The sequence below is a fragment of the Callithrix jacchus genome, chromosome 10 (genome assembly GCF_049354715.1).
Source record: "Callithrix jacchus isolate 240 chromosome 10, calJac240_pri, whole genome shotgun sequence".
NCBI lineage: Eukaryota > Metazoa > Chordata > Mammalia > Primates > Cebidae > Callithrix > Callithrix jacchus.
The window spans coordinates 88,369,639-88,657,996 of NC_133511.1; the positions used below are offsets into that span (position 1 = coordinate 88,369,639).

Sequence of the window (288,358 nt, forward strand, 5' to 3'; positions counted from 1 at the left end):
CCTTGACTAGACAGAATGGACTTGTGACTGATTTGATTAATAAAGCATAATGAAAGACACGCGATGTAGCTTCTGAGGCAAGATCCCAAAAGGCCACGCAGCTTCCACCCTGTTCTTCTCACTCTTACGTTCCTCCTTTAATGATGGTTTCTCTGGGAACCCAGTCTCTGTAGATAAGAAAGTTAAGTCACAGGGAGAAGCTTCAGTCATCCCATACCAGGCACCAGATATGTGAATGGCAAAGCCCAAAGATTATTTCGATTCTTGAATGTTCAGCTTTTCCCACCTAATGCCCCAGGCACTGTGGATTACATACAAAACATCCCTGCAATACAGCACTTTGTCTGACTCATCTTATAGAATCCATGAGCAAAATAACTTGGTGGTTGTTTTACATCGCTAATTCTGGGATGCTTTATTTTACAACAGTAAAATACATTAGGTGATGCTTGAATAGGAGTGCTTAATTCAAAACTAGGCTATAGACTGTGAGGTCATTATCACTTAATGGTCCAGGCATCTTTTTTTTTTTTAATAGGATTTTTCTTCCTCACCCAGGCTGGACTGCAGTGGTGCAATCATGGCTCACTGCAGCCTTGATCTCCCTGGCTCAAGCAATCCTCCCACTTTAGCTTCCTGAGTGGCTGTGGCTACAGACATGTGCAAAAATGCCTAGGTAACTTTTTAAAGTTTTGGAGACACAGGGTCTTGCTATGTTGCCCAGGCTAAAGTAATCCTCCCACTTTGGCCTCCAAAAGTGATAGAATTACAGATGTAAGCCACCATGCTTGGACTGTTTTAATTAAGTATAAAATGACATGCGGGGGGAGGACTCCAGATGGCGCTGTGAGAACAACCCAGGATTGAAGCTCTCGTTGAATCCGCGGAGAGGTGAGTCACAGCTGCATTTCCAGACTGATATTTGTTGCCCACAGAACGGGGAAATTCTCAAGTATAAAGGAGACGCGGGACGCCAGGCAGAGGTACTGACTGGAGAAGCCAGCAGCCAGGGTGGCGGTGGCCGGCCCTACCCAGTGCTCCCCACAGGGCGCGCTTGTCTGGGTGCCCTGTTGAACTGGCAACCTGAGACTTGAGAGGGCTGGACTTGAGACTGAACGGGACTTGGACAGTGGGCCAGCCCAGGGGATTGCAGGGACACAGAGTTTGGGGTAGCCCAGTGAGACGGACAAAACTGCAATTCCAAATGCTCCCTGTGCAGATGGTCCCTGAGACGCTCTGTGGGGGAGGGGCGTCCACCATTACCGAGGCAACCTGCCCCTACTCAGATACACGCCAACTGCTGACGCAGCCTGCCGTTGCCGAGGCAACCCACCCCTACTGAGATACACGCCCACTGCTGACCAGCCTGCTGTTGCCGAGGAAATCCGCTACAACAGAGAGACTCCGGCGCAGGGTGTAGCCTGTGGCAGAGACCGCAGCAGAAGAGCAGAGCCTGCAGCAACAGGGCGAACCACACAACAGCAGGGTGGAGCCTCGGCAGGCAAACAGTGCCTAGACTGCCTTCTAGCTGGGCAGGACAACTCAATGGACATCCAAAAATAAAGCCCGAACCCCCCAACACAGAGCATTTGAGAAAAAAAGGGTTTTTTTAATGAGCGCTGTTGCAGCAGAATCAAACATAGCAGCCTAACAGCCCTGAATGAACAACAGAGCTCACAGCTCAGCAATTGAGCTCCTATAAAGTACAGACTGTCTCTTCAAGCAGCTCCCTGACCCCTCTATATCCAAAAGACTGACATTTGGCAGGCATCATCCTGGGACAAAAATAGCAGAAAAAGAAACTGGTAGCATACCTCACTGTTCCACAGCTGCTATAGGTGCACCCCAGAAAAGCAGGGCCTGCAGTGGACCTCAGCAGTCGTGCAGCGAAGGGGCTAGACTGGTAGAAGGAAAACCAAGTAACAGAAATACTCCATCATCAACAATCTGGATGTCCACTCAGAGACCCAATTGAAAAGTCAGCAACTACGCAGATGACAAGTGGATAAATCCACAAAGATGAGAAGAAACCAGCGCAAAAAGGAGGAAAACACCTGAAACCAGAACACCTCGCCTCCTAGAAAGGACCAAAACTCCTCACCAGCAAGGGAACAGAACTGGACGGAGAATGACTGTGACGAAATGACGGAATTAGACTTCAGAAGGTAGATAATGAGAAACTTTTGTGAGCTAAAAGAACATGTATTAAATCAATGCAAAGAAACCAAGGAACTTGAAAAAAGATATGAGGAAATGATAACAAGAATGGATAACTTAGAGAGGAATATGAATGAATTAAAGGAGCTGAAACACACAATACGAGAACTTCGCGAAGCATGCACAAGTTTCAATACCCGGATTGACCAAGCAGAAGAAAGAATATCTGAAGTCGAAGACCAACTCAATGAAATAAAACGAGAAACCAAGATTAGAGAAAAAAGCGAAAAAAGGAATGAACAAAGTCTCCAAGAAATGTGGGACTATGTGAAAAGACCTAACCTACATTTGATAGGTGTACCAGAAGGGGACGAAGAGAATGAATTGAAGCTGGAAAATACTCTTCAGGACATCATCCAGGAAAATTTCCCCCACCTAGCAAGACAGGCCAACACTCAAATGCAGTAAATACAGAGAACACCACAAAGATATTCTGCAAGAAGAGCAACCCAAAGGAACATAATCATCAGATTCAACAAGGTTGAAATAAAGGAGAAAATACTAAGGGCAGCCAGAGGGAAAGGTCAGGTCACCCACAAAGGGAAGCCCATCAGACTTACAGCGATCGCTCGGCAGAAACACTACAAGCCAGAAGAGAGTGGGGGCCAATATTCAACATTCTTAAAGAAAAGAACTTTCAACCCAGAATTTCATATCCAGCCAAACTGAGCTTCATAAGTGAAGGAAAAATAAAATCCTTTGCGAACAAGCAAGTACTCAGAGATTTTGTCACCACCAGGCCTGCTTTACAAGAGCTCCTGAAAGAGGCACTACACATAGAAAGGAACAACCAGTACCAGCCATTCCAAAATCACACTAAATGCTAAAGAGCATCAACATAATGAAGAATCTACAACAACTAACAGGCAAAACAGCCACTTAGCATCAAAATGGCAGTATCAAATTCACACATAACAATATTAACCCTAAATGTAAATGGACTAAATGCACCAATCAAAAGACACAGACTGGCAAATTGGATAAAAATCCAAAACCCATCAGTGTGCTGTATCCAGGAAACCCATCTCACATGCAAGGATACACAAAGGCTCAAAATAAAGGGATGGAGGAAGATTTACCAAGCAAATGGAGAGCAAAAAAAAGCAGGAGTTGCAATTCTCATCTCTGATAAAATAGACTTTAAAGCAACTAAGATCAAAAGAGACAAAGAAGGCCATTACATAATGGTAAAAGGATTGATACAACAAGAAGAGCTAACAATCCTAAACATATATGGACCCAAGGCAGGAGCACCCAGATACATAAGGCAAGTTCTTAATGACTTACAAAGAGACTTACACTCCCACACAATAATAGTGGGAGACTTTAACACTCCACTGTCAATATTAGACAGATCAACCAGACAGAAAATCAACAAGGATATCCAGGGCTTGAACTCAGATCTGGAGCAAGCAAACCTGATAGACATCTCCAGAACTCTCCACCCCAAATCCACAGAATATACATTCTTCTCAGCACCACATCACACCTACTCTAAAATTGACCACATAATTGGAAGTAAAGCACTGCTCAGCAAATGCAAAACAACTGAAATCATAACAAACAGCCTCTCAGACCATAGTGCAATCAAGTTAGAGCTCAGAATTCAGAAACCAACCCAGAACCGCACAGCTTCATGGAAACTGAACAACTGGCTCTTAAATGTTGACTGGGTAAACAATGAAATGAAGGCAGAAATAAAGAAGTTCTTCGAAACCAATGAGAATGAAGACACAACATGTCAGAATCTCTGAGACACATTTAAAGCAGGCTCTAGAGGAAAGTATATAGCAATAAGTGCCCATATGAGGAGAATGAAGAGATCCAAAATTGACACCTATCGTCAAAACTGAAAGAGCTAGAGGAGCAAGATCAAAAAAACTCAAAACCTAGCTGAAGACAAGAAATAACTAAGATCAGAGCTGAACTGAAGGAGATTGAGACACAAAAAACCCTTCAAAAAATCAATAAATTCAAGAGCTGGTTTTTTGAAAAGATCAACAAAATAGACAGACCACTAGCCAGACTGATTAAAAAGAAAAGAGAGAACAACCAAATAGTTGCAATAAAAAATGATAAAGGGGAAATCATTACAGATTCCACAGAAATTCAAACCATCATCAGAGAATATTACAAACAACTCTATGCACATAAACTAGTAAACCTGGAAGAAATGGATAAATTCCTGGACTCCTGTGTCCTCCCAAGCCTAAACCAGGAGGAAGCTGAAACTATGAATAGACCAATAACAAGGTCGGAAGTCGAGGCAGCAATTAAGAGCCTACCACACAAAAAAAGCCCAGGTCCAGATGGGTTCACAGCCGAATTCTACCAGACACACAAAGAAGAGCTGGTACCATTCCTTCTAAAACTATTCCAAATAATCCAAAAAGAGGGAATTCTTCCCAATTCATTTTATGAGACCAACATCATCCTGATACCAAAATCTGGCAAAGACCCAACGAGAAAAGAAAACTTCAGGCCAATATCCATGATGAACATAGATGCAAAAATCTTCAATAAAATATTGGCAAGACGATTTCAACAACAAATCAAAAACCTTATTCATCATGATCAAGTAGGATTCATCCCGGGGATGCAAGGCTGTTTCAACATACGCAAGTCTATCAATGTAATTCTCCACATAAACAGAACCAAAAACAAAAACCACATGATCATCTCAATTGACACAGAGAAGGCATTTGACAAAATTCAACAGCCCTTTATGCTAAAAACCCTCAATAAACTCGGTATCGATGGAACGTATCTCAAAGTAATAAAAGCTATTTATGACAAACCAACAGCCAATATCATACAGAATGGGGAAAAACTGGAAGCATTCCCTTTGAAATCTGGCACTAGACAAGGATGCCCTCTCTCACCACTCCTATTCAATATAGTACTGGAAGATCTAGCCAGAGCAATCAGGCAAGAAAAAGAAATCAAGGGTATTCAAATAGGAAAGGTGGAAGCCAAATTGTCTCTATTTGCAGACGACATGATAGTATACCTGGAAGACCCCATCGCCTCAGCCCAAAAACTCCTGAAACTGACAAGCAACTTCAGCAAAGTCTCAGGATATAAAATCAATGTGCAAAAATCACAAGCATTCCTCTACACCAATAACAGACTTAAAGAAAGCCAAATCAAGAACGAACTCCCATTCACAATTGCTACAAAAAGAATAAAATACCTTGGAATACAACTCACAAGGAACATAACGTACCTCTTCAAGGAAAACTACAAACCACTGCTCAACAAAATCAGAGAGGACACAAACAGATGGAGAAACATTCCATGTTCATGGTTAGGAAGAATTAATATCATGAAAATGGCTATACTGCCCAAAGTAATTTACAAAATCAACACTATCCCCATCAAGCTACCATTGACTTTCTTCACAGAACTGGAAAAAACCACCATGAACTTCATATGGAACCAAAAGAGAGCCCGCATAGCCAAGTCAATTCTAAGCAAAAAGAACACAGCTGGGGGCATCACACTACCGGATTTCAAACTATACCACAAGGCTACAGTAATCAAAACAGCATGGTACTGGTACCACAACAGAGATATAGACCAATGGAACAAAACAGAGGCACCGGAGGCAACACAACATATCTACAACTATACAATCTTTGATAAACCTGACAAAAACAAGCAATGGGGAAAGGATTCCCTGTTTAACAAATGGTGTTGGGAAAACTGGCTAGCCATGTGCAGAAAGCAGAAACTGGACCCCTTCCTGACACCTTACACCAAAATTAACTCCAGATGGATTAAAGACCTAAACATAAGACCTGGCACCATAAAAACCCTAGAAGGAAATCTAGGCAAAATTATCCAGGACATAGGAGTAGGCAAGGACTTCATGAACAAAACACCAAAAGCATTGGCAACAAAAGCCAAAATAGACAAATGGGACCTAATGAAACTCCACAGCTTCTGCACGGCAAAAGAAACAGTCACTAGAGTGAATCAGCAACCAACAGAATGGGAAAAAATTTTTGCAGTTTACCCATCTGACAAAGGGCTGATATCCAGAATTTACAAAGAACTCAAACAGATTTACAGGAAGAAAACAAACAAGCCCATTCAAAAGTGGGCAAAGGATATGAACAGACACTTTACAAAAGAAGACATATATGAGGCCAACAATCATATGAAAAAATGCTCATCGTCACTGGTCATCAGAGAGATGCAAATCAAACCACATTGCGATACCATCTCACGCCAGTTAGAATGGCGATCATTAAAAAATCTGGAGACAACAGATGCTGGAGAGGATGCGGAGAAAAAGGAACACTTTTACACTGTTGGTGGGAGTGTAAATTAGTTCAACCGTTGTGGAAGACAGTGTGGCGATTCCTCAAGGCCTTAGAAATAGAAATTCCATTTGACCCAGCAATCCCATTACTGGGTATATATCCAAAAGACTATAAATTGTTCTACTATAAGGACACATGTACACGAATGTTCATTGCAGCACTGTTTACAATAGCAAAGACCTGGAGTCAACCCAAATGCCCATTGATAATAGACTGGACTGGAAAAATGTGGCACATATACACCATGGAATATTATGCAGCAATCAGAAATGATGAGTTCGTGTCGTTTGTAGGGACATGGATGAATCTGGAGAACATCATCCTCAGCAAACTGACACAAGAACAGAAAATGAAACACCGCATATTCTCACTCATAGGTGGGTGATGAAAAATGAGAACACATGGACACAGGGAGGGGAGTACTAAACACTGGGGTCTATTGGGGGGAAAAGGGGAGGGCCAGTGGGAGGGGGAGGTGGGGAGGGATAACCTGGGGAGAGATGCCAAATGTGGGTGAAGGGGAGAAGAAAAGCAAAACACACTGCCATGTGTGTACCTACGCAACTGTCTTGCATGCTCTGCTCATGTACCCCAAAACCTAGAATGCAATAAAAAATTAAAAATAAAAATAAAAATAAAAAAATAAAATGACATGCAAGAACTGATAGGTCCAAATGATAATGAATAATAAATAATATAAAAGTTACTTATTGTTTATCTTATAAAGGATATATTCTTTCCCCAGGTAGTATCTCCCTTAAATTTTATTATAACACTAAAAGAGCATAAAGAGTTATGGTTCACTTGGAGCTACATTCTAGTCCTCATGATTAGAAAATGAGAATTTTTTGTTAAAGAAGGAAATACGTAGTGTGTGATGCTTAAACCTGAATTAATAACCAAATTTGTCAGAAAATGGAATGGAAACCTTAGCTTCACTAAGAGTCCAAACTTCTTTAAATAGTGCTCAAAACCATCTTAAACCTGATTAGGGCCTCTTCTCTCCCTCCTACTTGCTTCATTTTCTGAATGGCTCTTCAGACTGTCTGTTCTTTTCTGAAGACTATATTTTCAGGCCTCTGTGTCAGGGCTCAATTTCTTACCGTATCCTGACAGGGCCACTGAACCTTGCCACCTACCCTGATTCTCAGAGGCACGTCTAACTTGCCTGTCTTTGCTCTACCATGGAATGTGATCTCTATTTATATGTAGCAACTGTTTGATTCTGCATTAGGTTAGTTCTTCAGATGTTTGTTTCCTTCACCAACAGAAAACTCTTCACGGACAATGTTCTACTTCATCTTGTAGTCCCACAATGCCTATTTTAGGTACTCAGAAAAGAATTCGTAAATCTCAATATTATGAAGCATTTCCAAAACATTATCAGAATCTCCATCTACTCTTCACTGATTCAAAAATTTGATCCGAGTATTTGAAAACGAGAACAAAAACAAAAATCACTGCATTTTTTCAAAGTCAAAAACTCCATATTGTAGAAATTGCCAATTTGCTTTGGAAAAACTTAGTGTCTCTATTCATGAAGACATCTGTATAATTCCTACACCTAATTTGGTTCCACTTATAAAATCTGCCTCTGAAAAAAAATTAATGTATGATTTGGCAGGGCTCACAAATGTCTTGTCTGCTCATTCAACAAATAAATCAAACCATAAGATGTAATTCATATTCCTCCTTCATACAGAGCCTACCTTTATTTCTTTACTTTCTATGTGTCTAGATGGGCTTGAAAATTAGCACAATATTGAAGGATTAGTATATGAGATTTTATCAATTATTAAATAGTTCTGAGGAAGAATGTTAAGCAAACATTTTGTCTAGAGTATGTTTTTATACTTTCTGTTCCTAGTGTGTCATGCATTCTTCCACTGTTTCATAGATATATTCTCATTTACTAAAAAATAAAAATATCTTTTTGGGTGGTGTCATGTTGCCTGAATGAAACTGTGGACCAAGTTTATTCATGAACAAGGGATTAAATGTTTTGAAACAAATTGTATTTTTTTTCTTTCAGTCATATCTATAATTTCTACAAATCTTAAAACCACAGCATATACTAGTTGCTGATGTCTCCTTAAATTCTTGGCTTATATTTTAGGAGTTTAAACTTGGCTATGTTTTCTGAAACCCAAAATTTTTCATCATCTCCTCCTGAGTTAAAGCAACATATGTCATTAATGAAGGGAGTTGGGTAACTTCCTTTACTGTTGTTCTTAAATCAACACATGACAGACACCAACACCAATTAGGGAGATCTGCCTAAGGCACAGAATGCTGAAAAAGATAATCCGTTGAATGAAAGAGGGTTGATGTAAGAAAGAAAAAAATAGTACAAAATTGTGTGAAGGATAAATTGAGTGATTATAAAGAGAATGTTCACATATTGAAGAAAAAGAAGTACAATGCATAATCCAAGTAAAATCTAAAGAATTACTGGAATTTTAAAAAATCTTAAAAGCAATTAGAAATAAAGAGTATGCTTTCACAAGTTCACAACCAAGAGTTAAAGCAGCATTAACACGTAAAAGTTATCCCCATACTGTATTCATAAACTGTAAGATGTATGAGCTGGAGAAGATTGGTAATAGTGGAAATAGTCAAAGGCAGGTGACATTACAGTGCACATCAGAGATATTGCTTTTACTTTCTCAGTGGTAGTGTTTGTCATGAACTGTGTGTGTGTTTGTGTGTATGCGTGTGTGTGTGTGTGTGTGGTATGTGGGGGGGAGTACTTACAGCACTTACATGCGTTTATACTCTGTGCTGAATAGTTTCATTTTTACTCTATTAAACTTCATACATTTTACGTATGTTGTTTCTTTAGCTTTAACTTTTATGATGTGTTTTGAGATAACATACATAAATTTCTGATCCCAGGGAAGTATGATCACTATATTTCCATAGAAAGAAGACAGTGGGAGTGAAAGAGCATTGTCAAAAGAGAAAGGCAGTGAAGTATAAAGAATCTAGTAATCAAATAAGAGGAGGAATTCTGGAAGTGTGAATAAGATAAAGAAAGCTAAGTGGTCATTCTAAAAACAGACTTTTTCATCCCTTACTGATTTGTAAAACAAAGATTCTGTTGATGGCAGAATACAACACATCGACACCCGATAGATGAAAGGTAGAACTCTTTGTTACCTCTCCAAATAATAGATGGCTGTCAGACAGAGCCACACTGGGGTTGGACCCCGGGACAGGGTAACAGCATGCTGGAGCTGTAGAGAGCAGCAATGTATGGCAAACAAGGTGGGGTTAGTTGGTTTTCCCCTCCCTGTGGATTTGCTAACTTGAATAATTCTGAAGCGTCTGGAGCAGAGAGTCGCTCCCTAGATGTCTAATATTTGGCCCCAGAGGGTATTAAGGTGAGTGCATAGTGGCTCAGAGGGTGAGAACTCACTAAGGGAAGTGGCTAAAGTGTTGACTTCATTGGCTGTGCCTGCATGTGTCTGTGCACACTCCCCCCCCCCGCCCCACATACAGGCACACACACATACACGAAGTAAAAAAAGAGCTGAATAAACTCAAAATACAAATAAGGCAAAGAAAACAGAGAAAATAATAGGGAAGGAAAAAAAATATGTTTGCTCCCAAATAGAAGATTCTTTACAAGTTTATTTTCCTCTCTTAATCTGCAGAGTCGTGACTACTATACTTCCTCAACACTCTTCTCCATGTCTTTTGTTGTCAAATGGGACCCCTCACTTATGTGAGCATCAAATCTCTGCCCACAATTATCTATTACTTTTTTTGTTTTTTGAGGCTCTACAGGAGAATCTACTTCCTTGACTTTTCTTTTTTTTAAACTGATTCCATGGAAACTACTTCCTTGACTTTTCTTTTTTTAATTGATTTCACGGAAACACTAGTAATGAAGAAGAGAGTAATGAAATAGTGAGTAACTAGTAATTAAGTAATGAAGTAACTAATAATGAAGGAGAGATGGAAAGGGAACGTCAGTGTTACAGACAATTTACATTTTTATGCAACCGTTGTGCTTATAAAGAGGAACAAGGCAATGGGATGAAGAAAGTGGGAGGGATGATGGCTCAACTCACATTTGTAGTCTCAGTGATAAATCTCTTGTAGATTTTTTAATTAAAGTATTACTTTATGCTGTTTTTTTTCCTTGAAAGAAAGATAGAGAAAGAGAAAGAGGAGAGAGAACAGGAGTCCCGTTCCATTGCCCAGGCTGGAATGCAATCCAAAAATAGGTATTAAAAACCTCTTTTATGCCGATAATTGTGCTCAACAGTGGAGACAGGAAGGAATAAGGGAAGAAAACAATAAACAAACAGGCAACTAATATTTCATCTAAGTCTGTGAAATGCTATGCAAATGCTGAAGACCGATCTACTTCCAAACATGTGGTCACCTTCAAAATAGTGTAATGTGATACTAAGAAAAATGTATGTTCTGTAGACCAGAGATGAAGAATTCTATAAATATTCGCTGACTTTACTTGTTCCAGGTCTGAGTTCAAATCACAGATGTTCCTGCCAATTTTCTATCTCATTGATTCGTCGAATATCAACAATGTGGTATCAAAGTCTCCCACCATTATTGTGCAGGAGTCCAAGTCTCTGTATAAGTCATTAAGAACTTATGTATCGGAGTGTTCCTACACTGGGTGCACATATACCTATAATCATTGACTCCTGTTGTTGCACCAATCCTCTTACCACCATGTAATGTCCCTCCCCATTTGCCTTAGTCTTTGCCATCACCAAAGTCTACCCCGTCAGAGACGAAAGTTACAACTCCTTATTATTATTATTATTATTATTTTTTGCTCTCCATTTGATTGATAAGTCTTCCACCAACCCTTTGTTTTGAGTCTTTGTGTGTCCTTGCTTATGAGATGGATCTGAATACAGTGTACCGATGGGTTTTGACTTTTTATTCAATTTGCCTGTCTGTGTCTTTGATTGGGCCATTTAATCCATTTTAATTTAGGATTAATATTGATATTTGTGAGTTTAATATCGTTGTTTAATGCTAGCTGGCTATTTTGCCCATTAGTTGATATAGATTCTTCATTATGGAAATGCTTTTTACCTTTTGGTAAGTTTTTGGGATGACTGACACTGGTTGTTCCTTTCTGTGTATAGTGCTTCTTTCAGAAGCTCTTGTAAAGCAGGCCTGGTGGTGATGAAATCTCTGAGTGCTTGCTTGTTCACAAAAAGTTTTATTTTTCCTTCATTTATGAAGCTTAGTTTGGCTGGATATGAGATTCTGGATTGAAAATTCTTTTCTTTGAGGATATTGAATATTGACCCCACTCTCTTCTAGTTGGTAGGGTTTCTGCTGAGAGATCTGCTGTGAGTCTGATAGGCTTTCATCTATTACTTTTAGTGCATTTTGTTAGAATTTAAATTTACTTCACAATTTAGTAATGAACTGAGTCCCCCACACAGTTAGGCAACAACTGGTAAACAATTAGAACTATTCAAAATTTCTACTTTTATTTAGGAATTCATCAATATTTGATGTTAGAAATTTAAAACAATACAGATGTATTTGTGGGAAGAGGTGTATGTAGACAACTAAAGGCAATTAGATATTTAGCTTCTTTCTTTTTCTTTTGAGACAGAGTCTCACTGTGTCACCCAGGCTGGAGTGCAGTGGCATGATCTCAGCTCACTGCAACCTCCACCTCCCTGGTTCAAGTGATCCTCTTGCCTCAGCCTTCCAAGTAGCTGAGATTATAGGTGCCCATCACCACACTTGCTAATTTTTAAAATATTTTTGGTGGGTATGGTGATTCACCATGTTGGCCAGGCTGGTCTAGAATTCCTGACTTCAGATGATCTGCCCACCTCAGCCTCCCAAAGTGCTGGGACTACAGGCATGAGCCACTGTGCCCGGCCTTTGCTTATAAAAGACTCAATTAACTTCGATTTAGCTTTCTCCTGTGCCCACTGACCATGCAATAGATCCCTCTAAATGTCAGATAGGCATCTAAAAATTAAGTTGTCTAGAACTAAAACCCTGATTTTCATTCCACTGAACATGAGATAAGACAAAACAAAGCAAAACAACTTCTTCCCATCTTTCCCATTTCAGTAAATGGCAGCATAATTATGTAATAGCTTATCGAAAAAAAAAAGTCTAGGAGTTTTTCTTGTCTGTTTCTCAAACCACATATTCATTTATCAGCAAGTCATGATAAAACCTAATTCATAATTTAAAATAATCATAATGAAGTATATCATGGATGATGTAGGTTTGTAGAGTAGCATTGAATGCTTGCATAATTCACCTGCTTGTTTTCTAAGATGAGCATACTGAGAAAAGTGTGAAGAAAAGAGAAGAGAATAACCACTCAAAAGATCTCCCTGACTTTTATCTCTTCTTCTCGCATTTAACGATTCTGCCATAGGAGTTTGAATTATAATCGTGAAAGATACAATCCCAAATGCCATAAACCTGAATGTTGAAATCATGAAAGCCAAATTGTGGGGAGGAGATTAGCGTGGTTTTGGTTGTATGCAGCATAGTTGCATCATGTTAGTAGTATCATGTTAGGTGTAACTATGATTTTGTTATTGCCCCCTTTTGGAAATTAAGTATAGTTTAAGGAGATGCATGTGGTTGTTAAATTGACAAGGAGTAGACGTGTGAACTTAATTTTAGGTGTCTCAATATGACTGGATTAAGGAATAACTAGAAACCTGTTGAAATATTATTTTGGATATGTTCCTGAAGGTGTTTCCAGAGGTGATTAGTGTGTGAGACTAGGTGGTCTAGGTAAGGAAGATCTTTTCTTATTAGCTCTGCTAACCTAATCTAACTCTGGATCTTGAAAGTTATATTCTTATTCTGAGTCTTATTTTGAAGTCAAATTTCCTTGAGAGTTAGCCTCTCGATTCCTAGTCAACTTGTTTTTAAAAATAAAAATGCAACCTCTCCCTTTTAAGAGACACTTTCAGTCTCCTGGCTATTCAACCTGCCTAGGCTTGGGAGCTAGTTAAAAAGACGTCCTCCTTGACCCCCATCTATCCTCTCCTGATACCAAAGCCAAAAGAATAGAGGTTATTTCTGTGTAGGAATTGAAACCTTCTCTTGACTTTTTCTGGTTAAAAGTTTTTCCTCAAAAGCCTCCTTTGGTATTCATTTTGTGAGTTTCTTCCTATACTTCTATGAGGTATTTGAGTTAATTCTATGTAATGTAGAACCTTCAGCACATGGGGCAGGTCATCTGGCCTAGCTTGGAGTTAGGCTGACAGAAACACATCTCTTTTCAAAAATGACTTTTTTCTCAAATAATTTTATTATCACATTTTAATATTTAAATATGAAATCCTTCTAGTTTTTAATCTAAGAAATTTTTACAAATAGTATATAGACTCCTCACACCTCCTTAAAAATAAAGAAAAAAGAAAGCACGGTTAGAAGGAAGAAAGTAAGGAAAAGAGAAAAGGAAGAAAAAAATGAAAGAAGGGAAGAAAAGTTGCTTGAGGTTACTTCCCATTTGTGTTGGGAAATGAGCAGATTTTGAAATCAGTCAGACTTAGACATGAGTTTAAATCTTACCTATGCTGCTTAATAGATGTGTGTCATTAGGTAAGCTTTTTAAAACCATTTTTACTATGAGAATGAGCTCCCAGAAAGCAGGACATGTGACTTCATTTTGACACAAGCGCCTAAGGCAAAGGAGGCTGGAGAGTGAATGAATGAGTGAACCAACAAACCATGAAGCCACTGGATGTCTAAAGAGAGTAAAATGGAATGTGAGGAAGCTAGGAGGGGACGACTCAGAGAAAGGAGGTATAAGATTCTCTGCACAAAGTGCTGGGATTACAGGCTTGAGCCACCGCGCCCGGCCTACATTTGTAATTTTAATGCTGCTAATATCTTAGGAAATTGTTGTAATGAGTCAATAAGAATATCTGCGTGCTCAATTAACAATAACATACCTAACATTCATTTGCTATATGTCAAACAGTAAACTATTTTATATGTGTTATGTTATATAATTCTTAGGACATGTCTATAAGAGAGTAGTATTTGTTAATCCCGCTTTACAGATGTGGGAACTGATAGTTAAAAGGTAAAAATTTTGCCTATAACTTTTTTTTTTTTTTTTTTTTGAGACGGAGTTTCGCTCTTGTTACCCAGGCTGGAGTGCAATGGCGCGATCTCGGCTCACCGCAACCTCCGCACCCTGGGTTCAGGCAATTCTCCTGCTTCAGCCTCCTGAGTAGCTGGGATTACAGGCACGCGCCACCATGCCCAGCTAATTTTTTGTAATTTTTAGTAGAGACGGGGTTTCACCATGTTGACCAGGATGGTCTCGATCTGTTGACCTCGTGATCCACCCGCCTCGGCCTCCCAAAGTGCTGGGATTACAGGCTTGAGCCACCGCCTATAACTTTTAGCAAACAAGCAAAGAAGCTAGAAGTGGACCCTGTCTGATTTCGTCTGTGACCAAATCTGGACTCCAGATTTCTCTGCTAACTGTAGTGACTACTCTGTCACAATCTATTATGCCTATTCCTTGACAGCTATGGTGAGGTTGATGGCTAGCAAAACTTCTTTGCAAATGACTCTGGAGATTAAGTAACTACTGTGGTCATAGCTGAATGGCAATATTGCTTTATTCAAAGAGAAGCCCCACTGATGCTGACTCCATTCCAGGCAGTTCTCTCACTTTGGGGCTGGAGTACTACCCTTTTATGGGATGCTTCCTGCTCCATTATTTGGAGCTACAAAATGCTATAATTAGATCATTTTAAGAGTCATATCTCTAAGTGCTTTGTAGAAATAAGCAGTTGGCAAATATTTCATATTTGTGAACTATGTTATAGTTATAACAATGGAAGTTTCAGCAAGCTTCTCATTCTTCATCAAAATAATCCTAAATTTGAAATTGTCAGTGTACTTAGAAATCAATGAATAACTGGACCAATGTCTAACTGCAAGAGAATCCCAAGAAATGTGATGCTAAAATATCGTTTTGTGCTAGTATTAAAGATGCAAAATTAATAACTAGTGTTGTTTTTACAGAGGGATATCCATTCAATTTCCTTTTGAAGAGCACAGTTCTTGCTGTATCTCTTCTATCACCCAATGGCACCCGCTTTTTCCTCTTTTGGATATTCAGTAGTTATATGATTTATTTATTTACTCAATTATTTGGCAACCTTAGGCTTGGTATTGTAATAAAGACTTGAAATAGAAGGATGAATAGCCTAGTTTCTACTCTCTAGGACTCACAGTTTTGTGAGATAGATGCACAAGCAAGTAACTGTGATATTATGTTATAAATGAGAAATAAAAGAAACAGCTAAGTACTCAAAGCACTGGACATAGAGTCACAAACAATATTTCTACCAGAGAGATCAAGCAAACCACAAAGAAGGTGACAATTAAGCTTCCCCTAGAATAGTGAACCAGATTTCTTCAGAGGGAGACAGTGAAAGGTAAAAGATCATTTTGCTAGCATGAGCAAAGGCATGAAGGTGTGAGGGTGTAACATCATGTCTACCAGTGACAATATACAAACTTATCTGTTTTGTACTTTATGATGAAACTATCTGTTAATTGGGACCCTACCTCACTTTTTATTGATTGCCCCTTAGTTTAGTTTCCTTACAATCATATTTTTTTAAAACTGTGGATCATAAAACAAATTTAGCAGTTCTCTAATAGCATTTCTTTTAAATTGAATAGCACAGTAAAGACTATAATAATGTCATGTGGAAAATTATCAGAGTGCAATATATTAGTAAAGTATGCAATGTTTTGTAAAACACGTCTAGATTATTTGTGTCTAAGTGTGTTTCTATGGGTCTGTTCCATAATGTATTTCATATTGTGGGTCACAATCAAAAAAGTTTGAAAGCCACAGCAGTAGTAATATTTTCTATTACTTTTCATTGCACTCATGTTATATTGGTTATGATTAAACCTTGAGTCCAAATGAACCTTGGTTTTTAATGAAGTGACAAGTGACACAGACTGACCTCATTTATAAGCCTGGCACACAGGCAAGCATCTGTTTTAGTGAACTCTAGTTACATTTTACCAGACGAAATGCTGCTAGCTTGGGAATGAAACTATCATTTGTAATGTTATTTTAACATTGCATTTCTATTCTGAGTTCTAAACTATTAAATTAGAGACAACAAATAAAGATATAATCAATTAGTTGTATCTTTTCTAAGATACCAGCTTCTTCTAAAATGATCATTCCTTTATTTCAACAATTATTGAGTGCCTACTATATGTCCAATGGTATTCTACATGCCAGAGATACAGTGGTGGAAAAACAAGAAAGATTGTTGAAATAAACATATTTTACATAAACATTTATATTATACTTGAGCTACTTGTGATTAAAATGACATGACATAGAATTTTTTAACATTTAGAAGCAAACTACAAGATATATAAAAAAGAAAACTTAAAACGAAAAACAACTTTACCTTAGACAAGAGACATCACACCACAGAATATACTGCATAAGATATTTAAAACTACATATGGTAGCTCACGCCTGTAATCCCAGCAACTTTGGAGGATTGAGGTGTGAGAATTATTTGAGGCCAGAAGTTTGAGATTTGCCTGGGCAACTTAGTGGGAGCTGATCTCCCCCAACCAAAAAAAAAGATTTAAAAAATTGCCAGAGTTGGTGGCTGTATTAGTCTGTTTTTAATCTACTATAAAAAACTACCTGAGACTGGGTCATTTATAAAGGAAAGCGGTTTGATTGACTCATAGTTCTGCATGGCTGGGGAGGCCTCAGGAAACTTACCATCATGGGGAAGGGCGAAGGGGAAGCAAGCATGTCGTACATGGCAGCAAGAGACAGAAAAAGAGAGAGGGGACATTCCACCCCTTTAAAACCATCAGATCTTGTGAGAACTCCCTCACTATCATAAGAACAGCATGGAGGAAACTGACCCCCTGATCCAGTCACCTCCCACCAGGTCCCTCTCTCAACATGTGGGGACAAGAGCCAAACCACATCAGTGGTACACAGTTGTGGTCCCAGCTACCCTGACACTGAGGTGAGAGGATAGCTAGAGCCTGAAAGGTCAAGGCTACAGTGAGCCATGGTCACGTCACTGCACTCTAGCCTGGGTGACAGAGTGAGATTCCCTTCTAAATAAATAAATAAAGAATTAAACTAGATAAGACAAATGGCATACTTCATAAAATAATTTTTAATCTATTTCTTGTGAAAAAATTAGAAAACATGCTTATACATCATACACATTTTGCCCAAAAAAATGAGTCTTGCACAGTAGGGAATAAATATTTATGCTACTGTTGTGTTGTACTTAAAAAGTTTGAAGTTTGCCACTGAGAGCAAAGTAATAGATTTTTAAATTGCATATCAGATAGAGAGTAAACTTTGAACTTTACATATGAAATTTCTTTGATTTATCCTTTGTGGTTTTATATATGAATGGTGGTGAAAAATAATAGCATTTATTGTTTAAAATTTCAGAAACCAGTCTGTTTTTATTCCTGATATCATTTGTAATTACCATGCTAGGACTCATAAAATTCATTCTTTTTGCCTTATGACATTAAAAACCTATATTTTAAAATATATCAATTGAAGGCCTTATATTTTGGATTAAGATGCTAGGTTGGGAAAAACAAACATATTTGACTTTACTAAGGAAGCATTTTAACAAAATGTAAATCAATGTTTTAAGTTATTATTAAATATATTTTTTCATATATTTTTTCATACTATTGCATGTCTTCATACTGCTTTCTGTATCATTATTTGCACTTGCTTCCCAGGTTGTCTTTTACCATTTTTAACTGCTCCTTTCAAGCAGTTTAAGAATATGTCTTTCTTGGTCACTTTTGGAAATTTATTTTACCAAATTTAACCCAATGTCTTCTATTTTCATGTTATTTAAATTTTTTAAAGTGTCCTCAATAATTTATTTAAGGTTTGGTTCACTTTTCAGAGTGAGTACTGCATATATTATTTCCATTTCGGGGAAGGACTAAGATAGAAAAGGAGAATAACCTATATAGGAGGAAAAAAATAATGTATTTTATTGATCATTTTTAAACTCAAAAAAGTATTTTGTAGAGAAATGAGAAAATTCATGTTGGAGACAATGTTGAAAGCTTAGAATGTGGGGCCCACATAGTAACCCGGAAACTTCCAATGTTAAAGTCCTGTAACTGTGATAACTTGAAAAGAAAAACCAAACTGTTTAAATCTGGCTTGAATTTTCTTTTTAATGGTGTTAAGTTTCAAAGATGTATTTAAACATTTTCATCTTATTAAGTGAGGTATTTGCTTTCTTTACCTTCACATCAGATAAGCTATAGTTGCTTCAGTTGGACCACAGGTTCCTAAGGTGAACAGTTGGGGCTAAGTGCACACCAAACTAAGAACATACTTAGGCAAAAGACTATCTTTGACAGTATCAGTGAGTGATCAGAATATATAAACAGAAATATTGATTTTGAAAAACACAATATAAAAATCAAAAGAGAATTTTTACATATGCTAAAAAATTAAAATACACTATTTCCATATCTCTTCAGCTATCTTTTGTATTACTTCATTTTTGTCACCAAAAAAAATTTAGCGCAACACCTATCTTAGATCTTAATGATTAAGAAAAAACACATTATTTCTCCTGATATTTTTCTTTGGTTCTTTCTGAGAGACAGAGGATCTGACATAATGCAAAATTTAAGACAAAAAAAAAAAAATACCTGGAAGAAATGGGCATGGAGAGGGAATAATTTTGAATGATTATGCTTTTCCAATTTCTCTGTAACCCTCCTTTTTTTCCCCCAAAACTGGATTTAGCATTGTTCCTGAATTAACGAAAATATTGCCTAACTCTTTGCATTTTATAACGCCGATAATGAACAATGTGACAAGAACATTCATATCTAGAGAGGAATAGGAGGTAAGATTTTGAAAGTTTGAGGTGCTAAATGTTTTGAACTCATTACAAATCTGGGTAATTCTTAAATTAACATTTATTGGCTGATGATGTTTTGATCAGGAAAAATTCTCAAGAACATTTGATTTTTTACTTAAATTGTGTATGTTCCGACACTCGAAATTCTTTGTTGGGGCCATAGAAATACTCAAATCTGATTAAATTTTAAGAAATTTTACTCAGATTCGTTTACTCAAATCCATCAGTAACAAGTTATGTTTTTTTTTTGTTGTTGTTACTTATATTTATCCAAGCTGTTATGTAGACCTTTTAAAAATGCTGTTTCTCCTTAAAATTAAGAATCACTATTTCTCCCTTCTTTTAGAAAGGAGGAATGTGGAGATGATAGCGTCAAAAGCAAATTGAACTAAAAAAAGGTTGGAGTTCAATGACTCCAAACTTTTCAATCTGTTTTCTCTTCTTCTTTATTATATATATTGCCACTAGAAGCAAATTACTGATGCAGTTTCTGTCAGATAATAGCAATAATAAATGTGAAATGTGAATAAGTTTTTTTCAGTTATATCTAAAATTATCCATATCATTTAGCTATTGTGGATGTACAGGTAGTTTCTATTTGAGAGCGGGGGTGGGTAACTCATCATTTAAAAAATAGTATCCAAGCAAGGATCAGAATACTTGTGCCATTGCCGCTGTAAACATTGGATGGCAATATACATGAAACTGATAAACATGAGAACAAAACAAAATAAAAGGTGTAATACGTTTTATCTATGCTCCATGGGAGGTGGTAACCCGCGGCGATTAGTACGCTCGGCAAGCAGCCTCCACGCATTTGAGGTGAATCAGACACTTTAACATCTGTCCACTTCATGGAAGACTTTTCATCTCACAATACACGTACTAATAAACAACAGTTGGAGAAAATTGTCTCTGACATTCAATATAACGCTGAGCTGAGGCTGAGAGAAGGAACAGGGGAATTGTATTTCCTTTTGTAAAGCAAAAACAGCTTTGAGTGCAGCCTCTTCTAAAAATCTGATATTTAAAGAGAATTTTAAGACATTACAATGTTCAATTTGGAATGAAGAGGAGCCGAAGTTACTGGAAAGCTCGTGCCTCCGTCTGCAAAATCACTGGCCAGGAAAGCAAAAACTTTTCCAACACTCAATTTTAATATTGTGCTAAAGCCATTGACTCTGTTCAAACTCTAGAGTTAAATATGATCCCCTCCCCACCCCCCACCTTTTCTTTCTTAGGTTAGTGTTTAGGGGACACGGAGGGGGCTGGAGCTCGGCCCCAACCTCGGAATTGCTGCCAAGGATTTGTAATACAATCTCTCCCCGTTTGAAGGGTAAATCGGTGTCAATTGCATTTGCTGTCCACCAGAAAAAGTAAGCATTTTACTTCCTTTCGGTCTATGAGGACTGATGAAATGTAGGAAATCTGTTTCTGGCAGGAAGAAAAAAATCGTTTTCCCAAACAGCACTAAAAGGAGCCATCAGAGAAGTATGAAGAGGGGTAGTGCGGCTGTAGCTGCTGCCGCTGCCGCCAGGCTGGTGGGGTGCGGGGAGCGGCTGCTGCAGGACCTGCGCCTGGAGGGGGCCGGCCTCGAGAAGCTGCAGGAGCCCAAGCGCCTCTGAAAGCCGCCAGCAGCCCAGCTCAGGACGCGGGGGTGAGCATGACTGGCTGGCCCAGCTCTGCGCCAACGCCGCCGCAGCGCGCGCGCTCTGCAGCCGGGGCTCACGGGAGCCCCTGCCTGTCTACTGCACCGGGGGCGGCGGGGGAGGGGAGAAGTCATTAAAAAATAACCTCGGGAACGAGGCGGGGAAGAGTGAGGAGCCACGGACAGTTGGACAGGCTCTGTCTCTAAGAGTGGGTATTCACTGCAGTGGGTGACTTTCTGATTCCCTGGAAACAACCATGTGTTCCTTATCCCTTTTGTGGAACACCCCAGATGACTGCAGCACGTAAGCCCGTTGGTTTAGCTCTACCAACCAGAGACAGAGTGAGGATTTTTAATGAACACATCGATTATAAATGCACACATATGCATTGGTGCACAAGGGTATCTCTAATTCATGTTCAGCATTGTTTGTTACGGGGGGTGGGATGGAGCCAGAATGGTCTTAATGGACGGATCCTAAATGTTTTACTTGAGTCTTTGAGGCCAGAATGGGAGGAAAGAGCGCCACGTGTGTGATTTGGGCTAATACTCACTGTTTGTGTCTGATGAGTTAGATGAAATTGAGTTTCATGTGAATAAACAAACGCTAGCCGATATATATCAGCATACTTTGGGAAGACTGCATGGTATCATTCTTTTCGTTCAGTCCAAACTTGAGACTGGACTCTGAAATTGTTTGGAGAACAAAGGAGACAATTTTGCTTTGAAGACTTTATTTATACTGGCAAAGTTAAATTCTGTCAGCTCAGTATGCTAAATGACCATTAACTTAGCCCAGGCATCCGAAGAAGTTTCCATTGTCTTGAACCAAGAGGGAGCAAAAGCAAGGGTTAACAGATTCTGTTTCTACATTCCAAAAGCAATTGAGGTTGGGGGAGGGTTATTCTTTTCCAGTTAACCTTTTTGAAACCGCAAGGCTTTACCTTCTCCAACCTTCTTCATCTTCATCCTCTCACCTCCATGATCTTACAGTGAAGAGTTTGCAAAACTTTATTCTAATAAAATTATCTCCTCCAAACCTCTCAAAGTTAGATAAATTGTGTATGGGAGATCTTATGCCGAGGAAATAAGATCTGCTTGTGCACAGCAACACCCATTTGACATCCTAGTATTAAAATAAAGGCTCAGAGAGGTTGAATGTACTAGCCGGGCAGAGGAAGTCCACCTTTCCTCCTCACCTATCCCCTGAGATTCACAGAGGCAAGGCAGAGAACAAGCCCTGTGTTCATTGCTTCTTTACTCCAAACTCTTAGCAGTGTGGACACTGATTAACTACAGCTGGGTCTGATTGCCCAACCTGTCTTTGATATTGATCAATGAACTCCTCCTCAAGGAATGGTTTCCTCTAACTGCAGTGAAGGTGGTGGCTTTGGTGGTCCTCTCCAATATGGGTGTCTGGGTTTTGACTGCCTAAGAGAAGGTAAGGGACAAATGGATGAGGCATGGAACAGTGTGCCTTTGCAATGCACACTGGAGACTTTGCATGGGGTTACCCAAATGGTCTCTTACATTGAAAAAGGTAGCTTGGATTTCAGCTGGTATACTACTAAAGTTTGGGTTTATTTCATTACTTCATTGTTAAACACTATACTGTGGTGTTATGGACTGTGCTTTACTAGGAAATAAATTCATATGACAAACATTATTTCAACTAGTGCAAAAGGTCATGTGATTGCCCTGGAATTTTCTAGCATCTTGGCTAGAAGCTTCAGTTAAACCTTAAACTTTCGAGTATGGTGAAATATCTGGTCTTATATTAACCGTAAGCATGTTGTGTGTTACCTAAAAATCTTGCTTCAAGACTGGAAGTCTGCATTGAAGACTCAGGGAAACTTTGGAAAATTAAAAGTTACCTTGGTTGAAAAGGCATGATGGGGCTATAGCTGCTGACAGAGAGACTTTTGTTTGAAACTGCAGGATATGTTGTAAGGTTGGTTGGTTTGGTATCTCTGTGGTTTTGATATTAAGGTCCAAACAGGATCCAACTGCTTCTTTAAACCTGAGCAACTAGGAAGGTTTCCACTCAATGTTTTTGTCTAGAGAAATGAACTGGAGTAAAAGTAGAAAACAATCTGTTGTCAAAATTAAGAGGCTTGTGTAATTTTCTGTATTAAATGTTTTCAGGGTCAATACAATTAAAATTTTGCTAATTTTCCTTATGTGAGACCATCCCATATATGTATATATAATTCCACTGAATGTATAACTCTGCTAGTTCTTAACTACATTATACATTTACTACATTAAGTAAAACAGAAATCTTTAAAACAACAGAAAAGAATTTTCTCATGAATTGAGGTTTACCTAATCAATTTAGATAAAATTTTGATGTAAGCCCTTAAATATTCTAATTGTTAATATTGTTAATGACTGTCAGATGGTTTTCTATTTTAATTAAGTTTCAAGCTAATCTGTTAGGAGTTTAAAAACCTGTGCTAAATTGTTTGGAAGGATGGTTTGGCATGATTTCTTAAAGAAAACTTTACAATATTCCCAATGACATGAAAATATAGAAAATCAATCCCCAACTCAGTCATAATTTTTTTAAAATCATGATTTGAGAAGAAATTGTTATTTGTAACTATACCATCATTTCACTTAAGACAAACCAAGTTGGGACAGTGGGATAAGAAAGAGATCTCTAAAAGAGTCAGCACTACACAAAATTAAGAATCACAAAAGCTGAGTGAGATATTTTTAATGATTATGAAAAAACACTCTTGTTACCATGGGCAAAATATCTTCTTAGGCTACCGACCCCTTATTAATAACGGGGAGTTTGAATATTTAGTTCTTCTAAGATTCCTTTGAATTTAAAGATTTTTATTATGATAAACTACCATTAAGTGTCATTTTGCTTCATGTTTGGTGCTTTTCAATTTGTGGATAAGTTGCACTACTGAGCCTGAAGTGGAGGTCCCTTTACAAGATCTGAAATTGCCTTTCGGATGAAATTATGGACTTTATTTTCTGATTAGACCTTTAGAGTAAGATTTTGCATCTGTGACATTGGTTGAAATGTATATTTTGTGAGATACTATTAATGAGCCAAAATGAATCACAAAAGAGTAAAGAACTCATAATGATGAAGGAGACGTCTAGAACCTCCCTGGATGGTTTATTCTTTGAGTCCAGCTAGACAATTGGCCTTTTCTCCTTCCAGATTTTGGAAGGATATTCAGTTTGGAGCACTGTTTGTTTATAATTTTAAAAGGTAACGTGATTGACTGATTGACACCTGTAACGCATGAAACTGAATAGATGTGAGGACCAATGGTGCAGATTAGAGCAAAGATGACCTTTAGGGATGAGAATTTGACTGCGGGTTGATTAGGATTCATTGCTTTACATGGTAGCAGTTGAGTCTGTGTGTGTACATGGGCGGAGGGGTGGTAGTGATATCCTCTCATACTTTGAGACATACAGCATTTCCTTATTAACTGATTAATCATCATCTTAGGGCAGCATTCTTTTCAATATGAAGAAAACTTGGAATAATCCATTATTTATTGTATTATTAATACATTCATCTGTTCTCCTCCTTGTCCTTTGTCTTTTTTAAATGATTCAGAGTTCTATAAAATATTCCTATTTTGTCACAGAATTGCTTTTCTTGTTGGGATAAGTCAATAGAAGTATTATTTTGGCACATTTCTGATGGTGATCATTTAGATTTTGCTAATATCAAATATGTTTAATATTAAATATATGCCAAGCATTGGCACAGATATGTAATCCTCACAATTATTTTTAAAGTTTCAGCATCCCTTGTATATAGTAGTAAACACAGGTACAAAGAGAAAAATTCATATGGCTAGACCAGCATAGCTATTAAATGGCTAGGTAGTGGAGCTATTATTTGACCCTGGTCTTCTGATTCCAGTTCCAATATTCTTTCCATTATTCAGACTTCTAAGTTAAATCTCATAGCAGACAGAAGTGATGTAATATTTATCATTTTATTATTTTTATTTTGTCTTTCTTGTTTCTTTTCTATGTAATATCGCAATGCATTTTCTCTAACATGTCAGGAAATTCTAGAGATAAGCCAGAAATCACTTTGGTCATAGTCAAAGCACACCTCTAGGTGGCATGGAAGAATGCTTTTTCTTCACAGTCCAAATTATGATGTCTTCAGCTGGGATTCTGGGACAACAAGCTAGACAGAGTCTTTAAACATGTGATATTTCACTTACAAAGTCATTAACTTTTGCTTCTTCTCCTGGGCTATTTCAAGTCTCTTCGTATTCATAATTGTTATTCCAGAATCACTTCTACTATGGAAAGAAAGAAAAAATATATGCACACACAGTTTTTGAAGGATTTTGTATTAAGTTTCTGCATGTTTTTCTCTTTAAGTTTTATTTTTCTGAATTTCTAGTCTTAAGGGTTGATTATCCATTTTAGGTAGACCCAGAAAGCTTGGAAGAGCGATAGAAGTATTTGAGTCCTTACTCCTCTTTTTAAAGTGATTGACTAGGTTTAATACTTACCAAAGTTACTTATCAAGCTTTTAAAATACTTGTACTATATATACTTTTTGAAAACATCACTCAGTGTTTAGATATATTATACAAAAAAGATTTTCTTTCTCCCTAGCCTCACTGTTTTCTTCAAGTCTGGTGGATCGTCAATCCCTTTATTTCCCACCTTTAAATATTACCCCTTGACATCTCTTGAGGTTGTGAAAACTTTTGAAGGAACTCAAAAGAACTGAAATTATTTTTGTATACCTTGTTATTTATGATGTAATTCAGCTGATCCATATTGACTAAACATTTCTTTAAAAAGATATAAGAAGGGTAAAATTCCATAGTGATCTTTTTAGGTGAGTAAAATAAATTAATTTAAGCTTTCTTTACCACAATATAATACTTTTAATTAGAAACTACTTCACCATGGGATAAATTCTCCATACTCCAAATTTTGATCATGCTACTGAATCCATTTTCATGTTTCATATTCACGGATTAGCCAAATCTAAATCCAAGGCCTCCAGGTATTGACTTTCAGCCAAACGGTTGAGTCATGCTAAGTTTGGTAGTGATTTGAAATGTGAAAAAAGGATCAGGAGAAATTGGATTGAGAATCCCAATTCTTTTCAGAAGGGACTTAAAGAGAAGAGTCCTTATCTATGACAGTGGCTTTAGGTTACTACATATTTGACATATATGTAATTGCTTAACGTCTATTGCATGTTAATTACGCAGTAAGCCTTCTTTCTCTTACCTCTGTCTCCTGGGAACATGTAACTGTTTTTTGCTTTCTTCTGGCCACTAAAGTTTTGACTATAGACAAAGGAGCACAATAAAAGTTGCTTAATTATTTTTATTGTTTTTACTTAATGTTCACCTCTAATTATTAGCATTTAGTTTGAGTTACTTTTCTGGCAAAACACAGGACAGAGTACATGAGAAATAAATGTGCCACTGTCAAGGAAAATAAAAACTTCACTGTTTAGAAGTTTTGAGGGATAGGATTGTGTCCTGGCTCATTGAAATTGTTACATGCCATTAGGCTTACTGTAAACTATCCGTTGATGAATTCTTTGCTGGACAATGAGCTTAAGAATCTGAGGTGTCTTCTTGCTTTTATAGAGCAAAATAGGACTCTGATGCTTAAATGGAAGTTGCAGAGCACACAATAGGGTGTAGGTAAAGTTACTGAACTGCCACATCTCACTTTCAGGAAAGTAGTGGGAGAGATTGTGTCTTGAGAAGAAAGGCATTTTAGAGGTAACCCTTTTAAGATTTCAATTAGTTATCTAAATGTATGACTCATGTGCTTATATGTATTATTACTTAAATGCTTCTGAGACTAGCTGGCATGTAGAAAACTTAGCTACAAGGAAATGTTTTGCTTTTCTGGTACTAGACATTTTTTTTTTAAATGGAGTCAAATATGCTTTAGGTTTTTGGCATATAATCACAGAATTTGGAGAAAACTTTAGAACTCTATATGGGTAATGTCATTATTAACTATGAAATAATAAACAATGGTGATATTCTGATTCCCATAATGACAGTATAATAGCATATGACAAGGTGTATTAAAAGCAGTTCACATTTACAATGGTTGACTTTAGATAGATATATGTAGGATGTTTTCAGAGCAAATTTATGGCATTTTTTTAAATTATGAGAGTAATTTAATTAGAAATAGAATTGTACTTTTAAATTGTGTATTTATGATAGTTTTTAGGTACTTACTCATAATCCCAACAGTCTTTTCTAAAACTACAGCAAAATATTTAGGAGATGCTCATATTTTGCATTTTTCTGTCTTATTTTCTTTTGAAAGCAATATTTAAAAGAAATTAACCTACGCTAAGTGAATTTGAGTTTGGGGTTACCTGGAAAGGAATAGTATATAAACTTTCAAATAATAAAACCAAAAGGAGAATATATAATTTATTGGTAACTTTAAAATGCCATAAATATTGGAATATCACTGAAAACCCCATGATATCATATAAACATTACTTCTTGCCTGTTGCAAATATTTTCATTTTCATTGTTACATGGTCAAGCATCTGGTTATTTCATAAGCATATTTATATAAAGAGTGGAATCTTACTTACCTGTTGTTAAACATTATGACTATTAGCTGCTACATTAGGTCTTATGTAGTATTACATCCTCTAAATAATGCATAAAAAAGTGCTATATTCTGTCCTGGCACAGTGGCTTATGCCTGTAATCCCAGCATATGGGAAGGCCGAGGCAGTTGGATCACTTGAATCAGGACTTCAAGACCAGCCTGGCCAACATAGCAAGACTCTGACTCTACTAAAAAATATAAAACAAACAAAAGTGCTATATTAAAGGCCAATTATATATTCAAATACCTTTTCTACAACCCAAATAGGGGGATTGCATTACTCACAAGATTGAAAGCATCTCTTGTTTTTATAGATTTAAGAAGATATTTAAATATTTCTACTCTAAAGATAATTTCTAACAAAACCTAGCATGTAAAACAAATAAAGTGGAAAGATAAAAAGAAAAAGAAAGAGTGATTGTAGGAATAGAAGAGGACAAACAAACACCTCTGGCAGCATTTGTTAAAATTATGGTGCAATTCTTGGGTTATTATCAATATGGGTTATTGACCATTCCATTTTGTAAAAATGTGTTATTACAGAAAGTGTAGTGGTCTTGGGAGTATGAAGACTCAGGTTCAAGCCTAGTTCTGTCATGACCTAGCTGTGTGATCTTAGTGAAGTAACTTATCCTCTGTTTTTTGTTTTCTTTGACTGCACGGGAAAAGTGCAGTAGAGACTTTGCATGTACCTCTTCCCCTGATCCTCACCCAGTTCTCTAAATTGTGAGTCCACCATTGCTTGGCCATCTCCCCCCCAAAAAAGTGCTTTGCATAACCTGTTAGGCAATATTATTGAGGGTAATAATCATGTGTTTACAGTGAGTTGTACAAATGCTGTCATTGCTAGTGTTCAATCATAAAATTCTGTGAAAATATGTGGTTTTAAATAATAGCCCAAACAATGAGAGTTAACAAATTGAACACTAATGTTTTAATTTTTCCTTGTGTTTTGGTAAGTGGAATTTCTTGCCTAAAAACTGGCTCTTTCCAAGTATATCATTTCATACAAGCATGGATCTTTTTGTTTGATTTTCTCTTTGACCTTTGATTGCTGCTGTTTTCCTACCAAGTGGTTGGCCAAAAGTGAGAGGGCCAGTACAGATAAAGCAAATAGTGTTTCATGGGGTTTAATAATCAAAAACCCATGGATCCAGTTTATTATAATGTCATGATGACAACATTTTAATGAGAGAAATCTGTATAAAAAGCAATTTCTTTTGTTTCCAAACAGGTATTACAAGTGGATAAATAATGTGCTCTGCTCTGAGCCCAAAGGTACGCAGTGGACCTGGCCTCTCTGATATGCATCAGTATAGCCAATGGCTAGCCAGCAGACATGAAGCTAATTTGCTACCAATGAAAGAAGATCTGGCCTTGTGGTTAACCAATCTATTAGGTAAGGTTATAAGATCTCATTTTGTGAGCAAAGATAACAGTTTTTGTTTTATTTTTCCTCCTGTAGTGTCCTTCACCTAAGCATGTGATAGTACCTTGGAAAGAAAGACTTCTATTATTTGGCCTTTGCATCTGGGAAACCTGAAGCAGGTGGAAAATTTAAATGAATATCCCAGTGTCTCTCACAGTAACTGTGCTTAGTGATTCCAATACGATTCATTGAAATGTGGAAATATGTGGTCAGATTGCTTATTTTATCTATAGGCTGGTCTGATTTATTTTTGGCTTTTCTTTCATGCAGCTGACCGATTTGACCTATTCTTTTGACATTGTACACAGGCTATAGTGTCTGTAAAATCTGCCTTCTAAATCTGGATTTCTTTGCCCTACTTTTGTAACATACCTTCTAAAACTGCTGAATACCCAAACTCAGGAACAAAATTATGTATCTTTTTTCCAAATGAGCTGACTAGAGTCATCCAAACTCGAACTAAAATTTTTCTTTTCCATTTGCTTTTGTTTTTAAGGTCTAGTCTAAGAGTACTTTAGCTGACCTCGTGCTACCTCCTGGTAAAGCTGCCTTTCCTTTTGTTTCTCTTCTGCTTTCATAATTACAGGGTAAAATTTCAACTGTATGAAAATAGAATCACATGTTTAAAGGATCATCATATATAGCAACACTATTTCCACTAAGTTTTTTACAGATAATGAATTTAATTTAAATGTGAAAAAAGATCCCTGTAAATTTTATAAGATATAAGATTTGAGCATTGAGTAAACATAGAACTTGTATGCAGCTTTATCATTTTCAGGGGGGATTTAATCAACACTATTTTATTATTTAAGGTATCTGTCAAGGTAAGAATTGTTATTCTCACTTTGTAATTAATGAAACCGAAGAGCTCAGTAAGCTGTAGCCCGTTCATCTGAAATTTTAACAAGGTTTGGCAGGGGATCAGCACATCTTATCAGGATTTTGCTTGCTCTCCATGTCTCTAGACTTGTGCATGGCTTTTGTTTTGATTTATTTTTTAGTCTTTATCCTAGGATTACTTTATCCTATGTTTCTTTTTTCTTCTTAGTGCACACACAATTTTGGCAACTCTGCAGTCTAACCAAGGCTACTGAATATGGGTATGCAAATTGTATCCTGCACCAACAGATAGTGATGTTAGAAAAAAAAGAAGACACTCCCCAGAAAGACCCTTCACACTGCTATAGAACTGTCTCCACCAGAAGGAAGGGGCTTTACCTTTTAGTAATTCATTCATGCAGAGGATAAACTTTTATCTCTACCAAGGAAAGGGAGTTATTTAAGCCTAAACAGATGGATTTTTCTCTCTCTTTTGTCTTTTTGGGGTTCACTAATGATTGTTATATTAGTAATTAATGATTAAATTTGAGCTAACAGTTTTCAGATATGGACAATCACAAATATGGTGTATAGAATAAACGTTAAGAACACAGGCTCTGGCAATAGACTACCTGTGTTTCAACCCCAGCTCTGCCACTTGCTAGCAGTGTGATCTTGGGCAAATTACTTACCTGTCTGTGCCTCATTTTCCTCATCTGTACAGTGGTAATAACAGTAGTAACTACTTTGTAGGGCTGCTGTGGGAGTGAATGATTAACATATGTATAGTAGATAGAACAGTGTCTGGCCATAGTAAACACTATCTTCTTGTTGTTATTATTATTCCACTTATATAGTTCAGTGAAACGTAATTTGATTTTGTGCATAAGTTCGTTCATTGTTTTCAAGAAACATTTGCGTGTGCCTCAGCACAGGCATTGGTTAAAAAAAAAAGGACTCTGGGATAAGAATGCTTCAATTCAAATACTGGTTTTACCACTTATTGTGTGATACTGGGCAAATTTCTTATTGCACTGTGCCTTGGTTATACAATCTGTAAAATAAATACTATAATAAAACCAACTTTATGGGATTGTTGGAAGTTGGAATGAGATAATAAGCTTTAGAAGAAGGTCTGGCATATAATCAAGCTATAAATAATAACTGTTATGATTGCCGTGTTCCAGACAGTCATCTAGGTACTGGAGGATAGTGATTAGGAATAGACGTAGTACCTCTTCTGACAAAGCTTAGAGTAGATTAGCAAAAAAAAAAAAGTAAATAATTAATTGAATATATAACCTATAACTTGTTATACATACTAAAAAATACAGGTTACAATTAAAATGTAAAATGAGGTAGATCAGCGGGCTTGGGCTTGGCAGGGGTTTAGCACATTTTATCAGGGTTTTGCTTGCTCTGCATGGCTCTGGACTTGTGCATGGCTTTTGTATTTATTGACTTTTTATGGGAACATATATTTAAACAGAGAAGTGTAGATTATTAGCTACTCAGACCAAACATGGGATAAGAGCCTTTGCAGGGAGGGAAGAACAGATGTTGATGCAGGAAGGAGTTGGGTACATTGCAAGAAACGAAGCAAGTCTAGTTTCAACAGAAAAGAAGGAGGAAGAGAGTTGCATGAGGCATATTCAGGCTAGATCATATATTACTTTGAAGATCATATTAAGGAGCTTATAATTTACAGTATGATCATGAGAAGCCATTGATATGTTCTAAACAGAGGAAAAGTATGATTAATTAAAGTATAGCCTGCTTATTCAGGTATGCTACAATGTCCTATGACTTGTCATCAAAGGCATTTTATTTAGTGACTGCAGTCATTTACAGAGCAGGTTGATCAGCGTGAGCAGCCCAAGACAGCCTCAAAGAATAGAGAGTCAGTGTGTATAATGGAAAGATCCTTGGATTAAAAGTCAGGAGACCTGGCTCCTAACTGGGCGTCAGGAGACCTGGCTTCTGGTTCTGGCTCTGCTACTTGGTAGGAAACTTGCCCAAAGTCACTCAGCTATCTTTTCTGGGCTCAGCGTCCTCAACCATAAAATAAAGGAGTTGAAGTAGATGATCTCTAATGTCCTTTCCAGATCCAAAAGTGTAAGCGTTTAGGGAATCCATCTCCTGAGACCCAGTTTGGGGCAGTTGAGAGAGTCATCTTTGTACATAAATAAGAAGAAGATTTATATAAATGGATGACTATTTTTAAAAAAATTAAGAAGTTCTTAATGTTAGTAGTTATAACACAAAAGCAATTGATGGCTCCTGAAATTTTCTCAGAAAAGGAATTCTAAAAGAATCTCAAGATACAGTGAAGTATAACCTTAGAATGGACTTCAGTTCATACAAAGTAGATAATAGACTTCAAGTCAATACCCTCATGGCACTTTGAAAAGTAGACTAATAACTTGAGATTATTAAAAAGTGGTAAAACATTTGGAGGTAGAAAAATGCATTGTGTACTAGAATGATGATAACAAGGAGGGAAATAATAAATTTATATCTCATGTTAGAAGATATTTTTCTTACACTTAGATATATTTAGTATTCACATACTTTGGAAATGGAGCAATTAAAGTAAATTTTAAAATTATTATTGACTGTTTTGTCACTTCAGAAATCTTTGCAGACTTTTATTTTGCAGCTATTTTGAAACCTTGCATTTTATCTACTTGAAAGAGATAAAAAGTAAAAAAGTAAAAAATAAAAAGATAGTAAGTCTTGAAAGTAGCTTCAGAATTGATATATCTCCTCTGAATTCCTAGGTGAGGTAGAAATTTACATATTAAATTAAAGCTTTTAATTAGGTTTTGCACTTGTGCTATTAGTTTACTTGTGGAAATATTTTCTGCTTATTTCTAGTGTATTTGTCTAAAATGTAATTTTTTTCTTTTATGTTTTTCAAAAGGAGAATTAATGATATTCTATTAGAATTCTATTAGAATTAATGATATTCTAAATTCAGATATTTTTGATCCTACATACAAAATGTCTATTAAAAATATAGTTCCTTAAAAAGTACTCCATTTATATTCTGATATTTTTATGGATAAAATGATTTAATAGAGAAGAAAGTGATTTCATTGGTTCATAAACCAATGTTCATATTCATGTAACATATGTAGATATTATACTGTCATTTCCAGATAATACACTTAATAATAATAATAATAAATACCATTTAAAATTCCTAGGCATAGGGTTAAAGCATCAACTGTAAACTTTTAAGCTAGCTGAAATTTATATATTGGAATATAGAATACAAGCTATCTTGTGATGTTAACTACTTAAGATGAATAAGTGGTTTGTAGTAGTTGGGATTTGTCTAGGGGGTAGCACATTGTGATTCATGAAAATATTATAATGTAACATTTACTGAGTATTTACATATCATTAGATATATCTACTGATCTTGTAGAAAATACTCTTTGTAGTCCTACTATGTTTTTGAATAATGGCTGGCACCCCAGAGCAGTTTTGTGATCAACATTCAAAAAAGACAGCAAAACGGTCATGAAGATCTCATTGTCTTTCTTTATAAAAAGTTTATTTGGCCATTGTTTTCTATTATGCCTTAAATATACACATTTCATTTTTATTTTAGGTCTTCTGTTTTGTTATTTTTGAGAACCAACTATTGCGAATTTGTTATTTAACTATGCCCTTAGGGTGTATTAGAACATGAAATGCATATGTAAATAAATATTAGGGAAATTTTTAATTGTCATTGTAAGCAAACATCATCTTATTAAATTAGCAGTCCTGGATTATAGCAACCACCCATTTTTCAAATACATTGGGCATATTCTACTACTCTTATAATTATTGATGGACTTTTGAAGATTGTTATTGGCTTGGCTTTGATTACTAAAATTAGTGTTCTCAAACTGTCTATTTCACATGTATTTTTAATTGAAAATTATAGCCTACCTTTGTTTTCAATTAATATTTGTCTAATAATGCTGTATAAATTACTTGTGATTATATTTTAAAGATAGGATTATAGTTGTTTTAAACATCAAATAAATTAGCATTGTTCTTAAAGATTGTAGATCTTTAGGATATAGGCATATTTGCTGGATAATGCAGGGACTTTGAGTAAATCATCAGATATATTAAAATCAAATTGTGCTGAATTGATTTTACTTATATTTAGAAAATGCATTGGCAGTTGATGTCATGGTGATTTACTCTTTCTATGACCTTTCTGCATATAAAAATGCAGTTCTTTTCTACTTGATATGAGCAATATATAACATTTATTTTTTTCAGTTATTCTTAAAAATTATAACATTTTCAGCATTAAAAATTTAAGCACTTATTTATTAGGGTTGCTGCTGTCAAATACAGAAGAGCTGGCTTTTTTTTCTTAAAGTCCTTTTACCAGATACTTATTCTGCAGGGTTCTCATATTCTTGGTACAGTCAATAAAAATTCCTTAGGACAGGTGGGATGTTGTGTTAGTTCAAAAGTTTACAATCAACTTCATGTTCACAAGTTGACATCTGTCAGAGCAGTTATTCTAATTTTGTATGTGACTTATGCAACAGAACGAGGTTTATCTTTTTTATAGAAATGCAGGGTAGACACTTGAAAATCAGTGTGAAGGAGGTGCTGGTCTAGGATTTTTCATATAAAGAACCATTTCCTAGCTCACAACCTTGAATCTTTAGTCTCAAAATACTGAATAATTTTGGTTAAAGAGAGCATATGAACCACTCTGAATTCTTCAGTTAGAAAAATATATTTATACTGAGAGGTACAGTGGGGATGAAAATAGAATTTGATAGTAACTGGATCATCTTTAGGGATTAAAAATACACCAACTTTCTTCTTCAATGAATCATGCCAAATACCAGAACTTGCCTGAATGATATTGTTAGCCATTCTTCATTCTACAGGGTGGATTGCTATTAATTTTTCAACACCACAATCTTCAAACCCCCAGCTGAATTTTTTTTTCTAAAGAGGTTTCTGTGGTGTTTCTACATAGATAAAGACAGCTGCATGAGGGAAAATGCATTGTCATAGAAAATAGTCATTTGTGTATTCAGCAAATATTTAAGTAGTCAGGCATGGTGGCTAAAAGCCACTCTGAACCTAAATTGCCAAAAAGTCAACTTCTTCTACCCACTAATCATGTGACCTGAGGCAAGTTACTTAATCTACACATCTCAGTTTCACTATCTGTAAGACGGATATAATAGTAGCAGTCATTTCACAATTTTCTTGAGAATATTGAATACATGAATACATAGAAAATGCTTAGAACAGTACTTGGCGAATAATCAGAACTCAACTGTTAAATATAATTATTAGAATTCTTTAGAAATTCAATGCTACTAATTTATTGGGAGGAAAACATTCTTTCTTAACAACTTAGAAGATAAAAGGATTTATTTTTTCCAGGTAGCCCCAGTCTAAAACCCTTTATAGGCTGATATGTAAATCTTTATAAAGGTTATGGCAAACATATTTCTGGGAGGAATACACTGATGTATATGAGTATGCATGTTGATTATAGTTGCCTGGCAAAAGATTGCAGGCAGGTGTTTATTTCCCACCATTGAGCTCTAATGTTTTAACAGGAAGTGACTAGCCACAATATTTAATCAAATTTCCTGATTTTGATCTACTAGCAAGTTGTCATTCATGACTAAATTAATCATGTGAAGATCAAAGATTGAAATTATAAACTCAGGAAGCCAAGCTATTACTTCTAGACTAGGATACTCTAGATTAATGTTCAATCCAATTGTCTTTATGAACCAGCCTGGTCAGGACTTGAACATGATTTAATTGTATCCATATATTGTTCTTTCTTTTCCAACAACACCAACCACAATGAAATGATGGGGTTGGGGAAAAAAATAATTGTCTTGTGCTAAAATCACACTGCTTCCAGTAGTCTGATGTGTTAAACCATGTGCACAATTTAAACTAAAGAAGATATGACTCTGTTTAACAGAGATAGTTACCTTTCTATGACTTTTACTTGAGAAATTTTAATTATTTCTACACAGCATGTTCTCAAGATTTGCCATAGTTAAGTTCAATTACTTTTATATTGTGTTTTTTTTTGCAAAAATCCTGTTGATAATATTTAAATTAATGTAAGAATGAGATAATATATCATCCCCATATAAAGATTAGAACTGATTTCTTACAATCATATAGTGATAAAATATATATTTAATAAATTTTGTTAATATACATAAAATATATATTTAATAATTTTTAATCGTTGGAAGGAAAATATGTTACACATGAAGTTATTTTAAAAAGTCTCAGACTTGTATTTTTTCTTCATTTGAGGCAGTATATTTCAACTATAAAGTATGTAATAGTCTGTTTTAGCCAAAGAAAACTCACCTTTCTGAGCTATAAAATATACAGAATTGAAAGCTGACACCTAATATATTTTTCATTGGATACAGATGTTCAATGTAAAATTCTTTTTTCAAGTATTCATGAAAAACAGGATAACTAAAAAGATATAATGCATAAAAAGTAAAAATCATCCCTTTTGATAAATTGTTAATGGCTTTTTAATGAAAGACATTTTTTCATTTTATGATTTATACATTCTTTTAAGTATATTATAATCATTTTATCACTTAAAATTATGAATGGAATGTTCAGATTACCATAGAACTTAATGAAATAATTCTACGTAAAGATTCTATTCCAAATGTAGAAATCTTGCAAGTAATTTGTAAAAAAATAATTCAACAATTTAGAGTTTGTCTTTACTTAAAATTTAAACTTATTTAAATAACATCATAATTAATAAAAGTATTTCTAATATTTACTTTTTGTAACTTTGTGAAATAACTTTATTATTAGAAAATGCAGGCCAATATGATGAATACACAATATAAATTCTGTTATGCTCACTGTTTTTGTATTTTGGACATGCTACTTTCATTTCTGAATTGGGCTGCACACAGTTTTGAAATAAAAGTTTTGCACAGGCTACCTGTGTAGTGAATAGTTAGAGCTACTGATGTTTTTCCACCTACAGAAGTCATTATCCTAATTGGGGGCTAAAATATGAACTATCCAGTAGAGGGAAAATAACATTTTATAAAAAGTAATTCTTTTTCACTCTTTTCTTACCCTGACCCCCAAAATCAAAACTAAAAAGTTATTTTAAGCAGCTGTTTCTTGAAATTCAAATATGTTAGCTATTGTGAGTTTAACTTACATAGTTTATCTGTTGTTCCAGTTGGATTTTGTTTATTTATTTATTTGTTCTTGAGATGGGGTTCTCATTCTATCGCCCAGGTAGGAGTGCAGTGACAACGATCTCTGCTCACTGCAACCTCTACCTCCCGGGTTCAAGCCATTCATTCTCCTGCCTCAGCCTCCTGAATAACTGGGATTATAGGCACGCGCTACCACACCTAGCTAATTTTTGAATTTTTAGTAGAGACAGGGTTCACCAAGTTAGCGAGGCTGGTCTTGAGCTCCTGACCTCAGGTGATCCACCTGCCTAGGCCTCCCAAAGTGCTGTGATTACAGGTGTGAGCCCCCACACCCAGCTGGATTATATTTATTTTAAATGTTTATGGAATTGAGCTACATGCATGTTTCTTAAGATAAAAGATGAGCCTTGAGCATCTTGGTATAAAACTTTAAAATAATTTCATTTTTATATTTTTGCTTTTAACTATTTCACAAAGATAATATTCAATATTATCTCAAAGTTTTCTAGCATTTTATTTCTTCATTTGTTCATTCATATACTCACCGAGCACATTTACTAGGTGCCTACTATGTGAATAACATGCTTACCTCTGTAGGAGATACAAAAAATAATTTTAAAAGATATACCTCAAGGTTTATAGCGTATTAAAGAAGACAAACACTGCATACAAAACGTACTACTAACAATAGAAGAATATGTTTGATCAGTGCCAGAGTAAGTGATATTCATAAGTATGACATCTAGACAAGAGATCAATGTATACTGGGAGAATCTCTTTCTGGAACTCTGATTAAAGGTAGAACTTGGCTAAGGAGGTAAAATGTAGGACACTGAAGTTGGGGCCATGCCAGGAACAAAAGCATAGCCGCAGAAATAGAAAGATCTGTGAGGGGAAGGCAGCCTATAGATAGATCATGGAGCAGTGTATAGGGATATTAGATGAGAAAGGTAGATTAGAGGAATACAGGAAGACTTTGGATATTGGGTTAAAGTGCTTAGTTTTCATATTCCAGTTAAAGAAGACTAGGAACTATGCAATAAAGGTAATCTGAAAATGCCTCAGTGAGGATGGTGTTTAGGAATATTAATTTTAGCAGGGGGCATGGTATGTATTGGAGAGAAAAGTTGAGGACACAAAAATAGCCATTGTTCTTGTTGCTGGAGGTTTAAGTATGACATCATGAAGATTTTTATTAAGGTTATGGCATAAGAAATAGATGGAAGCTGGCTGCACGCGGTGGCTCCCGCCTGTAATCCCAGCACTTCGGGAGGCTGAGGCGGGTGGATCACGAGATCAAGAGATCGAGACCATCTTGGTCAACATGGTGAAACCCCGTCTCTACTAAAAATACAAAAAATTAGCTGGGCATGGTGGCGCGTGCCTGTAATCCCAGCTACTCAGAAGGCTGAGGCAGGAGAATTGCCTGAACCCAGGAGGCGGAGGTTGCGGTGCGGTGAGCCGAGATCGCGCCATTGCACTCCAGCCTGGGTAACAAGAGCGAAACTCCGTCTCAAAAAAAGAAAAGAAAAGAAAAGAAATAGACGGAAGCTTGAATCAGAAGCCCTCTCCTATAGGACTTCTGATTAATAATGTATGGAAACGTAAGGCAGGAAAATGGAATATTCTGAAACTTAGATCAATAGGAACCAAAAAAAGGAGGGAGCTTTGAGAAAGATAAGTTTTGAAAGAGCATATAAGAAAGAAATGCAGTGGCACATTCTCAGCTCACTGCAGCCTCTGCCTCCTGGGCTCAAGCCACTCTCCCACTTTAGCCTCTTGAGTAGCTGGGACTACAGGAACACACTACCATGCTCAGCTAATTTTTCGTATTTTTAAAGAAATGAGATTTTCCCATGTTGCCCATGGCTGGTCTGTAACTCATGAGCTGAAGAGATTACAGGCCTGAGCTACTGTGCCCAGCCGACCTGTAATTATTTTAATCAGTAAAACCAGTTCAATAGAATTTAGAGATGTGGTTTTATACATAGGTCAAGCTATTAAAGTTCCCAATGGTGGCTTTTAAAATATATATACATGACTCTATTTTAAATTAAAGAAAACGATATGGCTGGATGCACCCCAGATTACATGACTGTAATGCCAGTACTTTGGGAGGCTGAGGCTGAGGCTAAGGATCACTTGAGCCCCAGGAGTTTGAAGCTGTGAGGCTGCAGTGAGCTCTGATCCTACCACTGCAGTCCAGATTGGATGATAGAGTACAATCCTGTCGAGAGAGAGAGAGAGAGAGAGAGAGAGAGAGAGAGAGAGAGAGAGACAGAAAGAGGGAGAGAGGGGCAGAAAGAGAGAGGGGCAGAAAGAGGGAGAGAGAGAGAGAAACGAGGTGGGGGGAGAGAGAGGCAGAAAGAGGTAGAGAGAGAGAGAGAGAGAGAGAAACGGGGGGAAGAGAGAGGCAGAAAGAGGGAGAGAGAGAGACAGAAAGAAGGAGAGAGTGGCAGAAAGAGGGAGAGGAGGCAGAAAGGGAGAGAGAGGGAGAGAGGGAGAGAGAGAAAAACGGGGGCGGGGAGAGAGAGAGAGAGAGAGAGATCTACAGTGTTCTTGTAGTCATATATACACCTAACAAAAAATACTTGTCCTGCATTATGTCCTGCCTTGTGGATCAAAGTAATTGAATGAGCCACAGAGGATGAGAATGGAATGAATAATGGAGGCCAAATTGTGTAATCACTGGTGAAGCAGGTTCTTTAAGTTTTGTGGTTAGTTTTCATTCCCCCTGATTATTAAATGATGAAACTCTTTCACCCAGAATATCACTTTGCCACCTTTAATGTGAAATAAAGCTTTTATGCAGTTAGAGCTATGTTATGAAAATATTAAATGTTGAGATTCTTGCAACCAAAGGAAGATAGAAAATTCCAAAGAAATTACTATTTCTGGTAAGTTCCTGTCTCAGATACGTAACTCAGCTAGAATAGATATTTTAGTGATAAAATTATGTCGGATTTGTTATTTAGTGTGAATCTGACATTTGAGTTTCCTTTTATAATGTTTCTTTTTGTTATTTCAGGGAAGGAGATTACAGCAGAAACTTTTATGGAGAAGTTGGACAATGGTGCCTTGCTCTGTCAACTTGCAGAAACTGTGCAGGAGAAATTTAAGGAGAGCATGGATGCTAATAAGCCCACAAAGGTAAAAGATCCCAGTGCAAAATCACTCTTAGCTGGTAGATTATATTTATAATTGCTTGTAAATTGAATGTAATTTATAAATTTATTGTGAATGGATATATGAAGGTATGTACTAAAATCAAAGTACAGAGGGTTCTTTTTAATTAGCTAACATGTTATTTGCACTCTAATTACATAAATTACATAATCCTTTTGGTGAATCTAATTGAACAAAAGCTTATGCAAAATGATGGTATTAAAAGAGTATTGTGTATAAACTTGCTGAATCTGAAGTACTGATTAAAAATTTAGCAGAGAAATAATTGTGTCATTAGGCAATGCCCAAATCCAGCCAAGAAAGATGTACTGAATAGATCTTTGTTTTAAAAAATATTATGGCAGAATACTAGAACAAAATTTCTGGAGTGTAATTTTTTGTTTATTCTAAATAAGTAGTACCATTGAACTAAGTAAATTTGGACAAATTATTTTATTTCTGACTGCTCAGATTTCTTTTCTGCATATTAGTTCTACTATTCTTTTCTAGTTATTATAAACACTTGATGAAAGTATGGTGTTTAACAGGAGAGAATGTACTTAATTTTTAATAGAGAGTGAAAAGAGATGTAAAAATGTTAAAATAATGTTGACCAGGTATGGTGGCTCACGCCTGTAATCCTAGTACTTTGGGAGGCTGAGACAAGCAGATCATTTGAGGTCAAGAGTTTGAGACCAGTCTGGCCAACATGGTGAAACCCTGTCTCTACAAAAAAAAAAAAAAAAAAAAAAAAAAAATTGCTGAGCATTGTGACACATGCCTATAATCCCAGCTACTCAGGAGACTAAGGCAGAAGAATTGCTTGAACCCAGGAAGTAAAAGTTGCAGTGATCAGAGATCACGCCATTGCACTCCAGCCTAGGTGACTAGGTGACAGAGTAAGACTCTGTCTCAAAAAAATATAAAATTAAATTAAAATGTTGAAGACAACTTAAGACAAAAAGCAACTGTTAATCCATTTCTGCAACTCTGTCAGAAAAAATAAAAGGTTTGTGTTTGTGTGTGTGTGTGTGTGTTAGCACTGATTTTATTTTTTAGATATTTTATATATAAAAGGATTATGTATTGTATAATACTGAAAGAATTATGTAAAGTATTATATAATATACAATGCCTTCCTCTTACTATTTTCTTAATCTTAAAAGCAACTCTGTGAAGGTATTAATTAATTGATTTCCAAACTTTGCTGCACGTTGGAATTACCTGAGCATCTTTAAAATAATGCTGAGAGCTGGGCTAGATGTCGTGGCTCATGACTGTAATCTTAACACTTTGCAATGGTGAAGGCAGGCAGATTGCTTGATCTCAGGAGTTCAAGACCAGCCTGGGCAACATGACAAAACACCATCTGTAAGAAAAAACACAAAAATGTTAGCTGGGAATGGTGGTGCATTCCTGCAGCCCTAGCTACAAAAATAATAATAAAATAAAATAATACTGAGACCTGTATCCCATGCCTGAACATTCCGATTTAGTCCCATAGGGTGAAACCTGGGCACTAGAATTTTTAAAAAGCTCCCTAGGTGATTCTAATGTGCAGCAAAGTTTGGTAACCATTCATTTCTTATAATTTTCTCCTTAAGTGGATGGTTGAAGACTCTAAGTAATTTGTACAAGATTGGATAGAAAGTGACCAACCAAGAATTTGACAGAGACAACTTTTAGTGCTCTCTCATTTTGGTTCATTATGGGTAGCACAGGTGTGAGGAGACTGTTTATGAAAATACTTTGTGTCAAGCTTAGTGTTAAGACACCAGTTTTTCTTCTCTCATTTTCATTGTAATGTAACTGGCCTTTAAATCAGCTACCTGATGAAAAAACATAATGCCAATAAGGGGACAATTTGTATAGAAGGTTTACTGTAAAGCAATGAACAGAGGAAAATAAGCTGTTGTGCCCAGACTCTTGAAAGTATTACATTCACATTACAAAGTTCCTGAAACCTGTATTGCTTATTGTTGAGGATGGAGAGCCCAATACCTCAGTGTTAAGAATCCTTGAATCCTGGCCGGGCATGGTGGCTCATGCCTGTAATCCCAGCACTTTGGGAGGCCAAGGCGGGCGAATCACAAGGTCAGAAGATCAAGACCAGCCTGACCAATATGGTGAAACCCCATTTCTACTAAAAATACAAAAAATTAGCCAGGCATGGTGGCACACACCTGTAGTCCCAGCTACTCAGGAGACTGAGGCAGGAGAATCCCTTGAACCAGGAGGCAGAAGTTGCAGTGAGCCAAGGTCATGACACTGCACTCCAGCCTATGTAACAGAGCAAAACTCCATCTAAAAAAATAAAAAGAATTCTTGAATCCTCTTGAGTAATAAAGATTAACCAACTCTGTTAAGACTATTGTGCAGTTTTCTTGTTTTGCTTTGTTTGCAAGCGGTTGCTTTTTTAAAACAGAAGCAAAGATTCTCAAATAGATTTGTAATTGTAAGACACAAATGTAAGATAACCCTAAAGCATTAGCCTATAGGTCAAAGGCTTTGACAATAAGTACATTTTTCTTGGTTTCTAGTTTTATTTATTATTGGGAGGCATCTGAGCCATGGTTTTCGTATCTGTAAAATAGGATTAATAATTACATATGTATACATTCCATAGAGCATTGCACAAAATAAGGCTCTTGATAAAATCTCTTTTCCCCATGTGAAAGTTAAGAGACCTTTATAAGAATTTTCTATTAATTATAAGAAAATAAATACTTTATGGCCATGGCCATACCACCCTGAACACATCCTATCTCGTCTGATCTGCGAAGCTAAGCAGGGTTGGGCCTGGTTAGTACTTGGAAGGGAGAAAATAAATGACTTATAAATATTTGTATTTATCATGATAGCTGCTATGCACAAATATGTATACATTTTCCCCAATCTCCATAATATATAATATTGATAATATTTATAGATCTATAGTTATATAACTACTTCCCTTCAAAACATTTATTTCAGTATTATAATTTTTATTATAAAACTATAAAACATAAAAGGAAACAAAAGAATTTTTTTCTGTTAGTAGAACTGCAGTAAGTTATTAAATTTGAAATCGTTCCTTCAACCTAAGTAATTTTGTTTAACTGAATATAAAGCTATTTTTTTTCTGATTGCAATAAAGGTTTTAGTATAAAAATTTAAATGTGTTATTTGAACAAGTCAGGTTTCAAAATACTTATTATCATCCCACCAAAAAGACACATGCACCTGTATGTTCATCGCAGCATTATTCACTATAACAAAGACATGGAATCCACCCAGATGCCCATCAATGGTGGACTGGATAGAGAAAATATGGCCCTATATACCATGGAATACCATAAGAGACTAAAATCATGTCCTTTGCAGAAACATGGAGGCAGCTGAAGGCCATTATCTTAAGCAAGCTAATGCAGGAAACAGAACCGCCTGCCACATGTTCTCACTTATAAGTGGGAGCTAAGCATTGAGTACACCTGGACACAAAGAGGAGCACAATAGACACTGGGCTCTACTGGTGCAGAGAGGGAATGAAGAGGGTGAAGGTCAAAAAACTACCTATTAGGTTCTATGCTCACTATCTGGGTGATGAAATCATTTATATTCCCAGCTTCAGTAAGGTGCAATTTACTCACCTAACAATCGTGCACATGTATCCTCTGAACCTAAAATAAAAGTCGAAAAAAATACTAATTATGGCCTCACTTTCACTCAATACATCAAATTTGATCTGAGGTACAAGTTGACACATTTTCTCTTGACTGAATTGCCTTCTGTGTTCTTGACAGCATTTATATATTCACAACTGACTGCCAGTAATATGCAGCTTGAATCAATAATAACATGTGCCTTATTTGCAAAGATGGTTACATTTTCTTTTCTGCATTTTGTAGTCAAATTTTTAAAAGATGAAAAGCCAAAAGGTCAGTATGTATATCTTCATGGCTATTATTGTTCATAAATATACATCTGTTAAACTCATGATTTTCAGTCTATTTTTGGTCTATAGACAAAAAAAAGTTATGAGATAGTAAGCATGTTGATACTGTTAAATCTAAATACAAATTTAAACATAATGGATTCACTAAAACCCAGGTAATTAGGATTACAGTGAATATTTCCCATGGGGAAAAAATGAGGCTTTCAAATTTGGCATTTTATCTGCAGGATGAAGTCTGGAGATTACAATATTAAGTCTGCTTTTACACGTGTGTACACTCAGGTGTTCATGTATGTGTTAGTATAGAATTATTTTCATTTTGGCATTTTGAAGTTTAGACAAAATGGTGGTGAAAATAGGTGAATTAGTCAATACATTCTCTGAATTAGTGAAACTGTGTACAAGGAGATGTTGAAACAAAATTACTTTAAATAAATCGACAACAAGCTTGATCCTCTCCAAAGCCATGCTTTGTAAATTTTTTCTATCAGCTTAAATCTTATCTCCTCATTTTCATAGCAATATTTTTTATTTTTCCTGGTTGATAGTTAATTTGGGGATTTTACAGCTGTATAAACGAATTTGAATGAGTAAGTTATGCCTGGTATATGTGAAGTATGTCTGCATTAAGAATGATTTAAATGCTCTTAAATCTGAAAGTAAATTTTAATAAATATTAGTTTGCATATTTAATATTTTAGATATAAATCTGTGACTCCTTTATATCCAGCTTTCATTTGATAAAATACTCTGAATGGAAATATTTCTCTCCTATGATTCTTTCTTTCTAGATATCAGTAGGTCAATTTAAAAATAGCTTCTTTATGTGTATGAGCTCTAAGAAGTTAATCTTACCCTTTGTGTAGTGGGCTTTTTCTCACTCTGCATGGGAGCAATGCAGAGACTTCACAGATTTGGACACTAGATGGTTGGAAGCATTTGAGACCAGTGTGCAGCTGTTTAATATGTAATTTTATTTAATTCATTTATGTATGCTATAATATAAATTCACTTTAATTATAAATATGAATATTCTTGGAGTTGAGGACATTTAAAGGCAAAAATCTAAATGAAATGAATCTTTTCAATATCATATTAGGATGAGAAAACCAAACCAAATGACAAGTCTAAGGTTAGGTTTATGCCTTTTGACTCTCAGCTACCTGACTCAAAGTTGGCATATCTAATTAAGTCAGAGGAATTGTTGCATTTATGCATGAACTTTCATTTCCTGGTCCAAATAGTGTTTCATAGTATGAAACCCTTCTTATTGTATATTTGCTCCCCTTTCCCCCATCACAAGTTTGCTGATTTATGCACAAAACTCTCTCAACCATGGTACATCAACATGGGGCAAGACATTTTCCAAAGAATTAGCCTCTCTTTTTCTACTAACTTTCTTTTTGCATGTGTCTCATTTATTTTGAGTCTCTCCTTTAGACAGACTTTTTCTGGGTTCAGAGCTTCCTCTGACTTTAAAGAGCCCTGGGTGGTTAGATCAAGTTTGAAGCAGATGAAGGAGAGGGGAAAAAAGAAGTTCTGTTACCTAGTAGAATGCTACATTATGCTCCAAGGAAGGAACTGAACATTAACCGTCTAAATGTAGAATCTAGTCCTTGTTCAGGAGAAAGAACATCCTGCAGATAAAATCCCTACAATACATTTGCCCATCAAGAGTACTTGGTTCCTTGAGCTGCAAGATAACAATACCTCAGGATGTTTTTTTGTATCATCTGGGAATTAAATAAGACATAAAGATTAGAGATTTTCTTCTCAGAAAAATCAATAGCACTTTTTGTTTAGAGAACATCTTATCAAGATCTAGTTCTGAGAAATCCAGAGTTTTGTGTTTACTGGTGATTTCTCTTAGAGAACAAGAAAGTAAGGTAGATGCAATAAAAGGTTTTTTATTAGAAAGAAAATAAAATCTCAGCTTTGATTAATCTGGAGTCATTTATTGCTGGCTACAACTAAATGATTTTATATTCCTTGAAAATTTATTGTTCTAAATTGAAAATATAATGCTAGAATTAAACAGAGTATATTATGATGAGATAGGAAGAATATAGGTGGAATGATGGGGAAATAAAGTATTTTTTTTTGATGAGTATGTTGTTCCCTGAGACTAAAAGAAAAAGAAAAACAGTAGAAAAGTTATAGTAAAGTCCAGTTCCTCAGGATTTATTAAATATAGACAAAATATATATAAGCTTTAAATACACTAAATTTTTATTTTTTATTTACTTTGTAATAAGCTCCCTAAGGTTGAATTTTTTCTCAGTATAAAATTAAATCCCCTTGTCAGGATTTTTCTGAGTCTCTGACCAAATAGCCAAATAATTCACCTCCAAATCAGAGATAATGAAATGTCTTTTTTTAATTCCCGCCCCCCCCCCCCCACTGGGACTGTTTCTGTTCTATACCGTCTTCTTCCAGAGATATGCCTAAATGGGGCTTCAGTGCCGTAGTAATAAATGTTGGTATATCATATAGACTAAAAAGAATAGTATGTAAGGAACTTGACTTATTTTTCAAATAAAACTGGTCGCAGGAGACTTGATATGGGTTACATTTGCAGATGGAGGGAGAGCAGCAATGTGAAAAAAATGAGTGAGATAAGAGTGAGTCATGTGCCTATGGAACTTATCTAGATCTTCATGTTTAACTGAGCCCATCCCATACATGGCACTTGTACTTGTAAACCCAGAAAATCAGATACAGGTCTCAGTTAATTTAGAAAGTTTGTTTTGCCAAGATTAAGGACGTGGGCCCATGACACAGCCTCAGGAAGTCCTGATAACATGTGCCTGAGGTGGTCAGGGCACAGCTCGGTTTTGCACATTTTACGGAGACCTGAGACATCAATCAATATATGTCAGACATTGGTTCAGTCTGGAAAGGGGGCACAACTTGAAGCAAAGGCAGGAAGACTCAATGTGAGGAGGGGGCTCCCAGGTCACAGATAGATGAGAGACAAATGGTTGCATTAGTTTGAGTTTCTGATATGCATTTATCTCAGGGAGCAGAGGTATAACTTTGAATAGAATGAGAGATATGTTTGTCCTAAGCACTTTCCAGCTTGAGTTTTCCTTTTAGCTTAGTGATTTTGGGGGCCCAAGATATTTTCCTTTCACATACTCAATAATAAGGTAGTGCTGGGCACAATAAAAAATATAGCCCAGTGAATCATACAGCACTAAGTTCATGATAAACAGTTAATGTTTCAGGATTACTGGTTCTCATGGTAGAAATTCAGTCTCTGTCAGACAACAGGAGCAAGCGAGGAACATGTGCATTGTGTTCTTTCCTAAAACGGCAATGTTCCTACCTGGCCCCTTCTACTAGACCCAGAAACTTCATTGAGTTGACAAAAGCCCCTTTCTGCATTTTCATGAGATTCATTCTCTATCCTCCAGAATGTGTGTATTTTATGAAACCATCTGGTTTGCCTACTATTCCTGCTTTCCAGTATCTAATCTCCAATATCAGTTATCATAAGATAATAGAGGAGCTTGATGCCCTGTGATGCTGAAATATCCTTGGTCCCTATAGGTTATGTCACAGGGCTGGAGATGGTGTGTAGGATATTAAGAGTTCTATTGTTACTGTCAAACAGATGCAAACTGATTCTGAAATTTTCTATTTATTAGAATAAAGAAAATTGCATTTTCCAAACCAAGAGATGAATGTCAAGTACCAGGATATTGAGTGATACTCTTCATTGAAAAGACCACATCTGTAGCAGCGACTTTGATTAAATATGTTACTTCATTATAATCTCCCCACTGTTTTCGAAGTCATATTGATTTTTTTACTGACTTTCATTGAGATGTGGTAGAAATCACTTTTGCTTTTACGATGCTCAGGTCATTAATAATAGCATAAATATCTGACTTTTTAAATAGGTGTGCTTTTTTTAATTTGGTACTTTTACCACAAAAGAATTAATTCCAGGTGTCAAGGATAAAAATTATGACAGTTGTTGAGAATACCCATGCAAATTATGAATTTAGGAAAAACTATTAAAAAACCTCTAATGTTTGCAAAGGTGTACTAGTCATAGTATAAAATAGATTTAGGTAAAAATCTCACTGTCACCTGATTCCCCACAAAGCATTTCCCTTTTCTGAATGTATAGTAAACAGATCTGATCCCTTTGGAGATTAAAGGAAGCTTTACATAAAGACTTGAGGTCATTATGTCTTTTATTCAGTGAGCGCTGAGTCTATAACTTGGCTTTAGTCTCGGAATTGTGCGATCAGAAGATTCTCTCATATTGTTGCTCTTTTTGTTGTACAAAGATAACCAAATGCTACATGTTCTTACATATAAGTGTGATCTAAATGGTGAGAACACATGGACACATACAGGGAACAACACACAGAGGCCTTTCAAAGGGTGGAAGGTGGGAGGAGGGAGAGGATTAGGAAAAATAACTAATGGGTACCTGGCATAATACCTTGGTGATTAAATAATCTGTACAACCATCCCCCATAACATAAATTTACCTATGTAACAAACCTGCACTTGTACCCCTGAACTTAAAATAAAAGTTAAAAAAAAAAAGAATTTAGCAAATTGACTTTCAGTTTACTTCACAAGGCCCCATGATTAATAAACCATAATCAGATTTTCTGTGCTTTTGGTTGATCAGGAGGTCTGATTGGCCTCTCCAGATTCTGTCCACCATGTCCACTTTGCCTCTGGAAATTAAGTGCCAACCTGTGTCCCTGCTACCCTGGAAATTTCCATTCACACTAAAATGAGGAAGCTTGTTTCAGTAAAAGCCCCTGAGACTTTCTGAGGAATAATGTTATGTTAAAAAATTTTGGAGCTTTCTTCATCAACTTATTCATCACCCTTTAGTGAAAAAATAGAGCCTCTTGGGCCCTACTGAGTGACATAGTGAAAAGGATGCTTATGTGAGCTATTAATTATAGGTTGACTGGAATGTAGAATTCTTTCTTCAGGTTTTTAATTCCTTTATCTTCATCATAACAAGTGGTCCCTGGCCTTTTTGTGACATTTAGTGTGGGCTATTGTTGAATCTACCTTTGTATTAGCAAATCGAGCAAACTTTAATAGGGTCATTTCATGCTAGCCCATTGAATTGGGGACATCTTGTTAGTGCAGTACAAATAGATTACTTTTGCTGAATCTAAAATTACATCCTGCTCTCCTCAGACTGATACCCTCAAAATCTATTGCAAACATAGCAAAAATAAAAATAAAAACAAAAACGAAACCTCTGCCATGATACCTTTAGTGGCACCCAACATTTTAAATGTATATTGAGGCTTTGTGATTAGTCAGCCAGTAATTCCTGAGCCTTACTGTGTGATGTATCTAAATTCATCCTGAGCCAGGCTGCAGTATTCTGACACCTGGTAGAGGTTGTCAGCGATGGCTTAAAAAAGTATGGGTTTGGCCAGGTGTGGTGGCTCATGCCTGTAATCCCAACACTTTCGGAAGCTGAGATGGGTGGATCACTTGAGGTCAGGAGTTAGAGATCAGCCTGGCCAACATGGTAAAGCACCATCTCTACCTAAAAAGTTACCCGGGTGTGGTGGTATGCACCTGTAATCCCAGCTACTCAGGAGGCTGAGGCAGGAGAATCACTTGAACCCAGCAGGCAGAGGTTGCAGTCAGCCAATATCATGCCACTGCACTCCAGCCTGGGCAACAGAGTGAGACTCTTTCTCAAAAAAAAGAAAAAAAAAGTGGATTTTTTTATTCTGTGGCTAGATGAAATTTAAGGACAGAGCCATTGTTTCAGAAGTGTCTGAGTTAATTGACATAGTATTGTTAACCTGGTTCAGGAGCATACCGAGTGTGGAGGAATCTACCTTGTACCTTCCCTGTTTCCCCAGAGGGTATGCTTGCTATTTTCTTTCCCAACCTGTCCATTCTTTTCATGTCTTTGCCTCTCTTCCCTTCTCATCTGAGACCAGGATCTGGACAGGATTTGAGCAGAGAACAGGAGCCAATACCAAATACAAGTCATATTATTCTTTAAATTCCATATATCACGGCTATTCTGTGGAAAATTCTTCCATATCCAACAGCTCACAAATGAAAGAATTTTGGTTGATTTCTCTAAATTTGACAACTGAATATTTGTCAAATGAATTTGAAAGTCAGAAAAAATTTCAAAATTTGTGATATTCACCAATAATGTGCTGTGAGATTAAAAGAGATTTTCCTGAATTATTAAAAATTTTTTCCTAATTAATCATGCTAAAAGAAAGATTCCCATATATTTCTATTCTTCTTATGCAAATATTTCTAAAACAATGTTTTAAGAAGAGGTGACCAAAAAGTATAAAACAAAAATCTTTGAGAAAATGTAAAGTAGCATTAATTCATGCAGTTAATCAATAAAAATATGTTTTTTTGTGTTTTGTGACCACTGAGTGGTACCTAGTACATGTGAGTGCTCATTAACATTTAGTTATTAACTTTATTGTATCATTCCTCTCAAGATTAAAATTTCAGCATGAAAGAGTCTGCTTAACAGCGAACACTAACTAGATCATGGCCTCATACCTTGATTACTCAGACTGAATATAATGAAAGAAGGGTCCTGGAGCAGTGGCTCATACCTGTAATCCCAGGACTTCGGGAGGCCAAGGTGAGCAGATCATGAGGTCAGGAGGTTGAGACCATCCTGGCTAACGGGATGAAATGCCATCTCTACTAAAAATACAAAAAATTAGCTGGGTGTGGCAGCATGAGGCTGTAGTCCCAGCTACTTGGGAGGCTGAGGCAGGAGAATTGCTTGAACCCGGGAGGCAGAGGTTGCAGTGAGCAGAGATCATGCTACTGCACGCCAGCCTGGGTGACAGAGTGAGATTCTGTCTCAAAATTAAAAAAAAAAAAATGAAAGAAGGATAGTGTTCCTACAGAAAATTAATATATTCTTACCTAAGAAGAGAAAAGGATACCGGAAGTGTAGAGTGTTCTTGCAGTTTGGTGTCTGTAGATTTGGCCTCTCTCTGTTTCTCCATCTGCATGTTAACTCCCCTTCTTTGTACCATACTGTTGTACTTAGTTGTTTCCTAGTCTTTATCCCTTTGCTAGACTCTAAGATTCTTGAGGACATAGTTTATGTTTTATTCATCTGTGAGTCTAACATAATGTCTGGCATATAGATGCCTAGTTGAAATGGTTTTAGATGAATGAATAAATAAATGCCCCAGTAAGGATGTTCACCTTTAGCTGCAGAATACTGTTATCAATGGGTTTTACTCATCTTTGAGTTTTAATCCTGAAGACTTTTATTCTCACTAAGTTTGAAATTTCTCCCTCTGCCTGTTTGCTTAACTCAAAAGCCTTTGACGTGACAAAGCATAAGGAGCAAATCTGACTTTTCAAGTAGTAAAGAGAAGATTTGAGAATTTTAGAATGCTTTAGGGAAAGAACAAAGATCTGAGGATACTAAAAGCACTGACAAGAGATTGGCTGAAATAACAGACCATGGGGATTTAAACTAGTTAGTAAAATGTGAATCTTGGAGGAGGTTAATCATTTAGTTAATTGTAGATGTTATTATACAGTCACATGATATATTATTTGCATACAGAGCATTATATAAAGGTAAAAATGAGCATATTTATATTCAATGGTTCATTCAGTTTGAGGATTTCTTTTCAAGGCCTGTTTATACTGTTTGCCACAGTTCCAATAAAATAAGTATCAGATGAGTGATAACTAGTGGTTTCATGAATTTGCTCACCATTGAAAATTAGGAAGAAGAATAATTGTAGGGCCTTTAGGTAATAGGTTCTCAAGACATGATTTTGGCCTGAAATGAAGTGCTGTGTTTTTGAATTACCAAAGGAGTCATAAAGATGAAATCATGTTTTTTTTTCCTTTTGCATCTTTTTCCCAATAACTACCCCTGTTGCTCAATAAAATAGTTGGTGATGGAAATGAGAATATTAGAACCTTTATTTTCTCGTAGAGCACCTAATTAGCTGTCTGCCAAAGTACTATTTAACAACCAAGGTAAAAATACAAGTTCTGTAAAACTGCAGGAGAGAATCAGAATTCTAACATTTAGGAACAATGCACAATAGATACTGCTATCAGCTTTCTGTAAATGTGTTATTAAACAATGGGTAAATCAAAAAGGAGTTAAATATGATCATGGATTATAGCAAGTTCATTTTATCAATCTTTTATAATATCAAATATTAGCAACTACAAATATTTTGTAATAATTGAATCGTATTTATATATGTTATTTAAAATTTGATCGTTTGAGTATATGTTAGCAACAAAAGATAATGTTATTGGCTGTAGGTGTTTATGTGCATGTAATCTTGGTGATGAGAAAGATAGTTGTGATTTAAAGGGTATTAGTTAAATAAAGATAACTCAAAATACTCTCAAGGATTTTACTCTCTGAGGGAGAAATGTGATGTGTGTGTAATACATAGCTTGTGAGATCAAGCTTAAAAAATGGTTGGAAAAGGACCAGGCATCATGGCTCACACTTGTAATCCCAGCAATTCAGGAGGCCGAGGCGGGTAGATCACCTGAGTTCGGGAGTTCGAGACCAGAATGGCCAATATGGTGAAACCCCATCTATACTAAAAATACAAAAATTAGCCAGGCGTGGTGGTGCATGCCTGTAGTTCTAGTTACTCAGGAGGCTGAGGCAGAATAATCTTTTGAACCCGGGAGGTGGAGGTTGCTGTGAGCCAAGATCACACCATTGCATCCAGCCTAGATGACAGAGTGATATTCCATCTGAAAAAAAAATGTTGAGAAAGGGCTGGATGTGGTGGCTCATGCCTGTTATCCCATTATCCCAGCACTTTGGGAGTCCAAGGCGTGCAGATCACCTAAGGTCAGGAGTTCAAGACCACCCTGGCCAATATGGTGAAACCCCATCTCTCCTAAAAATATAAAAATTAGCTGAGGGTAGTGGCAGGTACCTGTAGTTCCAGCTGCTTGTGAGGCTGAGGCAGGAGAATCACTTGAACCTGGAAGGCAGAGGTTGCAGTGAGCTGAGATTGCACCACTGCACTCCAACCTGGACAATAGAGTGAGACTCTATCTCAAAAAAAAAAAAAAAAAAAAGGGTTGTGAAAAATTAGTTGCAAGCAGTCACAGGTCTTAAGTAAGAAAAAGACATTATGTTATTATGTGGCTGAAATTATAATAGAAGTTAAAAGATTTAATTGTATATACTGAAATGTTTTCACACTTAAAATTATCTTAAGTGTGTCCATCTTCTTAAATCAAAAAGGATACTAATTAAAAGTGAAAATAACTGCTGTTTTATATATATATATATATATATATATATATGTGCTGTACATACATTGCAATGTCTAATGTGCTTATATATGGACCAATTACAATGATTTTTAAGTATGTTTAAATTGATTAATTTGACCATTTAACTATCCATACATTATTATTTTCTTTACTCTTTTTATTATCACAAGGTGAAAATCTAAATTATTCACATTTCCTTGTTCTCAATGAATCATAGAAGAAACTGTCTCTCACCCTTTTGATCTATAACTCTTGAGGTGGGTGTCTAAGATATCGGGCTGCGGTTCTTTAGGAATATTTAAAAGAGTATGAAGTTTGTTGAACTATCTGTAGATGGAATTACAAATTGAACAAAACTACTTTATGGCCTTATGTATTTAAAATTATTTAGACAAGAGTATAGGCCCTAGCAAAATGGAAAATGACCATATGCAAAGCATGGAAAGCCTTTGTTAAAAGTACTCACATTTGAGATAGCTTACTTGTTATGCCCTAAGAAGCAAATGGCAAAAGTAAATATTACTTTAGAATTCCCCTTAAATTATGAGAGGTAAATAAAATCTATCATTGTGGTGTTTGTCTTCTCTCATATTTGTTTTAGGGCAGTAGCTGCCAGACTTCTCATATGAGCAACAAGCTGTTTCCCCAGTCCTAATGTTCTCTTTATATTGGGGTATACTCCTAATAAGGCCTTTGCGCTGAGATATGGGGAAGAGTGTTTCTAGCCCTATTCTGTACTCTGCTGAGAATCTACATGGTTCAGAGCAAGGAGAAGAGATGGGAAAAGACCAGGTGGCAGCATCTAACCTAGAAATTTGTCTAGATTCCAGAGGCTGCTACATTTATATGAATCTGCTTATAGAGGGTCTTTTCAAAATTGTTCTTTTTGTTCATGACCTCAAACCATAATATATTGTTTGGTAGTATAAATAACAGTTGCATTAAAGGCATGTGAAACATATGACTGAAAATAAAATATGTTAAATTGAAATTCCAGAAAGTAAAAAGAGAAGAGCAAATTCTGGATTGAAAAAGGGAGGTACACACACACACACACACACACACACACACACACACACACTGCTTTCATCTACATGATTTCCTAGCACCGGCACAATGTCGTCCCTTGAGCATAAAAGTAAATCTGACTGGATTTTTCCATGATGACATCATCTCTTCTACTCACGGTCTCACATCCTGCATTTAACAACATGCAGGCACATCAGCAAGACAACATTGTAAAAGGAGTATAACTGGGGAACTGTTTTCATGATATTTGATAGCACTAATTGTGGTCACTGCTTTCAAAGCACTGTGGATGTAGAATATCATGTCAGGAAAAGTCACTCTCACCATATGGAAAATGGAAAATTAATTACTTTAAAATGAGCTCTTACTAAATGTGTTGGAGAAACTCAAGTCGTTGGAACGAATCAATAATGAATATGTATGCTTTTATTTTTTAAGGAGACATTCATAGATTTTATATCAAGAGCCTTTTCTAAAAAGCTGAATATTTTGGGAAAGGAGTTACTTTTCATTTAAAAATGTCTGAGAATTGCTAGGTGATTTAAAATATAAGTACTCACCATATTTATGTGTGTGTGGTCCAAGATATGTGGTATTGGTTCATTACAGAGTAATGGAATAATGTTTTTTAGATGAGGTAACGGAGTTTACAGTATATAGAGCTCTTTGGCTGTGCCTTAAGCTCTTAGGGGCTCAGTACATGAATGTCTTCTATTGTTTGAGTTAGCAGTTTGAAAATGCATTACATATGATGCATGAAGCCTTTTAGTATGTGTTTTGTGTTTATATTACTGTGCTGGTCATGTCTAATTTCACACCAGTGGAGGCTGCTTGTCTAATAGATGCCTTGCTAGCATTACTGTTTCATATAAGAAATAAAAAAATGCGGTAATTTGTATATCTTGAAGTCAAAAGAAACAAACTTCTACAATGTTTACGGATGAGCATGCTACTGTGTTTTTGTCTACATTTATAATTGAAGGGATATTAAACATCAGTTAGAAGCTAGTGAAAATAAACATAATTTTTTTTGCTCACCTCCAATTAATGATTCTCCCAGAAAAGAACCCTTTCTTGTAGTGGGGAATATTGTAATAAGCATACAAACTCAGAATAAATGGATTTTTACAGAATTAACAAAATACAGTGGGAAGATTAACACAGGAGAGATCAATCTTTACTTATCTAGTAAACATGTGTGCAAACGTATATGTGTGGAACCAAACCATATGTTGTTCTATGTTGTTATATTTGCTATATTTAAAATTGTTCAAAGATTGAAAAGTAGATCTATGATCTTTTTTCCCCACAGACGTAATGAATTCCATGGGATATGATAATAAAGCGGACATTAAGTATTTACTTTGTGTCAATCAGAGTAAGCTTTTTGCATGAATTAAGTCATCAAATTACTTAAAACTCAAGGTAGATCCTGCCACTTCTTAGCTCAAAATTTTCCAGTGGCACCTCGACCTTCTTGGCGAAAAAGCCAAAATCTATATGACAGCCTACAAGGCTCTAAATGCACTGTTCCTTGGCGACCTTTCTGATCTCGTTTATCATAACTTTTCCATTGCCTGAATTTGTTGCAGCGACACTGGACTCCTTGCAATTCTTTGAACCTGATAACTAGGTCCCATCCACCACTGGGCCTTCACAATTATTCTCCTAGCTTCTTTGAGTATTATTTTTCCAGCGATGTGTATGACTTGCTTGTCACTCTCTTCATGTCTCTGCCCAAATGTCATGTTTTATCTGAGCCCTTCCCTCACCAACCTATATAAAGTACTCTTACAGACTTTTTAACTGCCAAATATTTATTGAATGCTAACTGTGGGCAAGATCTGACAAATAAGCATAAAGCATTACTAGGTCCTCCCCAAGAGTTTTCAGTCTAGTTGGGTACATAAAATATGAACATATAATAATATAGATATCAATGGTAAGCGCTAAATAAATGATACACATCAGTGGTTCTCAACTTACGTTTAACCGTAACATACATTACGGAGATAACATTCAGTGGATTATTTAACACATATATATTGAACACCTAAAATATACAGGGAAAAGTATTATATGATCACATGATTCTTGGCTTTGTGGATTATCAGGGGATAATAACATTAAGCTGGTAATTAAAAAGTATGTAAACAGTGAATTTCAACAGCTGTGTATAAATACAGGAAAGTCTAAGTACATGAGCAGCTTTAAAAGGGCGACCTAAAAAACTAGTTATGTGCAAAGGATATTTTACATTATTCTGAAGTAAAATGGGAATAAGCAAGGCAGAGAGAGAATACAGAGTGTGCAAAATACAGTAAATTGCACATGTGGAAGCTCTCAGATGTGAAGGTGAAATATGACTTTGAGGAAGTAAAGGAAAGCAAATATGTCTGGAGACTAGCACATAGCTCAAGAGAATCAAGAGATGAGACCAGTGCTAAAACCTGCTGGATGCTGGCATTTATCTTAAGAATAACATGATGTCATTCAAGTAGTAATATTTTAAGCAGAAGCATGATAGACTGCTTTAAAATGGCAACATTAGCAATGTGGAGAATGGATTGGAAAGGAGAAATGAAGGTGGAACTAACCACCTGAGTGAGGAAGCTATTGTCTAGCTCAGGAGACAGATAATGACCACTTAGCCTAGGGTAGTGGCAGTGGAATGGGAAGAAGTAGATGGTTTTGAGATATATTGAGACCAGGTGGACTTGGCAAAACTTGTGAATAAATTGGATAGAATGGGTAAGGGAGATTGGTCCAGAGTTTCATACTTGAGGACATAGATGGATGGTGGAGCATTGTTTTATAATTGGAAAGGCCAAGGAAGAGTAGAATTTTGGAAAGATCATTGTTTCTTACACACACGTGCATTCTACCTTCATGAGTACCTGAGGGTTATAAGCCTTGTTGGCTCCCTGTCACACCACTCTTTTCATTTATGCTCAAGGAAATATAAACAAATGAGTAAGAGGTGCTCTAGAGGTAACCTTGGATTTGATTTGACTTAGTCCATAAAAAGTATTTTTAACTGTAAGCTGTTATGATCTATACTTTTAAAAGTAAAAAAATGTCTATAGACTTGACTCACAGCTGATCCAAACACACGATTGTTTAGACAGACCTCTGCTGACATATATAGTAGATTCTTATAAGGGTTTAGAAACAGTTTGTCTAATTGCTTGTGGAAGTTTTCATGAAAGCAGTGGAATTTAAATTGTCTAGACATGGTGCAAATAAATGGACAGAGAAATTTGTGGCAAATACAATATAAATATGTAGTAACTGAGCAAAATATTAAAGCTGAAAAAATGCAAGCATGTACCCAGGATAGTGAATAGAAAAACATGGTTGATGTGGATCATATATGGAGAGAACGTTTGGCACATGGACTGGTAAAGCTGACTCACATAACTACAAGATTTAAGCATTTGAACTTTGTTTTGTAAGCATTGAGCTGGAGAATGAGAGCACTAAATCTAGGAAGATTAATCTGAGGTTGTTGTGTAGGCATACTAGATTGGAGAAATTTGAGACAGGAAACAGGAGGATAATTGTGTAAAGTTTCTACATTTGTTTAGACCTGTGATGTTAAAGAGTCTGAGGTGAGTGTGTCAATACTTTATTGAAAGGGGCAGGGTAATCGAAGAGGTATTTATTGGAAAACAACAAGGAGCTGGACTGGTAATTTACTGGGCACAAAAAGAAGGGATGAAGGAAGAATCAAAGCTACTATAATTTTTGAAATTTGAGAAAATATGATTATTAGTGGACAGAACAAAAGAAGAAAATTCTGGGTTTTGGAGAACATATAATGATTTGATAGATGTCCTGAATAGCAGGATATGTAGGTGGATATTATGTTATTTTTGAGATTGAATTATGTGTTTAGTGATTATTAAAATCCCCAAAAGTTTCATTGGCACCCTGGACTGAACTTTATTTTAGTTAGTTTAACTTTCCTTTGCTTCAGTTTTTTAACAAACACGTACTTAAATTTTACTATATGCTAGTCATTATTTCCAGAACTTCTGCATAAACTTATATCACCCTCATAGCAATTTCATGATGTAGATGCTGTTATTATGCCATTTCACAGATGGAATTGAGTTAATGTGCCTTGTGTCAATACAACTAGTAATTGAAAATCCAGTATTCAAACTCAGGCAGTCTGGCTTCAAACATACTTATAACCACTCTATTCTGCTGCCCCTCACTAAAGGGAATATATGCTTTAGCTACAGTCATATTTGTATTTATTCAATAAAGATTTCATAAGTACTGTTTGTTAGGTATTACACTAGGTGCTAGGGATAAAGTGGTGAACAAAACCAGTCATTGTTCCATTCCTCATGAAGCCTACAGACTAAAAGGAGAGAGAGTTGCTAATCAATTAGTTATATGAAAGAACTTGGTAACAAAATGTGGATTTTACCCAGGTAAACTGAAATGTAAGGGGTGAGACTTGCAATTATTTTGCCAAAGCAGTATGGGAAGGGAAAAGAAGATACTTAATAGGCAAGAAGCTTATGGTGCGAGGCAGCATGTAGAACATGCAGGAATGGGAACAAAAGCTAGCATGGCTACAGGAGAGAGAGGACCCATAGTACTAGAGTAGACCATGTGCAGGCCAATACAAACCATGGAAGCCACATCATAAGCAGCCTTGTCTTTATCCTAACAGCAATGGGAAGTCATTGAAGATTTTTAAGCAGGAAGAAAATAAACTGTATTAAATTTTCCATTTGAAAACCCTAATTTGATTAGGGGGTAGAGCTCAGAGGTGACTGCACAGCATGGTAATGAAAAAAAAGTCAGAAGATATTGTAATTAAATCATCATGGGAAGGTAAAGCATTTGTCTTAAATTTTTATTTTTTCCTATGTGTATGTGGGCTTACTACAGTAATTACAGATGTGGTGATATAACTAATGGTCAGCTCTCCTCATGGCATTCCTTGAAAATGGAATTGAAAGCAGACATGTATTTGAAAAAAATTAAATTAATTGAAGATAAGTTATTATCTAGCATTGATATTAGGTACTTTCTAGGACACCTTATTTAATTCTCAAAACATGTTACAAAGGTTAGGCCTTCAGTTCCAAAAGGTTAATTAGATTAAATTACTGTTCTTGGTCATTATTAGTGCAGTGAAGTTAGCAGCAAAAAAGAAAAAAAGACCTTTCCCCTACCCCCAAAATTGTTTAAGAATCTGTGAGCCACTAAAATAAATTGCTTTCTTGGAATTCATTTGTTTAAAAAATCTTTAAACTTTTAAAAAATATTTTCTTGATAGGTAATTTACAGATGAGTACACACAAGTAGTTTTGACTAAAATATTAGTGCCAGAGACTCTGAACTCAGAATTTGCTGCAAATATTGATAAATTATGATGTCATAGAACATGCAGAATATTTGTTGGAAGTGAAAAATTCAAGAAAAAATATATATGTATGTATGTGTGTATATATATATGTATGTATGTATGTGTGTGTGCATATATATATATATATATTTAAAGTTTCTTATTCATTAAGGAATTCTTCAATTGTGGAAGAGACAGAAAAACTGATGTACACTCTCCAAAACAATTTTCAAACTATCATCAATTTGATCTATAATTAATAATAATTTCTATTAATCTTACGGAGAATCTGAGGCTTGTCACACCTGCTTTCTCAAACTCCTTCCTCTTTCTGAGAAATCTTTCATGTTCCATTTTGTATGTCACTTTTTCTGTCTTATCACTGAGCTGTGACTTAGGAGTTTCCCAGATGGAAGTGTCAGAATAAAAGAAATCACTGTTTTTACTTCTGCAGAAGTATCATTAATTTTTTCCTTTAGTCCATTCTTGACAGCAATGTCATAATTATTTTTTCCAAAGTCTATGTTACTTCTTAGTTTAAAATGTTAAAATCTACAATTCAAGTAGGCAAAATGGCAGATAGGAGACAGGACTAATGAGCAGCTCCCACTTAGAGGGACAGAACAGTGTCTGGAGACACACACTGTGAACTTTTGCTCCAAGAACCACCACAGGAACAAATCAGGAAAAAAGAAATAATTCACAGACGCTTTGAAACAAGCAGCTTGCCACTGCAAATGCAATGAGACAGCTGAAAAAAAGTGAGTTCCCAAAGTGTGAGGGGGTAAATGTCAGCCTCTGAACCCACATCCCCACTGGGAACCAAATAATCCTGATCATGGGAGAAGGATTCAACCTTACCTAGAGCCAAAACAGATTTAAGAACCCAAAGGTGAGATAAAAGTAGAAGCAGCAGCAGGCAGAGCCCTATAGGCACTTCCAGTCCCCAGATCAAGTCTGGAGAAGCCATTTCTGGCTTTATCTCACAGAGATCCTTGGGGAAAGGAAAGCAGCCAGTGGAATTTGGGAGGGGCCACAGGGTGAGGGAGGCTCCTAGCTGAACTTTGTAATAATTTTGACTGAACACACACTTTTCTGATCAGAATCAGAAGGCAAGAGGGAGAACAGGAATTGCAGATACAAGTGCAGAAGCCACAGATGGTGTGGATAGGTGGGGCGAGGCCAGAGAGCCCTGCTTGCTTTCTCAACTGGGAGCCTTATAGCTTAGGGCGAGATCTCAGCCCTGATAGCAAGCTGCTTAGATATAAACTCACTGCAGTTGTGGAGGCACAGTGGGAGTGAGACTAGCCTTGCTGGCTGTGTGGGAGCTGGGTAATGCCTGTCACTGTCAGCTTTCCCCCACTTCTTGGAGACGTTTTTGTACAGCATAGGCAGCCATAATCCCCTGGTAACATAACTCCATTGGCCTGAGAGCTGTCCCCAAACTTCTACAGGGGCTGCAGCAAGCCCTGCCCAAGGAGAATCTGAGCTCAGACCCATCTAACCCTGTCCCTACCTGACGGTTTTTCTCTACCCAGCTTGGTAGTCAAACACAAAAGACATAATCTCTTGGGAACTCTCTGAACCTGCCCACCACCTGAGAAACCTGAGCCCTCATCCTGGCCAATGTAGGGCAAAATTATAACCCCCTTCTACTGTTGTCCTCCTTTCACTCTCTTGAAAGCACCACCTCCTGGCTGGAGGCCAACTCAAGTCATTACAGCAACTCATAGCAGAACAACGCTGCTCCAAAGAAGGAAAAAACAACAGCTAATTCCACCACCTGATACATGCTGGCTAACCAGAGGTCCTGAGACTGTGCACATAACAGTTTCACTGCTAGCATAACCAACATGTGAGAAAACTAGTGCACTAAGCAGAACTACAACCAAAGACTCCCAGAATCCAATTTACTCTCCTGCCATCTCCACCAGAGCAGGTTCTGGTATCCATAGCTGGGAGACCTGAAGATAGATTGCATCACAGGACATTTTGCAGACATTCCCTAGCACAGCTTGGAGCCCAGTAATCCTACTAGGTGGCTAGATCTAGAAAGGCAATAATAGTCACAGGAATCTGGCTCTCTGGAAGCCCTATTCCTAGAAGAAGGGGGAGAGCACCACATCAAGGGATTACCCCGTGGGATAAAAGAATCTGAACAGCAGCCCTTGAGTTCCAGATCTTTCCACTGAAACATTCTACCTAAATGAAGAAGAACCAGAAAAGTAATATGACAAAACAGCATTCGGTAACACCCCCAAAAGATCATACTAGTTCTCTAGCAATGGTCTAAACCAAGAAGACTCTGAATTGCCAGAAAAAGAAGGATGATTATTAAGCTACTCAAAGAATCACCAGAGAAAGGTGAAAACCAACTTAAAGAAATTAAAGGCCAGGTGCAGTGGCTCATGCCTGTAATTTCAGCACTTTGGGAGGCTGAGGCAGGTGGATCACTTGAGATCAGGAGATCAAGACCAGACTGGTCAATATGATGAAAACCCATCTCTACAAAAAATACAAAAAATTAGCCAGGCATTATGGCTCAAGCCTGTGGTCCCAGCTACTTGGGAGCCGAAGCATGAGAACTGCTTGAACTCAGGAGACACAGGTCGCAGTGAGCTGAGATTATGTCACTGTACTCCAGCCTTGGCAACAGAGTGAGACTCTGTCTCAAAAAAAAAAAAAAAAAAAAAGAAAAGAAAAAGAAAGAAAAGATATATAGGATACAGATGAAAAAGCCTCCAGAAAAATAGATATCAGAAAGGAAGGACAATCACAACTTCTAGAAATGAAAAGCACACTTACAGAAATGCAAAATACACTGGAAAATTTCAACAATAGAATTAAACAAGTAGAAGAAAGAATTCAGAGCTCAAAGACAATGCTTTTGAATTAACCCAATGTGATGAAGACAAATAAAAATAATTTTAAAAATAAGCAAAAAGCTCCTAGAAATTTGGGATTATGTTAAATGACCAAACATAAAAATAATTGGAATTCCTGAGGAAGAAGAGAAATCTAAAAGTTCGGAAAATTTATTTGAGGGAAATCAAGGAAAAATTCCCTGGTCTTGCTAGAGATCTAGACATCCAAATATAAGAACCTGTAAGAATACCTGGTAAATTCATGACAAACAGATCATCACCTAGGTACTTACATAATTGTCAGGTCATCTAAAGTCAAGATGAAGGAAAGAATCTTAAGAGATGAGAGGCAAAAGCATCAGGTAGTCTGTGAAAGAAAACCTATCAGATTAACAGAAGATTTCTCAGCAGAAACCCTGTAAGCCAGAAGGGATTGTGGTCCTATCTATAGCCTCCTTAAAATAATTATCAGCCAAGAATTTTGTACACAGCAAACCAAGCTTCATAAATGAAAGAGAGATAAAGTCTTTTTCAGACAAATAAATGTTAACAAAATTTGCCACTACCAAGCCAGCAATATAAGAAATGTTGAAAGGTGTCCTAAATCTTGAGACAAAACCTTGAACTACACAAAAGTAGAACCTCCTTGAAGCCTAAATCTCTCAGGACCAATAACACAATAAGAAAAAAAATGAGAAACAATAACACAATGAGAAGAAAAGCATATTGAGGTAATGACTAGCATGATGAATAGAACACTACCCTGCATCTCAATACTAATGTTGAATGTAAATGGCTTCAATTAAAGCATACAAAATCGCAGAATGGATAAAAATCTACGAGCCAAGTATCTTCCATCTTCAAGAGACTCGTCTAACAAATAAGCACTCACCTAAACTTAAGGTAAAGGAGTAGAAAAAGATATTCCATACAAATGGAAACCAAATGCGAGCAGGTGTAACTATTCTCATATCAGACGAAACAGAGTTTAAAGGAATAGGAGTTAAAAAGGATAAAGAGGGACATTATATAATGTTAGAAGGATTAGTCCAACAAGAAAATACCACAATTCTAATTAAATATACACCTAACTTGGGAGCTTTCAAATTTATTAACCTATTGCCACTACACCTAGGAAATGAGATAGATGGCAACCCAATAATAGGAGGGACTCCAATACTCCACTCACAGCACTAGATAGGTCATCAAGATAGAAAGTCAACAAGGGAACAATGGACTTAAACCATACCCTAGAACAAATGGACTTAACAGATATTTACATAACATTCTATCCAACAACAGCAGAATACATATTCTTTTCTTCAACACCTGGAACATTCTCTAAAATAGGCCACAAAACAAGTCTCAATAAATTTAAGCAAATTGAAATTATATCAAGTACTCTCTCAGACCACAGTGGAATAAAATTGAGAAATAAACCCCAAAGACAACACTCAAAACTGTACAAATACACGGAAATTAAATAATCTGCTTCTGAATAATCCTTGGGTCCACAATGAAATCAAGATGGAAATTAAAAAATTCTTTGAACTGAATGATAATAGTGATACAACCAACTAAAACCTCTGGGATTCAGCAAAAGCAGTACTAAGAGGAAAGTTCATAGCATCAAATGCCTACATCAAAAAGTCTGAAAGAGCACAAATAGACAATCTATGCTCACACCTCAAGGAATTAGAGAAACAAGAACAAATCAAACTCAAACCCAGCAGAACAAAAGAAATAACAAAGATGAGAGCAGCACTAAATGAAATTGAAGCAATGACAAAAAAATACAAAATATAAATGAAACAAAAACTTGTTTTTTGAAAAGACAAAAAAAATCGATAGACCATTAATTAGATTAACCAAGAAAAGAAGAGAGAAGTTCCAAATAAGCTCAATTAGAAACAAAACAGGAGATACTACAACTGTTAACACAGAAATACAAAAGACCATTTAAGGCTACTATGAACAACTTGATGCAGACAAACTAGAAAACCTACGGGAGATAGATAAATTCTTGAAAGTATATAGCCATCCTATATTAAACCGGGAAGAAATAGAAACTCTGACAAGACCAATAAAAAGTAGCAAGATTGAAACAGTAATTTTTTAAAAATGCCAACAAAAAAGTTCAGAACCAGAAGGATTTGCAGCTGAATATTATCAGGCATTCAAAGAAGAATTGGTACCAATCCTACTGAAACTATTCCAAAAGATAAAGAGTGAATCTTCCCTAAATCATTATATTTAGCAAGTATTACCATAATACCAAAACAACGAAAGGAGGTAACAAAAAAAGGACACACCTTGTAGGTGTAATACCACCTACAAGGGAAGCTGAGGCATGAGACTAGCTTGAACCCAAGAGGTGGAGGTTGCAGTGAGCCAAGATCGTGCCATGGCACTCCAGCCTGGATGACACACCCAGCAAGTTTCTGTCTCAGGAAAAAAAAAAAAAAAAAGAACAGACAAATTAGTAAAGAGGAAGTTGAACTGTTGCTGTTTATTGATGATATGATCATATACCTAGAAAACCCTAAAGACTCCGTGAAAAAGCTTCTAGATCTGATTAATGAATTCAGTAAAGTTTCAGTGTACAAAACCAATGTATGCAAATCAGTAGTACTGCCATACACCAACAATGACCAAGCTGAGAATAAAATCAAGAACTCAACCCCTTTTACAATAGCTACAAAAAAACAATAAAATATTTAGGAATATACCTAACCAAGGAAGTGAAAGACCTCTATAGGGAACACTGCAAAACATTGCTGAAAGAAATCATAGACAACACAAAGGGAAACACATCCCATGCACATGGATGGGTAGAATTAATATTGTGAAGATGACCATACTTCCAAAAGCAATCTACAAATTCAGTGCAATTCCCATCAAAATATAATCATTATTGTTCATATAACTAGGAAAAAAAATCCTTAAGAAGAGCCTGCATAGCCAAAGCAAGACTAAGCAAAAAGAATAATTCTGATGGCATCACATTACCTGATTTCAAACTATACTGTAAGGATATAGTTACCAAAACAATATGGTACTTGTATAAAAATAAACTCACAGACCAATGGAAAACAATAGATAGAAATAAAGCCAAACACTTACAGCCAACTGATCTTCCACAAAGCAGATAAAAACATAAATTGGAGAATGAACACTCTATTTAATAAATGGTGCTGGGAAGACTGGCAACCACATGTAGAAGAATAAAACTGGATCCTTGTCTCTCACCTTATATAAAAATCAAATCTAAGACCTGAAACTGTAAAAGTTCTGGAAGATAACATCAGGAAAAACTCTTCTAAACATTGGCCTAGACAAAGAGTTTGTGACCAAGAACCCAAGAGCAAATGCAACAAAACAAAGATAAATAGATGAGACTTAACTAAAAAGCTTTTGCACCACAAAGTAATAATCAGCAGAGTAAACAGACAATCTACAGTGTGGGAGAAATATTCACAAACTGTGCATCTGACAAAGGACTAATATCTAGAATCTACAAGGAACTCAAACAAATCAGCAAGAAAAAAATGAATAATCCAAAGTGGGAAAAAAATGAATAATCAAAAAGTGGGAAAAGGACAGGATAGACAGTGCTCAAAAGAAGACATAAAATGGCCAACAAACATATGAAAAATGCTCAGTATCACTAATTATCAGAAAAATGCAAATCAAAACCACAGTGTGATACCGCTTTCTGCAAGAATCGCCATAATTTAAAAATCAAAACATAATAGATGTTGGTGTGGATGTGGTGAAAAAGTAACACTTTTACACTGCTGATGGGAAACTAAACTAGTACAACCACCATGGAAAACAGTATGGAGATTCCTTAGAAAACTAAGTACAAGTACTATTTGATCCAGCAATCCCACTACTGAGTATCTATCCGGAAGAAAATAAGTCATTATATGAAAAAGACACTTGGACATGCATGTTTATAGCAGCACAATTTGTAATTGTAAAAATATGGAACCAGCCTAAATGTCCATCAACCAATAAGTGGATAAAGAAAATGTGAAATGTGATACATATATTTGAATTCAGTAAAGTAATTCACTGAATTACTTTATATATAATAAAGTATATATATGTGTGTGTGAATTACTGAATTCACACACACATACACACATACATACATGCATACATATATATGTATATACACATATGTATATGCATATATACATATATACGTATATACACATATATATACACGTGTGCATGCATGTATGTATATATATGCGTATATACATGTATATACACACATTTATATACATATATGTACACATATGCCATATATATACACACACACACATACCATGGAATACTACTTAGTCATAAAAAGGAATGAAATAATAGAATTCACAGCCACCTGAATGGAGTTGGAACCATTATCTAAGTGAAGTAACTCAGGAATGGAAAACCAAGCATTGTGTGTTCTTACTCGTAAGTGGGAGCTGAACTAAGAAGATCCAAGGTCAATAAGAATGATATAATGGACTATGGGAACTTTGGGGGAAGGGCAGGAGGAGTTTGAGGGATAAAAGACTGCACAATGAGTTCAGTGTACACTGCTCAAGTGATGGGTGCACCAAAATCTTAGAAATCATACCTAAAGAACTTAGCTGTGTAATAAAACACCACCTGTTTCCCCCAAACCACTGAAATAACAATAATAAATATTAAAATATTTTTATTACTCCTCATTATGAACACTGAGATTTCTATTTAAATTTTTTAGAAAGCCTCACCAATTGACTTAATTTTTAAGTGTAGAACTAGACATGTGGAAGTTTTAAGAAACTAATCTCAGTGTGTTCATATGCAAACAATTAGTTGGGAGAACAGAAGCTTTTCATAGTTGATGATTCCCATGTGGATGTATATATAAATTATGTACACTGTTTATAAAAGTGGAAGGCATGCATTTGTTGTCAAACTTTCTATACTTTCTATTTTGCGAAGCATTTGATGCTTCTCAAACTACCAATGACATGGTAACTTTTTTGTAGACCTTTTAAAGCTTTGTTAAGGTATAATTAATGTGTAACAAAAATTACATACATTTATGATGTATTTGTGATGTTTCGATATACGTGTATGTTGTGAAATGATTAAATCAATGTAATTAAAATATGTATCACCTCACGTATTTTTTGTGGCAAAAACCCTTAATGTCTTCTCTCTTAGCAATTTTTATGTGATATATTATTATTAATAGTCACCAGGTTGTACAGTAGACCTCCAGCACTTACTCATCCTGGCTAACTGAAACTGTACCCTTGACTAACATCTCCTAAGCCCTCAACTCCTTTCCCCTAACCCTGGCAATCACTGTTCTACTCCCTGACTTTATGAGTTTGACTTTTTTAGATTTCACCTATTAGAGAAGCTTTCACTTCACAGCAAAATTGAGCAGAAAGTACACGAGAGTGGTATATTCATTAACAGTCATTGAACCTACATTAACACATTGTTACCCAAAGTCCATAGTTTTTAGGGTTCACCCTTAAACAGTCTGGGTTTTTACAGATGACATATATCCCCCAATATAATATCATAGAGAATAGTTTCATTGACCTAATAATTCTGTGTGCTCTACCTTTTCATATGTCCCTCCCTGCTAACCCCTGATCTTTTTATTGTCTTCGTAGTTTTGCCTTTTCCAGATTGTCATATAGTTGGAATCATACAGCCTGTAGTATTTTTTAGATTGGCTTGTTTCACTTAGTAATATGCATTTAAAGTTCTGCCTTGTGTTTCCATGGCTTGATAGCTCTTTTTTTTTTTTTTTTTTAATTACTGAATAATCCATTGTTTGGCTTTACCCTCCTTTATTTATTATTCATCTACTAAAGGACATCTTGGTTGCTTCCAACTTTTGACAATTATGAATAGAACTGCTATAAAAATCCATGGGCAGATTTTTAATAAATATGCAGTCAACTCATATACATAGTAACTTTTATTGTCCATCTTGTAAGCCTGAGTTTTGAGGACTAGGTTTAACCTTCATTTCAAACATCAGTTTATATTATGCCAGAGATTATTTCAGATAATTCAAAATGCCATATTTATTTGCCAGATTTGTTAGTTAAGTGATTAATTTCATGATTTTAGAGGAAGAAAAGTGTACTAAAACTGCTGTAAGAAACTTTTTAAATATTTCTTTTTTATGTATGTGAATATTTCTATGGCACTACAGCATGAATATTAAACTAAAATTTTGATCTACGATCTGTTCTATGTAAAGTGAAATTTATCTTTGTGAGAAAAGGGAGAAAGGGTCAATTTTGGATTCAAACTTTGTGCATTCAACTGTCCTAAATCATCACTCACTGTTTGTGGCAAAGGGTCTTACTGCAGAGTTTCCAGGAGAGGGTTAGGGTACCACAAAAATATTTTTCGCCCTTTTGAAACATTTCTATAATTTGCATCTTAAAGACTATATTTTCATCATTTCTTAAGCCACTTGGTAGTCATAGTTAGAGGCCTTGATACTATGAATGTTCAAGGAAAGAGTTTTGTTGAAAGAGATGATTTTTCTACTAAATATATAGTGAAACTAAAAGTAGTAAGGGGTTACAGGTGGAAACATTAATTCCATCATGGAAGGAGTGACTTTATTGCCTGCCTATTTGAACAATACACTCTATATACACTTTGGTAAAGAAAAAAATATTAGTTTTTGGCAAGTCTCATGTCTTCTTTTACGTATCTCTTCTGTTTTTTATCTTGAATGTCTACTTATGTAATCAAGGGGAGGAGTATGACTCAAACTTTTGTGAAGAATGAATTATTTAAACTACTAGTATTAAATTTTCAGTTCACACAATACAAGGGAGCTCAGGATTCCATTCTCTCAGTCTTTTTTTCTCCTGACTGGAATAGGTGAAAGAGAACACATGATTCTTTATTCTAATACTGCCTGGACAAACATTTGGGAAATAAATCAAATGCTGAAATATACTACCTTCAAGGCCTTGGTGAGCTGTCATGGATCAGTTGAAGGTCTAGGAGCATAAGAGACCAAATGATTTGTTTTGAACTGTCCATAAGCTCAGTTTCTTTATCTGGAAAATGAGGCTTCTCTTATCTGCCCAATGCATTTGACCGTTTGTTTGTTTGTTTGTTTGTTCGTTTGTTTCTATGGCAGGTGGACTCCATCAGGTCAGACATGGTGAGGCAGCAGGAGGAGCCTCTAGTGCCCACCTTCCAGAGCTGCCACCTCGTTTTTCTTCTACATAATAAATAAACATTAATTATAAACCAGTTTATTTTGAAATGGAAAGATACAGGTGTTAGATTACTGTTAAACTCAACATTTTTATTCTCTTTTTTTACTGTAGTTTGAGTTCTGGGGTACATATGCAGATCTTGCAGGATTGTGGCACAGGTACACATATGCCATAATGGTTTGCTGTCTCTAAACCCCCCCACCCACATCAGGCATTTCTCCCTCCGCAACCTCCCCAGCCCCCACTGTCCCTCCCCTACCCCCAACCCTCTAAGAGACCACAGTGTGTGTTGTTCCCCTCCCTGTGCCCATGTGTTCTCATTGTTCAACACCCTCCTATGAGTGAGAACATGCAGTGTTTGGTTTTCTGTTCTTGTGTCAGTTTGCTGAGAATGATGGTTTTCAGATTCATCCGTACTCCCACAAAGGACAGAAACTCATCATTTTCTATGGCTATGTAGTATTCCATGGTATATGTGCCAATTTATAATGTTGTCATAATCTGCATCTGGAAAACCAGGATCTTACCAGTGTAATGCTAAACATTATAAATTTTCTTTGTCTGGTCTATCATTGATAGACATCTGGGTTGTTTCCAGGTCTTTGCTATTGCAAACGGTGCCTCAGTGACCATACGTATGCATGTGTCTTTATAATAGAATGCTTTATAATCCTTTGGGCATATACCCAGTAATGGGATTGCTGGGTCAAATGGAATTTCTATTTCTAGATCCCTGAGGAATCACCACACTGTCTTCCACAATGGTTGAACTAATCTACACTCCCACCAACAGTGTAAAAATGTTCCCATTTCTCCACATCCTCTCCAGTATCTGTCTTCAGATTTTTTTAATGGTTGCCATTCTAACTGGCGTGAGATGGTATCTCAATGTGTTTTTGATTTGCATTTCTCTAATGACCAGTGATGATGAGCATTTTTTCATATGTTTGTTGGCCTCAGTATGTTTTTTAAGGATTAAATAGGACAATCCCTATTAAAGTAAATGTTGTGTACCTAGAGCGTTGAAGGCACTTACAACATGAGGACCCTCCTCCCCAACCCCACCATAACTTTCAGAAAACAGCAAGTCAGTACCTCCCATGTGTAAAGCACCACATTTGGCACTGTGGCAGTGTAATGCTAAATAAGATCCTGGTTTTCCAGATGCAGATTATGACAACATTATAAATGGAATTAGTTAAGAATGTGCTTCATGACATCATAACTAGGACATACAGCAGCATTTAGTGACTTAACTACACCCAGGAGAACTACTGGATTTGATGGGAGTTGAGAGCCATGGAGATGATGTTAGGAGGGAAGCTAGTCAAGTAGTCAAACACTGCACTTCATAAAACTCCAAATTACAGCTTCACTTTCCCCACTGTGAATGTGCTGTCTGATATGATAACCACCAGCCACATGTGGCTATTTAAATTTCAGTTGGTAAATGAAGTAAATGCTTAAAAGTTTAAATGTTCAACAACCACATGTGACTAATGGCTACCATATTGGTTAGTACAGATATAGGACATTTTTGTCAATGTAGAAACATATTAAAAAACGATTCAGAAGCTAAGGTTCAAGTTTAGGGTAAAGACAGGAAGAAGTAAATTATTTGCCAGTCTATTTCTGAAATCTTGTACCCATAATGGAAATAATGCAATGTTGGCAAGAAAATCTGAGAGAAGGAAATCATAGATATTCGGTATGTTTTTACTTACATTGATGACCTTTTCTGAACACTTACCAATATACTTGCACCCCCACACACATAGCCAATGGGGTGTGCATTGTGTTTTATGAACATCATGTAGCAGAAAAGACTGTAAGATAGATTTTAAGTCTGATGAGAATGGGAGGACACTTTTGGAATGCATAACTGTTCTCTTATAGGTCAATCAACCAATCTGTCAGTATTTTCGAAACTATAAGTATGTATGTTGGGTTAATCTTGCTGAGAAATGCAAACAGTAGAGTCTTGATATTAGAAATTTTGCTATTCATTCTATTGACTACTTACACACAATCTCAATGGCTTATTGGTAGTAACTTCTTATTTTGCTAACACAAAATATTGAATCCTACACCATGGACACTGTTGTAAAATAGCATGGCTCTTGTTAGGGAGTGAGTGAGCCTAAATTTCTATCTAATTTTGGTTTAGCTTGACTGTTTTCTATTTATCATTCATATTCAGTAACTTTCAGAAAAGGTTTGAAGGTATTTACTTTTTCAGTTATGCTTTCTTGAATTTCTGGAAGGCATTTTATGCATAGTTATGCCATTAACTTAGTAAATTTTGAAGACCCTGGGAATATGTCCCTTGGGCATGTAAAAATTCTAATACAGAATATTTGGTCCTGTTCTCAAGTTGACTGTGATCTAGTTTGAGGAGGCAGTCTAATCATTCATTCATTCATTCATCAATTAGTGTTTGAGGACATAATATTATCTGAAAAAGCTTTCATGAGTAAGCAAAGATAATATATAATTTAAATGTTTTTCTTTGGAGAATTGAGCAGTTAGTGGAAAACTGATACAGAAAACATATCAGGTAAGCTATGTGTGAATGTTCTCTTTTAAATTCCCTATGAGCAGAGATCCTTATTTCTAGTTATATGTGATGGATTTTATAGGGCTAATAAGTGTGACTTTTTAAAAAATCCTCAAATGAAGTGTTTTATCTGGATGAAAATTGGAAGCTTCTATTCACACTGTTTACTATTTCCCAGGCTTCAGCTGGCATGGGAACACTCAGTTTAACAGCTGTACAGCAGAAGCAAATGCCCCATAAATTACCAAAATGCCAAGTAGTTAGATCAGCATTATTGCTAAATTCTTTTACACTGGGAGTTCCCAAGTTTTGAAGTATCAGTAGCCAGCTTTCATTTTATTTGACTTAAAATAACTTTCCTGTCTTCTAATATGATTGTATTGAATCTTAAGTAAATACTTAGATTCTGGCATATAATAGATACATGATTTTGTAAAGACCAAAAGCTTTGTAGGGAAAAAAATTACATTTTCATTTACTTCCTCAGTGGTTGTTCTTGTAAATTCTTAAAGAGTGGGCTGAATGATATTTGAGGGCTTGTCCCTTGTTGGTATCTTTCAAAAATGTACCCGTTGGTGGATCAAGTATCAAATCAATCTCTTGCTTCTTCAGTGCAAAATGGATATTTTGTTCCTTTTTGCTATGAGGATCATGTATCTCATGTCACTTAGCAAGCCTGTAGTTACATGAAGTATTTTATACTTCCTAGATTATAGTTTCTACAAGCGAACTCATATATTAGTTTGAAGTGGTTTCACATGTAGTTTCTTCTGCCCACCAGGGATACAGATGGTATATCTTGAAGTGGCTCATTGTTTGGATCTAATTATGTTCATTTCCTAAACATAGTTTTTGCCTTATTCATATCATAAAAAAGCTTTACTATAATCTCTTGGAGATTTTATTCAGCAGATTTTTTAAATAAATAAAATGTTTTGACTGACATAACTTGCCTACTTTGATTTTTAAAATTTGGTAGTATTGATAAAATATAAAAGTCACTAAAAATCTTATTACTTATTTTAGAATTATATAAAATAAGTAAATGATCCTTTAATTATATAAAATAAGTAAATGCCCTTCCTCAAAGGCAATTACTATCAATTTAATGCATTTAATGCATTTTCTTCTTGAATTATTTCTAATTTTACATTCTATAAATATGTAAATATTTATATATGTATTACAACATATTTACATATTTAAAGCAATTTAGCTTTATATATGGTCATCTATATTGCCTGTGTATACACGCACACTAATGTGTATGCATGTACATACGTCATAAAATGATATGTCGTACTACAAGTATTTGTTGGGAAATTTATTTCTGCTTAACACTATATTCTGTGTACATCTGTTGTATTTTTATAATTGTATAGTATTTCATTGTATTTATATATTATATGTTATTCCACCAACTCTCTTGATGTATTTCTATTTTTTTCCTATTTGATTAGTGTTGCAACAAACATATTTGTACATATATTTTAATCATGAATGCTATTTTATGTGTAGAATATATTCTTAGATTTCCTTAGAGTTGTTAGATTTAAGGAATTTACATTTAAATTGAATACATACTAAATAATGTTCATGAATACTTTATAAGGGAGACATTATACTACACTATTTCTGATTGTTTTTAAAGCTAATCTAGGAAACTATTCTTTTGGAAACCATTACTTGATATTTGGACCAAATCATTTAAGGAAATATTTGTATATAGGTAACCCTATATATGATTTATATATCTATAGTGCCTGAAGTATATATCTATGTAAATATCTGTGTATTTATGCAGAAACTTTGATTGTATCTATTCTTAATCAAATTCAAGTTACAACAAAGAGATGGATCTTTGAGATTAGACAGACACAGATTTTCAGTGGTGCAGTTACTTAATGTTATAAGTTATTATGTATAACCACAAAATCCCTGGAACTCTAGTAAGAAATCTAGTAAGTTGCATGTTGGCAGGACTTCACCAGTCCACCTACGTCACTATTTTATTTTTTTATAACCATCCTTGTAAATGAGCTCAATAATCAGCAACATTTTGGTTTTATTTAGGGGTTCACAGTGAATGTAAGAAACATTTTATAAATGTAAATCACAAAGTACTTCTCCTTTAACTTTTTTTGCTTGTTGAGGCAAAGTCCTTTGTGGTCCAGATCACCTGAAGGCATGGCTCAGTTGTTCACATCACAAAGAGTTACCTTCTTTAGCTTCATGAAATGTCATGGAAATAAGTTATGTTCTATAAAAGAACAAAGATAGCACTTGGTATGGTGCCAAGAGAGATTTCCTGCTTAAAATTTTATGAGTTGTTTAACAGAAAAGTCTGTCCAGGTTCACATCCACCCTTATCTTAAGCACTTTCTTATGAGAAATGATGCAGAATATAAACAATGTATTTTGAGGTCAGATAGCAGAGTTCATACCAGAATTATGTTTGTATTATATGCTGTGGCTATACCCTGTGGTTTAAAAGAAAATAGTCTGGAAGAAAGTCTGTAGAACATTATTTTTTGGATAGAAGGTCTGACTCTGTCACCTAGGTTGCAGTGCGGTGGCATGATGAAGGTTCACTGCAGCCTCAACTTCCCGGGCTCAGGAAATTCTCCTGCCTCAGCTCCCTGAGTACCTGGGACCATAAGTGTACAAAATGCCTGGCTAATTTTTATTTTTATTTGTAGAGACAGTATATAGCTATGTTGCCCAGGTTAGTTGCGAACTCCTGGACTCCAAACCTCCTGCCTTGGCCTCCCAAATTGCTGGGATTATAGGCGTGAGCCACCACACGCAGCAAATGTTATTGCTACATAATTTTTAATATTTCCCTTTCTTGGTATTGATGATTGAGACTTGTAATGTTAAATAATTCTGCTGCTCTCTTTTGACTTTATAATTCTTGTATAATTTTTGCAGTATATGTTTATACCTGTAAGAATGCAAATGTATATGTTATATGTACATAATATTCATATATTTGTGTTTCTCCCATTCCTCTTTCACAAATAAGAAATACATTTATAAGTACTTTGTGAAAAATACTGAAAGAATGCTTAGATGAAAGAGAAGGACAGAAAAATTATAGAAGAGAAGAGAAGCAGCAGCCTGGGTCAAGAAAGGTACTTAACTATCTTCACTCCTAGATAGTAAAAAGCAAAGAAGATGTGCTTGCAGGAACAAATTTTCAGTCTCTTACTGCCAGGTTTGCATAGCATTATATTTCCTTTTTATGGTTCTTCACAAACCTACTTATTGGCATGAGGTCATTCCAAAGCATTTTGTTGGAAACATGTTTTAAAATTATCATTGTACTAAATTTTGACAGATTTCCCCTAGAATGAATTTCTTTGTTTTTCAGACTCTGCCATTGAAGAAGATCCCATGCAAAGCCAGTGCACCCTCGGGCTCCTTTTTTGCCCGAGATAATACAGCAAATTTCTTATCCTGGTGCCGAGATTTAGGGGTGGATGAAACATGTCTGTTTGAATCCGAAGGTTTGGGTATGTATTTCCTTCAAAATTTTAGTTGATAAGATACTCAAATTATCTTTTGTCTTTGTCAGTATTGCCATCAAAAAGTTTTCTGTATGATATCATTTTGCAGATTATTATTTATAAATCTGTCTGAGTTCATAAAAAGTCTAAGTTTGTTGTAAACTTGCGGGTCTGCTCTAACTTGATACTTTGAAAACAGAAAAATGAATATGCTCTCTTACTGTGGGTTACCTCTGGATGCAGGAATAGAAACAGAAGTAGCACAATTCTTTCCTAGCTAAATATAAGGGCCATTAGCGTAAAATTCGTGCAAAATCATGGATGTTTGGAAAACACAGGACCAAATTTTATCCCCAGGCTTTGATCTGGATTAAAGTATAGCAAGGCATGTGCTAGCCATAGAGAGTACTCTTCTCTTTTCACCTCTACAACGGTATGGAAAAATTAGTTTATTTATTTATTTTTTTAGTGAGTTAAAAATCAGTCAAGATAACAAGAGATTGAGGTCATTAAAGATGTTGAATTGAAAGATAGATACTTTAGTGCCTATGCCTACCCAGGTAACTGTGTAGATTTTTGATGCTTTCTGATTGAATTTTGGCGGATTCACTTCCAAGTCATAGAATGAGCTTATTTCTTTTGAAGCAAACATACATTGGAGTATTCAGTGTTTCAAGACTCCTCCATACACTAGAATACAATGCTCAAACTTGCCATGTAGGCTCCACCACAGTACAACTCTAATATTAAATATTAGAACTAATGGCTCATTTTTGCAAAATGCAACCAAGTTGATAAAGGAGACATCTAGAGAAAAAAAAATCTTTGCTTTCTTTTGGCCTGTGGCCTTAAAAATCAATTTAACAGGTCATATAATACAAAATATTAATATCAAAGTAAGCTGAGCACCCTTCAGAGAGAACAAGTATACAAATTACCTTCCAAACAGCCAAATACCTATTGCCCCTAGGCCTCAAAAAACAATGCAGAACCTAGGAAATGTATGGTAACAGCTGAAATCTTACTCATTTTATATGCTTAAGGAAATCTGTATTTGTTCTCAGTGGAGTTGGTGTGATATGGCAAAGAAATATCACCAAATTTCTGAAAATTCTCTTAGCAAAGATGAGACAGCATAAATTTAGCCAAGGGCAATATTCTAGAACTGAATTTAAAAAAAAAAAAACATAGTAATCGCACAGTAGTCTGCTGAATACAATGGTGTGCTCATGCAATGATCAGTAAATAAATCAGCTTTTGATTGTTATTCCATTTCCTCATATCAAAATAAAAAAAATTTGTGGAAGATGCTTGTGTACATAGATAATATATGTTTTTCAGTCCTGTGGTTAATTTACAAATCAATTTTAACTATCAGGTTTATGGGAAACCATGTGAGTGGAGGATTATAGGAAGGGGCTGTGGAAGAATTATTTGCACAGTCAAATAAAATCACTTACAAGATCTGGTAAATGTTAAGATCTTTTAAAAATATATAGCCATAAAATCAAATCTTAGTAACAAGGAGTACACTCTGCACATGTGGACAGTTAACATTATGATTTAAAATTCTAGCATGCCTCTGAATTGCTGAAGAATCATATGGGGAAACTATGATTAATTTGTTCATTGTACAGTTTTTCATTAAAGAAGGCTTTTTTTTTCAGTGATTACTATAGACTAAGAGGGTTAATAAAAGCTATGAATGTACATATGATCTTGTCTCATTTTCTCATTGTCCATGATTTCTTTTGTTATTTAAACTAATAAAATTTTCCTGTGGACACCAAGAAGAGTCCATCTAATATTATATCCTCTCTGCTAGAAATAGCACCATAGGTGAAGGTTCTAATATGTATTTACTTTAATGGCTTTTAAAAGCCCCATTCAAATAATAAGAAATTTTACCTAAAATTATAAAGCTTACAGAAGCTTATATAATGACCCTCGTATAAAAATGCTTACTCTGTAGCAAATAAAATTATGTCAAGAAGAACATTTAGACAGCCTACTTCTACACCCGGTTTGAAAAAAATACATATTTTGACATTATAAAAAGTCCATGATAATTTATATAATATATATAATTGTACAAAAATTTTGTACAAATTTTAAAGGCTATAAAAATTAAACAATTATTTGTCAACTTCTCAGTGCCAAGTTAAATTAGTTAGGTTTTCTAGTTGCTGCTCAATGAAGAGATAAATTTGCAATTTCTCCTGCTCTGAATAGAACCTAAATGATGTACAATAGGCTCTGGGGATGTAATAGAAGGGGGCCAGTATTATGGCATTGACTTTAGGATTAAAGAAAGGAAACAGCTGTGCTCGTAGATGGTCACGATAATCAAGAGGAAGGACAATAAGAAGTTCTGTTTCCACAAGTGGAACCCTTTCTCCTTGTTTTTATTTTTTTTTAATTATTATTATTATTCATTGAGGGTAAGGAAGAGATTGAGCTGTTGCTGATGGCTGTGGACTCTACTTGGCGGAATTGACTTCCTTGCAACAATAACACTGTGTCCTCTGCTTGATGTCTTTTCACACTTCACTTTTGAAAGGAAATTTAGGGCAAGGCTTTTTTTTCTTTTTCTTTTTACCTCAAGATTTCATTTCAGTAGCGCAAAAGATGAAGCACATCCTTTGTGTCCTAGTGTTTTGAACAGCAAATAAAATGAAAAGATGCTCTGATGAATGAAAAAAAAAATGTGTTTGAATGAATGATAAAGTAGATCACTGTACTCTGTGTATGAAGAGGCTTCTGTGTTTAGCTGTTCAAAGGTCTTTGCCTGCATAAAGCATCCTTATCTTTGTGGCAACTGATATGCTACCCTCTGTTGCAGTGCTTTTTTGTACAATTATTTGTCAGAGGATCTTGATTCACAACTCACTGTTCTCTTTTCACAACAGCTAATGACAAGAAACCTCAGTGGGCGAGGGAAGGTGTGCTAGCCATGAACTGGGAATAATGGAGTGCAACTAATTCCATATGTTTATGACATGCTTCTTGTCTTTTTGATCCTCGGCAGATAACTCCCTATGTCACATACAGGGTTTAAACTGCAATTTATATTCTGTGACATTTGTTAGAGATAATTTTTTGTCTGTAAAATGTCAGTTCTTGGATCATATGTTTGCTACATCCTGAACTATTTCAAAAGTAAACCCATAGAAAAGTGGACAAAGGTCATAAAGAACCTATCTATAAAAGATTTATAAAATCTGATTAAGGTATTAAAATATTGGACTCTTTAGTAATAAGGTAAATGTGAATGAAAACTATGAAAAAATAGCTAAATTAAGAAAATTATATAGTTTGTATTGGTAAGTATATAGGATATCAGAATCTTCCATACAATGCTGAAGAAATTTAGAAATTGGCATGCTTTCTTTGGAAGGCAATTTGACATTATATATCAAAGACCTCAGAAGTATTCAAACAGTTTGATGAAGTTGTTTTGCTTCCAAAAATATATTAAAAACAATTAGTGTAGGCAAGAGAATGTCTATCGAAATATTTTTTAAAGTAGCTGTAACCTACGATATTTGGTAGCAGCTTAACAAATTGTAGTCATCCATAGATACCATGCAAACTGTTTAAGGATATGGGAAAATATGTTATACTATTAACCTGAGGTCACCCATTTATATCTATTGTTTAACAACAAAATTTCATACTCAGAATTTGAAGGAAAAATGAATCGTAATTAGGTTGTAAATGACATCATTTTTTTCAATTATCTATTAATTAACAAACTTAAGATAGTGAACAATTATGTCATGTAGTCTGAAACATGAACAACTGATTTATATTACAATGCAACTGGACCAATTAGCATAGAGATTTATTGACATAAAATTTTATGTATCAACATACTAAAAGAATATTTCACATTATTGAGGTTAAACTTATACTTTAAGTGATTACAGAATTGTATATGGTGTATTAGCAAAGGTTTTTGCATGGTCTGTGGAGCATGTTGTAACCATAAGGGTCTACATATAATGCTTACTCTGACCCCTGCTGTACAAACCATGTTGACATATAAGTAACAATAGAAAAATTTCTTTTCATTACTTTAATATGTTAAGATTAATATCAGTTTCATTAGATTCCTTTAAAATATTTATGATTGTGCTTTAAGTTAAAAAGATAAACATAATTATTATCTAGAATTCAAAAGTATGTAGTTGATAGGTCTATAAACAAAATGGTCCCCAATAGTTATTTTATAAGAAATTAATTATGGAGTTAAAATATATTTTCAGTTTCATGGAAATGTAAAAGCTATTAGACAGCATTAATCAATAATCTTCCAAACAGTAAATTTAGTAATTTTTAAAATGTTCATTTAAATAAATAATTTAACTACATTTTCTAAAATGATGTTGAGTGTTTTTATGTAGCTCATTTTTACAATTTAAATTAAGATCAGAAATCTATATTTTCAAGCTTAGAGTTTTCAATTATGAATTATGAAATTGATGCTTTTATGTAATTTTTTATTAAGGTATTTTAAGTAACTATTTTCTCAAATTACTGCTAGTCTTTCTGTGCAGTTTATTATTTGTAATTTACATTGGCCTATCAATTTAGAAATTGTCAAGTTAACTTTTTCTCTAGAAATTTATTTATTTTGTTTTATTTATACACATTCGGTGAGCTGGGAGATGGAGAAAAAAGGGCTGGGGATGTTCTTTTAAAATACACACATTTTTTGCTTGCTATAATTGTGTCAATATCATTATGTTATTGGATAATTATAGGATTTGGAGGCCAGTGACTATGCTTCATCTATTTCTCTGAGAAAGAATCTACTCAGCAAGAAAAGGGTTTGCTATCTGTGGTGTAGCATGCAAATGTGTGTGATTTGTTTGAAGTATAACTTTTAAAAAGTTTTATTTTCTGTGTTTGTGATTGCTGTGTGGTACTGTCTTCTTTTGATGCATCATTCTGATGAGGAATTTTATAAATTTTTTTGTTCTGTTAAACATTGGTCAGCATTTTACTTCAGAGGCAAACATTATCTACCTGCAGTAAAAATGACTGTGGGTGGAATTTTTTTATTTTTATTTTTATTCTTATTTTTTGAGAAGGAGTCTTGCTTTGTCACCAGGCTGGAGTGCAGCGGCACGATCTCTGCTTGCTGCAACCTCTGCCTTGGGTGCAAGTGATTCTCCTGCCTTAGCCCCTCCAGCAGCTGGGACTACAGGCACGAATCACCATGCCCAGCTGTTTTTTTGTATTTTTAGTAGAGATGGGGTTTCACCATATTGGCCAGGATTATCTTTATCTCTTGACCTCATGATCCACCCACCTCAGCCTCCCAAAGTGCTGGATTACAGGAGTGAGCCACCGAGCCAAGCCATGAATTTTTAAGTATTAGCAATTTCCATTATTTCTTAAAGTCACATGTTGCATCAGAAGAAGAATCTATGCCTGCCTTCAAATGTTTGCTAAATTATCCTTATTCTTGTTTTTGTCTATGTTGAAGACTATAACAGTGTTTGTGTTGAAAAAATAGCTCTATTACTGTTATTAGTATTATTTTATGATAATAATTTCAGGATACTCGTTCAACTCTGGATTATTTATATTAATTTCTTTCCCAGGATCATTTTCTTTTAGACTTTTTGTTTTTTAACACAGTTTTGTTTTATAAAGTACACACTTCATTAGTATTTCAATTCACTTTTATACTGAAAACCCTTTTCAAATCTGTCCCTCTCCCCTACGCCAGGGAAGATGTGAGGGAGAAATTACATCCCTTGCCCAATGTTACACAACTTTTAAATGGCCCAACTAAAGTTTGAATTCAGCTTCATTAACCTCCAATATCATGCCTCTCTGTTATAGAAGCATATACTTTGGCCGCATTGATTTTAGATATTATTAGGATTATTTCAAGCGAAAGGAAAAATAAAGTATATACCAACTTAGAAAGGACTCACTTCTGATTGATGTTCTGAGTGATAGTGGCTTAATCCATTAATTTAACCTGGGTTCTGGGTGCTGGAGAAAGAAAGAGTACTCTTTCTTCAGGGTATTTCTCAACTTTCGGGGAAAGGCAATAAAATACATTCTATTCTGTAGAGCTTCCATTACTGATGAGATTATGAATAGACACTCCTTGTTTAGATGATTTATATGGGTGCCATGTTCTATTTTAAATTATTCTGACTGGTGATTCAGAGAAATTTGGATACTCACACACATCATTCTTGAGCTTGTGAGATTCTTTGTTTGCTATTTCCTTCTCATTTGCCTCAGATCAGTGTTTTAGCCCCTTGATTACCATCCCTATTTGACACCTACATTTAAGCTCACAGATTTTTGTGTGGGTCCTATTCAGAGTGACATGACACAGAGAATAGTTTCACGTTTGGGAAGCATGAAATTTTTTATGTATCTTATAGAACCCAGCAGGAGAGAAATGCCTATAATATTTATTAAGGGCCTATCCAACATACACATTATTTCCACTCTAATTGTTCATCATCATCATCACCACCACCATTGTTATCCTTCACATTTTTAGAGCATGTTACATATATCAAAGCACACTTTAATATTTTCAGCAAAACAGATACAGGATTATACCAATGTTTATTATTGTTATAACATTAATACAGTACTCATCAGACTTTAGTGTATATACTCATCACCTGAAAAATTTGTTTAAATGTGATTTCTGATTGTTAGAGCTAGATAGGGCTCCAAATTTGCATACTTAACAAGCTCCCATGCCATGCCAATGCTGCTGGTCTGTGGACCACATTTTAGTGCAAGAGAGTAACATTTACTGAGTGTTTACCAGGTACTAAGTGTTCCTAACCATAGTTACCTTATAAAGAAGAGCAAGTGAAGACACAACACTTGTTTTAGAGTTGAAGAAATTAGTCAGCGTTAAGCAGAACCCAATTCTTCTAAGTTCTAGCTTACAGTTTCTTCTACTCTATCACTCTTCTTGGCTTACTAGAACCAGTTCTCTACTCTGGGAAAGTAGGCAGCCGTTAATCTATGATATTTTTATAATTGAACAACATTTATTCAAAAATATTTTTTAAGTTTCCTTACTAAATAAAAGTCTAAAAAGCAATTTTCTTCAACATGATGATTCATGTTATAACCTCCAGTTATATAGAAACCAAATGGGCAACATAATTTTTCATGCTTTCATTCTTTTGCCCATCTGTTAAAATTTAATATATTTAGCTAAATTATACATTCATGGTCTAATGCATTTTATCCTTGCAGATTCTGTGACATTGAAATTCTACCCTCTTACTTTCATGGAAGGCCTCATTTTCCATTCGTGGAGCTAGCAGTATTCCATTTGACATTTGATGCCCATGAGATTTTTTTATAGAATCTGGGTTATGGGATTGAGTCTCTTGCCACATATTTTTGAATGGAAACCTGTGTTACTTTTCCTGGAGATGTTTTACATTATGCTTTTCTTGAAATGGTTTTGATTATTTAAAAAGACGCCATCAATGATAAAACCATGTGTGTAATAATCACCATTGATTTGAAAGCTCTTCATTTGTTTTGAAGAGGATTGTTCAGAGGAAAGCTACAGCAATCCGTTCTTATACCCCTAACTCAAAGCAAAAGACCTTGTTAGTGTTACAGTGATAAAGTGGGGAAAATGTCTCCTTGTATAATTTTAATGTAAGTAGATGTTATTTTGAAAAAGATAAATGACTAAATATGCTTAAAATGAATAATACATACGACTGGATGCAAGGGCTTTGCTACAAACACAGTACAATGAAAGCTGCCTGTCAAATCACCTTGACAAAGGTATATATTCAGTTATTTGATCTTCTAAAATATACCATATATAATCAACATAGTTAATTATTAAAAATGAACTCTATCAAGCTATTTTAATCACAAAGGAAAGTTAAAGCCAAGATATTTGCTGTTTCAAAAAATGACATAGGTCCTAATGCAGTTGTTACTTGAACTTTACACTTAGCGAAAACTTGTAATTGGTGAAGGGTATCTGCTTTATATGCTACTATATATGCTATATATGCTGACCATATGGACTCATTTAACCTGAAATTTGATTACATTTAGAATTAACTATATCCAATATAATGTAAAAGGTAAAAATTTTAAATTTAATCATTTTAATAGAACCACTCTATATCTGCTGACAGTAATCTTATCTTCATTCCAGAGTTTCTTTGACTGTCTAGTAACTGACACATTATGAAGCACAAAAAGTGCTTACAGGGAAAAAAAGTGAATTAAGGTTAATTGACTAAACCAAATAAAATAAATAATGAAAAGAAAAAAATAATGAAACTACCATTTGGCAGGTATTTCCTATGTGCCACATACTGTGCCAAGCATAACAGTAAATATTATTTTGTTTAATCATCATGAAAATATTATGAAGTGGCACTATTTATTTCCTGCAGAAAATGAGATTTTGTAGAGTAACCTCCCAAAATAACATGACCGGTAAGTATTAGTGCTCACACCCACACCCAGATCTTTGTGGCTTGAATTACATAATCATTATACTCCTTTCCTCTATTAACTTAAGTTTATAACTTGCTTAAGTGCGACAACCAAAGTTACCTCTTTAGTACAATATGGATATTACATACAGAAATTTGAATTTGAATTTTACAGCAATAAGAGTGCTTGCTTTTGCAATTAAATATTTACATGATTTAAATTCTTGTCTGTCCTAAAGATGGTAAAACTTTAGCCTTTATTCGCTTTGTTAATCATCACAACCCATCACAACCCCTATCACCACCACATAACCGTCATCTTCCTTGTATTATATAGTAGTTACTAAGGCATTTCCATGTTCTAAGTATTGCACTGTTGTGCAGCTCTACAGATTTATCTTAGTCATTGCTTACCAGTCACCAATCATTCTTCTTTTTTTTTTTTTTTTTTGTCCATTAGGGGCTAGGCTTGGTATGGTTGTTATTTGAAAAGCTATTAACATGTGAGGTAATATTACAGGTATGCTTTAAAGCAGGTTTATTGCTTTATAAAATGGCAATATCTATCAAAAAAAGTGAAAGTAAAACACTATTTTTCTGTTAGCATTTTCCTAAGAAGTGAAGCTGGGGAAGAGGTGTATCTGTCTTAAATTTTAGTAGACTGATTCTGTTAAGGAAACGGAATAAAGAATCATGCAGTTTCTTCTCAGTTTGCCAAACTGATTTTCTAATGAGTCCATCGTAGATTCGATATTGAGTTTTGGCATGCAAAACTGTTTTAAATTGACAAATGAAGAAGCAAAGAAATAATATTGAGGCATCCTGCATGTCAAATTGTCTTTCGTATAGCACTCGCATTATTATTTTTCTTCCGAATGAATTTGATTTTCCATAAAGTATACCTATTTACATATTAATGCTTATATAGTCCTCAGAATATGTACAATAAGTTGGTTAAATAACCATTATAATTGTATCAGGTATTACCTTTTATAGTTGGTTATGGCTGCACATTGACACAATTTAGTAAGTTAACTAATAGTTTTTATATTTTGACACTCTTGTCATCGAGATATGCATGGCATTGTATCCAAAGCTCTTGATGGTATAGCTACTGCTTCACACAGCTTTTACTAAGGATGAGGACATGAGCAGGGCTTTAAAGGTCCTCCTCTCCTCAGTTTTTACATACTGCTTTCTCCCACCCAAAACTCCCAATTTTGATTTTATACCATGGACATATTAAAAAAAAGTCTGAATCAGAAAAAAATTGATGATCTAGACAGGAAGATCCATTTTCATTTGTTTATTTCTGTTTTGTGATATTTGTTACTGTTCTCTGTATGAAACTGAGGCCTGTGTGATGTTACAGCTCTTATGTTACCTTGTGCTAGAACTGATTTAATATACTAAACTTTATGAAGTTAATATCATTCTAGTCACAGTCAACTTGTGGTACCTCTGAAACCGGAGGTAGTAAATATCATCATTTTTACTTAAAGCCATTTTAATTAAAAGTAATTCAAGACTTCCCTAAGTAGGACTTTGTGGTAATTCACCAATGGTCATCTGAATCTAAAATTTGTGTTAGTAATAGAAATATTCTGCAATTCAGATTTTCCATAATCGGTTACAGGATTTAAAATTTAATGGTGGAATTACAATTATGGTAGGATTCAAATTTATTTTAAAGTGCTATTTTTTTAACCAAATAATAATACATTTATATGTCTCCTTAAAACCAAATGAAATCACATACTTTTACAATCAGGTAAAAGTGTTTATTCTATTTACCACACATGCCCACAAATTCCACTGTGGTGGTAGTGGATCAAATATTGCCACTATCATAAGCTATGAAGAGAATGAATTAGAATATTTCAGTTGAGTGAATAGATTAATACTGGAAAGTTAAATCATTACAGAATTCTGTGTTTAAGAAGAAAAGCATATTGCTCTTTTTCTTAAAGTCAATTAACAGTAAATGTTTTCCTTTTTTAGGATACTGTGTATCAGTGGAAAACCTGTGCTCAGTGCAAATTTATTCCAGTCTCTCATCTTTATTCAGTGCTGAATATAAGAACATTGTAAAAATCCCCTAATTTGGCTTAAAAAAGAGAATAGTGTGCTCTTCTAAATGCTCTTCCTGTAGGCGCGACAAAAGCAAGTGTGATTTGTCAACATTACTGAATGTCTATCAGATTATATTATAATAGAAATATCAATTCAAGGGCTGGGTGTGGTGGTTCACGCCTGTAATCCCAGCACTTTGGGAGGCCAAGGTGGGTGGATCACAAGGTCAAGAGATTGAGACCATCCTGGTCAACATGGTGAAACCCCGTCTCTACTAAAAATACAAAAAATTAGCTGGGCATGGTGGCACGTGCCTGTAATCCCAGCTACTCAGGAGACTGAGGCAGAAGAATTGCCTGCACCCAGGACGCAGAGGTTGTGGTGAGCTGAGATCGTGCCATGGCACTCCAGCCTGGGTAACAAGAGTGAAACTCCGTTTCAAAAAAAAAATCAAAGTATAGCCTTCTAATTTGCTTCTCTGATGGGCAAAACTGGCTGATGGTGCACTGGTACATACATACAAAACTCAGTCCATCGAAGTTGTTTCTTTCTAAAGTATTATTTAATCAGATTTGATTAGAAGAGCATATGAAGTAACAGGGTCTCCCTTTGACATTCTTTGGAGGATAACAAAGGAGTGTAATATAAGATGTTTATCCTTATTTCACTTTTTTCTTGCTAAAATCACTGTTGGAGGTAGACCCATGATATTAAAATGACTAGTCCTTGCTCCATAGTTGTGTGTTTGTAAATATAAATTATTGACAGGTATCATAAATATAGCTACATAGGCATTCAATATTGACTTACCAATATTAATTAATTGAAGAAAATATTTTTAGGGTGAGATTTATTCAGGGTGAGAGTTGCTGAGACTAACAGCTTTTAAGAGGAAGCATAAGCAGAGTTTCAAGAAGTAATTTAAGCCTTTAATAGAGCTAGGTGGATTGAAGAATGAGATGGATTTTATGACTGTCAGAATGAAGTGTAGCTCTTTCCTGGGACCATGAGGGATGAGGGTCACTAGCAAGCCTACACTGTTGAGCTGCTTATTCCTTCTATTGTAAAAGTGTACACCTCTGTCTTGTCTTTCAGTCCTCCACAAGCAACCCAGAGAAGTGTGTCTCTGTTTGCTAGAGCTTGGCCGGATTGCAGCCAGGTAGGTCAAACCACTGCCACTATGTCAAGACATAGACCATCTCAGCATCCAAGCAACACAGAAGCTTGCTGGCTTTTCATTGCTAATGTTTAACCTGGATGTGAGAAGCTACTCATTCATGAATGATAATTTGAACATCTTGAGGTCAGCAGTTGACCAAACTAAAAACGTTCCACCAATATTCTTAACATCAAGATCTTGTTGTCAAAGCCACTATGTCTAAGCATTTGCTAGTGCTTTTTAATACAATACATTTTCCCTTCAGAACTTCCCTGGGGTTAGGGAGGACATTGTGTAAGCAGTTTTATATGACAGTTCTCCTCAGTGGAAAGTCTATTCCCGTATTCTGTCTATCTTCCTCCTTCTTTACCTCCTCACTTCTTGTTTATTTTTAATAATTTTTACCTCCTTTTTCATTCATTTTCTTCATTTCCCTCATTCAACACTTCACTCTTTTAGTTTCCACTTCTGACTGGGATGATAGTTTTTAAATTATTCTCTATATTTTTATTAGAAAAAGACATAGAATGTTATTCTTATGTAGAAGCATCTTTAAACCTATTATTTTTTCTGTAGGAAGGAAAAACAAGAATTAATTGCAGAAATAATAGCTATATAAGCAGAGGAAGGAACTGTCAGCTAAACCAACTTGCTTTGGTTTTATGTTTTCCCATTTATTATCTTGCATACCACCAGACAGGGCTTCTGGCCAGTCTATGAATCCCAAAGAACTAGAAATGAAGATGCAAATGTTTGAAGAGGTCTTGATGCAAATTTAAAATTCAGGATTCATTAGAAAATGGTTTCTCATTTACATTTGGGTATACTTCTAGGGTTGAGATCAAGTAAGATGAAGAGAGAACTAACACTGAATGAACATTCTCAAAGAATTTATTGATAAAATCAAGAAAAAATAGGAGAACACATCGGCAATTTACAACATAGATAGAAAACTTGCTGCCAATTAATAAACCTTTTTTTGATCTGGTAATCAGAATATGTAACCTCAACTCGTTTAAGTCATCATATCAATATAATCTTAATGAATTGTATATGAGGTATACATTTCATTTTGTCACAATAATTCAGTGTGCAAAAGATTGCTTTAATGTTTTTCAATTCAAATTTACTGTTTTTGAGTCTTACCTCAACATGGAGTAAAAAACCCAATTTGAGACATTTTTCTATTTCCCCACACTCTTCCCAGTTAATTGTGGGAAGGCCTCTGGGGGAAAACTCCCCAGTCTTCCGTGCTTTCAGATTTCTACTACTCAGGTATAGTTCAAACTTGTGGCATCTGGCTGTTTCTTAGGAGTTTATTCTCTTTTATTTCTGCCACACATATCCTTGGGTTCTGTGGAGGAGCAGGATGAAGATGTACCTCTTGCTTCTAGGACCTTGATTTACCTACTCCCCGACCAACCTTGGGGCTTCTGGCCTGGAGGACAAATGGCCTTGAGTCAAGTGAATGCCAGGGACTCAGCATCTATCCCTTAAGAAAGGGGAAGTTAAAAATACAACGGGTAGGAAATCACACAAAGTAAAAGTTCAGTAAGTGAACTGCTGCCAAGGCCATGGTCAAGTAAAAGAAATATGAATTGTCTAGAGTTCCTACTTAGAGAATAGACAAAAATCGTTTTTTAGTTGATTATCATGTTGGAATACTCTAAAATGCCAGATATATTTTTGTTACTTAAATATTCTAAATATTGCATCAGAAAACATATTGCTTCTGAATGTTGTGATGCAGAAGTAAACAGAGGGTGTTATATTATCTCTAGAATTAGGTGGGATTTTAAATTTTTCTTGCCATTTAATTTACAGTATTTGCCTGTTTTCTAGATTTCATTTTAGATATTGCTATTATACATTATATTACATGAGTCCTCTGATTAGGAAGACTGCTGAATAAACATTTTAATTATAGCCAAGTTATCAAAGAAGAAGACAAGCTGCCCAATTATAAAATGCCTTTAAGAATCATGTTTCCAACAGCTTGGAGTCTGGCATAAATTGCCGCTTGTTACAGGATGTAAAACAAATTAAAACCCTGGTTAATGAAGGTGAATTATAATGGCCTTGTTATTTGCAAGGTGATACATCATAAGAAGAGTTTCTCCCACCCAAATATTTTTAAATTGTGATTTTGGGTTGTTCCATTTCTGACCATGCTTCATTACGACGCACTCTGATAAAAACATTGATTATTCACGTTACCAAAAATAAATTATGGATTTTACAAAAGAAGTTCCATAAGAATTAAGATAACCCTTACATTAAAATATATGATTTGTAAATTTGGCTTTTTATCTTCTTTACTCTCTTGGATGCTGTGAACTACTGTGTACTTTCAGCAAAAAAACAAAAAAAAAAATCCAAAAAATAAATTATTCATGATACTTCCATTGTTTTAGTGTGTGAAATGATATTAAATAGTTGAATACCAGTAGGATACATTGAGCGTTTAAATAAGAATGTCTAAATCTTTCTACATACATTTAAAGTTTTTTAGCTTGATGGAAATTCAAACGTGTTTTACAAACATCAACCCAATAAATCCAGATCTTACCGTTTTACCCTCGTGTTGAAGCATAATTTGTTGAAGGGGGAAAGAAAAAAGAAATTTCCTCTAATCTAACTTTACTCCTTAATTTTCCCTTACATACATTAAACATATATTTAGCTTAAATTTGTGCTCCTCTCAAACCCAGAGAGGATTATGCAAATTAATGACTTAAAACACTTTTAGGCAGAACTAGAAGTGATTTTTGGGAGAGCTCTTATAATCACAACAGTAATTTGCACACAAAGCAGATGAATTTTGACCTTAATGAATTCTCCAATATAATCTTGTAAGTTTTGCAGTTTTCGTCATTGATAGACAATGCAGTATTATATTTGATTCTAAATGCTTTTTCAGATTACATAAACATAATTTTAAAACTATAAACATCACCTTGGAAATGATTCCCAGTGAGTTTCTGATTCTCTGCCATGTTTTCCTATCTGGGGACACTTAGTAAAGCTCCTTTGCAAGCTGTGGACTTCTCTAAGTTCTGAGATGGCAGAATGAGGCCACTTTTTTTTGTTCTCATGGGTAAAACTTCCTTTTATTTTCAATGAAATAAAGCTATCATCACTGTAGAGTGAAATCCTCCTGCTAGTATTTCATAAAAATATCAGTTTCTGAATATATATTTTTGACTTGTGAAAAGTAAAACTGTGCAAAAGTAAGTTAATAAAACCTCAAAGATATTTTTAATGACAGTGCTTTGATATGCATTGCTGAAAACAAAGTTAGTATAAATTCAACATTTTTGACTGTAGAATTAAGATGATCTTTAAAAACGAAGTAAAAAATCTTTTGATATTTTCATTTGGGGTCATAATCAATAATCAGTATTATAGTGGAGCTTTTAATGATTTTTTAATTTTGAGTACTTTCTTGATTTGGGACAAAATTTATGACCATTTAAAAGAAATATACTTTCTGAACATTTTCTTTAATTTCTGATTTTAATTCATGACCTTATGAAAGAAAATGTTACTTAAAAGAAAAAAGTATTCTTATACAAAGGTGATTAACTGATCCATCCTATTTAAAGCACTTGAACTAACTGCTGAGACCATCATATGCTTTCACATAGTTGAAATTTCCTTTCAAATCTAAATCTATCATTAAATTGCTTTAAAACAGAAGACAAATGAGGAAAAAATTATCTTGCAAGAATCTATAAACTGTCTGTTATATGTCTTAAAAAGGGCAGTTTCTCACATTAGACTGTAAAATTTGTTCCTCTAACCCTAGTAAAATAGGATCCAGATGTCTTCTGTTTGAAAACTCTAGACTACTAAATAGTTTGATAAATTTTCTAGTTCAGGCCTTAGTTATTTTATCTAGAGCTCAAAAATTGTGTCAAATGCCAGAAAAATGAGAAATCCAATCCTAAAACCTCATCATAAAGTCATTAACATAAGACCTGTTCCCTAGCACTTAAAAAAAAAATGAGAAAAAAATATGTTGCCCTTTGAGTATTCACCCTACTTTCATATCACTGGGGTATAAAGGTATGAGGATTTTATTTTAGTGGATTCAACCTTCTTTGTCTCTTTAGTGTGACCCTTAATCAGTTTGAGAACAACAGCTACCCAATTCTAAAACTCTGAAATTTTGTAGTTGGAAAGGAGTGGAAAATAGTATAAATGTATGAAAACCTCATAGACAAAATAAAAATGTGGCGGCATATGGAGTTCATGGAAATCAGAATGAAGCAGCCTTTTGGAGAACAGTAAAAAGATCTATTTGATGACTAAGTTGGCTTGCAGGTGCAAGCCCCCAACCCAAAGGGAATTTTATGATTTACAGTCTGTTGACATCTCCAGACAGACAGGAAGCCAATGAATCGTATTTAAGTATGCATTTCAGGACTGGCTGACTGTACCTTAGGCAGTTTGAAGTATTCAAAGCCAATATAAGCAGAGATTTGGGACTTAGTGTTGATTTTCTGTGTTCAGTGGCATAACTAATTTTCAGCATTCCCAGATAAAGAAAAATATCCAGAGAAAGGTTTTCCATGTGTGACTTTGTTAACAATTTTATTCAAACATAGTCTACTTTGTTTATATTAGACATACAGCCAAGTCTGTTGTTACTCTAACATATATATTATTATTTCACTGTGTAAAAAATTTTAAAAATTATGCAATCTATTCCTGAAAGGTGCCATGAATCCACCTACAATTACAAATGAAATCATATTTTCCAATTCATCTAATTTAAGTTTCAACTATGATATTTGCACTTATGGATGACTTTTAATTGGCTGTGACTTCTCATGTCTTAAGTTCCTCTAGCCTACTACCAAGTTTATGCTATTCTCTTAAGAACATTAAACATAACAAAATTTTATAGCTTCCTGGAACTAAGATGGCAGAAAAGTCTACAGAGATTAAAAAGGGTTGTTTGCCAAGTTTATCTGGTGAGTTAGTATCAAAGGTGAATTTATAACTTGATCTGCTACTCGAGTACAGAGATATTTCTCACATTTCACAATTCTAGAGAAATTTATTTAAAGAATGGATACAGTAAACTTTTTGGTAAAGAATATAACAATATTACTTTGTATTTTAGCATCCTAATTTTGAAGTTAACATGATCTTATTCAGTGGTATAATATATTTTTAAAACCAAGGCTTTTAGCAACAGAACCTTGGTGCTGCAGTTTCCGGGTTGTACAACACTTAATTTGTCAATTAACATATCAGCAATCTCAGAGGTTGTACCATGTGTCAGGCACTATACTGAGCATATAAAGCATATTATTTTAGTTCCTTCTAATAACATTGAAACATAGAAATTAGAATTTCCATTTTATTTTTAAATAAAACTGAGGTTCAGAAATAATATGTGTCAAGATATCCAAGTGTTAGATGCATTGAAGATGCTCAGTAGCAGTTGCTTTTCTAGGCTTCTTCCTCTTGCCTCCCTCCACTGCTAGAGTAGATCTTGAGAATAGGCCATTTTCATTTATACTTTTCTGGTAGAAAATAGACTCATAGAGGTTAAGTGATTTGTGAAATTTTAGAAGCAGGTTATAAAGGAGATAGAAAAATAAGAACAAACTAACCCCAAAGCTAGCTGAAGAAAAGAAATAATTAAATCATAGCATAACTGAACAAAATTGAGACCCCAAAATTCACGCAAGGAATCAATGAAACCAAAAGTTGGTTCTTTGAAAGGATACCAAGATTTATGTCCCACTAGTTAGATTAACAAAGAAAAGAAGATCGAAGCTCAATTGGGAAAAGGTGACACTATACTTGATACCAAAGAAATACAAAAGATCCTCAGAGATTATTATGAACACCTATATGTACACAAACTAGAAATTCTAGATGAATGGATAAATTCCTGGAAACACACAACCTCACAAGGTTGGATGGGGAAAAAGTTGAAACCCTGAACAGACCAATACTGAATTCTGCAATTGAACCAGTAATAAAAAACTTACCAACCAAAAAAAAAAAAAGAAAGAAAGAAAGAAAGAAAGAAAAAAAAGCCCTGGACCAGATGAATTCACAGCTAAATTCCACCAGACATACAAAGGAGAGATGGTACCTATTCTCCTGAAACTATTCCAAAATTTGAGGAAGAGGGACTCCTCCCAAGTTCATTCTGTAAAACCAGCAGCACTTTGGGAGGCCGAGGCAGGTGGATCACGAGGTGGAAGAGATCGAGACCATCCTGGTCAACATGGTGAAACCCTGTCTCTACTAAAAATACAAAAAATTAGCTGGGCATGGTGGTGCGTGCCTGTAATCCCAGCTACTCAGGAGGCTGAGGCAGGAGAATTGTCTGAACCCAGGAGGCGGAGGTTGTGGTGAGCTGCGATTGTGCCATTGCACTCCAGCCTGGGTAGCAAGAGTGAAACTCCATCTCAAAAAAAAAAAAAAAAAAAAAACACGAGCATCACCCTGATTCCAAAATCTGGCAAAGACACAATGAAAAGAGAAAACTTTAGGCCAGTATTTCTGCTGAACAGAGGTGCAAAAATTCTCAAAAAAATACTAGCTAACTGAATCAGCACATTGAAAAGTTAATTTCCTATGATCCGGTAGGTTTCATTCCTGGAATACAAGGTTAGTTCAACATATGCAAATCAATAAATATAATTTACTACATAAACAGAATTAAAAGCAAAATCCATATGATCATCTGATAGATGTGAGAAAAGCTTTTGATAAAGTCCAATATCCTTTCATGGTAAAAAAACAAAAAACAAAAAAAACAACCTCAACAAACTAAATAAAAGAACCTACCTCAAAAGAGTAAGAGCCATCTATGACAAAACCACAGTCAATATCATATTGAAGCAAAAGCTGGGTCAAAACTGGAAGCATTTTTGTTAAGAAGTGGAATAAAACAAGGATGCCTACTCTTATCACACCTGTTCAATACGGTACTGGAAATCCTAGCCAGAGCAATCAGGCAAAAGAAGGACCTAAAAGGCATTGAAATAAGAAAAGAAGAAGTCAAATTATCTCCCTACAAAAAAAAAAAAAAAAAAAGAGAAATAAATAAATAAAAGACCTAGGAATATATCTAACTAAAGAAGTGAAAGATCTCTACAAGAAGAACCTTAAAAACACTTCTAAAAGAAATAATAGATGACACAACCAAATGGAAGAACAAGTATCATTAAAATGGCCATACTGCCGAAAAAAATCTGTAGATTCCACATAATTTCTATCAAACCGCAGCTGTCATTTGTTACAGAAGTAGAAAAAAGTATTCTAAAATTCATTTGGAACCATAAAAAGAGCTGAATAGCAAAAGCAATCCTAAGCAAAAAGAACAAAGCCAGAAACATCACATTACCTGACTTCAAGCTATACTCTAAGGCTAGAGTAACCAAAACAGCATGGTACTGGTACAAAAACAGAACAATGAAATAGAATATAGAATACAGAAATAAAGCCGCCTACCTACAGCCATCTGATGTTTGACAAAGTTGCCAAAAATAAGCAATGGAGAATGGACTCTCTAGTCAATAAATGGTGCTGGATTAATGAGTATCCATAAGCAGAAGAATAAAACTGGATCCATACCAATCACTCTATACCAATATTAGCTCAAGATAGATTAAAGATATAAATGTAAGACTTCAAACTATAAGAATTCTAGAAGAAATCCTAGAAAATACTAAGGTGTCTAAATACTAGGACTAAATCTGCAAAAGAAATTGCAACAAAAACAAAAATTGACAAGCAGGACCCAATTAAACTAAAGAGCTGCTGCACAACAAAAGAAATTCACCAGAGTAACAAGCAGCCTACAGAATGGGAGAAAATATTCACAAACTACACACCTGACAAAGGTCTAATGTTCAGAATCTATAAGAAACAATTAAAAAAAAAACCTCATTAAAATTTGGGCAAAAGACATGAACAGACACTTCTTAAAAAAACACACACACAAAAAAGAAAAAAGCAACATACAAGTGGCCCCAAGTGGTCCCAAAATACATCATAAATTCTCAGTATCACTAATCATCAGAGAAATATGAATCAAAAACACAAAGAAGTCAGGCATGATGGCTCATGCCTGTAATGCCAGCACTTTAGGAGGCCAGGGTGGACAGATCACTTGAGCTCAGGTGAGACCTGCTCCACCTCTACAAAAAACTACAAAAAATACACCTCTACAAAAAAATACAACAACAGCAGCAAAAATAGCCAAGCCTGGTGGCATATGCCTGTAGTTCCAGCTACTCAGGAGACTCAAGTTGAAGGATGACTTTAGCCCAGGAGGTCAAGACTGCAGTGAGCCGTGATCACACCACTGCACTCCAGCCTGGGTGACAGGGCAAGACCATACCTCAAAAACAAACAAACAAAAAACTCACCAGATACTGGTAAAGCTGCACAGACAAGGGAATACTTATACACACTGTTGGTGGGAATGCGAATTAGTTCAGCCACTGTGGAAATCAGTTTGGAGATTTCTCAAAGAACTTAGCACCACTATTCAACCTGGTAATCCCTTTACTAGGTATATATATCCAGAGGAAAATAAATCGTTCTTCCAAAAAGATGCATGCACTCATGTGTTCTTAGCAGCAGTGTTCAAAATAGCAAAGACGTGGAATCAATCTAATTGCCCATCCATCAATGGTGGATTGGATGAAGAAACTGTAAGACATAGAACACTATGCAGTCACAGAAAAGAATGAAATCTTGTTATTTGCAGCACCGTAGATGCATCTGAAGGCCATTATCTTAAACCAATTAACACAAAAACAGAAACCCCAGTACTGCATGTTCTCACTTATATATGAGTGCTAAACACTGGGTATTCATGGACATAAAGACAGAAACAATAGACACTGGGAACTCCAGAGTGCAGAGCAAGGGAGGGAGGAAAGGCTAGAAAAACTACTTATTCGGTACTGTGATTACGACCTAGGTAATGGGATTATTTGTACCCCAGACCTCAGCATCGTGCAATATACCCATGTAACAATTCTGCACATGTACCCCAGAATCTAAAATACAAATTAAAATTATTTAAAATCTAAAAACTATAAAAGCAGGTTATGGAACAGTTAGTTCAAAATCTAACTCAGAGAAGAATGAGAAGCAAATCTCAATGTGAGTATTGTTGGTACTTGTCAAGAGCAAACTAACCAGATGCTTTGTAGCATTCAGCATAATTAATGATTACCAGAAAAAAAATGAGTTTTAATTTTGGACAAGGTTAAAATCTTTTTGATAAACTTTGTTTGGTCAAGTATTTTTGTACATTTAATACTGACAGGTTTTATTAAAGCATTATATGCATTTAGGGATTCGAAACCATAAGCCTGAATTCATATTAAGAACCTTATATTATTTTCATATGAGAATAGAGGAATTTTTTAACATTCAAATGGTAGTTATTAGGTGATTGTTCTGTGCCAAGGTCTATGTGAGATGCTGGTGATTCTCAGAATGAGACAGACAATGGTCTCTACCACTACAGGATTTGCAGTCCAGCATATTTCCACCATTGTCCTGTCCCATAAACTGGTAACTATGTACAAAAGATTAGAAATATGTTAAATGGTGCCTACAGTCTTTTAGCTAATGATGTCTATGTAGCTAAACATTAATCTGTGAACTAGAGGCTGTTCTCAAAGCAGTAACTTTTCAGTAGAATTGTGCTCACTAGACTGTTTTGTTCAAATTTCTCACCTCTCAAAGGGCTCCTAACATATAGCACCCCTCTTTAATATCCAAATTCTGAAGAAATAGAAAATGAAAGAGTTACATATTACCTTTACAACTAAAAATATCCAAGCTGATAGATATGCTTAGTGTCTTTAACAGAGCTCTAGCATTAGGCCAATTAACTACCTAGTCGCAGGCAAAGTGGGGGGTCTATGTGGAGGGTTTCTGGAGAACAGCTTCTTCCCTAGAAGTAGGGTATACTATGTAAAGCATGCTCAGTTTATTATTAAATTTACTAATGTGATAAATCCCTTTATCTTGTAGCAGATGTGTAATGAAGCAGAAAAGCCAGGAATAAAACTACTTGAGCATCCACTGCAAAAAAAACAAAAACAAAACATCAAGCATAGGGAAATTGCTTTCCCTTAGTAGTATGTTCTGAACATATGAGTAAAGATGTCACTTAAAATAATAACCCTTTAGAATAGGAAAATTATTTAAGGTGAAATCTAATAATGTTTTCATACACTGTTCATTAAGAGGTACTAAAACATATTGTCAACATATTCTCTACTTGTAGATTATTTCCTTTGTAGATTATCTCCTTTGTAGATTATCCATAACCTATTTTTTTACATCTCCAAGTGACTCTTCACCTACTTTTTTTTTTTTTCGAGACGGAGTTTCGCTCTTGTTACCCAGGCTGGAGTGCAATGGTGTGATCTCGGCTCACTGCAATCTCCGCCTCCTGGGTTCAAGCAATTCTCCTGCCTCAGCCTCCCGAGTAGCTGGGATTACAGGTGTGCACCACTGTGCCCAGCTAATTTTTTGTATTTTTAGTAGAGATGGGGTTTCACCATGTTGACCAGGATGGTCTCAATCTCTTGACCTCGTGATCCACCCACTCAGCCTCCCACAGTGCTGGGATTACAGGCTTGAGCCACCGCGCCCGGCCTCCTCCCCTACTTTTTAACACCCAATCACCTGATTACAGAGAAACTGCATTTAAGTCTTTATCCTGCTCCTCACTAGTTATATATTTTCTCTAGGTCTCTATTGTTATCTGTAAAAGTGAAAGGGTATAAATTGATGATCCCCAAAATCCTTCACAACTCTCAAATTCTAGAATTATTGTTGGCCTCCCTGCCTAGGTACAGTTGATATGTACCTAGGAAACCAAATGTAATTTTATATTTAGCTAAAGAAATAGATGATTACAGGAGATAACAACTATGTCTCTCCCTTTGACCTTTTCTGGCCTTTATAATTTGCAATACACATTTTTTAATACATTGTTACTCTGAATTATGTCTCCATATTCTCTCTGCTCAGTCACTTCCCAAAACAATACATGTGCTTTCATTATGCTGTTCCTAGGAGCAGAACCTATGACGTTGTATAACTCATAGTACATTGTTTCAGGGCCATAGGAAATATATTAGAAGTTAATTTCTTTCCTGCTAAATCATTTAAAGATTTTTATTTCTGGGGATTGCTGTTTGCAAACTTGACTGTGACCCTCTGATTGTATTTCTTTATTTAACAAACTTACGTTCAAATAGTTTATAGCACTAATATCAGTAAAGCTGGTAAATGTGAATGCTGAAGGCCAAATTGTACGTAGTATTCATCTTATTGTTTCATTAACATATTGCATTTAGTATTTTTATATATTTTTAGTATATCTTATGTGTCCATATATGTGCACCTATGGATACACAGCAGGTATACATGTTTTTCCTCTGCTTAGAAGGATGCTAATTCAAGAACTTACCATTACAATGCCAGAAAAAAAGTGAATGCTGGTTTTAAAAGTAAGGAATTTACTCCCATCGTGCTTGTTATTAAATGTGATATATGGTAATTTCATCATTATAAGGTATGCAGATGTAATGATCCAGTGTCTTTTAAAGGTATGGTGTGGAGCCTCCTGGTTTGATAAAATTGGAAAAAGAGATTGAACAAGAAGAAACTCTTTCTGCCCCTTCTCCTTCACCTTCTCCTTCATCAAAGTCTTCTGGAAAAAAGAGTACAGGAAACTTACTGGACGATGCAGTAAGTAAAATCAGTCAGACTTCTTACCAGCACTTAGTCTTTCTTGCACTACAAAACACGTTCTGTGCAATGTCATATCAGTCTAACCTTTACCTATTTCAATTTTCTTGAAATTTATTTTAAGCCCATATGAAAAACGTTGCAGTCCTACAATTCATTTTGATATTCAAAACTGAAACACTTAATGAGACTTTATTTTAAACAACAAATAAAACTTTAGAATAATAAGTCAACTCCCTGAAAATTGTATTTGAAAACATGAAAGCCTCTTTGTCACTGGGTCACAACTCCCCATTTCACAGCTAAGAAGCCTGAAGACACAAGATCTTGAGGATTGTTAAAAGACCGGAAAGTAAATATATGATATAGAAGATAAGTGCCTTTCATGTACTACCATTGTTTTTCAAGTGCTCTCATATATGAAAGGCAGGTTCCTTCTCCAGGAATGGAAATGGAGAAGTTGAGTAACCTGCTGAGGGGGGGAGAGGACCTTAGATTCCAACACAGTTTTGTCTAACTCTCCAAGGTCCCTCTACTTAGCAGAGTCATTGAGTCACAATTTTTGTAGTTAGGAAATGTTTTAACAATGTCCTCAGAATCACAGTAAACCATTTTTAGGTATAACAGCAAACACAGTGAATTAAAACTCTCAGGTGACCTTGGTTGTCAGCTAAGTAGTTCTTGGTTATGAAAAGTAATATGTGTGTGCATATGCCCTCCACACATGTATTTTAAGTGCTACTGTAAAAATGTTAATAAAGGAGATAAATGATGAGTGACTGGGATGTTGTTTATGCAAAGTTTGTATTTTGGAGCTGTAGTTGCTTTTGAATTTTGTAGAAAACGGTAATGCCAGAGGCATTACATGGGCATATGTCTCACATACCTGGGGAGAGTCCTAAGAAACTAGCACCAACCACAATGCCAGCTATAAAAATAGGCAGAACTGAAAAGGACTGGTGGTCCACAGCTGTGATTTTCTTCCTCTAGGGTATGAGTGGAAGAAAAGAGCTGGGAAAATGGTTTGACTCTACAGGATGGAGAAAAAGAGATTTCTCTGTGTTTTGCTTTTCTTCATGTGACACTACAAACTATATTGCAGATTTAGATGAGCAGAAATATAACTGTCTGACATAATAAGAACCCTCATTTCTGTTAAGGGCAGCAACCTTATTCTTAAAGGTAGCTTAGCCTGTTTAATTTGCTGTCTTCTGGGTAACTGTTTAATCACTTGGGAACTAAAGAAGAACGGGCAAGACATTTTTATTTAATGCTGCTGAAAACGATTTTAAAATCACATCACCTTTTTGATGAATTGGTCATATGTCTTGCTTTTTCATTTCACTTTTTATTTTGTAATTGAGTAATATTATATTAGTAGTAGATAATGGTCTATAGTTTATATATTGATGAGAACATTTTTTTCTTCTCTATCAATTGTACTTTTTGATTAGACTTACTTTAGGGTAAGATGTTCCTCTAGTCTTTTTCTAATAAATGTATTTCCCCTGGGGCAAATATACTTGCTTATAGTCCATTTCCTCTCAGCCATAACCTTCATTCATTTTACAAAATTGCCTTATAGTCAGGGTTCCAGATCTCTGAAGAGTATCTGGCCAATGTTCCCCTTAACCTCCTATTGAATGAATTACTGGATCAAATGAAATTTTTAGTCCTAAAATTATGAGATCGCTTCCTGGTATTTGACACTGTTGATCACTCCATTCTTGAAATGTATCTCTACAACATTTCTGCTACCAGAAGGATCAAACTAAATGCATTTTAGATTTGATTAAAATGATATAGGGTTCTCTATAACATCTAGGGTGAAACCCAAGTTCATTGATATGTCATATAGTTCGTAGCCCTCTATGTTCTGGCCTACTGTGTGTTTTCTAGCTGTTTTGTCCACTGGATTAGTCCCTGCATTTTGATGTAGCCACTGTTGCTTTTCATAGTATTTCTGTCTACTCACCTTTTACACTACTTTTAAACACCTTTCGATCTTTTAAAATTCAGGCTGTGCTATACTACATAAAGTTTTTTACTGGTATCTTTCATCCCAGGTATAACTGGTAAATTACTCCTTGGTGTTCTAAGTCCTTGTATAAGTTTAATGAAGCATTTATCTTATTGGGCACAAATATCCTTTCCTCTCAAGGTATAGACCTTGTATTCAAAGACAAGGACCATATTTTATCCATCTACATCTAGTACCATGTTCGTTGGATCAATTATCAATGTAGCTAATTAAAGTTTAACCTTCTCCCTTATTCTGGTTATCCAAATTGGCCACATACTCTGCAAAAGTTCAATTGAAATTGAACTTTTCAATTCTAGTGTAGCTTTGTAGAGGGAGGAGATGTTGCCACTTGAAGCTACTTCTATGAACCTAGAAGTAGCTAGAATGGTTTTCTTTCTTCACTAACTTGTCTTATATCTGGCAATCCTTGAGATGAGGAGGAAAAGAAGAGAGGGCAAGAAGGTGGTGGAAAAATGATGAAAAGGATTTCAGAGTTTTACCAATACTCTAGTTCAGAAAAAGAGAGTGAAATGAAGACTTTCCACACAGTAGTAAGCCAGTCAGTCATTCCATGGTGGTTCTCCCCTACTCTCAAATTGTATACTCTCAGCTGAGAAAACCAGAAGGGATTTCACAGAAGCTTTAAACCTTCTTTAAAGTTTACTGGAGTTTAGAACATAACCATCTGCTTAGTTAAGAAGTTTTAATCAAATGTGGGAAATATACAAAGTGGATACTTCTGTACCTTTGTCAGCTAGAATACTATGTTTCTAAAGTCTTTAAAATGGCATTTTTCGGGCCAGGCACGGTGGCTCAAGCCTGTAATCCCAGCACTTTGGGAGGCCGAGGCGGGTGGATCGTGAAGTCAAGAGATCGAGACCATCCTGGTCAACATGGTGAAACCCCGTCTCTACTAAAAATACCAAAAAAAAAAAAAAAAAAAAAAAAAAAAAATAGCTGGGCACGGTGGCGCGTGCCTGTAGTCCCAGCTACTCAGGATCCTGAGGCAGGAGAATTGTTTGAACTCAGAAGCAGAGGTTGCAGTGAGCTGAGATCATGCCATTGCACTCCAGCCTGGGTAACAAGAGTGAAACTCCGTCTCAAAAAAAAAAAATGGCATTTTTCAAAAAATGTTTGATCGAACACACCATGGTTAGATTAGTTTGATAAATACAAATTACTGTAGTTCTCATCTAGAGTCTGGTAATACATTTTGGCATAGTGAGTTCCATAATAACATCTTGTTTAACCTGGAATCTTCCAAACTTATTTGACCACAGAAGTCTCTTCTAGTCCTCTTCATTTTCACTTGGGAAAACTACATTGAACTATTTTGCATTCTGTTTAAGTGATAGGGTTTTTTTGTTTGTTTTTTTGCTTTTTTAATGAAGTGTTTTACTTCAGGAACAGTGGAGCAGAGAAAAAAGTAATTTGAGCTTCACTAATGGTTTAAATCAGAACTTCATATATCTAATATAAAAGGAAATTGTTCCTAGAGCAACTGCTTCACTGCATGTGAGGCATATATTGCAGTTCAGAGTTGAAATTGATGTAGCCCGACATGGGTTTTAGAATAGAGATATAAAATAGAGATTGCTTGCAGAGTTCCTGCGTTTAGTTAATAATACTGGTTATGTTTACTCTGGGAAAGCTATTATCTGCCACTCCAAAAAAGAAAAAGAGGAAAAAGAGAAAGAGGAGGAGTGGAAAAAAAAAAGAAGAAATAAAAAAGAGAGAAAGCAAGAGAAGCAGATCTGTGTTAAGATATTATATTCCAGTGAACAGTTTCAGCAGTAACTGCCAGTTTTGAAACTTTCAATGTTTCTTCACATTTCTTTGTTTGTTATTTACGGGAATTCTGGGAAAAAAATAGGTGACCCTTTATGTGGAAAATACATCTCACGTTCTTTAATCAAGATATCAGGAAAGAAACGCAGTGATATCTGTTCAGATTAATTTATTCTCCAGATGTCCTGATAGAGTGATTAAGCTGTGATAAAACGGTGGAGTCGGGTTCAGTTCTCTTCGCTGAGCTAGTTCTCACACAATGAGTTGAATACAGTTCTCAGAAACCATTCTTACTTTCTTCCTCTTCTCCATCAACTTCCTCCGTATGGGGATGAGAGATAGTATAATTCTGAGTAATCAGGCTTCTCTTGAAATCCCATTTCAGCTGAAAACTGGCTGGGTTCCTAGCCAAGACAGAACACCTTCCAGACTGACTTTTCCCTAGGTAATGTAAGAAGCACAGATGTCATCGGTCACTGTTTACTTAACAATATATTTCCACTGGCCACAGTCTGGCCTTTTTTCTTCCACTTCTGCTTCCACCTCTCATACAACTACAAAAACAGCCCTTGATTTTTAAAATCAACTCCATTTTCAAAGCCATAAAGGCATTAGAGAAGAGCAGGCCACTTGAGAAAATGTTTCCTGTATTTTACTTCATTTAATACCAAGAGTTTCTGTCTTTTCTCTAAGAACACTGGAAAATGGAAATACTTTCCATACAGATTTGTGATTGTCATTTTTTAGTCAAGAAACCAGTTAAACATCAATTTGCTGTTTGGTTAATTGCCACATGGCAAGTAAAATTGTGCCAAGCATGATCCTCCTAAAGTTCAGGCCTCAGGCCATGTACCTTTTGGATGCTGTCATTCTGATTTTCTTCTGGATGATCAACCCCTCCTGTTTTGCATCCTTGCTTTCCTCATGGAAGCCCTTATTTGTGGTGATAAGGAAAACTATACCACTTCTAGCAATGGCATAACATAATTTACATATATATACGTATTTATATTTAAACATATTTTATAAACACATAGAAGGAGATAGACATAGAAAAATATTGAAAACAGGAACTATAGACAACATTCATTGGTCCTGTGAACCTACCCTCACCCCAGAATGTGGTTCTGAATTGTTGGAAGGAAATGATGTGATCATTATTCAACTTTTGTACCTCTTGTTTTATTATCATCATCCCATTCAGAAATAACCTTTCAAAAAATCTCTAAGAACAGAAGTATATTAATACTGGGGTGAATGTATCTATGGATCAAGTATAATATATAAAAAACTCATAACACAAAGTCATTGCCCTAATCAGTAATTTAACGTTAAATAGTTTTCTCATTTTTCAGTTAAGGCCATTTCTAAGGTTCTTTGAATCCATGCTTATTTAGTTCTCCTAATTTTTTCATGTCCTGTATAGATTCATGTTCTTATTTATTTATTTAGTCAATATGCATTTAATGAATATTTATTTGCTATTAGGACGTGCTTTGTATTACTGATTTTAAAATATAATAAAATACTATCTTAACTCTTAAGGAATTCAGACTAGCAAGAAGATATTAAGGTTAACCAATAAATGAGATACAATATGCTATGATAAAAATAAGTACCAAAAGTTGTAGGTTTGTCAGCAAAATTAGGGATGACAGAAAGGACTTATGGCAGTGTATATATTAAAGTTGGTTCTTTTGTTCTTTTCTTCCAAAAATAGTGTTGGTTCTCTTTTTGTACATCCTTATTGAGTTGTAATTGTATAGTTTTTGAGATAAATTTAATTCAGGAATTTTTTCCTTTTTGTGGTTATTCCTCCACTGTTTTAGCTTTCATACCTTCTGGAACCTTTCTTATTCTGGGGAAACTAAGTTGTTTAATTCCTTTACATCAACATGCATTTGAGTTCATGTGTTACTCTCTGCACAGTTTTTGCTTAGAAGGCTGATTAAAGTCACACACTGACTTATTTGAAGGAATGATTGCATTTTTTTCATGACATAACTCTAGACACCATGACATCTTCGTGGAAGAATTTGGGTGAGGAAATCCAGGCCAATTTCTAAATTTGTTCTATATACCTTCTAAAGGCAGGCTGCACATCATTTACAGCTTTCTGTTTCTTCCATGCAAGCATGTCCTCATAACACAGGACATTATCGTTTGGGTTGTTTGGTTGGTTGGTTGGTTGAAGAGCAGACAGACTGGCTTGTTTCCAGTCAAGGAAAACATAAACATAAAATTGTTCCTAAAATCTTGGACTGTTATCTTCTAGTAATCACAACTATTCATAAGCTTTATGCACATATCATTTAGATTATGTAGGTTTTAAAGAGTGAGAGAATAGATATAATGGAGCTAAAAATCTGATATGCAGGCATCAATTACATAGAACACACATAAGCTGTAAAACATAGTCACAGAAGTAAGGTTTGATAGGTGGGAATGAGTGAGATGGAGTGAATTGCAGGGTAAATCTGAGTAAATGAGAGATTACTTCTTAGAGAAAATCTTAGAGTTTAAAATAAGATGAAACAATAGTCCTGTTTCATCTAAAAAGACTTGTTAGATTAATTCTCATTATTTTGAAACTGGGTAACATATAATTAAAATTATACTGAGGTAATGTAAACTCTGTATTAATGTACATTCTATTCTGGTTTTCGATAGATTCATCTTGACAACCCAAATCTACATGGTCTTTTTAGTCCTACAAAAGTAGAAACACAGCTGATTGTTTATAGTCTATGATTCCTGTTGACTTCCTGCTCCTTATCCTCCAAAATCATCACGGTCATTAGCAACCTTTGCCTTATTGCAGTCATTTGCCTTCAGATGTCTTTGGGACCTGACTTTTACATAGTTATGATTTAATGCGATATTCCTATGCTCACATTATGTCCATAAAGAACAAGTTTAAAGTCATTAAGGGTTCATGGGCCTTGGAGTCCTTGGAGCAAATTAACATAAATTCAACCTAATTAAGAAGAATGAATTTGCCTGGTCTTCTATTTCAGGTGAAACAAATTTCTGAAGATCCTCCTTGCAAATGCCCAAACAAGTTCTGTGTGGAGCGACTCTCCCAAGGAAGATACCGGGTGGGAGAAAAGATCCTCTTCATCAGGGTAAAGTTTTACTTTTCACTTATCTCGTTCTTTATGGGAACACTCAGAATTTGAGTTGGGGGAAATGTGACAGACAACAGCAGGAACTGCCATATGGTGCTTACAATTAAAGATACATGGTATGAATTTTTTTTAAGTAGCATACGTTATAATGTACTACTGGAGGTTAAACAAATAGAACTGTTTTTCTCTTTGTACGTATACCAAAACACGTACACACCAAAAACACAATGGAGATCAAATAGAATGCAGAAGCCTTTCCACTTGTGTTCTGTTTTGCTAAGAATCAAGAGAATTTAATCTCTCAAAGTAAGTTTGTGACTTTTGCTAAGACCAATATTTTTGTTAAAAAATAAGAAAATGAAGAATATAAATACATTTCTAGAAATCTGCAATTGTACACAGAAGTGATTTTCTGCTTTATGGTTTAGTCATTTCTGAAGGAATGAAGGTTGTGATGAAAAAAACTATATTCTTTCCTCAGTTGAATAAGTTAAAAAGTATCTTGCTGTTGTAGAATAGAATGATTCAAAGATATACATCTAGTACCAGCAATGTGTATTCTCACAATGCTCAAATCTGTAATGACCCTGTTGAAATTTTGCCCATGTAAAGTTTTCTTAATTTCTACTTTTGACCAAAACATATTTGTATAACAGGTCTTGCTTGTTAAAGGCTCTGCAACATGTGGTTGGAAAATGAAAGTTTAATCATAATTTTAGCCTTAAATTATAATGTTAATTATTTTGAATTATAATCTAATTTTAGATTAGTATTTACTAATATATTTCTTAAGTTTCCAGGAAACAATTGTGATTCTGCTTTGGAATAGCAACCAAAAGGATATAACAATATGTTATTATTAGGGATATGAGACAGATCTGGGTAGATGGCCTCACTAGGAAAGGCAGCTGGTTGCCTGAGTTGCTTATTGTCCTTTTGTTCTAATTTCAAGGATAGGATACATATTTTTTAGTCAAGCTGCCTGCTTTCCCTTCAGTACATTAAATAACAGTGATCTAGAATCTCCAGAGATATATTTAAATTTTACCAGGTTGACCTTCCTCAATTGATAATCAGTCTTCTTTAGAATATTAGGCTCCAGAGTTTAGAATCAAAACATAGAGCATCATTTTTTACAGTTATTCCTTTTTGTAATAAAAGTGTTAATAAAACACATGATTAATAAATTATATACTTCTCCCTCCAATGTAACCTAATATCTTCAGTCAAAATACATACTACATATGTTTATTTGCATCTGACCTTTCATATTTAGTCATTTGTCAAAGATGTTAATATCCGTGTTTATGAAGAACATGTTTTTAATGTCCTTACTATATAAGGCAGGTTTTTTGATGTTCCATTTTTCTTTTCAAGAAACGTTTATCTTTTGCTTAAATCTATTCATGTAGTATTTCTAGAGAAAATGAGATTTGCTGTACTAATGTATTAATTGAGGCGTCTATGTGCTTTTGTAGACAGGCTTGTTTATGTTCATACTCCTCCATTTACAGGTGGGCGATAATCCATACCTAAATATAAAGAATCCTTTAGTACAAAGAAAAACCTCTGAGGTTTTAGGCAAACATCCTAAGAATCTCTTGCCAAATGGGAATTTTTTTGTTTCTAGTTTATGAAAAAATAATTTCTCAAAGCCAGATTTTTGCCCTGTACTCTCCAAAGGGCACCATTGTTTTTTTTTTTTAACTATCAAATGCAGCCAATTTTTATTTATATTGTGCAGATGCAAATGTACTCTCCTCCAAAATATAAATATTTCCGTTATTTTTCAGTGACTTTGAATTTGGAGAGCGATGATAAAACCTTGCTGATTTCTGTGGTAATAGAAATTTGGATTATTCCCATTCAACCATAATACATACATATCTTTGAACTGTAAATAGGTGGATCTCAGGGCTCATGTTTGTTCATTCAATCAGTTGGTATATACATAGGCTTCAAGTATCAAGAAGTCATTTGGCAATACAAACTCAAATAAGCCTATAAAAAGGGACTTCAGAAATATGGCTTTTGTTTCCTTAATTGCTAATATATACTGAAAATTATGTTTCCTTAATTGCTCTTATTTACTGATATTGCCTTTGTTAGACTGTATGCAATAATCATATCTTTGTTATTTGACTTATCATTTCCAATGTGATGGCTATGTTCTGCCTAAGTACTCCATGCTGGAGTGCAGTGGTGTGATCTTGGATCACTGTAACCTCTGACCCCCAGGTTCAAGCTATTTTCATGCCTCAGCTTCCAAAGTAACTGGGATTATAGGTGTGTGCCACCACATCCAGCTAATTTTTTTGCATTTTTCGTAGAGACAGAATTTTGTCATGTTGGCCAGGCTGGTTTCAAACTCCTAGCCTCATGTGATCTGCTGGCCTCAGCCTCCCAAAGTGCTGGGATTACAGGCATGAGCCATCACACCTAGCCTCTTCCAATAGTAATTTTTAAAGTGGCCACAGATGAGCAGGATCAGCATCATCTGGAAACTTGTTAGAATGCAAATTCTTGGGCCTCCTCCAAGACTCACTGAATCAGAAACTCTGATGGTAGGGCCCAGTCACCTGTGTTTTAATAAGCCTTCCCAGTGTTACGTATGTGTCCTGAAGTTTGAAAACCACTTTAAAACAATGTATAGGAAGCAATTCAGTGTACCAAAAACACAATTGGAAATCATTTGCATGTCTGGTCATGAAAGAATATTGGCATTCAGGTGCTAAAAATGATCATTTTGAAGGCTTCTGTGTATTCTTGGGAGGCAGTGCTTAAGATGTAATTTTAAGTGAAACAAATGGGCTTTTAAATTATATTTACCTATAAAATAGCTCTGTGTGGAAATAGGATGAAGACAAAGAAAACAGGAATAATAGAAAATGGTTTTTAATTGTCAAGGACACAGAATGAGAGTGACTTTTTTTGTTCGGCAAGTTTCTAATGAAGATTTTAAAAATATGAACTCTTTAAGAGAAACCAGCAACCAGATACAATTAAAAATTTGAGAATAAATTCAAAGGTCTCTGAAAGTTGTGAGGTTAATTAGCAGAATGCTCATTTGAATGGTCCTTTTGCTGAGCTTCTTATCTTCCAGAAAAGGGTAGGGTGGTTTTTTGGAGTCATGATGTCATTTAGACTACAGATAAATTTTGCATATTGTTGTGAAATTGTAGCATATTTTTCCTTAGATGAAGCTATCTTCCTTTGCTATTTTATTCCTCCATTTTGGAAACTGATGTGTTTAGGACTAGTGTTAGGAAATATGCAAATGTTTATCTACTGTCTGGATAATGTGCCTTGTCTTTCCAGACCCTATCAGTGATCTACATTTCTCTACTAATCATTGCAGTTTTATCCATTTGGTGTCCATTCCTTTAGGGCTCAGTTTTAGTAATAGGAAAATAACCTAATGTGATAAACTTATTTGTGCTAATTCATGAAACGGATGCAGACAGCCCCAATGAATAGAACATCAATGGGATAAGGTCTTTACACTCAACTAAACTGCTCTAATGTTCTGATAATAAAAATTTCTGGCAAAATAGCAACCAGTCAGGTCACATGTTGTGAGGTAGATGACATTTTGTGCTACTCAGTTTGCTCACTAATGTGATAAATTTTTTTTTTTACTTGATTGTAATTTATCACTACCCTAATACTGTACTTTAGAGTTGTTCAAAGTGTGGTCCCAAGAATAATAGTTCCAGAAGATGTTCAAAAATATTATTTATAAAGAAAAGTTAACATGGTTATGAGTTGAAACAGGTTTCTTTAATTGCTCTTATTTACTGATAATTGCCTTTATTAGCCAGTATCAGAACACTTGATATATCTCATTATAACCTCTCATACTAGTGTAGAAAATGTTGTTGACATTTCCATTTTATAGATGGGGAAACTGAGACACCGAGGTTGAGTAACTTCTCAAAGTTAAAAGGTAATAAGCATTGGAAGTGGACACTAAACCCTGGCAGCCTAACTCCTAAATTTATACTCTTTACCACTAAACAATATTGACCTCTTCACCTGGAATTTCTTGGACGGTTCAATAAACTAATGTGATCTGTAAGCTCCTGGAGACAAGCATATTGTTCAGCGTTTTCTAAATGTATTTAACCATAGAATAGTCTCTTTCCCACCTTTTACTCCCCAGAGCATCTTCCTGTGCTAGGAGGTCATAAAAACATAGTTTGAGAAAGACATTGTCATTTGAAGCAAATGTAATAATTTGTAAGACAATTTATATTGAAAGTTTTCCACATCTTGCCACAGTTAAAACTCATGTATTTTAAGGTATTAAGAAATATTTAATTTGTACACATTTTTACCTTTAGATTTCCTTTGGAAATGATTTTCAAGGACATGACTGGAAAACCTTTAAGGAAAAGACAGCAAAAATTTAATAAGGATTATTTGTTTCAGGCATTTGACCAGCTGCTTCATATTTATATCACAGGATTCTTTCTAAACCATAGAGCTTGGAAATTGTTTTTATCTTTTTGTTACAGGTGAAAAAATAAAGTCTTAGAGAAGTTCTTAAGTAAGTAATATAATAAATAAAAGTCAAAGCCCTGACTTCCCAAACCTACAACACATTCCCCTCCAAGCTGCCTCCTGGGGCATATCCATTAAATGCAAGTATCTTATTCACAAGGCTAGTCCTCTAAAAATAATCCATACCTTTTATGATATATTTAATGATCAACCATAATAAAGTATTTTTACACCATTTTTACTTTAAAGGTATTCAGAATACAAAGGGCATTCAATTGCATAATCAATAGTGCTCAATATAAAGACATATAATATATTTGCCTGACTATATTATGACAGGATAAAAAGTATGACAGTATTTTCATTACTGTATGATGGGCACTGTATAAAATGCTTTTATGTGGTCTATCTCCTTAATAGGCAAAACTAACTAGAATTCTATAATAAGACATATTGCTATCTGTCCTGCCATTTTTCAATAGATATCAGAAGATAATACTTCCATATTGCCAGTATAGTCATGTTGAGTCTTCTCTTGCTATGTAGTATTTTTTAAGTAGATTGATATTATTTCAAGACATTTTTATAGTAGCACTTCACAGTTGGGTAAAATAATATGAAATCCATATTAACACTCCAGTGTTAAACCACTGGTATTTTTCTAATTTAAGAAATACGAGTACTTGAGGTGCCTAAAGAAAAAACAGTGAATAATTTAATTGGAAGTCAGCAAAATGATTTGAAATGTTATGGAGTTACCTGCTTTGTACTACTTTTAAATTAAATCATAACAGATCAATAGAAAGGTCACACACATTGTTATTGACTGTGTAATTTCTTCCTTAGCATAAAAAGTCTTCAGGATTATGCCTGTGTGGTAAAAATCAACTCACTGAAACATTCAAGCAAGAGAGACACCAGAGCTCTGTTGCTATAGCAACTATACTTGGCAATGTCTTCTGGGACTTGCTCTAAGGAAAGGTCCATGATAGTGAGTGATATTACATTCCTTTTTGCTCTTATGACACATCCTGATTTACTGTCGGTAAAAAGTAGCATAGTTCAAATTGCATATTTTTCCTGGTGATGAAAAATGGGCTGTTAAGAATGCAAAGGAGTTTTAAACAACTAGCAAGGAGATTAAAGCCTCCATTTATCCTTAGTGGAAATGCTGCAGAAGCAGCCATTACTCAGCAGCTGAAATTCAACAGTTCATTAAAAATTATATATACATACATATATATATATATATATATATATATATATATATATGCACACACACACACACACACACACCTGTCTTCTAATTTGGCAATGTATGAGAACAGTGAATATAATTTTAAAATAATATTAATGCCTCTATTTGTATCTAGGGGGAAAATATGGCCGTGCTTGCTTCTGATGTATATAAAATCTCAGAGAACATTTATACTGCTCTAAATCATAGTAAGAGAAATATGAGTGCTATTAACACATGAATATTTTCAAACTCAGTTTGACCAACTGCTTCAAAACTAAACACTAATTCAGGAAATGCAAGCAATTGCATTTAAAATGTGTTCAAATGCTTTTAGCTTTTAATTCTTTTACGTTTTTGCTTAATTAAAGATGTTCTCATTTGTTTTGTCATTCACTGAAGTAATTTACACTTTGGTAAAACATATCTCAAAGGACTTTGCAAATATTAACACATGCTCTTAACACCTAATCTCTGAGAAAGGCATATATTTTAGATAAATCCAATATAAATAATAACTAATGATTGCCATAAATAATTCAGCTGATTTTTGTTTTTGTTGTTGTTTTTCTGAGAGTTATCTTTTGAGGTTGAAAACCTATAAATATATCTTAAAAATTCAAAACAAAGTTTGTCAAGGATTGCACCCTGACACTATATCCATTTGATACCACTTTTTTTTTTTTAAAAAAAGAAAGACAATGAAATTTAATATTTATTACAAGAATTAAAAGTAATGGCAAAAACTGCAGTACTTTTGCTTCTACCTAATAATATATCTGGGCAGTTTCCTGTATTCTGATTTAAGTTAGATAACTAATTTCTCCTTCCACTGACATATTAAATGCAAAAAACAATAAATAAATAGAAGCTCAAATCCAAAAATTATTCTTCACTGAATACTTACCACTATTGGACATTTAGCAATGAGTAGATTTTTCAATGGTGTCTACCTTCACTTGACCTGATAAGCATTTTTACTCATCTCCAACTCAATTAGCAAGGTTTACTGTGCCTTTAAGTTGTGCAATACACACACCACCTTCAGCTTGAATAATTTTCTTTTGCCATTAGGCTGTATCTAGAATCAATATACAATTGTTTTTTGATTGGCCACAAATCAAAATTAAATAAACTTAAGGAAGCATTGAAAAGTCAAATGACATTACTGAAAAACCGCACAGCTTCTATAATCTGCAGTTCCAATTTCTGCATTGCTATGGCCTTCCTACCATTAAAATAAATTTCTTCTGTATATGTGTATTTCATACCTAGTGATTTTATGTGTGTGTGTGTATATATATGTGTATATCTATAGTGTATGTGTATATTACATGGATAGACACACACACACACAAAGTAGACACATGTATAGTGAAAAGCAACAATATAGTAGAGAGTTGAATTGGTCCAGTGATCTGGCATTTTAACTGATTTTAACAGATATCTCAGGCTAATTTCCTAAAGCTGAAATTGAAATATCAAGTCAAAAATTTTGTGGAAAAATACACTTTTATCATGTTTATACATTGCATTAGGCCATTCTTACATTACTATAAATCAGTACTTGAGAATGAGTAATTATAAAGAAATTAGCTTTAATTGGCTCATGGTTCTGCAGGCTGTACAGAAAGCAGCATCTGCTTCTGAGGAGGCCTCAGGGAGCTTCTACTCATGGTGAAAGGAAAAGAAGGCGCAGGCACTTCACATGGTGAAAGTAGGAACAAGAGAGAGTGGGAGGGGAGGTGCCACACACTTTTAGATGACAAATCTTCTGTGAACTCAGAGTGAGAGCTCACTTATCACCAAGGGGATGGCCCAGCCATTCATGAGGTATCTCTGTCCCCATCATCCAAACACCTCCCACCATTCCCTACCTTTAGCATTGGGGATTACATTTCAACATCAAATATGCGTGGGGGACAAATACCTATACTGTATCGTATACTATTTAACACTCACCAAATGCTTTCTTGGTATCTGTTTGAGTGCTTTCCTGGGATTCGTTTTTTTTTTTTTCGGCTCTCACAACTCTTTGAGATAGGCACTATTATTATCCTCATAGTAACAATAAGGAAATTAAGTGTTAGAGAGTTAATTGTTTGTCAAAGATTACAGAGTCAGCTAGCAAGTGTCAAAACCTTTATTTGAATTTAATGTATCTGATTTCAGAGCCCACAGTTTTACTTATATGCTATTCATTCCATGTCAGACCATATAGACTTTTGGCATGTCATTTTGTAGGTATTACTACTCAACTTTCAACACTCCTTAGTAATTGACCTACACTCAATGTGTAGCTCCTAGTTTGCTTATTTTTTGCTTATGTGCTTTGGCAAAACAGGGAATTTAACAGCCAGTCCCTATTCAAGAGTCAGAAGAAAGCACCTAGGAAACAGAATCTTACAAAACAGACTGAATAACAACAACAACATAAACTAGAAAACTCAGTAAGAATGATTTTCACATTGTTCAGTATACATATTGATTTTCTTTTCAATCTGTTGACCATACTCGAAAAGTCTTCCAGAAACAAAAATTTATTTTAGGAATAAAGAAACTAAGGAACATTTATAATTTACTATGATTATAAACATATTTACAGCCTTTGGTCAGTTAAGATTAAATCCTTTCATTTCATTAGGTATGGAAGGATTTTCTGAGCATGCTATGGTATGGCAGAGAGATGAATTTGCATTTTGTATCATATTCTACTTTTATTAAAGTATCTAAACTAAAATGACCAAGTGCAAACTGAAAACGTTGGCATAGCAACTAAGTGCTTTGAAAGCAACTTCCTTAAAATTAAGTGTCAAGTAAGTTTTACATAATATTTTTTCCTAACTGTTTTTGTCCTATTTCTTGATAGCAGTACAGATATCCTTCTTTTATATTGTTTGTAAAGCACTTTCACTTTATACATTATCTCATTTTAGCTTCATTAGTACTCTATGACAAAAATCAGTGTGATTGTTAATTTATAACACTTATTGATGAGGAAACTGCAGCTAATAGAAATTTAGTAATTTTCCTAAAGTAATTGGTCCAGGTTGAAATATAAAGCTTTTTTTTTTTTTTTTTCTGAGATAGCCTCTGTCAGACTGGAGTGCAGTGACATGATCTCTGCTCACCACAACCTCAGTCTCCCGGGATGAAGCAATTCTCCTGCCTCAGCCTCTGTAGTAGCTGGGATTACAGGCATGTGCCACCACACCTGACTAATCCTTGTATTTTTAGTAGAGGCGTGGTTTCACCATGTTGGTCAGGTTGGTCTCAAACTCCTGAGCTCAGGTAATCCTGCCTTGGCTTTCCAAAGTGCTGGGATTAAAGATGTGAGCCACCACACCCAGCTGAAACTTTTATATCTAAATTCTATATGTTTTAAACTTCACACAATTAAATTTCCTTTTGAAGTTTTTTAAAAAAACTTTATGTAAATTAAAATACTTAGCTGTTCACTGTGTTTTTTGTTTTGGCATTGTTTTCCTTAAATTAGCAAGTAAACAATATATAATAATGTCTACTCACAATGTTCAGAAGATTTTTTTATCTTTTCACAGACATCCTGAAAAGAATATTTCTTGGTTTATATGTTCTATACTGATATGTGAATGTTTTTGCAAGGGGGAAAGAAATGAAATAATTATACATAATGTGTTGTGTTCTTGAATAACTGATAAGTCTTCTAGCTGCCAAAGAAAAAATCCTGTGAAATAACTGTCATATAAATTATCTATTGTTCTCCCATGGGCTCAAGTTGCATAAATAGAGTGAAGCTAGATTCATTAAGAAATATGCTTTGCAAGTGTGGCCATTTTGAGTTTGTATTGAATATAGTTAAGCATGGTGGAAATGCTGCTGTTACAGGATTCACTATGATAAGTTCGGACTCATTTATTTAGTGCTATCTTTTTCATAAACTTAGTGAATTAGGTTTCTACATGACTGGTCATTTTAGAGCTTGCCTTGCATTTCCCTTTAATACTTGACATTTTGAATTTCAGCTCCTCAGGAAAAACACATGATCTTGGTCCTGGACCCAGTAGGCACCTTTGTCATCTAAATGGCCAGTCCTTCCATGGCAAGAGGTTTAGTGATTCACATAAGCTTTTAGTTCACTGAAATGTGTAGGAACTCTACGTGTAGGTTTTGGGAGGAACATTGTGTGAAAATTTGGGTCGCATATTGTTCTAAGGATATATCATTCCATTTTCTTTGTAATGAAATTCTAGATGTTACTAAAACAACAGTAACAACAAAATAACAAAAACTGTGGCAAGTTATTTAACAGTATTTTGTCTGTTTCTTTAAACAAACACCAGTAATAAGAAATCACTGCATCAAGGTGTTATTCATCTCCCAATTGTAGCTTTCTTTTACACACCAGATTTTCATGCTAACTTCTAATCTCCCAGCACAACACTCATACCTCACCCTTCAAACACTCTTGCCAATTATGGAAAATAGCCTTCTCTCTAGCTCAGAGTATTTAATAATCTAGTTTATGTTATAGGCAAGTTTTAAAGGCCACAAACTCTGTGGGAACAAATTATTTGAGACATCGCCTCATAATGGGCTTTCTGATCTTCTGTTGTTGTTGCTAAACCTATCCAATGTTTTATTAGTTCCCTTTATCAGAAACTGATACCTTAGTTCACAGTCTCTAACTTTCACACTCAACATAGTTCATTTGTCATTTTTTCCCTAAAATCATAGAATATGGGGGAATGCAGAGACAATGCAATAGTGTTTCTAATATCTCATTTAAAGGCAGATAAACAGCAGGTCTGATTTCAAATTTGTCTCTAACTTTTGCATTAGGTATAAGGTCTCTGAGAATTTTATTACAGAACTGTAACATGCAGACAAAGTAACACATTAATTTGTTGTCATCTACTAATGTGTTACTCATGCTAATGTTACTCAGTCCCGGACTCTATTTTGGTAATCATACTAAGATACTAAGGAACTCTTTATGTTCCTAATGAGGTCCAGGGTTAATAGAAAAGTTAGGAAACTCATATGGCACACAGTTTTATTCACATCACATTGCCTGCCCACCTGGTAGGACTTAGGCTAAGGTGGGCTTTAGGGTTGCACAAGGAGGCACTTTGAACTGCTAGATATATGTCACAAAACTCCTCTCCCATGGTGATGTTTACAAAACACCTTCATACCTCCTGCTATTTCCCTAACAACCTACAGCCAACATGACAAGCAGCTAGGGCATGCATTCTAAGGAGCACAGTAAGGAATAACATGTCCAACCTTGAAGATCTTATTTACCTCATGTATTTCTCCAACATGTTGCAATAAAAAGAAATCCACCAATAAGCACTGAAGGAATTTCAGATGAACCTGAATTTTAATTGACATCTTGGCACCAGTGATATGAACAGAATCTTCCCTCACGTACAGCGTTCATAAATCTGATGGTTAACATATATACATACATCAAGAGAGGAAGAGTGAAGATGAAATATTCTAAAGATAAAAGGGAAGGTAGCCTTAACTCATAAATTTTAAAAATTTTAGTCATATTACTATCTATTCATGGGAGGGGAAACAGTTTTCCCAAAGATGACTTGACTTGGTCATCCTGATGCTTAGTCAGAGAATCTAAAACATATCTTTTGATTCCAATTGAAAGCCTGTCAACAAATTACCTTTCAGATAAACTGTCTCTTTGTGAGTTTGGAATCTCTAATTGTGAGTTTAAGATGCTACATAAATTACATTTTTAATAACAATATAAGAAAGTGGTAGAGTAGAAAAGAGTGTGTCCTGTGTAATATAACTTTCTGAGGGTAAAGTTTAGTTTGGTGCAAAAGTAATTGCAGTTTTTGCCATTGAAACTAATGGTAGGCATGGAATATTATGCGGCAAAAAAAGGAATGAGTTCATGTCCTTTGCAGGGCTGGGGATGAAGCTGGAAGCCATCATCCTCAGCAAACTAGCACAGGAACAGAAAACCAAACACCACATGTTCTCACTCATAAGTAGAAGTTGAACAATGAGAACTTATGGACATAGGGAGGGGAACATCACACACTGGGGCCTGTGGGAGGGAGGAAGGTGAGGTGAGGAAGAGCATCAGGACAAATAGCCAATGTATGCAGGGCTTAAAACCTAGGAGACAGCTTGATAGGTACAGCAAAATACCATGGCACACGTATACCTGTGTAACAAACTTGCACTTTCTGCACAGGGACCCCAGAACTTAAGTAAAATTTAGATTAAATAAATAAATAGTAATGGTAGGGCCATTACTTTCATAATATAGTGGTGGGGCCTAGACAGTAAGCAAGGGGCCAACATGAGAGAGGTGAGTGGAAACTGAGAGCAATATGGTAGCATATTTCCCCAAAGTAGAAAGTTTTACACTGAAATTAAATATTTCGTTTACTTAACAATTTTCTCTAGGACTTCATTAGACATTCTCTAGAGTCTGAAATGTTTCTCCTATAGAATTGAGACACAGACTTGATATCTGTCTTCTTAAGCAAAAAATATTTTCTTACAGGTATTTTTTATTTTGGAACAGGAGACTAAAACCCCAGAAGAGAGATAATTCTAACATATGTATTTCGAACTGCCAACAGCTAATGTAGCCTGAGATTCTCAGAGTATATATGCCTCATGTATCATTTAGTAAGGATTACTATGCAATGAAACTTCACTATAAAATATGGAAAATATAGAAATAGTTATTCTCATTGTTGTTCAAAAAGCTTTTCTTTAGTCTTGTCACAAAAGATCACAGTTTGCATTTTTAGGTGGCGTTCATGTACCTTTCTTCATTGCAGATGGAGAGCATTTTATGAACTTCATATCTTCTTGTTTCAGTAGGGTCTTCATGGTTGTGACTATATCTCCACAGCCAAAGCAAAGCAGACATTTAAGGTAATTACTTAGATAATTAATGGGCAAACCTCCACTTTGCTTTCACTGTGGCACCTTGGCTTTCAATCAAATGAGGGAAGTTGGGCACTCACAAGTTAATATTTTACTTTTTATTTTTTCATGAGGTACTAAAACACTGTTTCTTCTTCTGTTTTTCCCATGATACTTTTTAAAATGGAAATCTGAGATTTATTGTGGGTGGCTAGAAGATAGTAACCTAGTAATATAATATTTGTCATTTTCTTAGTGTAATTTTTGTGCTGCAGGAAAGTTTAAAATGTTTGTGTGAACCTGGGCTTAGCTTCTTTATGCAATATCATCTTGGTCTTTGCTTTCAAATATTTGAAAGAAAAAACTTATAGAATAAAAACAAAATAACACATAATATCAGAATGTTTCAATTCTATTCCCATTTTAGTTTAACACAAAAGGAACCTCATGGACTTCCACCAAACTTTTGCTCCTGACCCACCATACCTAACTTCCAGATATCAGTCGTGTTTTAGCACTTCAGTATGATAAAAGTTAGAGAGGATGGAAATAGAATGGGACTTAATTTTGAAGTACTGAGGTTGCCATTGCACATGGGAAAACTGGCTCATTTTTAGTTTTTAAATATTAGTAATTATGTCTAGAAAACACAGCTTACTTGATAAAGTCTTGTCTGTTACACATAAATGCAAAATAATTATAAGAGAAACCCCATATTATAAACTTCATATTGTATAATAAATACAAAATAATTATAAGAAAAACCCCCATATTATAAATTCAAACTGGATGAACATATCTTGAAACTACATTGGGAATGTTTAGATTTCTAAAAGAGCACAGTTAAATATAGTTTATCATCTGTCATTCTGTCATTCATTCACCGAGTACATGAGGGGGTACTATTCAAAAGAACTGTTAGAAATCTTAAGGATGCAATTTCTCTGTAGGTTCTGTTTCCTTGTAAAGAAAATGCTTAATAATGTAAATATTCGTCATATACTACTAATTATTCTGACAGTTCAGTATAATTTAACTTATCTCCATTAATAATTGACAGAGAAAAGATGTGAGTTTCTGAAAATTTACTTCTAACATTTCTTCAACAGACCTGCAAATGTGTTATGTAAGATACAAGTATAACCGAGTTATACTTTTATTGTAGAGACTCATAAAGCAAGTTACTAGTAAATGGACATTAAATCTAAGTCTGTGGAGCTAATCTGATCATGACAGCCCTGACCCTCATTCATCACCAAAGTTGATTGAATCCCTCTTGCTGGCTGGTGTTAAGTTTTCCTTTTCCCTATTCAGGTGTCATTTGGTTAAAGAGGAAGATATTGGCTTATAGGTTTTCTTTCTTCAAAGAATATAAGTATCTGTGTTATTTTCACTACTTAACTTGCCAAAACTCTCTTTGTGTCTTATAAAAGTATGTTTTGTTTTTTAATTTTCATCAGTATCTTTTAGAAGGGTATGTGAATTGAACTAGAGAGACAGGAGTGGTATTTTCTAAAAACCCTAGGAATAATTTTTATTTTAGAAAAAATCTCCCAGAAAAAAAAAACACTGAGGTTAGTATGATTTCCATAGGCATCATTGATTTTATACTGGAGATCTGCAATGGAGCTGGCATGATACTTTTTGGAAGGCAGTTCAGGTCTCCATTTGGGGATGCTAAAAATCATGCAAAGTTCTCTTCTTTCCTTTTCTCTGCCTTCCATCTTTTCCCAAAGAAGATGAGTAGGAAGGAGGATAATTGGCTAAGTTTTGGCAGTCGCATCCCCATTTTGATTTGTTTTTCTATCAAATGCAGGTATAGAATGATAGGATGGGCATTATCCTACTTAGAGTTTAAGTGCAGTAAAATCAAGAGCAAAACATACTTTCTGCATTTCTCACATGCTGCAATGTCCAAAGAAAGAATGTGGAGCTGAGCTACATTGGTGGACTCTTTTTCAGTCCTAGAATAATCAGAGGGGCCTTTAGTGGGTGTAACCCTTTCCAGAGTCATCTCTCCTTCCACTCTTGAACTCAGAAAGTTTTAGGAGAGTGCTAAGAGGCTCAGGCTTTATTATACCTTGGCACCTAGGACTGAAACACCTGGAGGCCAGCGGAGGGCTACACAGTGCCAACCTCCTAATTCCTTCTCCTCCTAGAGGCTACAGTCTTCTGCCTGCAGTAGCATTTCATTCTCCCAGTATTCCCCAGAGTAAGCTCCATCCTCTGGCCCTTCTGACGTTTAGTGTGGAGGCTTGCCAAGCTATCTACATTCCTGAGTTTCATTACTCATGTCTAGGCCTGGTTTTCCCTGCCTAATTTCAAGCACTTTTTGATGGATGGGACTTAAGCTCCAATCATCTTTGCTCTTTATGTCCAATGTTATACCTCAATCTTAATCCCTCCTCTTTAGAACACCTTCAAGTCTTGCCAGATCTGTACAGGGCTGGAACTGGCCACTCTCCTTGGGGCTTATTTCTTATGAAATGTTTTCTCTCTGAAGCAAGACTGCTCTTTCTACTTGTTTTTGTTTGCATTTCTCAGATTATTTCATTTGATCATCATTTCGAAATGGTCTCCTTCCTGACCCCCCTTTCATAGCAGGTTATAAAAAAAAAGGTAGCATGGACACAGGGAGGGGAGCACTACACACTGGGGTCTGTTGGGGGGAATAGGGGAGGGACAGCGGGGGGTGGGGAGTTGGGGAGAGATAGCATGGGGAGAAATGCCAGATATAGGTGAAGGGGAGGAAGGCAGCAAATCACACTGCCACGTGTGTACCTATGCAACTATCTTGCATGTTCTTCACATGTACCCCAAAACCTAAAATGCAATAAAAAATGGTAGCAAACATCATTGTAAGCATTTAGATTCCAGCAATTTTCACGTAACCAAAGGCTAGTGAAGGAGGCATTGATGTACGTAAAGTGCTTCCTACCTGGCCTGTGCTTTCTAGACATTCCCAATTACAGACATCAGAGCTCTGTTTTAATGTGCAATTTTACATTGATCTCCAATTTTACTTACTCTGTTACAAGTGTATCTCTAAAATAACTGAGGACTCTCTCAAATTACAAGGTGTTAGAGCTACTGCAAATGAATTATCTTCAACCATGATCTCTTTCTGGTTTTCTCCACATATATATATATATATATATATTAATTGTGTTTTAGGTTTTGGGGTACATGTGAAGAAATTGCAAGATTGTTGCATGGGTACACACATGGCAATGTGGTTTGCTGCCTTCCTCCTCATCACCTATATCTGACATTTCTCCCCATGTTATTCCTCCCAACTCCCCACAGATCCCAGTATGTGATGCTCTCCTCCCTGTGTCCAGGTGTTCTCAGTGTTCAACACCTGCCTATGAGTGAGAACATGCAGTGTTTGATTTTCTGTTCTTGTGTCAGTTTGCTGAGAATGATGGTTTCTAGGTTCATCCATGTCCCTACAAAGGACATGAACTCATCGTTTTTTATGGCTGCCTAGTATTCTATGGTGTATATGTGCCACATTTTCCCTGTCCAGTCTATCATCGATGGGCAGTTGGGTTGGTTCCAAGTTTTGCTATTGTAAGCAGTGCTGCAATGAACATTCTGATATTCTTAAAGTGAAGGGCTTTCAAAACAAGATGTATGTTTCATTAAAATGTAGTTAGTGTGTCATTTTAAACAGGGCATTTTAAAAAGTAACAATTCCTAGATTTTTTTTTTTTTGGTATCAAAGCACTTGACGATTAGGAGACCCAAACTGAATTGCGTGGGTGAGTACTAAAGGCAGTACTTGGTATGTTGACTTTAAGAACTGAGATCATGTTTGAGGAGATGTCAACTTAACATCAAAGGTGATGTAGAGATATTCCTTTCATTGATAGTTCATGCAATACTTTTCTTAGGGTTAGATTGGGGTTGAAGTTTCCAGTAGGGTTTTACCTATCATGGGTTTTTTTTTTTTCTGTTAATCTGGACTTCAAGAATCAAGAAAGGGTATTTGCAGAAAGTAAAGTCTGAGATGAGACTCAAAGAATAAGCATATGTTAGCTAAACAAAGTATAAGTGACAATGTTTCAACTAGAATCAGAAAGGAAACAGCATACAAAAACTCCCAGAAGTAACAGAGGAGGAGATGAGAAAGAATAAGACCTCATCAGAACTGTAGAAGTGCGGTTTTGAGAGTTGAGGTCAAGAGGAGGAGGGGCAATGAGAGGCTGAAACAGGATGCCAGGAGACACACAGAGCCAGCTCATGGAGAGCTACCTGCATGATGGAAGCTTTGACTTTCTCCTAAAGGCAATAAGGAGATTCTGAATAATTTTTAGATGCGGAGAAGCATGAGTAGATTGCATTTTAAATCACTCAGGCTGTAGTGCAGATGATGAATTGAAAATGTAAGTTGGAGGAATAACATTTTACCATTTTGGCTTGGAGAGGGTGTAGGTCAAGAGAGTGGCAGCTCAATCTGGGGACCTATCATTAAATTCCGGGTATATATATATATATATATATATATATATATATATATATATATAATCTGGGTGAGGCTTTCTATCTTGGTGTTTTGGTTATTTAAAATTGAAGCACCTTTACATTCGTCTTTGTCCCTTAAACAATAACAGAAAAACAACGGGTTGATTTTAACTTATTTAGATACATCTGTTTGGCCTGGAAGAATCAGCTGGGTTTCAAAATGTCAGAATTTCTGCTTGTTAATGAGTGGCTTCTTTGGTAAGAATTTTATATAGAATAAAATTGTGGCCTACTCATAGAAACTAAAAGAGAATGAGGAGAAATAGCATTTTAACATTTTACCACTGTAATGAGTTTTGTTTTGTTTTGTTTTTTAAACCTCTAGGTAATGTTAATTGATGAGAGTTAAATAAATTAATAAAAATGCACAGACTGGTGCTCCTATCAACAAGTTTTTAAAAGTTTGTTGCCCTAAGCTCTTATTCTCCAGATGTTATTCAGGTTCTCAGTGCCAGGTCTGCCTGGTGATTTAGTACATGTCTCGTTTAGCAGAGAAGAACTTTTAAAAATACAGGGGTCTGCCCACAGTAAACCTTTCATAGAGACCAAGGCATTATATCAAAACTGTTCCTTGGACCAAGATCCTTTCCTGAGCATTCTTTGTCCATTTACAAATTTCTTCACATGAGTTCATTACAAATATACCCAGAAGGCATTGATTCCAGATGTATGGCTGAGTTAAGAACTCAGTACATGTTAACACAACTGATTCACCTTCTATTAAGTCTGTTGATTGTCAGTAGCAGAGAGTAAGTACCTACTATATGCCTGGAACTGCTGTCATGAATAGAGCAGTGAACAAAACAATTTTGTTTCATGTTCTGGGAGTGGGAAGACAGAAATAAACACATAGACCATGGGGGCCAGATTTTAGGCTTTGTGAGATACATGGTTTCTGTTAACAACTACTTACCTCTATTGTTTTAGCAGTGAATTAGTGTGGCTATGTTCCTATAGCACTGTATTTACAAAAATAGTATATGGGCCAGATTTGTTCCATAAGCCATAGTTTGCTGGTTCCTGAGATAGATCATTAAATAAGAAAATGAATCTTATCTACTAAATAAGAAATAAAATAGAACAGAGGACAGTAGATGTGGCTGCTTTGGAGGACAGTAGATGTGGCTGCTTTGGCTAGAATGATTGGGCAAGAATTTTTGTGATTGGGTTAAATCAGTGTCCAAATGATAAGAGCAAGTTGTCAACATCATCTGTTTATCCTCTATTTACCTTTCTCTTAAGATTATATATTAAGCTATGAAAATTAAGTTACATATTATACATTTATAGAAGGTAGGGAACATATAGAATGCACTGACATGTACCTGGGCTCAATAATTGTTGTGCTGTTGTTGAAGAGAGTTTCAGATAATGTCTTTCCCAAAAGTTCCAGGCTTCATTAATTCATACTTTCCTCTGAATTTCCATGCATTTATTAAATGATGAGATTCACTTAGCCCTGAGAACATGTAATATTGGTTAGTGTACCTTTTGCATATGCTGACCTGAAGTGTGCAGACAGTGTTTTATATTAGCTTCTAAATTGGCCATTCAGTTTGGCACTCTTCTGTAGTTGGCCTGTCATAACTATTGAGTTGACATTTTATGAGGATCAGAAAAGTTAAAAATGTGCAGCTAGGATTCCAACAAGAGGTGGCTCAGATTGATAATTTGCTTTCACAGTGCATGGTAACTTCCTATATGGAAAGTATTAGCTGAAGAAAAAGAAGAGGCATACTTGTGAATCTCAAGTGATCCCTCTAAGATTTGTAGGGTTAGTTGGTTTTGTTTTGTTTTGTTTTTTTGAGATGGAGTTTTGCTCTTGTTGCCAGGCTGAGTGCAGTGGCACATTCTCAGCTCACCACAACCTCTTCCTCCTGGGTTCAAGTGATTCTCCTGCCTCAGCCTCCCAAGTAGCTGGGATTATAGGCATGTGCCACCATACCCAGCTAATTCTTTGTGTTTTTAGTAGAGACAGGTTTGCACCAAGTTGACAAGGATGGCCTTGAACTCTTACCTCATGATCCACCCACCTCAGCCTCCCAAAGTGTTGGGATTACAGGCATGAGCACCACGCTTAGCCCTGGGTTAGTTGTTTTATGTGTACTGTAATTGTTATATTCTAAGCCATACGACAGATTAAAGAGTACAAGTTTGTCAATAATACTGTGTGCCATTTGGCTCCCTTGGTCGATGGGTGTGGAATAATCTGTCAGGCAATAGGAATTACTTCTTGTATGTAAGGAACTGGAAGTCATGGCTTCAGACATCAATGATCCAGTTTAAAAAAGATTCAAGGGTTTATTACACAATTAAATAAGACAAAATGAAAAGTTCTACAAAACAGCATGATTTAGAATACATATTTGTTCATTTGATAGAATTTTGCTGAGTACTTATAATGAGCTGGGTATTGTTCTAGACACTGATGAATTGTGACAAGTAGGATCAATGTGGTTTAGATTTATCTGGAAAGCTTTCAAAGAGAAGGTAGAAACTCACCAGTGTCCTGAGAAGCATATGGGATTTTGATTTGAGAGAGCCATTTTAAAGGATAATAGGGTAAACATGGCAGAGGAATAGGAAGAATTCAAGGGCTCTTCAAACAATGAGTAGAGTTGGTTTGACTTGAGATTATGTAGAGAATTCAAGCAGGGAATGATGTGAGAAAGGTAGGTTGGGGGAAATTTTTGGAGGGCCTTGATAAAGCCAAAAAAATTGGCATTTTAACCTGAAGGCATTATACAACAATTGGAGATATTGAGCAATAGCGTAGTAAATTGAAGTTTAAGCCAAGGAATCTGGAAGGGGTTTGTATATAGAACTATAGGTGAAGCAGAAAGAAACCAAGGGCAATTCTGCCATTTAGGAGGCTATTTCTGTTGTTCATATGCCATGAGCATTAACAAAAATGGTAAAGAGAATGGGAAAATGATGGACAATGTTAGTGGTATTTTGAGGGTAGACTTGATTGGATGTTAATGGAACAGAGGGAGGAGGAGAAGAAGAAACTAGAATTTTGAAAATCATGATTTCTTTAAAGAAATTACTCCTCCCCTAGAAAAAAATTTAGTTGAAATTGTTCTGACTTGAAAGAGTTTCTGAGGTCAAGTGATTCTCCTGTCCACTTACTGTGTAACCTTGATCAAGTTATTTAAAATCTCTGTGACTCATCTATAATGTGAATTATAATGCTACTCATTTTTAGAGAGCTGATTATTCATTCAGCTGATATTCCATAAATTATTGTCTCACTCCTGGGAATAGAGTTTTGAATGAGACAAGATCCCTGCCATTAAGGAATATATTTTCTGTTTAAGACAAGTTCTTTCTCAGTAAGCAAATGTGCAGATAATTTTGAGTACCAATAAATGTTAGAAGGAAACATTTGATTCAATGCAGAATGATGGGGTTCAGGAGGAGTTACTTTGGGTAAAGCTCAAAGAGATGCTCTTTCCAAGGAAGTGATACTTGAAGTGAGATGTAAATGAGGAGAAGGAGCTGGCTTGCAAAGAGCAGGAAAAGCAGTTTAGAGGTGACAGGAAGAGCAAATGCAAAGGGGGTCTTATTTGAGGAGCAGTTTAGCAGAGTTTTTAGCCTAAAATTGAGCAATTCTGGGAAATGCACACCTACATATCTAATACTTAATTGTCAGTCTGTGGGTAGAAATCATAGCAGATTAAAAAGGGTCGCATGCCCTCTAGTGTCCTCCATGGCTTACTTAATCCTGTTAATAGGCTTTTCCAAGTGCCATGTAGAAGGTTGAAACTGTATATGTATGCATTTGTTCTGTGAAATACATTAGTATTCCTTTATGTAGGAAACAGAATTCTGAGAAGGCAGCTTCTGTTGAAGAGGAATATATTTATTTATTTTTGTAAATGAGAAGGAATGGAAACAGAGGGGAACAAGAAGTGTTCTGTTGAGAGGGATGACTTGCATATTTTAGTTTGGTCTGTTCATTCTTATATAAACTAGAGCAAAACAATGATCCCATTAAGAGGTTTTTTTTTTTTTTTGCTTCTGCTTCAGTGTTTTTCTTTTTTGAGTTAAAAAAAAAAGAAAAAAACTTGAATCAGGGAATACTTTGATTCTGTTGTGTGGGTGTAAATTCTATCTCCTCACCCACAAAAAAATTCTGAAAAATGGGTCTTGGAAATTTTCTCTTCATGAGCCCTAGTCATCACCCTCATTTTGTGTCCATCCCCCTAAGTTTTGGAGACGATGGGGAGACTATAGAGAATAGAGTGAAAACGCGGGGGTGGTGCCTACCTCTACACTATGTGTTGTTTCTTCTGTAGCCATGTTGGTCTTCTCTTCTTTCAACACAGTGTGTTGTTCCTTGTTCAAGGGCCTTTTGAAATACAGTACCTCTTTCTGGAATGTACCTCCTTTCTCTGCCCATTGTCTGATATCTCATTTTATTTTTTTTTTTACTGGTTACTCCCCATGTCCTGTCTTCCACCCAACCAACCAACCTTTCTTCCCAAATTAGGCCACTGTTAGATTAGGTCTCCCTATTGATGGATACTGAGCCCAAGCACCCTGAAATCTTCTCTCATGACATTCGTGATGCTGCACATAATCTTTGCTGTGTTTTCTTCCATTCTCTACTATTTTTGACCTTCAGGATTGACTTGTGTTAGAGTTGACTGCTGCTTGCTTCCCAGTGCAGTATACTCTCTAGTACATTGCATGGTATATACGAGTTGCTTAATAATTGTTTGTCAAATGAATTGAGCTAAAAAAAAAAAAAAACAGGTACTGTTTAGACATAATGCAGGATTTTTGGAAGTTGTGAAACTCTGAAAAATAGAAAAGTATTTAACCAGCTAGGGTTAAGATTGGCTATGAGTAACATAAACCAATCAAGCAACAGTTATTTAAAGAAGATTAAAGATTATTTCTTCATCATAAAAGTCCAGGCTGGTTTGATATCTCTGCTCCTTGAAATCCCCAGAGACTCAGTTCTTCCAGCTTAATACTCTGCCATCACTGGTGGTAGGTCTCAGACACATATGGTCTAAGGTAGTCTGTCTCTCAGGCAAAAAGATAGAGAAAAAGATGGTTTTTATAAGGAATAGCATGTTTTTCTGATGAAATGTATTGACTTGGAAGCAGCTTATTTCTAATTTGGATTCAAGATTAAATTCAATCAGCCTTCTATGTCTGTAAATTTCAAAAAGTATGACAAAATAAATGTAGTTCAAAAATTTTAAAAAGATAAACACAGCATCTTTACCATTTACAAAGCAAAATGCCTCAATTGGGGCATTTGAACTTACAAAATCCCCCCAACACTAGATAGATTAAAAGGTAAGAACCTGAGAAAAAGCAGATAAGACTACAGGCATTAAACTTATAAGTGATCAACAGAATCAAGACTGAATCATGTTCGTCCTACGTTAAGTCCAAGTTCTTCATCCTGTTCCCAGGGCAGGTCAAAGCCTGGTATGCAAAGCTATGGATGAAAAAAGATTCATCTCCTAAGTGTCTTTCTGGTAAAGTAGGCAATATAGAAAGGGAGCATATATTATGATATTTATATGGATACCTAGTATTCTTAATCATAGTTCTTAGAGAAATTGCATATAGAGTCTTGCTTAATCACTGCAGCAAAACCAGAAGTTGCTGAGTGGCAGAGTCTGCTGTCCTTTGGCAAACAAGGGACAGCCCACACACACTACAGACATCCTGTGGTCCACACTCTATTGTCACTTAGCAACCAAAAGTAGATTACTTTGTATTCTGAGCTATTCACTGAAGTGGGGCGGGTGGTCTCCTAGAAGGCCCTTCAGAACTAGGCCTCGTGGAGAGTTAGATTAAATGAAACTCGAGGGCATTATGGCCTTTCTCACAGAATATCTATTTGCTGACATGTTCCCGCCTCTGCTACTGAAGCAGGTCATGTATGGGTGCAGCTGTCGCTCAGCCTGATTCAGAATTGTTCACTCACAGGTTTAATTAAAATTTCTAGCAAGCACCATCTATCATTTCTCTTTTGTAATTTTTCTCTCTGAGAGAAAGATGTTGAGGGCTCATGACCTCTTCCATGGTTATGTTGGCTTTGTTTCTATAGGAAGAGATTAGTGTCCTCTTTAACAACTTACAGATTTTCATTGGGAACGTTGATGGAAAGAAAATCCTAATTGTTAGTCTATGTTTTAAGCTAATGATATGTGAGTAAACTCCCTGAGGTTTATTATTGAACTCAGTGTAATACATTATAAGGTCCAAAAATATAATATTAGCAGGAATTGTTTTTTATAATACTGTAATGTAACAAAGCATTTCCCCTCTTGGGCTGTCTAAATCCCTGGGTCTTGTGCTGATAAAAATCGGGATTCATAGGCTAATTTCAGTGTTTCAGAAAGGACAATGGAACTTGAACCTTTACCCATGGTAAGGTGGCGTGAACTCACCAAATACCAGGCTTTAGGCCAAATTAATATAATAATCATTTCTTTAATAAGTTGATGTTCTGCATATCATATATATGTTTTTTATTAATTTAAATGGGGACCAAGTTATTTATTAATTAATAACATTTGCTGATATAGTCTTTCAGCATGGTATATGAAAAATAATGCAAATACTGGAAGGAATTGTAAGATGGAACCCTGGTACTGTTTTGTCACTTTGAGTGTTATGCAACTATTGTGGGAATGAGTTCCCTCATCTGTGTAAAGGGGATTAATAATATTAGTTAGACAGATTTGTTGTGAGATCTAGAGAGGACACCCAGCTCATAACTGGGACATAGTAGCCTGGCTTCTTAATGATGGAGAGTGATCATCAGCAGTAGAAGCAGCAGCAGCACAATCATTCTTTTTCCTTCAAAACAGGGAGTTTAAAAGAAAAATAAAGTTAAGGGGTTTCTTGGTTGTGAACCAACTGGAAGGCACTGTATTTTGTGTTCCTTTTTCAACTTTTATTTTAGAATCAGAGGGTATATGTGCAAGTTTGTTACAAAGTTATACTGCCTAATGCTGAGGTTGGGGTATGACTTGAACCCGTCGTCCAGGCGGTAAGCATAGTATCCAATAGGGAGTTTTTCAGTTCTGGCCTCCACATCCTTCTCCCCTCTGGTAGTCTCCAGGGTCTATTGTTCTTATCTTTAGGTCCACATGTGCCAAATATTTAACTTCCCTTATAAGTGAGAACATACAGTATGTTGTTTTCTGTTACTGTGTTAGTTTACTTAGGATAACAGCCTCCAACTGCATCCATGTTGCTGCAAAAAAAAAAAAGTATAATTTTTGGCTGTATAGTATATATGTATCATGGTGTATATGTACCATATTTTCTTTATCCAATCTGCTACTGATGGCCACCTAGGTTGATTCCATGTCTTTGCTCTTGTGAACAGTGCTACAATGAACATACACATGTATATGTTTCTTTGGTAGAATGATTTGTTTTCCTTTTAGGTATATACTCAGACATGGGATTACTGGGTTGAATAGTGGTTCAACTCTCAGTTCATTGAGAAATCTCCAAACTGGTCTCCACAGAGGCTGGACTAATTTACATACCTCACCAACAGTGTGGAAGTGTCCCCTTTTCTTTGCAGCCTTGCCAACATCTTTTTCTTTTTGACATAATAACGAAAGCCATTCTGACTTGTAGGAAATGGCATCTCATTGTGGTTTTGATTGGCATTTCTCTGATGATTAGTGATGATGAGTATTTATTTATGTTAGCCTCTTGTTTGTCTTCTTTTGAGCAGTGTCTGTTCATGTCTTTTGTCTACTTTTTAATGGGTCTATTTGTTTTTGTCTGTTTAATTCCTTAAGTTCCTTATAGATTCTGGATATCAGACATTTATCAGAGGCATAGTTTGTGAATGATTTCTCCCATTCTATAGCATGTCTGTTTACTTCTTTGATAGTTTCTCTTCCTTTGCAGAAGTTCTTTAGTTTAATGCTCTTTAGAACTTAGCCATAAATTCTTTGTCAAGGCTCCTTATGACTTGCCATATACTTTTCATTCCTGTTACCTCCCCAGGGCAAGTTTTTCAGTGACTTTTGAAGCAGTTTTTTCACCTGCATAGGGTCTCCCTCTGCCCCTTTATGGGTCCCTCTTTCTTGCTTTTTTGAGTTAGCACCCCTTTGGGAGGAAGAAAAAATCTTCCTTTACCATTGTGAGTTTTTACTCCAATCCCCATATCAAGAAGGATATTTCCTAGGTTTCCTTGTAGAATTTTTATAGTTTGAGACATACCTAAGTCTTTAATCCACTTGAGTTAATTTTTGTATATTTTAAGGAAGAGGTCTAGTTTTATTCTTTTGCATATGGCTAGCCAGCCATCCAAGCAGCATTTACTGAATTAGGGTCTTTTCCCCATTGCTTATCTCTGTCAGGTTTTCCAAAGATCAGTTGGTTGTGGGTGTATGGCTTTATTTCTGGGTTCAATCCTCTGTTCCATTGTTCTATATTTCTGTTTCTGTACCAGGATTATGCTGTTTTGGTTACTGTATCCTTGTATAGTTTGAAGTTGGGTAATGTGGTTCTTCTGGCTTTGTTCTTTTTGCTTAGGATTGCTTTGGCTATTTGGACTCTTCAGTTTCATATGAATTTTAGCTTTTTCTAGTTCTGTGACAAATGATTGCTAGTTTGATAGGAATACTGTTGAATCATAAAATGGGAAACACTGTTTGAGTGCTTAATGAAGTAAAGACTCAACTAATCAGTGTTTGTGTTTTTTGTAATAAAACCATCTAGGGAAAGTAATGGTATCATTTAAGGCTTCCTTGTCCTCAATTCTGAAAAGGAAAGCTTTGGATTAATGATAGTAAGTTACTAGTAAAGTTAACTAAAGTTCAAGGTACTTTCTAGGTCAGATAGTTCATATTCCTTACCATATACCAACCTCCCCCACTCGGCTACACATGGTATTGTTTGGCAAGGCATCAATCTTCTGTGAGTCTAAATTTCCTTATCTATAGAATGGATATAGAAATAACTGCCCTTCAGATGATTATGCATTAAGAGCCTAGCATATCATAGTAATTTCTCACAGTGTAAATGGTAGCAGCTCACTCAGCCCTTCCCCACAAGCAAGATTTTGTAGGGTTTTCACCATCCTATGCACACTTACTGTATATGCTCCAAGTTGCCTACATCCTTCCTCCAATATAAGCCTCAGAATCAAACCCAGTCCTACAAATATGTTCTCATAAGTAGTGTAAATCCTCTATGTATCTTCTGTCTTCTCCTACATAGAGGCATTCACTTTCATTTCTGAGACATTTCTGCTGTCTCTCTTTCTGCCTGGTTTCTCCAACTCATTGTTGCTTTTAATTATAAGGTCTGAGGTCATGGTTTATATTCATTTGCAAACAACTTTGTATCTCTGGTATGGCCACAGAAGGTTCCAGTAAACCTGACACAGGCAAAATCGTGTAGTCAAATTGCAAGGACATCTTCAGTCTTAGAGGGCAAAAAGAGAAAAAAGAATAGCAAGAATTCCATGTTTCTCCATTACACTCTACATATTCCAAATCTAGAGATTTTGAATGCCAAGAACAGCTTGTTTGGTCTGTGTGAGTCGTTGATGTTTTGTCATCTAAGCCCGATGTACTCTCTCACACTTTGCATCATTGCTGAGGGATAAAAAATACAAACAAAACACCCCACAGCACTCAGAAAGTACATCTTTATAGTCTGCATGGAAGAAGAAGGTCAGTGGCACAAAGAATCTGATGCCCTACCACCTCCTCTTTTTCTGTTCATCCTGTGTGAGGGAACAGTGTGTATTTTCTCCCACTCCTACCTAGCCTGTCTGATTCACTCTGTTGCATTATTCTCATTGGAAACTGCTTTTCCGTACTCTTGACACATTCTTACTGTATCAGAGCTGTGCTTAGCCAGGAAGTGCCAGATGGCACTGAATCACTGGCTGCTTAATATTCAAGAACAATATTACATACAGAACAGAATAATGTACGTGTTGATTAAAGGACGTTGGTGATGTCTTGGGAATCAGGAAATGTCCCAGTTACCTCCACAGCTGTGCCTTGACTATGCAGATTACAAGTTTTGTGGGGGACTCTGTGCTAAGCATGTTTCTACCTTCATTTTTTTAACTATATCTTCAGCACTTGTTTTTTTGCTCTAAGCTGCTTTCCATTCCAAGTCCTGGATGTATACCACTTTCATTGAAAAGCTTGTTTCCTAGAGTCCTCTTTGTTGTGTCTCTCTTAAGATTATAAGTCTCTAGGGAAGTATAGGACAAAAAACTGTAAACATTGATAGCTGTACTTTTGGGGGGAAACTGGCATTATAATTCTGGAAGATGTCAACATATTAGCACATTCAGGAATTACCTTCATGATGATAAGGACTATGAGTAATATGTGGTTATCTGAAATTGATTCTGAACATGAAAGGATATAATAAATGCAAGACATATTCTTGAATCAATCATTCTAAAGGACTTCGTTTTCTAAGGGGAGCTTTTGTTAAAATCCAAAACAAACCAAGCAAAGAACTACCCTTTTATTGTTATATCTGTCAAAAACCAGATTCCACTTCTGTGGTATCCACCTCAGAATAGCTTAAAATGTTCTTAATTATGTCTCATAGTTCTGTTAAAACGATCACAAAGCTTGCTGGGCTTTTATATCTGAAAACAGATCGACATTTATATGAGTTGATAAAAAAATTGTGAAAATGAACTTCATCTGAGCTATTACTGTCAATCTTTATTATTTTTTAAAACCACTGGCCAGATAGAAACAGTGGTAGAAATTACTGAGAATTTCTTGGAGTGAGTTTTTTAAGATTAACCAATAAGATCAGCCATATATCTCATTACCTAACAAGTCGTCCTATGTCCATCCATCTACTTATTTATGGATAGATACGCGTTTATCCACTTACTCATGCAGAAAGAACTTATCACTGTCCACTATGCAAGGACTGGTGTTCAGTAATAGTAATTTAGAATAGTACTAATAATAAGTAACATCTAAGACCTGTTTTGACCATGTTGCTGAATTTCTAGAGATAATCAGCAATGTAGTACAGAAACAATTCTAATTGTATCTACCATTTACTTCTATGAATGTTGGCCTTGTGTGGAAATAGACAAAAATAGATACCTGTCTCTGACAATGAAGTCAAAAAGTTGACCACAAAACTAGACGCAAATAAGAAGGACATTGTCAATGTTGGTGAGCTGCAAACTTGTATTTCCTTCAATGCCAAACATCAAAGTCGTACTTTCTCCAGAGCTATTAGGTATTTTCAGGTTTATTTTTTAGGACTTATCAAAAAGAAGTGAGAAAGCCTTCTACTACTACATAAAATCTCATTCTCATAATCACTACCATATACATTCTCAACAATGACTGCATATTAGAATCACATGGATAGCTTTTAGAAAACTCCCCTCCATAGCTGGCACAATGGCTCACGCCTGTAATCCCTACACTTTGGGAGGCCGAGGTGGGCAGATCACAAGGTCAGGAGTTCGAGACCAGCCTGGCCAGTATGGTGAAATCCCATCTCTACTGAAAATACAAAATTGGCCGGGTGTGGTGGCAGGTGCCTGTAGTCCCAGCTACTCAGAAGGCCAAGGCAGGAGAATTGCTTGAATCTGGAAGGCAGAGGTTGCAGTGAGCCAAGATCGGGCCACTGCACTCCAGCCTGGGCAACAGAGTGAGACTCCATCTCAAAAAAATAAAATGAAAAAGAAAACTACTCTCCATAAGAAATCCTGATTTCATTTTTCTGGAGTGAGGCCTGATAATTTACATTTTAACATGCATCCCAATAAGCACTTCGTTTTCCCACATGAACTCTCCTCACTACCATGAAAATTTTCCTCACCCCATGAAAATGCACAATTGTTATTAAAAATGATATAATATATTTTTGAGCATTTGTCTATATTTGGTGAGAGAGAATACACCCTAATAAAACAAGATTCCTGCTCTCAAAAAGCTCCGAAACTTAGAGTTTTCTGAAATGTCTGATGTGAATCCGGGCTCTGTAGCTATTTATGCTGTGTGACCCTGGCCAGGTTGCTCAGTCTCTCTGATCCTTGGCAATTAAACTGAAAAGGGAGAAAGCAAATATTTTTATTCATAAGGTAGTTAGAAGCATTAAATGAGATAAAGTGCTCAATAGAAACTAATATTGTTCCTATATTCAGTATTTATTATCAATTTCATGTGCATAATTTATGCAATTATATACAATATATGCAGTTCATGTGCATATACAAAGTTACATGTACTTCATTATTGTGTGTATGTATGTATACCTACATGCACATTAAATATTTGTTATTTTAACACAGAGAAACACATATGCAGGAGTGACAAGTAGATTTATTCCGAAAAAAAAAACCGAGCAGTTTAATAGTTTTTAGCTCAGTAAAATACATAGGCAGCACTGGTGAGAAACGTTGGGGGCAAAACATGTTTGCTTTTTTGGTTCCAATAGGATTTAAACAATGCAGCACTACATTTTTATTTCGGGACAAACCCATGCACTTAATGTGCTGCTGCCACCTAGTGCTTGGATTCAACAACTACTCTTTCAATGTCAGGTATTCAGGGTTGGAAAACGGCTTGGTACCTTGTTGGTTCTTTTGAAAGAGATCTTAAATATGGTTGAGATGTTTGTGGTAGTCTACTGGTTCGCGTTTCCTTTTAGAGTATGTGATTTTTAATCGCTGCTGGCTTAAGTGGAATGGTTTATTGGCTTCTTGCTTGTCATGTGGCTCATCTTTTTGAAAGGTGTCAGGGTGCCTCTGCAACATGAGATGGTGTGCATTTCCTTAAGTTTGTATTTCAGCAAGACACTGCTGCTGTACAACAAAAAGGAATGTAGCTGCCATGTCTGCTCTAGTTTCACTGGTATTATTTTATAGTAGAATGTTTTATTGCAAGTCTTGCATTTAATTAAGCTCATGGTAGTGAAAGTGACACTAAAAGGAGAGCCCAAGAGTCATAAGAAACAAGGAATTATCACTGAGATTCAGAATACGATTAAAATATGTTTTTCTTTCTTTGACAGGAAAAGTTTCAGTATGATTTGACTTCTCCATATGAACAATCACATGATACAGAATAGGATTTTTCAAACTCAAGCCATTGACATTTTGAGTGAGACTGTTCCTTTTCTGGGGTACTGGGGCTGTCCTGTGTATTGTAGATTTCATTGCATCGCTGGCCTTTACCAGTTAGATGCCAGTGTAAGCATGCCTCCCTGCCCCTACTTGTGAGAACCAAAAAGATCTCCAGGAATTGTCAAATGTCCCATGGGCTGAGAACCAGTGATAGAAAAGCAAACTATGGTAATTACAGATAAAAAGTGATTTTCATATTTTTAATTAGTCTAGGGTTTGTACTAATTGCAGACAGAGCTTGTGTGATGCCTCATGTATTGCCAGCAAATTCAATCTATTTAATTACTTTTTCCCTCATTTACATATTTGGGAGAGACAATATTCTATAATAATAAGTAGTATAAGTTTGAATTCCAACTCTGCCACTTACTTTTGTGATTAAATTATTTACTATCTCCATTAATATTAAAATCTAAAATTCTATTTTCTTCAACTATAAACTAGAAATAGTTATTGTATTTACTTCACAAAACTAGTGTGAAAATTAAATGAGATATTGCATTTAAAGTCCATGTCACAGTGTCTACCAATTAGTAATTAGTAATTATTAATTATCATTTAATGGATATTTTAAATTCCTCTCTGTGCCAGGAATTGTGGCAGTTGCTAGGGAAATAATGATGATTTACTTGTAATTTCCCATAGTATATTATTGTAGTGGGAATATAATTCAAATATACTTTTATATCTCTAATTATCTTGATCACTACTGTAATAGAGAAGTGCAAGATCCTGTGATGTGTCATTGTTATTAGGATTGACACTAATTTGATGGAGATGCTTTTGAGAATCAATTGCTAGTCAATAGTTAATGGGCTGAAGTAGAAAAAGTTCAATTTTGTGTGTTTATTTTTCTAACATGGCATGATATATAAACATGGCTCTCCGTGTCTGTTGTGGAACTCACTCAGAAGAGACCATATATTTGGTAAGCAAATGTTCCTTCTGTGCCTCCTTTTTCTCCACTGTTGAGTGAGTTACGTGTACCCTTACCTACCTAACACATGTCACAAATGATGGCATGATCTCCATCTGTGAATCGGTGGTGCATCCCAGGAAAAGGAGACCAAAACTCTGGTGGGAAATTAGATGAGAATGAGGTAATTGGAACACTGCAAGAAGGATTTTAGCAGCTTCACCACCCCTAGCACAGCCAACCTCTTTAGCCTGTACCTCTGCAGTAGCCTTCAAACTGGCCTAGTTTATCTGCTCTTTCCTCCTTTCTATAGTGCAGCTAGAATGAACTTTTAAAAATATAAACATAGCCAGGCGCAGTGCTCACACCTGTAATCCCAGCACTTTGGGAGGCTGAGGCGGATGGATCATGAGGTCAAGAGATCAAGAACATCCTGGCCAACATGGTGAAACCCCGTCTCTACTAAAAATCCAATGATTAACCAGGCATTTGGCACGCGCCTGTCGTCCCAGCTACTCGGGAGGCTGAGGCGGAAGAATTGCTTGAACCCAGGAGGTAGAGGTGCAGTGAGCCAAGACTGTGCCACTGTGCTCCAGCCAGGCGACAGAGCAAGACTCCATCTCAAAAATATACACACACACACACACACGCGCACACACACACACACACACACACACACACACACACTTTTGTCCTTCCCCAGATTCCTTAAAGGATTTTGCATAGAATTAGGCATCAGAATCCTTCAGTGGAGCCTATCGATCTCCTGCCTGGCTCTTCAGCCTTGTATGATGGCACTGTCTCTTTTTTTTCTTTGCCATCATCACCGTATACACTTATGTAGCATCTTTGGTGAACCAAGAGTACCTCACATCAGTGTGTTAGCCCAACTCGATTGCTGTGGCTGCAATGTTCTCTCTGTCTTCTACCCCTAACTTCTTTTGTCAGAAAAGATATACACGTGATTCAAGACTGCACACAAGAAGTTTCCTCTTCCAGGAAGCCACCATGGGTTTCTCTACACTGCCAGTTTTCCTTTGGATCTATTTAGATTGCGTTTAGTTATATGTCATGGAAAACTGTGTTGATGGGAGCTTAAATGTTGCATACTTTGAAGTTTGGACATCAGTTACTGCTGCTGTTGGCTCATTGACACCAATCCCATTAAGGACCCATATTTTTTCTGTCTTCTACTCTGCTGCCCCTAGTGTGTTGGTTTCATGGTCACATTGCTTCCTATAGTTATAAATGGCTGCTGCAAGCTGGAGTTATCGTGTCTGAGTTTAAGTCAGGAAAAGGATGGTGGAGCCAGTCATGGATTCCTTTCAGACATTTTACTACTACATGTTGGCCGGTACAAGTCTACAGCCATCTCAGCTGCAAAGAAAGCTGAGAAAGCTCGTTATTTATAATTCCCTTCCTCTAGAGTAGAGGGAAAAGAGAAAGAAGAAGACTGAAAATGGCTGCTGAGTTTATGAGCCCAAATTGACTTTCAAAACATGTTTTCTGAGCCCTTAACCCCCTGGACTTTATCCTTAACAGCACTCATCATATTTACAACTCTTGTTCAAGGTTTGTTTCCTCAACTGACTCTTATACTTCATCAGTGCAGGGGAGTATTGGATTCATTCCATATAGTATCTCCAGTGGTTAATAAATTACCTGTCACATAGTAGTTGCTTAGTAAATACCTTTTGAAAGAATGAATAAAGACTACAGAGAACCTAGTGTTGGCATAACAGAGGATAAAACGTATGTTGGGTAAGAGTCCTTTAGTAAATGTTTATTTTTCTCTCCAGCCTTCTAAAAATGATAAGGCAAATAAATACATTGTAACAGAGTTTCTATAATTCATAAGAGTGATTCAAAAACCAGACAGCTGGCATCTGATTGGGAGATAGGACGGAATGAAAACCATGAGAGTATCTGTGAAAGAAACAGATTTAGAATTGCTTTCTATATGTCCAAGAAGATTTATGTTTTATATGTGTTCAAAAAGAAAGTATTTGAAAAAGATGACAGCCTCCAGGAAACAGGAATATAGTTTTGCTGATGCCTGTGTTAAGTGGGTATATATATGGGGAAAAAAGTTGAAAAGTTGAATTCAGGCCATATTTTAAAAAACATAGATGTATGTATCAAAGATTCTTAAGTAAAGGGCAAGTTCAGTCTTGTTGCAGTGTATGCAGAGAGCCTGAAAATAAAGGCAGATCAACTGGAAGCAATCATTGCTTATTCAGGGAAAAAAACAAGGATCTGATAATCAGTAACAGGAGTAAGGAAGTATGGAACTAATTGAGAGAGATCAGAAATTAAAGCTTATCAATATTAGCATGGATTGGCTTTTCAGTTTTTCTATCTTATTTGGGGTCTCTTCTGCTTGCTCAGCATCATATGTTCTGAGACATTCCCCAAACCTTCCTTTATTCCTGACTGAGATTTCCTGTAGCACATCCCCAAGAACATACGCTTTCAAATCCTGGGATCCCATAACCATGTGGTGTCCTACCTAGGGCTAGAAGAAATTTCAAGATAAGACATTGAAATGTAATGCTCATAATCGTATCCTATCTACTATAAATAAAACTAAAAGTCAGAGGATAAAACAAGTAACTTACACAGTTACTTGGAGATGAGGATGCAACAAAAAGGTATTTCAACATGTCTTTCACCATTAGCCCAACACTCAGCCATTTTCACCTCTTTCCCAGATATAGATTGACACCAACATGACATTCAAAGGAGCATTCAAATTAAGAATGCTCCACAAGTGACCTACAAATGCTCCAAAATCCAAAAAAATTGAAAACCAAAAGCACTTCTGGTCCCAAGCATTTCAGATAAAGGATGCTCAACCTATAATGTAAAAGCTTCGATCTAATCTCTCTTGCTCCACTTGGTCTTGTCTTCTTTGTGGGTCTGCTGGAGGACTCCTTGTGTCACAGTATAAATCTAGTCATAAAAACCTCTTGCTGAAAATGCACCAGTGACCCTTTCCTGTTCTATGTGAGTAGGAAGGATATCAAGGTCATTTTACACATGGCAACTATTTACCTCACCAACCCTAACAGTCTCTGCCGTCCCTCTCACAGTTGTGTTAATAGTGAACTACTTAGTGCTGTGTACAGAGCCATGCTGCTTTACATTTCTGTCCCTGTGCACCTGATCTCCCTCAGATGGGATGCATTTTTATCCTTCTTCATCCAATAACGTCCCACTTTTCTTTGATGCTCATATCATTTCCTCCAATGAGGACAGTTTCACAAAACCTATTACCCCTCAAAGACTAGGCTGAAAGTATCCTCAGTATATCACCAGGCTAATTTTAGTAGAGACGGAGTTTTACCATGTTGGCCAGGCTGATCTCTAAGTCCTGACCTCAAGTGATTTGCCCATCTTGGCCTCCCAAAATACTGAGATTATAAGCATGAGCCACCACACCCAGCCCTTAGTATGTTTTCTTAGCATCCTTTATTAGAATAAGCTTAACAAGTCTACATGGGAGATTATTAAAATTATAATAAAGAGAAATTTGAAATGTCGTACATGTAGAGAAGACCTTTTTTTTTCTTCAGAGTATCAGAGATAATTGGGAGATAAAACACCCGTATAAACGGACATCGGAGAAGAAATACAAATAACACCAAGAGCATAGGTAACAACAAAACCACAAAGGTAAGGAAAATCTAGCAGACATAGCTGCTATCAGAGATCATATAAACTCAAAATGAAAAAAATAGATTAGTCAAGATTAAATTCCCTTCTCGAAGATCTGTTAGGATAATGGATAGACAGAGAAGAAAAAGATGGTAAGTTTGAGATTTAAGAATGAATTTATGGTGAGGATGCTGAGTGAGAGACTGGATAACGGAGTTTATTGTGAAACTGAGTTAAAGATCTAGCAAAGGTGTAGAGAGGATGGAGGGGTCTCTCCGTGGAGAAATAGGCAAAAATAAAAACTGAAAAAGGGAGAGGCAAGCCTTTTAGGTGCTGACATCACACATCAGAGATTACCACGAGGTCAGTGGTATAGATGGAATGCACATCTCAGTTTGCAGGTCCTAGTGCTGAGGTCTTCAAGGCCTGACAGACATGCCTTTGGCAACTACTTTTAGAAGCTAATGGGCCAAGCATGGAATATCCATTTACATTAAAGTATACATGTTAGTCATAATATACACAAAAAGAAAGAGGAAGGATCTTCAAATCTGGAGGCTGCTAATGTGACTTTAACATTAGTTAATTGTTTTCTGATGTCACTATAATAAGCTGGCTAGATACTAGGGAGCATGAATCACAAAGTGGCAGAAAAGGGATTTGGGTAAATTTAAAAGATATTGGAATCAAAAAAAGAGGGTTGTTAAGACAAATAAATGAATGAACAGAATCAGAGTGAGTTACAGTATTGCCAGTTTTGCCTCCCTGCTATGGATAAGGGGTTGACTTCATGAAGCCAAAGTCGTGGCAACTTAGGGACAGTTCTGTAGACTAGGCCCTTATATAAACAAGCACCTCCCTGGAGGCTGAGCTGAGCTAAAAACAAAGTGTTAGGAAATATGGGTTAGACTTATCAATGAGGAGTGAATATTGGTGTTCCTTCAATTTCATTTTTTAGCTTAAAAAGGACACGGGAAGGTGTTGATCAGAAAACTCATGGTTTCTCACTGACACAAAGTGATATGGCTATGCAGGGAAGATTCTGAAATATTAAAGATATTTGTGCAAGCAGAAACACACTGCACACAGTGGGTTATTGGGGAAAGAAAAGGAAGTGACTGAGGGACCCAAATAGCTGAAGATTTGTGTCATAGATTTTGTTGTAAGAAAATAAACATCATTTGAGAGAGGTAGACTAAACAAATAGAAAGAAGTTCTAGTATGCAAGCTGGGCCCTAATTAGATAAACAATACCCTTCTAACAATAGTTGAAGAAAAAAAAAAACATGGGAGTGAGGATAGATATATATTTTTATATCAGATGGGATAAATTTATATACATTTTTCTCTACTTTTGTGCATTTACACAAATATGAAAGACTAGGAAATCATAAGAAAAATTATAAAAATGAGAGAATAGAAATATAAAATGGTGGAAATATAAAAATAGAAGATGAACTGGTGACAATTTTTAGTGTAAACTTTGAAAGGAAAACAGTTACTAGAATTTCTAGAGGCAAAAGTAAATTTAAGAGCAGAGTCAACATGGGAGCTTTGGGAGTTCATGTCTAAAAACTGGCTGAATTTCAGCAGGCAGTTTGTACTGATAAGTTCCTAGGGCATTCGATATGTGTTGCTTTTATAAACAGTGTTTGTGTCAACCTCCCTATGGAGACCTCTGGGTGGCCCCATGGAACAATCGACTCATTTATAAGGTCAGCATGTGACCAGCTCTGAAGCAAGGGTGGATAGGCATAGTCAGTGATGAATTGTTTAATTCTTCTGGACTTCATCTTTAAGAAGACTGAACAATTTGGAACTGAGCTCCAAGCTTCACCTACTCATATTGGAAAATGAGTGGTGGGATCAAAATATTCAGTAAAGAATGACTTTGGAATTCAGAATTGGTCAAATAATTTAAATAACAAAGGTCATAATTATGGAAGACAAAAACAGGGATTAAAAAGAAGCCATGGTCAGGCGTGGTGGCTCAGCCTGTAACCCCAGCACTCTGGGAGGCCGAAGCAGGTGGATCACTTGAGGTCAGGAGTTCAAGACTAGCCTGACAAAAATGGTGAAACTCCATCTCTACTAAAAATATAAAAATTAGTTGGGCGTGGTGGCACACACCTGTAATCCCAGCTACTAGGGAGGCTGAGGCAGGAGAATCACTTGAACTTGGGAGGTAGAGGTTGCAGTGAGCTGAGATCATGCCACTATATTCCAGCCTAGGTGACAAGAGTGAGTCTCAGTCTCAAAAAAATAAAAAAGGCCATAATTACAAAATTGAGTTTTACATATAGATAAATGAAATGAGTTTATAATTTCTTCTATGCTCATGAACTGTTCAAAGCACACTGCCATGTGTGTACCTACGCAACTGTCTTGCATGCTCTGCTCATGTACCCCAAAACCTAAAATCCAATAAAAAATTAAAAAAAAAAAAAAGAAAACTTTATGATCATTAAAGCTTTGAAATAAGTAAACTAGTATAATCTGGGCAAAAAATGACTGAGAAACACAGAATTAGAAAAAGATGAGGCTGGGCGCGGTGGCTCAAGCCTGTAATCCCAGCACTTTGGGAGGCCGAGGCGGGTGGATCACGAGGTCAAGAGATCGAGACCATCCTGGTCAACATGGTGAAACCCCGTCTCTACTAAAAATTACAAAAAATTAGCTGGGCATGGTGGCGCGTGCCTGTAATCCCAGCTACTCAGGAGGCTGAGGCAGGAGAATTGCCTGAACCCAGGGGGCGGAGGTTGCGGTGAGCCGAGATTGCGCCATTGCACTCCAGCCTGGGTAACAAGAGCGAAACTCCGTCTCAAAAAAAAAAAAAAAAAGAAAAAGATGAACACTTTGTGCCCCAGAGAAAATGTTTGGAGCCTATTAGAATTATAGGGAACAGAGTGATGAAGCTATAGAAAGTGAGATGAGAAATAGGAAGAACAGGGAATGATGATCTTGGAGAGAAAGTTTCTGAGGGAGAAATACTAAGGCTTATAATCATTCAGGAGTCAGAAGTATGTTATAGAAAGGGAAGATAAGACAAAAAGCAATACAAATAGCAAAGCTTTTCATCCTAATTTAGTCATGGCCTTGTCTGAGGTTATTATGATGGCTGTGTTTTGGGATGGGAGGAGTTCAAATAATATGTAATATGAAAATAATTTAAAAAGTAACATTAAAGGATAAAGTGCAATGGCATAAGAGAGGATGTTGTAACCATAAAGTGCTATTCAAATGTTAGGAAATGGATTTGAAATTGGGTGGCTAAATTGTGCCTAAGGTCTAAGGACTGTTCCATTATCTGCTACTCCTCTGAAGTATGCTAAGGGAGTGGCAGAAATAAGATCATCATTCATCCTTACTTTTGTAATGATTTCGAGTAAAATTGCAAATTGTATGAGAGCGTGCCAGCTAGTCTGCAAAACAAGAATAAGATATTCATAGTAATAAAACAATTTTTTAATGAAAAAAACATTTTCTTAGATAGATATTTTAGAAATATTTCTCTGTTGCTTTTTTTTAAGTAGCTGAGCTGGGCATTTTAAATCTAATTTTATTTTTATGAAAAAACACATATACATTATTAATAAAATGGTGCTATAAGACTTATGCCCTCAAAACAGCAAACCTGCTCCTCCCTTCTTACCGCTTTCCACCCTTTTTTCTCTTTAGTTCTCCCCAGAGGTAGCTGTTAAGGCTGTTTCTTCTTGTATTTGCCTCTGAGCTTCTAAATTATTTAATTATGCTGCTTTATCTTAGTTTTAAATTTTAGATCTTTTCTATAGCATATTCATGAACTCAGTGTGGCAGGAGTAGAAGATAACAATCTGGCCGTCTTTTCTCTCCCCTCTCCCCACTCATCACACATATTACACTTCCTTCCTTTCTATTTGCTCAATATCATTAGCTATGCCACAGTGTTGGTAAAATCATTATTCAGCATTTACTTTATAATGATCATGTAAATATTATAGTGTACCATGATTACTTTACCTTTTTGCAATAATTTCTATTTTTCTTGAAGTCAGTAATACTTCATTGTGCTGTCCTGAGTAAGATAAAGAGGCCCTTACCAGATCCCCTTAGAGAAGTGTAAAACCCTCATAATAATGCCACAGGGAAACATGCCAATGAATTTATCCATTTCATTTCTGACCCCCTCGCCAGGTCTGTCCACAGTGTCTCCCTGAAACTTCTCTACCTTGTTCTGGTGGATCCCCTATTTACTATATCAGAGTCTTTTGTGGATTGATTTCTAGAGCTCATCCTGAGTAAATCTGTAATTCGACGTCTATTATGAAGCAAGTAGGGTTCTAAGAAATAAGGATATATCAGGGAACAAAACAGGATATCCATGACTCTCTAAAGGACTTTTTTTATTTTTGTGAGATGGAGTCTTGCTCTGTCCCCAGGCTGGAGTGCAATGGCTCAATCTTGGCTCACTGCAACCTCTGTCTCCTGGGTTCAAGTGATTCCCCTGCCGCAGACTCCTGAGTAGCTGGGACTACAGGCATGTGCCACCACACCTGGATAATTTTATTTTTATTTAGTAGAGACAGGATTTCACCAGGATGGTCTCCATCTCCTGACCTCGTGATCTGCCTGCCTTACCCTCCCAAAATGCAGGGATTACAGGCGTGAGCCACTGCACCCGGCCTTCTAAAGGACTTCATATTCATGTGTGTACTGTGTAGGCTAACCAGATAAAATATAGAGTGCTCTATCACATTTGAACTTCAGATAACAAATATTTTTTGTAGGAGTATTTCCAAATATTATAAGGGATATACTAAAAAAATGTTCATTGTTTATCTGGAATTCAATTCGACTGGGTGTCCTGTATCTTTATATGCTAAATATGACAACTCTAACTGGGAGGTATTAGACCGTATACCAAAAAACCTATGTAAATAAATAGCTTGTTAGAGAGAGATAAATGCCATGCTCCCATGGAGAAGGAGAAGCAGAACAGGGTAAGGCAGATTGGGAGTGCCAGGAGGAGGAAAGCAAGTTTTAAAAGGTGGTTAGGATGATCCTCATTAAGAAGATGAGATATTAGCAAGGCCATGAAGGAGGTGAGGTGTTTACTCTGAGGTCATCTGGGAAGAAAGATTCTAGACAGAAAGAACACCAAGTGGAGGATGTCTAGAGTGGACCTGTGTGTTTGGGAAATAGCAGGGATACCAGTGTGACTGTCACAGAGCATTTGAAGGGTACAGTGATAGGAGATGTAACAGGAGTCCAGGTCCCCTAGAAAATTTAGGCTATTGGGAGAACTCTGTAGTTTACTCCCAGTGAAATGGGGAGCCATGCAGGGTTTTCAAGAGTTTTGGCATGAGGTACTTCTGTTTTAACAAGATCCCTTTAGTTGCTCTATTGAGAATACACTGAGGGGCAAAAAGGGAAGGCCCAAAGACGGATCTGAATATTATTACAATAATTTGGGTGAGATAAAAAAAAGGACTAAGGAGATAGCAGTAAAGACGGTAAGAACAGATTGGATGTAGTTTTCCTCTAATATTTTGCTGTGAGAATTTTCAAACACATAGAGATGCCAATACCCATGTAACTTGCCAAATGGGTTCTGCAATGAAAATTTTGCTGTATTTGCTTTTTCATATATCTTTCCTTCTCTCCATCCCATGGCTGAGTCATCTGCCAGATATTTCTCTGATTCAGTTTCTGCAGAGATAAATCTTCAGTCTCCTGCTGTGACGGCACAGTCACTGGCATAGGAAATCTGGGGCAGGGATATAGCAATTCTGGGTGCTAATCAATCCTTACACCAATTTTCAACCCATTCTCCATTATTAAACTGCATTTTTCTCCTCACCTGATGGAGGTACCTGGTGATTCCAAAGCCTACATTTTCTATAGTTTTATGGCATTGTTTGGCTTGCTTCTTTTTGACAGCTGCCATTTCAGGCTTATAGTTCTATCTCTGTTACTCTTAGTTACAACTCATTTGTCTGTTTTCCAGCTTCTAAAAATTTATACTCTTTCTTCACTATCATTTTATCCTCTCAATTTCCCTTGTCCTTCGACTTTGTAATATTTTTATTCTTTCCTTTTTATTTGAGTAGGGTTTTAAAAAAAAAAAAGAGGCTCAGATTTTCAAATATTTTACCATTAGAAAGAACTGAATGTATTTATTAATACTTAATTTTTCATTTTAACATCAATATACTAAAGATACATTAAAACCAGTGACAAATTAATAGTTTTTTGGAGTATCTAGGTTACTAACCTTTTGTTGCCTTTTAAGACTCAAGAGGACACCTATTTGGAAACCATTGTTCTGTATCATCATCATGTAGTGTTACACTTTGGCTCTCTCAGTGCTTACTTATTCTAGCCTGCCTGTTGGATTTTAATATTAGTGTTTAGTAGAGATAATGGAATTCAGACTGAATCAGGCAAATGTGACCCTGTCCGCTTAGTAGAGGAAATGGTTTTCTTTGCCTCGTGGAGCTCAGCTCCCCTTCCTAAACAGGTTGTTACATCTTTGGAGTGGATAAATTATAATTTCACTCTAGTACAGACCAGCAACAAATCCTTCCTCTAGCACCAACAGTTTCACTCTCATTGCTTTCACTATGCTAATTGTTTTATAAAATATTTATTATGACTCTGTCCTCTCTGTCTGAAATGGTACCATACACTGGTAATTACATGGATCCTAAGCCTTCTTAATTTCATTTGGTGCAGGGCTGGGAAAATGGAGACCTTATTACATAACAAGGAGATGAGAACTGACAGGCAATTGGCATTAAGTGCTCCTACACATATTTCCAAGCAAGTGCAAATGGAACTTTTCACCAGTCCATCATCGCTTGCTGCTTTTCCCATGTTTGCTTCCAGAAAGAGGCTACTGGAAGTCATTTTTCTCTACAATGAGCCTACTTTATGAAGCTGAATTCCCTCCCCCACTCTGGGGAAACAACTACAGCAGGCCAGGAACTTGTTTCTCTTCAGCTCCAAAAGCCAGAATATTTCTGACCCAATGCCCTGTCCATCTTGGGAGATTGGTTCTCACCATTTAGGGCACTGTGGTAGTTTACCCTTCAAATAAAGGCTTGAGGATTACATTCACCCTAATGTATGATTTATCACTGGAGTCAATGCCTCACAACTGGGCATCAGAAGAGTAGTGCACTGTGTGTCCTTCAGCTACCCACTTAACCTCTCTGAGGCTCTATTTCTCTATTAGATAATGGTAACAGTAACACTTGCCTACTGAGCCACTGGGTAATTGTGATAACAAAATTATATATGAGGAAGTACTGTCAGGATTTTAATAAGGTTTCAGTTTTTGAATGTGGGCTCAAGGGCTAAGAACACTGGCCTGCACTTAACTTTCAGCATTTTTGTATGGGTAAAACAATCAGGTTCAGGCTCAAGTAAATTGTTTCAAGCATGTAACGCACCTTCTTTGTTGTGAGTTTGGGTTCATTCCTAGTTGGGCAATATGATCATCAGCATATTTACAAAGGACTTCATCAAATGACAATATGTATCCCTAAATAAAGGAGATGTTGCCCGTGGAAAGACTTTGGATAAAAACTCAGGTGACTGTAACCCTTGGCAAAGTCACTTTGGGGTGTATAGTTGTATGGTAATGAGTATTGTCTGAATCCTGAGACTTCAAATCTAAACTTTGTTGCTTCTTAGCTAGGTGACCTTGGGCAATTCACTTAACCTTGCTGAGCGACTGTTTTCTCATTTTTAAATGTGGGCATAATGCAAACCACTCAGAGTTGCTCCCAGGATTAAATGAAACAAAATCTGTAAGGATCTTATCATTATCAGTGGTGGCAGCAGCACATTATTATTTAAAAATAACAATAGCAGGCTATTACTGAGTATATACCATGTTCCAGGCACTGTTTCTACATGCGTACACATATTACTATCTGTGTGTGAACAACTATAGGAAGAAGGAATTACTATAGTCATTATTTTGCAGATGAGAAACTGACACACAGGGAGAGTAAATAAATTTATTCTGGTCATACAGCAAGTTGGCAGTCTGATAAAGAAAAAACAAATAGTAGCTTCTGCTTTGTTTGTTGTTATTTATCTCTCTGAATTCTTATCTAAGAAAAGGGTATAATAAGCTAAAGGACTATTAGGAAGTTAAAACAAAATAGTAAATAAGATAATAAATAAGAAAAATACTTGTAAACAGCAAAGCACTAATTCCAGAAGCTGGTTTATTTGGACTGTGATTAACTAACTGTACATAACTAGAGAGGTTGAAATGAATTCCCCACCTTTGGCAAGGATATCTTCCAATGTTATTTGTTACTAGTAGTGCCTCAGTTTGCCCTGGTAACAGGTGACCTTATCACTTGCTATAATCAAGCCTTCGACATCCATGGAAACTATCCATGGAACACCTGCTATTTCACTCCTCCATGTGTCAGGGTACTTCAGGCAGATAGCTGAATTCCCAGTCGCCCAATTTTGAGCATATGCCATTTCAGAATAATATTAGACAATGACAAAGTCTGCTGTCCTATAAATTAATTTAACATTCTTCCTCTGGAGAACAGATTACTGCATTCTAAAGACAATATTTTCTTTCAAGTTATGATGGCTTGTAAAAACACGCAGTGAATGGGGTTGACAAGAAGGTGTGGGGAAGCGTATGATATCCCAGGGGGCTGAGCTGATCTAAATTTAGGTGGGTTGGCTCCTCTAGGCAGTCAGTGTCAGATACCATTGCCTCTTAAAACAATGGCTTCAGTGGAGAGCAGTTAACAGATTGTGCAGAAACATGATCCTCTGTGGTCTATTAAGTGGAGAATCGTTTAATGAGACCCAGAGTTGCACGGAGGGAACCACAGCACTTAAGCGTCAAAAGAGAGAAAAGAAAACGGTGAAAATTTTATGAAGCAATTTATTACTCTTGTAGACCATGTTTTTTTTAGAAAATGCATTCCGGTTATAATAACAATTTGTGAAGGAAGACCATGAAGAGAATGATGTACTTAATTCACTGTGGATTCTATCATATTTATTTCTCTCTTTTTGCTTCCCTTTTCCCCATTTCTTCTTCTATTTCCTCTCTTGATTCTCAATACAATCTCCCACTTTCGTATGCAATTCCTATTACAGCTTCATTTTTTGACCCAAATCTTTCTCTCAAAGAAATTCTCGAAGCAACAGTTGGTCTGATTTATCATTCAGATTCCTCTTTCTAAATAAGGACAGAAACCATTTTACCTTTCCCTTTCTCTTATCTTTTCATAAATAAGCAATACAGATATATTTTATAAAGGTAGTGTTGCTTGGAATGGGGCATTAGTAAGTATTAATTTTGTTCATCCAGTCATTTAACATGCATTTATTCATTTAATATTCATCTAATAAGTATTGTGTGCCTGGCACTATGCTAGGCCCCCAGCGTATGAAATTTAGCCAAGAAGTAACCTTGCCTGCCACTCAACAAATATTTATTGAGTGATCAAAGGAAGAGTTTACTTTAATTCACCTGGTGAATGTGGAACAATTCTCTGCATGTATAAAGGCATGAAACTTTCTTGGGATTTTAAGAAGTTCAGAATATCTATGGAGTGAGTAATATGGAGGGTGGGCCTGGGCTCAGAAGGCAGGACTACATACAGCATAGTGCAGTTGCAGTGCACATCCTGCACAGCCATACATGATAACTCTGGCATAGTGAGAAAGAACATGGGAAAAGAAAATAGTAGCTTGGCCGTAAAGTGCTTTGTGATCCAGGTTACTTATTTTTATGGAGGGATGGGGTAGAAGTCAAAGAGAAGGTATCAGAATCGCCGTCAAATTGTCCAAATTATGTATGCTTCTGACCACTGTGGGGATGCTGACATCTCTCTCTTACCCCCTACTGCTTTCCCAGGATCTTCACCACACTGCAGATTTACTGTGAGTGGTGTATCTCAGGTGAGCTCTAGCTAAGAATGTCTGAGAAACATGACAGACAGTGGAAAGCCACTCACAGCTTTTTAAGAAGGCAGTAGCATGTTCAGATTTTCCTTTGAGGAAGATCACTGTGGCTCTAGAGTAGAAGGTGGATTCGTGAAGAGTGAGAGATGAGGGGGCATCCTGCTGAAAAGCATTCACACCCTCAGGGTCTAATGACATCTGTGTTCAGAGCACTTGACAGATACTCCCGCTGCCCTCAGTTTTTCGGGCCACCAGCCCAAGATTAGAGACAGAATGAAACAGATTTGTCGCTGTCATCCTGAGAGGGTGATGACATCTGATGCATTTCATAGGAATTACAATTTTGAACAGAGAGGGACATTCAAGCAATATGCTGGGGAAGAAAATAAAGCTATAAAAGATAAACATAACCTTTTAATTTAAAATTCTCATCTGAAAGACATTTCCTGTTGGGTAGTTTTTGTTTTTATTAGTGGTTTTGCTTGTTTGTTGTTGATATAATATAGCTAAGATTTATACAGCTTGGTTATCTTAAAAAACAAGTATATTACCAATAAATCCATATTTTTCTGGCTCTGCTATGTGGCCATTTCTTTTTCATTTAGTAAAACCTATGACTTTCTGTGATCTACATGAATGTAGGCTTTTCCCTGGCAATGAAAGTGAGCTGATGTATTTCTGTTTCTAAACACAAATGTACCCAAGATAAAGAAAAAGATATTCTTCTTTTTTTTATTGCTTTAAGTTCCTAACTCCACGTAATATGATTCCAGCCTGTCTTACTAAACTACACAATTAAGACAGAGGGGGGAAAATACCCTTCCTTTCTGAAATCCTGTCATCATATATCATAGGAGCCAGAGCACTAGAAACTTGATACTGCAGTGACCTCCCTAAAACCCATAGGAGGCTGCCGACTGATCATTTCTACAACTTATGAAGTTTCCATTATGTTCTAAGTTAACATGGGAAAGTAAACTTATTTCATTTCAACTTGTTTATCCTCTTTGAATTAAGTATCTGGATGAGCTAAGGCACTTGATTGGGGTGGGGGCATGAAATAGTTTTTTTTATTTAATGTTAGGAAAACAAAATTAAAAGGTGGTGCTAATAAGTAGGCATTAGGTAAACATACTGTAGTCTCAAAAATGTGTATTCAATTCAATAAAATGTAGATAGTGACTTACCTGACATGCTGTAAATCAGTGCTGCATCAATATATTAAATGGTTCACTCACACTTAAACGTTACATTCATTATTAGGAAAATAATTTTTGAAATAATACAACTCCTTAATTGCAAGGTCATGTGCTGGATTGGGAATAAAGATGTGGTTTCTAGCCTGGCTCTGGTGAATCACTTATCTAACCTTCTCTCAGGCTATTTGTGTATCTGTGAAACATTGCAGGACCTCAGTGTTTCTTTTTATTCTCTTAATTTCAACAGGACATATTTGTAGATTATTTGGCTCATAGTAAGCACTCTAATACTGTATGACTCTATGTCATCTAAGGAAACTCCCTCTTACTGTCACATATGAAAAAGTTTTCTAATTAAAACGCATAATTAAGCATCACAGGAAGACAAAGTCATAAAACAAAATGGTCTTGATTAAGAATGGGAGTGTTTCTTCTCATTACTGACAGAAAATATGTAAAAACAAAAAGACAACTTTGAGGCATATTGATTCTTTACTCTAGACAAGGAATGTGTATCATTCATAGAAACAAATTATTTACAATGTTTGCAACAGCCTGATTATGCTTATAGAACTTCATTAGGGCCACAGGCTCTAATCCCTAATCCTTCAGTAGGGATCAAAGCTGAGATAAGATTTTGGTCATTGTCTGTTTACCCCCCTTAAGAATTGAGAAATGTTGCTTAAGTCAGTAATGGATCTCCTCTGCTTTGCTAGGATCAGAGGCCAAGTCACAGTAAGGAATGAAACCAGTGGTTAAAAATGGTGACAGCCATAATAAGACCTAACATGCAAAAACTACTGCTTTGAAACACATAGTATTTGAGGCCATTTGTAGCAATTCTTGTATTTCTTCTCAACAACAAAAATAAAGAAAAATAACAAACAACAATATAGGACTCAATTCTAGATATTGAATGTAGTCATGTACTTATAACTACGTTTCAGTCAATAAGATTATTTCCATAAGATTTTAATACTGGATTTTTACTGTACATTTTTTATGTTAGGAGATCTTCAGATATACAAATACCATGTGTTGTAATTGCTAACATATTCAGTACAGTAATTTGCTGGATATACAAATACCATGTGTTATAATTGCCTACATATTCAGTACAGTAATTTGCTGTACAGCTTTGTAGCCTAGAAGCAACAGGCTCTCCCATATAGCTTAGGTGCATAGTAGGTTGGACCATCTAGTTTTGTGTAAGTACACTTTATGATGTTCATATAGTGGTTAAATCACGTAACCACACATTTCTCAGAATGATTCTCATTGTTACATGATGCATGACCATACCCAATTTGCAGATGCATTGATGTTACTGGGGTGGCTACCTTTTGGAATGAAGAGCACGAAGTTCAACTCTGTGAGGTAATAAAATTAAAAAGCAGTGAGATACACACTGAACAAAAATCAAAGCCCCTACTTACTTATGCCAACAGATATGAATGTATTACTTTGTGTTACCTCACGTGACACATGTTTAGTTCTGAAATAATTAGGGCTAGTTGAGAATAATCTTCTGAAGTTAAATTTAATGTTTATTTAGACTTATTAGGACATAACCCTATGAATCATTTTAAATGAGCACAGTTAATCTCCTTACACTACTTACTACTTCTGATATTAATAATGTCTTGCCTGTGCTGAATTATCACAGGTAAGGAACCAAGCATGGGTGAAAACCAAAAGCTAGCACTTTGCAGAATACGCAGGTATGGTATAATGAAATAAAGGATTTTTGTCCCAGTTCTGCTACTGATTTGTTGTGTGATCCTGCCCAAGTTGCTTAACTTCTGAGAGCATCAGTATTTTTATCTATAAAAGGAGTAATACTGATAATGGCATTGTAGATTAAAGTGAGTATAACCTGTGGAAGTATAAAATGAAAAGAAGTATGATATGATAACAGTATTGACCCTGTTCTGAGCTTACATATATGAGATTCCAAAAATGAAGAATACATCATCATCCCTCTCTTCAGAGAGCTAACATATTCTGGAAAGGGACATACAGATAAATCAGCAATTGCAATATTGTGGGATGCATGTAACAATGAACACATTTGTAATCTAAACAGCCCACAGCAAGGAAGGATTCACATGTCTGGGGAAAGAGATGACCATGGACCATTTTCCAGGTGAAGGTGATGTTTTGAACATCAGGGAAGAGGCAAGGGCTAGAGTTATAATTTGTGAGACTAAAGTAGATGGTAGTGAAAACCATGAGGTTAAAAAGAGAAAGTGGTTAGAGTCAGAAAAATGGTAGACAAAGGACAGAATATTTTGGAATGGCAGAGAAAGAACAATGAGATAGGAAGTAGGCATTTCAGGAGACAAACTTGTCATAGGTAGTTAAGGAGTAGGGAGTTCAAGGAAGGAGTAGTCAATATCATTAGGTTCCTTTTCCCTGTGCAGTCAGTTAAGAGGTAGGGGGCAGAAGCAAAGTGTACTGCAAGTTGTACTGTGATTGGCAAGTTAGGAGACATGATACCAAGTGTGAATGTAACTATCAAGAAGGTCAGATGTGAGGAGAAGGTATGAGAATAAGTGGGAATTAATGAGAGTTAGAACTTGGTGGGAGGAATTGAACTTGGACAGGACTTCTTTCTGAGATAAGAAAGATGGAGTAAAGGATAAATATAGATTCAGGTGTATTGGCCAATAGAGGTGTCAGTACAGGATGCATGCTTGATAAAGTTGGGAAGTCATCAGTAGGCTGACTGAGGGTGGGTACAAGGAGTGTGTTTGAGAATAATAGATAAAATTGGGAAATAGAGCTTACCAAAACAAAAAGTAAAAGGATCAATTAATTGCAGTTGGTCTAATGTCACTAATCTCTGAGATGAAATGAGTTATTGGATGAAGTATATAATCTTCCTTCTAAACCAGCTCAGCATCTCTGCTGGAAAAGCTCATAGTGTAGGCATTCTAGGGGAAGGGAGGGAAATAATAATAGCAGGTGGATTTGCTTTTAGGTTAAACAGTAGGAATTTGGTTTATGGAGATGGGGGTGAGTGTTAAACAATTTTTTGAGATTGGTCACATACCAGAAAAGCATGGAATTTAAATCTCTATAATCTGGACAATAAATATTTATGAACTTAGTATCTTTAAAAAAAGAATTTATGTATGGGTCCTCTTCTATTTATTTATGTATTTGTTTAAACAGACAAATAAAATTATATGTCTTCATCATTTACAACATAAACTTTTAAAGTTATATACATTGTGAAATCACTAAATAGAGCAAAGCAACAAATGTATTACCTACATAGTTATCATTTTTATGGCAAGAACTCTTAACATCCACTCTTTTTGCATATTTTGGAATTAAGGAAGAATACAATATATAATTCTTAACTATAGTCAACATGCAGTTCAATAAACCTCTTGAACTTATTTCTCTTGTCTTACTGTAATTATGTCCTTTGACCAACATCTTCCTATGACCCTCATCCACCAACCACTCCAGCATCTAGCAACCACCATTCTTTTCTCTACTTTCAAGAGATCAGCGTTTTTAGACTCCACATATGAGTGAAATTGCTAAAGAAAAGGGGTCCAGATCCAGACTCCAATAGAGGGTTCTTGGATGAGTCCATAGAGTAAACTGAAAGCAAGTATGTTAAGAAAGTAAAGAAATAAAAGAATGGCTACTCCATAGACAGAGCAGCCCCGAGGCCTGCTGGTTGCCCATTTTCTGGTTATTTCTTTATGATACGCTACACAAGGGGTGGATTATCCATCTTACCCTTTTGGACAATGTAGGATAAACTCTTGATATTGCCGTGGCTTGGTTTTGGTGGGTTTTGGCTGGCTTCTTTACTGCAACCTGTTTTATCAGCAAGGTCTTTCTGAGCTGTATCTTGTGCCAACCTTATCCTATATCTTATCCTATGAATTATCATGTGACATATCTCATTCTATGACAGAATGCCTTAACCATCTGGGAATGCAGCCCAGTAGGTCTCAGCCTCATTTTACCTAGCCCATATTCAAGATGGAGTTGCTCTTGTTCAAATGCCTCTGACAAAATCATGTGGTATTTTTGTCTTTCTGTGCCTGGCTTATTTCACTTAACACAATGTCCTCTGGGTTCATTCTTGTTGTTGTAAACAAAATGATTTTCTTCTGTATTATGGCTGAATAGTATTCCATAGTGTATATATACCACATTTTCTCTATCCATTCATCCATTAATGGAGATTTACGTTGACTCCCTATCGTGGCTATTGTGAATAGTGCTGAAGTAAACATCAGAGTGCAGATATCTCTTGGTATACTGATGTCCTTTCTTTGTGTATGTATATATATACACACACACACCTAGTGGTAGGATTGATGGATCATATGCTACCTTTATTTTTAATATTTTGAGGAACCTTTATGCTGTTTTCCATAATGGCTCTACTAATTTGCATTCCCACCAATAGTGTGTAAATGTTTCCTTTTCTCCACATTCTTGCCAACACTTATCTTTCATATAACCCTAACATCTTAATCCATGCTTGAAACTTTTGAACAGCTTAGCCACTGGCTTTCTTAGCAAATTATAGTGTTCAGGTGTGAGACTTCAGCAAGAATGACTCAGTATTGAAAATCTGTTTTCTACAGTATATTCTCAGACAGGGCCACCAATTTCATGGAGAAGGGTGGTAATGTTTCCTGTGGAAACCTGATAATATTGACCTAAAACCCTTCCATCTCCCAAGAGTAGCCAAAATGAGGCATGAGGAAAGGTAATGGATTCCACAATTACTCCTCTTCCATATGAAACCAATATTCTTCTTTGAAATTGTAGAAAGTCCCTTTGGTTTTAAGTGTTATGGGTAAGTACATGAATCATGGATGCTTAGATGCTTGTCAAATACAACATCAAGGAAGCATTCAGTGAAAGGAAATAGTGTGTTTATGTATGTTTTCTCTTTTTTTTTTTTCCAGTGTAGCTTAGAAACAGAAGAGCAAAGAAAAAGGAAAAAACAACTCCTTCAAAGCAAGAGAGAAGCATTTTACAGTTCTGATAAATGTATAAGGACCCAGCCTACAGAGCAGTGACTAGGTCCATAGAGGAGATCAGGAAAAATAGAAACTGTTTTTGCAATAATTGGAAAAACCAAACAGACTACTGAGGCTGATACCTAATAGAAATCTTACAAAAGAAAGGAACCTATGATATCTGATTTTACTGTTAGTAATATCCCATCCCTAAGGTGTGCATATAAAGCAATGTCTCCTGTAAATGTTTTACAGGAAGTTTCATCTGTTTCTAAAACAATTCTTTATTTCTGTGGAACATGTTTCAAAAATGTAGGTATAAATTGTCTGTTCATTATTTCCTTTAAAAGTCTGGGAGTGGAAAGAGGTCGGCTCATACCTTGGAGAAAAACACCTCTCCATGTATTGCCTACAGAACCACAATCAAAGGCAAATTGTTACCAATGGATCAGCAGTTTGGTCTTTGTCCTATTGCTCTCTGCATGGAAAATCAACCACTGGGCAATGAATGTTACCAGGAAAGAAGGCTTTGTCAGGTGCTGCAGCCAAGAATGTGAGATAAGTCCCAAATCCATCTCAACTGACTAAAATTAGTGGTTTATAGAGCAGAGAAGAAATGTAACTATGTGTGGGAAAACAGGAATTAGGAATGAGTAAGGAGAAGTTGGTTACAAGATGCAGGTGGTCCCTTAGGCAATCATGATGGGTGAGGGGTCTGGCCCTTATTGTCTAGATGTGATAATCTGGTAGGTTTCAGTTCCTTGACACTATCAGGGAGGCCTGATGGTTGGTTTTCTGAGAAAAAACTCAGATAAAACAATTCTAACTTTCTCCGATTTTAAGACTGGGAGGGTAAATGTCTATGTTTATTCAAAAGAAATCATAAACATTAGTTCTATGGGACACTTGGGCAAGTTTCAAAAGGATGAGATGATCTCATGAAACCCCTAGATTTGGGTTTCAAAATGAGAAAACAACAAATAGATTCCTCCACCCAAAAATCACACAAAATTAATCAACAAATCTGTATGCCTCCTCCAACTGTAGCTCTTATTAGAGGAATGTTCACATAATGAAGCTAGACTTTGGAGATGGATGTTATTCACAAAAATACAATTATGTCCATTAGACACCACTTACCAAGGCAGGAAAGTGAACCTAAATACATTTTAAGTATTTCTGGCTAATCCTCCCTTATTGACTGTGGTAAGAATATTGGAGTGAGACCAACATCTGCAGTAGAAGGATTTGGAAGAGGAAGTTAGCAGAAATTTAATTCCCGTGTTATTCATATTCTGTATGACTCTGTTTCATGCTGTATCCACTTTGCATAGTACTGTGGATTCATTAAAAATTAGCAGACTGAATTTGTGCCTAAATGGCCAGTAATACTCCAGGCTGAAAAATGTTTCTGTCACTGCTTCCCAGAATTGTTTAAAAACTGTTCTGACTGGTGGTTCTTTCTGCTTGATATGGCCTGTTCACAAGCACTGAATTGAACTTGGGCATTTTGCCAGGGGCATTGCAACTGAGGATATTTGGAGGCAACTTTTAAACGTAAGTTGCAGAGCTAGGAAGTGCCAGAACTTCAACAATAGGCAAAGTTGCTCTCTAGAACAGTGGGAGAATCAAAGTGTTATTCTGACATTGGCCTTTGCAGTTTTTGTCCCAGTGACTTTAAATTTTGGAAGCTGGCAATCGAGATACATGCAGGAACATGTGGGACTATGAATATGTGGATGAAATTATAAAAGCCCTAGTTGATTTTATTTCTTTAGTAAAAACTGTCATGAGAAAAGCACTAAACTGGAATCAGGTGCTAAGAACCTGGCTCCAGTCCAACCTGACTCCAGTCAGGTTCTTATTTTACAGAATTGGACACTGAAAATCAGATCTTTTATTTGATTTACTTATGTCCTAAGATCTGGTTCTCAGTGTCTGCATCTGTAAAACAGCATGGTACTGTGACCGAAACACCAGGGGTTAGGCCCTCTTGCTTTGTACACAGAAAGCTAATCCCTGATACAATGAGTATTGCCAGGGAAGAAGGCTTTATTTGGGTGCTGCAGCCAAGAAGAACAAATCAGTCTCAAATTCATTTTAGCAATCAACTAAAATTCAGAGTTTCTATAGTGGAGTAGGAATGTAGCTACATACAGGAAAACAGGAATTTTAGGGAGGGGAAGGAGTCTGGCATCTAATTATCTTGTACCACCTGTTCCTTAACCAAAGGTCAGTTTGCTGAGGGAGAAACTCAGATAAGACAAATTTAAGTTTCAAGTTTTCAATTATTATATTTATTTATATAAGTAAATATTAGTTCTGTGGGACACGAGCCAATTTCAGTACCACTGGCAGGGCCAGAAAAGGCAAAGTAGTTACAAGCTAAACTCTCTTTTCATCTGCTTTTATTTCAGCGATTCTCACTGAGATTTTATTTAATGAGTACATTACATTATTCCAATACTAAAATAAGTTTGAAGACTTCCAGCTGGAAGATGTGTTCTAAGGTCCTTTTGTTACTGAAATAACAGAGGTTCTGTCTAGGTCTTGCTGCTTACTGCATAGAAGGCCAGTCACTGAGACAATCAGTATTGCCAGGGAAAAAGGCCTTATTCGGGTGCTGCAGCCAGAGAGCTGGATTATCAGTGTCAAATTCCTCTCCCTGATGGACTAAAATTAAGGTTTTATATACCAGGGAAGAAATGTAACCATGAAAACAGGAATTAGGGAGGGATAAGGGAGAGGAATTGGTCAACAGGAAGCAGATGGTCCATTAGGCAATCACAACAGAGGAGGGATCTGAGGTCTCATTGTCTAGATGCAGTGACCTAGTGAGTTTCAGCTCCTTCATAATATATGGGAGCCTGCTGGTTGGTTTTCTGAGAAGGGAACTCAAATAAGACAGTTGTAATTTTCTCAAATTTTAAGAATGGGAGGGTCAATTCCTATGTTTATTCAAAATAAACCAAAAACATCAGTTCTATGGGACAGTTCTTCTGGTTTCACTTTATAAAATTCTGATATTCTAAATGAGAATAACCAGTAGAAATACACTTAATTCTTATAAATCTATTAGTTTTAATTACTATTTTTTATTGAATTTTTATTAGTTGGTACAATATTTGATTTTGAAAACCACTTCATGTCAACCACATAAATGAGATTCTGTGAAACCCCCAAATACACATGTATAAATTTTAGATACAGGCATATAGAAAGCAGGTCCAAAACCTTCATCAAAACCTACATGAAAGTGGTAAGAACACAAGTCATCTCCCACTGGCTGGGAGTCAAAAAAAGTCTAGTTCTCAAGGTCACACAGAATAAGAAGAATTGAAACAGATTATGTAGCCTCTATGATGTGACTTCCCAGAACTTCTCTCACAATAACATCCTCTTCCCAACATTTTGGTGCCCATATGAATCCATAACATAGTGGGCAGGAGAGGAGGAGAGGGATTCAGCAGGGTCTTTGATGATTGTGCAATATTTCCTCTTAATAGTAAATGTTCTGATATTTGAAAGAAGCCGATGACAAATTCTTTGGCTTTCAATGCCAAACCTCCATAGCATATTTTTGCTAGATAGAAAGATTCATGCATTCTTCACATTTAAATCAATAACTTTGTTAAGTTGGAGCTCTAGATGGCTCCTGGTCTTAGACATAAGTTATTTGTTTGTTTTAAAAACCGTATTCTACAAAAATTAGGAAGAAAAATAATAAAGAAAAACATGGATGTTTGCCTATTCAAAAACACCTTGCCTTCAAGGGCTTAGACAATGGGCAAAACTCCAGTGATTTTTTTTAGTTCATTTTCAATATTATTTTGTATTGAATATTTGTCTGAATCTTAGCATTATAATTCAATAGCAGACATTTCCATGGTCTTTAAAATCCTGACTCAGAGGAGAATAACCCACTGGGAAAAATGGAGCACCAAGCTGAGTCCGTAGGCAGGAACCAGAAGCAGTGATAAGAACTGTCATAGAACATCAGATGTCAGAGAGAAACCTCCAGGCACATTAAACCAAAGAATTATACAAAGGTGCTGTTCCCATAGCAGAGCATAGCCGGGTTCTGATGATGTTTATCCTTAATCCACTTTCATAGAATAAACAGGACTTCTTTCACAGACTGTATGCTAACTCAGACATTGTGCACCACATAGAAAAACAATGGTTCATGAAATACGAACCAAAACACTAATTTCATTAGAACCAGGGTTTGATTCAGGATACTGTAAGAATTTGCAAATTTAACACTTCTAATGTTTTTTCATTTCAGATGCTGCACAACAAACATGTCATGGTCCGTGTGGGAGGAGGCTGGGAAACTTTTGCAGGGTATTTGTTGAAACACGACCCCTGCCGAATGCTGCAGATCTCCCGTGTGGATGGCAAAACATCCCCTATCCAAAGCAAATCTCCAACTCTAAAGGACATGAATCCAGATAACTACTTGGTGGTCTCTGCCAATTATAAGGCTAAGAAGGAGATTAAATGAAACAAGTTGGTCATGACAAGGGGACCCTATAATGGCCTGTATCCGCTTCTCCAGTATAGTCAGTTTAGTTCATATGCTCTGAAAACTGTTTTGGAGAAAAGTATAACAGACAGAAAAATGTCATCATGTTGAAAAATGTTCAAAGAGTAGCACTATTTATTTTTAATGCTTCTGTAGAATATGACCTATGAAAAGATATTCTAAACTCAGATTTAAATTAGACAAATTTTAGGCAAATTATTTCTCAATATAAGAACAGTATTTAGAACACAAACAATATTAGAAACAATTCTAGCTAAAGATAAACACTATAAGGAGAAAACATTTAGGATTTGGAGATACGTCAACAGAAAGTGCCTGCTTTATGTCCATGAGTAAAAGCACCCCAGACATTTTTATAATTGCAGAATTTTTATGCTTTTTTTTTTTTTATAAAATGATGATTAGTGTGATAATGTGCTACAAAAAAAAATATATCCAACAGCACTACAAATAAGTATAGAGTATTCACAGTAGTAATACATTACTGGAAAGGCCACTTAGAAAACTTTACATTTACTTGGAAGGTTGCCTTAAAGTGTATCTCTTATCCATGACCAAATATCTGGGGTACTTTTGGAAGTTGTCAGTACACCCCCTTAGAGAATAGCTTATGAGTTATTTCACACATTCCTGAGCACATGGCTGTGTTTAGAATGACCTAGTGTAATTCACACATGAGCTGACATACGTTGATATTTTGAGTAAATTGTACAGTCAACTCTTCATTGATTTCATGTTATTTCAAAGCATTTTCTTATTAAAAATATATCTTTAGTTAATCCTATTTTGCTATGCTGTCTAGTAAATTCACTGTAGCTAATGATGTTACAGACTTACGTATACCCTTGTATACCTGGGACAGGGCTGTTTTATACCAATAAACAGCAAAATATTGTCCTTACTGATTCAAGAATTAAAAGGATAAATTTTTAAAATGTTATCTGTCTCTAAATCAGTGCCTCATTTTGAAATCAAGTTAATTTTCAAATGGCAACTTTCCCCAACAGTTATAAGAAAAATCAAATTAGGGCTCCCTTGCACTTCTTCATTTTGGGAGATGAGTGATTGTGGGTGATAGTTTTCCTTAGCAGAGGGTTCAGGTTTTATTATAGGTAGTAACATAAGTGCTACTTGGAGTATAAAAAGGATAGAAAATTAAATTTTCATTTATTCATTTTTCAACATCAACAAAAAAATCTACCTTTCTTGCTCCAAAAAGTCAGGAAGGGAGAATGTTTGTCACATGACAAATTTTGTCAAAACACACACAACCTGTCAACTGAGAAGTTTGTAAACAACAAGCATGGCACAATTTTGTAGGGCTGGAAGTGATGATAATCATTTGGGGGAAATAGTCAGTGAAACCTATAAAAATGAATTTAAAATGACACTGAAGTGTTGTAGAAGATAAAGTCACCTTGGTACAGTGAATAATTCTAATCTATTTTAAAATATAACATGGATTGATAAAGATTAAGATCTTTAAATTACCTAATTTTGACACTGAATTTCTTTGTATAGTTAATGACAATATTTCCATCAAAATTTTCTCCTGTGCCTAAATTTGTTCCATAAGCATATTTATATCCTTATAATTATTCCATTGGCTATCTCTAAACAAAATTTAAAAATAATAACTTGATTAATTTAAAGAATAAGCTTAGCTTAACAAAAGTAATATTAACTTCATTATTGCATTAGTAGTTATCTATTACTGCATTAAATTGCTACCAACTTGGTAGCTGAATAAGCATATTTATTATCTCACATTTCTGCAGTCAGATGTCCAACATGGTTTCACTGGGCTAAAGTTGGAGTGTCACCAAGGCTGTTTTCTTTTCTGAAGAGTCTAGGGGAGCATACATTTTCCTTCTTTTTCCATCTTCTAGAGGCCACCTGCATTCCTAGGCTCCATGATTTCCTTCCTCCATCTTCAAAATTGGCAATGTAACATCTCTGTGATCCGTCTTCTTTCTTCACATCTTTATCTCATAGGTTGGAAAAGTTTTCTGCTTTTAAGGATTATATTATTAGATTGGATCTACCTGAATAATCTATTTTAAGTTCATTAACTTGATCACATCTAAAAAATCCACTTTGTCATGTAACATAACATATTCATAAGTTACAGGGATTAGGGCACGACCATATTTGGAAGGGAGGGAAGGATTATCACACCCATACCACATCTAAGATGGTCTTTTAAATGTCATTGAAAACATGGGCACAACTGGCACTTGAGTCTAGCTGCTAGTCAATCAGCACGAAACAGTGATGTGAAAAAAATTAGACTATATTGAGCCTCTTACTCCTTGACTTCTTATTGAGAACCGGCAAGGACATAGACCAAAGTAAGTTAATGTCATCTTATTCCCAGCTAGATGTAAGATCCAAGGAAGAACAATGGAGAGATGGGTCCTATACCCAATGAATAAAGGATTTAAAAGTCTTAAGTAATAATCTGGTTGCCAACAGAGTGGAAACATCTCAAACCAGAAGTCCAAGTAAATAGTAAAAAGGCCACAGTGAGAAATATCAACACATTGAGCAGACTAGGCCAATTCTGAAATTGACTCTCTGCTATCATATTCAGTGCCTTCTGATGTAGGTGAGGACAGAATAGTACCTACATGATGGGTGGTGAAAGTCCTTGAATCAGAGACATATAAAGAATGATTTCAGGAACCCTGGGAGGTGTTCATTTTTTACTGTTAAGAAATTACTTGGAAGAACTGTTAGCTGTCTTGTCTACAGATTGTTCTGTACTAGCAAAAGAATAGAAGCAGGGAGGATGAATAAAAAACTCTGGATCACCAATCACCAATGTAGCTCAAAGGAAAGAGGAACTTCGTTACAAAAATAATCCAGACACAATGCCCACCTCATAAGGTACTTGACACTTTATCACTGAAAAGACAGTATCGACTAGATGGTTGACTTCCTTAAAGATGTTACCGAAGGAACATTTAAAAACACTGGGTGAGTAAATTTAAACTTGTTTGTGATTAAATTTTTTTCTCAGATTCCTCTCTCTGGGTCATTTTCGGCTCTTTGTCGTTAGGGTTTCTGAAGAGTGTTGACTATCTCTTAGAACAGAGCATGAAATGAGTTTTTCTAGACATATGAAGAAGGAAACCAACCAACTACATCTCTAACGTGTACAGTATCTTCAGATTATGAAGTTATGAAATCCTACAATCCTCTCATTTTGCATTTTAAGAGCCATAGGCATCCAAAAGTTTAAATAATATGTGTAAGGTAAAACAGGTAATGGCTCTAATTCCAATGCTTTTCTCTTTTTAAAGTTCTATTTCATGACTCTTAATCAGAGTAAGGTAAGAAGATCAAATCTCAATCCCAATTCATAGAAACTCAAAAGATCAAAAATCATCTCAAATCCTGATTTCAGAGTTGAGATTTTCTAGCTAAATTTCCCCAAAGTTAAACATGCATCTAAACTCATGCCTTTAGATGCACAATTAAATATTATTTCTATGATCTCTAGTGTCAAAACCTTTGTGCATAAAAGGATCTTAGTAGCTGAGAATTAGAAGGAGCCTTGAATTATTGAAGACTAATGGCCTGACTGATAACTGCTGTTCACATTGCTAGATTATGTGTTATCTCCTTTAAAAGTAATTCATATTATTTCGGGGGGTTATTTGGGAAATTTATTTTTACCAGTTGAGAAATATCCAATGGGTGTACCAATTCCTTATTCCACCAGCAATGTACCATTGTTTGTTTCTCCATATCCTCACCAACAATTTCCACTTTTACTGTTCATAGCCATTAGAGGAAAAAAGGGAGGTCATCTTTATTTTAATTTGCATTTTCCTAATGACTAATGAAGCTGAACACCTTGGTAGTAATACTTGTTTTACAGTTTCTTTGGTGAAATACCATTCAAATCTTTTGCCCATTTTTAATTGGATTAACTTAATGAGTTATAAGAGTTCTATAAATTCTGGATATAAGCTACTTACTTGATACACAATTGCAAGTATTTTCTCAGTCTATAGTTTGCCCTTTCTTTCTTTTCCTTACTTCCTTTTTTTCTCCCTCTCCTCCCCTTCCTTCTCTTCTCCTCTCCCCTCTTCTTTCTTCTTTTGAGGTGGAGTATTGTCCAGGCTGGAGTACAGTGGTGCAAATCTCAGCTCACTGCAACCTCTGCCTCCTGGGCTCAAGCAATTCTTGTGCCTCAGCCTCCCGAGTAGCTGGGACTAGAGGCATACAGCACCATGCCTGGCTAATTTTTGTATTTTTAGTAGAGACAAAGTTTTGTAATGTTGGCCAGGCTAGTCTTGAACTCATGACCTCAAGCCATCCACCCACCTTGATCCCCCAAAGTGCTGGGACTGCAGCATGAGCCACTGCACACAACTGCCTTTGAAATTTAATTGTGCTTCTGAAATTAAAATTTTTATGTAGTTAAATTTATAATTTTTAAAAATTAATAATGCTTTTGGTATCGTAAGAACTCTTTGCCCAACTCAAGGTCATAAGGATTTTTTTCCATGTTTTCATCTGGAAGTTAAATGGTTTGTTATTGCATTCAGCTCTATGATACATTTTAATTATTGTGTATGGTGTGAAGGCTTTTTAATTGTATTGGCATATGGATTCAGTTTTCCCCTTTTCTCCATTGAAGTGCCCTGTGAAAAGTCTAAGTTTATATCTAAACCTTCTATTCGGTTTCACTGATATAGCTAGCTATCCTTAAGCCATACCACACTATGTTGACTATTGTGGCTTTATAGTACATTTCAAAATCAGATATATAAATTTTCCTATTTCTTCTCTTAGAAATTACAATTTGAAAAGATAATTTCAACTTTTACATTCAGCGGGTATGAAGGTTACATGGATACATTGCATAATGCTGAGCTTTGGGGTGCAACTGATCTTATCACCCAGGAAGTGACTATTGTACCCAATAGTCAAATGTTGCCATCCTCCCTCTCCCCCCTCTAGAGTAGTCCCCAGTGTCTATTGTTGCCATGTTTACATCCATGAGTATCCATCCAGTGCTTAGTTCTCAGTGAGAACATGTGGTATTTAGTTTTCTGTTTCTGCATAAATTCATTTAGAATAATGACCTTCAGCTGCATCCACATTGCTGCAAAGGACATGATTATGTTATCATGGCTGTGTAATATTCCATGGCATATATGTATCACATTTTCTTTATCCAGTCTACCACTGATGGGCACTGAGGTGGATTCCATGTCTTTGCTCTTGTGAATAGTGCTGCAATGAACATATATGAATATATATGTCTTTTTTGGTAGAATGATTTATTTTCTTTGGATTTATACCCAGTAATGGGATTGCCAGATACAATGCCAGTTCTAAGTTCTTTGGAAAGTCTCCAAACTGCTTTCCATAGTGGCTAAACTGAATGACTTACATTCCCACCACCAGTGTATTAAAATTCCCTTTTCACAGCAGCATCAGCAGCATGTTGTTTTCTTAACTTTTTAATACTGGCCATTCTGACTGGCATGAAATGTATCTCATTGTGGTTTTGATTTGCATATCTCTGATGATTAGTAATGATCAGCATGTTTTCACATTTGTTGGTCACTTGTATGTCTTTTGAGAAGTGTCTGTTCATGTCTTTTGGCCATTTTTTTTAATAGAGTTGTTTTTTACTTAAGTTCTTTATAGATTCTGGATATTAGACCTTTGTCAGGTGCATAGCTTGTGATTATTTTCTCCAATTCTGTGGATAGTCTGTTTACTCCGTTGATAAAGTTTCTTTTGTTCTGCAGTAACTGTTTCTCACTTGTCAATTTTTGTTTTTGTTGCAATTGCTTTTGAGGACTTAGGCATACATGTTTTTCCAAGGCTGATACCCAGAATAGTATTTCCTATGTTTCCTTCTGGGATTCTTATAGTCTGAGACCTTACAATTATATCTTTAATCCATCTTGAGTTTCATTCTTCTGCTTATGGTTAGCCAGCTACTCCAGTACCACTTATTGACTGGGGAGTACTTTCTCCATTGCCAGTTTTCATCAACTTTGTCAAAGGCCAGATGAGTCTAGTTGTGTAGCTTTATTCTGGATTCTCTATTCTGTTCCACTCTGTGAAAAAAATGACATTGGCAGCTTGATAGGAAGAGCATTGAATTTATAGATACCTTGGGTAGTACGTCCATTTTAATGATATTGATTCTTCAAATCCATAAGCATAGAATAATTTTCCATTTGTTTCTTTCAGTGTGTATTGTAATTGACCTTTTAGAGATATTTCACCTCCTTGGTTACATGCATTCCTAGGTAGTTATTGTGTGTGTGGCTATCGTAAATTGGATTGCATTCTTGATATGGCTCTCAGCTTGAATATTATTGGTGTATAGAAATGCTACTGATTCTGGTACATTGACTTTGCATTCTGAAACTTTACTTGTTTATCCATTTTAAAGCCTTGTGGCAGAGTCATTAGGGTTGTCTAGGTATAGCACCATGTTGTCAGTGTAGAGAGACAGTTTGACAACTTCTTTTCCTATATGGATGTTTTGTATTTTTTTCTCTTGCCTGATTGTTCTGGCATCAATGTACTTCCCTACTTTGTTTTTACAAAATTGTTTTGGCTTTTCTAAGTCTTGCTTTCCATACAAATTCAAGAATCATCTTATTAAGTTCTCTAGAAAAATTTGCTGGAATTTTGCACTGAATTTACTGGCCCATTTGAGAAATACCATCTTTCAATCCAAAAACATACAGTATTTCTTCATTTAGATTTTAATTTCTTGGCAATGTTTTGTCATTTTTAATGTCTAGAGTTTTTCCTTTTATATTATTATAACTGAAATTTTCCTTTCAGTAAAAGATTATTAATTGCTTGCATATAAAAACAGAATTGGCTTTCATATATTTTTCATTCTGCAAGATTGCTAAAGTCATTTATTAGTTCCATAAGTTTTTGTGGAACCTATGAGAATTTTCTACCTATGAGACACTTGGTATTTTTTAACCTACTTTAAATATGTCTGTTACTTATAACGTAACTATGTCTAAGAAACAGAGACAGAGAAAAGGGCATTTTAGGAGTTAGGTAGGAAAAGGAGTTTAGCGTAACCCCTTGACATCTGAGTTATGTGACAAGATAAATTTCAAAGAAATAGCCTAGAGAGCATCAATCTGTGTGCAAAACTAATTAGTTCCACTTCAGATAAGTTTGAGATACTTGCAAAGAATGACTCAAACCGTTATATAACTAAAACAACATTAACAGAAAACTCAACACATATTTGGTACTATAAAAATAGCCAATGTAATTAAGAATAAAAAAGAAGTATCATATCTAGGGGAGTAATGTATGAATACTTATTTCTTAGACAACAGTAATCACATTCAAAGTCAATATTCACAAGATGAAGCATAACTAGAAGACGATGACTATGACAATAAAAAGCCATGTCAAATAGGAAACTAAAGTGTTTGAGTTACTGGAACCAACACTTCATCAAAGTCTGTTCTACATACAAATGCCTTGTCTATAGCTTTTGAGGAAAATCAAGAAAAAAGCCACAATACTATATTTGATTTAATTTAGAGCATGTGTGGTAAAGAGTATTTGAATACTTGCTTGGAGAAGATGTTAAAAGAAATATACTGTATGTCTCAACATATATAGGCAGTCATGGCTACTTACCTCTTGCTGGTCTATTTATGCACAAATTATTCAAAACTGAGAAGAATTACTTTTGTCTTCTAAGGACATAGCGTAATACTTATCAGTGAATATAAAAAGTGAAACTCTTGGAGAAAAAGAAAATCCAAAGTTCATGTTCCATGTTCCTGGGGTACAAAGGATGATGATAGACAAAATTTTTATTATAGTATTATTTCTTTAGAGAAAAACAGGGTACTAATTACATCATTTTTCCTTTATAGAAAATCCACCTATAAATACAGGGATTATACGAATATACCAAACAACCTTTGGTTCTGTTGCTCTTCTGAATCCCAATGTGATTTAAAATGTTCCTGAGGTTTCCCTAACCACCAACTCAGCTTCTAAGTATTTAGGAGGTAGCAAATATACAATTTTATTAAAGAGACAGCTAAAAGTAGTTTTTACATAGAAAAAAAATGTCTATTTATACCCCTAAAAGGCAATACAGAATTTATACCAAACCATGTGTGGGAACTGTTAAATTACATTCCAAATACCAGCAGTGGAACAAACAGAAACACAGAAATGTTTTAAAAAACATGCAGCATGTTACAAAGGGGCTATATAATAATTTGCAACTTTTGTTAGCAGCCATGTTTGATTAGTATTAAGCAGCAGTGGGTTAAGCATTTTACATCATGATAGTTACATATATGCATTTTACTGTTCCAATTATGGTTTAGTAATTTGGTTAGGGGTTTTAAGTGACACTTTAAGCATTACAATTTTCTCCTAAATTATTAAATATGGGAAATCGACTTCCACATAAGGTTTTCATAGGAACTGATGGTTACTTTATGAGGGAGATGTCTGGATATATGTGTGTGTGTATATATATGTACACACACACCAATATAATATATATATATTACTGGTTTCTCATTAGACATCCAGTCACATCTTTTCCCTTGCCCTTTCCTAACACTGTTCCTAACATATGGATACCACTCCTTAGCCCCTACAACCCATGTGGTTTTGGAGAAAGCTGATTACATTCATAGTGACAGGCCATGGTTGGAAGGAATATGTCCCACTTTCCCAAAAAGAAATATATCTGAATATCATTAATGGTTAACAATAGATAAGCGTGACATTTGGGTATAAAACTGCTGGTAGAAATAGGACATAATTCCATGGAAGTAAGCCATTTACATGAACCCATGTCCCAATTCTATAAGATGTATTAAAGACAAAATTGTTCTTGCTATTGGGAGAAAGGATTTGCACAGTTCAAGGATGCTATGCTCTAGCTCTATATGCACTCAGCTATTAATCATTCCTTTTCCTTTGAAAAAATCATTTTAATAAAATCAAAAATTTTCATTCTAAAATATAGTTCAATGATTTCACTATCCTTTATGAACAAAAACAGCACTAATCCTCTAAAGGATAAAGAAATTGAGACTAACTGTATGTTTTGCCTAGATATTCACAGAATGCTTCATACCATAATAAAAAAAAAATTTTTCAGTGAGAAGTCAAGAAACCTGTATTATATAATAGGTTAAAGTTTTAAAAATTAACATGTACAATACACCACAAGATAGCTTAAGTCTTGTGGTAGGGATAGGTGAAGAAAGTGGCTCAGTTTCCTTTGTGTAGAGCAAGTAAACTTGGTCAATTTAACTTATAACTTCTATTGGCACTTAATATCTGCAAATTCTAATTTAGGGCTCAACATGTGGCCTTGCCATTTCAAAGAGCTATCAACCTTAATAGCTAATGGCAATTATTTTCCGTGTATTATAAAGGAGAAACCAAAAATGCTATAAAATTCATGTTTCTAATAAATAAAAATGTAAAGGTTTATGAACATGCATTGTATAGAATTACTGTTAATATTTTTACATCTGAAGTAAACCTTTTTAAATTACCGTACCTGCTGTTTCTTTTTCATACATTCATACTTGCCTTGACAATTTCACATCTGTATAAATCTTACATCATTCTCTTTTTAAGTAGACAAGATTAACACTACTTATTAAATATGGACAAATATATTACCACTCAAAACCCTTCCAGCTTATTAGTTTAACTCATTCAATTACTACAAAGATCTTTACAGAGCTGAATCTAATATATAATAGAACATCACTGCCCTCTGATGGTATCACTAATATATAATTTTAAATTTAGCAAACAAATAAAAAAACCCCTTTATCATAAATGTAAAACATAGTATGTTAATTTTATAAGCTACATAAAATTAAATTAGAAGAAACTTAACATCTGCCTAAGAATATTCATTACTTAGTAAGTTATAAAAATTTACAGTGCTCCTTCACATCAGCCCTTCAAATGATTTTTTTCAAGATTTTCCCCCATGATGTTTAAAGGCACTAAGTCCATAAGTTTAATTAAATATCTTCATATATAGTGAAATAAAAACAGATGTAAGGCGAAGCAGCATAAATATAAGTAGTTAGATCATTTTATAAAGGATGAAAATACAATTACAAATTTTAATCTTACAGGTGTATGGAAAATTTTTACATGCAATGTATGTATATTCACGATTTAGTTCCTTCTTTTAACTACTAAGAAAAATAGCAAATCACCTACTAACTGCAGAAAAGCAAATGTAGGAAAATTAGTATTTAATGAAAAGTCTAGCCATTTTCTAAGCTTGAAAATCAAAGGTTTTTTTAGCATTGCACTTAAGGGCAATAATATTATAAAGTCTGAATCTTTATTTATTCAAAGAGAAGAAATGAAATGGAGAAAGTCCACTTGATCGCAGATAAACAGTTATTGGCAGTAGACTCTTCTACTCACATTCTGCTTTATGAAACCGTCCACTAGAAAAGACAAAAATCAGACAGAAATTTATATAATATATAAAATTATATTACATAATATATAATATATAAAATTATATTACATAATATATAATATATAATTATATATAATACTTAAATTATAACAATATTTTAGTGAATAAACAGGTAAAAAGAGGAATATGGGACATCAAACTATAAAATAATTTTTGTGAATTGTAGCTATTCATAAAATTTTACGTTACAGTCCAAGGCCTGAAATAACATGATAGTTTAAAAGTATAAGGAAGACAAAATATCTGGTCAGATGGTGGGTAGTTACAGGATAACTCTCCCACTGTCTTGCCTGTAGTTTTCAAGAATAATTGTAGAATATCCTGGTAATTTAATATACTGGGATAGCAAGTAAATGGCCAGGACAGCCCAAGTTCTGTTCTAGTCTCTCCCTAAAAACAGGATGTCCTTCAGTGCTTTAGCCCAAGGAGTCATGCTGTACCTCCCCCTCTAACCCCTGGACATAAAACCCAGGCTCTCATCTAAGGTTCAAGCAGGGCACACACAGATGCAATCAACCCCAGGCAGTTTTCCTTGGGAGACCAGCTTATGATGAATTCTAGGCTTCTATTGTCCCTTGCTGTCTATCTGTAAGTAATAAACTCACTCCACATAAAAGTTTTTGGGTTTGTTTTTGTTTTTTTGTTTGCTTGAGATAGGGTCTTATTCTATCACCCAGGCTGGGGTGAGCTAGGAATGGCTCACTGCAGCCTCAACCTCCAAGGCTCACATCATTCTCCCACCTCAGCCTCCTGAGTAGCTAGGACCACAGGCACAGGTCACCACACCTAATTTATGTTTATTTTTTTAGAGATAAGGTCTCACTATGTTGTTCAGGCTGGTCTCTTAACTCCTGGCCTCAAGTCATCATCCCATCTCAGCCTCCCAAATCCTCCCCCTCTCAGTTGAGATTACAGGTATGAGTGACTTTGCTTGGCCTCTTCAAGTAAATGTTACATGCATGGGTATTCTGTCCACTGGACTCTGAAGTTGTTAACCACTGCACAGTGAACCTGCTATTCAGTAGCAAGATCCCAAATATCCAGTAATCAGTAAAGGAACACAAAATAAACCATCACAAAACCAAAATTTTAAAATTATTATTTTAGCCTGGGAGTCAAGAAATGACAGAAACCATTAAATAATGGTTTGGCAAGGTCTTTTCATTGCTTGAGTTGAGAAAATATTCCATCTGATGTTTTGTTTAACCAAGTCTATTAAATCTATGATAGGTTCTGAAGAGCCATTGGGATAAAACAAGAGATGTTTAGCAATCTCTTGATAGTTTTTTCCAAGCACATCCAAGGAATATTACTGGGTGTTTTATATATATAGGTGTGTGTATATGTATATATATACATAAACACATATGAATGAGTGTGTATATATACATATATACAATCTATGTTTAAATAAATTTTCAAAATTAAAGATTAATTCAAGTAAACTTGCTTTTTCTTTATTGCACAACTTGTTAGAGGCCATAATTTTGTGCCATTTTTTTTTTTTTTTTGAGACGGAGTTTCGCTCTTGTTACCCAGGCTGGAGTGCAATGGCGCAATCTCGGCTCACCGCAACCTCCGCCCCCTGGGTTCAGGCAATTCTCCTGCCTCAGCCTCCTGAGTAGCTGGGATTACAGGCACGCGCCACCGTGCCCAGCTAACTTTTTGTAATTTTTAGTAGAGACGGGGTTTCACCACGTTGACCAGGATGGTCTCGATCTGTTGACCTCGTGATCCACCCGCCTCGGCCTCCCAAAGTGCTGGGATTACAGGCTTGAGCCACCGCGCCCGGCCTGCCATTTTTAATCTCTAAGCAGGGGATAGCCTACAATATACAATTTAGCATTTTTAAACATTTTTATCCCATGGAACTCTAATGGTTAAACCCCACTCTCAGAGACACTGACTAATGTGAGGTGGAGCCCAATGGTTAATCCTTTTTGAAAGCTGCCTATGAGACTCCAACATTCAGCCAAGGTTGAAGTCACTGTACTAGAGGTCTACCCTTACTCCTGTGCTGCTATCTCCTGTATTGATAGTACTTCGCATTTTGATGCTGTCATCACATTGATTTCTTCAAGTAAGGGTCTTTTTGCAGAAGACAGTGAGCACTACCCATGCTAATTACCCTGGAAAGATGGAGCGCTGGTCAGGAGAAGAATATGTGGACGGCGTGAAGACGGAATACAAACTAGATTTATACTATGAAGTTAGGTTAGGAAGGCTCTACCTACTCTAGAGGATACTTCAGCCAGCCCATGGAACAAGCCAGACAGCAGCCCTTAAAGGACCACAGGCCAAAAGTTTTGAGGGTTAAGCACCTTCTGGTCTTACATTTTTCCCTTCTGTTATCCCTGAGTCTCCCAGAATTTTGCTTTTAACTTCATGCTCTTGACATGCTGTGCTTGTGTCAAGCAGAATAGAGTATGCCCCTTGAAGCCAATGTGTTAGTGGTAGGTGATGAGGAATATTCCAAGGGAAAAATACTAACAGTGGGCAACAGCAGTGGCTAATGACAGTGAGCCACTGGAGAAAATCCTCCTGCTACTATCTAGTTTCATGGTCCTGAGGGTCATTTTTACTAAGGGGGCTTGAGAGATTTCTTACAAGAACAGTACACAAAGAAAAACAGGAACCAAATTTAACATGGGAATGTTTTACATTTTTAGCCCTTTTGAAGGGATCATAACTAATACAAGGCCTAATTTGTTTTTTAATGTACAGATGTCAGAGTGTGGAAGCTTCAAGTTTAATTAAGAAAGCCTCTTTCTTTAATTTAAAAGCTGATGTTAATTTTATTAGAACTTGTGAAATAAGTGTCTTAATTATGATTAAGTGTTGATTAAAGTATCCTTTTCCTATAACAATACATATAAATTTAATACCTTCACTTCTACTGTGAAATAGTGGATCTCAACATTATTTCTAGTACTACAATTTAATTTTCATGTGGTGTTTTTGAGAACCCTGTATGAAGTAAACCTAGTAACACAGTACTTTATCTCAACAGAATATTGAAAGAAAGAATCTATATTTCTGATAAAGAAGTGACCTTGTTGTCACCCAGCTGTTTTACTTTACACTAGATCTATTATGTTATAGAAGTATAAAAGGCAAAATGGTCAGACTTATTTACCTTATATTGAAACTACTTTATACATTGCTAAAAATTCATCCCATAAAAAACAAATTTTATAAAAAAATTTTCATACATTAAATATTAGATGAAGTAACTTACGATATTAAAATAGAGACACACACTCTTATTTTTATGATATTCTTGAGCCAGAATCAACTGCTCAGGGTGTTGATAAGCTGCCTGCCCCACACGTTAGAAGAGTATCTACATGTAAGCATGTGTATGTGTATATGTACGTGTGCGTGTAGTTTTGAGAGCAAAAACCAATGAATCTGTTGAAAAGTACTCATAAATCATTGACAAATTAAATATAAATGATTAAAATTAAATACAGTGTCCCTTTAACAAATATATTTACTTCCATTTATTTTAAAAGTGGACCAAGAATAAAATCTTAATATATGAACCACTGTTTTCCTGAGCTTTAAAGGATTTTTAAAATAAATCCTTTAAAGTCCTGCTAGACTGTGAAGACTCCAGCATTCAGAGACTCTGCTTAACTTGTCTACCAGTCTAGCTCTGGCATCCATATCTTGGGAGGTATGTGTATGATACCCACACCTGTATACCTTCTGTGATCCCAGTTAACATTTACATAACTATAGAAAAGGGAGGCAATGGAAAGATCAAATATTCCAAATCAATGGGTAAAAGAACTCAGGTCATAAAACAGAATTTATAGTGTAATCCAGTTTAATACCATATATAAATGGAGGTTAGAAATTATGTCTTTCAAAATAATACATAATTTGGATAACTTTTATACTTCTTTATGTTTTTCATATTGCCTGAATTTTTGACTTAAATTAAGATTAGTAGTAAGCCTAAGAGCATTAAAATATAGTGTTAAAATAAGAAACAAATTATTATTTCACTTTGGGGAAGAAAAGCCAATCAATTTCAATAAATGTTAAAACAAATTGATATTACTTCCAATATTTACTATTCATGCTTTTAAATAATTTCAAAATATTCTGATAATGAGAGTCAGGAGAAAATTATTTGATGAATAGCTACTTAAGTTTTCTAAAATGCCCAGTTAAGTTCAACATTAAGTAAATTTTAATACTTACCCTAAGTCCACCTTCTGGTGGGGGCCCAGATGTAGCAATTTGTTTTTCCATTTTTTCCTTTTTCTTTCTCTTTTCTTGCACAGATTGAACATCCAAAATTCCCCGAGATGCAGCCTTTGAAAAATTTGATAAGAAATACAGAAAGAAAACAAAAATCTGTCCAGTGTACAAAGCATTTTTTTTTGTCTGTCTTTGCTTTCTAGGTTTCTCTTTGGGGGTAGGGAGTTGGTTTATTTTTGGTAACAAAGAAGGAGTATTTCTACAACAGCCTTAACATAACACATTGTTTCTTCATTGGGTATTTTGCAACTATACAAACTTTCTCCTAAACTTGCTTCACATCTTATTTTACAATGCACAGCCATTTTAAAAGGATGTTACTAAAAGAGCATCTACATTTAGAGAAGATATGATAGTTTACATATATTAAATAATATATTAATGCAATTTATATAAACATGAAAATCATTTTGAAAACAATTATCTTTAAATGTAAATTTTTGGGATATCAAAGGCCATTTGCATTAGAGAATCTAGCTATGGACATCTACAAAAAATGAAGTAGAAACTCAATTATTTAAGTAGACAAAATTTACCTCTTTTTGTCTTCTCTCTGCAGCCTCTGCAAGCTTTGCTCTTTTCTCTTCCTAAGGAAAATGTGTAAAATTATGTATTAAAATAATTAAAAACATTATTATGAATAAATTATACACCGGTATTTCATAGGCACTGTAACAGTTTACAAAAACATTCAGTACTGCCCTAAATGTCCCACAAAGAATGCTGTTACTCAACCTCCTGAATTTCATTCTTCTTGAATATACCTTCAAATCAGCACATGTTAAAATAAATACAAGGTTTCCCTATATAATCATTTATTTTTTCTCTCTCTTTTAATAAGAGGGTCTACAGCTAGTCAGGGCAATAATAAAACAAATAATGTTTAAAAATTCAAAAAGGAAAATACATGGTTTGGTATGCCTGTAAAAATGGAGTCTGAAGTGACCTAGTGTTTTTAGAAGAGGTTAATGAATAAAGTGGGCTAATCTCAGTGTGTAGGAGGGAAGGATGAGAGTAATTTCATGAGAGGTATTGTTCCATATTAGCAAACAGTGAATATTATTTTTCTAGACAATGTACTACTTATTATAAAACACTTTTTCTAGGTGCTGGGGATACAGCAATGAAAAAACATAGATAAATGTCTCCTCCCAAATGAAACAATTTCCAATTGAAGGCACACAGACAAATATAATGAAGTAAATAAATGTCTGTCAGATGATATGGCAGATAAGTAATGGGAGAACCGCAGAGTGGTATTGTGGGGAACATATTTAGTTTAGCGTGGTCAGGAAAAGCTTCCCTGATAAAGTGACATCCAAGCAGTGAGCTGTGTGGTTATCAAGCGAAAAGGATATAGCATGAGGATGGGAGAAAGGTTTAACAAATCTGATACACTGTATTTTATCAACAGCCAGAACAACAAAATCAACATCACTTAAAATAGCAGCAACAGAGAAGCTGAACTTTCCCACATAAAATGTATACTAAATTTTTAGTAGCTATACTTTAATAACTGAAGAGTTAATGTACTTCCCTAAATATTTCATTTCCTTCAACTAATTTTTAGCTAGAGGTGAGAGAGAAACAGGTTTATGTAAACTCCCCGTAAGGAGTGTCAATGTAAAAATACTGTTAACAGAAAGCTACAAAGAGTGTACATGTATCGTACCACACGCCCACAGGCTACATTTGAATTTCAGATAAGCAATGAGTAATGTTTTTGTAGAACTAGATCCCTACTATTGCATGGCACAAAACGACATTACAAATGTATTCCTTGTATAACTGAAATTCAAATTTAACTGGGTGTCCAGTATTTTTGTTAAATATGACTACCTTACAAATTGGACACTCTATACTACATAAAATATTATTTTAAAAGGATAACTTAAAAGAATGAGATAAATACTACAAAGAAATCAATAAAATATCCGATAAAGTTCAGGCGTATAAGCGACTTTCTGAGCACCTTCTTTTAAAAGGTTGGTAGACAGGTGAAAATGCACATCTCCTAGATGACTAAACAGCTCCCAGAAAAAGCAACGTCTTTCTTGCGCCTAACTCCATCTACCACATCTCCCAGAATATCCCACGCGCAGCGCCCTCTGCGTGCGCCGGCGCCCTAGGAATTCCCGGGGCCGCCAGTCAGCTAAAGGTAGAAAGACGCCACAGCCGCCTTTGGACAATGTTTTGTTACAAAAATACGGCTCTACCCGTAGGCGGCGGTCTAGGTCGCACTGACAGGACCCAAGTACCCTCCGGACGCGTCCACCCGTCTTCGCCACCAGGGTCCCCCCTCCCACCCTCTCGACCCGCGCCACCAGGTCCAACAGCCCGGCCCGCCCCGCAGCCCGTCGCTCGAGGACAGGTGCTCGAGGCGCGGACCCGCGGACTCGGGAACCTGCTCTACTCACAAGGTCAGGCGTGGGAGGCGCGGACTCCCCGGGACAAGGAAAACACAGCCCCATAGGGACGACCAACTGGGGTACCCCTAACGGGTCCGCCCCAGGCCAGGCGGCGCTAACTGCGCGGTACGATGCACGTCCCTGGTCTTCCGCGCTTGCCCCGCCCCCACCGCCGTCCAGTGGCTCGGCTCCGCCCCTGCAGCAACGCTCCGCCCCCACCCCGAGGCTTCGCCCCGCCTTTCTTTGTGGCACCGCCTCGCTCTTCTAGCGACTCCACCCCGCTCTTCTCGCGATTCCACCCCGTCTCCGCAGCTCAGCTGCGCCCACCTAAGGCTTTGCCCAGTCTCCCACCCACAGCTCCTCCTAGCCCCGCATCGCGAGAGCCGGGCCTGTGACCAAAGCCTAGGTTCCGGGGAAACACCTGCTGCAGGCAGCAATGCAGGGAAATGATGGAAAAGTTTGCCTATGGTTCCAAAGCTCTTCCTGTTAAGCTCTACCAATTATAAATGAGTGAGTGGCACAACTCTGGATAGTTCGTGCTACCTTTTTATGAGATGGGACCCTGGTGTCCTAGAAATTAAAGCCAAAATTCCAAGTTAACATCAGCACCGATTGCTGCCTTCTTAATGACAATGCCATTCCAGTTGAGAGGGCAGAATATCAAATCCATTATTATGACTATGAATCTTGCCTCATAAATGTGGCATTAGTTGAGATTTCCACTAGTTTCTGGTATTTAGGAATCATACCTCGGAGAGTAATAATAAAGTTTCATCTATCGGGAAATATTTTAATGAAATTCTTCTCAAATTTTAATAAGTATGAGAATCACCTGGGAACCTAGTTAAAATTTAGCTGCTGATTTAATAAGTATAAGGTGGGGCCTGAGATTCATTTCCAGTAAACCCACAGGTGATACTGAAGTTGTGCATCTCCTTTCCACACAACGCTTTAATTTTATTTTTATTTTTGCTTTTTGCATTCTATTAGTTATTTTTGCTTGTTTGAAAATTTTCAAACATAACAAAAATGTAGGATGTATAATGATAATATCTCAGAAACCATTCTCAGCTTTTTGATGTATATTCTTACCGGTTTTTTTATAGATATATAATTTAAATATAATAAATATGAACCTATTTTGATTATAGAGTTCACTGAGTTTTAAAAAACATTAATTCATATGATCACCACATTCAAGATATGTAAGTTTTCTGTCACCCAAAAAACTTCTGTTGTACCCAGTTCCGTTCAATACTCTATCCCATAACTAGATCCAGGAAACAATTTGTTTAATATCACTATAGTCTTTAAGTTTTACATAAATATTAATATCACTATAGTCTTTAAGTTTTACATAAATGATATATACAATATATGTTTTACATATATTATCAACTGTGTGGTCAACTGCAGTCCAAAAATATTAAATGGAAAATTCCAGAAATAATTCATAAATTATAAATTACATACCTTCTAAGGATCTGGTGAAATCTTAGGCTGTGGTAATCCATTACACCCAGGATGTTAATGATGTGAATCATCCCTTTGTCCAGCATATCCAGTGTCTAAGCTACCCACCCATTAGTCACTTAGTGGCTATCTCAGTTGCCACTTTAACTGTTCCAGTATTATGGTGCTTGTGTTCAGGTAACTCTTGTTTTATTTATTAATGGCCCCAAGTGCAAGAGTAGTGATGATGGCATATTGTTACATTGTTTTATTTTATTATTATTGTTAATCTCTTATTGCATCTAACTTTAAACTTTATCATAGGTATAGTTATCTAGGTTCTATACATAATAGATGATATCATAGGCATCAGAGATGATACATAATAAGTGTCACCTATTATGTGTAGAAAAAAAGTGCAGAAACAGTTACTGACCAAGATGGCCTTAATGTTTCCCATTGCCTGACTAACCTTTAGACAGGGTTCTTTCTGATTGACCTCTGACCTCTCTATTTTTAGACCATTTACTTTAGAAAACTTGCGAATTGTAAATTTTTTCTGCTCTTTTAAGATGTAAATCTTCTGTCCTCTTATCAATACTAGAAGGCAGAACCATCTTTCTCAGCAAACTAGGTGCCATCTCTTTGAAATGCAATAATTAAGAAACTAAACCTTTCCTTATCTCCTACTCTGACTTCCCTAAGCACCAATCAGCAAACACAGATGGTACAACCATATTGACTAACATACAGTGCTTTTCCACTTAGTGACCTCTGTGCTTAAAATCTCTCCTGCCTTTTTTTAGTGACATTGAACCCTCTCTTTCAGTGCCCTATTACAGTAGTCTTAAATAAAGTCTTTTGTTACTGTTTAACTCTGTCAGATGCAAATTGTCTTCGATATTAGTTGAGTTTTTGACAATTAATTATATGTGCCCATGTAAACACTGTAAGAAAGTATACATTTCCATTACCCTAAAAGGTTACCTTGTGCCACTTTCCAAACAAACCCATTGACCTCTAGCCCGAGAAAAATATTGATTTAATTTCTGTCTCTATTAACTGCATTTTCTAGAATTTCATAGAAATTGAATTATATCATAAATTCTTCTTTTGTCTGGCTCTGCTCTTTCTACATAAAGTTTCTGAAATTCGTCAGTGATATTGTGTGTTTCTTAAGTAATATTCCATTGTTATAGGTATGCTGCATTTAAAAAGTTAATTTGCCAGGGAGCACAGTGGCTTGTGCCTAGAGGTTGAGCCCAGGAGGTTGAGACCAGCCTGGGCAAAATAGGGAGACCCCATCTCTACAAAAAATACAAAATTAACTGAGTACGATGGTGTGTGCCTGTAGTTCCAGAGACTGGGGAGGCTGAAGTAGGAGAGTTATATGAGCCCAGTGAAGTCAAGGCTGGAGTGAACTGTGATTGCACCATTGCACTCCTGCCTGGGCAATAGGGTGAAACCCCATCTCGAAACAAACAATGACAACAACCCCCCAAAACCTGAAAAAGTCGATTTACCTATCCATGGATGTATGGACTCTTTTGAGCCTTTTCAGGCCATTATGAACAAAGCTCCATGAATATTTGTGTGCAGCTATTTGTATGAAACTTTTTCATGTCTCTTGACTACCTAAAAATGGGATATATTTTACATCTGTGGAAATGAGGACTAAATTCTGATTTCTTTATCTTGCCCAAATTCCTATTTAAGGGGTCTGGGGAGTCATGTTCTACAAATCATAAATTCCCATCAGATGGGTTTTATTTAACCCTATATATCATGATTTATGTTCCAACCTAACTCTGGCTTACTATTAGGAGACGAAGAAGAAAATTAAAATACGTTTACCCCAAAACATGTTTCTTTGCCATATTTTGAAATGGTCTTCTAAAGCTTTCTTTGTAGGGGAAAATTTGTGTCTGTAAAGAAATTCTATTAACATAGCTAGATCTATTTCTTCCAGACCCTCCCAATCCTAAAGAGATTAAGATCTTTATAGAAACATTTCCCACCTGTTGTCTCTAAGGGCAGCCACTTTAAGACTTCAAAAAACTTTGGTCTCTACAATCTTTATCTTAACCTGAACATTCACTTTCTGTCTACCCCAGGTCTTTAGACAAACTCAACAAATTATCAACCACAAAATGTTTAAATTTACCTATGGCCTGGAAGCTCCTGCTTTGAGTTGTTCCGAATTTCTGGACTAAACAAATGTATTTCTTAAATGTATTTGATTGATGTCTCATGCCTCTCTAACATGTATGAAACCAAGCTGTGCACGAAGGACCTTGAGTACATGTTCTGAGGGCTGTGTCATGAGCCATCATCACTCATATTTGGCTCAGAATAAATATCTTCAAATATTTTACAGAGTTCACCTCTTTGCAGGGACAATAATATGGTGCCCAAACACGTGGAGCCTCAGAAGACTCAGGTTGCTGAAGGAGTATCTGGAAATCAGAGCTAAGGTACCAGCTGGAGCCCATTGAAGCCTCACGGAGTTTGAGCTTCTCCTCCTGTGGAACTGGTAAGTCCTCCTGAGCCTCCTACCTCCTTTTTTGCTTGATGTTCCTTGATTTATTCTGGACTGGTTTTTCTCCTAGGAATTTGTTGTTTAAGGATCCTAGCTTGAGTTCAGAGATGCGTTTCTTTCTTTCTTTTTTCCAAGATGCAATCTTACTCTATTGCTCAGGCTGGAATGCAATGACATGATCTGGGCTCACTGCAAACTCTGCCTCCTGGGTTCAAGTGATTCTCCTGCCTCAGCCTCCCGAGTGCCTGGGATTACAGGCGCCTGCCCCCACGCCCAGCTAATTTTTTGTGTATTTAGTAATAATGGGGTTTCACCATGTTGGCCAGGCTGGTCTGGAACTCCTGACCTTGTGATCTGCCTGTCTCGGCCTACCAAAGTGCTGGGATTACAGGTGTGAGCCATCGTGCCTGGCCTGGAGATCCATTCCTAAAGGCACTCCTCAATTGCTTTTCTCTCAGAATTAATCTTAATTTGGCTTGTCTGTACACATTTGCAGGAGGAACCAAACTGTCATTTTCATCCACAGCGCATCAGTTCCTCCTTTAAAAAAAATAGTAGGAAAGAAATTAAGAATATGGAGAAAACAAGGAGAATAACCCCCCTTTTGAGTACTCCGTAGGTTTTATGGCACCTCTACTTTCCTAGTTAATGTAAAACGGAACTAATATAGTCTTTGTGCACATTTACATTAAGGAAAAAGAGCCCGAAGGTCGACCCACAAACTATAGAGTTCCTAAGTTCTATTTCTCTATTTTCTTTTCTGCCTGCCTTAAATCTGGTGTTACTTTCATACGGAGATTAAAAAAAAGCTGTTTGGATATAGCCACTTTTTTGCAAGCCAGCGAATTTATATTCATCTCATGGCCAAAGTACTAAAGTAAACTTATAGAATCTTTGTATGTGTATGTGTATGTATGTATATATGTGTGTATATATTTGAAGAACTTTATAAATTGTATAATTTTATTTTCAATTGGCAGTTAAATCCATTTTAATTTTCCATTGGCATACCAAACTTTTTCTCCCTGTACCTTATGATGTAAATTTTGCTGAATGATTGTCACCTGAGTTGTTTCCTTAATATGCAAATTTAGGTTTATTTAGCTGACAATTGCTTAGCGTGGTGCAACATGTTATCAAGAATTTGAAAGTGTAAAATTGAAAAAAAAAAAAAAAGGAAAAGGAGGTCTTTATGTATCTATAAAATGTCTCTCTGTCAGCATGCCTAGATATGTCCATGTATTTATGTCAAGGACACTACTAAAATAAAAAAAATAGGTAAAGTGCTTAAATCAGATACATAAAAATGACTAAATGTGTTTTCCAGTTTATATGACTTAAGTAAAATCTTTAATAAATAAGGTAGCTTTAAAATTATTGGTAAAATAATATCAGCAATGTTAGCATTTTGTTTGCATCCTTTGATCAAGTAGTTTCATGTTTATTCCTGCAGAATACTATGAGATTTGCCATAAGGCAAAGCCCAGCCCCAGAAAGAAAGATCTTTGCTTGTATATGCTTATGAAATATTGTTGGCTTGAAGAAAACAGCTAAATCCTGAGTTATTGGTATAAATATCCTTAAAATTAATGACAAGTTTTATTGCTTAAATAAATAACTGAAATTCAGTTATAAAAATGGTTAATAGGAAAATAACTTTGAGTATTGGCTATCATGGTTTTTATAAATAATGTAGGTAAACTAATAATCAGGTAAGTGTAATGAAATAAATGCTTATAAAAGCATTTATTATGACAAACTTGTCATAATTTAGGATCTAAGGTTATTATTTGATATTAAGTATCTAGGTAATTTCCAATTTAAAAATTATAGAAACACTTTTTTTTTTTTTTTTTTTTTCCGAGACGGAGTTTCGCTCTTGCTACCCAGGCTGGAGTGCAATGGCGCGATCTCGGCTCACCGCAATCTCTGCCTCCTGGGTTCAGGCAATTCTCCTGCCTCAGCCTCCCGAGCAGCTGGGATTACAGGCACGCACCACCGTGCCCAGCTAATTTTTTGTAATTTTAGTAGAGACGGGGTTTCACCATGTTGACCAAGATGGTCTCGATCTGTTGCCCTCGTGATCCACCCGCCTCGGCCTCCCAAAGTGGAAACACTTTTTAAAAATGTTCTTATTAAAGGTAAAATATCTTCATCTAATTCAAAGCTTATTTAAGGGTTATGTATGAAACAAGGAAAAGGAATCAGGAAACAAGAGCTATAAAGAAAGTTAAAGATATAAAGAGGTATTTTTGGTAAAGAAGGTAAAAAAGAAAGTAATTTTATATAAGAAAGAGTCTTGCATGGTGAATTTTCCCCCTAAAATAAAACAACTGGATTGTTCAAGAAAAAGGGATATTTAGGATAAACCAGAAAGTCTAACCACTGTGAATGGTCTATTTAAGTCATAATTTGGTTACTAAAAATAATTTTTAAAAGGGTTGTATAATTCAGTTGGCTGTAATTAAAAAGAAACTACAATAATCTTTCTGGAGATGAGTCTTTAATATTAAAAATACACTAATACAAAACTAAATAATTGATTAAAACAAGATTTTATTACAAATGTTGACTTATTTTTAGTGCAAGAAGTTTTTAAGTTTCTCAATTCTATAACCTCCTCTTAGGCATTCTTCAGACTGATATCTTAAAAAGTACCACTCTTTTTCTTTTGAAAAGGCCTAGAATAATGGCTCTTTCCATCACCTTTTGTTGGCTCCTGTACCTTGTACTAATTATCTAAAATAAGAGAAAGACTTTTTTTTGAAAACAGGCAAATAAAGACATGACTTTTAGTTTGCATGCCTGTTATATACCTATCTTTATATGTATCATGTGGAAGTGATATTTCACCACCATACATAAAAGAGCTCTAATCAAGTAACTTAAAAAATGCAAGTGCTTATCAAATTGGTAGAAGCTATCTCAGATGCCTTTTAATCCACATAAGGTTGGTAATCTGTAGTAAAATTAATTTGGTAAATTTAATCTCAATCTCAAAACTCTTTAGTAATTTAAAAATCTTAAAGTTGTGAGTAAACCCTCAGGTTTTTCCCACTGGAAATTTGAGTCACTAAAAAGTTAAAGAAGTAGAAGCATAAAGTATGCTTTTGTTAAAATCTTATAAGCACAAGGATGTCAATTCTCAAAAAATGTAAATTTTGGGGATTAATAAACTAAGAGTTGCTTTATAATGAAAGAAATTATACAGATAAAACTCAATAAATAAAAAACACACACACACAAGCCAGGGCAGCAAAACTCTGAGCCCCATGGTTAACAAGAAAATAGTTGATATGGAGAGGGGTAAAACCAAATAACTATTTAAACCCAAAGGGTGTAATGTAAAGCAATTGTTCAGTTTTGTAGATTGGTATCATTCAGCTTTTTAAAAAATATCTTTACTATAGTAGATTGTAAAAATAACCACTCTAAGGACAAAATTATTACCTTTAAATGCTATAGAAATTAAGAGTTTGTTTGGATTAATGTAAGACCCACACTCATTACTGAACAATCACTGAGTATATGTGTTCTAAATGCACAGGGGGTTATTCCTAAGAAAGCAATCAGCCTAGTGGGCCACATAATGCCATTGTAAGATCTGCTTGGCCTGAGAAGGGAACTGCCCAACTCTCCCTACAAAATACCAAGGGAAGTATCCCAGATGAAGCTGTTGATAAGCTTCATATGCAAGCCATGTTGGACTAGCTTTATGATAACTGGGATGTCCTCCTGCCAAATACGCTTGTTACCTAGGTCATGGTAAATTTGAGAGTTATGGAGACCCCTTTTATATGGGTACCCCTCTGACAGAATTACAGGACTGTTTAAGAAGCCTTATCAAATCTGCTGTCCCTCATATATCTGATAGATGTAACTACCTGCTGGGAAACCAACCCCTTTCATCAGAAAAGGTAAAATGGTCTAGAGGTAAAAAAGGGTTCCTGAGACCTGAACAAACAGTTTAATATAATTATAAAATGTAAGATGTTTAAACAAGCTTTATGTAAGGTAGTTGTAACACCTTTTACCTAGAAGTCTTATGAAAATGGGTACTATATCTAATTGGGGAATGTTTTTTCCATTTCTAGTGCTATAAAAACTGAAGGCATGTCAATTGGCTCTTTAGGAAATGTTATGTAAACACTAAACAGGAGCTAGTACAGTCGTCTAAACCTACAAAATATAGGGTAAAGCTGGAGTTGTACTTGGGACAATTCCTCTGCTCCATAGCCCTTTATGTGGAGCTTTTATCGGGGCTGATGGAGAAAAGCTGTAAGTACCTTTCAATGACAATGACTGAACTAGAGAATTTCTACTTGATGGTGCATTTACTGCCTAGCTATGAAATATTAGCTGAAGCTACCCCTATGCTAATGGAACTAATGTTTCCCAAGAGAGTTCCATGGTAAATTAAAGTGGTTTACACAAAATCTTGCTACCTAATAAGGAGAGAGCCTCTTTTCTAGGACTAATTGTGTGGACTGCTAAATTCTACAGTGCCCAATAGTTCTCATGAGCATTTTGGTTTGTAAATGGAATTTCCAAGGTAAACAAACATCTTGTTTTAAAAGCTGCTGCTCTGGCTAAAGAGGGGATAAAATTTTGTGTTTTTAAAGTTTAAGAACTTTAAGAACTCCTGTTATTTAAAAGTAACAATTAAGAAAATTAAGGCAAGCCAAGTACTAGGAGAAAATATTTGCAATAACTGTACCGGTCAAAAAAACTTATATCTATGAATTATTTTTTAAAAACCTGTTAGAACTAAATCAAATAATATAAACAAGCCAATCAAATGAACAAAATATTTAAAGTGATATTTCTAAAAAGAAGATATGTGAATAGCAATCAGTGCATGAAAAGTGCAAATTAATACCACTATGCACCCATTTGAATTGGTAAAACTTAACAACTGACTGTATCAAATGTTGGTTAGGATGAGAAACAACTGGTATGTCTTGTTTCTGATGTGACTGAAAATGGTACAGGCACTTTAACTTAAAAAAAGATTCAAAACTGTTTTCTGCTGATGAAAAGAGTTGAACTCTATAAAATATTTGAAGAGATTATTCTGAACCAAATATGAGTGACCATGGCCCATGACACAGTCCTCAGGGAGTTCTGAGAACATGTGCTCAAGGTAGTCAGGGAGCAGCTTGGTTTTATACATTTTAGAGAGGCATGTGACATCAATCAAATACATTTAAGGAACATATTGGTTTGGTCCAGAAAGGTGGAACAACTCAAAGTGAGGGCTTCCAGGCTATTGGCAAATTTAAACATTTTCTGGTTGACAGTTGGTTCAAATAATATACTGAGAGGGGAGAAAGGTAGAAACTTGTCAGACAGGAAGTTAGGGTGTGTCCTTGGTTGAATTCTTTCAAAGAAAAGAACAGCTTGCAGGCACAGATAAGGAAACTTGCACAGGGATGCACAGATAAGAAGGGCTACACTGATGACTTGCCCACGCATACCAACAATGGAAAATTTCATCCCCTGATATATGCACAGTAAAAGGAACGAAGCGATATAGAGTAACTCAAGCTAAGGGCCCACTACCCACTAGGAGAATGGAATGAAGCTACCAGAAATTCACACCTTATGCAAATGAGATGCCCACCCCTCACCGGTTTCTTATAAAAGCCTTTGCATTCAAAAGCTTGTAAAAATGACAGTCAAAATCTTGTAAAATATGACCACCCATTCAGGCCCCCTCTCTACTGTGGAGAGCTTTCTTTTCATGTATTAAATTTTCATTCCAACATCACCCTTTCTGTCCACGCTACTTAATTCTCTTGGTCATGACACAAAGGACTCCAGGTAATAATACTTCACAATGAGAGACTGCTACATTCTGGTGCATTGGTGAGACTGTAACTATACTTCTTCATGTAAAATGTAAAAACCAGACAGGTGAGGTGGCTCATGCCTGTAATCCCAGCATTCTGGGAGGCCAAGGCAGGCAGATCACTTGAGGCCAGGACTTCAAGACCAGCCAGGCCAACATGGCAAAACCTCACCACTACTAAAAACACAAAAATTAGCTGGGCATCGTGGTGTACGCCTATAATCCCTGCTACTTGGGAGGTTGAGGCAGGAGGACCACTTGAACCTGAGAGGCAGAGGTTGCAGTGAGCCAAGATTGCCCACAGCACTCCAGCCTGGGCAACAGAGCAAACCTCTGTCATAGATAGATAGATAGATAGATAGATAGATAGATAGATTATTTTAATTTTGCTAAAAACAATTGTTTTTTAAAGTAATAAAAATTAGAATGCATATGATTTTGGCTGGGCAGTGACTCACACCTGTGATCTTAACACTTGGAGAGGCCAAGGCAGGTGGATTACTTGAAGCCAGAAGTTTGAGACCAGCATGGCCAATATAGCAAAATCTCATTTCTACTAAAAACGTAAAAATTAGGTGCATGTGGTGGCACACATCTGTAAAACCAGATACTTGAGTAGCTGAGGCATGAGAATCACTTGAACCTGAGAGGCAGAGGTTGCAGTGAGCTGAGATCATACTACTGCACTCTAGCCTGGGCAACAGAGTGAGAATCTATCTCAAAAATAATAATAATGATAATAATTTTATTATTTACAAGTATATATATCATTTCCAGAGTTCTGTATTGTTCATATAAATCCAAGAATGTATTTGATCTCATTTTCTTTCACCTAGAGAACCTCTTCCTGCAGCTCTGCTAGTGATAACTGTTTTGATTTTTATTTTCTGAAAAAAATCTGCATTTTGCCTTCAGTTTTGAAGGATATTTTTATTTTACATAAAACTTTTGTTTGACAATTTTTTATTTCCTCTTAATTCTTTAGAGATGTCTTCTCATTGTCTTCTAGCTTACAAACAAAGTTTGTGGTTTCCTTATCTTTGTTTCTTAGCATTTAATGTGGCCTCTCCCCCTGTTGCTTTTCTCTCACAGTGTTTTTCAGAAATTTGATTACAAGGTTATTTGAGCAGGTTTATTCTTTGTTTTGCTTGGTGTTCTTTACAACGTTTTGGATCTGTGGGTTTCATTATCATCAAATTCAGAAATGTTTTAGAAATGTAAAATGTTTTGGCTGTGACTCCACCCAAATCTCATCTTGAATCGTAGCTCCTATAGTTCCCATATGTTGTGGAAGGAGCCTGGTGCAGGTAATTGAGTCATAGGGGTGAATCTTTTCCATGCTGTTCTCATATTAGTGAGTAAGTCTCAGGAGATCTGATGGTTTTACAACGGGGAGTTCCCTTGCACAAGCTCTCTCTTGCCTGCCCCCATGTAAGAAGTCCCTTTGTAGTGCCAAACATTGTGGCTCACACTTGTAATCCCAACACATTGGGAGGCTGAGGCGGGCAGATCACTTGAGGTCAGGACTTTGATACCAACCTGGCCAACATGTTGAAATCCTGTCTCAAAAAAAAAAAAAAAAAAATAGGTGGGCATAGTGGCATGCACCTGTAGTCCCAGTTACTTAGGAGGCTGAGTTATGAGGATCATTTGAACCCAGAAGGCAGAGATTGCAGTGAGCTGAGATTGTGCCATTGCACTCCAGCCTGGGTGATGCAGTGAGACTTTGCCTCAAAAAAAAAAAAAAAAAAGAAAAAAAGAAGTCCCTTTTCTCTTCCTTCATTTCTGCCATGATTGTGAGGCCTCTCCAGCCATGTGAAACTGTGAGACCATTAAACCTCTTTTCTTTATAAATTACCCAGTCTCAGGTATGTCTTTATTAGCAATGTGAGAACAGATTAATATAGTAAATTGATACTGGTTAAGTGGGGTGCCACTGTAAAGATACCAGAAAATGTAAAAGTGACTTTGGAACTAGGTAACAGGCAGAAGTTGGAACAGTTTGGAGGGCTCAGAAGAAGACAGGATGTGCGAAAGTTTAGAACTTCTAGAAACTTGCTAAATAACTTTGACCAAAATGCTGATACTGATATGGACAATAAGGTCTAGACTGAAGTGGTCACAGATGGAGATAAGGAACTTGTTGGGAACTAGAGTAAAGCTCACTCTTGCTATGCAAAGAGACTGATGGTATTTTTCCCCTGCCCCAGAGATCTTGAAACTTTGAACTTGAATGAGATGATTTAGAGCATGAGTGGAATAAATTTCTAAGTGGTAAAGTATTCAAAAAGAAGCAGAGCATAAAACTTTGGAAAATTTGCAGCCTGCCAATGAGATAGAAAAGAAAATATTATTTTCTTAGGAGAAATTCAAACTGGCTGCAGAAATTTGCATAAGTAATGAGGAGCCAAATGTTAATTGCCAAGACAATGGGGAAAATGTCTCCAGGATGTGAGAGGTCTTCATGGCAGCCCTACCTGTCACAAGCCAGGAGGCCTAGGAGGAAAAAATGGTGTTGTGGGACAGGGGTCTTGCTGCTTTGTGCACTCTCAGGATTTGGTGCCCTGTGTTCTAGATGTGGCTAAAACGGGCCAACATAAAGCTCAGGTCATTGCTTCAGAGACTGCAAGCCCCAAGCCTTGGTGACTTACACCTGGTATTGGGCCTGTGGGTGTACATAGTCAAGAATTCAGGTTTGGGAATCTCTGTCTAGATTTCAGAAAATGTATGGAAATGCGTGGATGTCCAGGCAGAGGTGTGCTGCATGGGCAGAACCCTCATGGAGAACCTCTGCTAGAGTAGTGAGAAAGGGAAATGTGGGGTGCAAGCACCCACACAGAGTTCTCATTGGGCACTACCTAGTAGAGCTGTTAGAAGAGGGCCACTGTCCTGCAGAACCTGGAATGGTAGATCCATCAACAGATTGCACCATGTGCCTGAAAAAGCTGCAGACAATGCCAGCTTGTGAAAGCATCCGGGAGAGGGCTGTACCCTGCAAAGCCACAGGGGCAGAGCTGTCTGAGGCCATGGGAACTCACCTCTTGCATCAGCATGACCTGGATATGAGACATGGAGTAAATGAACATTTTGGAGCTTTGAGATTTGACTTCCGCACTAGATTTCAGACTTTCATTGGACTTTTAGCCCCTTTGTTCTGTCCAATTTCTTCTATTTGGAATGGGTATACTTTCCCAATGCCTGTGTCATCATTGTATCTAGAAAGTAACTAACTTGCTTTTGATTTTACAGGCTGATAGGCAGAAGGCACTTGCCTTGTCTCAGTAAAACTCTGGACTGTGGACTTTTGAGTTAATGGTGAAATGAGTTAAGACTTTGGGAGACTGTTGGGAAGGTATAATTGTTTTAAAATGTGAGGACATAAGATTTTGGAGGGGCAATGGGAAGAATGATATGGTTTGACTGTGACCCCACCCAAATCTCATCTTGAATTATAGCTCCTGTAATTCCCACATGTTATGGGAGTAATTGAATCATGGAAGTGGGTCTTTCCCATGCTGTTCTCATGGTAGTGAATAAGTCTCATGAGACCTGATGGTTTTATAAATGGGACTTCCCCTGAACAAGCTCTCTCTTGCCTGCCACCATGTAAGAAGTCCCTTTACTCTTTCTTTATGGGTAAATGAGAAGTCCCTTTACTCTTTCTTTATCACCATGATAGTGAGGCCTCCCCAGCCATGTGGAACTGTGATTCCATTAAGACTCTTCTCTTTATAAATTACTCAAACCCAGCTGTATCTTTATTAGCAGTGTGAGAACAGACTAATACAAAATGTTTTAAAAATTCTTATCCTAACTCATTCTAACATACCCAATTATTCATATGTTAGGCCAGTTGATATGGTCTCACAAGTCAGTGAAGCACTAATCATTTTCCTATTTTTTTTTTTTAATCTTTGCTTCAGTTTGGATTTTTCTGGCTGTATCCATTATATCTTCAATTTTAGTGACTTCTTTATTTGCATTAAATATGCTGTTAATTTAATTTAGTGAATTTTTGAATTTTTTGTATTTTTGAAAAGTTTCATTTACTTCTTTTTAATATCTTTCATTCCTCTCTTTATGTTCACATTAAATTTATTTTTTCTAATTCTATCTTCTTTTTCATTTCTATGTCTATTTCTATTGATTTTATTTTCCCCTAATCATGTGTTCTGTTTTCCTGAATTCTGGCATGCTTAGAAATTTGTTGTTGGCTATTAGACATTGTGTATGTTAAATATCTGGATTTTGTACTCTTTTTTATGGTTGGCAGTTACTTGTAGATAAGTCTGATTCTTTCAAACTAGTTTTTAAGCATCCTTAGGCTAGGTGTAGAGTCATCTTTATGCTACAGGTAATTTATCACTGCCACTGAGACATGACTTTTCTGGTCTTTCTACTAAATGAGCAGCAAGGAGTCTCCATGCTTGCTGGCCAGAAATCAAGCATCTACCTATGGAAGTGTGAATGCTAAGGATTGTTTAGCTTATAGCTAACCAGTTCTTTACTACCTGGCGTAGTGGAGAAGAGAAAAAATAAAAAGATCTGACCTTTCCCAGTTTCATTCTGTGCATATGCAGCTTACCAATGAGCAAAGAATCAACATGAGCAATATGCACATCTACAAAGTTCTTTGCATAGGTCTTACTGTGGAACCCTTCCCTACAATTTCCAGCTTCCCCAGACTCCCTGAATTTTTATTTTGGTTCATCAACTCACCTTCAACTCAGGAAAACTGCTGTGCCCTACTTACAATGTTTTTTGCTGGATCATTATCTGGAATGCTCCTCCAGGCAGTAAATGGGTATTCCTCTTATTTATTTCTCTTGTCTTAGGAATCACTTTTGTTCCATTTCTGGAAAGCCATTCTTTTCAATATTTTGTCCTATTTTCTAGTTTCTTTATAGTACTTCCATCATTTGTTTTCAATGTACTTTATAGTTTTCAAAGTACTTTATAGTTTCTTTATAGTACTTCCGTCATTTGTTTTCCGTTATTGTTTTCAATATTTTGTCCTATTTTCTAGTTTCTTTATAGTACTTCCATCATTTCCAATAGTAGAATTCCCTGTACCTTACTTTAAATTGCATTTTAGAGATTGTAAGTCAGTTACCAAATATAATGTTCATGTTTATCTAATAGTTTGTAACCTTTTAATTGTGATAATTTAACCTACATATTTGAAATTACTTATTTTAATTAAGAAAGTATTTTAGAGAGATAGAGATAATTATTTATTTCATATATAAAAGTAAAATGTTAATATTTAAATTTTATTTTAAATTGAAATTTTAATTACACTCTGGCCTAGCTGCAATAGCAGCACATAACATTGGAGTTACTTATAGTAACAGTCTCCTAGGACTATTTAAAGAATTTAACATTTTGCTTCAACAGAAGTCATTATAAATATACAGCAGAGGAATTCTGGTGTTCTATTACTAAAACATACTTCTAAACCTCTAAATATATCATAAAACATTTGAAAAATTTAAACATGAGAATAATATTTTTCAAAAGCCTACCTATACGTATTTATTATTATTTGTTGAAAAGCAGCAGATCTCAAGTACACCACAGGAAAAAAATGTGGTAATGAGATATGGTATTTAATTAAATTCTAGAGCCTGTAGCTTGGATATTAAATACTTGCACTGCATTTATTTTCCTGACATGGTGGAGTATTGCATTTATTTTTCAGATGATCAATTCATGATATGTCACTTGATGTTTGAAATTGACATATTTTGGTCTGGAGCATGGTTTCCTTCATATTGACTCGCACTTTGTCAAGATGACCGCTAGACAAGATTAGAATACACAAAGAAAAATTAATTCAATTAAAATTTCTATAAGGAAAGATTACATATACTATAAATTATTTGGAAATGGTCTCAGGGGAAAACCTATTTCATACAAGATGTATTGTAAAAATAATTCTTAATAGCTAGGAATGCTATTAGAATTTTAATAGCATTTAAATTTTAATAGCATTTAATTATTTTAAACTAAAGGTTCAGATATGAACCAGATAGAAGCCAGATATGAAAAAATTATCAAATCATATCTGAATATGGATATGATATTAAACAATTCTCTCAGTCATACAACAAATACAGCAAGCAGAAAGAATTTGTAGAAACTCAATATATCAGTTTTGAGAAATGTCAGTCATTTCTATACATAGTAGATGTGATAGAGATGTTAAATATAAGGTTTTTTTTTTCACGTCTTATGTTCTGTGAGTGACTAACAGCATATTTTAGGCATCCGTTGAGTGTGTTTATGTCTTTAAATGACCCAGAAAGAAGTGAGCAACATGGACAAATAAAATACAAGAAAAATGAAAAAATTGTATCAGTACTGGCAGAAATTTAACCTTAAAGTAATATTTAAGGATAATTTTAATATTCATAAATATATAGCCTTAATAATATAATTATTAAAAGGTTATATAAAGCTTTAGCACACAAAAATAAAAACAAAAATACTTTTTCAAACTTGTTTTAACAACTAAGTGTTCCAACTTCATCACACATTCTCTGTTCTGCTGGGCACAACTTACTTATCAAATAAAGTATGTATTGGTATGAATCCAGGCCTTTATTTTGTCCCAAAACATTTAAATTGTACAAAGACTATTATTGCATTTTTTTCTTAAAATCAAAGATCAGTTTAAGCAAAAAAAATGAGAATAGAGTATTAGTGAGGATACTGCTTATAACAAAGCAAATTGCAAAATATTCAAGAGATGAAAAGGTAAAATAAGAAGAATCAATACAGATTAAAGCAGTGTTACTCTGTGGTATGGTGTTGTGTGTCATATTCATTATCACTTTGAGACAAGATTAAGAGAGAAATTGACAGTAACCATTTATTTTTATTTGTAACAATTTGATACTGTGACATTAGTATGAAATTGTTACAAATGAAAATAAATGGTTATTCTCAATTTGAATGATTGTATGTTAAAATTTATTCACAATTATTTGAAAATGAAAACGATATGAAATGAAACAAAATCAAACAAACTGGTTTTGACTACATTTGAGAAGCATGGAATTCCTGAGCTTAAACAGGAGGTACTATACATCTTGATCAATATATAGAAGAAAAACTAGAATAGGGTTGTCACAGAAACTCCTTGTTATTACTATTCTTTGAAAAGTGAAGAGAAGCCCTTTAGCAAAGTGAGTATTTGGAGCCTTTGAGCTTCTCGATGTTCTTTCTTGGAAGAAAGGTATACTTTCTTTTTTATGGGTTATCACGGCTTTTACAATTGCCAAATACCATCAGTGAAAAGTATCTGGATATTCTGAAGACAATTCCAAGGAAAATGAAAACATAAGTACCAGAGTGAACTTAGGAGTTTCATATTTAATATATCTTATTTTACATAATCTTATTTATTTTTAAAACATTTCAGTTGTTTCTGAAACCTCAAATAAGTTGGTGGGATGGATGATATAGAACAATTTTGTAGACATTTTTCTAAAAAACATCTGGCACATCAAGAAAAAAAGGGGGAACTTTTTCAGTTTATATAAACTAATGTCAATTGTTTTTTGGGGAATAGGTGGTTTTGGTTAGATTCATAAGTATTTTGTGGTGATTTCTGGGATTTTGCGGCACCCATCACCAGACCAATGTATGCTATACCCAATATATAGGCTTTTAGCTCTCACTTTCCTCCCTCTCTTCCTTCCCCATTTGTCCCCCAAGTCCATTATATCATTCTTATGCCTCTGTGACCTCATGGTTTAGCTCCCACTTATAAGTGAGAATGAAGCAGCTATATTGTCTGGGGTAAATACCTGGGATTCATTGTCTCGTACCAAGAAAATTTAGGAAGTAGACACACAAGGAGTTTAAGACTGGAGGTTTAATAGGCCGAAGAAAGAGAAAGGAAAACAGCTCTCTCTCACTCTCTAGTGAGAGAGAGGGGATTTCTGAGAGGAAAGACTGGCCAGTGGTGGAGGTGATGGATTTTATAGGCATGTGATTTACATAGGGCTCACAGATTGGTTCAATAAGGTATTGATGTTTACATAACATGCAGGGAAGGCTGACTACCCCACCCTAATCTTATTATGCAAATGAACTTTCTTCTTGGACATCACCATCTTCTTTGCTATAGTAATACATGTCACTGGCAGAGAAGGGAAGATGGAGCCGCCATTTTGAACATGATTGGCACAACTGCCAGCATCTATGACTGCAGCTCAATTTTATAGGCTGCTCTTTGTTAGAAAGGAAAATGATTTGGAGCTGCTTTTCATTAAAGGGAAAACATTAATAAGGACTTCCATACCCTCACTATCTGCCTAAGTAACTTCTTCTTAACTCCTGTACCAAGAACATATGATATTTTGTTTTTCATTCCTGAGTTACCTCACTTAGCATAATGGTCTCCAACTTCCTCCAGGTTGCTGTGAATGCCATTATTTCATTTTATGGCTAAGTAGTATTTCATGGTATGTCTATAAACCACATTTTCCTTATCCACTGGTTGCTTGATATGCATTTAAGCTTGTTCCACATTTTTGAAATTGCTCACTGCACTGTTGTAAACATGCATGTATAAGTGTCTTTTTCATATAATGACTTATTTTCCTCTGGGTAGATATCCAGTAGTGGGATTGCTGGATCAAGTGGTAGTTCTACTTTTAGTTAAAAAAGGGAGCTTTGGAAATGAAAATCCTTAGATGGTTTGTTAAGGAGCAAGTTATGAAAGAAAAAAAAATTGATGGTACTAGATATTGAAATGACAAAGGGATAGAAAGAGTAACCAAAATAATTGTATGTAAATCAGTCAAGAGGTACAGGGTTCAGAAATGGTGGCAATTGTCTTGCACTATAGAAAGGCAGACTCAGGAATAATTCTCTTTTCCTTCCCATACCTCAAATTATTATACTTCTCTTTTCCTTCCCATACCTCAAATTATTATACTTTTTTTTTGTTTGAGACAGAGTTTCACTCTTGTTACCCAGGCTGGAGTGCAATGGTGCGATCTCAGCTTACCGCAACCTCCACCTCAAATAAAAAAAATAGCTGTGCCACCATGCCCAGCTATTTTTTTGTATTTTCAGTAGAGACGGGGTTTCACCATGTTGACCAGGATGGTCTCGATCTCTTGACCTTATGAGCCACCGGCCTTGGCCTCCCAAAGTGCTGGGATTACAGGCTTGAGCCACCACACCCAGCCTTATTATACTTTATACTAAGGCATAACTTGGAAGATGAAAATATATGTTGCACAGGCATATTTTAATGCTTAAAAGAGAGACAAAGATTATGGGGTTGGGGTTATTAACACTGGTATATAAGCAAGGGAGGAGCTTTGTAGATATTTAAGGCAAAATGATAACAGTGTATAGTTGATGGTCCTGGGTTTCTGTATGTCAGTGTGTAAGTTCCCTTCATTATGCAAAAACAGATGGTAAACAAAGCAAATGGGTTGAACTTTTACCCATAATATGCATTTATTCCAAAAACTCAGAGAGGATGGCAAGTTACAGAAAGAGAATCCTCACAGTCTAAATAAAGAAGTAAAAGTACTTTCTTCTATACTAATGTTACCTCTTATTCTCTTTGGGACAGCAAGGGAATCAGTTTAATTTTTCACATCTCTAAATTTATTCGCAGTTAGGGGTGGCCAGTAAACCAATTTTGATCAAAGAAATTTAAGTGGAGCTTTCCAGTTTGACATATAAAGAGCTTGCAAATTGTTCCTTCCATCCTTACAATAAGAAAAAGGTAGAACAAACTGAAAAGCAATTAATTTTCTTACATTCATCAGAGAAATGAGGGCACAAGGCAAACTACTGCCCTGAAAACCAGAGAGACACACAAGTGGATGTGGAGAGTCAGAGCTTGCCAGGGATGGAAGCCTTCTGCTAAGGCAGATGCCAGTGGGAACACATCAACTTTATTTGATGAATGGCTGCAGGCTGCAGGACAGTCTTAGGGAAATCCCCATAGTTTCCTGAATTTTACCTCCTTGAGCCTCACCAGATCTCACTGTAAAGATGAGAGAACAATCTTTTTTTTTTTTTTTTTGCTTCTAGCAGTGAAAGGGGAAAAGTAATCATTTAAAAATACTTTCAGAGCTCTTCATTCTCTTTACCAGAGCATGCTCTCCAGAGAAACTATTTTAGAAGAGCCCAAATAAATTGGGTTTTACCAAATCACAAGTGACTTAGGGGAAAGGAAATACACAACTCCTGTTCCTTATAGCCTTCCTATTTTACCTAATGGGGAGGGTAGCCTGCCCTTGCAGTGAAAAAAATCATGATAATAAAAAGTTCTGATCTAACCAACTATGATCATCTAACCAAGCTAACTATGGAAGAAATTTAGTTTATAGTTTAAATAATAATAGCCCTTCCCCAAAACTAAACCACTTTTGTAAAACTAATGGAAGGCCACCAGATTAGAAGAATGAGAAAGGCCTGTATTCTGCTAAGATACAGGCATAGTCAAATGATTACCAGCCATTATTTTGGAGGTCACAAGATTTGCAGCTTCCTGTATTTGACTTTGACATGTCTTTTCAGGCTTTTGCATTTCTGATGACCAGACAGCCCACATGGACCCAAGACTCTTAGCTCAACTGGTCCTGTGGTTTCCACCCAGAAGTAGACTCACCTCATGAGGCATTTTCACACCCCTATGATTTCATTCCCAACTAATCAGCATCACCCATTCTCATAGGCCCCTGCCCACAAAACTGTCCTTGAAAAAGCTTAGCCTTCAAATTTTCAGGGAGACTGATTTGTGTAATAATAAATCTCCAGTCTCCTGTTTACCTGGCTCTGTGTGTATTAAACTCTTTCTCTATTGCAATTCCCCTGTCTTGATAAATTGGCTTTATCTGGGTATTGTGTAAAATGAACCCATTAAGCAGTTACAGATACATCCTCACTTAAAGACTGAATTCTAATCATAGGGCTATGGAACCCTTCTTCCCCTACAACTTACAAATACATCAGTCAGTCTCATGTATGTATTAGAGGATTCCAGCTTTAAAAATTTCAAGCTTAAAAAAAAATTTCAAGCTTCACATCTTATTTAAGAAAGAGTTTCTAGTGAGACCAAAAATATGAAGACAAAAATGAACCAGGGGAAATTTTATCCTTTGATATCACAGCTACAGTAAATAGAAGACATAGCCTAAATCTTAATTAGATAAGCATAAAATCTACACTAAAAGTTTATCTATCTTAGTTCCTGTTACCCAATACATCATGTCCAGCTTTCAACAAAGAATAATGAGACTTATATACACCACGGAATATTATGCAGCCATCATATTCCAATGAGTTCATGTCCTTTGTAGAGACAGGGATGAACCTGGAAACCATCATTCTCAGAAAACTGCCACAAGAACAGAAAATTAAACACTGCATGTTCTCACTCATAGGTAGGTGTTGAACAATGAGAACACATGGACACAGGGAGGGGGGAGCATCACACACTGGGGTCTGTTGGGGGAAATAGGGGAGGGACAGTGGGGGATGGGGAGTTGGGGAGAGATAGCATGGGGAGAAATGCCAGATATAGGTGATGGGGTGGAAGGCAGCAAATCACATTGCCATGTGTGTACCTATGCAACAATCTTGCATGTTCTTCACATGTACACCAAAACCTAAAATGCAAATAAATAAATAAATAAATAAAAAAGGAAAAAAAAGAAAAAAAAATAACAAGACATGCTAAAGAACAGAAACCAGTCTGTAGTAAAAAAGTAACCATCAGTCAGATCCAGACTCAGATAATAGCAGATATTTTAGAATTGTCAGACCAGGAACTTACAATAATTATGACTAATATGCTAAGTTCTGATAGAAGTGGACATGATGCAAGAAAAGATGGGTAATATAAGGCAAAATGAAAAATCTTAGATGAAATCAAAATCACCCTAAAAGCCTAAAGTATTTTAATGGAAATGAAGCATGACATTGATGGGCTCATTAATATACTAAGAGGAAACAAATTAGTTAGCTTCAATATATGTAAATAGAAACTTTACAAAATAACAGTAAAGAGAAAAAATTATAAAAAATAGAATATATTCTTTAAGAACTGAGCAACAATTACAAAAAGTCTAAATATTACCTGATTGGAGAAGAAAGAAGAAGAAGGAGAAGGAGAAGAAGAAGTAGATGATGAAAAAGTAGAAGAATAAGGAAGAGGAGGAGAAACAATAAATATTTGCCATAATGATAGACAAGAAGCTTCTAAAGTTAATGATAGACAACAGACCACAGATCCAGAAAATTCATAAGACACCAAGCAGGATAAATACTAAAATAACTACATCTAGACATATGAAATTTAAACTGCAAAAAAAAATTTGGACAAAAATTAAATCTTGAAAGAAGCTGGGGAAAGTGATAGGATACCTTACCTAAGTAGGAACATGAATAGCAACAATTACATAGCACTTCTTTACAGAAATCATGTAAGCAATAAGATAATGGGGTGAAATATTTACAGTGTTCAAAGAAAAAGTGCAGCAATCTAGGATTCTGTATCATGTGCAAGTATCCTTTCAAAGTGAAGGAGAACTAAAGATTTCCTCAAACAAACACAAAAATAATATTTGTTCCTAGTAGACTTGCCCAAACAGCAATAGAAAATGTTATAAGTCAAAAGCTTGGACCTACATAAAGAAAGGAAGAGCATTAGAAAAGAAAAAAATGAAGGTAAAACAAAATATTTTATGTCTTACTCTTAACTGGTGTAAGAAAAACAGTTTGTCAAAATAATAATTGCAACAATGTATGTGGTGTCTATATTTTATGGAGAAGTGAATGACAATAATGTTTTGAAGAATAAGAAAAAGAAAATGGGAATACTCTGTTATAAGTTAACTGCATTACCTATAAAGCAGTACAGTGTTATTTGAAAGTGGACTGGAACAACTTTTAAATTTATAGTTCAAATGCAAAGAAAACCACTAAAAGTGTTAAAAAAATAAGATAAAACAAGTGTAATCGATATGCTAAGACTGGAGAGAATATTAAATAATACAAATTGCTCAAAGCTAGAGAATGCAGAAGAATGGAAAAGTAAAAGACACAAATGAAAGAAACAACTCCACAACTAAAAGACAGTAACAGATATGGCATATACTAATTCAACGATATCAATAATCACTTTGGATATCAATGATCTGAAAGACAAAGACTCTTAGATTAAATAAAAATGTAAGACACAAGTGTATGTTGGTTACAAGAAACTCACTTTAAGTATAAAGGCAGATAGAATCGAAACAAAGGGATGGAGAAAGCTATACCTTGCTAACAATAATAGAAAGAAACCTGAAGTAGCATTATTAATTTCAGACAAATCAGACTTCAGAACAAGAAGAAATTATCAATGATAAAGAGAGACATTACATAGTAATAATGGGTAAAATTACATAGTAATCATTAATGCATTTGTGCCTAACAACAGAACATCAAAATATGTGAGGCAAAAACTGATAAAAGTGCAAGAAGAAATAGACAAATCTGCTATCATAACTGAATGTCAATTCCTTCTAATAGTAGTTGACAGAACTAGCAGACAGAAAATCAGTAAGAATAGATTTGAACTGAACAGCACCATCAGTCAATTGGAATTGACATTAATAGTTACTTTATTCAACAACAGCAGAATACACATTTTTCTCAAGCAACATGGAACATTCACCAAGACAGATCACATTCAATGTCATGAGAACACACCTTAGGCTGGATGTGGTGGCTCACGCCTATAATCCCAGCACTTTGGGAGGCTGAGGCAGGCAGATCATGAGGTAAAGAGTTCAGTATTCACTACCAGTCTAGCCAAAATTGTGAAACCCTGTCTCTACTAAAATACAAAAATTAGCTGGGCATGATGGTGCACACCTGTAATCCCAGCTACTCAGGGGGCTGAGGCAAGAGCACTGCTTGAACCCAGGAGGCAGAGGTTGCAGTGAACCAAAACCATGCCACTGCACTCCAATCTGGGCAACAGAGCAAGACTCCATCTAAAAACAACAACAACAACAACAAACAAACAAACCAGAAACACACCTTCACAAATTTAAAAGGATAGAAATTACATGAAGTATGTTCTCAAACCACAATGAAGCTAAACTAGAAATCAATAACAAGGAAGATAGCTGGAAAATCCTCAAATATTTGGAAATTAAGAACATACTTGTAACTAACACATGTACCAAAGAAGAGGTCTGGAAAAACATAGAATATTCTGAACAAAATGAAAATGAAAATATGATTTATCAAAATTTATGGATATAGTGAAAATGATGCTTAGAGAAATTTTATAGCATTAAATTAATTTATTGGAATAGAGGTAGATCTAAACTCAATAGTCTAAGATTTCACCTTAGGAAACCAGGAAAAAAAAAAGCAAATTAAACTCAAAGTAAGCAGTAGAAAAGACATAAAAATTAGAGCAGAAATCTGTGAAACTGAAAACAAAAAACAATAGATAAAATCAATGAGACCAAAATATAATTCATTGAAAATATTAATAAAATTGATAAACTTTTGCCAGACTAACAAAAAAGATACAAATTACCAACCTCATAAGTAAAAGAGAGACCATAGCTGTTCAGCCTATGAACATTAAATGAATAGTAAAATATAACCAACAGCTCTTTGCCCATAAAGTTGAAAACTTAGATGAAACTGACTAAATCTAAAAAGGATTCAGTCTACTCAAATTCATATAAGGAGACATAGATCATCTAAATAGGGCTATTATCTATTTAAAAATTAGTTAATAGGAATCTTTCAAAATAGAAAGTAATACACCCAGATAGTTTCACTGATTAATTCTACCAAACATTTAAAAAATAAACATTACTAATTCTTTACAATATCTTACAGAACATAGAAACAGAGGAAATAAATACTTCCTGACTCATTCTGTAAGCCTAGCATATTCCAAATACCAAAACCAGAAAAATATATTAAAAGAAAAAAATAACAGACCAATATCTCTCATGAATATAGATGTAAAAATTCTCAAAAAATTAGAAAATTGATCCAACCATGCATAAAAATTAATATATACAATGTGAGACTTATCCCAGGAATGTGAAGCTGTTTCAACACCTAAAAATTATTTAATGAAATCCATCACATCAAAAGGCTAAAGAAGAAAAATCATATGACCATATCAACAGATACATAATGAGAATTTGACAAAATCCAATACCCATTTATGAAAAAAACTCTCAGTACTAGGAGTAGAGAGGGATGTCTTTGATTGAATAAGGAACGTCTATAAAATACTTATACCTAACATTGTAGTTACTGGTGAGAAACCATATTTTTTTCAGTTGGTGGTAGAAAAAAGACAAAAATATACCCTCTCACTTCTGTTCAACCTCATAATGGAAGTCCTGGCTAATGCAGTAAGATGAGGCAATACATGTTATATAGTCAGGGAAGAAAGAAATAAAACTGTCTTTGTTCACAGATGACCTGATTGTCTAAGTAGAAAATCCCAAAGAATCAACAATAACGATAAAAAACAAAAAACTCTTGGAACAAATGAACAATTATAGTAAGATTAGAGGATGTAGGTTTAACACAGAAAAGTCAATTGATTTCCTTTATACCAGCAATGAACAATTTGAATGCAAAGTTAAAAAGAGCCCACCATTTATATTAGCAACAAAAAATAAAATACTTAGGCACAAATCCAAGAAAACCTGTATAAAATCTGGATGAGGAAAATTATAAAACTCTTATAAAAAGAGCTAAATAAATAGGAGAATTTTTATGTTAATATATATGAAGACTCAATATTGATAAAATAGCAGTTGTTCCAAACTGATCCTATGGATCCAACACAATCCCAATAAAAATTCTAGCAGCTTACTTTGTTGATTTCAACAAACTGATTCTAAATTGTATTTGGAAAGGGAAAATTCCAGAATAGATAACGCAACATTGAAGAAGAAGAACAGAAGATGACTGACACTACCTGATTTCTAGACTTACTGTAAATCTATAGTTTTCAAGACAGTGTGGTATTGGTGAAAGAATAGGATTCAATGAAACTGAATAGGGAGTTCAGAAATATATCTACACAAATATATAGTCAACAAACCTAAAAATAGTCTTTTCAACAAATGGCACTAGAACTTGATAGCTACATGAAAATGGTAATGATGATAATCTAGACACTGACTTTACACCTTTCAATAACATTAACTTGATATGGATCATAGACCTAAATGTAATATATGCAACTGCAAAACTTCTGGAGGATAATACATTAGAGAACTTACGTGACCTTAAATTTGGCAATAAATTTTCAGATAAAGTGCCAAAAGACTTAAATGAATAACCTTATGTAGTCACCTAACATATAGCAAAATAAGAGCTGGAATCCAAAACAACCTGGATTATCAAAGATATCCCTCTTTTCATTAAACCATATCACCTCCAGGTATTAGATGAGAATTTGATTAGAAGACTTTTAAGACTGAAATTACAAATTTCTCACAGAGAAAGGGAACAACAAAATTTATAGTGAATATTACATGAATTAAAATGAGGATATCAGTTGCATTTAATGATCTGTTAATTTCAGTGAAACCTGTATACTTACTAGGAGTCCCGGTTCTGGAATAGGAGAAGCCCTTGCAAACCTTTTTCTCAGTCTCCTCTTCTCTTTCTTTAGGTTTTGCATATTCTGAATACGTTTATCTGCAAGCTTTAGAAAAATTAAAAGGAAAGAACAAATCATACTTTTTTGTAACATAGAAAGGTAACACGCTGATTATATTTTTGGTTTGCATCAATTAAAAAAAGGTAAACACCACCACCACTGCAAACCCTTTCCATAACTGCATAGAAATAGGGGAGAAAATCCCTTTCATTCAAATGTGTGGTTCATAGGTGAAGAAAATCACATTGGAACATTAGTAGAGTTTTTGTTTTTTGTTTTTTGTTTTTGAGATGGAGTTTCGCTCTTGTTACCCAGACTGGAGTGCAACGGTGCAATCTCAGATCACCACAACCTTCGCCTCCTGGGTTCAGGCAATTCTGCCTCAGCCTCCTGAGTAGCTGGGATTACAGGCACGCGCCATTGTGCCCAGCTATTTTTTTGTATTTTTAGTAGAGATGGGGTTTCACCATGTTGACCAGGATGGTCTTGATCTCTTGACCTCGTGATCCACCAGCCTCGGCCTCCCAAAGTGCTGGGAATACAGGCGTGAGCCACCGCGCCCGGCCGAGTAGAGTTTTCAAATAAGACTATTCTTGATTCTCATCTTACCACTGTGTACTTTTAAATAGATCCAGATTCATGGATTAGTGTGTTTACTTTTATTTTAAACATAATGTTCATTAAAGACTCCTAGGGGATTTTCTCTGCGGAAATAAGAAAACAATTATTTGCTTCCTCGAAATGTTGCATGACACACATAGCTTTTTATGCCACCATTGTATGACATCTACAAGTAGCAGAGACTTAGGAGATCAAACTCGAATGCTTTGCCAACAATGAAATACAGGAATAGAATAGAAAGGATATGAATAACAAGAACTTTTTTTTATCTACTTCCAATGAAGTATAAGTTGGTACAATTGCTTTGAAAACTAACTTTTAAAAAAACTCACTGCCAGCAGAGTATAAACTCTAACAATTGCTTTGAAAACGATATGGCATTACTTTCTAACAATGAAAAATTTGCTTTCCCTATGATTCAACCATTGCACTTCTGCCTAAATAATCAAGTGAAATTCTTGTACCTGTGAAGGCAGACATGTACTAGAATGTTTGCAGTAGTACTATTCATTTTTTAAAAAATGTAAAAATGATACAATGTCTAAACAAGAGACAAAGGATTAATGAACTGTAATGTGTTCCATGACAAAATATGGAGCAGCAGTGAAAATAAAAGAACTATATACAGCAATATAGATAAATCTTAGGAAATAATATTGAGAAGGAAGAGTAAATCACACTAAATTTTGTGTGATCTTATGTTTATAAAGTTTAAAACCAAGCAAGAGCAAATAATGAACTTTTAGAGTCACATTTGTAACGAACTGTTAAGGAAAAGGAAGAGATTGATGTAAGTAAAATTCAAGATGTTGGTTACCTCTGGGAGAAATCTTAGGAGGTAGAATAGAAAAGCATTCCCTAGCTGGATTCAAAAGTACCCATAATATTTTAATCATTAAATAGGAAGCATATGATATTTTATAAATAATTTTTGTATATGTATCAAATGTTACATTAAAAACTAAGTATATAAGCTGTTTAGTTTACCCTAGTTAAGACCATTCCAATAGTAGTCATGTGATCCCAGTGTCCCAAGAAATATATTGAAGTGTCTACCAGTACAAGGTCTATTATGTTAGGGACTACTGCATAAAGGAACAAGTTACAAGCACAGTGTTGAAACAACCAGACCTAGTTATTTAAACATTACCTGCCGCTCAGTGACTTCTGAAGGATGATGATGTCTTGGTCCTTCCTATATAATATGCAAAATAAAAACAGATTCACACATTAAAAAGTCATTAAAAAGCAAATTAGTTATTATAATAGGAAGAAGCCTATGTTACCTTTAAATTTATGTATTATGTGAATCATTTCAACAGTAAGAGGCAGGTTAAAAAAATGAAAAGAAAAAAAGGCAGTTTCAAAATATCTAAGATAAAGATTGTGGTGGAAGATGGAGACAGTATTATGATAAAAAAAGAACCAGCTGTGAACCACCTTGCAGATAACAGGCAAAGTATGGAGACTTATTTGGGAGGGAAGGAATGTATGAGAAATCAAAAAATGCATGTTTCTACTTGCACAGGACTTCAGTGGTGCCATTGAACAATCTAGTCTTTAAGCTGGTTTCAAAGCCTAGGAATAATTGGTGATGTGATTGAGATTGGATGATTTTCTGAAGCATAAGGAGCCTGGCTGTTTGTTAGTTTTTGAGATTCTCACTTCACCCTCTATTTCTTGATCATACCTTAAATATATCCTCCTTCCACCATTTTGATCCAGTCTTTTAACCGAAAGACCCAAGAGCAATCTGTTCCACATCTGGCAATTGAGAACTTATCCTGCTTCCTACTTCCCTACTTCTGTAATTTCCACTCTACCTCCTAGGGCAGATCAGTGGTGCAGTCAACATACAGGTGAGGTGCCTGACCCCCTAGCAAACAGCGGATGGGGCTTTTTCTTGTTTCAGGTAGGTTCTGCAGTCAGGATTTAGTCTGTCTGCTTCACCTGGAATTTCCCAACCCCCAACACCAAACCACATTTGCAACAGGTAGAAGTGCCATGGTCAAAGCCACAGCAGCCTGGAGTTCAAAGCCCAGGACAGAGTGACAGAGGTGAGGTTAAGGGCACCACCGGACTCACAGGGTTGACTTGGGAAGGCTCAGTGTCCCAGCAGTACAGGCACATGCTGTGAAGCCTAAGGGTGCCGCCTGGCACCTCCTGCCTGTCCTGGACCAAGTGATTGTGGGACCCACCACCCACAGCACTCAAGCCCCACCCACCCAGTTCCATCACAATTCTCTTTATTCTCCTTCCTGCTATGGTCCCTCCCCTTTTCCCAGCTGTATTTCAGTCCAGTGCAGGGAAGGCAGGGCCTCAAGTTGTCTACAGTATCTTTGAATTATGAATGTCAGTTTACCATAATTCCCTATATCCTATCCTTCTTCCTCAGAAAATTGCATAATACCAATTTCCCACCTTTTCTAGCCTTCATCTCTCTAGTCTCTCTTTATAAGGCCCCTTTCATTTGTGTCTAGCTTAGTCTCCATGTTTTGTCACTTCAGTCTGTCTATTGTTAGGATTCTCAATTCCACCACTTCATTGTTGTTCCTTTACAGCTTCTAGCTGGGTGACCCAACTGTCTGCCTCCTTCCCATTTATCTATACCAGAGGAGGTAAGGAGAAGCTTGAAGATGGTTGCAATACATATTCATCTCCCCCTATTTATTGTTTATTTTTGACAGAGTCTTAGTTACCCAGACTGGAGTATAGTGGCATGCTTTTGACTCACTGCAACCTCCGCCTCCCAAGTTCAAGCAGTTTTCCTGTGTCAGCCTTTTGAGTAGCTGGGACTACAGGCGCATGCCATGATGCCTGGCTAATTTTTTGTTATGTTTTGTATTTTTAGTAGAGACGGGGTTTCACCATATTGGTCAGGATTGTCTCAAACTCTTGACCTCAGGTGATCCGCCCACCACAGGTTCCCAAAGTGCTGAAAGTATAGGTGTGAACCACTGCACTTAACTGTGACCTCCAATTTAAACTGGGTCCTCAGTGCTGCTTACCACTTTTATGTTGCACTAGCTCTTTTTTGTGCTCTGCAGTGTTCCCTTCAAATTGTCTTCTCTCTATTAAAATCTCTGAATCCACCATCTCTCAGACACTTTCAGCAGAAGTGGGACAACCTGTGCTTCACACACTGATGCTGGTGAACATATATAGTGCTTACTATGCTCAGCAATGTTATGTGAATTTACATGTATTAACTGATCACTTCTTTAGACCACTTGAGGAGGGTAAGTGCATGATTATAATCACTGGGAAACAAGGCACTGGATGTTAAATTGCTTACTCAAGGTTATGTTCTTAGTAAGAGAGGAAGCCAGAATTTAAATCCAGAGTTGGCCCTTGCACAACATGCTTCTAATTATGTGCTGTCCTACCAATTTGTTTTTGAAGCCCTCACTGGGGCTGCATCAGTACCACCTAAAAGCCTGTAACCTTATCAATATCCACATTATCCTTTTTTCCTGTAACGCTGTTGAAGTGGAAAAAATATTGGCATCCCTTCTGTTGTCTCAAATAAATCCCTCCATTTGCATTTCCATACCATCTCCCTCCTAAAGGCCTCCTTAGATCTAGCTCTATGGATTGTTCCTCTCCTTTTTAACTTTCACTACTATATGTCCAAATCTCCTTCTCTCCAAACTAATAAAGGAAACCCTTTAGATCAACAACCAATTGTATCTATTGTCCGTCCCCTTTATATAAAGTAAATATTTATGAGAGTGAGCTATACCTCTGCCTTTTCTTTATGATCAGCGTAAGGCTTGGCTCACTGAAAACTCCTTCAACTCCCACTGTTCCACTGGTGTCTTGTCTCAAAATGGTAAATCAAATGATCTTTCTGCTGAATTCAACAGACACTTTCTATCATATGACTTTTGTATCACATTAGAAATGCTGAAAAATCTCTCCAACAAGTTAGGCTTAGAAAAAATAAACAGTTTTGCCCAAGTGTAATGTTCAAAACCATTGACTGTGCTCTTCTTGAAATTCTCCCCTCTGGGAGCAATTAGTTACAGAAAAATTGTATAAATTTCCCCATTATCACAAACCAGGAATTGATTTCCTATACCACAGAAAATGATTTGAATACTACTATTACATATCTTGCCAGGTCCTATGCATACAAAATGAATAAATTATTTCTCTCAAAGGCAGTTGCTGAGTCTGTTGCACAGAATCTGGCTGAGCAATGGATGAACAGAGTACACAGACACAGGCTTGCCTGTCAGCATGGCTAGGGGACTCCTGCTAGAGTCAACAGCAGCCCCAATAAGCTGGAGATGCTCACATTTATTTAGTACAAATTTAATGACAAACGCCTAGTGCAAACACCATTTGTGGGTAGTTAATATTGTTGAACCCTCAAGTAGGGGGCAGTCCTGCATGCAGATGGTCAAAGGTTGGCTTCCAGGGAAATAGGTAAATAAACCTATCTAGATAAATTCCTTTGTACTCCCTTGTTATCTGCTCTTTGCTATTAACTCAAGGTAAGTGGATTATACTGCCTTCAGCCATAATCCTTCCCCAAAGCTTTTGCAAAATCTTCCGGCCTTCCAAGAAGGTTTGCATTTTTCTTATAATTTTTCCCACCACCCTGACTGATCTCAAACATCTCCCCATTTTCTGTTTTTTTTTTTTTTTTTTTCACCATGTTTTGTTGATTGAAGAGTACAGATGTGTGCAGCAACAGGTTTGCCAGGCACAACTGTTACAAATCATCTTCTGGCTTTGCATCCTAGAATTGGTAAATAACATAAGAAAAACATGATTATAATCATTAGCATTCTTGAGTGTTAACTTGGCATCTCAGTCCACTGTGTGCAACTAATGAGGGACCTGACTGGGGGTAAGTCAATCCCTCTTTTACTAAGCAGTTACATTATTAGAGACTGGGAAGGGGGGTGTCTGCCCAGGTAACAGGCTGGAAAAAAGGTAGATTTAGAAGATGAGCTCAATAGAGTGTAGCAGGTATAGGCAGCAGGCAAAGTGGGAGAATAAAAAAGGAACAGATTATCTGGAGTGAATAGTGTCTGCATCCAGAGCAGGATTTGCTCAGCCTTCTGAGTTGTCTTCTTCAGCATTTCCCAGGAAATATCTGGGGCTTGTTTCATCCAAGGAAGCTGCATCGTCTGGGGCTGCAGGTCCTACAGGGTCATTTCTTTCATTTCTGGTACCAGTTTGGATCCTAACCATACCATGGTATAGTTTGTGATGTGCTGGACTCCAAAGAGGGCCTGAGGGGGTGTAAACACAAGCATATCCTCTTTCCCATCTTAGCAAATTGTTTGGACTGAATATTTTGGGTCTATGTGATCTAGTTGCCTCTGAGAAATAGCTTGCTATTTCCTCGATTTCCTTTTTTTTGCAGCAGGGGTAAAATACCTGGGAGAATCCAGGGCACCATTGCCTTTTAAGATAGAAAACAGGTTTTGCAACATCAGTAGTCATGGCCAAGATGGGGTGAAGCCAATTAATATCACCCAGTAATTTTTCATAATAATTTAAGGTATATAAGTTGCTAGTATTTAATTTAACCTTTTCAGGCCAATTTGTTATTATGCATGATCCTCGATTACTTCCTATATCTTTAAAATGAGAATGATAATATCCAACAATATAGGGTTGTTATAATCATTATAAATAATATAAGTAAGGAATTGAATCCAGTACTTGTTAGGTCGTGGTTATTGATCATGGTAATTATATTTTACTGTGGATTACATTGTAATATCCTTCAAATGAAAAGAACCTTAGATATCATTCAGCCCTGTCTCCCACTAAATGATGTTATTGCCGAGGGGGTTGCCACTAACTGAAGACACTGCCTTCCCCTTGGCAATATCTTCATTTAGTGGCAATTCTGCTTGTTTTGGTTAAATCATTGATCGAAAATTCAATCCAACCCATTCAATGTTTTGACACCTCCAATTATTGAAACCTTCTCACCTACATTGATTTGAAATATGTTACTCCATTAGTTCTAGTTATATTCTCAAAGTCCTCACTAAACAAACTCATTATTTTCTTTTCTTTTCTTTTTTTTTTTTTGAGACAGTTTCGCTCTTGTTACCCAGGCTGGAGTGCAATCCCGCGATCTCGGTTCACCGCAACCTCCGCCTCTTGGGTTCAGGCAATTCTCTGCCTCAGCATCCTGAGTAGCTGGGATTACAGGCCAAAAACAGCCCATGGTCCAGTTTGAATCTAAAAGCTGGCAGGCTGCTGTACAATCAGGAAGAGCTGATGTCCCAGTTCAAAAATCATTAAGCAGGAGAATTCTCTCTTAATTGGAAAAGGGTCATCCTTTCTTTCTATTCAGGACTTCAGCTGATTGGATAAAACTTCCTCATTATATGGAGGACAATCTGCTTTAACCTACTGATTTCAGTATTAATCTCATTTTAAAACCTCCTCACAGCCACATTCTAAATAATGTTTGACCAACTATCTGTGCACTTTGGCCAGATAGTTGATTCATAAACTTAACTATCACACTTGGCTTGATCATAATTTTGAGATTTCTGAGTAGCTGGGATTATAGGCACACACCACCGTGCCCAGCTAATTTTTTGTATTTTTAGTAGAGACGGGGTTTCACCATGTTGACCAGGATGGTCTCGATCTCTTGACCTCGTGATCCACCCACCTCGGACTCTGGCTAAAGACATATTAACTCGCTGATTCCATACATAATGTTCATAAACATTACATTTTCAAAAAGTGAGTACAGTCAAACTGTAAAATGAATTGTAAAACATTGTGAATATTAAATGCAAACATAGGCAGTATTTTTGTTTGTACATGTTTGATATAGAGTTGTGATTCCAAGTAAACTCCGGAAAAACTACCATCTCAAAAGGCTTATAATTTGATGTAAAAATAAACAGGTAAACAAGCCATCTATTTTTCCCTACCTTAATCAGGTATGGAGTTTAAATAATTTTTGGAAGTTTTAGGTCAAACAAAGTTAAATATTTTTGTGTAGAACTTTTCACACACAAATATTTTTGTGTAGAACCTATAGAATGTTAAAGTGGTTATGAATTTTCAGAAGTGTATATATTGTACAGTGTTTTTGTGTAGAACTTTTCACATGCAAATATTTCTATATAGAACCTATAGTATGTTAAAGTGGTTGTGAATTTTCAGAAGCGTATATATTGTACAGTGTTTCCCCAATTTACTTGCTTGTGGGACTCCCTGGCAGTATGCCTTATATAATCTCTAACTTATATGTGAAGGATTCTTTGTTAAAGGTAGCAGTATGATAGCGGCAGGAGGCAGCCAAATGTCTAGGCAGATAGTGGTGGGTACCGGTAAAGCCCCACCTCCAAGCCAAAGATAGTCTAAAGCCCGAAAGCCAAGCTACAAGTTAAGTCCTTGGACCAGATTGAGAACTTGTCTTTATGTTTGGAGTGCTTTCCTCTGATTGATCCTTCCCATTCCCCTATTTTTACATATACCTAGCCTTTCCTAATTGGTTTTCTATGCTGTTATGCCCACCTTTGAGTGGTGTCTTTGCTTTAACCTTTTTATATACAAACCAATTAGCAGGAACTTCCCATCCCATGCCTATGAAGACCTCAGATTCAGTCAGTAGAGGAAGAGACAGCCTGACTTCTGGGAAAAGATGGCCTGACTTTGGGGAAAAGAGAGAGCATGAGTTAGAGGGAGACAACCTGATTTCGGGGAAGATGACTTGCCCTTCCTATTCCCTCTCTAGTTCCCCTTGCTGCTAAGAACTGTTTTCATTTGTCAATAAAATTCTCCATTTTCACCATCCTTCAACCATCCATGTGACCTCATTCTTCTTGGCCACCAGGCAAGAGTCCGGGACCCACTGAGTATGGGAACCAAGGAAGGCTATCACACTGGGCCTTTGCCCTCACTAGCGGAGGGCAGCTACCCTATGCAACAAGGCAAGGGGCCAACTGAGTTGCTAACACGCAACTATCCATGGACAGCAGAAGTAAAGGAGCACTACCACCCTCTCTGGAACTTCAGGGTCACAGATACCCTCAGATGGGTACCGCTGTACTCCCCTCTTGGCAACATGCTTTGTCTGGCCTCTCATGGGGCTTGCTTCTATGTTGCTGCCTGGAGCAGCTAGCCAGATCCGTCTCTCACTTGCTCATGGGCTCCCGTCTACAAGGGGTTGAGCATGGCAGAACGAGTAGACAGGGTGCCACTTCTGTGAGTCTGGCAAAAGGGCTGAGAAAAATCCTGCATCAGTTATGTCTGAAAATTAAATATAATTTTATATTACTTTAAGTATTGGCTTGTTATGTCATAAATATAACAATAATTTGGAATATTAGTATTTAAATCATATTTTCTCACATCTAATTATTTTTCTCATTTTCTGTCTAAGCAATATTTGCTAATTTTTATTTTACATGTTTAATGCTATTTCATAATTAAAGTAAGATGAACTTGTTAAGGTGTTGCTGTATTTCAGCTGCTGTTTTTGTTATTTTTCTCTGGGTACTTGATACATATATACTGATGAAATTAGTAGTTAGTTAAAGTAGCATTACACTAATAAATGCTATATCTGTATCCTGTGAAACAAGAATTACCCGAGTCACCACACAATTTTTGTTAGTTTAAATACTAACTTAATATTAAATATTGTTTTTACATTTTTTAGATAAAATAATTTGAAGTGTATGTCTCTTCATTTTTCTTTTCTTTTACCCCCAGTATTTTAAAACTTGGTTATTTGGCAACCAAATTTATAGAAACATCAAATATTTTATTTACATTTTAAGGAAATAGTTTGCATGTTTGTCTGATGCTTCTATAATTAGATTTTACATTTCTAAGTTTATACCAATACAGTGTAAGTTCTTAAAAAGTAATTTGTGTGGCTTTCCACATAAATGAAACAACTTGAGCAGAAATACAAATGGAATGTCAACACTCATCTATCTTGTACCATTCACTGATTTTCTGTTTTATTAGTTTGTTTTCTGGGTTTCCAGTGGACCATGGAATCCATTTGGGAATATTAATAGACTTTCACTTATTTAGTTTGATTTCAATATAAGTGTTTATCCTACAATATTAAGCTATTTTTTAAAGTCAATGAGAGAATTGTAATTCAGATCTGTAGTATTGTCCTGTGACTTTCTTCTTGAAAACAAAGTTTGAAGGGGGGATAAAGTTTTTTATGGCCCTATGATTCTCTAAATACTGGAAATTTTTTCTTATAATTAAAGTCTATTACCTTTCCAAACAAAATGTTATTTTTCCTCTTAGTAAATAGGATGTTGACAGATCCACGACTCTTTCTTTTTGGCCATCCTTTCATTCTATAATACCTACTGAGCATCCTATTATTCCAAGCTCTATATTTTGTGCTAGAGTTTTAGTACTGAACAAGACAGATATGATTGCTTATGATTGCTATATGAATGGGGACCATGCAAAATAATATCAGTATGGGGCTGCCTTCATGGTATATGGCCTGTGCAGTCACAAAGGCTTTGTACAAAGAAGAGTTAATATGGTTTTTCTGCAGCCTTTTGTTAAAATAATTAATTTTGAACAAGTGGCTCTGCATTTTTATTTGGTGGTAGAACCTGCAAATTATGTAGGTGGTCTTAAATCTACCCCACAAACTTTGCAAGAAATCTGTCTATCTATCTATCTATCTATCTATCTATCTATCTATCTATCTACTTATCTACCTGTCTACCTATCAATCATCTATCTACCTATATATCTATATCATTTCTTTGCCATCTGGCACATGGTAACATTTAATGTCCTGTTTTACTATTGTTGCCATGTAAGGAATATATGGCGGATATTTCCTTTTCCCTGCCTATACAGTTAACTTGTGAAATCTTGGTTACAGGATTTTTAATTTGTCTATATTAAATTGCATCTTTTTATATGTAACTTATCGCTCTATGTTGTCAAAAGTCATTTTTATTCATTTCTGCAACATAATGCCTCCATATCAGTGTACTAGTTCAGTATATCATGTTGTCACCCAAATTTGTGATGCAAACCTTGCATAGAACAGTGCTGAGAAGCATGCTCTGTAGCACAGCACAGAAAGCTTTCCTTCCTATTGATCATTATTTATTTACAGTACCTTTTAATAGAATTGTTTACTCAGTTCTTTTTCACTCAAATTTTCAATCAGCTAGTTCTTATTATATCCATTTTATCTGAATCTGTATCATAAAAGACTTTTTCAAATGTATTGCTAAAATATAGACACATTTTAGGCTACTAGTCCGTATTGAAGATTGTTCCTAATTTCTCCCTACCTCTAAAAACAATTTAGAAATTCTACAGACTTAATATTAAACAAAGAAATCAATGAAGGAGGCTAGGTACAGTGACTCAGACCTCTAATCCCAGCACTTTGGAAGGCTGAGGCGAGCAGATCACTTGAAGCTCAGGAGTTCAAGACCAGCCTGCCCAACATGGTGAAATCCTATTTCTACTTAAAAAAAAAAAAATTAGCCAGGCATTGGCGATACACACCTGAAGTCCCAGCTACTCAGGAGGCTGAGGCAGGAGAGTCGCTTGAACCTAGGAGGTGGAGGTTGCAGTGAGCAGAGATCATGCCACTGTACTCTAGTTTGGGTGACAGAGCAAGACTCTGTCAAAAAAGAAAAAAAAAAGACAAACTAAAACCAATGAAGGAGTCACACCCAGGTGGAGGGGCAGCATTTTTGTTGGACTTCCCTAAATTTGTTTTATGGGTTAGTGTCTTCATTTCCTATTGCCACTGTACCAAGTCACCACACTTGGTTAGTAAAAACAACAGAAATGGATTCTCTCACAGTCTGGAGGCTGAAAGTGTGAAATTAATATTCCAGCGTGGCCTTGCTTCCTACAGACTCTAGGGTAGAAATGATTATTTGGTCCGGTTTCTGGTGGCTGCCTTGGCTTGAGGCCATGTCACTCCAATTTCTGTTTCTATTCTTCACATGTCCCTTTCCTCTGTGTGTATCCAAAATTTCCCTCTTTGCCTCCTTCTTATAGAGACAGTGGAGATAGCATTTAGGGTCCACCCAGATAATCCAGGATAGTCTCCTTATCTCAAAACCCCAATCACATCTGCAAATACCCATTTTCCAAATAAGGTAACATTCACAGGTTCCAGGGATGAGGGATAGGATGTGGACACACATTTGTTAGTCATTATCAGCATATCAGAGTTAGTATTGCATTTTAGTTTTGAATTATATGCAGAAAGGGCATCACATTTTCCATCTTTAGGGCTATTATTTATCTGTTCCATGATAGGGGCTAATTTCACCTTCTTTTCTTTTGCCCCATAAGTACCTGGTTGTTCTTTCTACTGCCTGGAGCTATAGCTTCTAATAGCTTTGCCTCCACATTAGAGCCATGCTTAATGTGTCACTAGGTCATTGGGCCATTGCAAGGAAAGCAATTAACCAGGAGCTGCAGTTCAAATGTTCAAAGTAATAATTGTTGTCCAGGCTAATCTTGAGCTCCTGGATCATTTGGGTCTAGAATTTCGAGATCAGCCTGGACAACAAAGCAAGACCCTCCCATCTCTACAAAAAATTAGCCAGGTATGGTGTTGTGGGCCTGTAGTCCACTACATGGAAGACAGAGCTGGGAGGATCACCTGATCCTCCCAACCTTAACCAGGAAGGTTGAGGTTGCAGTGAGCTGTGATCATGCCACTGCACTTCAGCCTGGGTAACAGAGAGACCCTCTGCCTCAAAAAAAAAAAAAAAAAAAGAAGTAACAAATGGCCTGCTTTGCTGTTATTACATATGAGAATTTGTCTTTGACAATTTCTTTATGCACTTTTAATCACATATGCCTTTTGGTATGTCTGTCAGATATTTCACCATTTCTGGTCTCTGAATTCCTTCTGGACTAGCAGATAAGTGGAGGCTGGGTATAGGCACAAGCTGGCAGAGGTGAACTGCTGGCTGGTGTTGGTGCCTCATAAATCATGAATCTTGGGAGACAAATAGAAACTTTATATTAATATATGAGTTATGAATGTTTCAGAGGAGAGATAAGAGGGAAATAAGAGAGAGTTCACAAGAAATGGTTTTATAGGCCAGGAGGGACCATGTAAGGGCCATCTTTGCATTAGCCTGCAGTCAGGAGAGACTGATGGGTGGAATCTAGCAGTTGAAGAAGGTAAGATTAAATGGTTAAAAATAGAGCGAAGAGTTGATACTAGAAAAGGGAAATAAATAAGCTTCAGAGATCTCAAACCTATGGTGATTGCTGTTTTTCTCACTGCCTCTCTTCTTTCCTTCCTCTACCCATTTCTCTAACTTCTTGAGTTTAAGGAACTATTATGCCCACCCACTTAAATGTTCTCCTTAGTTATTTTGAACTTGATCTACATTTTCAGCTTCCTTACCTTTGCTGACTTTGTACATATCATGCCTGACCCAAGATAAGGTCAAGTTATTCCTCTAAGCTATTTCACAGAAGAGAGTTGCTTCATGCAGATCCCTTATGAAGTGTCTATTTCAGGACTCTTCCTCAATTATTTTATTTTGAAAAATAAAGTTCTTTTTAGGAAAACACATTAGTTGGAAATAGAAGTAATGAATGCTAGCTTTTAATATTTATTCCTGTCCCCTAGCTGAATCAGTAAAAAAAGTCAAGAAAAAGTTACTCATTATTTCTTGGGGTAAAACTTCACCTTTTAGAGTTCCGAAGGTAATTATAAGCAAATATTTTAAACATCACTTTTTTGTTTTTGAGACAGAGTCTTTCTCTGTTACCCAGGATGGAGAGCAATGGCCTGATATCAGCTCACTGCAACCTCTGCCTCCCAGGTCCAAGTGCTTCTCCTGTCTCAGCCTCCTGAGTAGCTGGGACTATAGGTGCATGCTACCATGCCCAGCTAAGTTTTGTATTTTTAGTAGAGACCAGTTTTCACCATGTTGGCCAGGATGGTCTCGATCTCTTGACCTTCTGATCCACCCACCTTGGCTTCCCAAAGTGCTGGGATTATAGGTGTGAGCCATCACGCCCTGCCATAAAGATAACTTTCAAAGTGAATAGAATAAATAAATGGCTACACTTTGGAGATCCTAAATACACACCTAAAGAACAAATAAAAATGAATAACTATTCTAGTATAATGTGAAAGAGCATCTAGGCTTTGGATAGATTCCCTGTAACATGTAACAGCATCAAACTAGAACTTAAAATGTGCTGCATTTGAAGGCACTGAGATGGAAGGGAAAAGATAAGGTTTTAAAATCACTATTTGATGCAAAAAGTTGTTGTAGTGATGACTACTATCATTATTTGGGACAGAGTCTCCCTCTGTGGCCCAGGCTGGAGTATGTGGCACTATGTCGGCTCATTGCAAGCTCTGCCTCTTAGGTTCAAAGGATTCTTGTGCTCAGCCACCCTAGTAGCTGGGATTACAAGTGTGTGCCACCAGGCCTGGCTAATTTTTGTATCTTAGTAGAGATGGGGTTTCACTATTTTGACCAGGCTGATCTGGAACTCCTGGCCTCAAGTGGTCCATCCGCCTCAATGTCCCAAAGTGCTGGGATTACAGGTGCGAGCCACTGTGCCCAGGCTCCATTGACAATTACAACAGTAATGTCAAACACACATATGGAGAAATTGAATACAACTGTTAAAAGAAATGGGTGGGGATGAAAATAAGTAATAATTCTAAATTTATGTAGGATATGTATAATTATTAATAAAATGGGTTTAAATATAGATGTATAATATATTAATAAATTATTACAAGCAGAAACTTAGCTATTTTAGCTATATCTCTGAAAGTTTAAAGAGTTAAACTGACAACAAACCTTTGTGATATTTGCATCCCAAGTAGTTTATTTTTCTCCTAGTTGGAATGTTTTCACTTTCTGTCAATCCTGTATCAAAGTAAACAAAAATTTTTCAGAAAGACTGAAAGCACTATTTCTTTCTAGAAGAGACCCAGTTGTACTATCAGCTCATCAAACACACACATAAGAATCCAAAGACTAATATAAAACATTTTCTCATGCCCTCTAGTCTCTACCCAGACTCACCTTCCCCTGCACCTTCCCCTTCTCCTCTAGAGAAACATGGTGGAGCCCGCTCTTCCTGGTTTTTCATGTATGTTCTGATTTTTGAAAGTCAAGGTTACAGAATCCTTTTGTCCTGCTTTATACTGAAAGGCAGATCCTCACACATAAAACTATCAGCACAAAAATACTTTTTTTTTTTTTGCCAGTGGTAACTAACTTTCATCGCAAAACAAATGATTCCATTTCCATGAAGTGTGAACTTCAGAGCAATAGAAAAATGTCTTCTTGCCTAATATTTATCTGAAGAAAATCTTTCAAAAGTGATGATAATTAGATATTTGCTCCTGGAAATGACATAACTCTAAAGAGGAAATACTGGTTGATTATTTAGCTGGAGTGACAGTTAACTCCTTACTGAGAAAAATAATTCTGAATTTTAGGACCTAAAACTAATTTTTAGACAATCATCAAAGCAAAGGTAAAATGAATGATTAACAGTCACACTTTATAATTGTTGAATACTTAACTTTTAATCTAGATAAGGTGTGGCTAAACGATCAATATTAGATGCATCTCTATTAAATAGCATGAATTTTTAGGAATTCTATTTTTTTTAATTGTACTTTAGGTTCTGGGTTACATGTGCAGATCATGTAGGGTTGTTGCATAGTTACTTATGTGTCAAGGTGGTTTGCTGCCTCCATCCCCCCATCACCTATATCTGGCATTTCTCCCCATGTTATCCCTTGCTAACCTCCCCACCCCCTCTGTCCCTCCCCTAGGCTCCCCACAACAGACCCCAGTTTGTGATGTTCTTCTCCCTGTGTTCTCGTTGTCCAACACCCACCTTTGAGTGAGAACATGTGGTGTTTGATTTTCTGTTCTTGTGTCAGATTGCTGAGAATGATAGTTTCCAGATTCATCCATGTCCCTACAAAGGACTCAAACTCATCATTTTTTATGGCTGCATAGTATTCCATGGTGTGTATGTGCCACATTTTCCCTGTCCAGTCTATCATTGATGGGCATTTGGGTTGGTTCCAGGTCTTTGCTATTGTAAACAGTGTCACAATGAACATACATGTGCATGTGTCTTTATAATAGATGGATTTGTAATCCTTTGGGTATTATACCCAGTATGGGATTGCTGGGTCAAATGGAATTTCTATTCCTAGGTCCTTGAGGAGTCTCCACACTGTCTTCCACAATGGTTGAACTAATTTACACTCCCACCAACAGTGTAAAAGTGTTCCTATTTCTCCACATCTTCTCTAGCATCTGTTGTCTCCAGATTTTTTAAATGATCTCCATTCTAACTGGCGTGAGATGGTATCTCAATGTAGTTTTGACTTGCATTTCTCTGATGACCAGTGATGATGAACATTTTTTCATATGTTTGTTGGTTTCAGATATGTCTTCTTTTAAAAAGTGTCTGTTCATGTCCTTCGCCTACTTTTGAAGGGGTTTGTTTGTTTTTTTCTTGTAAATCTGATTCAGTTATTTGTAAATTCTGGATATTAGCCCTTTGTCAGATGGGTATACTGCAAAAATTTTTTCCCAGTCTGTTGGTTGCCAGTTTACTCTAACAGTTGTTTCCTTTGTTGTGTAGAAGCTCTGGAGTTTAATTAGATCCCATTTGTCTCTTTTGGCTTTTGTTGCCATTGCTTTGGTGTTTTAGTCATGAAATCTTTGCCTATGCCTATGTCCTGAATGGTTTTGCTTAGGTTTTCTTCTAGGGTTTTTATAGTGTTAGGTCTTATGTTTAAGTCTTTAATCCATCTGGAGTTAATTTTAGTGTAACGTGTCAGGAAGGGGTCCACTTTCTACTTTCTGCAAATGGCTAGCCAGTTTTCCCAACACCATTTATTAAACAGGGAATCCTTTCCTCATTGCTTGTTTTTTGTCAGGTTTGTCAAAGATCAGATGGTTGTAGATATGTGGCATTGCCTCCAAGGCATCTCTTCTGTTCCGTTGGTCTATATCTCTGTTTTGGTACCAGTACCATGCTGGTACTGTAGTCTTGTAGTATAGTTTGATTACTGTAGTCTTGTAGTATAGTTTGAAATCAGGTAGCGTGATGCCTCCAGCTTTGTTCTTTTTGCTTAGGGTTGTCTTAGCTATGCGGGCTCCCATTTTATTCCATATGAAGTCTAAAGCAGTTTTTTCCAGTTCTGTGCAGAAAGTCATTGGTAGCTTGATGGGGATAGCGCTGAATCTAAAAATTACTTTGGGCACTATGGCGATTTTCACAATATTGATTCCTCCTAACCATGAGCATGGAATATTTTTCTACTGTTTGTGTCCTCTCTTATTTCATTGAGCAGTGGTTTGTAGTTCTCCTTGAAGATGTGCTTTACATCCTTTGTTAGTTGTATTCCTAGGTATTTTATTCTCTTTGTGGCAATTGTGAATGGGAGTTTGCTCTTGGTTTTGCTCTGTTAGTCTATTACTGGTGTATAGGAATGCTTGTGATTTCTGCACATTGATTTTGTATCCTGAGACTTTGCTGAAGTTACTTATCAGTTTCAGGTGATTTTTGGCTGAGACAGTGGGGTCTTGTAAATATACAATAATGTCATCTGCAAATAGAGACAATTTGACCTGCTGCTTTCCTAATTGAATACACTTTATTTCTTTTTCTTGCCTGATTGCTCTGGCTAGCACATCCAATACTATATTGAATAGGAGTGGTGAGAGGGGACATCCTTGCCTAGTGCCAGATTTCAAAGGGAATGCTTCCTGTTCTTGCCCATTCAGTGTGATATTGGCTGTGGGGTTGTCATAAATAGCTTTCATTATTTTGAGATACCTTCCGTCGATACCTAGTTTATTGACAGTTTGTAGCATAAAGACTGTTTAATTTTGTTGAAGGCCTTCTCTACATCTATTGAGATAATCATGTGGTTTTTGTCTTTGGTTCTGTTTATGTAGTGAATTATGTTTATAGACTTGCATATGTCGAACCAGCCTTGCATCCCCGAGATGAAGCCTACTTGATCATGATGGATAAGCTTTTTGATGTGCTGTTGCAATTGGTTTGCCAGTATTTTATTGAAGATTTTTGCACCTATGTTCATTATGGATACTGGCCTGAAGTTTTCTTTTCTTGTTGAGTCTCTGCCAGGTTTTAGTATCAGGATGCTGTTGGTCTCATAAAATGATTTGGGAAGGATTCCCTCTTTTTGGGTTGTTTGGAATAGTTTCAGAAGGAGTGGTACCAGCTCCTCTTTGTACATCTGGTAGAATTCAGCTGTGAAAGTGTCTGGTTCTGGACATTTTTCGGTTGGTATGTTGTTAATTGCTGCCTCAACTTCAGCCCTTGTTATTGGTCTATTCAGGGTTTCAACTTCTTCCTGGTTTTTTTGGGGGTTGGGGAGAGTGTAAGTGTCCAGGAAGTGTTCCATTTGTTCCAGGTTTACTGGTTTGTGTGCATAGAGTTGTTTGTAGTAATCTCTAATGGTAGTTTCTATTTCTGTAGAATTGATGGTGATATATCCCCTTTATTGTTTTTTTATTGCATCTATTTGAGTCTTCTCTCTTTTCTTTTTTATTAATCTGGCTAGTGGTCTATTTCGTTGATCTTTTCAAAAAACCAGCTCCTGGATTTATTGATTTTTTGAAGCATTTTTTTTTTTGTGTCTCTGTCTCCTTCAGTTCTGCTCTGATCTTGGTTATTTCTTGTCTTTTGCTAGCTTTTGCATTTTTTTCTTTTTTCTTTTTTTTTTTTTTATCTTGTTCCTCTAGCTCTTTCAATTTTGATGATAGGGTGTCAATTTTAGATCATTCCTCATTTCTCACATGGGCATTTATTGCTATGAATTTCCCCCTAGACACTGCTTTAAATGTGCCCCAGAGATTCTGGTATGTTGTGTCTTCATTCTCGTTGGTTTCTAAGAACATCTTTATTTCTTCCTTCATTTCATTTTTTATCTAGTTGACATTCAAGAACCAGTTATTCAGTTTCTATGAAGTTGCACAGTTCTGAGTTAATTTCTTAATCCTGAGTTCTAATTTGATTGCACTGTGGTCTGAGAGACTGTTTTTTATGATATCCATTCTTTTGCATTTGCTGAGGAGTTATTTACTTTCAATTATGTGGTCAATTTTAGAGTAGGTGCCATGCAGTGCTGAGGAGAATGTATATTCTGTGGCTGTGGGGTGGAGAGTTCTGTAGATGTCTATTAGGTCTGCTTGGTCCAGGTCTGAGTTCAAGTCCTGGATATCCTTGTTAATTTTCTGTCTCATTGATCTGTCTAATATTGACAGTGGAATGTTAAAGTCGTAAAGGATTTTATTTCTCCTTTACATATGAAGCTTAGTTTGGCTGGATATGAAATTCTAGATTGAAAGTTTTTTCTTTAATGATGTTGAATATTGGCCTCCACTCTCCTCTGGCTTGAAGGGTTTCTGCCAAGAGATCTGCTGTGAGGCTAATGGGCTTCCCTTTGTGGGTAACCCGACCTTCCTCTCTGGCTGCCCTTTGCATTTTTTTCTTCATTTCAACCCAGGTGAATCTGTTGATTATGTGCCTTGGGGTTGCTCTTCTTGAGGAATATCTTTGTGGTGTTCTCTGTGTTTCCTGGAGTTGAATGGTGGCCTGGCTTGCTAGATTGGAGGAGTTCTCCTGGATAATATCCTGAAGAGTGTTTTCCAGCTTGGATTCATTCTCTTCGTCACATTCTGGTATACCTATCAAACAGATTAGGTCTTTTCACATAATCCCATATTTCTTGGAGGCTTTGTTTATTTATTTTCACTCTTTTTTCTCTAATTTTGCCTTCTCCTTTTATTTCATTGAGTTGATCTTCATTGAAGGATCTGATATCCTTTCTTCTGCTTGGTTGATTCAGCTATTGAAACTTGTGTATGCTTCAGGAAGTTCTCATGCTGTGTTTTTCAGCTTCATCAAGTGGTTTATATTCTTCTCTAAGCTGGTTATTCTAGTTAGCATTTCATCTAACCTTTTGTCCAGGTTCTTAGTTTCTTTGCATTGGGTTATAGCATGTTCTTTTAGCTCAGATAAGTTTATTATTACCCACCTTCTGATGCCTGCTTCTGTCAATTCATCAGACTTATTCTCCATCCAGCTTTGTTTCCTTGCTGGTAAGGAGTTCTGATCCCTTAGGGGTGTAGAGGCAACCTGGTTTTTGGCATTTTCATCCTTTTTGTACTGGCTTCTTCCCATCTTTGTGGATTTATCTACCAGTAGTCTTTGTAGTTGGTGACTTTCAGATGAGGTTTCTGATTGGACATCCTTTTCATTGATTTTGAAGCTATTTCTTTCTGTTTTGTAGTTTTCCTTCTAACAGACAGGTCCTTTTGCTGCAGAACTGCTGGAGATCCACTCCAGACCTTGCTTGCCTGGGAATCACCTGTGGGGGCTACAGAACAGTAAAGGTTGCTGCCAGTTTCTTGTTCTATTATCTTCATCCCAGAAGGGTATTCACCATATGTCAGCCAGAGCTCTCCTTTATGAGGTGCCTCTTTGGATACACAGGGGCCAGGGAGCTGCTTGAGAAGACAGTCTGTCCCTTATCAGAACTCAGGTGCTGTGCTGGGAGCTCCATTTCATTCAGAGCTGCTGGGCAGGTACATTTAAGTCTGCTGCAACAGAACTAATAACTGCCTCTTTTCCCAGGTGCTCTGTCTTGGGAAGGTGGGGCTTTATTTATAAGTTCTTGATGTGCCGCTGCCTTTTTTCAGAGATGCCCTGCCCAGCAAGGAGTTAGTCTAGTCACAGTATGCCAGCAGAGGCATTGCTGAGCTGCCATGGGCCCTGCCCACCTGCTGTGTAAACTTCCTTGTGGTTTTGTTTACAGAGGTACAGTAAGAACTACCTTGGCAGTGGTGGACTGCCTCGGTAATGGTGGATGCCCTTTCTCACACAGAGTTTGACCATTCAGGTCCAACTGTGCTTGCTGCGAAACTCTTGAGTGTTTCAGATTGCTGGTCTTCGTGGGGCTGGGATCTGCCAAGCCAGATCACCTAGCTCCCTCTTTTTCAATTGAATGGGCGGCTCTGTCTCCCAAGCATTCCAAGCCTTCGATCCCCTCTTTTCTATTTCTATTCAGCCATCTTGCTCTGCCCACTGGAATTGTATTTTCAAAGTATCTTGATGTTAGGATCAGTAATACTCAAGACTTATAGTTTATATGTCAAGTTATAGCTTCCTGTTATGCTCTATTTTCCTCTAGGTTTATACTATTTGTGTGTGAGTTTACTCAGGAATAAAGGGACTCATTTGAAAGCTCTTATTTTACAGTCTTCAGTTTAGCCATTTAGCTTATACTTATTAGAAAAAAACATAATGCAGTATATTTTTAGAACAAAAATTGATTTTCAGCTAAGTTTTAGCAATGAAGAGAGCTCCTCTTGCAGTACTTATAATTCTTAAAATCTCAAATCATGGGAAAGCTGGGATGATAACAGGGTGAGAATATGAAAACTGTCATTGTGTATAATAGCAAATAATTGTATTCAAGTTTATAGAGATAACAGATCTCTTCCTCTATGTATTCTCCACTTTTGACTATCGTACAATTTTCTCCAGTAAGTTTCTATTTTGAGAACAAAAGTGAAAATAGATGATATAGAATGGAAGATTAGAAATTTATCCAAATAGCATACAGAACTATTTATAAGAAAAAAAGTAACCTTATTAAGATTTGCTTATTTTTACTGAAGACATTTTAAAATACATTGATTTTGCCTTATCCTAGGTATTTGTTTAAGTAGTCTTTGAAAACTGTATTACATATTTAACATCACAAAATAAATACAAATTGATCTTCTGATTCTGATACAATCACAGGAACACTGAGGGTTAGATTAGTATCCTAAAGAAGATATTTTTCATATGGCAAGAACTAAGAAATTTCTATGAGAAATGACCTCCTTTTATATAGACAGAATGACTTCACTTTTCTTACAAAGAGAAAAAATGTAAAGCAGTATTATTTCATACAAAGGATTTTCTTTCAAGCACCTACTATGTGACAAATACAGATGTTAGTGGTCATTATACTGATACTTTAACTTGCTTTGTCATAACAGTGAGTTACAGTTCTGCATGAAGCTGTACAGTCATGTACAGACAGAACCGTACAGTTCTGACTTTACGTCTTAGAACTGACACATGGAAACAGATTAGTCTGGCAAACACGTTTATCTTTATTGAACATATACGTTATTTAAGGAGCACTTTCTGGGTGCATGGATTGATTTGTTGAACAATATGGCAGGGTTAATTTTTTGATATTTGCATAGCATATTTATAAACCATATTAAATTTGAGAAAAGATAAATTGCATATGATCACCTTAACTTTTGTAATTGAATAAAGAAATGAAGTTCAGAGAACTTAGGAGTATAAGGTCATTCCATTCAATATATATTAAGTCAATACATATTCTTGGAGTACTGTATTAGTAAGTACTATAAGTATTAGTACTGTATTAATCAATAAGTATTTTTAGAGTACTGTTTTAGTACTGCTTTAGTTGCAAGAGCAGATACACAAAAGCAACAAACTGGAAAGGATATTATTATTTTTTTTTCTGGAAAGGATATTATTTTGTGTTGATAATGGGTAAAAACACAAGGAAATTTTGTTTAAATAATAACTATTTGTCTTAGTATTAGCTTTATTCCCTCTGTATGCTGGCCTTATTCTGTCCCACTGCCAATAGGTTTCTCTACAGACGAAGGAGGCTGCTCACATCCATCTTCATTCTGGGATGTGGCCATCCTTCCTTACAACTTAACCTAAAAGAGAGTCCTCCAGCTGCAATGGAGAATCCTGACTGGCATTTATTAGTAACTAAAACATTGTTCAAAATGCATTTAAAAAGCTCATATCAAGTTCTATTATTCAATAATACTGTAAGTTACACTTAACAATTATTTATTGTATATTCAAAATAGAAGAAAAGAATTGTAATGTTGCCAACACAAAGAAAAGATAAATATTTGAGCTGATAGATATCCCAGTTACCCTGGCTTGATAATTACACATTGTATAAATATATCAAAATATCAGAGGTACCTCCTAATTATGCAAAACTATAATATACCAATGAAAATACAAAAAATGAAGCCCTTTAAAAAGTTTAGATTAAATAAAATTAGTATAGTAAATTAATGAAGCATCTGGTTTTTTCTTTCTTTTTCTAAAAAAATTTTTATTGCATTTTAGGTTTTGGGGTACATGTTCAGAACATGCAAGACAGTTGCATAGGTACACACATGGCAGTGTGTTTTGCTTCCTTTCTCCCCTTCACCCACATTTGGCATTTCTCCCCAGGCTATCCCTCCCCAGCTCTGCCCCCCACTGGCCCTCCCCTTTTCCCCCCGATAGACCCCAGTGTTTAGTACTTCCCTCCCTGTGTCCATGTGTTCTCATTTTTCAGCACCTGCCTATGAGTGAAAATATGCGGTATTTCATTTTCTGTTCTTGTGTCAGTTTGCTGAGAATGATGTTCTCCAGATTCATCCATGTCCCTACAAATGACATGCACTCATCATTTCTGATTGTTGCATAATATTCCATGGTGTATATGTGCCACATTTTCCCAATCCAATCCATCATCAATGGGCATTTGGGTTGGTTCCAGGTCTTTGCTATTGTAAACAGTGCTGCAATGAACATTCCTGTGCATGTGTCCTTATAGTAGAATGATTTATACTCCTTTGGATATATACCCAGTAATGGGATTGCTGGGTCAAATGGAATTTCTATTTCTAAGGCCTTGAGGAATCGCCACACTGTCTTCTACAATGGTTGAACTAATTTACACTCCCACCAACAGTGTAAATGTGTTCCTGTTTCTCCACATCCTCTCCAGCATATGTTGTCTCCAGATTTTTTAATGATCACCATTCTAACTGGCGTGAGATGGCATCTCTCTAATAACCAGTGATGATGAGCATTTTTCATATGATTCTTGGCTTCATATATGTCTTCTTTTGTAAAGTGTCTGTTCATATCCTTTGCCAATTTTTGAATGGGCTTGTTTTTTTCCTGTAAATCTGTTTGAGTTCTTTGTAAATTCTGGATATCAGCCCTTTGTCAGATAGGTAAACTGCAAAAATTTTCTCCCATTCTGTTCGTTGCCAATTCACTCTAGTGACTGTTTCTTTTGCCGTGCTGAAGCTGTGGAGTTTCATTAGGTCCCATTTGTCTATTTTGGCTTTTGTTGCCAATGCTTTTGGTGTTTTGTTCATGAAGTCCTTGCCTACTCCTATGTCCTGGATGGTTTTGCCTAGATTTTCTCCTAGGGTTTTTACGGTACCAGGTCTTATATTTAAGTCTTTAATCCATCTGGAGTTAATTTTAGTGTAAGGTGTCAGGAAGGGGTCCAGTTTCTGCTTTCTGCACATGGCTAGCCAGTTTTCCCAACACCATTTATTAAACAGGGAATCCTTTCCCCATTGCTTGTTTTTGTCAGGTTTATCAAAGATTGTATGGTTGTAGATATGTTGTGTTGCCTCCAATGCCTCTGTTCCGTTCCATTGGTCTATATGTCTGTTTTGGTACCAGTACCATGCTGTTTTGATTACTGTAGCCTTGTAGTATAGTTTGAAATCCAGTAGTGTGATGCCCCCCGCTGTGTTCCTTTTGCTTAGAATTGACTTGGCTATGCGGGCTCTCTTTTGGTTTTATATGAATTTCATGGTGGTTTTTTCCAGTTCTGTGAAGAAAGTCAATGGTAGCTTGATGGGGATAGCATTGATTCTGTAAATTACTTTGGGCAGTATAGCCATTTTCACAATATTACTTTTTCCTAACCATGAACATGGAATGTTTCTCCATCTGTTTGTGTCTTCTCTTATTTCATTGAGCAGTGGGTTGTAGTTTTTCTTGAAGAGGTCCCTTACGTTCCTTGTGAGTTGTATTTTTAGGTATTTTATTCTGTTTGTAGCAATTGTGAATGGCAGTTCGTTCTTGATTTGGCTTTCTTTAAGTCTGTTATTGGTGTAGAGGAATGCTTGTGATTTTTGCACATTGATTTTATATCCTGAGACTTTGCTGAAGTTGCTTATCAGTTTCAGGAGTTTTTGGGTGAGGCAAAGGGGTCTTCTAGGTATACTATCATGTCGTCTGCAAATAGAGACAATTTGGCTTCCACCTTTCCTATTTGAATACCCTTTATTTCTTTTTCTTGCCTGATTGCTCTGGCTAGAACTTCCAGTACTATATTGAATAGGAGGGTGAAAGAGGGCATCCTTGTCTAGTACCGGATTTCAAAGGGAATGCTTCCAGTTTTTGCCCATTCAGTATGATATTGGCTGTTGGTTTGTCATAAATAGCTTTTATTACTTTGAGATACGTTCCATCGATACCGAGTTTATTGAGGGTTTTTAACATAAAGGGCTGTTGAATTTTGTTGAATGCCTTCTCTGCATCAATTGAGATAATCATGTGATTTTTATTTTTGGTTCTGTTTATGTGGTGAATTACATTTATAGACTTACAGATGTTGAACCATCCTTGCATCCCCAGGATGAATCCTACTTGATGATGATGGATAAGTTTTTTGATTTGCTGTTGCAATCGGCTTGCCAATATTTTATTGAAGATTTTTGCATCTATGTTCATCATGGATATTGGCCTGAAGTTTTCTTTTCTCGTTGGGTCTCTGCCGGGTTTTGGTATCAGGATGATATTGGTCTCATAAAATGATTTGGGAAGGATTCCCTCTTTTTGGATTATTTGGAATAGTTTCAGAAGGAATGGTACCAGCTCCTCTTTGTGTGTCTGGTAGAATTTGGCTGTGAACCCATCTGGACCTGGGCTTTTTTTGTGTGGTAGGCTCTTAATTGCTGCCTCGACTTCTGACCTTGTTATTGGTCTATTCATAGTTTCAGCTTCCTCCTGGTTTAGGCTTGGGAGGACACAGGAGTCCAGGAATTTATCCATTTCTTCCAGGTTTACTAGTTTATGTGCATAGAGTTGTTTGTAATATCCTCTGATGATGGTTTGAATTTCTGTGGAATCTGTGGTGATTTCTTCTTTATCATTTTTATTGCATTTATTTGGTTGTTCTCTCTTTTCTTCTTTATCAGTCTTGCCAGTGGTTTGTCTATTTTGTTGATCTTTTCAAAAAACCAGCTCTTGGATTTATTGATATTTTGAAGGGTTTTTCGTGTCTCTATCTCCTTCAGTTCAGCTCTGATCTTAGTTATTTCTTGTCTTCTGCTAGGTTTTGAGTTTTTTTGATCTTGCTCCTCTAGCTCTTTCAATTTTGATGATAGGGTGTCAATTTTGGATCTCTCCATTCTCCACATATGGGCACTTATTGCTATATATTTTCCTCTAGAGATGGCTTTAAATGTGTCCCAGAGATTCTGGCATGTTGTGTCTTCATTCTCATTGGTTTCGAAGAACTTCTTTATTTCTGCATTCATTTCATTGTTTATCCAGTCAACATTCAAGAGTCAGTTGTTCAGTTTCCATGAAGCTGTGCGGTTCTGGGTTGGTTTCTGAATTCTGAGTTCTAACTTGATTGCACTATGGTCTGAGAGACTGTTAGTTATGATTTCAGTTGTTTTGCATTTGCTGAGGAGTGCTTTACTTCCAATTATGTGGTCAATTTTAGAGTAGGTGTGATGTGGTGCTGAGAAGAATGTATATTCTGTGGATTTGGGGTGGAGAGTTCTGTAAATGTCTATCAGGTTTGCTTGTTCCAGGTCTGAGTTTAAACCCTGGGTATCCTTGTGAATTTTCTGTCTGGTTGATCTGTCTAATATTGACAGTGGAGTGTTAAAGTCTCCCACTATTATTGTGTGGGAGTCTAAGTCTCTTTGTACGTCATTAAGAACTTGCCTTATGTATCTGGGTGCTCCTGGATTGGGTTTATATATGTTTATGATTGTTAACTCTTCTTGTTGTATTGATCCTTTTACCGTTATGTAATGGCCTTCTTTGTCTCTTTTGATTATTGTTGCTTTAAAGTCTATTTTATCAGAGATGAGTATTGCAACTCCAGCTTTTTTGCTCTCCATTTGCTTGGTAAATCTTCCTCTATCCCTTTATTTTGAGCCTTTGTGTATCCTTGCATGTGAGATGGGTTTCCTGGATACAGCACACTGATGGGTTTTGGCTTTTTATCCAATTCGCCAGTCTGTGTCTTTTGATTGGTGCATTTAGTCCATTTAAATTTAGGGTTAATATTGTTATGTGTGAATTTGATGCTGCCATTTTGATACTAGCTGGCTGTTTTGCCCATTAGTTGATGGAGATTCTTCATTATGTTGATGCTCTTTAGCATTTAGTGTGATTTTGGAATGGCTGGTACTGGTTGTTCCTTTCTATGTGTAGTGCCTCTTTTAGGAGCTCTTGTAATGCAGGCCTGGTGGTGACAAAATCTCTGAGTACTTGCTTGTTCACAAAGGATTTTATTTTTCCTTCACTTCTGAAGCTCAGTTTGGCTGGATATGAAATTCTGGGTTGTACGTTCTTTTCTTTAAGGATGTTGAATATTGGCCCCCACTCTCTTCTGGCTTGTAGAGTTTCTGCCGAGAGATCTGCTGTGAGTCTGATGGGGTTCCCTTTGCGGATGACCGGACCTTTCTCTCTGGCTGCCTCTAGTATTTTCTCCTTCATTTCAACCCTGGTGAATCTGACAATTATGTGCCTTGGGGTTGCTCTTCTTGCGGAATATCTTTGTGGTGTTCTCTGTATTTCCTGCATGTGAGTGTTGGCCTGCCTTGCTAGGTTGGGGAAATTTTCCTGGATAATATACTGCAGAGTATTTTCCAGCTTGGATTCATTCTCTTCCTCACATTCTGGTATACCTATCAAATGTAGGTTAGGTCTCTTCACATGGTCCCACATTTTTTGGAGACTTTTTTCATTCCTTTTTGGGCTTTTTTCTCTAATCTTGGTTTCTCATTTTATTTCATTGAGTTGATCTTCAATTTCTGATATTTCTGCTCGGTCAATTTGGCTGTTGAAACTTGTGCATGCTTCGCGAAGTTCTCGTATTGTGTTTTTCAGCTCCTTCATTTCATTCATATTCCTCTCTAAGTTATCCATTCTTGTTATCATTCCCTCGAATCTTTTTTCAAATCTTTTTTCAAGGTTCTTAGTTTCTTTGCATTGATTTAAAACATGTTCTTTTAGCTCACAAAAGTTTCTCATTATCCACCTTCTGAAGTCTAATTTTGTCATTTCATCACAGTCATTCTCTGTCCAACTTTGTTCCCTTGCTGGTGAGGAGTTTTGGTCCTTTGTAGGAGTCGTGGTGTTCTGGTTTCGGGTGTTTTCCTCCTTTTTGCGCTGGTTTCTTCCCATCTTTGTGGATTTATCCACCTGTCATCTGAGTAGTTGCTGATTTTTCGATTGGGTCTCTGAGTGGATGCCCAGATTGTTGATGATGAAGTATTTCTGTTACTTGGTTTTCCTTCTACCAGTCTAGCCCCTCCACTATATGACTGCTGAGGTCCACTCCAGGCCCTGCTTGTCTGGGGTGCACCTATAGCAGCTGCGGAACAGTGAGGGATGCTACCAGTTTCTTTTTCTGCTATCTTTGTCCCAGAATGATGCCTGCCAAATGTCAGTGTTCTGGTTATAGAGGGTCAGGGAGCTGCTTGAGGAGACAGTCTGTACTTTATAGGAGCTCAAGTGCTGATCTGTGAGCTCTGTTGTTCATTCAGGGCTGTTAGGCTGCTACATTAAATTCTGCTACAGCAGAACTCATAAAAAAACCCTTTTTTTCTCAGATGCTCTGTCTCGGGTGGTTGGGGTTTTCTTTATGTGTCTGTTGTGCTGTCCTGCCCACCTAAGAGGAAGTCTAGGCACTATTTGCCTGCCGAGGCTCCGCCCTGCTGGTGTGAGGTCCACCCTGTTGCTGTAGGCTCTGCCCTGCTGTTGAGGTCTCCGCCCTGCTGCCACGGGCTACACCCTGTGGCAGAGTCTCTCTGTTGTGGTGGGTTGCCTCGGCAATGGGAGGCTGTGTCAACAATGGGAGTGTACCTCAGTAGGGGCGGGTTGCCTCGGTAATGGCAAACGCCCCTCCCCCACCGAGCTGCACCGTCCTGGGTTCAGCTGTGCCCACAGTGAAACTCTCCACCTGGAGCGTTTGGAATCGCCATTTTGTTTGTCCCACTGCCCTGGCCCAAACACCGTTTCCCTGGAATCTCCTGGCCTGGCTCACTGTCCAAGTCCCATTCAATCAGATGGATATGCCAATCTGCCCTCTCAAGTCTCAGATTGCTGGTTCAACAGGGCACCCAGACCAGTGCGCTTTGTGCGGAGTGCTGTGGAGCACCGCTGCACTGCAGCGCCAGCTGCCGGCTGCACCAGCCTAAACCGCTTTGCTGGCGTCCCACGTCTCTTTTACACCTGGGAATTTCCCTGTTCTGTGGGCAACAAAGATCCGTCTGGAAATGTAGCCCTGACTCACCCTCCATGCGTTCACCAAGAGCTTCAATCCTGGGTTGTTCTCACCATGCCATCTTGAGTTGGTCTCTCCGAAGCATCTGTTTTTACGTTGATGGAACTTTTCCCATTCTAATGTTTATGTAGAATCTAATCAAGATCTCAGAATAAATAACAAGTTATTATTCCTTCTTTTGTACCTTTCTGTCCAGAAGTCAATAAGGGTGATTTGAATATTGAATATCATAATTGGTTTTACAGATACCTAGGAAGAAAAGAAAACCAGGTGACAGGAAGTGTGGCATGAAGCCTGTGGACAAATTAATAAAGGAAATAAAGCAATCTTGGCTAAGAGTAGTTGTTTACTTTTCACAGGCGTAAAAATCATTTAATACAATCCACATTTTCTCAACTCCCCTTATTTAGCAATGAAAACAGGTAAAACAGGTAGAATAGAAAAGGCAAAAATTCAGTGTAAAAATAGCTTGATTTAAATTTTTCTGTATGTTATTTGGCATAAGATACTTTAGAAGCAGCTAAATTAAATCAATCTCAATTTTCCAGTGGGTAAACGGGGGCACATACTATTTCTTACAATTATACAATTTCAGATATAATCTATTTAAGTGTGCTCAAATACTAGTTTTCCTCTTAAAAAGTATTTTGGGATAATTTCTTTTGTGGCTAAAGTTTGCATTGGGACAGAAAATGAATCACTAAATGGACATATAACCTTTTTTATAAGAATATATATAATTTTTAATTCTTTAGCATAAACTAGCTACTTTGAAAACGTGTGTGTGTGTGTGTGTGTGTGTGTGTGTGTGTGTATTTCCAGAGTAATTAGAAGTCATACGTGCAGTATAGCCGTCGATTTTCCAACTCTTTAGGGTGTTTGTTTTTAGAAAAACATTTCAGCAGGTGGCGCCAATATCATAATATTTAACGTGAAAATTTGCAAGGGAGAGGGTAGGGAAACAAAAGTTATTGTTTAGCCAGAAGGTGGAGCTAGGTGACCAATCTTTAAGAATCCATGTCTGCTTTTGAAATAGACAACTTCAATTTTACTGAATCACAGGATTTATAATCTGAGTATTCTGAAGAGCATTGTCTGAAATTCTTCTACTATCAATACCTTCAAATTTCAACTTTAAGTGTATTTTTACAAAGAACTCTGACCCAGCTCATTAAAGTAAGAAATACTTGCATACTCTAAATTTTATTACTCAGAGTCTTTGCAAAAAAAGTGCATATTTAAATATTGTTATTGTACTGTTTCTCTAGATACCTGAAGATTATACATTTTTGTAAATTACATACACCACTAAATCCTTTGCTCTTTTCTTTCTATTTCTCCACTGTGATTTTCTTAGGAAGATGAAACACTGAATTAGGAGATCTGGGAACCTGCAGACTTTCTGACATGTTCAAATCAGGGAAAAAAAATTTTGAAATATTTCTTCTATAATGCTTCATGAACTTTTCTAAAATACTGTTTACTTCATTTGTTTATTCTGCTGCCAATGGTGAAGTCTTTAATCACTTTAAATAATAGGAAGTAAAAATTAAACAGTTTCATAACTTTGATTAAGCTTTCATATTAGCAGAAACTCTATTTTTGTTTTCTTTTTCTTTTTCTTTTTTTTTTTTTTTTGAGACAGAGTTTCGCTCTTTTTACCCAAGCTGGAGTGCAATGGCGCGATCTCGGCTCATCTCAACCTCCGCCTCCTGGGTTCAGGCAATTCTCCTGCCTCAGCCTCCTGAGTAGCTGGGATTACAGACATGTGCCACCATACCCAGCTAATTTTTTGTATTTTTAGTAAAGATGGGGTTTCACCATGTTGACCAGGATGGTCTCGATCTCTTGACCTCGTGATCCACCCCCCTTGGCCTCCCAAAGTGCTGGGATTACAGGCGTGAGCCACCTCGCCAGGACAGAAACTCTATTTTCTAAAAACTGTTGCCAGATCATTGCCTATTAAGTATCTGTCAAATGCATCCATTTCTGACATGCCACATCACTTCCTTCTATCCCCTACCCTCACACCTTGTGGGGCAATCCAGTAGCCTACTAGGAGTTGCCTTATATTCCTGCCTGTCCCCTCTAATCTGTTTTCTTTCATGAGATCAAGAGTAATGTTTTATAAATGCAAATTTGATCATTTAATTCCTGTTATAAAAGCCTTCAATAATTTTTTACTGCTGTAAGCAGTCAGACCTTCAACATTCCCAAAGACACCTCTCCAGGTCTGTCTGATACCATTCTTTCCAATCTTCCTATAGCATTTTCTTTCTATACAAACTTTATCACATTATTCTCCCTCCATCTAAATCTGGCCCTACTCCTAGTATAAGTTCATGAGGACTGAAGCATGTTCACCTTTCTCACTACTGTATTTGAAGTGAGTATCATATCAGTATCACTTAAAATTGATAAAATAGGTGAACAAAGTCATAGGCCTCTGGAAAATAAAATTACATTGAAGGATTCCAAATATTTTTTATTGGAAAGTTATCACCCTTAAGAATGTGTTCAGGATGCAGATGATAACTTTGGTATCTGCAAGCGGCTCTAAAGACCAAAAGCTTGCAGGAAGAATTAAACCCAAGATTTTTCTTTTAAAAAAGCAAAAGCTAAAAACAAAGAAACAAAAAAACCCTGAGTATCTAAAAATAGAACAAATTTCTGTGTTAGGTAGAGTTGTTAAAAATCAATGTCTATACTAGTCATATAGCCTATATTAGTAGTATAGGCTAGTTGTCTGTAACTGGAGATATTCTAACATAAGTTACTGTTTCATTTTTATAAACTAGTACTCTGGTAGAACAATTAGATGAACTTCAAACTCCTTTTGAGCTTTGAAATTCTATGGAGGTATGCTTTGTTAATAACATGAGGCCAGTGCTGAGTGCCTGGGAGTTCCTCCTTCGAGTTCTTGGAATTACATTTTATTGAGTTTAGGACTTTAAAGGTCATGTGATTTCCTAACACCATCTATATCACCAATTTTAGCTTTAACTCACATTGCCAACATCTTCTTGAAACAAAATATAGCTAGATTTTTTTTAGATCAGTTATTTTCTCTGCTAACTGAAATTATATTTTTTTCTCATATAACTTTTACTGAATCGCTGATAACACTGATAAATTTTTGATAATACATTTATATTTTGGAGTAATAAAACATGTTTAATTTCCTTTTGGTGGCAGACTAAATTCTCTATTTCAAATATATAAATCTTTTCAAACTTATCCATATACAAGTAGCTTTATTAGCTGTTTGTTTTATGAATTTATGTTTGGTCTCCTGCAGGAGAAAGGGTGAGGAAGTTTACACTCAATATAGTAATAGCTCCTGACTTTTATACCTCAACCCAGATTGTAAAACTATAATAAAAAATATTAATTAATTCTCAGGCTTCATAATATATAAATTAAGTAGTTCTTTTTTTCTTTTTTTGAGACATGGTCTCACTGTTGCACAGGCTGAAGTGATGTAATTGTGTGGCTCACTGTACCCTCCAACTCCTGGGCTCAAGCAATCCTTTTTCCTCGGCCTTTCAAGTTGCTAGGATTACAGGTGTGAAGCACTGTACCTGGCCAGTTCTTAACATTGTTTGCTAGATGGCAAATGAAGCCTGCACTTGAAGAGATTTTTCAAATCAAGTTAATTCATCTGTAAACAAAGTTATGGATTGCCTCACTGTTTATAAGAGCAAAATCAGGAAACAAGTGCTAACTTAATCAACAGAATACACGTTAAATAAGCTACATACATAAAGTGAGCCACAGTGCAGTCATTAAAAAAAAAGATAGATTCTACTGCATATTGACATGGAAATATTTTCATGATATATTAGTAAGAGAAAGTATTGAGTAGTAAACAGTATGTACAGTGTGTTCCTATTTTAAAAATTAACAGTGATGCAAATGCATAAAAAAATGCCAGAAAGTCTTTATCCAAACTGGTGTCACTGGTTATCTGTGAGGAATGGAATTACTTACTTGATGGCTACAGGGGTGAGGACTGGAAACTCCCTTTTGATGCAATTGATATAGTCTGACATAGGTTAATTCCCATATGCATTTTCTTAAAACGAATAAAGACACAAAATAGTACAATCTAATGTCAACTTTATTCTATAGGATTAAAAATAGGAAATGAATCATAGCCAAGCAAAGAGGTAGATGATTTTAAAGTCCAATGGACACTGTCAGAATTGAGAGTTCTTGTGGGAGAAAAATGATAATGAAAGCATGCATAAAGATGAGATGATATAAATGTACATTTTAAAATCATTCTTATTTTTGTTCTTATCATCCCAAAGAGAAACTCTAGACTTCCGTAGAACCTCTTTCTACCCTTGATTTCCCAAGGGTTTAGGAGATTCCTCATTTCCACTGTCTTTTTTGTCCTGCCATATTAGACCCAACAGTTTCCCTGCACAAACTGCTGTTGCATTTTTGAGCACAGTGCACATGGTGGGGACAGTTGGAACTCTCTGCTACTGCATTATGTGCTGTGGTTTCTCCCAGTTAAGTCGGAGTAGACACAGACAACATAAATGTACACATTATGACCAGCTTAATTTAAATAAGGAGTTCATGTTGGAGAGGAATAAAATTATTTTTTAAATATGTTTTATTACACAAGATATATTATGTATAATCACAATATAAAAATAGGCAAATCAGTAGTGTTGAATACAGAAAACAGAAATTAGACCAAGTATTTTAAGTAGAAAGAAATAATTTAATGCAAGATATTAGTTGCTTACAACTAAGCAACTATTACTGCTTATTGTTGGAAGGGCTAAAAGAACAGGTTCTATTCTGACTTTCTGGACTGATTTCCAAAAGCGTACTGAGCTGATTCATAAGAGAAGATGCTACAGTCTCTGAGGCAGCTGCTAGTACTGCTGCCACAGCTGCCTCTCACAGTGATTGACTTTAGGAAGCCAGAATAAGAAGTCATTCTGCAGTTTCATGCCCACAGAAATGGCACACAGACACTGGAATGCAGCTACAGGAAAGTTTCACATTTCTAAATTGTCAGCAGCAAGAGCCAAGAGTTGCAGAAACATGCTATAGTCTTTTGTTTTTCATTCTGTCTTGCAGAGTTTTCTCAATTTTCTCAATTTCTCTCAAGTATTGGAAGTAGATAATTTGCCAGAACTCTAGCTGCAGGAATATTAGGGGGAATTTAGATTGTAACTTTCCAAACTCTCCAAATCAAAGAGTGGAAAAGAGATTGAGAGTCAGAGTATATCTCACATACAGTGAAGCTCCAGGTAGGAAAAAAAATCACTCAAAACATGACCATCCAGATAAAATTGCTGTGAACATGGTCACACATCTATTTTTCTTTCCATGTGTGTCTATCTATCTCTCTGTCTGTATATCTATCTATCTAATCTACTCCATTGGAGCTAATTGTTTTTATACTTTTATAGTAGACCTTCCTACCATTCTTTGGTAGGATCCCTTTTACTTTTGGAAACTACCTCAATCCACATCTATGTTTTCCTGTCCAACAAACCTTATCCCCTTCAACCCCATTATCCTCAAATCCTAATTATAGGTTATGTGAACCAAATCATATTTGTCTATAGTTTCTGACAATGTCATCTATCAAGTCTTAATGGATATATATGTATATTAAAGGTGACTTATAGACTAGAAATGCTTTGCAACCTGCTTTTTTAAATGGATAAACATATCAAAAAATTTTTCAGGTAATAAGTTAAATATCTGCCATAATTATTAATGGATACAAAACATGACAATGTTTGGATTCACCACAATTTATTAAATTAATAATTTGTTTCTAACTTTATTTTCATCAAATTGAAGTTTAAATGGGTGTGTAAATTAGAACTACTTTGGGTTGTGACAGAAGCCAAACTTGAAATGCTTGAACAAAAAGGGGTTTTAGAAAAATAGTAGGATTTCTCACAAATTATGAAGAAAAAATACAGGATTTAGACCCCCATCAAGAACGACCAGTATTATAACATGACACTTGATGTCATTTGAATTCTCTTTATTGTCCACATGGAGAAGCTGGAGTGACCAACTGATCTGCCTGGGACTATCCAAGTTTTAAGACTAAAAGTCCCAGATACTGGGAACTCCCAGGAAAACTAGAACTTTGGTCATTCCAGCTCTGGAGTCTTATTTTATCAGGGAATAGAAAGAAGCATTCTGGTAGTTCTAGTTGAAAGCTCCAATGAAGATATCATATTCACTCATAGATCAACTGCTTTTGGCAAAGGAAGGGGATTTTTCCTAGGAGAAAGGAAATTTAGGCCGGGCACGGTGGCTTATACCTTTAATCCCAGCACTTTGGGAGGCCAAGGCAGACAGACCTTGAGGTCAGGAGTTTGAGACTATCCTGGCCAACATGGTGAAACTCCATCTCTACTAAAAATACAAAAATCACCTGGGTGTGGTAGTGGGCACCTGTAATCCCAGCTACTTAGGAGGCTGAGGCAGGAGAATCTCTTGAACCCAGAAGGCAGAAATTGCAGTGAGCTGAGAGAGCACCATTGGACTCTAGGCTGGGTAATAGAGTGAGAATCTGTCTCAAAAAAAATAAAAAAAAAAGGAAGTTTAGACTGAGAAAACTGCCTCTGCTCCTAGTTAATAAATGGACCAAGTTATAGTGAGCCTTGATGGGCCTTGAGAAATCAGACAGAAATATTCAGTATTGATTAATTTTAAAATGTGGAAGATGGCAGAAGAGAATAAAAAAAAATGAAATAAGTGTAAAAGGACGATTGATTTGTTGGAAATTATGCAAGGTCAACTGAAGACTAGGATTCAGAAGATACATTGGGAAAACATCAGCAGTAATTCAGGCATGAGTTTAGCAGTACAAGAATACATGATTTTGGAGCAGAAGAAATAAATGAAAGAGAAATTTAAATGTCAATATCTCATAGCTCATTGGTATGACAAATTTGTTTGCCTGTTATGTTGATATTTCAGCATCCCAAGAGTGCATAGCATTAGTGCAGTTCTGGTCTAAAACCCTAATACTTAAGAATTCCATCTGTAAGTTTTGGGAGAACAAATGATGAAGATTTCTAGGCCTAAGGAAACCCAGATAGACAGCAGTCCCTTAGATGTTGCCACACTGAGATGTAAATCAGTCACATAAGGTTAGGAATCGTCTCTATCCTGTTCTAGACTGTTCACCCCATGGTCCTGAAATAGTGCCCCATATGTAGAAGACTCACAATATTGAGCATATTGTGGAGTGGTTAGAGGACAAAGAGAATGAGAATTTAAAGAGCATATTATCACAGAAAGAAAAAAAATGTTTTTCTGATTAGTAATGCAAGAAGTTTCCTTTGAAATAATTAGATTCTTGAGGGAATTCTTATTTGGTTTGAATCTATTGAAAATAGCTCCAGTTGTTTTATTTATTTGTATGTAGATACAGTCTATACAGAAAGGCAAAGGAATGATAAGGAGCCCACATTCAGAATATAGTTTCCTACTGAGTGTGAGAAGTGGGGAAGTGAGATGAGAGGGAGGAAAAGAGCAATGGGAAATTAATGGGTATTGATAATAGTCTATATGCTAATTTGTTTGATAAGCCCACAAGTGTTCATCATTATACTTTCTAATCTATGTGTAAATTATATTACATATGTTATATATATTACTTATCATGTAGCAAACATTCATAGTAAAATGAAAAAATGTATGTAAAATTAACATTATATAAATATGATCAAAATCATTTATTCATATTATAGTGTAATTGAGAGAACTCTTTAATGATGTATATTGGTCAGTCATGTATCTAAATAAATCTAATTTAATCTCTTATTCATGTTGGCAATATTTTCTTGGTTTTAGTCTTAAATTGATGCTCAAATTCTAAATATAGAACAGATTTTTGGCTGGGCATGGTGGCTTACATCTGTAATCCCAGCACTTTGGGAGGCCAAGGTAGGCAGATCACCTGAAGTCAGGAGTTGGGGACCAGCTTGGCCAACATAGTGAAATCCCCGTCTCTACTAAAAAAAAAACAGTTAGCCAGGTGTGGTGGTTTATGCCTGTAGTCCCAGCTACTCGAGAGGAATCACTTGAAACAGGGGAGTGGAGATTGCAGTGAGTTCAGATGCCAGTGCACTCCAGCCTGGGCAACACAGTGAGACCCATCAAAAGATGTGAATTTAATCAAAAAAACAAAAGAAAAGGCTTTGTTTTTCTTTTGCAGTCTGGCAAGAAATCATTTGAAAAAGAAAAACATCCCTATTTAGGAAAATGTATGCTTCATTTTTACACTCTTATAATCTTTTTGCTCAGGCTGAAGTGCAGTGGTATATCGGCTAACCACAACTTCAGTCTTCTGGATTCAAGCTATTCTCCTGCCTCAGCTGCTTGAGTAGCTGGGACTACAGGCATGAGTTACCATGCCCAGCTAATTTTTGTATTTTTAGTAGACACAGGGTTTCACCATACTGGCCAGGCTGGTCTCAAACTCCTGACCTTAAGTGATCTGCCCGCCTTGGCCTCCCAAAATGTTGGGATTATAGCACTCTTGTAATTTATTTATATTGTTACTAACACTTTATCTTCACCTTTTTTTTCTTGGAAAAAAAAAGTCTTTTTTTTAACATTAATAGCAAATAAGGAAATTTTAAAAGCCCATTGGACTTAAAAATAGGAGAGGTGAATTTAATCTTCAATTCTGCCAGCAGTTACTCTTAGTTCACTTAAGTTCTCTGAAATTCAGTTATCATAAAGTAAGAAGATTGGACTGGTCATAGATATCTATTGCTAAATTTCTTGGTATTACATGTTGAAAGATTTCCAAGTTCAATTTTACATTCTATTTCTGTCTTCCCCTCCTTTTTACTCTGACATGGTGTTTTATAGAGTATTTTTTAAAATGTGAGGCTTATTTTCTATGAAAAATAAAAGAATATAGAAGAAAAGTTATCACTGGCCATCTTCTGAGGACACAATGTTACCTAAACAGGTCTCCTAGTGTTAAGAATGTCTTTCTGAAGTGTGCTAGCTGGACCAATGTAGTACACAGCAAATGATGAAAAAAATGTCAAACGCATGGCTTACATTTGTGTTTACTCTCTTTACTTTGTTAAGCTTATATTTTTTTCTTTTTCTTCCTTTATTTATTTTTTTTTGTTTTGAGATGGAGTCTTGCTCTGTGTCCCAGGCTGGAGTGCAATGGCACAATCTTGGCTCACAGCAACCTTTACCTCCTGGGTTCAGGTGATTCTCCTGCCTCAGCCTCAGGAGTAGCTGGGATTACACGTGCTTGCCACCATGCCCAGCTAATTTTTGTATTTTTTAGTAGACATGGGGTTTCGCCATGCTTGCCAGGCTGATTTCAAACTCCTGACCTCAGGTTATCCACCCGCCTCAACCTCGCAAAGTGCTGGAATTACAGGCGTTATTCATATGCCCGGCCATATTTTCAATGAATAATATTTGCTAAGAGTCTTGTAGTTCTTTTTCCAAAACAGAATGTACTTACAATGTGCTTTGCCTTTTGGATTCCTAGACATGTCTGCTCAGTGAGGGCAAGAAATCACTAGAGGAATGCCTAAATGACTTTGCAATGATTTAATTTTAGAATATATAATTTCATGTCATATTTCATCAGAAGTCATGTCTGTATATAATGGGGGTATTAAAGAGAAGTTGGCTAGATGCAATATTATTTTCATATTGTGTAAACTATTTATGTGTCAAAGAAAAGAAATAAATGCAAAATACAAGAAGAATTCTCTTCTTACTTTAAGGTATCATGCTATTCCCTTTTGAAAGTAAATAACGAAAGTAGGCCTTCGTTATCTTTGTTTACTTTGAATGTTTACCATTAATCCGGTGCTATGGGCACTTTCACATACATGACCACATTTAATTGCAGAACAACTCTGGAGATTTCTGCTTTGGGGAAGAGGAAATAGATGTAGTTTTTCCTATTCCTCCAGCTAAGTACAACTTAAAACCATGAAAATTATATATAAAACACTTAAAAGAAGACTCTGAAAGGTGAAGAGAAGTAGGTAGTTATGCTAGGAATCCTTTAGACCCAAATAATGACACGGTGGTCATTTCTCTGCTCTCTTTTGTTTTTTGTTTTCCTCATATATCCCAGACTTGTAGCTGAGAAGTCCACAACTCAGAAACATCAAGATAACCAGACAAAATAAAAGTCCTAAAACAAAAGTTTGCTGTTTGTAGCCAAAGAATTAAGCAAGGGCAGCCTAGCATGAAATAAACTTCTAGGAAATGGAAAAGAAAATTGCCAAAAACAGAGAAGTATATTACATGATGAAAGTGTCAATCCAACAAAGAGAGAGCATTCCTAAACATGCATGCACCAAACAATGTGGCTGCAAAAAATGAGAATCAAAAACTGTCAGAAGAATCAACAAATCAGCAATTATAGTTTGATACTTCAACAGTCTTCTCACAACAATTGATAGAAAAACTAGATAAAAAATTAACAAGCATACAGAATTTGACAACACTCTTAACCAACAAGAAACAAGATCGGAAAACTTTTTTAGAATGCTACACCCAGGAACAGCGGAATACATATCATTTCATGTACTATCATAGCATATACCAAGACAGACTATAACTAGGATCATAAAGCTAATTAACCTCAACAAATGTAAAATAATTAAAAACATACAAAGTGTGTTCTCTAATCACAATAAAATCAAACTAGAAACTTTTACAGAAGGTGTCTTTAACCATTCTGGCTGCTATAATAAAATACTATCAGAGTAAACTATAAACAACAGATATTTATCTCTCATGACTTGAGCTGGAAAGTCCAAGGTCAAGGCCTCAGTAGATTTGGTGCCTGGAGAAGATCTATTTCTTGACTCATAGGTAGTGCTTTCTTGTTGTGTCTCCACATAGTGGAAGGTGTAAGAGGTCTCTCCAAGGCTTTTAAGAGTACTAATTCCATTCATAATGGCTCTAATTTCATAACTTAATTAACTTCCAAATCCTCCCCACCTAATTCCATCACCTTGGAAGTTAGGTTTTCAACATATGAATGTTGGAGAGGAGGTTATGAGAATCCAGTCCATTGTAAAAATATAAAAGAAAAATCTCCAAACACTTGAAAACTAAACAACACATATGTTAATAACCCATGGATCAAAGAGAAAGACTCAGGGAAAAAGTTAATTGATTGCATGGAGTGAAAGTGAAAATACAGCACAGTAACATTTATGAAAAATAGCTAAAGCAGTGCTGAGAAGAAAATGTATAGCACCAAATGCATACATTAGAAAGAGGAAATGTCTCAAATTCATAATCTAAACTCTCACCTCAAGAAACTAAAAATAAAAAAAGAACACCATGAGCCCAAAGCAAAGAGAGAAAAATAAAATAATAAAAAGCAAAGATCAGTTAAATTGAAGATATAAAACATAGAGGAAATTACATAAAACAAAGTGTAGTTTATTAGAAAACATAAAATTGATAAACTTTAACAGAACTGGCAAAGAAATAGAGACACAAATCACAAATAAAATAAATGAAATAGGGCATATTGCTGTAGATCCTTCAGACAACCAAAGATGATGTGAAATAAAATGAACAACTTATATATAAATTGACAATTAAGATAGAATGGACGGCTAGTTCCTTGAGAAATATAAACTACCAAAACTCATCCAATATGAAATAGATAAATTGAATACTTCTGTAACTATTAATAAAGTTGAATTCATAAATTAAAAATTTCCAAAAAAGAAATCTCCAGGGCCATATAGTTTTGCTGGAAAATCTGGCAAACATTTAAGGAAAAATTGGCACTAGTATTGCATGATCTCTCCCAGATAATAGAAAAGGAAAGAATGCTTTCTTATTTATTTTACAAAGTTAGTATTTCCCTTATATTAAAACCAAACACAAACAGTACATAAAAGAAAAGTAGACCAATGTCCCTCAATAATATATATTCAAAAATTCTTAACATTAGCATAAAATGCAGCAATATCTATGTACACTATGACAATTTGTACAATGACAAAGTGTGATGTTGGGGTCCGGCATGTCTGTTGGGGTCTACTGACCTGTGGGAGTCCCCGAGACCGCCAACGTAGATGTCTTGTTCAACCTGAGGGAGAGAGTGCATGGAAGTGAAAGAAAAGAGAAAAGCGGAATCTGGAGGGCTGGCTTAGGCTGTGCCCAAGCAGCAATTTTATTTTTGCAATATGTTTCATTATATACTTTTCTGAAGTCAAAGTTGTTTACGCCAGATCAACGTACTTAAGTTACAGTAAGCAAGTTACGCCCAGTAAGTAAGTTAAGCCCAGTAAGTAGGTTACTTCCAGTAAGTAGGTCATGCCCAATAGGTCAAGGTAAGTAAGTTATAGTCACGCCCAGTAAGTTATGGTAAGTAAGTTACAGTTACACCCAGTAAGTTAAGATAAGTAAGTTACCAAGTGTAAATACTTAAGTTAATATTTTACAATGAAGGTAACAAGGCTCCAAAATGAACACACTCAAGCAATAAACCATAAGGAGCCGAAAGTGGACACATTGCCTCCCAAGTCCTCATATCCATAAAGTAATGTCTGTTAATTATTTAAAATAACATAGTCCCTCTCTCGGTTCCTGCTTTCCCTCAGCTCGACTCCCCCAACCGGGGATCTGTGTCTGGGTTCAAGCTCACCGTATGGCGAGGCTCATTTCCTAGGGGCCTCACATGGGAGCAATCCCCACAGATCCCTCAGTGTGATTCATCATAGGGAGGCAAAGCTAGTTCAATATTCAAAAATCAAGGTAATCTACTTAATTAAGAGGGTAAGTGTAAAAATCACATGGTCATACCAATCAATGCCAAAAAGTTGGACAAAGTCATTAAGAAAGAAATAGAGGTGAACTTTCTTAACTTTGTATCAATAAAATACATAAGGTAACATTATTGTTAATGGGAAAACTGCAAATACTTTTTCTTTACGACTAGAAACAAGGCAAGGATGTGTACTCTCATCACTGGTATTCAACATAGTGCTAGGAGTTCTAGCTAGTGCAATAAAGCAAGCAAAAAAGAAATTTTAAAACTACATATCAAAAAGGAATAAATAAAACTGACCTGTAAGACATGTAAAAAACAAAAACTTTTAAAACTAATGAGTGAATTCAGAAAGTTTATAGGATACAGATAAACATGCAAAAATCACTACTATTTTTATATTCTGGCAATGAACATCTGCAATTAAATATATAATGCCATCTATAAAAATAAAATTATAGCCATAAATCTTACAGAATATGTACAGGATTTGTTTTCTGAAAGCTTCAAAATGCTGATGAAATAAATAAGATCTATATAGAGATTCATACTATGTTAATGGATATCCATAAGTCGTAAATTGACACACAAATTTAGTGCAATTATTGTAAAATGCCAACAAGTTTTTTTTGTAGATAAAGAGATTCTAAAATTCATATAAGAATGCAAAGGCACCAGGATAGCCAAATCAATTTTGAAAGGAAAGAATAATGAGGGAGGACTCATTTTATCCAATTTCAAGACTTATTATATAGCCATAGTAATTAAAACTATGTGGTATTGGTGGGAGAATAAACACATAAATGAATGGAACAAAACAGAGAAACTAAAAACATACCCACGTAAACATGTCATACTGATTTTTGATAAAGGTACAAAAACCATTTAGTGGAGAAAAGATAGCCTTGGCACCGTGGTCCTGGAGCATAGATCTCCATACACCATAAAATCAACCTCTACTTAAATTTTACACTGTATATAAAAATTAATTCAAAGTGGATCATGGACTTTAAATGCAAAGTGTAAACTATAAATCTTTTACAACAAAACATCCAAGCAAGTTTTAGGGGTCTAACGGTAGGCAAAGAGTTCTTAGACTTGATGCAAAAAACAACCACTAAAGTAGAAAGTGATAAACTGAACTTAATCAAAATTAAACTTTTGCTTTGTGAAAGACCCTGTTAAGAGGATAAAACACCAAGTACAGCCTGGGCTACTGTTTTCAACATCACACAGCAGGCAACAGAGCAGAACTGACTTCATATTGAATCCACTGGGAAAAAGCCTGTTTACATTTTTGTTTAGTACATGTGTGTAATTAAGGTAAAAAATGTTTTATGCAAATACATAATGACTAGAAATGTTTTTATTGAAGCCCTTTGTATTAATTATGGCAGTTTTCCCTTTCATTCTTTATGCATATGCACTGTATTCCAGCATTACTCTTCAGAAAAGTTTTATAAATATTCTTATTTGGCTAGGAAATTGTCTGTGAGGGGACATATTTGTTCTGCTACAAACAGCAATGTTGAGTACACATTATTTTTGATAGGTATAGCTCCTCTTTATCATTGATGATAAAGATAATGGAGACTAAACAAAGGAGTGATTCATTTAATAATTCCTAGCCAGACATTGGAGCTAACAACATAAAGGAAGCTATAATCATTTTTTTCATTTCTACATTTTCTCATCTCTCTAAGTATGAGACTTTATTACATGTATTTCTTTATATGGCCACTCTGTTTTCCCTGCTCCACTCATTTAACTGTAAGTCATTTCAGAACAGGGACTAAATATTTTTGTCTTCATAAGCTCAGCCTTAGCAAATTGCCTAGCATGGGTTACATAGTAATAAATATTTAAGTGAATAAATTACTATCTTTGTGTTAATTAGGCTGAAAAAAACCTCGAATATTCTATGGAATGATGAGGATTGCTTTATGATTGTTGCCAATATGAAGATTCAGCATAAAAAATATTAGGTGCTGTTTAAATTATCTTACCTTTTCTGCTACTTAGAACATTTTCTCAACTGTTAGTTGCCATGTTTTAAAGACAACTTTTTAGAAGTCTTCTATTCAGTCCTTTCTGTGGTCCCCACAGGACAAGATGGAATTCATCTCTCTTTTTGTTTATTTATTTTATTTCAATAGGGTTTGGGGGGAACAGGTGGTGTTTGGTTACATGAATAAGTTCATCAGTGGTGATTTCTGAGATTTTGGTACACCCGTCACCTGAGTAGTGTACGCTGTGCTCAGTGGAATTAATCTAGTTTTGTAATCCTCCCCTTTTCCTATTCCTGATGTTAGGCATTCTGAGATGACCTGAAGTATAACTGATTTTACAGCATACACTAGTGTATAGCAAGCAGTGTATACAAGGTATCAAATACAAAGTCTTTAGAGTCAGATAACCCTGCATTTGAAGACTGTCTCTGACCAGTTGCTTAGTGCCGAGGAATCACTTTGAGCCTCAGTTTAGTTATTTGTAAGATAAAATTTTATAACCATTAGAGAAAATGAATAGAAAGCAAGGTGTTTGGCATAGAAGAGATTAACATTCAAAGGACAAATAGTAAAAATTATCAGCCATTTTACTCAATCTGCTGAATAACACATTAATGACATTTTCTGAACATTATTACTACTTCCATCATTATCTATCTTTAAAAATCAATTTCTCTAACAGTGATGTGGTCATTCTTTAAATCATTTAGGGATTTATCAAATGTACTTATTTGAGATGAAATAAGTCCAGTGACTCAGATTATTTTTTAAAAGAAGTGATGCCAAGAAACTAAAAGATCCCCAAAAAGTTTCTATCCTGTGGGGATTATTTCAGTCCAACCTATTCTATTTACAAGGCAATTTCAGAATGTGTTATTATAGCATGGCTATTGATTGAAGACTTTCTTCACTGTGAAAAATTTGGTTTAAAATGACTATCCTAAAACCTTCTATTTTAGCAAATATGCCAGCAAGTCAGCAGCAATTTCCGTGGTACAGTAAGAATAGTTTTCAGCTGAATTCCTCTTTTTTTCTTTTTGACATTTATCATCATGGGCTACATCTCCATAAGGCATCTCAGGGTTATACGATCCATACAAAAAAAGGCTTACATCTGCCTTTGGCTCATTTTTCTCCACATGCATGATTTACCCCATAATGTGCTATGCTGTGCTCTGGGATCCTACAGAAGAAAGCACTGATGTGACTCATCTCCATCATGGGGATGTCCTGGCTCTGCTGCTGCTGCCGCCACTCCCACCTTATTGCAGCACAAATATGATGGAGAAAAGCAGGAACAGAGTTGTTGGTGGTAGTGTCTAAGATGATTTATCACAGGACAGTTAACAAAGGGGTCCTTCTGCAAACAGGAGGTGCCAATTTTAGGCTGCGTACTAGTATTAAATAGGTAGTATTAATAACAATAAACATACACTTTTGAATAAACTTTAGATTGTTTCCAAGTTTATGACTTTGGAGACTTGGTTATTTTTTGAGAAAAAGGCAGGCAGAACAAGGATAGCACATACCCTGCCACTATTTTCTTTATTCCTGCTCAGTACAGATTGGTGGGCAGTTTTGGTTGTACATCCGAAATGAGACTTTTCCCATCTTTTCTCTCAGCCATCCTCAGATTGCTGGCAATGAATCCCAACATGGCTGCAAGACGACTGCCTCACAAAGCATAAAGAAAGGGCCTGGACTAATGGGTTTCTTCTTACGTGGGTCTCTGACAAGGAAGGGAAGTCTTTTCCAGATCCTCCCATCAGACTCTCCATATATCTAATTTCCCCTAACTCTCAGAACAATAGCTAGGAAGTATCCTGGGGTTGTGTACCATATCCTCCAAACCAGTTTGGAATTCTGTTATCCAAAAAAGAAGAGATGATTTTGATAAAAACGCTGAATGGCTGCACCAGCACCAGCACTTCTTACCTCTAGACGTCTGATTAGATGAGATAGTAAGTGTGAGTGTTGCTTAAACTGGTTTCAGTTGGAGATTTTGTTCTTTCAGTGGCAGGCCTTCTCACTGATAGATGTGGTATTTGGTACCATTTTTGATTTTTGGAGAAAGCTGCGGTTTCACTTCAGTGGATTTGTGTTGGAATAAGTAGCAAGATAAAAGCAGATCAGGAGGGTGTGGGCACTCTGAAGCATTCAGATGGGGAAAAGGTCTGCAGGTGAGTGCAAGATAATTTCCAGAAAGCGCAGAGATTCAAAGCCAAAGGAAACCATACCATCCAAGTAACCTATGGCTGAGTCTGAAAGGTAAAACACAAAGACCAGAAGTCCCCAGATGGGAGTGCAAAGCAAGTGTATGAGTCAAGTGTGATAATGAAATATGTTTTCATGAAAAGGATAGGGTGCCCAAGGCTGGTAGTTATTGGATGCTTTCCTACCCCCTAACGAATGTGTGATCTTGGCTTAAAAGCACAACTTCAGAGAGATAAATGAGTTTATTTTTTTTTCTAACACCTCAGCATCTTTAAAATTTTCCGTTTTCTGAGCTCTGCACTGCAGAAGGTCTCTAGTGTTAAGGGGCAGATTTGGGCTGGGCACAATGGCTCATGCCTGTAATTCCAGCACTTTGGGAGGACAAAGCTGGTGGATTACGAGGTCAGGAGTTCTAGACCAGCCTAGGTGAAACCTAGTCTCTACTAAAAATACAAAAATTGGCTGGGCATGGTGGCACACATCTGTCCCAGCTACTCAGGAGGCTGAGACAGGAGAATCACTTGAACCCAGGGGCCGGAGGTTGTGGTGAGCTGAGATTGCACCACTGTACTCCAGCCTGGGCAACAGATTGAGGCTCTGTCTCAACAAAAACAAGCATATCTGTAGGTATCTGAATGAAAAGTTCTGCTATGTGATATTCTACAGAATAACTCCTATTCTGAAATCACTAGCCAAAGCAACCTTCTGTTTAGAAAGTGGAAAAATATGTTTAGGAAGTGTTTGTATATTGTGCTGCAAGTAGTGAAGTTAAGAAGCCTTCCCTGAGACTCTTTTCTGAGCTTGGTACTGGTCCAGTTACTGTTGTTCAGAAATAACAGAATAATAAATTATAAAATTTACACAGAAAATTACAAAGGCACACTTTTTTTCCTATCAAGCTAGCTTTTATCTCTAGAAGCAATTTTTACCTATCAGAGTAGGCACCTGTTCCTCTACTATATCATGAACTATCTATATATTATCTATCCAGTTTCTCTCACAATGGGTAGACATCAATGAAGGCTGGCTAGCCTTTCAAAATACAAAGACAAGAAGATTGACTTAGAAAAGAATTTTAAAAATACCTATCCCAATCATTTGTCAAAGCCTCCTGAAAGATCTGAATTTATGCATTAGCTACTATATCAGGCAGGGTGTTCAAGTGCATGCAACAGTAATCACTTTAGCGAATTTAAGCAGAAAATTTATTGAATGGTTGAGTAGCTCTCAGAATCGCTGTGAAGGGTATAAATATTAGAAACTAGGTAGCCAATAATAATGGCCAAATCACACTGAAGAACTGGTCTAGTCTAGCCATCACTGTACTCCCTTGGTCATAGTCACTGCAGTATATTCTAGAGATAGCATCAACACTGGTCTATAACACTACTTTTGAATAGTGTAGCTTAGCACTTGTGTAGTACCTCAAATGATACTCTTTACAAAATAGACTCTTTGCTTCTCTAGTTTTTGCGTTATTAACAAATGACTCAATAATCTCAGATGGGTGCATGCAGTTGGAGAATGGATAATGTCCCTGAGCCTCAATTGCAAGAAAGGCCAGAAAAGTGAGAATCTGGAATTCTTCTTTCTTTAGTAGGAAATGAGATATCTTATTATATAGAGATTTCTCAAACTGGAGGCTTAGGGAAGCATTTGGCATTGTCTGTAGATGTGTCTTTTTAAAAAATCGCTCTGCCTTGGCAGGTGATGGGGGATCAGGGGTTTGCTACTGATATCTAGTGGGTAGAGGCCAAGGATGCTGCTAAACATCCTATACTACATATGCCAATTTATGACAGCAAAGGATTATCTGGTCTGAAATATCAACAGTGCCTCTGCTGGGAAACTCTGCCCTTAAAAGGATAGGTAGAGCCTCAATACATGTGGCCAATCACAAATATTGAAACAGTGGGCAATTTTATTTCTTCTTTACTTGGTTTGCCTTTTCAGTTTCTACCTTTTGCTGTGATTCTATTTCCTATCTTTTGTGAGAAAAGACATATAAAAAGAAGATGTAATAGATCTACCTTTGCATTTCTATAAAGGAATACCTGAGGCTGGGTAACTTATAAAGAAAAGAGGTTTATTATGGATCAAGATTCTGCAGGCTGTATATATATGACACCATCATTTGCTCAGCATCTGGTGAGACTTCAGGAAGCTTCTAATCATGGTGGAAGGCAAAGGGGAGCAAGTATGTTACTTCATGAGAGACACAAAGCACAAAAGATTGGTAGTGGAGGTCCTGGACTCTTTTTAACAACCATATCTCATGTAAATTTAATGCGGGAACTCACTCAGTACCACCAGGAGGACACCAAGCCATTCTGGAGGACTCTGCCCCCATCACCCCAACACCTTCCCCCATGTTCCACCTCTAACATTGGGGACCACATTTCAACATGAGATTTGGAGGGAACATATATCCAAACTATATCAACTATCAACAAGCAATTTGTTCACAGAAGTCAATAGTTTGCTTAAGATAACAAAAATAATAAGTAACACAAGTATTGCTAAATACCTACAACTCACCTCAAGGCTCTTGCTGTTTCCACTCTGCCATCTTGCTCTTCTATAGCTCTCTGAGACCAAAGAAAATATGTTTACACATTATTGTTAGGACATTTTTAGAAAGACTAGTTGTAGCACATAAGAAACAAGGAGCAAGTCCACAATTATAATTTCATCAATCATCCTGAAACCAGCTGAATAGATTGTGTAGTCAACCTGCAGATGAATTAGGAATCTCTTAATTCTCTTCCAGAATAACTGAAGCCAGTCTCTTACATGGAACCAACAGTGAAATATGTTGAATTAACTGAATAGCATCTTACTGTCTCTTTGGGACTGGTATGTAAAAGAGGATGATGCTAAGTAGCATTCCTTAATGGTGCTATAGGGCTACTATTCCCTCTATTCTGCTTTCAATTACTGTTAGGCTTTATCCACTATCTACAGGGCCCCAAGGCAGCACTATTTTCTGCTGGATACAGCACTGGGAATAGAGGGGTAAAGAATGTTCTTTCTCATACCTGAATGATTCTCTGCAACTTGAAGAAAACACTTGTATGTCAATAGTTGCAAGGTCCAGAACAGGAAATTCATTTATAATGACACATTTTAGACATGCCCATAGCAGCAAGGCTAGGATCCCTTTGAAATGTGTCAGTGTCATGGTGTCAGTCAGCCTTTAGCCACGGTGTATGCATAGTATAGTGCATTATTCTGTAGCAACCAAGTTTGGATGGCAGAAGCAATTTTAAAATCCCCTTGCCTCCATGGGGTATATCTCAGCACTGGCTTCAGAGGCAAGGAGAGAGAAAACATACATTTTGGACAAGAATAAGCATTTCAGATATGGGGAAGGCTGCAGTGGGTTAAAAACACTGGATCCTTTGATAAGCTGAGAATGTATGAATGCAAAGGTTGTGTTTCAGGAAATTTATTGCAGACTATTATTTATAGCCTAAGTTGTATAGCAAGTTATTTCAATTCTCATTATGTTAATGCATTTAATTATCATAAACTCCTATGAGAAGATACTACACTACTTCCATCTCCATTGTCCAGAAGACAAGGCTAAGAACTGCAGATGTTAAGTAATTATTACAAACTAAGTAGTAGATTTATACTCAGATCAATATGAATTCAAATCCTGGACTCTTACATATAACATTTTATGTTACTAGTCAGCCTGTGTTTCTCTTACTCTGGTTGAGAGTATCATCAAGTTGCTTGTCGTCTTTCCACCCTTAGTCATTCCACATATGCCTTTCAGAAGGTATTCATAGCACTAGCTTCCCAATTTCTCCCTTGGACAACAGGAGACATTCTTAAAACTTTGAGAGAAAATCTGATACAATTGTTACAAAGAAAGAAAACCTAGCCTCCTCACTGACCAACCTTCCTCATTGTCACCAAAACCAATGTTTTGTTGTTCCTGGTTTTTTTTTTTTTTTGTAAGCTTAAAATAAAAATAATTTATTGTTTCTTATCATTCTGTGGGTGGATTGGGCTCAGCTGGACCCTTTGGCTGCATACCATAAATGTTGATTCATGCATAGGGCTGCACTCCGCTAACTGTTCCATCCAAGATGCCCTGTCCTTTTCCAGGGTCTTAGCATTTTAAAGTGGTAATCATGACCTTTTAATAGATCTTGAAATCAGTTTAGTGGGCCAATTGTGTTAGTCTGTTCTCAGGCTGCTAATAAAGACATACCTGAGACTGGATAATTTATAAATGAAAGAGGTTTAATTGACTCACAATTCCACATGTTGGGGAGGCTTCACAATCATGGTGGAAGGTGAATGAGGAACAATGTCACATCTTACATGGAAGCAGACAAGAGAGCTTGTGCAGCATAACTCCCATTTATATAACCATCAGCTCTTGTGCGACTTATTCACTACCATGAGAACAGCATGGAGGAAACTGCCCCTGTGATTCAGTTATCTTCACCTGGCCCTGCTCTTGACATGTGGGCGTTATTACAATTCAAAGTGAGATTTAGGCAGGGACACAGCCAAACTGTTTCAATCATGACCTGCCTTAACTACAATTAAAAAAGGATTGACTAAAACATAGATGTGAGAGCATGTCACATCCAGTAATGGTAGTGTGATGTGAAAGTTTTCCCTTTTCAGCCTATATAATGTGGAGGCATGGAAATCTAAAACAGCCACTGGTGAACTACTGTAAGACCCACAGTAGAACACCACAATTCACCATGATCTTGCCTGAGCTGAGGAGGGCAAGGATAGAAAAGTGGTCATCTCAGAAAGTAGGGTACAGAGAAGGAACTTTGCCATAGAGTCTAATACTGCAAAAATACATTAGTTAAGTAAAATAAAGGGACACACAAACACATACACACATTCACACACACACTCTTCCTTTGGTTCAGAGCTGTCAGTAGCTTATTGGTGGTCTCTGACTTGAGGAAAATATTCCCTCACATTCATTCTATTTCTGCACATTTCATATAACCTTCTGAGAAAAGATCTGCCTTCCTGGGTAGCTTTCTACTCAGAAGCAGCACCTTGGATCACAGACTCAGACCTTCCTATTAAGAATACTTCCCATAACAAATGGAAAAGTGTGGAACCCAGGTTTTCCTGTGTCTCTCATTTGAGTTTTGTTTGGTACAATTAACTCTTGGAAGAAATTGTTATTTGGGGGAGAAGAAGAACATTATAGCCTCTAAGAGAAAAAGAGCTTCTTTCAGCACTGATTTTGCAGTTATCGGCAGAGATTTTGCTCCAGAAGCAGGCTTTGCCTTCTTCCTCAGCCTCATTAGTAGCTGTGTTGGATTGTAAGGCTCCTGAGATAAATGCTGCAAGGCAGTACATGACACCAGTTTAGGAGCATTTCCTAGGAAGAAGCTAACAGAGCAGGAGAAAAGCACTTTCATAAAAATGTGTATTTCTCTACAAAATACAGGATAAAAAATGTGAGATGTAGGAGTAGCACAACAAGCAACTTGCAGTACTTGGATATATAGCAGCCTCGAGTCAGGGCAGAGTAAACCCACCTGATTCTGACATTTTCTCTCAGATCAATACCTGCAGATGATGTTCAACAATGAAAGTTGCCAAAAATATACACTATTTCCTGTATACATTTCTGTAAGTGACTATATGATGTTCAGAAAAAGTTATATTATCAACAGTAAAATACTGATGATTCTGACACTATTTGAGTAAGTACCTGGGAAATATTACTTGACCTTTTTAACTTACATTTACTTCATGTCTATAACTCTTATTTTCTATATCTAAAAAAGAAATAACAGGAGAGAAGGGAAAAGTGAAGAAATATTACAAAACCCATATAAGTATTGGAAGGATTAAATAAGGTGGCACATGCAAAGTATTTAGACATTATGTCTTTATCATAGTAAGTTATTAATGAAGGATACATGTATTTTGATTATGATTATGTATACCTTGTAAACAATGCAATAAAAACATAACCACAGCCATAAACTCCACACCCTCTCAATTCATTCATTCAGCAATTTTATTAGACACATATGTTGTGAAAATTCTGGACTCTAAAAGTGCAGAGATGAATACAACATGCTCTCTGCATGTTAAGAGCTTCATTTCATCAGAGGAGAAAGGCATGTAAATTAATAACTATAAATAGCATGATGGAAACTATAATAGATCAATTATAAAATGTTACTTTCTGGGAGGCATAGTGTAAATCTCCAGAAAGAAGAGCACTTTGTTCTATTTCTACTTTCAACATGGGTTACATAATATTTAGAACATGCGTCAAGGCAAGATGAAGGCACAGAGCAAGAGAGGCAAGCCCATTTCCCCTACCCAACACACACAGGCACATGTGCATACACACACACACACCTTTCTATCTGGTCTTCCTGTTCTTTGTTAGCAGCTTCCCAAAAGTTGGAGGAAGGGCTGTAGAACTTGAAAAGCCTCACAGTTATTTAGCATCTATAGTGTGCCAGTTGCTTTACATATGTTACTCAACTTACCATTATTATAAGCCAATAGGGAATGGAATTACCTCACTTTTCAGATAATGGCTTGAGTTTCTGTGGCAACTGTGGTTTTGCCTACTTTGTGAAATTCTGTTTGTAGTCATTCTTCTGATGACAGATCTCATCTGTCTGGAAACAGGAGATGGTCCAGCTGGGGCAGTTGGAGTCACTACCTTGAATTTTGTGCTGGAGCTGGCAGTGAAGCTTTCTTTATTTTTGACCACCAATGCTATGTATTTAATCCCAGAACTGAGGACAGTCTTGTTGATACTGCAGGAGGAGGTGAGAGAATGCAAGGAAATAATATAAGGAGAGAAATATAAGGAGAGAAAGTTCTGTTGGTACCGAGTCCTCTGCTCTAATTCTTGAGGTTTCCTGGCTTCATCCTTAGGTTTTTGAAGCATCCAGTATCTTTTCCATCAATCCTGAAATCCTTATGCCAGTAAAAAGTTCAGTTTTTATCAATTGCCACCTTAAGAGTCCTAATATAGAGAGAGATCCAAGATGGTTGACCACTAGCAGCTCAGGCTTATAGCTCCCAGTGACAGCATAGAGAACCAGAGAACGCCACAGTTTCAGACGAATTTTTGTTGCTCAAGGACCAGGAGATTCCCAGCGGAGGAGCCCCACGGGTCGCCAGCAACTCTTGCAGCAGGCACTGCAGTTTTGCCAGTGCCCTGATGCAGCGGTTCTTGGTGCAGAGTAAACGGGACTGGTTCTTCTTTTGGCCAATGTTTGGAGCTGATTGAAGAAGGGATTCAGGAGGGAAGCCAGACAGGAGACTCCTGGACAGAAAAGCACCAAGGATCTTGATGCCGCTGTTTTAGCCAGTGCAGTGGGTTGCTCATATTTCGGCCCTGGGAATTAACAAGTTGGACGTCCAATAAGAGACCTAATTTGAAAGTTGGTAATTACAACGACAACAGGTGGATACATTTACAATGATGGGAAGAAACCAGCACAAAAAGGCTGAGAATACTCAAAATCAGAATGCCTCTCCATCTACAGAGGATCACAGTTCCTCATCAACAGGGGAACAAGGCCTGATGGAGAACGAATGCATTCCCTTAACAGAATCAGGCTTCAGAATGTGGATAATAAGAAACTTCTTTGAGTTAAAAGAACGTGTTCTAGCCCAATGTAAAGAAACTAAGAACTTTGAAAAAAGATTTGATGAAATCCTAATGAGAATAGACAATTTAGAGAGGAATAGGAATATAAGTGAATTAATGGAACTGAAGAATACTATTCAAGAACTCCGAGAAGTATGCACAGGTTTTAACACTCAAATTGATCAAGCAGAAGAAAGGATGTCAGAGGTCGAAGACCAACTTAATGAAATGAAATGAGAAGACAAGATTAGAGAAGGAAAAGTAAAAAGGAATGAGCAAAGTCTCCAAGAAATATGGGATTATGTGAAAAGACCTAATTTACCTTTGATAGGTGTACTTGAATGTCATGAGGAGAATGAATCCAAGCTGGAAAATATTCTTCAGGATATTATTCAGGAAAACTTTCCTAACCTAGTAAGGTAGGACAATATTCATCTCCAGGTAATACAGAGAACACCACAAAGATATTCCTCAAGTAGAACAACCCCAAGACACATAATTGTTAGATTCACCAGGGTTGAAATAAAGGAGAAAATTCTAACAGCTGCTAGAGAGAAAGGTCAGGTTACCCATAAAGGGAAGCCTATCAGACTTACAGCAGATCTCTCAGCAGAAATCCTACAAGCTAGAAGAGAGTGGGGGTTAATATTCAATATCCTCATAGAAAAGAATTTTCAACCCAGAATCTCATATCCAGCCAAACTAAGCTTTAAAAATGAAGGAAAATAAAAATTTTCACGAACAGCAAGCACTCAAAGATTTCATCACCCCCAGACCTGCTTTACAAGAGCTTCTGAAAGAAGCACTACACAAAGAAAGGAACAACCAGTATCAATCATCCCAAAAACTTAACAAAAGATAAAGAGTATCTCCATAATGAAGTATTTATATCAACTAATAGGCAAAATAGCCAGCCAGCATTAAATGACAATATTAAACTCACAAATATCATATTAATCCTGAATTTAAATGGATTAAACACCCCAATCAAGGACACAGACACACAAACTGAATAAAAATCAAAACACATCGGCACTCTGTATCCAGATCCATCTCGTAAGCAAGGACCCACAAAGACTCAAAACAAAAGGTTAGAGGAAGACTCACCAATCAAATGGAGAGGAAAGAAAAACAAAACAAACAAAACAAGACAAAACAAAACAAAACAAAAAAAACCAGGAGTCTGACAAAATAGACTACAATAGTAACCAAGACTAAAAGAAACAAAGAAGGACATTACATAATGATAAAAAGATCAATGCAACAATAGGAGTAATGATCATAAATATACCCAGATATATAAGACAAGTTTTCAATGACTTATAAAGAGACTTGGACTCCCACACTAATAGCAGGAGACTTTGACACCACATTGTTAATATTCAACAGATCAACGAGATAGAAAATTAACAGAAACATTTATGATTTGAACTTAGACCTGGAACAAGTAAACTCAGTGAATATTTATAGAATTCTTCACCCCAGGTCCACAGAACATACATTTTTTTTTTAGTATCACATTACAGCTGTTTTGAAAGTGACCACATAAATGGAAGCTGGAAAATATTCAGTACTTGCACAGCATTTCACAGATGTAAACGAAATATTGGTTGGCTGTTTGTTTGTTATTTTCTTTCCTTCTTCCTTCCTGTCTCTGCTGTTAAGCACAATCATCAGCATAAAAGAGGTTTTTAATACGTATTTCTAAATTGCATTCCAGCCTGGGCAATAGAGCAAGACTCCTATTCTCTCTTCCCCTTTTCTCTTTTTCTTTCTTTCTTTAAAAAAAAAAAAAAAGAAAAGAAAAAAAGGCCGGGCATGGTGGCTCATGCCTGTAATCCCAGCACTTTGGGAGGCCGAGGGTGGATCATGAGGTCAAGAAAAAAAAATAATAAAATAAGAGTCCGAATACAGAATATGCAGCTATTGTGGACAGATCTTGAATTTGGACTAGGTCTGTGTGAATAACAGTTTATGACTTTTCACTGAACTCATTCATAGTATTTTAATGTGTGTAGGTTCCTGGAATTATTTTCAGCCACCTTTGTTTCTTCATGTGTACCTATCTTTTCAGTTCATATCCTGTTTTAGATAATGTGGAAATGAATGATCTTATTTTTTTTTTCCAAAATATTAGGAAAAAAGTGGCATTTGGAATCCATACTTACTCTTTCTTTCTTTCTTTCTTTCTTTCCTTCCTTCCTTCCTTCCTTCCTTCCTTCCTTCCTTCCTTCCTTCCTTCCTTCCTTCCTTCTTTCTTTCTTTCTTTCTTTCTTTCTTTCTTTCTTTCTTTCTTTCTTTCTTTCTTTTATTATTCCAAAAGGCAGTAGAGAAGAGGGCTTAAATGTATGGGCTCAGGCGCTAGCATTCCTGGGTTCAAATCCTAGCCCTTCATCTTATTAGCTGGATAAACTACCTCAAATTACATAGCTTCTTTCTGTGTGCCTCATTTCATTCTTCTACAAGTGTACAAAATTGTACCTGCCACAGAGTTTGCTGTGAAAGTTAAATTAATGCACAGAAAGCACTTAGAAAAGTGTCTAAAACATAATGTGTATTCAAAGAATATTGGTTATTTTAATTTTTTTAAGTTGTGGTGACACATATATACATATATATAATTTTTTAATATAGTGAAAGCCTTCTTTAAATAAAACCTCACCTGAAAACTCCAAATGGAAATGAGATAATTATAAAGCTGCTTTGGAAGATAGAATGGGATTTCTGGATCTCACTTATTTAGTATCAATTCCCCTTTTAAGGCATCTCTAATAGATAATAGGAGAATTCATTGAACTTTTACTCTGTATTACCTCTACTGTGCTCAGTTTATCTGTATTTTTTTAAATGTTATCAATGCAATGATCTTGCGAGGTAGGTATCATATTCATATACAGGTTTCTTTATTTTATAGATCAAGAAACCAAGGCCTTTTGAGGCTCAGAAACTTGCTAGAATCATACAGCTAGTAACTGGCAAAGTTAAGCCCAGAGTTCAGGTCTGTCTAACAGCCCTAACCCAAAGCCGTGTTCTTAACCATCTCATTATATTACCTGCCCTCAGGTATCTTAAATATGTCATTTTAAAATTACCATTTTAGATGAATTGGTCATTCTTGTATCTTGAAATGAGGAAGAGCAGGCTTTACTTCTGGATTTTTCCCAGGAATCAATTTGTAGAACACATTTTTTAGTGTGAGTTTGGGAATCCCTATGGTATTAAGTTGTATAAAATGTGAATCCAAAGAAGCTGGGCCCACCAGAATGAGAATAAATAGAAGGCTGTGGAAACCAAGCAAACACAATGCGTGAATATAAGAGATTTAATTAACAAAGAAGAATGAAATGCTTAGATTACTTTAAAAGAGTAAACTTTACTGAATGTTTCTTTTCTTTGGGTCAATGTTTAGCATCATAATAACCACATGAGGCTATTGCAAACTCCTTTGTGGAAAATTTCTACCTTCCCGAAAGACAGACCATCCATGATATTTGATACTAGGCAACTAATAGAATAAATAGTTTGCTGTCAGTGCTCTTGATAATCATTGATCTCCTTCTATAATAATCCTTCAGCAGGAAGAAACTCCCCTGCTCCGATGACCTCTGGTAGTCTTGTTCACACTGATATTTGGAAACTTCTCAGAAAGTTGGCACTGTATTTTTTATTTCTCCTTTCACTGCTACTTAGTCTGAAAGAAACTTTCATTCTTTGAGTGCATCTTAAAGATCACAACCTCTATGACTGTCTCCCATCTCCCTAAACCAGGCCTAGAAGAATAATTGAAGGAAATTTTACAGGACCATGGGTGGAATCAACTAAGTTCCTACTCTTGATAAGAGAAAAGACCCCTGATCAAGAGACTAAATTACTTAAAATGAGACACCAAGTAGAATAAATGTCATGATTTTACTCTCCTGCTTCTTTTGAGCAACTGCTGAGGCTGCTTATTGGGTAAATCCAAATGGAAGCCACAGGTTGTTGGTGTAGGCTATACAAGTCAGCCTCTGAGAGCAGAGAGTAAGAAAGGGAAAGGTGTAGTAGAGTGAATGAAGAAATGAAGGCTACCTAGTGTAGACTGTGTGTGCACGCATATACTTCATTAAAGTGTATGTACACAGAGACACACATATAATTAATTAAAATCCATTCCTTGCTAGTCATTAGAGCAAACTTTACTACTTGCCTACAATAAAGGAATTTTATTATCAGTGGAGCTGGCCTGAGTGGAAGGGTTTTTTTAATTATTAAAACTTTACATTCGTTATAGCAATTAGTTATAGCTGTAAATCAGCCAAGCGGAAAACAGAAAACTAAGTTAATTTACTTCTAGAAGCAGGAAAGTAATTGCATCAGATGAGATCACAGAACAAAAATCCCAGCGGCTTTCCAGGATACAATTTCTGTAATGACACGATTAAAGCTAGTAGTCATAGGGGTTGAGGTATTGGAGCAAATGATCAGAAATACAGCATTCCTCTAGTTCTTCAGTCATGGGCAATTTTCAGAGGAAATCGCCTGCACCTTTTTCATAGATTGTATCCATTTCTCTTCTACCTATTAAATTCAAGGATCTATAGTGGCCCTCACTATATAGTGAGCAACTGAATACTAATCATGAGAATTAGTCCAGCTTATATATAATAAATATGCTTCCAGGGGAATTTAAGCATATAATTCCCAAGTCTAGGAGAAATGTATTCCTTTTTGGATATCTCATAAATATATATATATATATATATATATATACAGCTACAGGTTTGCAATAGAGAAGGTATTTCAATGTTTTTGCTAAAGGGGACTAAGTTTCAAAATCACACAGACTGAATTTGACTTCACTGTAACTGGAACTTTGAACATTTTAGAGCTTTGAAAATTGTCATTAACAGATATGCAAATAACTTGCCAAATAGAATATGTAATAAATGCAATAGCTGACATGGCCCCTGTATTTGAGTGTGTCAGAGACAACTTGGCAGCTTATTTTTTTGAAGTAGTTGTAATATGTGGGGTATCAGCACCCCTGAAAACATGCCCTGGGCTGCTCTTGGAGGGAGACCACCAAAGGAAAATAAACCTTTCAACTCTGCCTCTCAGCCCAGCCTCCCAGCTCCCAGGTAATATGGGAATCTTTTCTGACTTCAGTTCTTGAGAACATAAACCTGCTTATTGAAATCAACAGCACTGTACATGGGCAGAGGCAAGGAAAAAATCCTTTGACCTCAAAGGGATTGACATATAAGAGAAGTACAGACAAGAGGCAGCAAAGGTTTTTGGAGATAAACTGCTGTTTAAACTCTCTCCTGGCTCTTGTGAACAAATGGCCAGCTTCCATGCCCTTAAAGGTGATCTCTTTACTAAATTTATTCAGTGACTTCCTGTGTCACTGCTTTGGATTCTGCATCTCTGTGATTATCCTTCTATGAGACCCTGCTGTGAATCTAATCTATACTTTGTAACTTGGTAATGACCTGGGCACATCTGAGTTGTACCCCAGTGACTCTGAGAGAATCTTGGATGGCATAATCTAATGTCTCTTAGATTTTTCCCTCTACTGTTCCCATTATACTTTTATGGTTTTATTATATTGGGTTTCTACTAATACTAGTATTTAATTGATATTTTTCTTTAAATTTACTGTGTTTGTTTCAAATATGATTAAATATTCATAACATGCTTTGATTTGCTAGCTATGTTTCTACCCCCATACATGTTAAAATTAATACATCATTATTAAAATAAAAATGTGTTTTAAAGTGCCACTAGTTATATACATGACATACTTTAGGAAATACTGTTTACTCATGACTACCTAGTAACAACTTTTAGGAAAGACCCAGTAAAAATAAAAGGACCCATTTTCTACCTTCCAGATGATTTAAAGGCTTGGAACTTAATTTTTAAAATCATTTGATGTTCTTCATTTCTGTAAGAGGCCCATATGCCCCACTGAACAATTCTTCCCAACAACCAGTAAATTTATTATTTGAACACTGGCATTTCCTGCGGAGAATATTGAAAACAAATGCAAATAAAGAAAATAATTTCTCAAAGTGGTATGAAAGCAAATAAAAATGAATTCTTGGTTATAAATTGTGACAGGAGGCAATTTTTTTGTAATTTGCTTGGCAGACAAAGCAGAAAAAGAGAAAAGAAATAGCTGAGATCATAGTGGAATAGCTAATGAACATTTATGAAAAGAAATGTATAATAATGTGTTTTAAAGAGCATACATTTCTGCATAGAAACCTTACAGCTTCTCTCCCAACCCATTAGTAAATTCTACGCAATAAAATGCCTGATGTGAGTGGTGTGTTGTGTATGTATATGTGTGTGTTTGTGCACATATGTGCGAATCAAGACAAAGGTTAGGATTTTTAGCTGGATAGTGGTGGTCCACACTATAGATCCGTTATTCCTGAATTATTCACAATGCCTTTTTATCTTACCTTTACATATTATCCTGGCACAGGGACAAAGGCCTGCATGCTAAGGCTGACCGTATAAATATAGAAAGAATACAAGGGGTCTAGGGAATCATGGAGGTGCCACACCGACCCTGAACTTCTTACTTTTGGACTTCTTATGAATTGGGATAAACAAACACCTATTATGTGAAACCATTATTTGTTGGGATATTACTTGCTCACAGCTAAATATCTTATTAGCTGGGATAGAGAGTAAGATTATTCATCAGTGAACTATTAAAATATGAGCCAGGCTTAACTCTGATAATGTGGATTTTCAGAATTGGTATAAAAGTTTTGGAGATCACTACATTTTATTAATTTGTAAGTTGACAAAAATTGTATATATTTATGGTGTATCACATAATGTTTTGATACATGTATACATTGTGGAATGGCTAAATCAAGCTAATTAACAAATGCATTACTTCAAATACTTAATTTTTGTGGTGTGAACACAAAATCAACCTTCTTAGTAACTTGCAAGTATAAAATATGTTATTAACCACAGTCATTATGCTGTGAAATGCATTACTTGAATGTATTCCTTCATCTAATCAAAATTTCATATCCTTTGACCAACATTTTCTAATCCTCCCCCCCCTACCTGCAAAGCCCCTAGTAACCACCATTCTATTCTCAGTTTCTGTGAGTTCAACATCTATAGATTCCACATAAGCCAGAGTATTCAGTGTTTGTCTTTCTATGTCTGACTTATTTCATTTAACATAATGTCCTCCAAGTTCATTTACGTTGTGGAAAAGGACAGGATTTTCTTTTTTTAAAGGCTGAACAAAATTCCATTGTGTATATATGCAGTATTTTCCCTACCTGTTAATTCACTGATGGACACTTACGTTGATTTTATATCTTGACTATTGTGAATAATGCTACAAGGAACATGGGAGTGCAGACATCTCTTAGATATACTGACTTCATAGTCTTTGAATATATAGCCAGCAGTGGGATTGCTTATCTTCTGGTAGTTATATTTTTATTTTTTTGAGAAACCTCTGTACTGTTTTCCATTCTGGGTGTACTTATTTACATTCCCACCAAAGTGTGCACAGATTTCCTTTCCTTTGCATTCTCATCAGCTCTTGTTATCTTTCATCTTTTTCCTAATGGCCACTCTAATAGCTGTGAGGTGATAGCTCATTATGATTTTAATTTGCATTTCTCTGATGATTGGTGATGTTGAACACTTTTGCACATATATGTTGGTCATTAGTTTGTATTTATTTGAAAGAATGTTTACTCAGAACGTTGGCCTAGCAGATCACTGCATATTTTTAAATCAGAAAATGGGGCTAAAGGTAAAATCTGAAGTGTACTTTAAGGTGCAGAGTAATACTGCATAGCACAATTTTTCTGTTTATTTCAGTTTTTTGGGACCAAAACCAGTTATTTATTTTACTGGAATAGTGTAGAAGAATAGCAGGAAAAGAGAACCAATATTTTTAACACGATGTGTCTTAACTATTAAGAGATGTTTTATAAACATGTTTCATTTACTCTTCTCAACAACTAACCCTGTAATAGAAGCATAATTATATTGTTTCTCAAAGATAAAAACTGATAGAAAGGTTAGAAAACTAGTACAAGACAATGTAATTTATAAGTGGTAGGTCTGACTGAATTCACCCTACTATAATTGCCAATAAAATTACTTTTAATTGCAAAAACCACAATTACTTTTGCAACCATCTAATACATCTTATGTTCCCAACAAGCCACTGAAACTGTTGTCATCAAAGTTACCAGTGGTCAACATATCACTAAGTCAAGTGTTCAGTTCTCAAGACTCTTCTTGGACTGGCAGTGATATTTTCCACAGCTGATCACTCTACCTACCTTGACTTTCCATCGCATTTCATTGGTTTTTCTCTTTTCTCCTTTGTTGCATTTTTTTAAAATCTCTTTTTCAGTTTCTTTTTATAACTTCAAAATAGTGGAATTGACCCAAAGCTTGGTCCTTGGACCTTTTCTTTCTTAACAACACTTGTCTAAAATCAAGATTCAGCAAGACTTTTCCTTTCTGAAGCCTCTAAGAGAAAATTATTTCGTTTCCTGCTCATTTAGAAGTTGATTTTGTGCTGTTATAGGACTGAGGTCCCATTTCCTAGAAACAGGTCTCAGTCTCCTGGGGATGTCCTCCTTGCATCTACTGGTTTTAAAGGCCATGTATAAATTGACTGTTCACCAATTTATATCTCTATTTTAAACTCCCCCCTGATTCTTAAGCTAAAATAGCCAACTGGCTACTTAACAAATGCAGCTGGGTGTCTAATAAGCATCTCTTTCTCCTGCCCTTCCCATCTTTTTCTCTATCTCAATGAATAATGATCCTTTCCTGTTAGTTCCTAAACTAACAAGTGTCATCTTTTACTCTTTTTCGTTGTTGTTTATCTAATTCTCACTCCGTTTATAAGACATGGTGATTCTTCTCTGAATGTACTTGTGTGTACTCAGGATTCCATCCACCACTTCTCCATTAACAGTCTAGTCACCAACCTCTTGAGAGGACAATTACCGTAGCCTCCTAGCTTGTCTCACTCTTTTTGTCTTACTCTCTGTGATTTATTCATCCCACTGCCTCCGTAGTAATTACCTCAAAACCTACCATCATTTACATACCTCTCTGGACTTGTTGGCAGCATCCACACAAGCCTGTTTACAGTTTGCTTTTGCCACATGCCAGTTACTCTCAAGGACTTTGCATCAACGATTTAACCTTTCCACAATTCTCTTCTCCCAGATATATAGCTGGGTTACTTTCTATTTACTTTTAGGTTTTTGCACACCTTGGCAATGTCTTCCCTGACTCTTAGTTTAAAAAAGATGCATTTTCTTTCATGCCCAACACTGGCACTGCTCATTCTTCTCTTTCCATGTATTTCTCCCTATAATTTATCACCATCTGACATACTGTAAATCTTAACTACTTATCTATTTAACAAATATCTCTATACACTGTGATGCAGGCCCCATGATTGTAGAGATTTTGTGTTTCATTCAGTGTTTATTCCCAGAAGTATTTCTAACAGTGCCTGATGCATGGCAGGTGCTCATTTGTATTTGATGAGTTAATTTACAAACTCTCTTGGCATTCTAATTGGCCTGATCTCAACACTGCTGCTCTACAAAGTAGAAAGTGTAAGTCATTATCAACCTGTGCTAGAATCACCTGGGGTGTGTTTAAAATAAAGATTGATGGGCCATACTCAAGACCTATGTAATTTTGAATTTCTTGAAATGTGGTACAGGAATATGTATATTAAGCTACAATTTTAGTTATTCATATGCCCACTGGAATTGCAATTGGAGTAACATATTCAGAAATTGTCATAGGTAGGATTTTGGCAGCCATGATCTTTTCCGCATTGTGTTACACCTGTGGACATCTTACATTATATGGTAACGTGGGATTAAGGTGGCAGGTAGAATTAAGTTTGCTAATCAGCAGATTTTAAGATAGTGGGATTATCTTGGATTATTGGGTGGACCCATTATAAAAATGGTCCTTAAAATAGGAAGCAGAACACAGAAGAGGTAGAGAGAGATGAGATAGTAGAAAAAGGAGAAGTGTTTCGAAGCACAAGAGGAATGTGGCCCACTGTTGTTGGTTTTGAAGGTGGAGGGTGGGGTCATAAACCAAGGGATGTGGGCTGCCTGCAGCAAGCAACTAGGAACAGCCATCACCTGGTTCTAGGAAATGGGACTTCAGTCCTATAACAGCACAAATCAACTTCTAAATAAGCAGGAAATGAAATAATTCTCTGTTTTGTTTCTCTGCTGGAAATCTGGTGTAGGATACTCAGAAAGATTAAATGACATCTACCTTGATCTAATAAGGTAGCCGATCCAGTTTTCTTTAGCATTTACTGACTGGTAGAGCATGATGAAGTTAATCTGGAAATCAGCATTTTACCTTTGGTTTGTTTCATTGACTATAAAGAAATTTTAACTAGGAGAGTAAAATGATCAGATATTGACAACTGTGTGAATATTGGTTTTCAGGAAACAAAACTGGAATTATTAGTACACATTTATTTAATATGTTATTTTTTACTCTGTTGAAACTTGAAAAGCATATCCTCTAATGTGTATATTCATTGAGCTTCCTTGGAGGACAAAAGACGAGAAATACAGACTGCACTTCAAGAGGTTGTATAGTTTGTATGACTTGCAACTCTAGGGCATGTAATCACATTGACTACTTTTTAGATGAGGTCATCTGTATTTGTATAATACACTACATGACTGAACATGATAGCCCTGGAAGATCGTGTTTGCCTTTGGCATTTCTATCTTTATTTATGACGGAAAGAAAAAGAGAAAGCTTGTTGCTGTGGTTTGAATGTCTCCTCCAAAGCTCATGTTGAAATTTAATTGCCAATGTAACAGTATTAAGAGAAGGGCCCTGTACATGATTAGGTAATGAAAGCTACCCACTCCTGAGTAAAATAATGCCATTATTGCATGCTCCCTTGCCCTTCTGCCATGGGATAATGCAGCAAGAAGGCCTTCACCAGATGCTGGTGCCATGCCCTCAGGCTTCCCAGCCTCCAGACCCGTGGAATAAATTTATTTTGTCAGTTACTTAGTCTGCAGTATTCTTTATAGCAGCAGAAAGCAGACTAAGACACTTGACAAGAAGAATCACCACTAAGGTGGGCTATTTGAGTAATTTTAACACTAACTAAATTTCTCATTGACTTTGGGTAAATCATTTCAATTGTTAGTCACAGCTTTAGCTTTTATAAAGTATACTTTTGGGTTAGATTATCACTAATATTCCTTCTAACTCTAAAATTTAATGATGAATGTATATTTTGAAACCTTCTAGTATTTCTTTTCATTAATAACCAATTCTTCATTCTTCCCACTCTGCACATGTTTGTGGGTTTCAATAAGTGTATGACTCTTAAATTTTGGTGAATTTAAAACTTTTTCTTTATTGATAGACATATGATTAATAAAAAGTATGTTGTGAAATAAGCAATTTTTAGTCACTTTAAATGCCATGAAAAATTCATAAAAACTTGACAAAGTCATTTTCAATTTTTAAAGTAATTACAGAACTTACAGAGATGTCATTGTTCCCAATTTCGTACATGAAATTATATACATGATGAATGTATGAATATTTATAAAATTTCAAGTGCTGTCATGTCTGGCTAGAATAACAATTTTAATTTTCTTACTGAGATCTTAATAAATGTATACTTATTTTGCAATTAAAAACTCATATGATTTTAATAAATATATCCTGAAAATTAAAAAGCATTATGTCATTATTAACTACTGCTCAAAGAAAAATTGCATTTGCAATATTTCACATGGCAACATCTCATTAAAATGCACAAAAAAATAGTAGAATGATAACTTGCAAGTCTAATTATATACTCCAAGCCAAATTATAAAAGGTAAATTTTGCCAGCAGTGCAAAAAGGATGAATGCAGAATTGGTAACAGATGTTTAACTGGCTCTTAGAAAGGTAAATAAAAAACAGATAGAAAATATAATAGTAATTAAAAAAAAGAAAATATAATAGTAATTAAATTAGAAAGACATTTATTTTGTGAAATATTATGACAATAATTTTAGCTAAGGATGCTGTACAGCAGTAAAGATTACTAACCATTGTCTCTCAATTGTTTTGTACTTAATTCATCAGAAAGTTATATAGATCAAAAATTATAAAATTAGTGAAACATAATTGTAAGAGCATTGTTAAAGTATACTTTGCACAAAATCAGAAGTTTTAAGTGTACAATTCAATGAGTTTTAACAAACATTTATAGTAGTACAACCACTACCACAATCAAGATATATAACATTTCCATCAGTTGTAATCACCCCTTTGCAACCAGTCCCCTTCCACATTCCTCAGTCTAGTAACCATCAATCTGCTTTCTGCCTTGATAATTTTACCTTTCACAGACTTTTATAATTAACCAATTATTCTTATACCAACAGTTCATTCCTTTTTAAAAAAAAATTTAATGATGTTATATTGGGTGAATAATGAACACTTTGTATATTCATTCACCAGTTTTTTACTAAATGAATCTTATGAACATTTGATAATAATTCTTTACTTGGATGTGTTTTGCCTGACCAAATGTCTAGGCACCCTATGGTTCAGTCGAATGGATATATAAAATTAACCATTACACCTGTGTTGAGTATCAATATATGATATATGTGTTTGTTTATTTCTAGGCCATATATTCTGTTCTATTGGATATGTCTATTCTTACAAAAATACCACACGTGACCATTTTAGTTTTATAATTAATTTAAAAATCAGATAATGTAAGTCTTTTAACTTTGTTCTTTTTCAAAATTATTTTGGCTGATCTTGATCCTTGCATTTTCATATAAACTTTACATCAGTGTTTTAATTTCCACCAAAAGAAGGCTTTGTGAATGGGACTTCACTAAATTCACAGATAGATTTTGAAAATATTAACTGCTTAACTATATGGAGTCTTCCATTTTATAGATGAAATGGTTTATCTCTCCATTTATTTTGTTTTTTCTTCTTTTTTGAGACGGAGTTTCGCTCTTGTTACCCAGGCTGGAGTGCGATGGTTTGATCTCGACTCACCGTTCCTCCGCCTCCTGGGTTCAGGCAATTCTCCTGCCTCAGCCTCCTGAGTAGCTGGGATTACAGGCACGCACCACCGTGCCCAGCTAATTTTTTTGTATTTTTAGTAGAGATGGGGTTTCACCATGTTGACCAGGATGGTCTCGATCTGTTGACCTCGTGATCCACCCGCCTCGGCCTCCCACAGTGCTGGTATTACAGGCTTGAGCCACCGCGCCTGGCCCTTGTTTTTTCTTTCTACAATGACATATTGTTTTAAAGTACAGGCCTTACACATATTTAAATTTATTTTAAGGACTTTACATTTTTTATGTTAATGTAAAATGTATATTTATTAAAATTTCAATTTCCAATTATTCATTGCTACTGCATAAGTCTACAATTTAAACAGTTATTATTGTACATAGGAACATTCTGTCTTGCTAAACTCATTGATTAGTTTTAGTAGTTTTTACAGTTTATTTTGCATATTCTACAAATATTATTCCAAACATAGTTTATAAGTAAGACATTACATGAGAAATATTAAAAATGGAGAGAAAATTCTCTTTTCTGAAGTAACAAAAAAGAAAAGTTATTTCCTTAGAACTGGATGGATAACCTATTGTCTGAGAGAAACCTTAGAATGACATTTATTGAGGCAGGACAGAAAAAGTGAAGTTCACCTTAGTTTATAGAAAGCAATGAATTTAATTTATAGTGTGTAAGAATTGAAGATATAAAAATTTCACAATAACAGTCTTAGGGTTGAAAAGTTCTAATTTCCTCAATGTCAATTTTTTTCAAACAAAGCTTTAGTTGTAGATATGTATTTACCAATATTTATACATCATTTCTTCTACAGATAGTTTATATTTACCTTAGCTTGATAAATATGTTTAAAGTTAGATATTTCTAGTTGAAATCAAAATAATAACAGAGACTATTTTTCATAACAGTTTCAGTAGAGGATCAAAGAAAATTTTAATTTCACAAATACTTTATGCAATATTTATAGGTATGTTGCCTATAGTCTCACTGTGCCTCTCTCCAGTTCCATGCTTCTTTGATAACCTGATGCTTTTATCAATACTCATTGTTTTATTTATTCATCCATGTATTACTCAAACATTTATATTAGAAAAAAACTTCAAAAATATGTCAAATAAATTGATTAATTAAAAATTTAAAAATTGTATGAGGACAACTGTGCATCCAAAATGGTTGTTTCTACTAACTGCAATAAATATGTCATCGATAAATATCAACGGAATTGACAATTTTTATTAAATACTTTTTTGTTGTTGTGGCCTACCTGAACTTCCTCCAACTGATAAAAGATGACTATAGTGAAATCTTTGTACAGGAATATTTTGGCAATTCTATTGATATAGTCCCCTAATGAATTAGATGGTTATAAATACAACTGTGAGTTTTAACCAAAGTAAAAAATATTCAAGGAGTCAGCAGGATCCCTAATGAGGAAGTGAGCAGACACATAATTCCTAGGCACTATAGAGATTCAGAGAGTAAATCTAAAAACAAAAATTAATATTGATCATGGACTTGAGGGTTGCCTCTTTGGGTGCCCATGTGTCATGTTTCATTGCAGCTGGTCATTGTGATGTATAATAAGTTGAATTTTGACTCCATGTCTTTTACCTGGTTTTAGTGAGATACCAATTATCTTAAAGCTGCTGGAAAGATTGCTTTTTACATATAGACTCATGCTGAGTTCTCAAATCCCAGAGAAGAGTAGAGTACACAGAGGTCTAAACATAGTGACGAGGGCAGTGCTAGTATGCAAGTTGTAGTCTCTCTGAGTTGTGATTAAAGTCTTTGGGATTCTTTACCCTTCCCCCGTCAACCTGAATAACAACAGAGAAAATTGCTTTATTAAAAAATTAAGTTTGTTTGGGAACGGATCACAAATTTGTAATCAGAGAATACGTGTGCCATGGCAGCCCATGGAAGGATATGGGTATACCCAGAAAAGCAAAGAAAAGTTTGGGTTTCAAAGGCAAAATAAGGAAGCTATACAAAGCATAGGTTGTTTTGAAATAATTATTCTTAGCTACAAGGATTAATAACAAGGGTGGCATTGGTCCAAGATTGAATAGAAAGTTGTTGAGCAGATGTCCTCCTAGAAGTGTTCTTTGTTTAAAGTTCAGGTGGTCCCTCTGCAGTGTTGTGGTTTACAGTGAGTCTGTGTAATTGCTTTTATTGTACGCGCATGGAAGTACCTCTTTTCTGGCCCTAATTCCATTTTGCTAGGATTCTGCATAAGTGACTCAATTTTTATTCTGACAACTTTCACACTACTGTGCAACAATTGTAAGGTTTAGTTTTACTGATTTCCTCTTTTCAGTTAGCACTCCCCTCCTCCTGATATGTGCTTTTACTGTGTGTGTGTGTGTGTATGTTTGTGTGTGTGTGTGCACGTGCGTCTGCTTGCACTTTACTTTTCCTTTGGAGCAAGCAATACTCATGCGTCTCAGCTATTTAAAATGGGGTTGATAACAAACCACGACAAGACACATTGGTTTAAAACAAAATCGATTTATGTTTATAAACATGCAGGTCAGCTAGAGCAGCTCTGTTGAGCTCAGAGGAGCTCACTCATGGTTTCTGCAGGTCAACTGGTGCAGGGGTGGGATGGTGTAGGGTGAAGTGAACGGCTTTCTGATCTAGGTTAGGTTCAGCAGGGAGGCTTTGCTTCAAGCATCTGACCTGAAGGTAGGCCTCTTATGTTTCTCATACTCTTTTGGACTAGTCATCAGTGGGAAAGGTTATTATCATAGTAATTACACAAATATAAGACTGCCGGTGAAAACATTCAAGGGTTTTCAAGGCCTACATTCAGAACTAGCACATTGTTATATCTGCCTCTTTGCACTGAGCAACCCAAGGCACCTGGCCAAGTCCAAAGCTACTATTCATGCAGGTACTCTGTGCCTTTGGTTAGACCTTTACGAGAGTTTTATTGTAACGTCCTTCTCAAACCCAACCCCATTAGGTCTCAGTTTTTGCCAACTATAAAGTGAGAGGCTTAAACTAGGTGGGCTGTAATTTGATTGTTGTGATTTTAATTAATCAGATATAAAGAGCATAATTTAGTTATGCTATTTTACTGACCTGCACTAATAACAGAGGCAGTATTTACCAAAGATTAAATTAAGAAGAAAATAAATTACTAAAATATTGTGATCATTAGTTCATTTCAAATGACTTCTGCAATCTTTCTTTGTATTTTTGTTTAATAATTAACAAATAAGAAATGGCATACCTGTGCTGCATCTGCCACGGATGTCTCCATTGTGTGCAGCTGGAACGTATTGTTCATCCAGCTCCTCTGCAACTGCCAAGAATAAAAGGACTTAGAGGGACCAAAACAATTCTCTTTGACTCTAAGTATGGTTTATGCCTTTCATTTTGCCTTCTATCTCCAAACATGAGTATGTTTCACAGTTGGAATATGGTTTTTCTAAGGAAAGAATATGTTGAAACCTCTATCCCATGGCTCCTGCCATCTGTGCTTCATCCTCTACCAAAGCTTTAATGTGAAGCTGCTTTTTTGGTTTTGCCCAGTTAGAAACTCTGGTATTACATTCTAGTATTCATAGGTATTCTTTTATTGTATTTTAAAAAATGTTTTAGTTGTCCATATCTGCAAATGTGAATCAAGAGAACAAAAACCAAAAAAATGTAGCAAGAGTGAGATACAAGTGAAATAATTAGGAGGGAGAGAGCCAGTTTTATTCCTTCATAAGTAAGTAAACCTAGGAAATGTAAGAAACTGATCCACAATTTCCTTATCCCCTCACCAAAAAAATAGATAATATAATACCTAGCTCAGGGAGTAGTTATTCAGAAAAAATTGATATGAAAGATGGAAAGCTCACAGTGGATACTCAGTCATTATTCATTTCCTTTCTTTTGTGAGGGGTCAACACTAACACAACTGGACAATACTTGGCCCCATTTAGCTTTAGCTTCCGACCTAGTGGGTCTCTAGACTAATGACTTAAAGTGACCCAGGCTCAGATGTCTCACCAGGTAGTATATAATCACATGCTAGACTAGGGCTGCTTCTGTTTTCAACCTAAAATGGCTCTTAAAGCTTTATGATTTCTTGGTTTGCCTGACAAGTGCAAGCTCTGGGAATACAGATTACTAAAGCAGAGTAACAAGAGTCATAAAGATAAACTATTTCATCAGCTACAGGACTAATAGCAAGCAAGAGGGAGAAAGAGAGAGAGACCGAGAGAGAGAGGACATAATAATTGAGTGTAACTGAACATTTAGATAGTGGACATTTAGACAGAATACTGAGTTCTCAGATTCTTTATTCATGAATGTATGGATATATTTAATTTCAGTCTTTTCTGTTCTGGATTTTAATCTTTTTATTTCACAAAGTTTGACTAATCTTTGTATATCAGCTATCACTTTCACATGTATAAGACACTTTTCACAAGCTCTGGGAATGAATTTACTTCAGTCTTTCTCTTAATTTATAGTATGTTGAGATAGAGCTTCAATAAAAGTAGCTAAAGTTGTGTTTTAGGTTACTTAGTATTTCACAGCTTTATTTTGATGTCAGATGTGCTATAGCATATATATGATCATGGGCAAATATTTAAGTCAATTAAATATATAATAAATTGCATTATTTACATCTATTTACCATTTTACTCAAAATTTCTGTCTTGTCTGTGGGTCTCCTAAGACAATCTCTGTTAAAGACTTATTTAAAAGTAAACAACTATAATGTTCATAATTATCTTACTAGAGAATAACCTCCTGTGTTCAGACTTATAAATTATTCCCCTACATATATTAAAAATTGAAGCACTTCCTTTTATGATTGAGGAAAGAAATATTCTAAATTGAAGACTACTGGAAAACAGAGAAACTCTTCCATAACTTTGCTATCCTAATGATATTAATTTTCACTCACAGATGAAAGTTGATTTCTAATCCACATGCCTATACATTTGATAGTTGCAGTCATTGTTTCTATACCATTTCTGATTTTGAAATCATATTTCTAATTGTTCTAATTTTGAAGTCATATTACAAGCATCTCTACTGTATCTTGAAAGACCACATAATTATGCATGCTTATGTTATATTTTTTGAAATAGTTTCACAAACTTTTTTTTTTTTTTTTGAGACGGAGTTTCGCTCTTGCTACCCAGGCTGGAGTGCAATGGCGCAATCTCGGCTCACCGCAACCTCCGCCTCCTGGGTTCAGGCAATTCTCCTGCCTCAGCCTCCCGAGTAGCTCGGATTACAAGCACGCACCACCATGTCCAGGTAATTTTTTGTATTTTTAGTAGATTTGACTTTCTAATCTTCATTCCTTCTTTCTTTTTGATTTTTCCTTTCTTCTTTCTTTTTCTCCTTCCTTCCTTTTATTTACAGTTCTAAATCATTTGCAAATGAAATACTTTTACTTTTTTGTTATACTTCTGTAAACTATTCCCATATAAAGAATTCTTGAGAGTGGAATTGCAGCTTCAAAGAGTTTGCTAGGAGAGTAGATCTTAAGGTTTTTTTTTTAAGCCACTGAATAAATAAATGTAACTGTGAGAGATGAGGATGTGCTAACTAGCTTGACTGTGGTAATCATTTCACTATATACATATATATATATGTATATATACAAATACGTATATACACATGTATATGTGTACATATGTATACATGTATATATATAGTGAAATGTATATATATGCACACATGTATGTATGTATTTTAAATAATAACATAATACACCTTATACACTTTACAGAAATACATTCATTTTGTCTGTTACACCTCAATAAAGCTGGGAAAAAAAGAGTTTGAATGCCCACATGATGCTCTTTTCATTCTGCCGTCTTGTTCTCTCATTTGAAAATAGTGCCTTGAAAATTTTTCAATTTGGCGAGGCCAATAAATATACAAAAATACTCTTGAATTTTATATGTAATGTGTATATCCAACCCACATGTAAATATATGAGAAAGATACAAAAATGCTTGCCTTTGTATCTGAATATTATTTTAATTTTTTAATTATTGTGTTATATTATTTTTAGTATTAATAGCTGGAAAAATATTTAAGCCCAGGAGGCATTTGCAATGATTATATCTTTTATTGTTTGTGAACTGATTAACTGATTTGGAAAAAAAATCTCTTGTCTAAAATTGTGCTTTCAATACTCTACTTACAAAGAATAAATTCTTTTCAAAGATTTTTATTTTTATAAACTAAGTTGTAATGAAATTGACTTTTCTTTGTATATAGTTCTATGGCTTTCAACATATGAATAGATTTAAGTAGCCAAAATCACAATTGAAATATAGAAAAATTTCATCACCTCTGCAAATTCCCTTTTGCAATACCTTTTCATGTACACCTGCCTTCTTATTTATACTTCTGACACTGACGGAGGGTTTCTCTATCACTACAGTTTTGTTATTGCAAAAAAATTATATAAATGAAATTATCCACTATATAATCTTTAAGACTGTTTTTTTTCCTAAACAGTATTTGTTGTATTTTACTCTGTTTCCTTTTTATTTTATTTTAGAGAAGAGTCTTACTCTGTTGCCCAGGCTGAAGTGCAGTAGCACAATCCTAGCTTATTGAAACCTTGAACTCCTAGGTGTAAGCAATTCTCCTGCCTCAGCCTCCTTAGTACAGGACTACAAGTGTGCCCAGGTGAGGCTGGCTTCTTTTACTCTATTATGTTTTTTTCTTAGTTTTATCTGCTCATCATTTGTCTGTTTTCTCCTTCTATTTTCCTTTAGGTTATCTGAACCCCTTTAATATTACATTTAATTTATTAGTACTACATTTGACATGCATTTTAATATAATTTTACAGCATGTCTGTTAGTAATAAATTCTTCATTTTCTTTCGTTTAGCAATGTTTTTATTTCATCTTCATTCTTGATGGATATTTTCACTGGATAAAAAATTCTGGATTGAAAGCTTTTTTATTTAAGTGCTTTAAAAATATTTTTCCACTTCACTCTGGTTTCTACAGTCTCTGATGAGAAATTCTCAGTCATATGAATAGTTGTTTTCCTACAAGCAGGGTTTTTCAACCTTAGCAATACTATTTGGGGCCAGAAATTCTTGTGGGAGGCTTTCTTGTGCATTGCAGGAAAACTTAGAGTCATTCAGTGCTTCTGCCCACTAGATGTCAGTAGCCCCTACCCCCCTCCCCCCGCCATCGCGATAAAAAAAAAGTCTCTAGACTTTGCCAAATGTCTCTGGGTTGCTTAAGAAGACAAAATCACATCCATTGAGAATCACTGCTATAGAGGTAATGTGTCCATTATCTTTGGCTGGTTTAAACATTTTTTTTTCTCTTTAATTTTTAGCAGTTGTGATATGTCTGTAGATAGATTCTTTTGATTTCTCTTGTTTGGGGTTGCTGAGCTTTTAAAAAGTTTTCTTGTTTCCTGCCAAACTTAGAAAGTATTCACACATTATTTAAAAGACAATATTTTTACACATCACATTTTCTTTTCTCAGTATGAGACCTCAATGCCTATTAAAACTTTTGTTACTATCTCACAAGTTCCTGGACCTCTTTTTTCCTCACTTTTTTTTTCTCTCTGTTGTTCAGATTGGATAATTTCTATTCATCCATCTTCAAGCTAATATGTTCTTTGCTGTGAAATCTCCATTCTACCTTTAAGGCCATTCAGTGAGCTTTTACATTTCAGTTATTGTATTTACTGTTCTAAAATTTACATTTAGTTCTTTATACTAAAATTTATTTCTGATATTTTTTAATGTATCCATTCATGTCAAGGGTTTGAAATCCTTAATTTTATTTATTTATTTTGAGACAGAATCTTTTTCTGTCACCCAGGCTGGAGTGCAGTGGTATAGTCTCAGCTCACTGCAACCTCCATCTCTTGGGTTCAAGCAATTCTTCTGCCTCAGCCCCCTGAGTAGCTGGGACTACAGGCACACACCACCAGGTCCAGCTGATTTTTGTATTTTAAGTAGAGATGGGTTTTACCATGTTGACCAGGCTGGTCTTGAACTCCTGAACTCAAGTGATATGCCTCCCTTGGCCTCCCAAAGTACTGGGATTATAGGCATGAGCCAATGCACCTGGCCCATGAAATCCTTAATTCTTAGGGCATTTTTCGAAAGCAACTTTGAAGTATTTTTTTCTGATAATTCTAACATTGATGTCACCTAGGCATTGGTTTCTTTCAATTACTTTTTTCATGTGAGTTGTGATTTTCCTGGCTCTGGGCATATTAAATGATTTTGGCTTGTTTCTTGGAAATTTTAAACATGGTATGAAACTTGCTTTTTTGTGGATTTGTATTTATTTGTTTTTTTTTTTTTAATTTTTCATAAAGATGGAATCTTCCTGTGTTGCCCAGGCTACTCTCAAGCACTTGGGCTCAAGGGATCCTCTTTCCTCAGCCTCCCAAAGTGCTGGTATTGTGTGTATGAGCCACTGTGTCTGGCTTGGTATTTTTGTTTTAGCAGACAATTTGCCCAGTTGTATTCAGATCATACATTTTAACCTGCTTCTTGTGAGTTTTGGTTTCAGTGTGAGTTATGTTTTCAAAGCATTTGTAGTGTAGTGCTGCTCCGATGTGTGCCATGTGTGTACAAGTAAATGACTAGATGGGACTTTGGCATTTATCTATTCTTTAGTGTAGATCTTAATGTCTTTGATATGCTATTTATTTTCAGATCTATGAATGCACAGCTTACTACTTTATGAGGGTGCTTTCCTGAGCTCTTTCCTTTCTGTGATCTCTCCAGCCCTTTCTGGTTCCCTTAGGCTTCTCTTCTCTGTCCTCTGGCCAGAAGGCCAGGTTTTATTTATCTTCCTTTAGCTTCATACTTCCCATGAGTATGCCCTCGTTCAAGACCACACAACAGGAAGACAGAGAATAAAAGCAAACAGAAGTTTGTGTCACCCTCTTGGGACCACAGCTCCTCTAATCAGAGATGTTTTTCTTTTCTCAGAGATTTAGTCCTGCGAGCACCACTGTCACCAGTATTGTTTCAGGATTGCCTGAGGACCAATAGATGAGAAAATAGAGAAAGAAACAAATACACACGGGATTTCCTATCCTCCACCCCTAAGCATTGTATTATGAAACCCATTTCCAGCTCCTAGAGCCAGAATCAGAGGTTCTTTGTGGAGCTCTTTCAATCCACATCACTATACAGTTCCAAGTTTAAGGTTATATTGAATCCAGGCTGGGATTCCAAGCCTGCGGGGATTGGATAGGATACCAAATAAACACACACACCCACCTGCCCCTCCCACTCCACGAGTAAACTCACCTATGATTTAGCAGTACTTCAAATACTCATCTTCTTCCAGAATCTGCCAACTATTGTTTGCTTTTCACAGTTCTCAAATAGCTGTGTCATGCATTCTGTGCACATTTTATAGATGCAATAAGTATGAAAGAAAGAGTGGGATGCATTTACTCCATTTTACTTGAAACAGAAGCATATGTTATCTCAGTAATTTTCATGCAAATAATCTTTCTAAAAAGGATTTTTGGATAGGCTTGCTAACTGAATAGGTACCTCCCAGATAAACTGTCATCTCCTGCCAGAGAGTAAAGCCCTTGGTTTTTTTATTATTGTATTTTATTGTGGTGACTTTAGAATGCCTAGACCTATGCTACCATTTTTTGCAGAGATTTGTAAGATGTAACAAATGAACTTAACGATCTCCTTTATTTACACTACTACCTCATTAACAGCTTGTTCATATTTATCTACAAAAACAATGGCAAACAAATTTCATCTCAAGTTCTTTCAAGGTCATCTAATTTTGGCTACCTAGAATGTGGGTCTGGGAAGAATAGAGTGGATCTATGTTTAGCAGGAAAGTGTATCTGAATTGAATAGTGTGAATACATCTTCCATGCAAAAAGGTGACACGTGTACATTCCATGTATCTGACTTCTTAGAGCCACACGATTTCATAGTAGTCAAAATAAGCTGGTGAACAATAATGAATGAATTATTGGTACTTTGTAATCCCACTTAAGATAAAGTTTTGCTTGGTCAACACAGAGACTGTAACATGACACTGATTAGCAGCAGTTCCTTTGTTCTACAAAAATCTTGATAACTGTCTCTATCCTTCTTAAGGCATTAATCCAAATATAAATCTCACCAGGTTTTTAAATGAAGCCACATTAACATTCGTGTCTAAATTATCACAGTTATTCATTCTAATAACTCACTTTAGGTAGCATTTTTCTTTCTTTCTTTTTTTTTTTAAAATTTTTTATTGGATTTTAGGTTTTGGGGTACATGAGCAGAGCATGCAAGACAGTTGCGTAGGAACACACATGCCAGTGTGCTTTTCTTTCCTTCTCCCCTTCACCCACATTTGGCATTTCTCCCCAGGCTATCCCTCCCCACCTCCCCCTCCCACTGGCCCTCCCCTTTTCCCCCCAATAGACCCCAGTGTTTAGTACTCCCCTTTCTGTGTCCATGTGTTCTCATTTTTCATCACCCGCCTATGAGTGAGAATATGCGGTGTTTCATTTTCTGTTCTTGTGTCAGTTTGCTGAGGATGACGTTCTTCAGATTCATCTACGTCCCTACAAACGACACAAACTCATCATTTCTGATTGCTGCATAATATTCCATGGTGTATATGTGCCACATTTTTCCAATCCAGTCTATTATCAATGGGCATTTTGGTTGATTCCAGGTCTTTGCTATTGTAAACAGTGCTGCAATGAACATTCGTGTACATGTGTCCTTATAGTAGAACGATTTATAGTCTTTTGGATATATACCCAGTAATGGGATTGCTGGGTCAAATGGAATTTCTATTTCTAAGGCCTTGAGGAATCGCCACACTGTCTTCCACAATGGCTGAACTAATTTACACTCCCACCAACAGGGTAAAAGTGTTCCTTTTTCTCCACATCCTCTCCAGCATCTGTTGTCTCCATATTTTTTAATGATCGCCATTCTAACTGGCGTGAGATGGTATCTCAATGTGGGTTTGATTTGCATCTCTCTGATGACCAGTGACGATGAGCATTTTTTCATATGATTGTTGGCCTCATATATGTCTTCTTTCGTAAAGTGTCTGTTCATATCCTTTGCCCACTTTTGAATGGGCTTGTTTGTTTTTTTCCTGTAAATCTGTTTGAGTTCTTTGTAAATTCTGGATATCAGCCCTTTGTCAGATGGGTAAACTGCAAAATTTTTTTCCCATTCTGTTGGTTGCCGATCCACTCTAGTGACTGTTTCTTTTGCCGTGCAGAAGCTGTGGAGTTTCATTAGGTCCCATTTGTCTATTTTGGCTTTTGTTGCCAATGCTTTTGGTGTTTTGTTTATGAAGTCCTTGCCTACTCCTATGTCCTGGATGGTTTTGCCTAGATTTCCTTCTAGGGTTTTTATGGTGCCAGGTCTTATGTTTAAGTCTTTAATCCATCTGGAGTTAATTTTAGTGTAAGGTGTCAGGAAGGGGTCCAGTTTCTGCTTTCTGCACATGGCTAGCCAGTTTTCCCAACACCATTTATTAAACAGGGAATACTTTCCCCCTTGCTTGTTTTTGTCAGGTTTATCGAAGATTGTATAGTTGTAGATATGTTGTGTTGCCTCCGGTGCCTCTGTTTTGTTCCATTGGTCTATATGTCTGTTTTGGTACCAGTACCATGTTGTTTTGATTACTGTAGCCTTGTAGTATAGTTTGAAATCCGGTAGTGTGAATCCCCCCGCTGTGTTCTTTTTGCTTAGAATTGACATGGCTATGCGGGCTCTCTTTTGGTTCCATATGAAGTTCATGGTGGTTTTCTCCAGTTCTGTGAAGAAAGTCAATGGTAGCTTGATGGGGATAGCGTTGATTCTGTAAATTACTTTGGGCAGTGTAGCCATTTTAATTTTATGATCTCCTGACGGTATTTAGAAAATCTGTGAGAATATATATAGTTGCCTAACTGATTGAAAGTGGCACAGGCATTGAGTAGGTAGGGTTTAGGAATTCTAGAAGGCCTGCAATGTGGCAGACAGATATAAACAAGAGACAATATTATGTTAGCAGAATTGTAATACAAAATGAAAGAAAATATACAGATATTCTTAGTTTAGGACAAGAGGTGTTTATGTGTCAGAACTATTGGAAATAATCCTGTCCAGACCCCAGGGAAATACTTTTCTCTGTCATTTACCATATCCCATTGGAACAAAAGATGATAGCATGTATACAGTGAAGATACATGGCTTTTGCCACCACTCATGTTAATAACACATTATTTTAGATAGAAAAGGTGATTTGAGAGGCAGAAATGGTTGCTTAAAAGACAAATTAAACTGTCAAATTGGTTCTCTAAGACAACCTGAATACAAACGATTCTTACATACATAATTATATCTTCACAATAATGCTGAGTGTCCCTTTTTTTTTTTGCTTCTCTTGTGTTCCAATTTATAATTACTCACTATCTAGCACAGTATCTACATCCATTGTACGTGGAAACTACGGGACATTGTATAACATTAAACAATTTATATTGTTCTTAAATTTGTAGTAGGTATACACATAATGCTTATGCAATAATGCATTTATTATTTACACTGGCAACAAAACAACAAATAGAATTGTGAGTGGTTTTATTTTTAAACAGTCTTTTATAAGACAGAGTTAAATTTTAAAAATTCACTGTTACTCAGATAATTTTTGTGTTAAATTTTGATTCTAGTAGTGATAAATGGTATAGTTTTCTAATTTTAATAGTTTCAACATTTTAGAAAAAATAAATTTTTATTCCATTTTATTCCATCACAAAGGCATCTCTGTGATTTTTCTTCTAAATTGCTGGCTTTTCAAGTAACATATAAAAATTATTATTATATATGATTTACTACTAATTTATATTTTTGGTGGGTCCTCCCAAATAAGCAGGGATTCTAAGCAAGAACAATGTGCTAGCTGTGATAATGGAACTTCTCCTGTTTCCCATCTCCCACCTCCATGTAGATTGACACCCCAAAGTCTCTCTAACAAGGACATTCAGAATAGACCCTGAACTATTTCAGGTTCCTAGAGTTGCTTCCCAGATTTCTCATTTGAAATAGCCAGTAAGGAAGGAAAACATTTACATTTAATATTTCTTTGTGAACTTTTGTTTTGTGGAAAGTTTAGAAACGGGTTTATGTATTCTTTGGGGGTTTGGGATATTTAAGGTGAGAGAATTGAGGCAAGTACACTATAATAAACCCTTGTTGAGTTCAGATACCCCATTGGTCATGGGAACACACAGAGATATCAGATCAATTTCTTGCTTTTACAGATTATATAGTTTAAGGTCATGTATCTTAAATTTTTCTTCCTTTTTTTTTCTGTAGAGAAAAGTAAATGTATACATGCAAGAGATCTGGGAGCTAGTGTTTTAGGGAGGCTTAGGCAAGCAGTGTAGTTAGATAAAGAGGCAAGTAGATATTTGTGTTTTTTTTTTCCCTTAGATTGTATGTTCTAAAAAATGAATCAGCGTTTTCCAGTCATCTTTAATCTGTGATATCTCTTAAACAGTAGCATTGATTATTTTCATTTTCTCTGTCTGGGAGTGGTGGAGAAAGGACATTATAAGAAGATCCCAAGTCCTGCTTAGCCATTCTTCAAGCCCATCATTTTCTGGAAATGTGATCTGACTTGCCTCATCAATGGCACCATAGGCCTTGAAGTCTAGAATGCTGACTGAAAAGATCATGCAGATGTTTTAGTCTACTCTAAAACACACCTGGTTTTCATATGAGATTAATTGCTCTGAAATCTTCCAGAAAAAAATTACACTCCAATTATGTTCCATAGTTATTCTGTTGATTCATGCATAGTGTATCTTTTGCACTAGCTTAAAAAATTCAGACACTGGATACCTGGCAGTATAAAGGCTATTCAATAATATAAATCAATTAGATTTTACCTTTCCTTTCTTTATTAAACATATTGAAAAAGATACTTTTATTAAAATCATTTTGATGTAAAAGTACCACAGACGATACTTTTTCTTTTATTAAAAATTGTGGGCCAGATACAATGGCTCACACCTGTAAGTAATCCTGGCACTTTGGGAGATTGAGGAGAAATGATTGCTTGAGCCCAGGAGGCTGAGACAAGCTTGGATAACATATGGAGACCTCTGTTTCTACAAAAAAAAAAAAAATTAAATTAGCTGGGTCTGGTGGCACATACCTATAGTCCCAGCTACCTGGGAGGCTGAGGTGGAGGATAATTTAGGCCAGGAGTTCAAGGTTATAGTGAGCTATGATCACATTGCTGCACTCCATCCTGTGTGACATAGAGGGACCATGTTTCTCAATAATAATGATAATAATTTGATGTAAAGGTAGCACAGAAAGTACCTTTTCTTCAGCAATTTTTATAATTCATATTATACAAAGTTTTGATAAAAAATTAATAGTACATTTTCACAGCAGAAAATATAAATGGCTTTGCCTTATAAAATTTTATCCATTGTGACAAAAATCTGACCATATTAGTTCATATTCTATCTAGACTAGTGATCTCAACTGTCTGCAACCCACATTTATTTTTAAAAACCTAACTTCTAAGGTTTGGAAAAAAACATGGAAATGATGCAAACCCACATGGTTATCCACCAACATGTTATATCTATTAGTTTATGGATATTTCACAGGATAGAGGCAAAACTTATGCCAAAAATAATTTTATATAAAAACAACTCATTAATTTTTAAATAAGGGAAATTTTCAAATCCTATCAATGAATCTGACCTTTCTTCCACTGAAAGCATAGTTATATTGATTTCTTTTTATTGTTGTCATTACTTCTTGGAGGCTCATGGCTAAGTTTTATACCTTATTTTTTCTCAAAGAGAATAATTAATATTGACTTTCTTCACATCTTGCTACCTCAAGTTTTATATGCCTTATTTTGTTATGTCTATCACTAAGGTCTATTGTAATGTGCATTTATGTTGAGCATCAAGCTCATTTGGATTTGGGCAGGATAAAAACCATGCCATTGTTAATCAAACTATATATATTTTAATCTTACATTTTATGCATATGAAACAGGATGCAGGTACATACAGAAAATCTGGAGGGACAGTAGGCAGCACCTATTTTGAAATTCTGCTTCCCAAACCTATCTCCTCTGGCATTAGAGGTTTAGCTGCAGAATTTAGAGGTTTAGCTGCAGAATTTAGAAGAATTATATATGATCCAAATAAATATAAGGTTTTTTTTTTTTCAATTCAAACTCACAATGCAGAATGAAGACACTATGCTGGTTACAAGAGTTAATTTAGAAATATTTATAAATACAAAACTATTACATATAATAGGTTAATGACTTTAATGTTCAATCATTCTTCTCTCCCGAGAAACTGATGAAATCCATTCACAAAACTGGTTAATAAAATGATTTCTCTATTAGTTTTCTAATGTTCTTATCGTCTTCTCCATGTTCTTTGCTGTTTTAATCCAATGCCCTCTGTGTACTTACTTAAGATTCCGTTTAGCAAGAGAAACAATTTTAATCAATTGCATTGATAAGGAGGCTTACGTTCCTTCCCAATAATAGCAAATAGCTAATTATTATCGGAGAATGACTTCGTTTTCTGTTTATATGGCCCTGAGATTTCCTAAGTCTCTCTTAGGTGCTCTATGTTTTAGTCAGCTAGCTAGGTACTTGGTTTCAAAATTATACATTTC

The 288,358-nt window shown here is 36.0% G+C and overlaps 3 protein-coding genes across 8 annotated transcripts; 1 reads left to right on the forward strand and 2 right to left on the reverse strand.

Annotated features, from left to right (window-relative positions):
- The first annotated feature begins 20,826 nt into the window (after positions 1 to 20,826).
- GAS2 (growth arrest specific 2) lies at positions 20,827 to 163,106 on the forward strand. Of its 6 annotated transcripts, XM_035266046.3 has the most exons (9): positions 20,827 to 21,137; positions 28,984 to 29,148; positions 40,252 to 40,373; positions 76,061 to 76,202; positions 87,842 to 87,905; positions 99,527 to 99,668; positions 106,497 to 106,604; positions 119,197 to 119,250; positions 161,909 to 162,952. In XM_035266046.3, exons 2-9 carry the CDS (start codon positions 29,004 to 29,006, stop codon positions 162,125 to 162,127), a joined length of 996 nt encoding a protein of 331 aa, XP_035121937.1. In that variant the 5' UTR covers positions 20,827 to 21,137; positions 28,984 to 29,003; the 3' UTR covers positions 162,128 to 162,952. The 6 variants fall into 6 exon arrangements, with proteins under 6 accessions (XP_035121937.1, XP_002755153.1, XP_054098159.1 ...); XM_002755107.8 differs by lacking the exon at positions 119,197 to 119,250 and having other exon boundaries at positions 161,909 to 163,106; XM_054242184.2 differs by lacking the exon at positions 119,197 to 119,250 and having other exon boundaries at positions 20,827 to 20,856; positions 161,909 to 163,106.
- A 7,097-nt stretch (positions 163,107 to 170,203) lies between these two features.
- SVIP (small VCP interacting protein) lies at positions 170,204 to 179,536 on the reverse strand. The gene is made up of 4 exons (XM_002755119.7): positions 179,378 to 179,536; positions 177,497 to 177,547; positions 176,901 to 177,014; positions 170,204 to 172,653 (listed from the first exon to the last, which is right to left on the reverse strand). The coding sequence occupies exons 1-4, from the start codon at positions 179,429 to 179,431 to the stop codon at positions 172,639 to 172,641; spliced, it is 234 nt and encodes a 77-aa protein (XP_002755165.1). The 5' UTR covers positions 179,432 to 179,536; the 3' UTR covers positions 170,204 to 172,638.
- Positions 179,537 to 194,800: 15,264 nt separating this feature from the next.
- CCDC179 (coiled-coil domain containing 179) lies at positions 194,801 to 208,702 on the reverse strand. Its single transcript, XM_009007841.4, has 4 exons — positions 208,601 to 208,702; positions 207,666 to 207,710; positions 205,835 to 205,939; positions 194,801 to 195,011 (listed from the first exon to the last, which is right to left on the reverse strand). Exons 1-4 carry the CDS (start codon positions 208,643 to 208,645, stop codon positions 195,000 to 195,002), a joined length of 207 nt encoding a protein of 68 aa, XP_009006089.1. The 5' UTR covers positions 208,646 to 208,702; the 3' UTR covers positions 194,801 to 194,999.
- Positions 208,703 to 288,358: the final 79,656 nt, after the last annotated feature.

Coding starts and splice junctions, on each gene's coding strand:
- SVIP (XM_002755119.7), bottom strand. CDS start 179,431: ATGGGGCTGTGTTTTCCTTGTCCCGGGGAGTCCGCGCCTCCCACGCCT. Junction 177,548..179,377: donor CGCCTCCCACGCCTGACCTT/GTGAGTAGAGCA, acceptor CATTTTCCTTAG/GAAGAGAAAAGAGCAAAGCT. Junction 177,015..177,496: donor CAGAGAGAAGACAAAAAGAG/GTAAATTTTGTC, acceptor AATTTTTCAAAG/GCTGCATCTCGGGGAATTTT.
- CCDC179 (XM_009007841.4), bottom strand. CDS start 208,645: ATGTGCCTGTACTGCTGGGACACTGAGCCTTCCCAAGTCAACCCT. Junction 207,711..208,600: donor AGCCTTCCCAAGTCAACCCT/GTGAGTCCGGTG, acceptor CATATTATATAG/GAAGGACCAAGACATCATCA. Junction 205,940..207,665: donor CAGAAGTCACTGAGCGGCAG/GTAATGTTTAAA, acceptor ATTTTTCTAAAG/CTTGCAGATAAACGTATTCA.
- GAS2 (XM_035266046.3), top strand. CDS start 29,004: ATGTGCTCTGCTCTGAGCCCAAAGGTACGCAGTGGACCTGGCCTCTCT. Junction 76,203..87,841: donor GTTTGAATCCGAAGGTTTGG/GTATGTATTTCC, acceptor CTTGTCTTTCAG/TCCTCCACAAGCAACCCAGA. Junction 87,906..99,526: donor CTTGGCCGGATTGCAGCCAG/GTAGGTCAAACC, acceptor TGTCTTTTAAAG/GTATGGTGTGGAGCCTCCTG.